Below are 223,875 nucleotides of genomic sequence, written 5' to 3' on the forward strand. Positions count from 1 at the left end.
ACACTGAACACTGTGTACTTATATAAAATTAATCAAAATAGTTACTCAAAGTCTCCAAGTGTATTTTCAGTAAATCTTTGTATTGTCCTTTGTGAGCAAGGGATGTGAAACATGTGCTGTCCTAAACCATCTGATACTTTGGACTTAGTGTGGAATGAATGTAAGTGTGATTGTATGCATGTTTCTGCACATGAATCATTAAATCTAAAGATTTAAATTTTTTTTTCTTTATCATCAGTATAGATAATAAAAGTATCTTTATGTATTTTATTTCTAAGTTCTAGAAGTTTGGAACAACGTTTCCCTGTTACATTGCACTTCTTTTTGATACCTTCAATAAATGTTATACTGGCAATCAACCACTGAACTTTACTCTTAAGATATTAATTTTTAACTTCTGTGCTTATATTGTCATTTCAACTCCATGCTTAGTAACTACAAAACCATTGCAGATCAGTGTGTGAGGGAACTGCCGCCATGAGGTCTGAGAAGTCAGCTTTGGTATTTCTGCTCCTGCAGCTCTTCTGTGCTGGCTGTGGATTCTGTGGGAAGGTCCTGGTGTGGCCCTGTGACATGAGCCATTGGCTTAATGTCAAGGTCATTCTAGAGGAACTCATAGTGAGGGGCCATGAGGTAACAGTATTGACTCACTCAAAGTCTTTTTTAATTGACTACAGGAAGCCTTCTGCACTGAAATTTGAGGTGGTCCATATGCCACAGGACAAAACAGAAAACAAAGAAACATTTGTTGACCTAGCTCTGAATGTCTTGCCAGGCTTATCAACCTGGCAATCAGTTATAAAATTAAATGATTTTTTTGTTGAAATAAGAGGAACTTTAAAAATGATGTGTGAGAGCTTTATCTACAATCAGACACTTATGAAGAAACTTCAGGAAACCAACTACGATGTAATGCTTATAGACCCTGTGATTCCCTGTGGAGACCTGATGGCTGAGTTGCTTGCAGTCCCTTTTGTGGTCACACTTAGAACTTCTCTAGGAGGCAATATGGAGCGAAGCTGTGGGAAACTTCCAGCTCCACTTTCCTATGTACCTGTACCTATGACACGACTAACAGACAGAATGACCTTTCTGGAAAGAGTGAAAAATTCAATGCTTTCAGTTTTCTTCCACTTCTGGATTCAGGATTATGACTATGATTTTTGGAAAGAGTTTTATAGTAAGGCATTAGGTAAGAGATTTTGTTTTATTTTTAATTTGGTTATCAAAAGAAATATTTTTTTAAAATTGCCATACATTGTCTATGACATACATATGCAGGTCAATGAGTTTTTATTTTAGAAAACGTTGTAACTGTTTTTCATAAGGGAAGTATATTTGTTCTTAATATCAGTAATATACTTAAAAATGATCATCATTAACAAAGAGATTACATTTTATATTTCCTCCAAATAGCGCAAATCTACATCACATATTTAGAGAATCATTGATTGTTAATCTGATTTTTATACCAGTTCTATTGAAATAAGATGCTAATAATTCTTTTCTCTCTCATCATATATTTAAAAAGCAATCTTCACAAAGTCCTCTTTGAATTATTTTTTCAAGAATCACTAAAATGAAACATTTTCTAGAATTCTTTAATGTCTTAGGTGATTACTTCACAAAAACTTGAAAAAAATATTATTCAAAGTTAAAAACCTATGGTCTTGTGGGGCATGAGATAGTGGAATGTTTGCTTTACTGATATACACCCCCGTTTGACTTATTTTTATTTCTTTGCTTTACTGATAAAAAGTTGTTTTGCTTTGCAATTTTCATATACAGTTGTGATCTGAGCTAGTCAATGCAAGACATGTTTTTATCCAAATATGTTTGAGAAATATGTAGAAACACGAACAAAAGAATAATCATATTAGAAACTAAAATACTGTTTAATGTATTCCACTGAATTCTAATATATAGACTGTTTCACAGAAATAATATTCAGAGGATCCTACTTCAAATGTCCTTAGCCTTAGGCATGATTTTGATTTACATGTATTGATTTGCCTTAAATAATTTTGTATTCAGTAATCTCTGACTAGCAGCAAATAGCCTACCAGGCTTTATGGATGTAGGTAAATAATTCAAAGACCTTGGCCTCAAGTCTATATTAAGATATGAATTGAAAGAGGTACAGCTATGTAGAGATCACTGGCAAACTTTGGTAAATTATGACTATAGTTAAAGCCCCCTGATAAGACTGAAATTTAAAATAAAACAAAACTGTTATCAAAGATGAAAAAAGGGGTGAAAGAGTATTTTCCTATAAACAAAAGTAGGTTCTGGCCATGCGTTCAGAAAGCCCCCAACAATTCTTTAAAAATCATTTCACTTAGCCGGGCGCGGTGGCTCAAGCCTGTAATCCCAGCACTTTGGGAGGCTGAGACGGGCGGATCACAAGGTCAGGAGATCGAGACCATCCTGGCTAACACGGTGAAACCCCGTCTCTACTAAAAAAAATACAAAAAGCTAGCCGGGCGAGGTGGCGGGCTCCTGTAGTCCCAGCTACTGGGGAGGCTGAGGCAGGAGAATGGCGTGAACCCGGGAGGCGGAGCTTGCAGTGAGCTGAGATCCGGCCACTGCACTCCAGCCCGGGTGACAGAGCGAGACTCCGTCTCAAAAAAAAAAAAAAAAAAAAAAAAAAAAATCATTTCACTTGATCATTGAGCAACTTGAAATAAGAAATTAAATTAATAACTAGATTTATTCCATAGCTCCAACTTACTAAATTATTGATTATTATATATTTTATAGAATTATCTATTGTGAGTCTAAATCAAGAGTACATATTAAAACAACTATAGGAAAAATGATATCAATCAATTTCAACTCATGGTTTTATTTCCATAAGTTCTTATGCACAGGCATATTTCATTTTATTATACTTTGCTTTATTGTGCTTCACAAAAAATGAAATTTATAAATTAAAGGTTTTTGAAAACCCTGCATCAAGCAAATCAGTTTTGCATAATATTTCCAACAGAAAGTATATACTTTTTGACTCTATCTCATATTGTCATTTATTGGACTTTTTCAAATGTTTCATTATTATATCTGTTATGGTGATCTGGGATCAGTTCTCTTTGATGGTTACATGTTATCCAGCTTGGGGGCACCTTGGTTTCTTTCCGTATAAGACTGCAAACTTAATTATAAATGTTGAGCATGTACTAACTGCTTCACTGATTTGTTTCCCCATCCCACTTCTTCTCAGGCCTCCCTATTCCCTGAGACACAGTAATATAACGTAAAACGACTTCTACATGTTCCAGTGAGAGGAAAACTAGCAGTTCTCTCAATTTAAATCAAAATGTAGAAAGGAATAAGTTTAACGAGTACTGTAGTTTAGATAGAGTTTGCTTGTCTCTACAAAATCCTGTGTTGAAATTCGATCACCAATAATGGAGGTGGGCATTGATGGGAGATGTTTGGGTAATTAGAGTAGATCCCTTTTGAGTACATTAATGCTCTCCCTGGGGAAAAGGGTGAGTAAGTTCTCACTCTATTAGGTACTAGGAGAGATAATTATTAAAAAGAGCCAGGAACATCCACCCTCTTTCTCTTGCTTAATCTCTCATTTTCTGATCACTGCACTCACTGACTCCCAACATCTTCTGCAATGAATGGAGGAAACCAGAGGTCTTCACCAGATGCAGATGTTGGTGCCATGGTGCCATGTTTCTTATATATCCTGAAGAATTGTGATCCAAATAAAAACCTTCTTGTTTTACAAATTAGACAGGCTCAGTTATTCCTTTATAGCAACAAAAAGGACTGAGACAGGCCAAAACCTATACCATTGCACTAAACAGTTAAACAGGATGTGAATGCAAAGGAAAAGTTTTTGGAGGAAACTAAAAGTGCTACTCTAGCATACATACAAATGATAAGAATAAACAAACATTATCACTGCAGATATGGAGAAAGTTTTAGTTGTCTGGAGAGAAAATCAAATTAGCTAGCTAGCTGCAGTGATTCATATCTGAAATCCTAGTGACTTGGGAGGGTCAGGTGGGAGAATGGCTTGAGCCCAGAAGTTTGAAGTCCAAGGCTGCAGTGAGCTATGATTGCTCCCCTGCACTCCAACCCAGATGATAGAGCAAAACCACTTTAAAAAAAAAGGAAAGAAAAGAAAAGAAAAAATTAAACCAGCCACAACATTGCCTTAAGTTTTGGCTTTAGCTAAAAACTGATACATAGTAAAACCTTAACTATTCAGTTGCATGAAGCCTTAGAGAGAAGAGGAAGGTGCAGAAAACAGACTGAAGCTAGCAGAGGTTGATTAATGAAGCTTACAGAAATAAACTGCCTACATGATGTAAAAGTTCAATGTGAATCAGTAGAAAGTCATGCAGAAGACTTAGCTAATATTCTCAGCAAAGGCGGTTGCAGTAAACAACTGATTTTCCATGTAGACCAAACAGCCTTCTGTTGGAAGAAGATGCCATTTAAAACTTTCGTAGCTAAAGAGGAAAAGCTAATACTTGGCTTCAAAGCTACAAAAAACAGGCTGAATCTCCTGTAGTGGCTAATACAGCTGGTAACAAAGTTAAAGCCAATGCTCATTTACTATTGTAATAATTATAGAGGACTCAATAATTATGTTAAATCTACTTTCGCTGTGTTCTATCAATGGAACAACAAAGCCTGGATGATATCACATCTGTATATGACATGGCTTATTGAATATTTTAAGCACACTGTTGACCTTTAATGCTCAAAAAAAAAAAAAAAAGGATTCCTTTCAAAATATTGCTGCTCATAGACAATTCACATGGTCACCAAAGAGATATGATTAAGATGTACAGATATTAATATTGTTTGCATGCTTCCTATCATTATATCCATATTACATTCCATGGATCATATAACCTTGACTTTCAAGGCTTATGTAAGATATATATTTTGTAAGACTATAGCTCTCAGTAATAGAGAAAGTGTTTTAAAAATCTTCTCAAAAGGATTTTTCATTCTAGATTCCATTAAGAACATTCATGATTCATGAGAGGAATTCAACATATTTACATTAACAAGAATTTGGGAAAAAATGATTCCAACTCTCCTGGATGATGTTGAGGGATCGAAGCCATCATTTGAGGAATTCACTGTGGATGGGGTGGTCATGGAAAAAGAAATAAAATTATAGGTGGGCCTGAAGGTTTATCTAAATTGCTATAATATCATGATAAAACTAAAACCTGTAAAACAGATGAGGAGGTGCTTTTTAAACAGTTGCTTTTTATAGATGAACAAAGAAATTGGTTTCGTGAGTTGGAATCTTCTCCCAGTGAAAATGCTATGAACATTGTTGAAATGGCTACAACTGACTTAGAATATTACACAAACTTAGTTGATAAGACAGCATCAGGGTTTGAGAGAACAGATTCAAATTTTGAAAGAAATTCTACTATGGGTAAACTGCTATGAAACAGCATCATATGCTACAGAGAAATCTTTCATGAAAAGATGAGTCAATTCATGCAAAAATCTTCATTGTTGTATAATTTTAAAAAATTGTCCAGCCACCCTGATCAATCAACAGTAATCAACAGCGAAGCAAGACCCTACACCAGAAAAAAAACAAACAACAACAACAAAAACCTCACTTACTGAAAGCTCAGCTGACTATTAGCACTTTTTAGCCATACTTTTAACTAAGGTATGTGCATTGTTTTTTAAATGTGATGATATTGCACAGCTAAAAGACTACAAGATATGGTGAACATAACTTTTATATGTCCTTGGACCCAAATTTGTGTAATCACTTTATTGGCATATTCCTTTTATTGAGATGAACTGCAATTTAACCCACAATATCTCCAAGACATGTGTGTATGGCATTTCAAATAAGATGTAATTTATCTACTTTAATATAAAAAGCAAATTTAATTTTCTTTCCGTTGATCATCTTTATATACGTTACTGTATATTTATCCTTAAAATATTGAATGACTCCAATTGTTCAAAACTGAGTCTTTTTTAAATGAGAACTAATATCACATTAATTAAAAACATCTAGAGGTTGGTAATGCAGGTAGCATGTGAGGCACAGAAAACAACAAATCTAGAGGACGTAAATGCATTTGCTTGGAAGTTGAGAGATAGCTCTATTCTAATTTCTGGTAACTTCAAACTGAGTATCTTCAGTACAATTTATTCAATATCAAATTAAAGACATTTGGATTTATGACCTTGGAAAAAACTTCAAACATTAAAATGTGATGACTTTAAAAAAGAGGTTCTCCACACTATGGTGTATAACACCACCAAATTTGATTTGAATTTTAAAGAGGAAAGAATTATCTTATGGGGTTTTATCTTTTTATGAGTTGCAAAATATGTTTTTGTAAAGAGATATGAATTACTTCATTATTTGCAGTCAGCCATTCTTCTGATTAAAAGCCTAAAATTAAATCTTGAAAATGTGTTTTTCTTCAAAACACATCTTTTGAGAGAAACACTAAAGTAAGTGTATGATAATCATAGTATGTACATGGGTGCTTCACAACCCAAAAAGAGGATTGTTATGGGTAAAAATTAGTCAAAGAATTCCTACTAATAAAACAATAACCTATTAATTAATGATATGCAATTCAGCATGTTAAAGGGAACCGATCCTGGTGGGATTATGGAAAGATACACCTCTGACTATAGATTAGAAAACACAGAGATGTTGTTTGGTGAAGATATTGTGGGACTCATCTATCATCTGCGATTAACTTGAAGAGGTAAAAAATGAGTAATAAATTTATTTGTATTTTGGAGTTGTGTCTTTTTTTTAAGTTGTGAAAATACACTTAAATATAACTGTCCTTCCTTCCTTCCTTCCTTCCTTCCTTCCTTCCTTCCTTCCTTCCTTCCTTCCTTCCCTCCCTCCCTCCCTCCCTGCTTCCTTCCTTCCTTCCCTCCTTCCTTCCTTCTTTCCTTCCTTTTTTCCTTCCTCCCTTCCTTCCTTCTTTCTTTCCTTCCTTTTTTCCTGCCTCCCTTTCTTCTTTCTTTCCTTCCTTCCTTTTTTCCTGCCTTCCTTCCTTCTTTCCTTCCTTCCTTCCTTCCTTCCTTCCTCCTTCCTTCCTTTCTCCCTTCCTCCTTCCTTCCTTCCTCCTTACTTCCTTTCTCCCTTCCTTCCTTCTTTCCTTTCTTCCTTCCTTCCTTCCTCCTTCCTTCCTTTCTCCCTTCCTTCCTTCTTTCCTTTCTTCCTTCCTTCCTTCCCTCCCTTCCTTCCTTCCTCCTTCCTTCCTTTCTCCCTTCCTTCCTTCCTTCCCTCCCTCCCTTCCTTCCTTCCCTCCCTCCCTTCCTTCCTTCTTTCCTTCCTTTCTTCCTTTTTCCTTCCCTCCCTCCTTCCTTCCTTCCCTCCTTCTTTCTTTCCTTCCTTCCTTCCTTCCTTCCTTCCTTCCTTCCTTCCTTCCTTCCTTCCTTCCTTCCTTCCTTCCTTCCTTCCTTCCTTCCTTTCCTCCTTTCTTTCTTTGTCTTCTTTCTTTTTTCCTTTCTTTCTTTTTTTTCTTCTGTATTATTTCAATAATTTTCCCTTTCATTTGACATCTAAAAGCCATGCTGTTCTAGAGGACCTAAACTTATTTTTTTCTTAATAGTTTATTGAAAGATTAGCGGTACAATTTTTATTTAAATTGTATGTTAATTCATTCTGTTATTTATTTTATTTAGGAAGGCCCACTACATTATGTGAGACTGTGGGAAAAGCTGAGATATGGCTAATACGAACATATTGGGATTTTGAATATCCTCAACCATACCAACCTAATTTTGAGTTTGTAGGAGGATTACACTGTAAACCTGCCAAACCTTTGCCTAAGGTAGGACTATTATATTAAGGAATATTATGTACTTTATGGCATGACTTGTTTTCCCCTGAAAGATTACAACCTTAGTTATAGAAAGATGATGTTGAATGTCTTCTGTTTGCAACTCTGTATTTATTTTCCATGCCACAGGGGCTTTTATAGGTGATATATGTCTTTTCTGCATTATGATAAGAAAGTAGGCAGAAGAATGTCATGATTAGAATAGATTTTAAAATACTAGTGTTACAATAGTTTGGATAATACATTGAATTAGTATGGAATTGGAGCCATGAAGATCACTAAAAAGAATGTTCAATCCTTTCTCACAATCAAACTGGGCTTATGAACAAGGATATTTGTCATGATAGTACAGAAATAATCGTATTTTCATGAGACATATTGGATACACTCCACAGGAGTTGGTGAGTGAGAGAAAATAAATGATGAAGGAAGACAAGAAATAAAGGAAATTTTCTATAAATGGAATATTTAAGTGTTTAAACATAATGATGGCTTTTACTCAAATAAGTACTTAGAAGTAATCTTGTTTGTGATTTATGTGATGAATTCTGTGTTGTGACTATTCACTTAGAGCTCATGAGAATTTTAGATGAGGTTTTATAAAAGCCACTTGAGAAAAACAAGGTTTCAATCTCTGTGGACAGAAATCTAAATATTGATAGTCATCAAGACAAAGTAGAGCTCATGGAAATGATTTTGCAGCCTGCAGGTTTCTTTTGGAGTGAAAACAAAATTGTATACTATATTCCTAAATGATCAGAGGAAAAAATTATAGTTCAAGGAATGTTGAAAGAAACAATATTGAGAAGCAAAAGTGAGTAATAGCTGTTCTAGTTTTTTAATAGTTTTGTAAGTATGTCTTGAGTTCATTGTCCCAAAAGTGGCTATTAGCTCTAGCTTTGACCTGACAAGGTTCCAGGGTATTTAGTCATGGAAATTCATAATCTACCTCTCATGAGATACTTTTTATTCTGATGAACAGCCTAATGCCTAAGTGTGCAATCTATACCAAGATTGTTCTTATAGGGAACTTGTTTACACTGGAAGACACCAATGTGTCTCTTGTATGTCCTATGTCTTCTTTATTTCTACAAAGATAACCACTCTATAGGAAATCGTGACCAGGCCAGATGTTATGTTTGTGTTGGTCAAGTGAGAAACAGAGGAGAAACTTAACCAAATACATAAAATAACAGAAGCTGTGCACTTTCATCATTTCTAGAGAAAAGAGTTCAGTATCTCTTATAGGAACATTGGGAATAAGAAAGTTCTCTGGGAAAAGCACATTCAACCAATGAGTGGAGACCAAGAAAGAGAGTGAGGGATCTGTGTTCCAAAATGTTTACTGGGATCCAGGGTGTTACCTACGTGGGTTTCCAGTGGGGAACTGTAACTGGGAGGTTTAATGCAAGCAGGCACAAGTTCCTTGGAGGCATTCGGAGACTGAAAGGTAGTCACTTGGTCATATCTGCACAGTCACTGTGGAGTACAGAGGATCAGTGATGCAAGTCCAAGTGGGTTGTATCTAGATGTCCTATAGGATGATTATCAGAAGGCAGTGTGTAAGCAAAGATACTGACTGAACACATTGAAGAAATGGAAGGAGGTGGAAGATTTTAAGCAGAGTCAGTGTTGACTGAGACCTGCTTCTGCTATGGGAAAGTTCAACTTATATTTTAAATGCATAGCTAGACAACATAAAATTGTAAGAATTTACCACTGTAGCTATGGTAACAATACTAGGTTTACCAATCACTACAGGGTGAAAAGAAAAACCTCATTTCCTGTTTTATGGAAATATAATCAAAATCCTTTTAGGAAAGGTTCAGAGCCATTAGGATTTCCAGAAAAATTATGGGCTTTGTGGTAAGATGTGTACTGATGAACACAATTTTATTTAATAATTGTTAATATAATTTTACTTACCAGGAAAGTTATACCAGAAAATCAAGCTCTCGTAAGTCATGGCATCTGTATCTAAAATAGAGATACAGAAGGAGGGGTAACAATTTTCATCATTCTCTAGGTAATCTCCCATGACATACTAGCTTTTATTCTCACACTCCAGATTTTACACACACACACACGCAAATGCACACACACACACACTCACATAAATAATCATAGAAGTCATTTTTTTAAAAAGTTGGATCCATACAGTATTAATTTATTAGGTAAAAGCTTTCGTGCTGATAATTTTACAAGTTTAATTGAGACACAGTTTAGGGCTGTCTTACACTAAATATTTCTTTTTCTTTTTCTTTTTAAAATTTGACATGTAATAACTGCACGTGTTTAAAAGAAATGCTGTGGTATTGCAATACATTTATACAATGTATAATAATGATATCAAGATACTTAATAAACCCATTATCTAAATACTTATCATTTCTTTGTGGTGATAACATTCAGAAACTTGCTTGCTAACTATCTTGAAATATGTAATACATCACTATTAACTATAGTTACCCAACAACTTAATATAATAACAGAACACATTCTTCCAAATTATAACTTTGAATCCCTTGATCCACCATTTCTCATTGCCCTCCCTACTATCTCTTCACCCTCTAGTAACCACAATTCTACTCTCTACTTCCATTATGATTAATTTTTCTGATTCCACATATAAGGGATACCATGCTATCTCTGCCTGGATTATTTCAGTTAACATTATGCTCGGCAGGTTGATTCATATTTCTACAAATGACAAAATTTCATTCTTTTATATATATATATTTAATGAAATGGATATATATATACACACATTGGAAAAAATATATATATCTCTCTCCAGTGGAATGCTATTGAGCTATTAAAAAAGCTTATATATAATAGAAATAGCACTTATATATATCTAATGGAATGGATATATATATATATAATGGAATTGATATATATAGCTATACAGAAAAACACACATAATACATATATCCATTCCATTGGATATATGTGTATATATATATTCAATTATATGTATATTAATTCCATTGAATATATATATTCAATTATATATATATATTCATTCCATTGAAAATATATATATATTCAAACAAGCATATATATATCCAATGGAATGGACACATATATATGTATATATTTTTTCCATATTTTCTTTATGTATTTCTTCATTAAAGGATGTTTATAGGTTGACTCATTCCTTGGGTATATGAATAATGGTGATGTAAACATAGAAAGACAGCTATCTCTATGACTTTTTAGTTTATTTATATATATACCCAGTAATGGAAATGCTGTATCATATGGTAGTTTTATTTTCAATTTTTGAGGAACTACCATACCGTTTTCCTTACTGATTGTAATAATTTGCATTTTCCTCAACACTTACAAAAGATCCTATTTCTCTGCATACTTGCTAACACTTGTTTTTTTGTTTGTTTGTCTTTTTGTTAATAACCATAACAAAGATGTTGTGATATCTCATTTTAGTTTTGATTTGCATTTCCCTGATAATTAGTGATTTTGAGCATTTTGCAATATACTTCTTAGTCACTGAGAGTCTTCTTTTGAGAAATGTCTATTCAGGTATTTTACTTATTTTTTAATCAAATTAGTAATTTATTTTTATTGACTGATGTTACTTCTATGTATATTTGAGATGTAACTCATTGTCAGATTCATAGTTTGCAAATTTTTTTCGTGTTGTGGATTGTCTCTTCACTCTATTGTTTGCTTCATTTTCTCTGCGCAAGCTCAATACTTTGATATAACCCATTTATATAGTTTTGCTTTTGTTGGCTGTGCTTGTGAAATCCTATCCAAAAAAAAATCATTGCCTAGACCAATGTCACAAATCATTCCTCCTATAGTTTCTTCTAGTAATTGTATAATGTTTGGTCTTACTTTTAAATTTGTAATTCATTTTTACTTACTTTGTATACGGTGAGAGAAAGGGGTCTAGTTTCATTTTTTTTGCATGTGGATATGCAGTTTTCCTAGCACCACTTAGTGAAGAGGTTGTCTTTTTTCCATTATGTGTTCTTGGCACCTTTGTCAAAAGTCAATTAGCTGCTATCTTCCTCCATTTGTGTTGTTATAAAGGAATACATGCGACTAGAAAATGTATATAGCAAATAGAATTATCTGAATCATAGTTCTGCATACTGTACAAGAAGCACAGAACTGACTTCTGCTTGGCCTCTGGCAAGGTTCTCAGGATGCTTCCACTTGAGGTAGAAGGCAAACAAGAGGTGGTATATGCAAAGGTTACATGACAAGAGATGAGTCCACAAAGAGGGGATGTGGGAGAGTGCTAAGTTTTGCTAAACAACTAGCTCTTATAAGAACTAATAAACATACCCCTCCCAGGCAGGGGATTAATCTATTCATGAGGGATATGCTTCCATGACACAAGCACATTCTGTTAGGTTCTACCCCCAATATGGGGGATCAAATTTTAACATGAAGTGTGAAGGGCTCAACTATCCATACTATGATAGCAGTAAATGCATAAATTTATTTTGTGGATCTCTATTCTATATAGCATTGGTCTATGTATCTGTTTTCCTGACACTGCCATACCGTTTTGATGATGACATCTATATATATAATCCTTTAAGTTCTAAGGTAAATGTACATGATGTGCGTGTTTGTTACATAGGTACACATATTCCATGTTCGTTTACTGTATGCATCAACTTGTCATTTACATTACGTGTTTTTCCTAAGGCTATCCCTCCCCCAGCTCCCCAGCCAACAACAGGCCAGATGTGTGATTAATTCTATTTTTAGAATTAATAGATTCCCTGCCCTGTTAATTCTATTTTTAATATTTTTTGAGAAACCTCCATACTGTTTTCTAGTAGTGCCATTTTTTCCCCCAGTGTGTGATGTTCCCCTTCCTGTGTCCAAGTGTTCTCATTGTTCAATTCCCACCTATTTCAATTCCCACCTATGAGTGAGAACATGCAATTTTTGGTTTTCTTTTCTTGAAATAGTTTGCTGAGAATGATGGTTTTCAGCTTCATCCATGTCCCTCAAAAGGACATGAACTCATCCTTATTTATGGCTGCATAGTATTCCATGGTGTATATATGCCACATTTTCTTTATCTAGTCTATCATTGGTGGACATATGGGTTGGTTCCAAGTCTTTATTATTTTGAATAGTGCTGCAATTAACATATGTGTGCATGTGTCTTTATAGTAGCATGATTTATAATCCTTTGGGTATATTCCCAGTAATGGGATCACTGGATCAAATGGTATTTCTAGATTTAGAACTAGATCTATGTATCTGTTTTCCTGACACTGCCATACCGTTTTGATGATGGAATCTCCACACTGTCTACCACAATGGCTGGACTAATTTACATTCCCACCAACAGTGGAAAAGCATTCCTATTTCTCCACATCCTCTCCAGCATCTGTTGTTTCCTGACTTTTTAATGATCACCATTATAACTCACATGTGATAGTATCTCATTGTGGTTTTGGTTTGCATTTCTCTGATGACCAGCAATGATGAGCATTTTTTCATGTGTCTGTTGGCTTCATAAATGTCTTCTTTTGAGAAGTGTCTTTTCATATCCTTTGCCCACTTTTTGATGGAGTTGTCTGTTTTTTTCCCCATAACTTTGTTTAAGTTCATTGCAGATTCTGGATATTAGCCCTTTGTCAGATGGGTAGATTGCAAAAATTTTCTCCCATTCTGTAGGTTGTCTTTAACTCTGATGGTAGTTTCTATTGCTGTGCAGAAGCTCTTTGGTTTAATTAGACATCATTTGTCTATTTTGGCTTTTGTTACCATTGCTTTCGGTGTTTTAGTCATGAAGCCCTTGCCCATTCCTATGTTCTGAATGGTATAGCCTAGGTTTTCCTCTAGGATTTTTATGGTTTTAGGTATAACATTTAAGCCTTTAATCCATCTTAAATTAATTTTTGTATAAGGTATAAGAAGGGATCCATTTTCAGCTTTCTACATATGACTAGTGTGTTTTCCCAACACCATTTATTAAATAGGGAATCCTTTCTCCATTTCTTGGTTTTGTCAGATTTGTCAAAGATCACATGGTTAGAGATGTGTGGTGTTATTTCTGAGGCCTTTGTTCTGTCCCATTAGTCTATATATCTGTTTTGGTACCATTACCATGCTGTTTTGGTTACTGTAGCCTTATAATATAGTTTGAAGTCAGGTACTGTGATGCCTCCAGCTTTGTTATTTTTGCTTAGGATTTTTCTTGTCAATGTGGGCTCGTTTTCACTTCTACATTAACTTTAAGGTAGTTTTTTTTCCAATTCTGTGAAGAAAGTCATCAGTAGCTTGATGGATGGGCATGGCATTGAATCTATAAATTACCTTGGGCAATATGGCCATTTTCACTATATTAATTCTTCCTATCCATGAGCATGGAATGTTATTACATTTGTTTGTGTCCTCTTTTATTTCATTGACTGGTGGTTTGTAGTACTCCTTGAAGAGATCCTTCACATCCCTCGTAAGTTGGATTCCTAGGTATTTTATTCTGTTTGTAGTAATTGTGAATGAGAGTTCAATCATGATTTAACTGTTTGTCTGTTATTGTTGTATAGGAATGCTTGTGATTTTTGCTCATTGATTTTGTATCCTGAGATTTTGCTGAAGTTGCTTATCAGCTGAAGAAGATTCTGGGCTGAGATGAAGGGGTTTCTTAAATATGCAGTCATGTCATCTGCAAACAGGGAAAATTTGATTTACTATTTTCCTAATTAAATACCTTTTTTCTTTCTCTTTCCTGATTGCCCTGGCCAGAGCTTCCATCGCTGCATTGAATAGGAGTGGTGAGAGAGGGCATCCTTGTCTTGTGCCAGTTTTCAAAGGGAATGCTTCCAGTTTTTGCCCACTCAGTATGATATTAGCTATGGGTTTGTCATCAATAGCTCTTATTATTTTGAAATGTGTTCTATCAATTCCTAGTTTATTGAGAGTTATCAGCATGAATGGTGTTGAATTTTGTTGAAGGTATTTTCTGCATCTATTGATATAAACATGTGGTTTTGTCATTGGTTCTGTTTATGTGAAGGATTACATTTATTGATTTGTGGATGTTGAACCAAACTTGCATCCCAGGGATGAAGCCAACTTGATCGTGGTGGATAAGCTTTTTGACATGCAGCTGGATTTGGTTTGCCAGTATTTTATTGAGAGTTTTTGCAGTTATACTCCTCAGAGATATTGGTCTAAAATTCTCTTTTTTGTTGTTGTGTCTTTGCCAGGTTTTGTATCAGGATGATGCTGACCTCATAAAATGAGTTAGGGAGGATTTGCTGTTTTTTCTATTGATTGGAATGGTTTCAGAAGGAATGGTACCAGCTCCTATTTATACCTCTGATAGAATTTGGCTGTGAATCCATCTGGTCCTGGACTTTTTTTTTTTTTTTTTTTTTTTTTGGTTGGTAGACTATTATTGCCTCAATTTTTGAGGCTGTTATTTTTCTATTAAGAGATTCAAATTTTTCCTGGTTTAGTCTTAGGAGGGTGTATGTGTCCAGGAATTTATCCATTTCTTCTAGATTCTCTAGTTTATTTGCATAGAGGTGTTTATAGTATTCTCTGATGTTAGTTTGTATTTCTGTGGGAACAGTGATGATATTCTCTTTATCATTTTTATTGTGTCTATTTGATTCTTTTCTATTTTCTTCTTTATTAGTCTTGCTAGTGGTCTGTCTGTTTTGTTGATCTTTTCAAAAAACCAGCTCCTGGATTCATTGATTTGTTGAAGGGCTTTTTGTGTACCTACCTCCTTCAGTTCTGCTCTGATCTTAGTTATTTCTTGTCTTCTGCCAGCTTTTGAATTTATTTGTTCTTGCTTCTCTGGTTCTTTTAATTATGATGTTAGGGTATTGATTTTAGATCTTTCTTTCTTTATTTTGTGGGCATTTAGTGCTATAAATTTCCCTCTACACACAGACTTAAATGTGTCCCAGAGATTCTGAAACATCGTATCTTTGTTCTCATTGATTTCAAATAACATCTTTATTTCTGTCTTCGTTTTGTTATTTCTCCAGTAGTCATTCAGGAGCAGGTTGTTCAGGTTCCATGTAGTTGTGCGGTTTTGAGTGAATTTCTTAATCCTGAGTTCTAATTTGATTGCACTGTGGTCTGAGAGACAGTTTGTTGTGATTTCTGTTCTTTTGCATTTGCTAAGGAGTGCTTTACTTCCAACTATGTGGTCAATTTTCGAATAAGTGTGATGTGGTGCTGAGAAGAATGTATATTCTATTGATTTGAAGTGGAGAGTTTAGTAAATATCTACTAGGTCTGCTTGGTGTAGAGTTGAGTTCAAGTCCTGGATATCCATGTTAACCTTCTGCCTTGTTGATCTGTCTAATATTGACAGTGGGGTGTTAAAATCTCCCATTATTATTGTATGTCTCTTTATAAGTCTCTAAGAACTTGCTTTATGAATCTAGGTGCTCCTGTATTGGGTGCATATATATTTAGGATAGTTAGCTTTGCTTGTTGAATTGATCCCTTTACCATTATGTAATGGCCTTCTTTGTCTCTGTTGATCTTTGTTGATTTAAAGCCTGTTTTATCAGAGACTAGGATTGCAACCTCTGCCTTTTTTTTTTTTTTTTTTTTTTTTCTTTTTTTTTGAGACTATGTGTGTCTCTGTATGTGAGTTGGGTCTCCTGAATACAACATACTGATGATTCTTGACTCTTCATCCAATTTGACAGTCTGTGTCTCTTAATTGGGCCATTTAGCCCATTTCCATTTAAGGTTAATCTTCTTATGTGTGATTTTGATCCTGTCATTATGAGGTTAGCTGGTTATTTGCTCATTAATTGATGCAGCTTCTTTTTTTTTTTTTTATTTTCTCGATATTAAAGTTCCTTTATTCAGTGTGGGTTTCTCACATTTTTTCTTTTTTTTTAAATTATACGTTAAGTTCTAGGGTACATGTGCATAATGTCCAGGTTTGTTACATATATATACTTGTGCCATGTTGGTGTGCTGCACCCATCAACTCGTCAGCACCCATCAACGCATCATTTACATCAGGTATAACTCCCAATGCAATCCCTCCACTCTCCCGCCTCCCAGTGATAGGACCCAGTGTGTGATGTTCCCCTTCACGAGTCCAACTAATCTCATTGTTCAGTTCCCACCTATGAGTGAGAACATGCGGTGTTTGGTTTTCTGTTCTTGTGATAGTTTGCTGAGAATGATAGTTTCCAGCTGCATCCATGTCCCTACAAAGAACACAAACTCATCCTTTTTTATGGCTGCATAGTATTCCATGGTGTATATGTGCCACATTTTCTTAATCCAGTCTGTCACTAATGGACATTTGGGTTGATTCCAAGTCTTTGCTATTGTGAACAGTGACGCAAAAAAGATACATGTGCATGTGTCATTATAGCAGCATGATTTATAATCCTTTGGGTATATACCCAGTAATGGGATGGCTGGGTCAAATGGTATTTCTAGTTCTAGATCATTGAGGAATCACCATACTGTTTTCCATAATGGTTGAACTAGTTTACAATCTCACCAACAGTGTAAAAGTGTTCCTATTTCTCCACATCCTCTCCAGCACCTGTTGTTTCCTGACTTTTTAGTGATCGCCATTCTAACTGGTGTGAGATGGTATCTCATTGTGGTTTTGATTTGCATTTCTCTGATGGCCAGTGATGATGAACATTTTTTCATGTGTCTGTTGGCTGTATGAATGTCCTCTTTTGAGAAATGTCTATTCATATCCTTTGCCCACTTTTTGATGGGGTTGTTTGTTTATTTCTTGTAAATTTGTTTGAGTTCTTTGTAGGTTCTGGATATTAGCCCTTTGTCAGATGAGTAGATTGCAAAAATGTTCTCCCATTCTGTAGGTTGCCTGTTCAACTGATGGTAGTTTCTTTTGCTGTGCAGAAGCTCTTTAGTTTAATGAGATCCCATTTGTCAATTTTGGCTTTTATTGCCGTTGCTTTTGGTGTTTTAGATGTGAAGCCCTTGACCATGCCTATGTCCTGAATGGTATTACCTAGGTTTTCTTCTAGGGTTTTTATGGTATTAGGTCTAACATTTAAGTCTCTAATCCATCTTGAATTAATTTTCGTATAAGGAGTAAGGAAAGGATCCAGTTTCAGCTTTCTACTTATGGCTAGCCAATTATCCCAGCATCATTTATTTAATAGGGAATACTTTCCCCATTTCTTGTTTTTGTCAGGTTTGCCAAAGATCAGATGACTGTAGATGTGTGGTATTATTTCTTAGGAATCTGTTCTGTTCCATTGGTCTATATCTCTGTTTTGGTACCAGTACCCTGCTGTTTTGGTTACTGTAGCCTTGTAGTATAGTTTGAAGTCAGGTAGCATGATGCCTCCAGCTTTGTTCTTTTGACTTAGGATTGTCTTGGAGATGCGGGCTCTTTTTTGGTTCCATATGAACTTTAAAGCAGTTTTTTCCAGTTCTGTGAAGAAACTCATTGGTAGCTTGATGGGGATGGCATTGAATCTATAAATAACCTTGGTCAGTATGGCCATTTTCACGATATTGATTCTTCCTATCCATGAGCATGGTATGTTCTTCCATTTGTTTCTGTCTTCTTTTATTTCACTGATCAGTGGTTTGTAGTTCTCCTTGAAGAGGTCCTTTACATCCCTTGTAAGTTGGACTCCTAGGTATTTTATTCTCTTTGAAGCAATTGTGAATGGAAGTTCATTCCTGATTGGGCTCTCTGTTTGTCTGTTACTGGTGTATAAGAATGCTTGCTATTTTTGCACATTAATTTTGTATCCTGAGACACTGCTGAAGTTTCTTATCAGCTTAAGGAGATTTTGGGCTGAGACAATGGGGTTTTCTAAATATACAATCATATCATCTGCAAACAGGGACAATTTGACTTCTTCTTTTCCTAACTGAATACCCTTGATTTCTTTCTCTTGCCTAATTGCCCTAGCCAGAACTTCCAACACTATGTTGAATAGGAGTGGTGAGAGAGGTCATCCCTGTCTGGTGCCAGTTTTCAAAGGGAATTTTTCCAGTTTTTGCCCATTCAGTATGATATTGGCTGTGGGTTTGTCATAAATAGCTCTTATTATTTTTAGATACGTTCCATCAATACCAAATTTATTGAGCGTTTTTAGCATGAAGGGCTATTGAATTTTGTCAAAGGCCTTTTCTGCATCTATTGAGATAATCATGTGGTTTTTGTCTTTGGTTCTGTTTATATGCTGGATTATGTTTATTGATTTGCGAATGTTGAGCCAGCCTTGCATCCCAGGGATGAAGCCCACTTGATCGTGGTGGATAAGCTTTTTGATGTGCTGCTGGACCCGGTTTGCCAGTATTTTATTGAGGATATTTGCATCGATGTTCATCAGGGATATTGGTCTAAAATTCTCTTTTTTTGTTGTGTCTCTGCCAGGCTTTGGTATCAGGATGATGTTGGCCTCATAAAATGAGTTAGGGAGGATTCCCTCTTTTTCTATTGATTGGAATAGTTTCAGAAGGAATGGTACCAGCTCCTCCTTTTACCTATGGTAGATTTCAGCTGTGAATTCATCTGGTCCTGGACTTTTTTGGTTGGTAGGCTATTAATTATTGCCTCAAATTCAGAGCCTGCTATTGGTCTATTCAGGGAATCAAATTCCTGGTTTAGTCTTGGGAGAGTGTAAGTGTCCAGGAAATTATCCATTTCTTCTAGGTTTTCTAGCATATTTGCATAGAGTTGTTTATAGTATTCTCTGATAGTAGTTTGTATTTCTGTGGGTTCGGTGGTGATATCCCCTTTATCATTTTTTATTGCATCTATTTGATTCTTCTCTCTTTTCTTCTTTATTAGTCTTGCTAGCGGTCTATCAATTTTGTTGATCTTTTCAAAAAACCAACTCCTGGATTCATTGATTTTTTGGAGAGTTTTCTGTGTCTCTATCTCCTTCAGTTCTGCTCTGATCTTAGTTATTTCTTGCCTTCTGCTAGCTTTGGAATGTGTTTGCTCTTGCTTCTCTAGTTCTTTTAATTGTGATGTTAGAGTGTCAATTTTAGATCTTTCCAGCTTTCTCTTGTGGGCATTTAGTGCTATAAATTTCCCTCTACACACTGCTTTAAATGTGTCCCAGAGATTCTGGTATGTTGTATCTTTGTTCTCATTGGTTTCAAAGAACATCTTTATTTCTGCCTTCATTTTGTTGTGTACCCAGTAGTCATTCAGGAGCAGGTTATTCAGTTTCCACGTAGTTGAGTGGTTTTGATTGAGTTTCTTAGTCCTGAGTTCTAGTTTGATTGCACTGTGGTCTGAGAGACAGTTTGTTATAATTTCTGTTCTTGTACATTTGTTGAGGAGTGCTTTACTTCCAATTATGTGGTCAATTTTGGAATAAGTGTGATGTGGTGCTGAGAAGAGTGTATATTCTGTTGATTTGGGGTGGAGAGTTCTATAGATGTCTATTAGGTCTGCTTGCTGCAGAGATGAGTTCTATTCCTGGATATCCTTGTTAACTTTCTGTCTCGTTGATCTGTATAATGTTGACAGTGGAGTGCTGAAGTCTCCCATTATTACTGTATGGGAGTCTAAGTCTCTTTGTAAGTCTCTAAGGACTTGCTTTATGAATCTGGGTGCTCCTGTATTGGGTGCATATATATTTAGGATAGTTAACTCTTCCTGTTGAACTGATCCCTTTACCATTATGTAATGGCCTTCTTTGTCTCTTTTGATCTTTGATGGTTTAAAGTCTGTTTTATCAGAGATTAGTATTGCAACCCCTGCTTTTTTTGTTCTCCATTTGCTTGATAGATCTTCCTCCATCTCTTTATTTTGAGCCTATGTATGTCTCTGCATGTGAGATGGGTCTCCTGAATAGCAGACTGATGGGTCTTGACTCTTTATCCAGTTTGCCAGTCTGTGTCTTTTAATTGGAGCATTTAGTCCTTTTACATTTAAGGTTAATATTGTTATGTGTGAACTTGATCCTGCCATTATGATATTAACTGGTTATTTTGCTAATTAGTTGATGTAGTCTCTTCCTAGCGTTGATGGTTTTTAAATTTTGGCATATTTTTGCAAGGACTGGTACCAGTTGATCCTTTCCATGTTTAGTGCTTCCTTCACGGTCTCTAGTAAGGCAGGCCTGGTGGTGACCAAATCTCTAAGCATTTGCTTATCTGTAAAGGATTTTATTTCTCCTTCACTTATGAAACTTAGTTTGGTTGGATATGAAATTCTGGGTTTAAAATTCTTTTCTTTTTTTTGTTTTTTGTTTTTTTTGTTTTTTGTTTTTTTTTAATTTATTTATTATTATTATACTTTAAATTGTAGGGTACATGTGCATAACGTGCAGGTTTGTTACATATGTATACTAGTGCCATGTTGGTGTGCTGCACCCATGAACTCATCATTTACATCAGTTGTAACTCCCAATGCAATCCCTCCCCTCGCCCCCCTCCCCATGATAGGCCCAGGCGTGTGATGTTTCCCTTCCCGAGTCCAAGTGATCTCATTGTTCAGTTCCCACCTATGAGTGAGAACATGTGGTGTTTGGTTTTCTGTTCTTGTGATAGTTTGCTAAGAATGATGGTTTCCAGCTGCATCCATGTCCCTACAAAGGACGCAAACTCATCCTTTTTGATGGTTGCATAGTATTCCATGGTGTATATGTGCCACATTTTCTTAATCCAATCTGTCACTGATGGACATTTGGGTTGATTCCAAGTCTTTGCTATTGTGAATAGTGCTGCAATAAACATACGTGTGCATGTGTCTTTATAGCAGCATAATTTATAATCCTTTGGGTATATACCCAGTTATGGGATGGCTAGGTCACATGGTACTTCTAGTTCTAGATCCTTGAGGAATCGCCATACTGTTTTCCATAATGGTTGAACTAGTTTACAATCCCACCAACAGTGTAAAACTGTTCCTATTTCTCCACATCCTCTCCAGCACCTGTTGTTTCCTGACTTTTTAATGATCGCCATTCTAACTGGTGTGAGATGGTATCTCATTGTGGTTTTGATTTGCATTTCTCTGATGGCCAGTGATGATGAACATTTTTTCATGTGTCTGTTGGCTGTATGAATGTCCTCTTTTGAGAAATGTCTATTCATATCCTTTGCCCACTTTTTGATGGGGTTGTTTGTTTATTTCTTGTAAATTTGTTTGTGTTCTTTGTAGGTTCTGCATATTAGCCCTTTGTCAGATGAGTAGATTGCAAAAATTTTCTCCCATTCTGTAGGTTGCCTGTTCAACTGATGGTAGTTTATTTTGCTGTGCAGAAGCTCTTAGTTTAATGAGATCCCATTTGTCAATTTTGGCTTTTGCTGCCATTGCTTTTGGTGTTTTAGACATGAAGTCTTTGCCCATGCCTATGTCCTGAGTGGTACTAACTAGGTTTTCCTCTGGTATTTTTATGGTATTAGGTCTAACATTTAAGTCTCTAATCCATCTTGAATTAATTTTCGTATAAGGAGTAAGGAAAGGATCCAGTTTCAGCTTTCTACTTATGGCTAGCCAATTATCCCAGCACCATTTATTAAATAGGGAATCCTTTCCCCATTTCTTGTTTCTCTCAGGTTTGTCAAAGATCAGATGGCTGTAGATGTGTGGTATTATTTCTGAGGACTCTGTTCTGTTCCATTGGTCTATCTGTCTGTTTTGGTACCAGTACCATGCTGTTTTGGTTACTGTAGCCTTGTAGTATAGTTTGAAGTCAGGTAGCGTGATGCCTCCAGCTTTGTTCTTTTGACTTAGGATTGTCTTGGAGATGCGGGCTCTTTTTTGGTTCCATATGAACTTTAAAGCAGTTTTTTCCAGTTCTGTGAAGAAACTCATTGGTAGCTTGATGGGGATGGCATTGAATCTATAAATAACCTTGGGCAGTATGGCCATTTTCACGATATTGAATCTTCCTATCCATGAGCATGGTATGTTCTTCCATTTGTTTCTGTCTTCTTTTATTTCACTGAGCAGTGGTTTGTAGTTCTCCTTGGAGAGGTCCTTTACATCCCTTGTAAGTTGGACTCCTCGGTATTTTATTCTCTTTGAAGCAATTGTGAATGGAAGTTCATTCCTGATTGGGCTCTCTGTTTGTCTGTTACTGGTGTATAAGAATGCTTGCTATTTTTGCACATTAATTTTGTATCCTGAGACACTGCTGAAGTTTCTTATCAGCTTAAGGAGATTTTGGGCTGAGACAATGGGGTTTTCTAAATATACAATCATGTCATCCGCAAACAGGGACAATTTGACTTCTTCTTTTCCTAACTGAATACCCTTGATTTCTTTCTCTTGCCTAATTGCCCTAGCCAGAACTTCCAACACTATGTTGAATAGGAGTGGTGAGAGAGGTCATCCCTGTCTGGTGCCAGTTTTCAAAGGGAATTTTTCCAGTTTTTGCCCATTCAGTATGATATTGGCTGTGGGTTTGTCATAAATAGCTGTTATTATTTTGAGGTACGTTCCATCAATACCAAATTTATTGAGCGTTTTTAGCATGAAGGGCTGTTGAATTTTGTCAAAAGTCTTTTCTGCATCTATTGAGATAATTATGTGGTTCTTGTCTTTGGTTCTGTTTATATGCTGGATTATGTTTATTGATTTGCAAATGTTGAGCCAGCCTTGCATCCCAGGGATGAAGCCCACTTGATCATGGTGGATAAGCTTTTTGATGTGTTGCTGAATACGGTTTGCCAGTATTTTATTGAGGATTTTTGCATCGATGTTCATCAGGGATATTGGTCTAAAATTCTCTTTTTTTGTTGTGTCTCTGCCAGGCTTTGGTATCAGGATGATGTTGGCCTCATAAAATGAGTTAGGGAGGATTCCCTCTTTTTCTATTGATTGGAATAGTTTCAGAAGGAATGGTACCAACTCCTCCTTGTACCTCTGGTAGAATTCAGCTGTGAATCCATCTGGTCCTGGACTTTTTTTGGTTGGTAGGCTATTAATTATTGCCTCAAATTCAGAGCCTGCTATTGGTCTATTCAGGGATTCAACTTCTTCCTGGTTTAGTCTTGGAAGAGTGTAAGTGTCCAGGAAATTATCCATTTCTTCTAGATTTTCCAGTTTATTTGCGTAGAGGTGTTTATAGTATTCTCTGATGGTAGTTTGTATTTCTGTGGGGTCGGTGGTGATATCCCCTTTATCATTTTTAATTGCATCGATTTGATTCTTCTCTCTTTTCTTCTTTATTAGTCTTGCTAGTGGTCTGTCAATTTTGTTGATCTTTTCAAAAAACCAACTCCTGGATTCATTGATTTTTTGGAGAGTTTTCTGTGTCTCTGTCTCCTTCAGTTCTGCTCTGATCTTAGTTATTTCTTGCCTTCTGCTAGCTTTTGAATGTGTTTGCTCTTGCTTCTCTAGTTCTTTTAATTGCGATGTTAGAGTGTCAATTTTAGATCTTTCCGCTTTCTCTTGTGGGCATTTAGTGCTATAAATTTCCCTCTACACACTGCTTTAAATGTGTCCCAGAGATTCTGGTATGTTGTATCTTTGTTCTCATTGGTTTCAAAGAACATCTTTATTTCTGCCTTCATTTCGGTATGTACCCAGTAGTCATTCAGGAGCAGGTTGTTCAGTTTCCATGTAGTTGAGCGGTTTTGATTGAGTTTCTTAGTCCTGAGTTCTAGTTTGATTGCACTGTGGTCTGAGAGACAGTTTGTTATAATTTCTGTTCTTGTACATTTTCTGAGGAGTGCTTTATTTCCAATTACATGGTCAATTTTGGAGTAAGTACGATGTGGTGCTGAGAAGAACGTATATTATGTTGATTTGGGGTGGAGAGTTCTATAGATGTCTATTAGGTCTGCTTGCTGCAGAGATGAGTTCAATTCCTGGATATCCTTGTTAACTTTCTGTCTCGTTGATCTGTCTAATGTTGACAGTGGAGTGTTGAAGTCTCCCATTATTACTGTATGGGAGTCTAAGTCTCTTTGTAAGTCTCTAAGGACTTGCTTGATGAATCTGGGTGCTCCTGTATTGGGTGCATATATATTTAGGATAGTTAGCTCTTCCTGTTGAATTGATCCCTTTACCATTATGTAATGGCCTTCTTTGTCTCTTTTGATCTTTGATGGTTTAAAGTCTGTTTTATCAGAGACTAGTATTGCATCCCCCGCTTTTTTTTGTTCTCCATTTGCTTGGTAAATCTTCCTCCATCCCTTTATTTTGAGCCTATGTATGTCTCTGCGTGTGAGATGGGTCTCCTAAATACAGCACCCTGATGGGTCTTGACTCTTTATCCAGTTTGCCAGTCTGTGTCTTTTAATTGGAGCATTTAGTCCATTTACATTTAAGGTTAATATTGTTATGTGTGAACTTGATCCTGCCATTATGATATTAACTGGTTATTTTGCTCGTTAGTTGATGCAGTTTCTTCCTAGCCTGGATGGTCTTTACATTTTGGCATGTTTTTGCAATGGCTGGTACCGGTTGTTCCTTTCCATGTTTAGTGCTTCCTTTAGGGTCTCTTGTAAGGCAGGCCTCGGGGTGACAAAATCTCTAAGCATTTGCTTATCTGTAAAGGATTTTATTTCTCCTTCACTTATGAAACTTGGTTTGGCTGGATATGAAATTCTGGGTTTAAAATTCTTTTCTTTAAGAATGTTGAATATTGGCCCCCACTCTCTTCTGGCTTGGAGAGTTTCTGCCGAGAGATCTGCTGTTAGTCTGATGGGCTTCCCTTTGTGGGTAACCCGACCTTTCTCTCTGGCTGCCCTTAAGATTTTTTCCTTCATTTCAACTTTGGTGAATCTGGCAATTATGTGTCTTGGAGTTGCTCTTCTCGAGGAGTATCTTTGTGGCGTTCTCTGTATTTCCTGGATTTGAATGTTGGCCTGCCCTACTAGGTTGGGGAAGTTCTCCTGGATGATATCCTGAAGAGTGTTTTCCAACTTGGTTCCATTTTCCCCCTCACTTTCAGGCACCCCAATCAGACGTAGATTTGGTCTTTTTACATAATGGCATACTTCTTGCAGGCTTTGTTCATTTCTTTTTCTTCTTTTTTCTTTTGGTTTCTCTTCTCACTTCATTTCATTCATTTGATCCTCAATCACAGATACTCTTTCTTCCAGTTGATCGAGTCGGTTACTGAAGCTTATGTATTTGTCACGTATTTCTCGTATCATGGTTTTCATCTCTGTCATTTCGTTTATGACCTTCTCTGCATTAATTACTCTAGCCATCAATTCTTCCACTTTTTTTTCAAGATTTTTAGTTTCTTTGCACTGGGTACGTAATTCCTCCTTTAGCTCTGAGAAATTTGATGGACTGAAGCCTTCTTCTCTCATCTCGTCAAAGTCATTCTCCGTCCAGCTTTGATCCGTTGCTGGCGATGAGCTGCGCTACTTTGCCGGGAGAGATGTGCTCTTATTTTTTGAATTTCTAGCTTTTCTGCCCTGCTTTTTCCCCATCTTTGTGGTTTTATCTGCCTGTGGTATTTGATGATGGTGATGTACTGATGGGGTTTTGGTGTAGGTGTCCTTCCTGTTTGATAGTTTTCCTTCTAACAGTAGGACCCTCAGCTGTAGGTCTGTTGGAGATTGCTTGAGGTCCACTCCAGACCCTGTTTGCCTGGGTATCAGCAGCAGAGGCTGCAGAAGATAGAATATTTCTGAACAGCGAGTGTACCTGTCTGATTCTTGCTTTGGAAGCTTCCTCTCAGGGGTGTACTCTACCCTGTGAGGTGTGGGGTGTCAGACTGCCCCTAGTGGGGTATGTCTCCCAGTTAGGCTACTCAGGCGTCAGGGACCCACTTGAGCAGGGAGTCTGTCCCTTCTCAGATCTCAGCCTCCGTGTTGGGAGATCCACTGCTCTCTTCAAAGCTGTCAGACAGAGTCGATTGTGTCTGCAGAGGTTTCGGCTGCGTTTGTTATTGCCCTGTCCCCAGAGGTGGAGTCTACAGAGACAGGCAGGTTTCCTTGAGCTGCTGTGAGCTCCACCCAGTTCGAGCTTCCCAGCAGCTTTGTTTACCTACTTAAGCCTCAGCAAGGCGGGCGCCCCTCCCCCAGCCTCGCTGCTGCCTTGCCGGTAGATCACAGACTGCTGTGTTAGCAATGAGGGAGGCTCCGTGGGTGTGGGACCCTCCCGGCCAGGTGTGGGATATGATCTCCTGGTGTGCCTGTTGGCTTAAAGCGCAGTATTGGGATGGGAGTTACCCGATTTTCCAGGTGTTGTGTGTCTCAGTTCCCCTGGCTAGGAAAAGGGATTCCCTTCCCCCTTGCGCTTCCCAGGTGAGGCAATGCCTCACCTTGCTTCAGCTCTCGCTGGTCGGGCTGCAGCAGCTGACCAGCACCGATCGTCCGGCACTCCCCAGTGTGATGAACCCAGTACCTCAGTTGAAAATGCAGAAATCACCGGTCTTCTGTGTCGCTCACGCTGGGAGTTGGAGACTAGAGCTGTTCCTATTCGGCCATCTTGCTCCGCCTAAAATTCTTTTCTTTAAGAATGTTGAATATTGACCCCCACTCTCTTCTGGCTTGTAGAGTTCCTGCCGAGAGATCTGCTGTTAGTCTGATGGGCTTCTCTTTGTGGGTAACCCGACCTTTCTCTCTGGCTGCCCTTAAGATTTTTTCCTTCATTTCAACTTTGGTGAATCTGGCAATTATTTGTCTTGGAGTTGCTCTACTCGAGGAATATCTTTGTGGCATTCTCTGTATTTCCTGAATTTGAATGTTGACTTGCCCTACTAGGTTGGGGAAGTTCTCCTGGATGATATCCTGAAGAGTGTTTTCCACCTTAGTTCCATTTTCCGCCTCAATTTCAGGCACCCCAATCAGACGTAGATTTGGTCTTTTTACATAATCCCATACTTCTTGCAGGCTTTGTTCATTTCTTTTTCTTCTTTTTTCTTTAGATTTCTCTTCTGGCTTCATTTCATTCATTTGATCCTGAATTGCTGATACTCTTTCTTCCAGTTGATCGAGTTGGTTACTGAAGCTTGTGCATTTGTCACGTATTTCTCGTGTTATGGTTTTCATCTCTGTCTATTCGTTTATGGCCTTCTCTGCATTAATTATTCTGGTTTTCAATTCTTCCACTCTTTTTTCAAGATTTTTAGTTTATTTGCCCTGGGTATGTAATTCCTCCTTTAGCTCTGAGAAGTTTGATGGATTGAAGTCTTCTTCTCTCATCTCATCAAAGTCATTCTCCGTCTAGCTTTGATCCATTGCTGGCGATGAGCTGCGTTCCTTTGGAGGGGGACATGCGCTCTTATTTTTTGAATTTCCAGTTTTTCTGCCCTGCTTTTTCCCCATCTTTGTGGTTTTATCTGCCTGTGGTCTTTGATGATGGTGACGTACTGATGGGGTTTTGGTGTGGGTGTCCTTCCTGTTTGTTGGTTTTCCTTCTAACTGTCAGGACCCTCAGCTGTAGGTCTGTTGGAGATTGCTTGAGGTCCACTCCAGACCCTGTTTGCCTGCGTATCAGCAGCAGAGACTGCAGAAGATAGAATACTGCTGAACAGCGAGTGTACCTGTCTGGTTCTTGCGTTGGATGCTTCCTCTCAGGGGTGTACTCCACCCTGTGAGGTGTGGGGTGTCGGTCTGCCCCTAATGGAGGATGTCTCCCAGTTAGTCTAGCCAGAGGTCAGGGACCCACTTGAGCAGGTGGTCTGTCCGTTCTCAGATCTCAACCTCCGTGTTGGGAGATCCACCGCTCTCTTTAAAGCTGTCAGACAGAGTTGCTTGCATCTGCAGAGGTTTCTGCTGCTTTTGTTGTTGTTTAGCTGTGCCCTGTCCCCAGAGGTGGAGTCTACAGAGACTGGCAGGCCTCCTTGAGCTGCTGTGAGCTCCACCCAGTTGGATCTTCCCAGGGCTTTGTTACCTACTTAAGCCTCAGCAATGGCGGTGCCCCTCCCCTAGCCTAGCTGCTGCCTTGCAGTTAGATCGCAGACTGCTGTGCTAGCAATGAGGAAGGCTCCCTGGGTGTGGGACCCTCCTGGCCAGGTGTGGGATATAATCTCCTGGTGTGCCCGATTGCTTAAAGTGCAGTATTGGGGTGGGAGTTACCCGATTTTCCAGGTGTTGTGTGTCTCTGTTCCCCTGGCTGGGAAAAGGGATTCCCTTCCCCTTTGTGCTTCTCAGATGAGGCGATGCCTCGCCCTGCTTCAGCTCTTGCTGGTCGGGCTGCAACAGCTGACCAGCACCAATTGTCCGGCACTCCCGTGTAAGATGAGCTCAGTACCTCAGTTGATAATGCAGAAATCACCTGTCTTCTGTGTCGCTCACGCTGGGAGCTGGAGACGAGCTGTTCCTATTGGCCATCTTGCTCCGCCCCCTTGATGCAGTTTCTTCATAGCATTTCTTGTCTTTACAATTTGGCATGTTTTTGCAGTGGCTGGTACCAATTGCTCTTTTCCATGTTAAGTGCTTCCTTCAGGGTCTCTTGTAAGGCAGGCTTGGTGGTGACAAAATCTCTCAGCATTTGCTTGTCTGTAGAGGATTTCATTTTTCCTTCACTTATGAAGTTTAGTTTGGCTGGATATCTGATTCTGGGTTGAAAATTATTTTCTTTAAGAATGTTGAATATTGGCCCCCACTCTCTTCAGGCTTGTAGGGTTTCTGCTGAGAGATCTGCTCTTTGTCTGATGGGCTTTCCTTTGTCGGTAACCTGACCTTTCTTTCTGGTTACGCTTAGCATTTTTTTTTCTTCATTTCAACCTTGGTGAATCTGACAATTATTTGTCTTGGGGTTGGTCTTCTCAAGGATTATCTTTGCGGTGTTCTCTGTATTTCCTGAATTTGAATGTTGGCCTGCTTTGTTATGTTGGGAGATTTCTCTTGGATAATATCCTGAAGAGTGTTTCCTAACTTGGTTCCATTTTCTCCATCACTTTAAGGTATGCCAATCAAACATAGATCTGGTCTTTTTACATAGTCCCATATTTCTTGGAGGCTTTGTTTCTTTCTTTTTACACTTTTTTCCCTAAACTTGTCTTCTTGCTTTATGTCATTAATTTGATGTTCAATCACTGATATCCTATTTTCCAATTGATCAAATTGGCTATTGAAGCTTGTGCATGCGTCACAAAGTTATCATGCCATAGTTTTCAGCTCCACCAGGTCATTTAAGGTCTTCTCTACACTGTTTATTCTACTTAGCCATTCGTCTAACATTTTCTCAATGCTTTTAGCTTCTTTGCAATGGGTTAGAATATGCTCCTTTAGCTTGGAGAAGTTTGCTATTACAGACCTTCTGAAGCCTACTTCTGTCAAGTCATCAAAGTCATTCTCCTTCCAGCTTTGCTCCATTGCTGGTGAAGAGTTGCAACCCTTTGGAGGAGAAGCAGCACTCTGGTTTTTAGAACATTCAGTTTTTCTGCTCTGGTTTCTCCCCATCTTTGTGGTTTTATCTACCTTTGGTATTTGATGTTGGTGACCTACAGACGGGGTTTTGATGTGGATGTCCTTTTTGTAGATGTTGATGCTATTCCTTTCTGTTTGTTAGTTTTCCTTCTAATAGTCAGGTCCCTCAGCTGCAAGTCTGTTGGAGTTTGCTGGAGGTCCACTCCAGACCCTGTTTTCCTGGTGTCAACAGCAGAGGCTGCAGAACAGCAAATACTGCGGAACAGCAAATATTGCTGCCTGATTCTTCCTCTGGAAGCTTCCTCCCAGAGGGGCACCCACCCGTATGAGGTGTCTGTCGGCCCTATTGGGAGGTGCTTCCCTGATAGGCTACACAGGGATCAGGGACCCACTTGAGGAGACAGTCTGTCCATTCTCAGAGCTCAACCGCCATACTGGGGGAACCACTGCTCACTTCAGAGCTGTCAGGCAGGGATGTTTAACCTTGCAGAAGTAGTCTGCTGCCTTTTGTTCAGCTATGCCCTGCCCAAAGAGGTAGAGTCTATAGAGACAGTAGGCCTTGCTGAGTTGCAATGGACTCTGTCCAGTTTGAGCTTCTTGACCACTTTGTTTACTTACTCAAGCCTCAGCAGTGGCAGATGCCCTCCCACCACCAGGCTGCCACCTCTCAGGTCACTCTCAGATTGCTGCACTAGCAGTGAGCAAGGCTCTGTGTGTGTGGGACCTGCCAAGTCAGGCACAGGAGAGAATTTCCTGGTCTGCCATTTGCTAAGACTGTGGGAGAAATGCAGTAGTTGAGCAGGAGTATTCCATTTTATCAGGTACAGTCTGTGATGGCTTCCTTTGTCCAGGAAAGGGAAATACCCTGACCCCTTGCACTTCAGCTCACCTTCCTTGGGCTGCACACCGCCCTGCTTAAGCTCACCTTCCTTGGGCTGCAACCGTCCAACTAGTCCCAATGAGATAAGCCAGGTACCTCAGTTGGAAATGCAGAAATCACCTGCTTTCTGCATCAATCATAGTGTGAGCTGATGACCAGAGCTGTTCTTATTTAGCCATCTTCAAATGGAAGCCCTCTAAGTGATATATTTTGAAGTCAGGTAGTGTGATGCCTCCAGTTTTGTCTTTTAGATCAAAGTTGCTTTGGCCTTGGTCTTTTGTAGTTCTGTACAAATGTAATGTGTTTTCCTATTTCTGCTTAGAATGTCATGGTATTCTGATAAAGGTTGTTAAGAATCTGCAGTTTCCTTTCGGCAGTATGTACATTTTAATAATACAAATTCTTCCAATTCAAGAATGTGACATATCTTTCCAAGTATTTGTGTCTTCTTAAATTTCTTTCATCCTTGTTTTATAGTTTTCATTGTAGATATGTTATGCCTCCTTCATTAAACATATTCTTGGGGGTTTTATTTTCTGTAGCTCTATTGAATGAAATTGGTTTTCTAAATTTTTGCAAATAGTTAGCTCTTTGCATACAGAACAATACCAATTTATGGATTATAATTTTGTATTATAAAAGTTTACTGAATTTGTTTATCAATCATAAGTGTTGTTTTCATGAAGCCTTTAGGTTTCTCTCTACATAAGGTCATGTCATCTGCAAGAAGGAGCCATTTTATTGCTTCCCTTCCAATTTTTATGTCCTTTATTTCTTTTCTTGGTTAATTACTCTGGCTAGACATTCAAGTATTAGGTTGGATAAGAGTGGTAAATGTGTGCATCTTTGTCATGTTCCAGATCTTAGGTAAAAGAAAACCATTCTACTTTTCCCCACTCAATATGATGGTAGCTGTGTGTTTACCATGTCTGGGCTTCATTGTTCTATGTATGCATTTGTTAGAAACTTAATGTTTTGAGAATTTTTATCCTGAATAAATATTGATATTTTATTAAATGACTTTTCTCTATCTATCATCTATCTATCATCTTTCTATCTACCTATATTTTTTTTCCTTCATTCTGTTGATGTGGTGCATTACATTTATTGACTTGCATATGTTGAATCATCCTGGCATCCCTGGGATAAATTCCAGTTGATCATATTGTGTAATCTTTTTAATACGCTGTTGGATTTGGTGGGCTAGTAGTTTGTTGATGACTTTTGCATCTTTATTCATCAGGTATATTGGCATATATATATATATATATGTTAATATAGGCCTATACATGTATGGCATACATATATAATATATATTAAATATCTATTTAATTATGTATTAAATATATATTTTATATTTATACACACACACACACACACACACATCTCCTTGTCTAGTGTGGGATCAGGGTAATACTAGCCTCACAATATGATACTGAAGTATTTTTGCCTTTTTGATGGTTTGGAAGAGTGAGAAAAATTGATATTATTTATTCTTTAAATTTGGCTGAATTTCATAGGGAAGACCTTAGCGCACTGACTTTTTAAATGAGACTTTACTATTGCTTTAAACTTCTTCCTCATTATTTATCTCTCCTTGTTTTTATTTCTTCATAATCCAGTCCTATTTTACTGTATGTGTCCAGTAATTTGTTTATTTTCCTAGATTTTTCCAGTTTTTGGCATATATTTGTCCATAGTAGCCTCTTATAGTCCTTTTTATTTCTAGTGTCAATTTTTTTTTTCCTTTTTTTTAAAGAATCTTTAAGATTTTAGAGATGAAGTGTCACTTTGTCTCCCATGCTGGAATGTGGTGACCATATTATAGCTCAATGAAGCCCAAACTCCTGGGTTTAAGCAATCCTTCTACCTCAAATTCCTGAGTAGCTGAGACAGGCATACACCACCAAGCCTGGCTAATTTATTTCAAATTTTGCAGATATGGGTTCTTACTAAGCTATTTTCAAACTTTGGACCTCGAATGATTCTTCAGCCTCTGTCTCCAAAAATGCCGGGATTATAGATGTGAGCCCATCTGCCTGATTGCCTTTTTCTCTTTGTAATCTCCCATTTTATTTGAGTATTTTCTGGTTTGTTATGTTTTGTTTTGTCCTGTTTTCAGTTACCTTGCTAAAGTCTTGTCAATTTTATCTCTTCAAACAACTAACTCAATATTTTGCTGATTTTCTATATTGTATTTTATTTCTATTTCATTTATTTCTCCTGTAACCTTTGTTAAATATCTTGTTTTCCTAAAAATTTTGAGTTTCCTTGTTCTTGTTTTTCTAATTCCTTGAGATGTTATCATAAATTTTTTTGAAATCTTATTACTTTTTTGATGAGTGTGTTCATTGTCATAGACGTTCCTCTTAGAACTGATTTTGCTGTATCTATTCATCTTGCTATATTATGTTGCCAGTTTTGTCTCAAGAAAATGTTTAAATTTACTTTTAAATTTGTTCATGTACTCATTGATCATTCATGAACATACTGTTTAATTTCCACGTAGTTGTACAGTTTATAATATTCCTTCTTTTATTGATTTTATCTTTTTTCACTGTGATTATAAAAATTATATGAGATGATTTAACTTTTTAATATGTGCTTTCTCTTTTGTAATCTGACAGAAAATGTTCTGTGTGCTGTTGAGAAGAATATGTATTCTGCAGTTTTTAAGTGGCATTTTCTGTAAATGTATGTTAGTTTTATTTTGTCTAGAGTGCAGTTTAACTCCTATATTTTGTCTAGAGTGCAGTTTAACTCCTATGTTGTTCTGTTGATTTTCTGTCTTGATTATCTGTTTGTTGCTGTAATTAGGGTTTTTAGTTAGTCTACTATTTTTGTATTACAGCTTATCTCACTCTTTAGGTCTATTAATATTTGTTATATATTTTCCCTGGCATGAGAGACACACATGTTTACGATTGTTATATTCTGCTGCAATATTAACCCTTTATCATTATGTAACGGCTTTGTCTTTTTAAAAATCATTCTTGACTTAAAGTCTATTAAATCTGATATAATAATAGCTACTCCTGCTTTTTTTTAATGTTTATTTTTCTTTTCCACTGGAATTAAATACCTTTTTCTACTTCTTTACTTTTAGTTTATGCATATTTTTATAGGTATAGTAATTTTCTTATAGGAAAAATATAGTTGGGTATTTTTATTTTATCCATTTAGCCATTTTTATATATGTTAATTGAAGAATTTAATCCATTTACATTTAAGAATATTATTAACAATTAAAGATTTAATACTGCCATTTTTAAAATTTTTCTCTGGCTGTTTTCAGATTATTTTGTCCTTTACTCCCTTCTCTTACTGTGTTTCTTTGAGGTCAAGTAACTTTCTCTAGTAGTATGTTTTAATTCCATTTAGGTAATTTTACTGTATCTATTATAGGTTTTTGCTTTGAGGTTACCAGGAGGCTACGGAAACACTTTATAGTTATAAGAGGTTATTTTACATAAATTACAACTTTAATTCAAAAGAAAAAAATTAAACTGCATTTTCACAATATTTACCCAATTGCTGGACTTTTTCATGTCTCAATTTACATCTTTCTATGTTGTCTATCTCTTAATTATTGTAGTTATTACCTTTATTAGTTTTCGTTTATACTTTTATACTAAATATCAGTTAGAGCATTAGAGTATTCTGACTTTGTCTATGTATTTACATTTACAAGTTACTTTTTATATTTTATTTGTTATCTGTTAGTGTCCTTTTCCTTTAGAGTGAAAAATATCCTTTGCATTTCTTTTAAGAGAGGTTTGGTGTTGGTGAATTCTCTTAGCTTTTACTTGCATTGAAAAATCTTTATCTCTTCCTCATACATGAAGGCATGTTTTGATGAGTATAGTATTCTTGGATTAAAGGCTTTTCAAATTTTTGTTTACTTCAGCATTTTGACTATATTATCCCACTCTCTTCTTGCCTACATGGTTTTTATTTTATTTTTGCTGAGAAATTCACTGAAAACAGTTTTGGAACACTATTGAATGTGTTATGTTTTGTTGTTGTTGTTGTTGTTTTGTTTTGTTTTGTTTTTGTCTCTCCTTCTGTTTTCAGTATTGTTTTTGTTCTTTGATTTTTGGTAATTTGATTATAATCTGCCTCTGGAAATTACTTTCTGGGTTGAATTTGTTTGGTGATGTCTAAGCTAACTGTTCCCAGATAAGTATTGTCTTTCTCCAAATTTGGAAAATGTTGAGTCCTTGTTATCTTGAGTTGGTTTTCTAGTCCTTTCTTTTCTATCTCATACCCGTTGGAAACTTATATTATGTGGAAGTCGTTCCCTTCACAGTGTCATATAAGTTCTGTGGCTGCCACTATGTCTTTTTTTTTTTTATTCCTCTGATTAGGTAATTACATGTTTTCTTTCTTTGACCTTACTGATTCTTTCCTGTTTGATCAAGTCTGCTGTTGGAGTTTTCTAATTAGTTTTTCAATTTAACAATTTTATCCTGCATTTCAAGGATTTCATTTTTTTATTATTATGATTTCTTTCTCAAATGCCTAATATTGTGTCTGCATTATTTTCCAAGTTTATTTAGCTTAGTTTTTTGTTTACAGTTTATGTGATTACTGAACTTGTCAAAGAGATTTATTGTGAATTTGTTGTCAGATATTTAAGCATCTTCAAATCTTTTGGTGCATTATTGAAACTTGATTGGGTTCTTTTGGAGATGTTCATATTTCCCAGCTTTTTCTGTTGCTGTTGTTTAACAATGCTTGCTCTTTACATTAATATCTGCATGTTTAAAAAGATAGCCATCTGATTCAGCTTTTTAAGGTGTTATGCAGTGGTGTTAAAACTTTACTATTTAATATCAGAGCTGAATCAGTGCCCTAAGGATTCTTTCTCCTCTGAGGAGAGGTTATAGTTGATAGCAGAACCTAAATAGTGCACTAGAGCTAAATCTCTTCCATGCTGTTGTTTTCCTGTCTGGGGAAGACTTATCATTACCATGAAAACATAATGCTGTGCCAGAACTTAAACCCAAACCTGTAGTAATGTCTGGGTTGGGGAAGGCTTAAGAAATAACTGGAACTTAGTTACTGGCCTGATAGTTGTTTCTGGGTCAGAAAAAGGCTCCGTATGATCACCTGGAATATTTGTAAAATCTAACCAAAGACTCTAGCCTTCCCTTGGATTGTGCCTCCTGTACTATTGTAGTGCTGCCTAGCTCCTCTCAGTGTGAATTCACTGCTGATAGGACCGCAAAGCTTCTGCCTTGATCTGTTTGCCATTTTCTATGATCAGTGTTTCTGCTTTTTGCTTCCAATTCAACCCAGGTGGTTCAGGCTTTCTGACACTCTTAATACCTCCTATGGGATGGAACAAAGAAGGCTTCTCACAATGATTCACACACTGATATGGGGATTGAATGTCCACCTGCAATTATTTTCTTCCACCTGTGTAATTGCAGGTACAGAGAAGTTTTCTGTGAGTGGTGCTATTTTGGTTTGGAGAATGGGTTGATGCAGCACAAATGAACTTTCTTCTTTCTGCTCATGGATTTTTAAATTTCAATGAACCCATAAGATTTTTCATTTTTCTCCTGAGCTCTGATGCTTTCAGAGTGGAATTTTTGTATTTCAGTATTTGCTAGTTGTATTTTTAAGAGGCACTGATGCTGGAGGTCTTCTATTCCACCATCTTGCTGATGTCATTCCTCAAATAATAATTTTATATTTTAGCAAATTATTTAGTTTTTAGGATTTTGTGTCTACATGACATGGACATGAAAAGAAATGTACTCTTATCACTGAAACTTTTTGTATATATTTTGGTTGTGTGCCTTTTCTAGTAATGAATGATTATATTTTAAGCCATATGTTTTATACATACACTTTCCTATAAAGAGACTAGGTGGTTCTGTGCATCAGCATATAGGGACAGAATATAACTACACATTAATAATTTCTCAAGTCTTTATTTTAGAAGTGTAAGCAACCTTTATTTTAATCTTTGTTATGTTACACCTCTGTAATGCAGAGAAATTTTTATCTTCAGGAAATGGAAAACTTTGTCCAGAGTTCAGGGGAAGATGGTATTGTGGTGTTTTCTCTGGGGTCACTATTTCAAAATGTTACAGAAGAAAAGGCTAACATCATTGCTTCAGCCCTTGCCCAGATCCCACAGAAGGTCAGTAAAACCTGCAATCTTGATAAGCAGCTACTCACATAATGAGACAGCACGGCTTTATTTGGGTCTTGAATCTCATTTTTCACTCAGTATAACAGGCATCAAAATTTGTACCAAAATTTGTAAAGCATTATAGTAGTGTACATGGGCATAATTGATCATTTGCCTACTGATTCTTGCTGTTACTGGAAACAACTCTCTTGACTGTCATTTGTTTATAATAAAATAGAAATAATAAATTAAGCCCCACTTTATATTTTAGGTTTTGAAATCTAAAAACATGTGCCAACTATTACAAAAAAAATTCTGACATGTATTATTTCAAAGGACCAGAAAAAGGAAAACTGATATAAAAAAATGTGAAGAAGAATCAATCTCAAGAATATCCCTTCTTATATTTGAGTGTATAAAACTGTATTCAGGGTACTTTTACTTAGAAATCAAAGCTCAGATTAATGTAGTCTTTCTAAATAATTAGAGGTTTCAAAAGTTAAATGTCAATTACAATTATATTTTAGTAACTTAATTATTTAAGTAATGTAATTATGATATTCAACTAATTTTAACTTTATTACTGTAATTCTAGAATTTCACACTTTAGATAGTGGTATATATAAACTATCCAAAAGATATTTCATTTTATGTTTAGCTAAAATACATCAAACTCAATAAAGGCAAGTATACTAATTAGGAATTTGAAATATTATAATTTTAATTATGAAATTATCTGTTAAGTAGTTTGAAATATCTATGCCATCCTTTGTTTTCAAGTGTACAAAATTTTTATAGGTGTACCACAAATACAAATTATGTAAAAAAAAGGTCCAATCCCAAAGAAAACTTATCATGGAACAATGGAATTTTCTAGCTCATTCCTCTTCAATAAAACTATTAAATATAAGAAGAAAGAGACCAGGAAGAAAATAGAGAAGAAAAGACACCCGATTATCCAAAATGCACACATAATTGAAAGCAAATTATATCTGTGGGGAACTGTAAATCTGATGGTAGAAGTAAAATGGTCCCATGAGTTAAAATGACACAGAGATCAGGTACTTACACAATTTTTAATTCTTATATGAAAAAGGATTAGCCAGTACTGAATTATTTTTTAAATATTCACTGATATTCTCATTCTCAAATATTTTTAATTGGTAATAAAATAATAGAATACTTAATAGGCAACGGGTACACATTATTTTTAAAGATCTTTGTAAAACGTCCAACCATATCTTTCAGTGTTTACACGATACCTCTGCATATCCCTGTCGGAACCATCACCTGAAGTACAATGAGTTTATAATTTATAACTATATCTACATCCTTAGAATGCTAATATCCTGTGGTTTAATCTGTGAAATACATGTGTTTCTTTCACAGGTGTTATGGAGATACAAAGGAAAAAAACCATCCACATTAGGAACCAATACTCGTCTGTATGATTGGATACCCCAGAATGATCTTCTTGGTAGGACTATGAGAAAGTAAAAATATGAACTAGATGAGGAAAAAATGAATAAATGTTAAATAGCAAGCAAATTCAGCAAAGATTTAAAATTATAAAACTTTATTTTACTTACACTTTTGAAGCAGATATAATTAAAGGATTGACTAAAATGGTATAGATTAACACTTTCTATTGTTAAAATGAGAGTGACATGAAATGCAAAAGGAATTAATGCCTCTTTTTCTGAAGATAGAAATGATCTTTAGTAGCAATGCTCCGGCCGGGCGCGGTGGCTCAAGCCTGTATTCCCAGCACTTTGGGAGGCCGAGACGGGCGGATCACTAGGTCAGGAGATCGAGACCATCCTGGCGAACACGGTGAAACCCCGTCTCTACTAAAAAATACAAAAAAACTAGCGGGGCGAGGCGGCGGGCGCCTGTAGTCCCAGCTACTCGGGAGGCTGAGGCAGGAGAATGGCGTAAACCCGGGGGGCGGAGCTTGCAGTGAGCTGAGATCCGGCCACTGCACTCCAGCCCGGGCGACAGAGCGAGACTCCGTCTCAAAAAAAAAAAAAAAAAAAAAAAAAAGCAATGCTCCATGTGCACTCCTTTTAAAGAAAATGCTGTACGCTTCAGTGAGTTATCTCATAGTTTCAATTTTTAGTCCTGAAATTACTTTAAAATTTTAGAATAAAATAACTCACAATTTCTCATCCAATTTGCATACTAGGTCATCCCCAAACCAAAGCTTTTATCACTCATGGTGGAATGAATGGGGTCTATGAAGCTATTTACCATGGTGTCCCTATGGTGGGAGTTCCCATTTTTGGTGATCAGCCTGATAACATTGCTCACATGAAGGCCAAAGGAGCAGCTGTAGAAATAAACTTCAAAACTATGACAAGTGAAGATTTACTGAGGGCTGTGAGAACAGTCATTACCGATTCCTCGTAAGTACTACTGCTTGTACAGACTGATCTAACGTTGATTATGTTATACATTATGCCAGAAAATGTTAAATATCACCCTGGTAGACATTTTTAGGGATTTTTCCCTGCAATATTGAGTCATTCATCAGCTTTGTATTGGGATAGTCCTGGAAAGTATAGTTCATAGAGTGTCAATGTTTCTTCATGGAAATATTAGGTTTAAGTTAACAATTGGCTTACTAAGCTTCTATTCACATCTTTATTTTACCCCATTTTGTTAAGAATATACTCTTTTTCAGTCTCTCCACTGTATCTCTTTAATGCTATGCAACCAACAATGTTCTTGTCACAACCAGAATCAATCTTTTACTCACCAAGTTTTTGGCTTGCATAACGTATACTACGGTTTATCTACCTGTCTTTTACGAAAACAAAATGACAACTTTCTAAGTTCTATGGTGTTTTTGCCTTCCAGTTATAAAGAGAATGCTATGAGATTATCAAGAATTCACCATGATCAAAGTGTAAAGCCCCTGGATCGAGCAGTCTTCTGGATCGAGTTTGTCATGCGCCACAAAGGAGCCAAGCACCTGCGATCAGCTGCCCACGACCTCAACTGGTTCCAGCACCACTCTATAGATGTGATTGCATTCCTTCTGGCCTGTGTGGCAACAGCTATATTCTTGTTCACAAGATGTTTTTTATTTTCCTGTCAAAATTTTAATAAAACTAGAAAGATAGAAAAGAGGGAATAGATCTTTCCAAATTTAGGAAAGACCTGACGGTGTAATCCTGTTAATTCCAGCCACAAAGAATATAGTGAAAACACGTTACCTTTCTATTTTCATATTATCTATTCTGATATTTTATCTTAGCTATGAAGCCTAGAATTCCACGATCATGAAGTTATGAGCATATCTTATTCTTTCCTTGTATTTTCCTAGGTGTCTTTACTCTCTTCTCTCACTTTGTGACACAAGGACATGAATACATCTAAATTTTCCTATTTCTGATATTACTGTTTTCATGATGTCATTACTTCTATAACCCTAAGTGATAGGGTGACATGCAATATGCTGATTCCTGGTGTGTGCCCGAACACATGGATGTAAAGAAGTAAAACATGTAAAATTAAAAAAAAAATCAGTAAACCACACAAACCAGGTAAGTGTTCTATGAGATTAGCTTGCTATGAGAAACATAATGATGTTTCTTTTTCAATTTAAATAAGCCCTTCTCCATACCCAGTATCAGTGATCTCAGAAAATGAATTGCTAATAATGATGATACAGCATTACACTTGGAAAAGTTTGCTATATTTCCATAGACCACATCTTGTCATGCCCTATATTTCTGCCATCACTCAACCAATATTTTTTGTGTTTTCTTGATGATAAAAAAGATCATTCTCATTATTGCCCTCAAACAATAAAATAAACTATTTTTTTCTCACATGGAGAAAATGTCAGTAAGATATTCAAGGTGAGCAGATTATGATGGGATAAGTAACCATTAGAAATATATGTTGTTGTTACTATTATTATTATTATTATTTTTGAGACGGAGTCTCACTCTGTCGCCTAGGCTGGAGTGCAGTGGCACCATCCCGGCTCACTGCAACCTCTGCCTCCCGTGTTCAAGCAATTCTCCTGCCACAGCCTCCTGAGTAGCTGGGATTACAGGAGCCCGCCACCACCTCCAGCTATTTTTTGTATTTTTAGTAGAGACGGGGTTTCACTAAGTTGGTCAGGCTGGTCTTGAACCCCTGACCTCGTGATCCACCCGCCTTGGCCTCCCAAAGTGCTGCGATTACAGGCATAAGCCACCGCACTCAGCCAGAAATATATGGTTTGAATTACTGAGTTTATAAAATTTGTTTGATGGTACACTTAATAAAGAAGATTTGAATGTCTATTATTTAAAAATGATGAATACTCATGATTCTAATCTCTATAATCAAAAGTATAATTTCCTGTAGAAAAAGAAAGAGATGCTTGCTCTGAAAGTAAGACCAGTAAACTGCTTTCAGGTCTCAATCTTTAAGAATTGCAAATTCATCAAATAATTGCTTACATGATAAAAGTTTAAGGTATTAGAAAACCTGCTTAACAAACAATATTATGTATTAAATATTTTGATACGTAAAGCTCTACACAAAATTAAATATAGTTTAATAATCTTTACACTAATAAGCAAATACGTTAATCTTTTCATTTTTTTGCTGTCATGTAATCTTAGTGATATGCCTATTTATAATTTTAATTTAAGGACTTGATTTATTAAATAAACAAATTGGCTCAACTGGCTTTTTTAAAATTTTGAAATTATTATAGATGTTGATAAGGTATATCTATAAATTAACTTCAATTTTTAAATGATGATATAAAAATAAATATAAGTATTTTTCTTGTCTGTGTATATAATTAAATGTAAATAAAATTATTTACTATGTTTTTAAAGTTTCTTAAGGTTTTACACCAATATGTTTTTTGACTTTTACAATATTATCATAATCTAAGAAAAGCTGATTATATCTGTCTTAAGCCTCTTCTTTTCTCTGCAATTAAGCACAGCAATTGATTAACATGCTGTGACAGGTAGGAAGCCATTTCTGGAGTTAAGCCTGCTAACACTCTGAGGCGTTTTAGGTTAGACATTCATAGTACGTGGGACACTCTGCCTCTCAAGAACTGTTGCTCATAAGACTCTCCTTCATCAATCTGGCATTGCCTTTTGAGATCAGTTCCAATTAGAATCCAACTGGCCTTACTGTTGTAATATGTTCTATCTTAACCAGCACTTTATTACCAGGAGTCTGCCCAGGTTTGTTCTCTCATTCCTGTGAGAAGCTCCCAGCATAGATATTCTAAATTTTGGACTATTAATCTATTAACAAACCTTTGGAACATGTTCACTTTAAGTTGAGCATAGTGTGATGAGATACAAATTAAATTATAATCCTATATGTGTGTGTTATAAATTTTAAAGTGTATAAATTAAATAACATATTCTAAGTATCCGACAAGGGTCAAATAAATGATATAAAGTCACTAAATCAAGGCTATTTGATCTCATCTTGTTTCAGAAATCTTCTGGTAACATCATCTTTTGTTTTTAAAATTATATCAATTACTGCAAACAAAGGAAATCTCAAAGGAATTTTTAATAATTACCTAGACTCTCACTTCTAGACCTAACAAGTAAGAGCAAATTCCCATATTTTCATCACACCGTCTTTAAAATTTGCACATGGTGTGGTGGCAAAGTTGATGTTTTAAAGGTGGCAGAGTAGGAATGCCCTGTCCGTGTTCCCCCATGCAGAAAGAGACTTAACAACATCATACAGACCAAATTTTCATGGTGATAATCCCAGAAACTGGTGAAAAGGTTGCAGCACCCCAGAAAAGAGCAAAGCCAAGAAGAATTTTATTTTAATATCTAAGAAATATTGTACCATATCCTCTCTATAGATCCTTCTCTAGCCAGTACAGCTTTACACAATAGGAAAAAATTCCTTAGTCATCACTTTTCCCACAGGAGTGAAAGAAGAGTGAAATGTCTTCTAATGCTCTGGGTCTTCAGGGGACATCCCAAGGGTCTGATTTCTGTTACTGAACTTAAATCACTTATAGAAATCCCAGCCTTTGAAAGCCTGGGAATAAAGGCAGTGTGGCAGTTTTGGGCCTTACCAGAAGAGCTGCATTATCACTACAGAATGACAACAGCTGATGCAAAATATTACAAAATCCTGAAAACAAACAAATAAACAAAAAACCCTATTTAATTTGGTAATTACATTCAAACATTCAAACGTTGGAAATCATAACGTTTTAAGAAAAGCCCGGAGAGGATACAGCTCTTGGAATGGTTTGCAAAGCTCTCAACATCTCTAGCTGGGGTGATTGATGAAGGTCTTTCCCTACAATAAGCCAGGACATAAAGACTGGGAGATGTGGATGTTTCTTTAAAAATTTAAACAAAGAAATGCAAAGCATGCAGACAATGGAAAGTATGACCTATTTTAAGGAACAAAATAAACCTTTTTTCAACCCTGAATAAACAAAGGTCTATTAATTACCTGTCAAAAAATTCAAAATATATTAAATACCTAAGAAAATGTGGCATATACACACCATGGAATACTATGAAGCCATAAAAAAAGATGAGTTTGTGTCCTTTGTAGGGACATGGATGCAGCTGGAAACCATCATTCTCAGCAAACTATTGCAAGAGCAGAAAACCAAACACCGCATGTTCTCACTCATAGGTGGGAACTGAACAATGAGATCACTTGGACTCGGGAAGGGGAACATCATACACCGGGGCCTATCATGGGGGAGGGGGAGGGATTGCATTGGGAGTTATACCTGATGTAAATGACGAGTTGATGGGTGCTGACAAGTTGATGGGTACAGCATGCCAACATGGCACAAGTATACATATGTAACAAACCTGCACGTTATGCAAATGTACCCTAGAACTTAAAGTATAATAATAAAAAATAAAAATAAAAAAATAAACCTAAGCAGTCTAAAAAAAAATTCAAAAATAATTAAAGATGCTTGATTCACTAAAAGAACACAGAAAAGTTTTTAAAAATAAGGAAAATAATACATATATGAAATAAGAGTATCAACAAGACATAAAAAGTATAGAAATGAACCAAATAGAAATTTTGGCACTAAATAATACAGTAACTAAATTGAAAAATTTGCTAGAGAAATTCTTGATCAGCATTTGAAACTATTAAGGGAGAGGAGCAAAAAGAATGTGATAATAAAGTGAAGAAAGTTTGAGACTTATGGGGCATTGTTAACCTAACCAGTTATGCATTGTGAGAGCCGTCATGGGACAAGAGGAAAAGATTGAGACAAAAAGTCTATTTAAAGAATTAATGGCAGGCAGAAAATTTCTCAAATTTGAGGAAGAATATGGACATAGAATCTTTTTAAAACACAACTACTCTACACTGAAATCAAATCAAAAATTTTACACCAATAAATATTATAATCAATCTTTCAAAAGTCACAGACAAAGAAAGAATATTGGAAGCAGAAAAAGAAAAAAATGAATAATGACATAAAAGGGAATTCATATATCAACAAAATACCAGAAGATAAATTTTTAAACCAAAGTAAGCGACATAATATATTCAAAGTGTTGAAAGAAAAATAAGAATAAAACCCTACCACACAAGACATTCATTTGGCAAACATGTCATCCCAAAATTACGGAAAATGGAATATTTCCTCAGGTTAAAAAAAAGGTTGAAGAAGGTAATTATTACCACACCTGTCCTACATAAAAAGAAAAAAGAAGTCATTCAAGTCGAAATGAGGGACGCTAGGTAGCAAAATGAATGAATGTAAAAGTATGACTCTATCTGGTAGAGATAAGTAAGTAATTAAATAAAAAGTCCCATAAGTTTTTAATGTTGATACACGTTACTTTTAATTCTGTTACACAATTTAAGAGAGAAAAGCATAAAAGTAACATTGCATTTATATTATTTGGGACACAATATAAAATATATAACTAGTGATAGTACTAACATAAAGTAGGAAGGGAAGATGTAAAGGAATAGAGTTTTTGTATATAATTAAAGGTTTTTTGGTTTAAAATGGACTATTATTTTAAAATATTCCTATTTTATTTAATATTTATAATTTATTTTGTATAATTTATAATTATTTATAAATAATTATATAAAATAATTTAATTTTATATTTATATTTTCATTTATATTTTATTTATTTATTTTTTTAAAATACTTTTTATTATACAATGTTTATTATTAAATTTTTTTATGCAATCCTCATGGTAAGCACAAAATGTACCTATAGAACAAGAGTGTTTAATCTTTTGCCTTCCCTGGACCACATTGGGAAAATAATTGCCTTGGGCCACACGTAAAATACACTAGCACTAGCCATAGCTGGTGAGCCGGGAAAAAATCACAAGAGAAATCACAACGTTTTAAGAAAGTTTACAAGTTTGTGTTGGGCCGCATCCAAAGCCATCCTGGGCTGCATGCAGCCCTCAGGCTGCAGGTTGGACAAGCTTATTGTAGAGGATACACACAAAGAAGTGAAAAAAAGCAAACTGAACTTACGAATGTAGCAAAAATAATACTATGAGGATAGTCTATAGTAACAAATATCTATGTTAATAAAGAAGAAATATCTATAGCATTCTAACTTTACATATCAAAGAACTGCCCAAAATTATCAGAAAGAAAAGAATCATAAAGATTACAGCAGAAATAAATACAATAGAAAATAGAGAAAAATCAACAAAACTGAGTTGTTGCTTTATTTTTTAAAAAATATAAACAAAACTGAGAAATTGTTTTCTCGACTATAAAAAAAGTGAATAGTTGTATAATTAAAACCAGGCTGAGCATGGTGGCTTATGCCTATAATCCCAGCAGTTTGGAATGCTGAGGCAGGCAGATTGCTTGAGCCCAGAAGTGGGAGACCAGTCTGGGCAACATGGTGAAATCCTGTCTCTACTAAAACTACAAAAATTAGCCAGGTATGGTGGCATGCACCTGTAGTCCCAGCTACTCAGGTGGCTGACGTGGGTGAATCGCTTGAACTCAGAAGGTGAGGGTTTCCGTGAGCTGAGATGGTGTTGCTGCTGTACTCCAGCCTGGGGACAGAGCAGAGACCCAGTCAAAAAAAAAAAAAAAAAAAAAAAAAAAAATCAGATATGAAAGAGAAGACATTACAATTGATGCCATAGAAATAAGTAGGTTGCAAGAGAGAAAATATTGGCAAATCGCTTATCTGCTAAGTGTTTTATATTCAAAATATAAATATATGACAATATATATATCTCCAAGATGTCTTATGGAGTTTAGACTTCCCATGTAATCTGAGCCTCTTTACTTTCCCTAATTTTGAAATAGGACTATTCAGTGTGTTGTTCAGGGGACTATTCAGAGAAAGAAATCCCAAGGCTCACCCACCTTGAGTCTAGGCACCCACTCAGCCAGGTAGTTTAGAGAAATAGAAAAACCAACCTGGCTTGATAGACTAGACCTTGCCAATGTCTGAAAGGAAGGTGTAACAGAAAGGAAGGGGACTGGATTCTGTCCTTAAGGTGGACCATGTTTAGTATAAAATGTCTCCCCAAAAGACTGCACTTCTAACCCATGTATTTACACTATCACCCATTTGAAGAAGAAGAGGATATTAGAAAGAGTCAAGGTCAGGTGTGCTGGCTCACACCTGTAATCCCAAGATTTTGAGAGGCTGAAGTTGGAGCATTCCTTGAAGCCAGGAGTTTGAGACCAGCCTGGGCAACATACAGAGACCCTGTCTCTATAAAAAGTAATAATGATAATAATAATAATAATAATAATAATAAATAGAAGTGTGCAGAGGTGCATGCCTGTAGTCTTAGTTATTCTCGAGGCTGAAGTAGGAGGACTGATCGAGCCCAGGAGTCTAAGATTGCAGTGAGCTATGATCACACTTCTGCACTCCAACCTGAAAGGCAGAGTGATACTGTTTCAAAAAGAAGAAGAAGAAGAAGAAGAAGAAGAAGAAGAAGAAGAAGAAGAAGAAGAAGAAGAAGAAGAAGAAGAAGAAGAAGAAGAAGAAGAAGAAGGAGGAGGAGGAGGAGGAGGAGGAGGAGGAGGAGGAGGAGGAGGAGGAGGAGGAGGAGGAGGAGGAGGAAGAGGAGGAGGAGGAGGAGGAGGAGAAGGAGAAGGGGAAGAGGAGGAGGAGGAGGAGAAGGAGAAGGGGAGGAGGAGGAGGAGGAGGAAGAAGGAGAAGGAGGAGGAGAGAAGGAGAGGAGAGAAGGAGGCAAGGGGAGAAGGAGAGAAAAGGAGAGAAGGAAAAGGAAGAAGAGGAGGAGGAGGAGGACAAGGACGAGAACGAGGACGAGGAGGAAGAATATCAAGCAAGGAGAGAAGTTCACATACCCCAATCCATAAAATATAGTAATAGTTAACTTTCTAATATCTACAACACAACTATGGTCTTTGAATACTTATGAAATGCTCTTTATTTTTATATTCTATGTAGCTTTTTGTAATTACCTATACTATTTTTTTGGCTGCAAATCTGAAGTTACTTTTAGCACTCACATAAAAAATAAATTTCAAAACTTGTAAATTATGCACTACTTTATGAAAATTGCCTGGTAATTCCAAAATCCATACCTCATTTTGGTACTAGGCATGTACCAAATGGCTTGGCTATAGACAACCATATTAAACACTGCTGTCAATGCTTTGGAGTATGTCATTGAAGATTTAATAGTCTTTGAATAAAATTTAGCGTAATTGCAATTTTAGAATTTTTTTCAACAGGTCTGTTATTTATAAGATGCCAATCATTCTTTCCCACATCTAAATAATATCTATGCTAGCAAATGTATAATATTATGGATATATGTGAAAAATGCCACTTGAAATATTTTCTCTTTATATGTAATTCCTAAGCAGAATTAATTTATTTCTCATACAGAGATGATTACATAGATTTGTTTTCTTTGTAAATGAAAATATGTCAAACTCTAACTATGGAACAAGTGAATATAAATAAATTATCTCCCATTTCATTGTTTTAAAAATAAAACGCTTAATAATAAATCTGGAAGATGAGGGTGAGTATAGTACAAACATTAATTTAAAAAGTGTGGACCATTATTGGTTACTCCTCTTCACACTAGAATTATGACTGTCTAACAATTAAATACATGAATTTTATTATCTCAATTGTCTAAGTCACTATATATGAAACATGATGATTACACTTAACCTGATTTAATGTAAAAACAATTCCAGGACATATAATTGTCCTATTTACTTCAGTCTTCTAGTAGTTCTCATTAACTAACCTGTCTTATCCTCATTTATTTGTCTGCTATATAGAAGGCATTTAGCAGGGATCTCAGTCTTTTTAGAATTCTAACAAATATACTTTAATTTGAATTTGACTCAGAACAAAGTATTTTCTTTATATAAATGATTACATGAAAATTTGAAGACGGAAAATCAGATACCTTAGTACCAATACTTCGCTGTATAGTGGGTATTCCAGACTGACCTTGGTGAGACTCTGAAGAACAAAGATTGAAAACATGGGTAACAGCCAATCATGATGAAAATACTTCAACAGAAAACAAACAGATTCACCATTTATTATTTGAAAACTCAGAAACAAAATCTAACGTCTTTGTATTTATGTTCCACTCCTGGGGGAAAAAATACAATAAACTACAACAGTTGACATTTTTTTATATACACAGTTACATTCTTTATGGCCAGAAAAAAATTATGGTTATTTCTATTCCAACTATAGTTACCACTTAAAAATAAAAGCTCAATAATTTTCTATTCTATGCTGTCTGTCTCCTAATTCAATCATTACACCCACCCTTTCTCCTTATGTTGGGATATTTCAATTGCAACTGAAAAATTACGGCCCATCCTTTATTTCCTGTGACTGCATTTTCTATGGGAATAAATCCCCAGTCTTTATCATGAAGTGGTAACACACTTCATACTGGAGGTGGCCTTTACTTCTTTTTGGTGGTTTTAGTGGAAATATTTGTCAGAGGTTCTAGGACAGTGCATAAGTTTTAAAATAGTCAAAAAGTGAAATAAGAGGAATTGCTGAAGATGGTAACAACAAATTACAAGGAAGACTGAGAATAAAGCTGAAGCAGGGAAACGTGAATATTATTAGAGTACTGACTAATTTTAGCATGTTTATGCCAGTCGCTCAGCATGAGAGCTCATCAAATGTTATTTTTTGAATAAATTTTATTTGCTATATTTAAGGTATACAAAGTGGTATTACCAGATACAAATACATAGTGAAAAGGTTACTGTAATGAAGCAGGTAAGCACGTCCATCATCTCACATTAGTTACTCAATTTTTATTGTTTTTAAAAGTCTTCCAAAATGCTTCATTTTCAGTAAATTGGTATGACATAATCAATCACTAGCTTCTCTTCTATTTAATTATAAGGAAATAATTTTGATACTACTGTTTTTATCCCATCACTGATAAATTGTACACCACTAGATCTTTCAAATTTACCTTTTTAAAGCAATTGGAAAATTAAGATACTAGTATAAATGTTACTATATCCTTGTTATTGAAATTGTGGTTGCTTTTATGTTATTTGAAATAATTATAAAATAATGAACTTGAAAGAGATGAATTGGAATATTTTTGGTTAACAGCCAAAATGTCTGAAACCAGAAATACGTAGTTTTTAAATTATTTCAGTACATACAAAAATTTTACTTATGCTATTACGATTGTGTTTTTAATATGAATTAATTTTAACAAACGTCATTCTAGTGTTGAAAAATAAAAATAATTTTTAAATAGTTGACACATGTTGAATGTATGTGAAATGACATGTATTGTATTGGTTCTTTGTATTATGTAACTTCTTGATTATAGTTTTATACAATTGTATTAAAAACATGTCAGGATTACCATTATCCTGTGAAAACACAGTCTTCCCATTGTGATTTTCAAATAACTAGAACAAAAGTTACCTCCATTGCTATTGTTACAGTGCCACACATTAGCATTTTGTAGTTTTAACTTTGTGAGCATATACTTATATGCATTCTTATTATTTGTCTATTAGTCCATAATTATTTCAACACTAAATGCCTCAAAGCATTCAATACAATGCCCCAAAGTAAAATGTTGAACACTTCTTAAATTCTAAAATCAAAATACAAGAAAAAACAGTAATAATAGCAAACATTTACTGATAATCTCTTTATGATGAGAATATTATTACCATGTATTCTAAGAATCATTGCATGACTATTCTGATTCATTCCATTTAACAATAAAAAAACTAGGAGGAGATGCGCTTTTTTAACTTATAGTCAGCATATATATAATTGATGAAAGTATATTTTTCAGTATTTTCTTATAAAATTTACATATATTGAAATGCATATATCTTCACTACACATTTTCCGAGTTTCAACAAATGAATGCACCTCTATAAACCCAAACCCCATAAGACATTATTATCACCACAAAATTGTCCTTTTATGTCTCCTCCCAGTCCAACTCAGCCCTTGCTACCCAGAGATCGTTCTAGAATATCTTATATATGAAATTATGCATGGAGTATGTACTCTTTTGTGACTAGTTTCCACTCAGCCTAACATGCTTTGGACTCATCTGTATTTTTGCCTGTCACAGATGTATATGAGTAAACTGCATATTCTGCACCTCCATTTGTTTATTCATTCTCCAACTGGTGGACACTTGGATTGTATCTACTGCTATTTCAGTTCTTTCACAGTGTCTTGTGAGTGGGAGTTTTCACTGTTGTCATTTGTTTGTTTATGAAGTCTAATTTATTATTTCATTATTTTTTCTTTTATAGTTTTTCTGTAAATCTGTCTAAGAAAGCTTTGCCTGTTGCAAAGTAATCAAGGAAAATGGCTCCTGTTTTCCTCTAAAAGTTTTAGGGTTGGTTTTTTTTTTTTTTTTTTTTTTTGAGACAGGGTCTTTCTCTGTTGCCCAGGCTGAAGTGCAGTGGTGCCTCTGAGGCTTACTGTAACCTCCAACTCCTAGGCTCAAGGGATCCTCCCACCTTAGCCTCCTCAGTAGCGAGGACTACAGGAGTGCCACCATACCAGTCTTTTTTTTTTTTTTTTTTTAAGTTTTCTGTAGAGACTTATTTTTTTATTTGTTTTTTTATTATTATACTTTAAGTTCTGGGATACATGTGCAGAACATGCAGGTTTGTTACATAGGTATACATGTGCCATGGTGGTTTGCTGCACCCATTAACCCATCATCTACATTAGGTATTTCTTCTAATGCTATGCCTCCCATATCCCTACCTCCTGACAGGCCTCAGTTTGTAATGTTCCCCTCCCTGTGTTCATGTGTACTCATTGTTCAACTCCCTCTTATGAGTGAGAACATGCAGTGTTTTGTTTTCTGTTCTTGTGTTAGTTTGCTGAGAATGATGGTTTCTGGCTTCATCCATGTCCCTGCAAAGGACATGAACTCATCATTTTTTTATGGCTGCATAATATTCTATGGTGTATATGTGCCACATTTTCTTTATCCAATCTATCATTGATGGGCATTTGGGTTGGTTCCAAGTCTTTACTATTGTGAACACTGCCACAGTAAACATACATGTGCATGTGTCTTCATAGTAGAATGATTTATAATCTTTTGGGTATATATCCAGTAATGAGATAGCTGGGTCAAATGGTATTTCTTGTTCTTGATCCTTGAGTAATCACCACACTGTTTTCCACAAACGTTGAACTAATTTACATTCCCACCAACAGTGTAAAACTGTTCCTATTGCTCCACATCCTCTCCAGCATCTGTTGTTTCCTGACTTTTAATGATTGCCATTCTAACTGGCATGAGATGTTAACTCATTGTGGTTTTGATCTCCATTTCTCTAATGACCAGTGATGATGAGCTTTTTTTCATATGTTTAAACATTTTTATATGTTTATTGTTTTTTATTTTGAGAAGTGTATTTTCATATCTTTTTTAAAAGGCGGTTAGATGTCAACTCAGGATTCAAACTGAGGCCATCTGCTTTCATATTTTTAACCACGACCCACTGTTATAATGTCAATAATAACTCCCGGTCAATGACAACTTCTTAGGAGCTTTGCCTTGGCATGTACCCGAACTTTGTCATAGATTTGTCTCCTATCTCTAGTTCTTAAATTGCAATTTTTTGATAAACAAAAATTTACTTTTCCTGTTCTTTGCCCACATTTTAATAAAGTTGTTTGGTTTTTACTTTTAAATTTGTTTACATTCATTATAGATGCTGGATACTAGGCCTTTGTCACAGGCACAGTTAGCAAACATTTTGTATCATTCTGTAGGTTTTATTTTTACAGTGTTGATAGTTTCTTTTGCTGTGCAGATGCACTTTAATTTTACTAGAACCCATTGTCATTCTTTGTTTCTGTTGCAATTGCTCTTGACATCTGAGTCATACAAGCTTTGCCCCTTTCTATGTCTAGAATGGTATTTCCTAGCTAACAAGCATAAGAAAAAAGCTCAATATCAATAATTGTTAGCAAGGACATGGAGTCAATGTAAATGCTCATCAGTGGTAGACTGAGTAAAGAAAATGTGGTACACATTCAACATGGAATACTATGAAGCCATAGGAAAAGCAAGACTACGTCTTTTGCAGGAGGAATATGGATGGAAGATGGAGGACATTATCCTTTGCAAATTAATGAAGTAATGCAGGAACAGAAAATCAAATACTGCATATTCTTACTAGTAATTTGGAGCTAAATGGTTAGGACATATGAACACATAGAGGGAAACAACAGACACTGTGAAGGTGGGAAACAGCAGACATATGATGGTGGAGTGTTGGAGGAGGAAGAGGAGCAGAAAAAAAATAACTATTGGGTATCAAACTTAATACTTGGGTGACAAAATAATCTGTACAACAAACCACCATGACACAAGTTTATCTACATAACAAACCTTCACATGCACACCTGAACATAAAATAAAAGTTAAAAGAAAGAATGTAACTTTTCAGTTTTTGATTGATTTTTTTAAATATATGCAGAAAGTAGAGACACTTTACAATATATTCTGCACAAGCCCATTCTCAAATGGTAGCATAAGAATTCCATGGATCAAAAGTGAAGGAAAACAAGAATAACTAGTGAAAATTGTTTCTTAAACTACCATTTGGTGTCCCTGGCAATAATCCTAAAGGTAAAAACCAAATAAAGTAACATTCACTGAAGAAAATCCACTAATTTGTGGTGAAAACAGCGAGTGTCTTTGGCATTTAAGCCACAACATGCTCACTTGCCCACCCTCCTTGTTCAGTAACAGAAAACTCCCTCTCTTTCAGGGAGGTGCCGATGCTACCACTCGTTTTCTCTTTCCCATGGCAAGGTGAAGAAAGACATGTTTGTTTCCCCTTCCACCATGATTGCAATTTCCAGAGGCCTCCTCACCCCAGTGGAACTGTGAGTCAATTAAACCTCTTTCCTTTATAAGTTACCCAGTCTCTTTATAGCAATGTGATAACAGACTAATACTTTCACTAACCAGTTTCTCAATATCTGTCTAAGCAGTCAATTAGTGAATAGCCTATATTCGTTTTGCACAATCTTCAGTTTTACATTAAATGCTACAACAACTTAAACTTTTTACTGAAGCTTTTTAAAAATAGTTGAATGATTAGTAATAATTTTCACTAAATATAAATTGTGATGATGTCAACTTGACTGGAATGAAGGATACCCAGATGGCTAGTAAGGCTTTGTTTCTGGGTGTATTTGTGAAGGTCTGTCAAGAGGATATTGAAATTTCTCTTTTCTGGCAGATACCCTTGTGACTCTTGTCTGATCTGTGTCTTTTTTATTCCTACCAAGATAGCCACTTCATAGGAGATGGGACAGATGTTAGGTTTGTGTTCATTGGTCAAATGAGATACAGAGGAGGCAACTCAACAAAACACATGAAATGTCAGAAGCAGTATATTCTTACAGTTCCCAGAGAGAAGCAATCTGCTTGATTCACACGGCTAATGGGGAAGAGAAAGCTCTCTGGGTCATGCAGTACAACTAGTGGGTGGGGAGCAAGAGAGAGTGAGGGATTTGTGAGCCAAAGCCTTTATTGGAGTCTAGGGTGTTATCTAAGTGGGCTTCCCTTGGGGAAATCCAATTAGTGGGTTTAGTGGTAGTAGGCGTACCTTCCAGGATTCATTCTACGACTTAGATGTGGTCACTGCATAGTCTATGTGGGGTCTGGGGATCAACAAGGTGATCCAAGTATGTGGTATTTACAGGTCCCGTAAGAGATGGTCATTAGGATGCAGTTGTATAAGACAGAGATTTGGACCACCCTGAGGAATTTGGAGGATGAAGAGGAACCTGAAACTGTATCGATGGTTTCTAAGCTCTGCTTCCAGAATGAAGAAGTCCAACTCATATTTAAAATGAATGCCAAGGTCACATAAAATTTTAAGACTTTCCTAAAATAATTATAGTACAAATTATGTTTAACTGTCAGTATGGAGTGAGGAAAAACCCTCTCATTTCTTGTACTGTGGAAATATGAACAAAATTATTTTAGGAAGACTGCAGATTCAATGGTATTCCTGAGAGAATGATTGATTTCTTTTTCTAGTAAGATGTGTATAGATGAGTACAGTTTCATTTCAGAAGGATTAATATTCTTTTTCTTTTCTTTCAAGTTACAACTGCAAACCGAGTTCTGTTAAGTAATGACATAATTAACCTGTATCTAACTAGCAATGCCAAACTACTCTTTATTCTCACACTTCCACTTTTACACACACAAGCACACAAATGCATGCACACACACAGAAGAGAAAAGTATTATAGAAACCATATCTAAAAGGAATGTAAATCAACACAGTAATGATTTACTAGATATAAACTGTCATGCTCATAATTTAATAAATCGAATACAGACATATTTGGAGGTTTAATTACAAAATATATTTTTATGTGTTTGGAAACCACTCAGTTTTTAGAATTAGGTGTCCACTAAATATGAAAAGAACTGTACTCTTATTGCTTCATATTTTTCTGTAATGATTTGGTACCATTCTCTTTCTAGTAATCAATGATCGTTGATTTAAGTCAAATTTTTCACACACAGACATTATCTTAAAGAGACTAGATGGTGCTATGTGTCAAAATGTGGAGACAGTCTATGCTTCTGAAAATTCCTTTCTGTCTTCATTTAAGAAGTATAAGTAAATTTTATTTTATTCTCTATGGATACTTCACTTTTGTAATGCAAATATTGTTTTTCTCTGCAGGACAAGGAAGAATTTGTTCAGAGCTCAGGCAATGATGGTGTTGTGGTGTTTTCTCTTGGATCAACTCTCCAAAATCTTCCAGAAGAAAAGGCTGATATTTTTGTTTTAGTCCTCACCCAAATTCTGCAGAAACTCAGTATAAACTCCAAATCTGGTAAGCTGCTATTCCCACAGTGGATCGAGAGTGTGGATAATGGTGTCTTTTTTATTTGAAAGTTAAATCTTATTTTAAATTTAGCATAACAAGTACCTGTATTAAGAAAAAAAATCATAAAACATTATACTAATGTAGTTTGGCATAATTGATTATTTGTCTACTGAGACTTGCCATTTCCATGGAAACACATCTTTTTGAAGTTATTTGTTTGTAATAAAATAGAAATAAAAACTTAAGTCCCACTAAGTATTTAGAACTTGAAATACTAAAATACTTAAGACCTGTGGTAACTTCTTCAAAAAAAAAAAAAAAAAAAAAAAGTTCTGAAATATGTTGGCTCCAATGACCAGGAAAAGGGAGGATAATTTTTATCAGCATGCTGATAGAGAAGAATCATGCTTAAATATATCCTCAGCTTAAGTTGTTTTAGGATTCAATGTAGCAGGGCATAGGAATAGAACCCTAGATTTCTGTGGTTTTTCTAATTAGCTAAGAGTTTTCTAGAATTAGAAGGCAATTAAAGTTCTACAATGAATACGTAAGGCTATTTATGAAATAGTCAAGGCTCTTTTAAAACTATTTAGTTAAATTTTATAAAACACAGCATAGGCAAGAATGTTAAATAGGAGTGTGAAATCTTGGGTTGTGATTATGCAATTCTCTGTTAGGGGGTTTGATACATCTTTACATCCTTTGGATTCAAATGTAAGGTTTCTTACAGACTTCCTAAAAATAAAACTGTATATAACAACAAGTACAAATCCAGACAAGATGCTCAATTGAAAAATGGAATAAAATTAACCCATGTCTCATTTTTTCTTAAATATTAAATAACACAAAATAAAGGTGAGAAGGAGGTAGGATGAAAAGACTACTACTCATCCAAAAACAGACAAAATCTAAAGCAGGGTATATTTGTGAGAAATTCTAAATTTGAAGAGAGGGAGGAAGGTCAAGTAACTATAATTTAAACAAAAGTCATGTATCCATAATAATTTTTATCTCTCAAAAACTGATTAGCCAGTACTGTTTTATTTTCTAATTCCTCACTTATAATCTCATTCTTTTGTAATTGATAATATGCAAAATGGCAATAAAGATAGATGTATAAAAAAGACAGATGTATAAAAGGCTTTTATTTATTTCAGTATTTACAAAGTAACCCTATATACTTTTCTCGCTATGTAATCTGAAATAGAGTAGGATGTATGAGTTATAAATATTTCTACAGCCTTAAAATGCTATTATCCTGTGGTTTTACTTGTGAAATACATATATTTCTTCCACAGGTTTTATGGATATATATAAAAAAGAAAGAAACTAGCCACATTATGAGCCAATACTCAGCTCTATGATTGGATATTCCTGAATTATCTTCTTGGTAAGACTATGAGAAAGTAAAAATAAGCAATTAGATGAGCAACAAGGTGAATAACAGTTTAACAGCTAAAAATTCAATATTTTAAAGTTGTAAAAGTTTATTATTTTACTTCTAAAGCAGATTTATTTAAAAAATCGATCATCAATTTTATAGATTCACACTTTCTGTTGTTCTTGTAAGAGTTTCAGGCAATGCAGAAATAATCAATGCCTTGTTTTCTGAAGATAGAAAATTTCTGTGGTGGCAATGTCCCATGTGCTCATCTTTTGTAGAAAATGCTGCTTTCTTCAGTGAGTTATCTGATTGCTTTTTCCCCTTCTTTCTCAGAAATTCTTTTAACATTATAATAGAATTCTTACCCATTTCCCAATCCGATTCCAAAATTAAGTCATCTCAAAACCAAAACTTTTGTTACTCCTGGTGAAACTAATGGGACCTGTTAACTGTTTATGATAGGTCTCTATGGTGTGAGTTCCCATGTTTGCTGATCTGCCTAATGACATCATTCTCATAAAGATCAAAGGAACAGCTGTGGAGGTGAACACATTTACAAGTGCACAATTGCTCAAAGATTTGAGAATTGTTATTCATAATTATTTGTCAATATTGCTACTTTTAAAGTTTTTCCAACCATTGATTATGTCACCAATCACACCAGAAAATGTTTGAGGCCATGTGACTTTTCTAACCATTTTTAGTTTGGTAATTCACCATCTTGGTCTTGGACCTGAAGTGTTATGCTGACTCACAATATGCTGATTCCTGGAGAGTGCACAAATACAAAAAATGATAACTTCAATGGATGCAGAGAAGCCAAAAGAGTAAAACTGACACATGCAATAGACCATACACAACAGGAAAATATCTTAGGGAACAGTTTGATATGAGAAGCATAATGACTTCACTTTTTCTACATGCTTAGCACTACTAGGCTAAGCATATAAATTGAAAATAATGATAATAGGGGATTACACTAGGAAAGGCTTACTATTTTTCTATAGAGTCCATTTAGACCATCACAGTCTACATTTCCACCTTTGTCAACCGATATTTATTGTGTTGCTTTAAATATAAGGGCCTATTCTTTCTAAAACTTTAAATAGTAAAGGTCATTAATCCTTTTTCAGAAAGAGAACATGTCAACAATATGTTCAAAAGAAATGGATTCTTTCAAGGAAAATAATCATAATATAAAAAGAACTCATTTTATGAAACTTTTTAATTGACAGTGCACTTGATAAACTTGGATTTATTAATACTTTTTTTGCTGTACTTAAAAAAATCACAAATATCCCAAATCTCTAATTTCTAATCTTTATTTACAATGTAAAGTTATTTACTGTGGAAAAATAAAAACATATTTACTCTGAAAGTAAGATTATTATGATATTTTCTAATCTTAATCTTTAAAATGTATAAATTAGTTAAATAACAACTTATATGCTAAGGACTTAAGATATTAGAAAACCTATTTGATCAAGAATATGTTGTATTAAATATGTGACAATTTAAAGCTCTACATCAAAGTATATATTCATATTTAAATCAGTTTTACATTAATTTCACAAACACAGGCTTGTCTCAGAGGTATTGGGAGTTCAGTTCCACATCACTTCAATAAAGCAAATATTGCAGCAAAGCAAGACACATGCATTTTTTGGTTCCCCAGTGCACATAAAAGTTATGTCTACACTATATTATAGTCTATTGAATGTGCAATACCATATGTCTAAGGGAAAATATACAGGCTTTACTTATAAAATACTTCATTGCTTAAAAATTGCTAATGATATCTAAGCCTTCACCAGGTTGTAATCTTTTAGCTGATGGGGGGTCTTACAGTGACATTGATGGCTGCTAACTGATCAAAGCTGTGGCTGCTGAAAGTTGGAGTGGCTGTGGAAATCTCTAAAAATAACACAACAGTAAAGATTGCTGCACCAATTGACTCTTCCTTCCAGTAAAGATTTATCTTTAGTATGTGATGCTGCTTCATAATGCTTTCCCCACAGTAGAGCTTCTTTTAAAACTGTAATAAATCATTTCAAACCCTGCCACTGCTTTATCAAGTAAATTGATGTCATATTTTAAACCATCTGTTGTCATTTCCACAATGTTCACAGCATCTCCATGGGAGAAAATGTCATCACAAGAAACCACTTTATTTGCTCATCCATAAGAAACGGATCTTCATCTGATCAAGTTTGATCAATAGATTGTAGCAATTAATATCCTTTGCCCACTTTTTGATGGGGTTGTTTGATTTTTTCTTATTAATTTGTTTAAGTTCTTTGTAGATTATGGATATTAGCCCTTTGTCAAATGGGTAGATCGCAAAAATCTCCCCCCATTCTGTAGGTTGCCTGTTCACGCTGATTGTAGTTTCTTTTGCCGTGAAGAAGCTCTTTAGTTTAATTAGATGTCATTTGTCTATTTTGGCTTTTGTTGCCATTGCTTTTTGTGTTTTAGTCATGAAGCCCTTGCCCATGCCTATGTCCTGAATGGTATTGCTTAGCTTTTCTTCTAGGGTTTTTATGGTTTTAGGTTTAACATTCAAGTCTTTAATCCACTTGAATTATTTTTTATAAGACACGTTTCAAAAGAAGACATTTATGCAGGCAACACACACATGAAAAAATGCTCATCATCCCTGGTCATCAGAGAAATCCAAATCAAAACCACCATGAGATACCATCTCAAACCAGTTAGAATGGTGATCATTAAAAAGTCAGGAAACAACAGATGCTGGAGAGGATGTGGAGAAATAGGAATGCTTTTACACTGTTGATGGGAGTGTATACTAGTTCACCCATTGTGGAAGACAGTGTGGCGATTCCTCAATGATCTAGAACTAGAAATGCCATTTGACCCAGCAATCCCGTTCCTGGGTATATACCCAAAGGATTATAAATCATGTTACTATAAAGACACATGCACACATATGCTAACTGTGGCACTATTAACAATAGCAAAGACTTGGAACCAACCCAAATGTCCATCAAGGATAGACTGGATTAAGAAAATTTGTATCTGGCGTGGTGACTCAAGCCTGTAATCCCATCACTTTGGGAGGCCGAGACGGGCAGATCATGAGGTCAGGAGATCGAGACCATCCTGGCTAACATGGTGAAACCCTGACTCTACTAAAAAATACAAAAAAACTAGCCGGGCGAGGTGGCGGGTGCCTGTAGTCCCAGCTACTCGGGAGGCTGAGGCAGGAGAATGGCGGGAACCCGAGAGGCGGAGCTTGCAGTGAGCTGAGATCCGGCCACAGCACTCCAGCCTGGGCGACAGAGCGAGACTCCATTTCCAAAAAAAAAAAAACAAAAAAAGGAAAAAAAAGAAAATTTGGCACATATACACCATGGAATACTATGCAACCATAAAAAACGATTAGTTCATGTCCTTTGCAGGGACGTGGATGAAGCTGGAAACCATCATTATGAGCAAACTATCACAAGGACAGAAAACCAAACACTGCATATTCTCACTCATAGGTGAAAATTGAACAATGAGAACATTTGGACACAGGGTGAGGATTATCACACACTGGGGCCTATCATGGGGTTGGGGGATAGGGATGGGATGGCATTAGGAGAAATGCCTGATGTAGACAACGAGTCAATGGGTGCAAGAAACCAACATGGCATGTGTATACATATGTAACAAACCTGCAAGTTGTGCATATGTACCCTAGAACTTAAAGAATATACACACACACACACACACACACATAGATCTATATATATATAAAGATTGTAGCAATTCATTCACATCTTCAGGCCCCTCTTCTAATTGTAGTGCATTTGCTATTTCCACCACATCTGAATTTACTTTCTCCAATGAAGTTTTGAATCTCTCACAGTTGTCAATGAAGGCTGGCACCAACTTCTTCTAAACTCCTTTCAGTGTTGCTATGTTGACCTTCTTTCATGAATGATTATTATACTCAACGGCATCTAGAATGGTATATTGTTTTTCCGAAGATTTTCAATTTATATTGCTCAGATCCATTGGAAGAATTAGTATAGCAGCTATTTTCTTATGAAATATATTACTTAAATAATAAGATTTGAAAGTTGAAATTACTCGTTGATCGGTGGGTTCCAGAATGGATGCTGTGTTAGATGAAATGAAAACATTAATCTCTTTGTACTTATCCATCAGAACTCCTGGGTAACCAGGTGCATTGTCAATGAGTAGTAATATTTTAAAGAAATATTTTATTTCTGAGCAGTAGGTCTTAACATGGGCTTAAAACGTTCAGTAAACCTGCTGTAAACACATGAGTTGTCATCCAGGCTTTGTTTTTCCACTAATGAAGCACAGGCAGAGCAGTTATAACATAATTATTTAGGGCTGTAGGATATTCCAAATGGCAAATGAGCACCCATTTCAACTTAAAGTCACAAATTGCATTAGCCCCTAACAAAAGAGTCAGCCTGTCCTTTGAAGATTTGAATCGGTTTTCATTTCCCTTTAGCTATGAAAGCCCTAGATTGCATTGTATTTAAAGTGAATGTTGTTTCATATACATTGACTATCTGTTACTTAACCTAACCACCTTGACCTTCCTTAGATGTATTGAATAACTTGCAATTTCTTTATCAACATTTGCTGCTTCACCTTACACTGTTATTTCATGCAGATGGCTTCTTAAACTCATGAATCAATCTCTATTAGTGTCAAACATTTGTTCTACAGAATCCTCATCTCTCAGCCTTCATAGAATTAGAGAGTTAGGGCCTTGCTTTGAATTAGGCTTTGGTTTAAGGGAATGTTGAGAGTAATTTGATCTTCTATCCAGACCACTAACACTTGCTCTTTATCAGCAATACAGCTATTTCCCTTTCTTATATTTTATGTGTTCACTGGAATAGCACTGCTAATTGCTTTTGTGTTTTACAAAGATCTCCAGGGTATTCCAAAGTGCAGTAGCATTGGAAATATTAGATTAATGTCTAAACAGTGAGCATAGTTACTATTTTTATTGGGATTTAATTATCAGTCATTCCATTAGTTATTGACTAAATTAAACACAAGCTGTCTGTGTATTTTATATCTACATACGGTTTCAATCAAAGTAGTGGAAAACTAAAAAAAAAAAAAAAAAAAAAAAAAAAAAAAAAAAAAAGTTATTCCAATATATTAATACTTCACAAAACAGTGGCTCTTCTTGTTTCCATGACAAGTGTACATGAATTTAGTCACAATCTCTTTTCACTTTATTTTAATCTATCTCAACAGTGTCACCTATTGACCAGTCCGGGAATGAGAATATGTACTCTCTTTTCATAAACAACTTGTGGAGGGAAGTATTTTTGTATTATGAGTGTCTTGCTCTTTTCTTTCACTTCATATTTTATTCTGTGTGTTTTCTCCATCCTATTTATCAGCAGCAAGCATCTCTTTAAAATCTATTTTGCTTTATCCTCAAGTTTTGCTTTCCTCAAAAGGAAATAAGGTTTAAATTATAGTTATTATTTGTTTATCTACAACTGTTCTAATAATGCAACATTAGCATAATATTATGTATGATTTCTTACATTGAATTTACCAGAAATTGTGTTACATGACTTTCGTACTTTAATTTAATTCTTAATAGATTCCTGGGAAAAGTATTATTATTGAACTTTATATTAATAGGCTCAACTCTCTTTGTCACATGCCATTATGGGCCTTTAATCAGCTTGTCAATGTAAGAAACAAAATAAATTACACAAATGTGGTTGAGATCATAGACCTGAACACCACAAGCAGGTTTTCCATATTGATTTCCTGTAAATGATTACAAAGAATACTATATATTTAATGATTTTATTTACACATTTTATCTACCAATATTTCAGCCATGATGTTTATTGCAGTTATTTAATACTTACATATTAGTATTTTGGAAACTTACTGGTTAGCCAAATATTTATATGTTTCTATTAAAAAAAGAGAAATTTTAAATTCCAGACTACTCAGCTATAACCAAACCTTTGGAACATTCTCACATTAGGTTGAGCATGGCCAGAAGACACTTAAATCAAATTATAACCCCATTTACTAATACAAACATAAATATATAAATAAATTATTATAATTAAAATCAAATAATGATCAAATGGATTATTATAACATCACCAAAGCTATGTCACATTCATTTTACCTAGCTGCAAGAATTTCTTGGGATATCTTCTAGCATTTTTAATTTATATGAAATATTACAAACTGAAAAAATAGTTTTAAGCACTTAAATAAGTGCCTATAGTCTCACTACCTAATACAGAACATAAAAGTATATTGCCATGTTGTCAGTACATATCCTTTAAAAGTGATACGTGGTGTGTAGGTGGAGGGATATTGATGTTGGTGGAATAGGAAACCCATTTTCCTTTTTTCCTCACAGAGAAATGGACTTAACAAATATATATATGTATACACACACACACACACACACACACACACACACACACACATATATATATATAGAGAGAGAGAGAGAGACCAAATAACCTTTATGAAAACTCCAGAAACAAGTTAAAACATCACAGCATCCCAGGCAAGAGCAAAGCCAAGAAGAACTTCACTGAAATTGCTAAGAAATTTCACAGAATTGTCTCACTATAGAGAACAGCCAGTACAACATGGCACAGTTAGGAGAAAATTCCCTAGCCATACCTTCCCCCATGGGAAAGAAAGAGAAGAGTAAAGCGTGCTTTAATGTTCTAGCTTTTGGAGGGGCTGCACAAGGGGCTAGTTTCTCTGACCTAACTCAAAAAAATCCCAGAAACTAGCAGAATTCGGATGCCTGTGAGCTACTGAGAAAAAACCGCGTTTGGCAGTGTTAAAAAGACTGCCCTACCACAGAATGACAGCAGAGGGAGAAATAGACTACAAACTCCTAAAGAGGATGTAGGAAAATAAAAAATCTTTAGCTGGGTAATTACATACAAAAGCTGAGAGAAGACACATTCCCAGAAAAGGTTTGAGAGACCCGCAGAATATCTAGCTGGTGTGACTAATGAACACAGTCTTTTGTACCAAGTTAGGTGGTACATAATGGGAGATGCAGCTATTTTTCAAATGCCCAAGTTGTAGCAAAAGAACACAAGGCATACACACACACACACACACACACACACACACACACATGCCACAAAACCATGGCCCAATGAAGGGAACAAAATAAACTTCTAAAAAATAACCCCAAGGAAATGATGATCTATAAATTACTTGTCAAATAATTCATAATTATCATTTTAAAGATAATTAACTAAGAGAGAACAAAAAAACTATATAAAATAAAAAAATAGTTCATATAAAAATGAAAATATTAACAAAAAGGTAAAACTCTATAAAAAAGAGTTGAACAAAAATTCAGGAGCAGAAGAATACAATAAATGAATTTTAATATTCACTAGAGGAGCCCATGAGAAGACATTATCAAACATATAAAAAACATACACACTTAAGAACATAGGTTATTTGAAATTATTCAGGCAGGGGAGCAAAAATGTAAAGAAAAAAATACACACAAAAAAAGTGAAGACAACCTAACTAATTTATAAGACACCATCAAGCTAACCAATAAAGCATTATAAGAGTCCCAGTATGTGCAGCGCACCCAAGATGGCCAAATAGGAATAGTTCCAGCCTCCAGTACCCAGCATGAGTGACAGAGAAGACAGGTGATTTCTGCATTTTTAACGGAGGTACCAGGTTCATCTCACAGGGGAGTGCTGGACAATCAGTGCTGGTCAGCTGGTACAGCCCAACCAGCGAGAGCTGAAGCAGGGCATGGCATTGCCTCACCTGGAAAGCACAATGGGGAAGGGAATCCCTTTTCTTAGCCAAGGGAAACTGAGACATACAACACCTTGAATATCGGGGAACTCCCACCCTAATACTGCACTTTACCAAAGGTCTTAGCAAACAGCACACCAGGAGATTATATCCCACACCTGACCCAGAGGGTCCCACACCAACGGAGCCTCCCTCATTGCTAGCACAGCAATCTGAGATCTAACTGCAAGGTGGCAGTAAGGCTAGGGGAGGGGGACCCACCATTGCTGAGATTTAAGTAGGTAAACAAAGTCGCCTGGAAGCTCAAACTGGGTGGTGTCCACCACAGCTCAAGGAGACCTGCCAGCCTCTATAGACTCCTCCTCTGGGGACAGGGCACAGCTAAACAAAAAGCAGCAGAAACCTCAGAAGAGGTAAATGCCCCTGTCTGACAGCTTTGAAGAAAGCAGTGGATCTCCCAGCACAGAGGTTGAGATCTGAGAACGGACAGACTGCCTGCTCAAGTGGATCCCTGACCCCTGAGTAGCCTAACTGGGAGATATCCACCACTAGGTGCAGACCAACACCTCACACCTCACATGGCGGGGTTCACCCCTGAGACGAAGCTACCAGAGCAAGAACCAGACAGCAACACTTGCTGTTCAGCAATATTCTATAATATGCAGCCTCTGCTGCTGATACCCAGGAAAACAGGGTCTGCAGTAGACATCAAGCAAATTCCAACAGACCTACAGCTGAGGGACCTGACTGTCAGAAGGAAAACTAACAAACAGGAAGGACACCCATGCCAAAACCCCATCAGTACATCACCATCATCAAAGACCAAAAGCAGATTAAACCACAAAGACGGGGAAAAAGCAGGGCAGAAAAGCTGGAAATTCAAAAAATCAGAGCGCATCTCCTCTTCCAAAGGAATACAGCTCATCGCCAGCAACGGAACAAAGCTAGATGGAGAATGACTTTGATGAGTTGAGAGAAGAAGGCTTCAGTCGATCAAACTTCTTAGAGCTAAAGGAGGAACTACGTAATTAGCGGAAAGTAACTAAAAACCTTGAAAAAAGAATGGATGAATGGATAACTAGAATAATCAATGCAGAGAAGACATTAAAAGAACTCATAGAGATGAAAACCATAACATGAGAAGTACATGACAAATGCACAAGCTTCAGTAGCTGACTCGATCAACTGGAAGAAAGAGTATCAGTGATTGAAGATCAAATGAATGAAATGAAGAGAGAAGAGAATTGTGGAGAAAAAAGAGTAGAAAGAAGTGAACAAAGCCTCCAGGAAGTATGGGATTAAGGAAAAAGACCAAATCGATGTCTGATTGGTGCCTCTGAAAGTGACGGGGAAAATGGAACCAGTTGGAAAACATTCTGCAGCATATCATCCAGGAGAACTTCCCCAAACTAATAAGGCAGGTCAACATTCAAATTCAGGAAATACAGAGAACGCCACAAAGATACTCCTCGAGAAGAGCAACTCCAAGATACATAATTGCCAGATTCACCAAAGTTGAAATGAAGGAAAAAATCTTAAGGGCAGCCAGAGAGAAAGGTCGGGTTACCCACAAAGGGAAGATCAGACTAACAGCAGATCTCTCGGCAGAAACTCTCCAAGCCAGAAGAGAGTGGGGGCCAATATTCAACATTCTTAAAGAAAAGAATTGTAAACCCAGAATTTCATATCCAGCCAAACTAAGTTTCATAAGTGAAGGAGAAATAAAATCCTTTACAGACAAGCAAATGCTTAGAGATTTTCTCACATCCAGGCCGGCCTTACAAGAGACCGTGAAGGAAGCACTAAACATGGAAAGGAACAACAGGTAGCAACCATTGCAAAAACATGTCAAAATGTAAAGTCCATCGATGCTAGGAAGAAACTGCATCAACTAACGAGCAAAATAACCAGCTAATATCATAATGTCAGGATCAAGTTCACACATAACAATATTGACCTTAAATGTAAATAGACTAAATGGTTCATTTAAAAGACACAGAGTGGCAAATTGGATAAAGAGTCAAGACCCATCAGTTTGCTGTATTCAGGAGACCCATCTCACATGCAGAGACACACATAGGCTCAAAATAAAGGGATGGAGGAAGATCTACCAAGCAAATGGAAAACAAAAAGAAGCAGGATTTTCAATCCTAGTCTCTGATAAAACAGATTTTAAACCATCAAAGATCAAAAGAGACAAAGAAGGCCATTACATAATGGTAAAGGGATCAATTCATCAGGAAGAGCTAACTATCCTAAATATATATGCATCCAATGCAGGAGCACCCAGATTCATAAAGCAAGTCCTTAGAGACTTACAAAGAGACTTAGACTCCCATACAATAATAATGGGAGACTTTAACACCCCCACTGTCAATATTAGACAGAACAACGAGACAGAAAGTTAACGAGGATATACAGGAATTGAACTCAACTCTGCACCAAGCGGACCTAATAGACATCTACAGAACTCTCCACCCCAAATCAACAGAATATATATTATTCTCAGCACAATATCACACTTATTCCAAAATTGATCACATAGTTGGAAGTAAAGCACTACTCAGCCAATGTAGAAGAAAATAAATTGTAACAAACTGTCTCTCAGACCACAGTACAATTAAACTAAGACTCAGGACTAAGAAACTCAATCAAAACCACTCAACTACATGGAAACTGAACCACCTGCTCCTGAATGACTACTGGGTACATAACGAAATGAAGGCAGAAATAAAGATGTTCTTTGAAACCAATGAGAACAAAGATACAACATACCAGAATCTCTGGGACACATTTAAAGCAGTGTGTAGAGGGAAATTTATAGCACTAAATGCCCACAAGAGAAAGCTGGAAAGATCTAAAATTGACACTCTAACATCGCAATTAAAAGAACTAGAGAAGCAAGAGCAAACACATTCGAAAGCTAGCAGAAGGCAAGAAATAACTAAGATCAGAGCAGAACTGAAGGAGATAGAGACACAAAAAACTTTCCAAAAAATCAATGAATCCAGGAGTTGGTTTTTTGAAAAGATCTAAAAAATTGATAGACTGCTAGCAAGACTAACAAAGAATAAAAGAGAGAAGAATCAAATAGATGCAATAAAACAATGATAAAGGGGATATCACCACCGACCCCACAGAAATACAAACTACCATCAGAGTATACTATAAACATCTCTATGCAAATACGCTAGAAAACCTAGAAGAAATGGATAATTTCCTGGACACTTACACTCTCCCAAGACTATACCAGGAAGTTGATTCCCTGAATAGACCAATAGCAGGCTCTGAAATTGAGGCAATAATTAATAGACTGCCAACCAAAAAAAGTTCAGGACCAGATGGATTCACAGCTGAATTCCACCAGAGGTACAAGGAGGAGCTGGTACCATTCCTTCTGAAACTATTCCAATCAATAGAAAAAGAGGGAATCCTCCCTAACTATTTTACGAGGCCAACATCATCCTGATACCAAAGCCTGGCAGAGACACAACAAAAAAAGAGAATTTTAGACCAATATCCCTGATGAACATCGATGCAAAAATCCTCAATAAAATACTGGCAAACCGAATCCAGCAGCACATCAAAAAGCTTATCCACCATGATCAAGTGGGCTTCATCCCTGGGGTGCAAGGCTGGTTCAACATACGCAAATCAATAAATGTAATCCAGCATGCAAACAGAATCAAAGACAAAAACCACATGATTATCTCAATAGATGCAGAAAAAGCCTTTGACAAAATTCAACAGCCCTTCATGCTAAAAACTCTCAATAAATTCATTATTGATGGAACGTATCTCAAAATAATAAGAGCTATTTATGATAAACCCACAGCCAATATCATACTGAATGGGCAAAAACTGGAAGCATTCCCTTTGAAAAGTAGCACAAGACAGTTATGTCCTCTCTCACCACTCCTATTCAACATAGTTTTGGAAGTTCTGGCTAAGGCAATCAGCAAAGAGAAAGAAATAAAGGTATTCAGTTAGGAAAAGAAGAAGTCAAATTGTCCCTGTTTTCAGACGACATGACTGTATATTTAGAAAACCCGATTGTCTCAGCCAAAATCTCCTTAAGCTGAAAAGCAACTTCAGCAAAGACTCAGGATACAAAATCACTGTGCAAAAATCACAAGCATTCTTATACACCAGTAACAGACAAACAGAGAGCCAAATCAGGAATGAACTTCCATTCACAATTGCTTCCAAGAGAATAAAATACCTAGGAATCCAACTTACAAGGGATGTAAAGGACCTCTTCAAGGAGAACTACAAACCACTGCTCAGTGAAATAAAAGAGGACACCAACAAATGGAAGAACATACCATGCTCATGGATAGGAAGAATCAATTTTGTGAAAATGGCCATGCTGCCCAAGGTAATTTATAGATTTAAGGCCATACCCATTAAGCTACCAATGAGTTTCTTCACAGAATTGGAAAAAACTGCTTTAAAGTTCATATGGAACCACAAAAGACCCCACATTGCCAAGACAATCCTAAGCCAAAAGAACAAAGCCAGAGGCATCACGCTACCTGACTTCAAACTATACTACAAGGCTACAGTAACCAAAACAGCATGGTGCTGGTAGCAAAACAGAGATATAGACCAATGGAACAGAACAGAGCCCTCAGAAATAATACCAAACATCTACAGCCATCTGATCTTTGACAAACCTGACAAAAACAAGAAATGGGGAAAGATTCCCTATTAGTAAATTGTGCTTGGAAAATAGGCTAGCCATAAGTAGAAAGCTGAAACTGGATCCTTTCATTACTCCTTTTATGAAAATTAATTCAGGATGGATTAGAGACTTAAATGTTAGACTTAATACCATAAAAACCCTAGAAGAAAACCTAGGTAATACCATTCAGGACATAGGCATGGGCAAGGACTTCACGTCTAAAACACCGAAAGCAACGGCAACAAAAGCCAAAATTGACAAATGGGATCTAATTAAACTAAAGAGCTTCTTCACAGCAAAAGAAACAACCATCAGAGTGAACAGGCAACCTACAGAATGGGAGAAAACTTTTGCAATCTACTCATGTGACAAAGGGCTAATGTCCAGAACCTATAAAGAACTCAATCAAATTTACAAGAAAACAAACAACCAACCCCATCACAAAGTGGGAAAAGCATATAAACAGACACTTCTCAAAAGAAGACATTCATACAGCCATCAGACACATGAAAAAATGCTCATCATCACTCGCCATCAGAGAAATGCAAATGAAAAGCATGTTGAGATACCATCTCATACCAGTTAGAATGGCAATCATTAAAAAATCAGGCAACAACAGGTGCTGGAGCGGATGTGGAGAAATAGGAACACTTTGAAACTGTTGGTGGGACTGTAAACTAGTTCAACTATTGTGGAAGACAATGTGGCAATTCCTCAAGGATCTAGAACTAGAAATACCATTCGACCCAGCCATCCCATTACTGGGGATATACCCAAGGATTATAAGTCATGCTGCTATAAGGACACATGCACATGTATGTTTATTGTGGCACTATTCACAATAGCAAAGACTTGGAATCTACCCAAATGTCCATCAGTGACAGACTGGATTAAGAAAATGTGGCACATACATACCATGGAATACTATGCAGCCATAAAAAAGGATGAGTTCTTGTCCTTTGTACGGACATAGATGCAGTTGGAAACCATTGTTCTCAGCAAACTATCGCAAGAACAGAAAACCAAATACCACATGTTCTCACTCATAGGTGAGAATTGAACAATGAGATCACTTGGACACAGGAAGGGGAGCATCACACACTGGGTCCTATTATGGAGAGGGGATCATGGGGAGGGATAGCATTAGGAGATGTACCTAATGTAAATGACGAGTCAATGGGTGCAGTACACCAACATGGCACATGTATACTTATGTAACAAACCTGCATGTTGTGCACATGTACCCTAGAACTTAAAGTAAAAAAAAAAAAAAAAAAAAAAAATAGAGTCCCAGTAAAAAAAGAGTGAAAGATAGAGGCAGAGATTATATTTGAGAAAAATAATGACCAAAGAATTACCAGTTTTGCAGAGAGTAATAGACATACAAATTCAAGAACAACTGAATGCAGTTCCAATGTGAATAATCCAAAGAAGTCTGCAACAATGCACAAGGTAATTAAAGTTTCAGAAGTCGTTGACAAAAAGAAAATCTTGAAAGCAGCAAGAAAAAAGGGACTTACATCATATAAAGAAACTCTGTAAGATTATCAATAAGATTCTCAGCAAAAATCATGCAAACCAAAAGTAAGTGAGATAATATATTCAAAGTGCTGAAAGGAAATAAAAAAAAAAGACAAATTTTTCAAATGAGAATATCATGTGCCAATCTTGTCCTTCAAAAATCATAGAGGAGTGAATGTTTCCCAGATTTAGGAAAAAAAAAATGGTGCGGGTTATAATCAACACTAGACTTAGAAGAAATGTTAAAAGGAGTCCTTCACATTGAAATGGAAGTATGCAAGGCGTGCCAGGCATGGTGGCTGCTGCCTGTAATTCCAGCACTTCAGAGGCTGAGGTGGGCAGATCACCTGAGGTCAGGAGTTTAAGACCATCATGACCAACATAGTGTAACACTGTTTCTACTAAAAAAACAAAATTAGCTGGGCATGGTGGCAAGTGCATGTAATCCCAGCTACTTGGGATGCTGAGGCAGAAGAATCACTTCAACCTGGGAGTTGGAGGTTACAGTGAGCCAAGCGTGTGCCATTGCATTCCAGCCTGGGCAAAAAGAGTGAAACTCCATCTCAAAAAATAAAAAAAAAAAATGAAATAAAAAAAATATGCTAGGCAAAAGCACAAAAATAAAAATCTCACTAGTAAAGGTAAATATATAATCAAATATAGAGTTCTGTAGTAATGCTTGTGCATAAATTACTTTTAGTTCTGATATGCACCTTAAAAAACAAAAGCATAAAACAGCTATAAGTGTACATAAATTAATAACAATATAAGAAGATATCTTTAGTGCTATTAAGAATATTAAGTGGGGATGGGTGATGTAAATGAGCAATGTTTTAAATGTTATTGAAGTAAGATTTTAATCTTTAATGTTTTTTATTTAATTTAAAAATTGATTGTTATAATTTTAAATGTTTTATGTAATCCTCATGCTAGACACAAAAAAATACGTACAAAAGATACACAAAAGGATGTGAAGAAGGAATCAAAACTTATGGAGACAGCAAAAACTTGTAGTATGAGAAAATTTTATAGCAACAAATAACCATATTAGAAATGATAAAACATCTCAAACAAGCAACCTAACTTTACACATCAAGGTTCTAAGAAAAGGAAAACTAAGTCTAAAGTTAGCATAAGAAAGTTACATTTTCCATAAAACAGAAAATAACGAATGTTAAAGAGAATGTAGACAAATAGTAAGTCTTGTGCACTGTCTATAGGAATAAAAAAAAAAGGTGAAGCTTCTAAAGAGAAGGGTATGAAGGTTCCTGAAATAAATTAAAAGAGAATTAGCATATTGTCGAACAATGTCACTTCTGGGTATTTTCCAAAAAAAAAAAAAAATTTAAATCAGGATCTTGAAAATATATTGACACATCCATGTTGTGGGCAGCATTATTCATGATAGTCAATACTGGGCTTCCTAATCCTTCTTCATATGTATCTGGCAGCACATCAGGACTGAGAGACAACAGGGTTTTTTTGTAGAGATGCTGCAGAAATATTTAAAAAATTTAAAAAATCAGAAACAAAAATATAATCTGATTTCATAGTCCATTAAAAAATCAATGTCTGGTTTTCAACAATAATCATGAAGTATACAAAGAAACATGAAACTATAACCCATTAAAAGTACCAAAATAAACTTACAAAAACAATTTCTGAGAAAACACAGACACTGGAATTACCACACAAAAGATTCTAAAATAACTGTCTTTAATGTGTCTAAATAACTAAAGGAATAAATTGACAAAGATAAGAAAACCATGAATGAACAACATGATATTAATCAAGAAAAAGAAATTAAAGAGGAAACCAAAAGGAAGCTCTGGAGCTGAAAAATACAATAATGGAAGTGAAAAATTTACTGGATGGTTTCAAAAGCAGATATAAGCAGATAGAAGAAAGAATTGGCAAACATGAAGACAGAGTCATTGAAATTACTGAGTCAGTTAAAAAAAAAAAAAAAAAAGAAGAAGAAGAAAATCAGAGCCTAAGAAGGTGTAGGGTATTTTCACATAAACCAAGATATGCACTGTGGGAGTCCGAGAATGAGAAGGAGTAAGAAAAGGACATAAAGAGTATTTGAAAAACATATTGCAGAAAATAACAAAAATGTAGTAAAGTACATACATCTACAAATCCAAGAAGCTCAACCAACCCCTAGTGGGATTAAGTCAGAAAGATCCACACTAAGATACGTTATAATCTAGATGCTTACAGTCAAAAGAGTAAGAGAAACTTGAAAACAGCAAAAGAGAAGTGACTCGTCATAAATAAGTCATTCTTGGTATTCTTAGTAAGATTATCAGCCAATTTCTTATCTGAAACATTGGAGCCAAAAAGCAGTGTGTTGACATATTTGAAGTAATGAAAAAATGTTAATAAATAATTGTATGTCCAGAAAAACTGTCCTCCAAAAACTAGGTAGAAATTAAGACTTTATCATATTTTTAAAATGCAGAGAAATTTACTATTACCATACTTGCCCTGCAAAATACGCTAAAGAAAATATTTTAGTTTTAATAAAAGACTTCTAGACAGCCACACGAACACATATAAAGGAATAAAGATTTGTAGTGAAGATAAATTCATAACAATTATAAAAGATAATATTTTTGTAAGTTTGGTTGTGATTCCACTTTTATTTATTTATAATATAGAAGACAGTTGCTTAAGAGACAATTAGTAATCTATGTTATTAGGCACACAATATATAGAGATATAATTTGTCACATCAGTAACAGAAAAATAAGAGTGATGGAACTATATATGAGCAGAGTTTTTATGCTATTAATGTGAACAACCAAAAAGTCAAAAAAGAAATCACAAGGGTAATTATAAAATACTTTAAAATCAATAAAACACAACATATCAAAACTTTAGAGATGCAGTGAAAGCAATGCTCAGAGGAAAACTTATACCTATAAATGCCTGTGTTCTAAAATGATTAGGGAAAAAAAAACCTGATTTTCTATATATTCACTCACAACATAGAACTTCCAGGCACCAATATGTGGGTGTTTTACCTTCACAACAATCCAATTTAATTCTCAGCTGACAACAACTGTTTTTCCTACAATTTAATTCAAGTATGCTGCTGGATACATGACAATAGCATCAGATTCCACAAATGAAGGACTTAATCTCACTGCTCTTCAATTCAGATGCCAGTTGCAAGTAGTGAGTCTCCAGGTTATCCATTAACTACTGTCTGGCTTGGCTACCAATTATAACCCCATTCTCAGGGTGAATGGTTTACTAGAGTGACTCACAGGATCTTTCCAGCAGCTAGGCTCTAGCATTATCCAATATTGTTTAGACTGCCTGACACTTTTCCCTAAAGCCTCAATATCTTTCCAGGCTGATTCTCATTTTTTGTTTATTTCCTGGAAGAAAATTTCCTGTAATTATGTTTTCCCCGAATGCTGCTCCTCACTAAAACCAAATTCAGCCATTCCCAGGATAAATGAGATGGCTCTCATCTCTCCTAAGACACTTTTCCATTTCATGAACCTGTATTGTTCAATCCACCAAGCACGTTGTTTATTAATAACCTGAGTAAAGTTAGAATACATGTTTTGCACCCCAAAATGTTACATACCCCATAACAAGTATAGATAAGTGGTAGTCATACAAAAATGCAATTTCATTTCTATGCCAAAAGGCCTCCCCTATCCTTCTTATATTAGGGTGGAGCTGTTTCCCAGCGGAACTCAAATTCAGCATAAAATGCCCACTGCTTAATTCTGCCAGAAACCCATTGTTTTTTACATTCACATTTGTGGATAACTTTCTATCCATAAAGCAAAGGTTATGTGTTTGTGATTAGCACACTGTGGCATGTTGGGCATACTGACATTATATTTCATCCATTTTAAAGTTTCTAAGTATTTTGTGATCAAAATGTACAGTTATGCAGCGATCTGTCTTCTGAGAGCCATACAAAACACACACACACACACACAAAAAAAAAATTTAAAATTCTAGTAGAAAGCAAGTCCCTACATTTTCTTCCAGGAAATAAACAAAATATGACATATTCTATAGTAGATAGAGCCAGAAAAACAGGTGTCAAAAATTGGCTACTTACTAGAGTTCCTTTTAGTTATTAACAGTTGATCTAGTTCATCAACGTATGGTACAACTAGAATGTTTCCCAGAGTAATGTCACTCAATTTTACAGGCTGCCGTTTAACTTTGTCACATTCCAAAAAGCTCTTGCTCTGAGTCTTTCTGGAGATAATAATATATTGTTGGATTACCTTCATTGAATAACACATTTATTCATTCCTTTTACTCTCAGCCATGATTTCTCTTTCTCTCCATCTGTCCTTCTACCTCTAGAAGTGTTGTGAGGTCCATCCATTGGGCTGGCCCTGACTGCTGGCAGCAATCCTACTCTAGAAAGTTCTTTCCCTCCAGTCTACTACCATGTATATAGTATATGGTTATATAAATACAAAACTAATGGACTATCCTGACCAATATCCAACATAGTAGTAGTTACTGTTAGTTCCAACCTTGCCAGGTAGGGTGAATGCACAGTCAACTTTATCAGGTCCTTAAAAATTCTGACACAAACATTTAAAGTTATAGTTGCAAATTCTGGCTTAGGGTTTATCGTTGATTCTGGCATGAACACTTGCATCCCTGGTCTTGGGACCACTGTGGGAGGTGCAGGAAAAAAAAAAAAAGTTGAGATGATCTGAGGGAGAAATGTATAGTTGCACCAGAATCCTCCTCATTCCCTCTTTCCCTGAGACCCCAGAAAAGTAGGGGTATGTATGGAGGAGACATCCTTTGTTAGCAGGAATCCCCCTTCATGTTGAGTGTGAGCACACACTTATGCAGGCATGTAGGCCCATCCTTCATGTCTGTATATCCTTCTGATTTAGATGATATCTTACATCATTTGTGCTGCTTTACAAAATACCTGAAGCTGGGTAATTACTAAGGGATGAACATTTCTTTTCCTCAGTTGTGGAGGCTAGGAGTCCAAGATCAAGGACCAAGCAAGTTCAGTGTCTAGCAAGAGTTTCTTTTGCTTCCAAGATAGGTCCTTGTCCCTTTGTCCTCAGGTGGTAAAAGAGACTTATGGGACAAACACACCCTCCTCAAGCTTTTTTTTTTTTATAAAACACTACTCCATTTATGAGTGTAAAGCCTCCATGACTTAATTATCTCCTAAGGACCCTACCTCTTAATACTGTTGTGTTGCCGATTATGCTTCAGCATAAATATTGAAAGGCAAACACATATTCCAACCATAACATAAAGCAAATGTTTTAACTTTCAATTTAAATTATGTACTAAATCATTACTCTGAGAATGATATGCAACATGATATGTTCATTGGAGATAATATCTCTGCCAACTCCTAGACATGATGACTGTACAGTGTGTCTGTACTGTGTGCAACAAACTAATCTCAAAGTGTTTCTATTCTCTTACTAAACAACAATCAATACAGAAGACTTCTGTAACCAAGTGTTAGTCTGTAAAGGATGTTCCCCACACTTCAAACAAGGAATCAGTTCTGCATTAGACAGCAACTGAGTGTCCTCTAATTCCATTCTGACCCTACTTGGGAGATAGCATCAGATTCCACAGGTTAGGGACTCAGCAAACAAGACACTCCTCAATGCCATTTAGAAGCCCTAGTATGTTTACGTGTGCTTTGACCAGCTAGTTACAAATCAGCATTCTCCCAACTCTTTCCTTGGTTTCGATTAATTTGCTAATGCAGTTCACAGAAGTCAATGAAATACACTTACCAGTTTATTATAAAAATTACTACATGTGATACAGGTATGGTGGAAGGGGTGTGGAGCTTGTGTGCCCTCCTGAGATGTGCCATTCTCCAGGAACCTCCATGGGTTTAGGTATCTGGAAACTCTGTGAATACTGTCCTTTTGAGTTTTTTTAAAGCCTTCATTATGTAGGCACTATTGATTAAACCATTGGCCATTGGTGATCAACTTAACCTTTAATTTCTCTATCCTTCTTGGATGTTGGGGGATGGAGATGAAAGTTCCAACTCTCTAATCCTGCTTTGGTCTTTCCAATGACCGTCCTTCATTTCAAAGTTACATAGGAACTATCAGCTATCAGTGAATTAATTAACTTACAAAAGCACATGATTTTGGAGATTCTAATGATTTTACTAGTTGTATGCCAGAATATTGGGTGAAAGACCAAATATGTGTTTTACAATAACACGCCTATACTCAATTTTTCTTGCAATATCACTTTTCATGAACTTTGTGAATGTCTTTTTCATTGTGATGATATGCCACAGATTACCTCTAAATAAAGAATACATTTTGTAAAATGAGAGATATGTAAATAAACTCATTGGTATTAACATATGTATTACATTTGAACTTTGAAGTTAAGTTTCAATTTTAATTTTACTCAAGTTGCAGAAAAAAACCTCAACTCACTGAAATGTAGCATAAAGCCACATACTAAGTACCTACGAGTTAATCATTTTTTTTCCTCAAAAAGCTACATGGCTATGTAAACAAAAAAGATTGGACAGGGTAATAAGAGTTTTAAATCTCCAAACTTGTCTGTCTGCCTTGACTGACAGCAGCTGTCCTCTGCCCAGTGATATTTCTTAGAGGGACACAGGGAGCTGAGTACATGGAATACTCAATAAGAAATATTTTAATGATGGTATGGCAAGTGAGACTTTTTTACTACCCAGGTACTAGGGATTGTTGTTACTATTCACATTCTTTGGTTCAAAAAATTTAAATTGGGTTGCATGATTAGAGTTCCGTCATTATTCTTAAATGCTTCTTTGCCATATTCTGAACTTTCCATTGAGAGATGGCCATGCGTTTATCAGGATAGTTAATTTCACAGGGGTAATATCAATTAGTAATTGAGTTTAAGGCCAAACAATTTTGCACCTAAAAAATCTCCCACACAAGGCCGTCATAGGAAATAGTCACAAACAGGATTAATCATCTTTTGTAATATTTTGAAAACACATACTACAGTATGCACAATCACTTAAATCAATTAACTTTATATTGGTAGATTGATTAACTAAAAGCTAAAATATGACATCTTCTATCATTAAAAAATGTCCTTGTTGTCCAAAAGAAGGAGGTCAGTGTAGGGAGGTCAGTGTAGGGTGTATTCACCTCCACAAGTAGAATGCATAAGTCGGGAAATAAGAAGTGGAAGTAGCCCCTTATACTATTACCAGCAATAGATGTTGTAGTAATTTTGTTTCCAGTCTCCAAGACCTTAGGGTTTAGCAGGTTCCGAGGTCCTGTTGTCTGAAGAAGAAATGCATTGTTTAGAAAGTAAATGCACTGTTCTGTGAAACTGGAAGCTGAACCTGTCTTTTCTTCTCTTCCTGAACTGAGGGGCTAATGAAAGAGATTAGCAACAAGAATGTCAGGACGTTGCTACGCAATGAACACTGAACACTATTTTGAATCCAGAACACTCACTGGAATGCTTCTTAGTACTATCATGTTCCATATTAGTTGTCAATAGAAAGTTGTGGCAAGCCTTTGTGGGCATTACCACTAAGAACTTGGATATAATATTCATTCCCTTTTCTTGTTCTTTAGACTTCGGGTTGTTAACAGCTCCCAAAGTTGCTAATTCCAGAATTCTGCATTATCCTTTGGTGGCTTCTTGCACAGATATTTAGAATATTCAGCAATAGTTAATCACTTAACATTAATTCTGCTATTAAAACATTTGCAACCAAAGTACTAAAAAGAAGCAAATACTGTAAAAGGCATTAAAATACTATGTGGGCTTGTGTCCTTTACACAAAATGTATAACAATAGTTAGACTCTGCTGTAGATAATCATGTATCTGATGCTCTGTTCCAAGACAGTATGGTCCAATAATGGCTAGTGAATGCACAAAGTCCTAAATGTTTCCCCAAATCACAAATGTTTCACTGTGAGTATATGACATGTTAAATATATATACACAATCAAAAATAATAAAGTAAAAAGAAAGTATTATTTTATCAGTAACTGTGTTTATTCTCATAAAGTGCATAGTTCTCTGGGAAAATGATGAACATTTTTCATCTGTATGTAACCGCTACTTACATCACCTAACACACATCCAAGTTTGGCTACCAGAGATCAAACAATTAAAGCAATTAACCTTAGGTTCTAAACAAAGCTATGGTGACAAAATAACATCAGTATATGTGTTTGTAAATATTTATTTAATTGTACACACAAAATGAGTATTTTTTTGTAAATTTTACCTCAATTAAGAAGACATACAAATAAAAAGTGCACGTATTTACAAATGTCATCTGCACCACTATAAAGCCAATCTTTTTTTTCTAGTTTTTAAGTGGAAAGATCTCACAAACTAAGCTTGGAAACACGCTTATAACGTTTGTGAAGGAAATGTCTACTTACACATCAAATTATTTATAAAGGCAGATTCTAAGTGGATCCTAAGTGAAAACTAAGAGTGCATATTTTCCATAGCTTTTTTCTCATAAACTCATGTTAGTTCAAAGACAATGGTTAGATATCTTACCCGGCAATTAACACTAAAGAAGTACCATCCAGTGTCTTAGTCCGTTTGTGCTGCTATAACAAAGTACCACAGATCGGATAATATAAAAAAAAAAAAAATAGAAATGTAATTTACACAATTCTGGAGGCTGAGTAGTGCAAGATCAAACCTGCAGCGGGTTTATCATGTGGTGATAGCTGTTCTCTGCTTCCAAAAATGGTGCCTTATTTTTATATCCTCTGAGAAGAAGGAATACTGTGTGCTCACATGGTATAAATTAGAAGGACAAAAAGGCTAAACACTGCATCAAGCTTCTTTTATATGGGCCTTAGTTACATTCACTAGCAGGAAACCCTCATGTCCTAATTACATCTTTAAGGCCTGACTTCATAACACCATCACATTGGCCATTGTTTCAATATGAAGAGTAGTGTTCTTATTTGTGTAGATTGGAGTTCTTATTTGTGTAGATTGGAGTTACTTAACAAAGGTAATAATTTTCTTACAAAAAAAGTAAAGAGGTGCAAACTCTCTTTGACCCTAATTGTTTTGAGAGATGTGAAAGAAATATTTACTGAAAAAGAATCTGAAAAACCTACATAGAAGAAAAGTAAATCAATATAATAGTAATTATACCAGACATAGAAGGGGTTTACAAGTGACCCTGCAAGTTATGGATTATCTCTTGTTCATGTTTTTCAGGGAAAAAAAAAAAACTTTTCTTTATCATTGATTTATATTGATTATAATCCATTTCCTTGAATTGCTTAGTTGCCTACTGATATGGTTTCCATACTTGCCCTCACCTATATCTTGTATTGAATAGTAATTCCCAATACTAGAGGTGCGGTCTGGTTGGAGGTGTTTGGATCATGGGGGCAGATGCCTCATAGCTTGGTACTGTCCTTACAAGGGTGAGTTTTCATGTAAGATCTGGTTGTTCAAAAGTATGTGACACCTTTCCCCAACCCCAGGTTGACTCTTGCTCCTGCTTTTACCATGTGATATGCCTGCCCCACCCCTCCACTCCATATTTTCTGCCATGATGGTAAGCTTCTTGAGGCCACCCCAGAAGCCAAGCAGAAGCCAGCACCAGGCTTCCTATGAAGACTGCAGAAACGTGAGCCAATTAAACCTCATTTCTCTATAAATTACCCTATCTCAGATGTTTATTTATAGCAATGCAAGAATGGCCTAATGCACTTAATTTTTTTGTAGTTTAAGGGATATAGACTTTATATCATGCACTGCCCTGGGGAGAAGAAATGGGCAGCTCTTGGGACGCAGACTGGCTCTGTAGGATTGGGGAAAGACATATAATTGTGATATTTCTTTATCAGTAAGGAGAGAGAGGTATGAAGAGCACATCTATAGAAAAGGTTTTGAAGACTTCCAGAATCTCTATCAGTCTGAATGAGGAGATATTTCCCTTCCAAAACAAGTCCATAAAGAGTAGAAGAAGCAACTGCTTCCTCAAATACACAGAAACCAAAACAAAGCTATCAGAAACATAAAAAATAGGAAAATATGATGCTTCTGATGAAACAAAATAAATATTCAGTAATTAATCATAAAGAAATTGAGATCTATAAATGAAAAGATTCAAAATAATTATCTTAAAAACGTCAATATGCTACAAATGAACAGCTGAAAGAGGAATAAATGAATTCAAGGAAACAATAAATGAAGAAAATGAGATACCATTGAGATAGAAACCACATTAAAAAAAAAAAAAAACAAGCAGAAATTCTGGAGCTGAAGAATACAATTAATACAATAACTGAAATGAAAATTTAAAATTTCTCTATGGCATTGGTTTTAATGGTGTCTCTAATATCTGTTTGTACATCAAGTTTTATTTTAACATACCCGTGCCCATTCTTTAATATATTGTCTGTAGTTGTTTTTTTGCACTACAATGACAGAGTGTGTGTAACAGAGCCCATAAGACTGTCAAATCTAAAATGTTTATTATCTGAAATTTTATAGTAAAAGTTTCCCAGTCTCTGCTTTGCAGTGAAAAAATTTATTTTTCTTCTAATATATCTATAAATTTTATAATATTAATAAAAATTTATAGCTAAGTATAATTGTATTATTAACAAAGATTAAATAATACTAATTGTATTAATAAAGAACTAATGAATTCATCTGTTTCCATTTAAATTTTATTTAGAATAAACAAAGCCTTTGGGGGTTATATATATATCCCCTGAGCAGTGTACACTGTACCCAGTGTGTAGTCTTGTATCCCTCACCTGCTGCCATCCTTTCCCCCAAGTCCACAAAGTCCAATGTATCACATGTATATGAAAGCATATAAGCTGCTGTATATGTGTAAGAATATTGTTTGTAAAGGTTTTAAAATATCTTCACTAATAACACAGTTGTGTTTGTTTGTTTAAGTTTTATGTTTTTAATTTTTTCTGGGGTTTCAATTTTGGTTTATTGAGTTTGTCATGCTGCTGGTGTATCAAAGTCTTTTCAGAATGTTTTTTCATTTCCTCTTATTTTAGTTAAATATGGTGACAGAATTCCTTCAGACTAAATGATAACATTATTTTCTTTACTTATTTTTACAAATTATAATAAAAAGAATTATTTCTTGGCTATCACCAAAGTGTTTAACTGTGTAGTTTGAAATTTCCCTCATAAGATACATATACATGTATATGCAGCACAGGTCTTTTTTTTTTTTTTTTTTTTTTTTTTTTTTTTTTTTTTTTTTTTTTAATAAAAAACCCAGTTCTGGGAGATTCTGTATCTTCTATCATGAATTATAATCTTGGCCATAACTTACAGATAAATTTTGAAGTAAAATTTTAAGATAAAACTCAGAAGTTACTTCATAAAAAGCAATTACTTAATACAAAATAAGGCACATATGATATTTTAATAATTCCCAGGAATAAGAGTTCCTGGTGACAATATTGTTTTTAAATAAAGGAATGGAACTGAGGAGATTTTTAACCAATAAATCTTCTTAGGTAAAAAACATGAAATAAAATGCCTGGGGTGAAGCCGACTTGATTATGGTAGATAAACTTTTGATTTGCTGCTGGATTTGGTTGACTCATATTTTAATGAGGATTTTTGCATCAATGTCCATCATGAATATTGACCTGAGGTTTTCTTTTTTTGTTTGTATCTCTACCAGGTTTTAGTATCAGGATAATGATGGCCTCAAAGAATGAGAGAAAGAAAAGTTTCTCTTTTTCACATTTTTGGGAATAGTTTCAGTAGAAATGGTAGTTAGATCTTCTTATTGAATTGAATTCTTTACCACTATGTAGTGTCCTTTCTTAATTAAATGTATTTTTTATTCCGATAGATTTTTAGGGAACAGGTGGTGTTTGATTAAATAAATAATTTAGTGGTGACTTCTGAGACTTTGGTGCACCCATCAGCAGAACAGTATACACTGTACCAAATTTGTAGTCTTTTTCGCCTTACCCCTGCCCATCCTTTCCCCCAAGTCTCCAAAGTCCAATGTACCATTCTTAGGTGTTTTCATTCTCATAACATAGCTCCCATTGTGAGTGAGAGCATATGATATTTGGTTTTCCATTCCTGAGTTACTTCACTTAGAATAATATTCTTTAATTCTATCCAGGTTGCTGTTGTAAATGCTATTATTCTGTTCCTTTTTATGGCTGAAGAGTATTCATATATATATGAATATATATATAATAGATATATGTATATACACACACTGCATTTTCTTTATCTACCCATTGATTGATGGACATTTAGACTGGTTCCAGATGTTTGCAATTGTGAATTGTGCTGCTATAAACATGCATGTGCAAGTATCTTTTTTATATAATGACCTGTTTTCCTCTATGTAGATAACCAGCACTGGGATTGCTGGATCAAAATGTAGATCTACTTTTAGTTTTTTAAGGAATCTCCACACTGTTTTCCATGGCAGTTGTACCAGTTTACATTCCCATGAACAGTGTAAGTGTTCTTTTTTCACCACATCCATGTCAATGTCAATTATTTTCTGATTTTTTGATTAAGGCCATTCTTGCAGGATAAGGTGGTATTGCATTGCGGTTTTGATTTGCATTTCCCTAATAATTAGTGATATTGAACCTTTCTCCATATACTTGTTGGACTTTGTATATCTTCTTCTGAGAATTGTTTGTTTATCTCCTTAGCTCATTTTTGATGGGATTGTTTGTTTTTTTCTTGCTGATTTAAGCTCTTTGTAAATTTTTGATATTAGTCCTTTCTTGGATGAATAGACTGTGAAGATTTTTTTCACTGTGGGTTATCTGTTAACTCTGCTATAATTTCTTTTGCTTTTCAGAAGTTTTTAGTTTAATTAAGTTCCATCTATTTATCTTTTTTTTTAATTGCATTTGTTTTTGGGTACTTGGTTCTTGACTGAGCCAATGTCAAAAAAGTTTTTCCTGATGTCTTCTAGAATTTTTATGGTTTTAGGTCTTAGATTTAATTATTCTATTCATTTTGAGGTGATTTTTGTATAAGGTGAGAGATGATGGTTTTGTTTCATTCTTCTCTGTATGGGCTTGGCAATTATCCCAGCATCATTAGTTGAAAAAGGTGTCATTTATCTACTTCATGTTTTTGTTTGCTTTGTTAAAGATCAATTGGCTGTAAGTATTTGGATTTATTTCTGTGTTCTCTATTCAGTTCCAATGGTCTTATGTGCCTATATTTATACCAACCAGTACCATACTGCTTTTCTTAACTATTGCTTTATGTTATAATTTGAAGTCGAGTGATGTGATGCCTTCCATTTGGTCTTTTGCTTAGTCTTGCTTTGATTTTGTGGGATGTTTTCTGGTTCTACATGAATTTTAGAATTGTTTTTTCTAGTTATGTGAAGAATTATGGTAGCATTTTGATGGGAATTCCGTTAAATTTATAGATTGCTTTTGGTAGTATGATCATTTTCACAATATTGATCCTACCCATACATGAGCATGGGATGTGTTTCCATTTGTTTGTGTCCTCTATAATTTCTTTTAGCATTGTGTTGTAGTTTTTCTCATAGACACCTTTCACCACCTTGGTCAGATATACTTCTATGTATTTTGTTTTATTTTCTATTTGTTGCAGCTATTGTAAAAGGGATTGTGTTCTTGATTTGATTCTCAACTTGGTTGCTATTGGTAAATAGCAGAGCGAATGATTTGTGTACATTGCTTTTATATCCTAAAACTTTGCTGAATCCATTTACCAGTTCGATAAGTTTTTCTGATCATTTTCTAAAGTTTTCTAGATATATGATCGTATCACGAGCAAACATCAATAGTTTGAATTCCTCTTTACCAATTTGGATGACCTTTATTTCTTTCTCTTGTCTAATTGCTCTGGCTGGGACTTCCAGTACAATGTTGAAGAGAAGTGGTAAAAGTCTTGTTCCAGTTTTGAGGGGGAATGTTTTCAACCTTTTTCCTTTTTAAGTTATGTCTTTTCTATGTCAATTTCTCTGAGTGTTTTAATCATAGAGGGATGCTGGATTTTGTCAAATGCTTTTTCTGTTTCTATTGAGATGATCATGTTGTTTTCGTTTTAAATTTTGTTTATGTGGCACATTACACATGTTGATTTACGTAAGCTAAACCATCCTTGCCTCTCTGATGTAAAGCCCACTTGATCATGGTGGGTTATCTTTTGGGTATGTTGTTGGATTTGGCTTGTTAGCATTTTGTTGAAGATTTTTGCATCTATGTTCATCAGGGATATTGGTCTGTAGTCTTTTTGTTGTTATGTCCTTCCCTGCTTTTGGTATTAGCATGATACTGGCTTCATAGAGTGAATTAAAGAAGACCACCTCTTTCTCTTTCTTTTAGAATAGTGTCAATAGGGCTAGTGCCAGTTCTTCTTTGATCATTGGTTTCATAATATAGTCTCATGCAATCATACTGAGAAAAAAAGTAAGTCAAGATGTGCATATTCAATATTTATGGAAAATATTCATAAATTAACATTGGAAGTAATCTAACATCTTAAATGAAGGAATGCTTAAAAACTTATACTATATGCATACTATAGCTTTACAATAATTTTATCAATCAAATATTCAATTACACTATGAGCCAAAATGCAAGTAAAGTGAGGTAGAAAATGGTAAATATAACAAGATGACAAGTTTTTTGTAGGAGGAAAATGTATACACAATAAGGTTAAAACTTTCTAAATAAATGGCATGTGTGTACATGTGTAAATAGAATAAAAGCCATGATGAGAACATACATATTTTACATTGATAATATCTCTAGATAGAAATTTTAGAAATATTTCCTTTTCTTTTTTAAACTTTTCTTACTTTTATTAAATTACTTACATTGATTTTGTAATATTCTTGTGAAGTTGTCACAGAGTGGGAAACAACCAGACCACATCAGTGATGAATCAGTAAATAGAGTTTAGATTACTTCAACACTGGTGGATGAAGAAGGTTCCGGGCATCAAGACACTGAGAGTAAACACTGAGCACGTGTTACATTAAATGTGGCAACAGGTAACTGCAATCTCACAGAATGCCTAGATGCCCCATGTGTCATCTGGAATAGTGGTACAATGACTCTCACATTAACATTGATGTCTTAAGATTAAAAATCATATTTGAAAAAATATACAGCAATATATGATCTTCACAGTCAATATTTGGATCTTTTTCTTTGTTTCATAAACAACAGTTAAAAACAGTTTTACCCTAATGATTAAATCTGAAGCTTTATAAATTTAAATATTGGCATAGATTGGAGAAAACAAATCAGAATAAATATCAATCAATTTTAGCCAAGCACATCTTCACCAGGAAGTGTAGTGTGAGTGAGCTACTCATGAAGGTGACAGATCTCCCCTGCAGAAAGCCCTGGGGGCCTCTCCCATTATGGTGCAAGTGCTGCCGCCTCCAAGACACAGCAAAGTGACGATGAGAGCTCCTCACATGCAGTTATAGATAACCCATCAATTTAACAGTGTGATTTCAGGGTAAAGTCCTTCCACCTAAACAATAACCTGAAAAATATGATCATTCTACCATCTAACTATATACTGTACAATTCTGTATTATAAATGAGACTTTCAGGACTAATTCATAGAAATTTCAAACCACAACCAGACTCCAGAATGTCAGTGATTCTTCACCACTTTTAACAGTTACTTTTTGTCTTTTTTGAAAAAAGACTGGAAACCTCTGACAAAATTTAAGGAAATGTAAAGGATTATAGAGGAAGATAAATGTAGACATAAAATCATCCCAAATGTGAGTAACTTATCCTCAGGGCTTATAGTTAGGGAAGCAAACCATTGATAGCTTCAAACCAAAACAATTCTGTGGAAAACCTGCCTGAAATAAAGATAAGTGATTTAGTAGGATGACTATATAGAATTAAAGCCAAGTAGTGTCACTTTCCAAGAACCTATAATAGTAACTCTAATATTATAAGTGAAGAGTCTGGGTATAATATTTTCTAACATTATCTTTCTGACTACTATGTAATAGCTCCATTTCATTTCTCCCTTATGTGCGCGCGCACACACACACATATGCACACACACATATTTACATAAATACCCTTAGTAGAGGCCCACTGTCTCATATTACACATCTTCTTGATAAGAAACTGAGTGATTCAGTCAGTTAAAATACATAATTTCCTCCAATAATTCCTAATAATACTTGATTTTCTCTCTTTAGTAATTTGTACCAATTATTTCAGTAGTGCCTGCTGTGCTGTTACTCTTCTGTGATGGAAAAAATTCTTTTGTCAGAGGAAATGGAAGAGTTTATCCAGAGTTCTGGAGAAAATGGTGTTGTGGCCTTTTCTCTGGGGTCAATGGTCATTAACATGACAGAAGAAAGGACCAATGTAACTGCATCAGCCATTGCCAAGATCCCACAGAAGGACAGATAAAGTTCCTTACTGGTATGGAAAACTACTAAAAGAGGCTGTGAAAGTCTGTAAATAATTCAATTATAGAAATTTCCTGACTAGAAATGTAGCTCTGGAAAAGCTCTAATTATCAGATATTAGTTCAAAATCAAAAATATAGGGGGCGGAGCAAGATGGCCGAATAGGAACAGCTCTAGTCTCCAACTCCCAGAGCAAGTAACACAGAAGACAGGTGATTTCTGCATTTTCAACTGAGGTACTGGGTTCATCTCACTAGGGAGTGCCAGACAATCAGTGCTGGTCAGCTGCTGCAGCTCGACCAGCGAGAGCTGAAACAGGGCGAGGCATTGCCTCACCTGGGAAGCGCAAGGGGGAAGGGAATCCCTTTTCTCAGCCAGGGGAACTGAGACACACAACACCTGGAAAATCGGGTAACTCCCACCCCAATACTGCACTTTAAGCAAACGGGCACACCAGGAGATTATATCCCACACTTGGCCAGGAGGGTCCTAAGCCCACGGAACCTACCTCATTGCTAGCACAGCAGTCTGTGATCTACCAGCAAGGCAGCAGCGAGGCTGGGGGAGGGGCGCCCACCATTGCTGAGGCTTAAGTAGGTAAACAAAGCCGCTGGGAAGCTCGCACTGGGTGGAGCTCACAGCAGCTCAAGGAAACTTGCCTGTCTCTGTAGACTCCACCTCTGGGGACAGGGCACAGCTAAACAACAACAAAAGCAGCAGAAACCTCTGCAGACGCAAATGACTCTGTCTGACAGCTTTGAAGAGAGCAGTGGATCTACCAACAAGGAGGTTGAGATCTGAGAAGAGATCTGCCTGCTCAAGTGGGTCCCTGACCCCTGAGTAGCCTAACTGGGAGACATCCCCCACTAGGGGAAGTCTGACACCCCACACCTCACAGGGTGGAGTACACCCCTGAGAGGAAGCTTCCAAAGCAAGAATCATACAGGTACACTCGCTGTTCAGCAATATTCTATCTTCTGCAGCCTCTGCTGCTGATACCCAGGCAAACAGGGTCTGGAGTGGACCTCAAGCAATCTCCAACAGACCTACAGCTGAGGGTACTGATTGTGAGAAGGAAAACTATCAAACAGGAAGGACACCTACACCAAAACCCCATCAGTACGTCACCATCATCAAAGACCAGAGGCAGATAAAACCACAAAGATGGGGAAAAAGCAGGGCAGAAAAGTTGGAAATTCAAAAAATAAGAGCACATCTCCCCCGGCAAGGAGCGCCGCTCATCGCCAGCAACGGATCAAAGCTGGATGGAGAATGACTTTGACGGGATGAGAGAAGAAGGCTTCAGTCCATCAAACTTCTCAGAGCTAAAGGAGGAATTATGTACCCAGCGCAAAGAAACTAAAAATTTTGAAAAAAAAAGTGGAAGAATTGATAGCTAGAGTAATTAATGCAGAGAAGATCATAAAAGAAATGAAAGAGATGAAAACCATGACACGAGAAATACGTGACAAATGCACAAGCTTCAGTAACTGAGTCGATCAACTGGAAGAGTATCAGCGATTGAGGATCAAATGAATGAAATTAAGTGAGAAGAGGAACCAAAAGAAAAAAGAAGAAAAAGAAATGAACAAAGCCTGCAAGAAGTATGGGATTATGTAAAAAGACCAAATCTACGTCTGATTGGGGTGCCTGAAAGTGAGGGGGAAAATGGAACCAAGTTGGAAAACACTCTTCAGGATATCATCCAGGAGAACTTCCCCAACCTAGAAGGGCAGGCCAACATTCAAATACAGGAAATACAGAGAACGTCACAAAGATACTCCTCGAGAAGAGCAACTCCAAGACACATAATTGCCAGATTCACCAAAGTTGACATGAAGGAAAAGATCTTAAGGGCAGCCAGAGAGAAAGGTCAGGTTACCCACAAAGGGAAGCCCATCAGACTAACAGCAGATCTCTCGGCAGAAACTCTACAAGCCAGAAGAGAGTGGTTGCAATATTCAACATTCTTAAAGAAAAGAATTTTAAACCCAGAATTTCATATCCACCCAAACTAAGTTTCATAAGTGAAGGAGAAATAAAATCCTTTACAGATAAGCAAATGCTGAGAGATTTTGTCACCACTAGGCCTGCCTTACAAGAGACCATGAAGGAAGCACTAAACATGGAAAGGAACAACCGGTACCAGCCATTGCAAACACATGCCAAAATGTAAAGACCATTTAGGCTAGGAAGAAACTGCATCAACTAATGAGCAAAATAACCAGTTAATATCATAATGGCAGGATCAAGTTCACACATAACAATATTAACTTTAAATGTAAACAGACTAAATGTTCCAATTAAAAGACACAGACTGGCAAACTGGATAAAGAGTCAAGACCCATCAGTCTGCTGTATTCAGGAGACCCATCTCACATGCAGAGACATACATAGGCTCGAAATAAAGGGATGGAGGAAGATCTACCAAGCCAATGGAGAACAAAAAAAAGCAGTGGTTGCAATACTAGTAGGATAAAACAGACTTTAAATCATCAAAGATCAAAAGAGACAGAGAAGGCCATTACATAATGGTAAAGGGATCAATTCAACAGGAAGAGCTAACTATCCTAAATAGAGCACCCAGATTCATAAAGCAAGTCCTTAGAGACTTACAAAGAGACTTAGACTCCCATACAATAATAATGGGAGACTTCAACAATCCACTGTCAACATTAGACAGATCAACGAGACAGAAAGTTAACAAGGATATCCAGGAATTGAACTCATCTCTGCAGCAAGCAGACCTAATAGACATCTATAGAACTCTCCACCCCAAATCAACAGAATATACATTCTTCTCAGCACCACATCACACTTATTCCAAAATTGACCACATAATTGGAAGTAAAGCACTCCTCAGCAAATGTACAAGAACAGAAATTATAACAAACTGTCTCTCAGACCACAGTGCAATCAAACTAGAACTCAGGACTAAGAAACTCATTCAAAATCACTCAACTATATGGAAACTGAACAACCTGCTCCTGAATGACTACTGGATACATAACGAAATGAAGGCAGAAATAAAGATGTTCTTTGAAACCAATGAGAACAAAGATACAACATACCAGACACTCTGGGACACATTTAAAGCAGTGTGTAGAGGGAAATTTATAGCACTAAATGCCCACAGAGAAAGTAGGAAAGATCTAAAATTGACACCCTAACATCACAATTAAAAGAACTAGAGAAGCAAGAGCAAAGACATTCGAAAGCTAGCAGAAGGCAAGAAATAACTAAGATCAGAGCAGAACTGAAGGAGATAGAGACACAAAAAACCCTCCAAAAAATCAATGAGTCCAGGAGTTGGTTTTTTGAAAAGATCAACAAAATTGACAGACCGCTAGCAAGACTAATAAAGAAGAAAAGAGAGAAGAATCAAATAGATGCAATAAAAAATGATAAAGGGGATATCACCACGGACCCCACAGAAATACAAAGTACCATCAGAGAATACTATAAACACCTCTATGCAAATAAACTAGAAAATCTAGAAGAAATGGATAATTTCCTGGACACTTACACTCTTCCAAGACTAAAACAGGAAGAAGTTGAATCCCTGAATAGACCAATAGCAGGCTCTGAAATTGAGGCAATAATTAATAGCCTACCAACCAAAAAAAGTCCAGGATCAGATGGATTCACAGCTGAATTCTACTAGAGGTACAAGGAGGAGCTGGTACCATTCCTTCTGAAACTATTCCAATCAATAGAAAAAGAGGGAATCCTCCCTAACTCATTTTATGAGGCCAACATCATCCTGATACCAAAGCCTGGCAGAGACACAACAAAAAAAGAGAATTGTAGACCAATATCCCTGATGAACATCGATGCAAAAATCCTGAATAAAATACTGAAAAAACCGAATTCAGCAGCACATCAAAAAGCTTTTCCACCATGATCAAGTGGGCTTCATCCCTGGGATGCAAGGCTGGTTCAACATTCACAAATCAATAAACATAATCCAGCATAAAAATAGAACCAAAGACAAGAACCACATGATTATCTCAATAGATGCAGAAAAGGCTTTTGACAAAATTCAACAGCCCTTCAAGCTAAAAACGCTCAATAAATTTGGTATTAATGGAACGTACCTGAAAATAATAAGAGCTATTTATGACAAACCCACAGCCAATATCATACTGAATGGGCAAAAACTGGAAAAATTCCCTTTGAAAACTGGCACAAGACAGGGATGCCCTCTCTCTCCACTCCTGTTCAACATAGTGTTGGAAGTTCTGGCTAGAGCAATCAGGCAAGAGAAAGAAATCAAGGGTATTCAGTTAGGAAAAGAAGAAGTCAAATTGTCCCTCTTTGCAGATGACATGATTGTATATTTAGAAAACCCCATTGTCTCAGCCCAAAATCTCCTTAAGCTGAGACGCAACTGCCCCAAAATCTCAGGATACAAAATTAATGGGCAAAAATCATAAGCATTCTTATACACCAGTAACAGACAAACAGAGAGCCAAATCAGGAATGAACTTCCATTCACAATTGCTTCAAAGAGAATAAAATACCTAGGAATCCAACTTACAAGGGATGTAAAGGACCTCTTCAAGGAGAACTACAAACCACTGATCAGTGAAATAAAAGAGGACACAAACAAATGGAAGAACATACCATGCTCATGGATAGGAAGAATCAATATTGTGAAAATGGCCATACTGACCAAGGTTATTTATAGATTCAATGCCATCCCCATCAAGCTACCAATGAGTTTCTTCACAGAACTGGAAAAAACTGCTTTAAAGTTCATATGGAACCAAAAAAGAGCCCGCATCTCCAAGACAATCCTAAGTCAAAAGAACAAAGCTGGAGGCATCACGCTACCTGACTTCAAAGTATACTACAAGGCTACAGTAACCAAAATAACATGGTACTGGTACCAAAACAGAGATATAGAACAATGGAACAGAACAGAGTCCTCAGAAATAATACCACACATCTACAGCCATCTGATCTTTGACAAACCTGAGAGAAACAAGAAATGGGGAAAGTATTCACTATTTAATAAATGGTGCTGGGAAAATTGGCTAGCCATAAGTAGAAAGCTGAAACTGCATCCTTTCCTTACTCCTTATACGAAAATTAATTCAAGATGGATTAGAGACTTAAATGTTAGACCTAATACCATAAAAACCCTAGAGGAAAACCTAGGTAATACCATTCAGGACATAGGCATGGGCAAAGACTTCATGTCTAAAACACCAAAAGCAACAGAAGCAAAAGCAAAAATTGACAAATGGGATCTAATTAAACTAAAGTGCTTCTGCACAGAAAAGAAACTGCCATCAGAGTGAACAGGCAACCTACAGAATGGGAGAAGATTTTTGCAATCTACTCATCTGACAAAGGACTAATATCCAGAACCTACAAATAACTCAAACAAATTTACAAGAAAAAAACAAACAACCCCATCAAAAAGTGGGCAAAGTATATGAACAAACATTTCTCAAAAGAAGACATTCATACAGCCAACAGACACATGAAAAAATGCTCCTCATCACTGGCCATCAGAGAAATGCAAATCAAAACCACAATGAGATACCATCTCACACCAGTTAGAATGGCAATCATTAAAAAGTCAGGAAACAACAGGTGCTGGAGAGGATGTGGAAAAATAGGAACGCTTTTACACTATTGGTGGGATTGTAAACTAGTTCAACCATTATGGAAAACAGTATGGCGATTCCTCAAGGATCTAAAACTAGATGTACCATATGACCCAGCCATCCCATTACTGGGTATATACCCAAAGGATTATAAATCATGGTGCTATAAAGACACATGCACACGTATGTTTGTTGCGGTCACTATTCACAATAGCAAAGACTTGGAATCTACCCAAATGTCCATCAGTGACAGACTGGATTAAGAAAATGTGGCACATATACACCTTGGAATACTATGCAGCCATAAAAAAGGATGAGTTTGTGTCCTTTGTAGGGACATGGATGCAGCTGGAAACCATCATTCTTAGCAAACTATCACAAGAACAGAAAACCAAACACTGCATGTTCTCACTCATAGGTGGGAACTGAACAATGAGATCACTTGGACTTGGGAAGGGGAACATCACACACTGGGGCCTATCATGGGGAGGAAGTAGTGGGGAGGGATTGCATTGGGAGTTCTACCTGATGTAAATGATGAGTTGATGGGTGCTGATGCATTGATGGGTGCAGCACACCAACATGGCACAAGTATACATATGTAACAAACCGGTACGTTATGCACATCTACCCTAGAACTTAAAGTATAATAATAATAAAAAATAAATTTAAAAAATATATAGGCCAGGCGCAGTGGCTCACACCTGTAATCCCAGAACTCTAGGAGGCTGAAACAGGCGGATCACGAGGTCAAGAAATTGAGACCATCCTGGCCAACATAGTGAAACCCCGTCTCTACTAAAAATACACAAAAAATTTGCCGGGCCTAGTGAGGGACTCCTGTAGTCCCAACTACTCAGGAGGCTGAGCAGGAGAATGGCATGAACCCGGGAGGCAGAGCTTGCAGTGAGCCAAGGTCGTGCCACTGCACTCTAGCCCGGGTGACTGAGCGAGACTCTGCCTCAAAAAAGAAAAAAAAAAAAAAAAAAATCAGAAATATACATGGCAGAGGCGAAAATAATACAAAGGGTATACTCATGGATAATAAATGTGGCACTAATATTGTGATCAGGAATAAATATATTAAGACGTGTAGGTAAAGTTTTGATATTATCATGATATTGGGATCGCATAAGAGATATCACCAAATTATTTGCCTGTCATTTGATACTTATGTTTAGGGATTTCTGAGTGTGTTGAACACACTACAGATGTTATCAGAAGAAGTTACATTTTAATGGGCAACTTCACTAGCACAATAACGATAGCAGTTATTTCAAAATGTCTAACATGCATCATGCAGTTTAGGCTTGGCATGTAATCCAGCCTCATATACTGCCTCTACACATTTTGGAATAGGCCTATCTAAGTGATGTTCAGGGTACTATTCAGAGAAAGAATGGCCTAGGCTGACAGACTTAGTCCAAGTTCCCACCAGACAGGTAGATTTAGAGAAAGAGTAAAAGCAGCCTTCCTTGCTGGACTGGGCCCAGCCAGTGTCTGAAGCAGGAAGATGAATGAGAAAGGATGGAGATAGATCCTGACCTGAAGGTGGATGCTGTGCTGTATAAAATATAGTCCCACAAGGAGTCAGCACTAACTATCAGATTAACAACTCCTCCCAATAGAGGCTGCAGAAGGAAATATAGGAAGGAGTCAAACAGAAGGAAGCCAGGTGGGGGAACAGGTTCAGATGCTCCCTCCATAGAACATAGTAGGAAACATGTTTTCTTCTGTATAGAATAAAATGGTGACATTCGTGTATTTGTCAATTACTTTTTAGTTCCCTATCTGATAGTCTTCTTGTAATGACCTATACTAACGTTTTTTGCTGAAAACTCAGTTATTTTAATACTGATATAACAAGTAAAAGTTAAACACTATAAATTATTGTTCAGTTTATGAGGATTGCTTGGGAGTTCCATAACTAATAACTCAAACATAAAAATGTCTTGGCTATAGTAGAACATATTCATCACTGTTGTCAAAGCTTTGTAGCACATTGTCTAAGTGTTAAGAATCAGTTGCCAAATTCAGAAAAACACAATTTTGAATTTATTCAACAGATCTATTTTTATTTGATACCAAAATGTTCCTCATTTGAATGCTGAAAAAACAACCAAAATTAGCAATACTGATAATGCTCTAAATTTGTCTCAGAAATTGTCCCTTGAAATTTCTCCTTGAAGTAGTGCTTGATAATTTGTAATTTGAAAGAAGTTAGACATGCACCCTTTGTAGCATTGATTTATTTCTTACAATTAGTTTATTTTATCAACTTGCTTTTTTGTCCATCAAAGAACACCAAACTCTAATATAATAACTTATAGACAAGCAGAATTACATGAACTACTTCCTCTGTTACTAAAAAATGAATAAATTAATATTTAATGTGGAAGATGAAAACTAGTATAAAACACATAAAAAATAAACATATAGGTCTCTACTAAATTGTTACTACTTATTCTCACTAGAATTATAAAGACTATTTAAATATTTTTCATACATATAATTTTTTAGAATTTTTATATGTTTAGAATTAAATTTATTTTATTTTTTAACTTTCATTTTAAGTTTAGGCATATAGGTGTAGGTTTCTTACATAGATAAATTTGTGTCATGGGGGTTTGTTTTACAGATTGTTTAATCATCCAGACATTAAGATCAGTACCCATTAGTTATTTTACCTGATCTTCTCTCTCCTCCTGCCCTCCACCCTCCAATACACCCCAGTGTATGTTGTTCCCCACTATGTTTCCATGTGTTCTCATCTTTTAGCTTACACTTCAAGGTGAGAACATGTGATATTTGGATTTCTGTTTCTATGCTACTTTGCTAAAGATAACAGCTTCCAGCTCCATATATGTCCCTGTAAAATACAAAGTCTTGTTTTTTTATGGCTGCATAATATTCCATGATGTATATGTACTCTATTCCATTTTCTTTATTCAGTCAATCATTGATGGACATTAAGGTTGGTTCAATATCTTTACTATTTTGAATACTACTGCTATTAATAAACATGTGTATGTGCCTTTATAAGGGAATCATTCTTCATCCTTTGCTTATATGCCCACCAATGAGATTGGTGAGTTGAATTGTATTTTAGCCTCCAGGTTTTTGAGGAAGTGGAAGTGCCACACTGTCTTCCACAATGGTTGAACCAACTTACACTCCCACTAACAGAGTATAATCATTCCTTTTTCTACACAAATGTCACTAGCATGTACTACCTTTTGAGTTTATAATAGCCATTATGACTGGTGCAAAATAGTATCTATTGTGATTTTGATTTGCATTTCTCCAATGAGCAGTGATATTAAGCTTTTTTCATATGATGGTTGGCCACACATAGGTCTTCTTTTGAAAAGCGTAACAATTTTTTTAAATACTTGAACTTTTCATTTATAATCTCATTTTTCTAAGCTATTATTTGGAAAATCCTGATTTCCTTACATATTTAACTAATTATAGAAGTTAAGAAAATGAAGTGTTGGCATCCTGTTTACATCAGTCTTTGAGTAGTTTTATTACCCAGCATCTCCTGATCTCATTCTTAATCTCTTTAGTGTTCTAACATTCTATAATTTTGGAGTTCTACTCATGGAATAAGATATTTTCTTTACTGTAGCAGGTTCTGTGGAGATTTGATGGGAATAGACCACATGCCTTAGGACTCAGTACTCGGGTGTACAAGTGGATACCCTAGAATGACCTTCTTGGCATGACTCTGGAGTACAAATACTGAATATATTAGTAACAGCCCATTGGAGTATTAATAACTAATCATGAAATAAGCTTATTGAAAATGTATTATGGAAAACCTTAAAAATAAAATGAAACTTCTTTATATTTATTTTCCTTTCCTATGGGGAAAATAATAAGATATAATTGTCGGCATTTTATGATATACATTCACATTCTTTATGGTCAGAATCAGAGTATTTTTATTTCAGGTGTTATTACGTCTCACCGAATTTTTTACAACTTCATAGATTGTCTCTTTGTCTCCTATTTCTATAACTTTACACCTGTTCTTTCTTTTTATGCAGGGTTATTTCATATGTCACTAAAAATAACAGCTCTTCAGCTATCACCAGGGACTCTGAATTTTCTGTAGGATTAAATTCCTAATCTTAATCATAATGTGATGACATATTTCATGATGAAGTGTGACATGTCCTTCCTCAATCCTAGCACCACCACCACCCCACTACCTGCTGCCTTGCACATCTCACATATCACACTCTGTGACTGCACTTAGAAGAACACATTCTTACATGTTCATCTCTTTTCTTTGCTTCTTCTTCTTTTTTTTTTTTTTTTTGCACATTTTATTTAGATTGCACTTTTTCTTTAGTACAACTGGTAATCTTGTTTAATTTTTTTTCATTCTGAATTCACACACACCATATAGCTTTCACTTACAGCTCCAGCAGAAGTAGGCACACCTTCCTCTGAAGTCTGAAACACAATTTAGTTTAGTTCCACGTTTTAGCTAGAAAACACTGTCACTTGAGCGTTTAGTTGTTCTTTCCTCATTTTATTCCTATGCGTAATATTGCTAAAATTTATCCGATCCTAGGTCATCCAAAAACCAGGACTTTTATAACTCATGGTGGATCCAATGGCATCACGAGGTGATCTACCATGGGATCCCTACGGTGGGCATTGCATTGTATGAGGATTAGCCTGATAACATTACATAAATGAAGGCCAAGGAAGCAGCTATTAGATTGGACTTCAACACAGTGTCAAGTACAGACTCGCTCAATGCACTGAATACAGTAATTAATGACCCTTTGTGAGTGTAACAATATTTTTGTACTAGGTGGTATTTTTAGATAGCTTATCTATTCAATAGTAAGTATGAGTTTCATCCTTTTTTTAAGAGTCTAATTTTGAAAGAATTTACATGATGTAACCAACCTGAAATCATCTTTTATTTTTGAACAGTTATTTAAAAATTGTGTTTTGAACTCCATACATGTAATAGGTATCCAATAGTGAAGCAATGTTCTATATAAAAATAATTTTAAGTAGTATAGCTAATATAAAAAAGGCAGGTTTTTAAAAAAAAATTACATGATCAATCTGCAGTAGAAAGGAAGGATAAACTTAAAGAAATATGGTAAAATATTTTAATTAAATATTGAAAATGTCTAAAAGTATAACTATTTTCTTCATGAAAAATTCATTTTTATTGTTTTCATTATTGTAACAAGCTTGATAATTACATGTAATTTTCATGACTTAAAACCCATGTATTTAAGGTGTAAAATCCCATTATATTTAGAATGCTTATGAGTCATGAAGCCATCTGGAATGATACAATTTAGGGTGTTGTGAAAGTGACTTCTTTCACTGAGCATAATTTTTTTTTAAATAGCTTTTAGATTCATTCATGTTGCAATGTGTATTAATACTTCATTTCTTTTTGAAGCAGTATAATATTTTATGGTATGGATATGCCATATTTTCTTTGTTCACTTAGTTCATTGACCTTTTGATTGTGTTCAGTTGTGGCTACTAGGAACATTGCTACACATGTTTTTGCATAAATATGTTTTTCTTTGGGATTGATACTATAAGTGGAATTCCTGGCTCTTGTGGGAACTATATTTTTATGAAGAGCTGCTAAACTGTTTTCCAAAGTACTTGTTCCATTTGTCATTACTACCAACAATGCAAGAGGGTTCAAATTCCTCCACACTGTTGCCAACACGTATTATTATCTTTTTGCTGTAGCCTTCTTAGTGGGAGTGAAATGATCTCTCATTGTGGTTTTCTATTGGATTTTCATTACAGCTAAAAATGTGGAGCATTGTTATATGTGCTTACTGACCATATACCTTCTTTGGAAAAATGTCTATTCCAATCCTTGAAACATTTTTAAACTTTGCAACTTGTCTTATTATTGAGTTTTAAGAACTAATTATATATCATGAATATTATGTTAGATATATAATTTTCAAATATTTTGTTTCATCTTGGTGTGCTAACATTTTACTTTTTTGATGATGGTTTTTGAAGCACAAAAATTTTAATTTTAGTAAATTAAATTTTTAACAATTGGTTTATTTATACTCTGAAGATACAACGTGCAAAATGTCTACCCAGTCCAGCTACCATCAATTCAGCATTTATAACTACTATCAATAATGTTTTTATGTAAGAAAGGTATCACCTAAAGGAATGCTTTTATAACAGATTGTACCATAAAACAGGTTGGACCAATATAAAAGAAATATAAAATAAGGTGATTTATTTAAATGTAAATATACAGATAATTCCATTAAATCTAAAGAGACTTTAAAAAGAGGAGCAAATAATGAGAAATGACATAGAACATTAGAAGAACACAGTTAACAAATAGAACCTTATAATGTAACATGATACACACACACACATGCATATATATATATATATGCACATATATGTATTATATATATATATCAACTGGAAGACACATTTTCTTAGAGCATATTGAATTTTTAATAATTATTTGAAGTGATATGTGGTGGGGTATAAATCAGGTTTTTTCCTAAAATTTATGGCAAAATGTTTATTATTTTAGAGCTTTATTCATTTCTCCAGTGGAATGTATGTGAAATTAGAAATATAGCAACTGCTACCTGCTTCCTACATTAATATTGAACTATTTTACAATATTAACAAAATCAAGACATCTTTGTCCAAAAAAAAAAAAAATTAGAAATGGAGAAATGAGTGAGTGAGTGGTGGAAAGAACACCGGATTAAAAGTCAGGAGAGCTGGAGTCCAGCCCCACACTTCTGCTGAGCCAATCTTTCACCCTGAGTCTCAGTTTAACCATTTTTTTCTGGTCATTTAAAAATATTCATCTGGTTGATTTTATTCTCATATTTTAAATTATTTCAATAGATTTTAGGGAACAGGTGGTGTTTGATTAGATGGATAATTTATTTAGTTGTGATCTCTGAAATTTTGACACATCCATCACCCAAGCAGTGTACACAGCACCCAAAGTGTAGTCTTTTATCCCTCTTCCCATTCCGACCTTTCCCAGAGTGCTGAGAGTCCATTATATTACTCTTACGCCTTGGCGTTTACATAGCTTAGCTCCAACTTACAAGTGAGAACATCCAATATTTGGCTACCTAATCCTGAATTACTTCACTTAGAATAATGGTCTCCAACTCCATCCAGGTTGCTGTTAACGGCATTATTTTGTTCCTTTTTATGGCTGAGTAGTATTCCAAGGTGTGTGCCTGTGTGTGTGTGGGGGGGAGGGGTGGGGGGGGTGTGTATCACATTTTCTTTATCCTGCCATTGGTTGATGGACATTTAGGTTTGTTCCATATTTTTACAGTTGGCAATTGTACTCCTCTGAAGATGTGTGTGCATGAGTGTTTGCATATAATGACTTCTTTTTTTCTGGGTAGATACCCAGTAGTAGGATAGCTGGGTAAAAATGTAGATCTACTTTTAGTTCTTAAAGAAATCTCCATACTGTTTTCTATAGTGGTTGTACTAGTTTACATTCCCACCAGCAGTGTAAAAGTGTTCCCTTTTATCACATCCATGCCAGTATTGTATTATTTGGGGGCTCTTTAATCATGTCCATTCTTACAGGAGGACAGTAGTATTGAATTGTGGTTTTGATTTGCATTTCCATGATAATTAGTAATGTTAAGCATTTTTTAATGTTTGTTGGACATTTGTATATTTTCTTTTGAGAACTGTCAATTCATGATCAGCCTACTTTTTGATGATATTATTAGTTTTTATCTTGTTAATTTGTTTGAACTCTTCATAGATTCTGAATATTAGTCCTTTGTCAGGTGCATAGTTGGTGAATATTTTCTCCCACTCTGTGAGTTGTCTGTTTACTCAGCTGATTATTTATTTTCCTGTGCAGAACCTTTTTAGTTTAATTAAGCCACATCTATTTATCTTTGTTTTTGTTGCATTTGCTTTTGGGTTCTTTATCATGAAGTCCTTGTTAAGCCAATGTCCAGAAGAGACTTTCTGATGTTACCTCCTAGAGTTTTTATTGTTTCAGGCCTTAGGTTTAATTTTTTCATCCATCTTAAGTAGATTTTTTTAAATAAGTTGAGAGATGTGGATTCAATATCATTCTACTACATGTGGTTTGTCAATTATCCCAGCATCATTGGTTGAATAGGGTGTCCTTTCTCCACTTTATGTTTTTGTTTGCTTTGTCAAAGATCAGTTAGCTATAAGTATTTGGCTTTACTTCTGGATTCTGTATTCTGTTCCATTGATCGACATGCCTGTTTTTATACCAGTGCCACCCTGTTTCAGTAGCTACAGCCTTGTAGTAGTTTGAAGTTGGGTAGTGGCACACTTCCAGATTTGTTCTTTTTGCTTAGGCTTGCTTTGGCTATGCAGACTTCAAACTGAGAATCAAATCAAGAATTCAACCTTTTTCACAACAGCTCATTCAAAAAGAAAAAAAAAAAACATAAAATACTTAGAAATATACTCAACCAAGAAGGTGAAAGACCTCCACTAAGAAAACTACAAAATACTGTCAAAAAAATCATAGACGATACAAACAAATGGAAACATCTCCCATGCTCATGGATGGATAGAATCAATGTTATGAAAATGAGCATACAGTCAAAAGCAGTCTATGAATTCAGTGTAATTCTCATCAACATACCATCATAATTCTTAATAGAGCTAAAAAAAACAATCCTAAATTCCATATTGGTTTTATTCTCATTTATGACCTTTAGTAGCAAATGTAAGTTCTTAATTTTAGTTTGTGATAATATAGGAAATGCATTCTAAAGTGACTTAGTGGATTTTCAATCTTGCTAAATATACATGTACTTATACATGTCTATTTCTTTTGAAACAAGACACAACATCACTTTACTATCTAATAGGTATGTTGGGAAATTCAATGTGTTTATTGAAGACAGTTTGAAATATTATTATTCTACATAACTATACTTTAAATGATCATGTCTAATTTTTTCTCTTTTCCACAGTCTTTTGATCCTTCCCTCCTATAAATATAACATGGCAACACTAAATTTTTAACATAAAAAAGATATATAAAAACAATACAAAAAGTTTATAAATATTGTGGAAAATAGCTAAATCAAGCCGTACACCTTTAATCTGCACATCAGTGAAGTACTTTATGATCACAGTGGTCCTGATTGACAGAAACTTATTTGTCTTTGTTAACAAGAAGTCTCATCATTACACAAGTTTCCCAACAAATATTCTTGAGCCTAAGGCATGATTTAAATATATATCACTATATATATATGTGTGTATATATGTGTGTGTGTATATATACTTGAGCTTGCAGCTTAATGTTAAAAAGACAAATAACCTAATCAAAAAATGTTTAAAAGATCTAAACAGGAATTTTACCAGGGAATATGTAAACGTCCAACAAGAACATGAAAAAAATGGTATATGTTAGATTATATAGTAGAGAGAAATATATAATGTCTTCCCAATAACAAATAACTTTTCCTTTGTGCTCATAGTCAGGTAAATAAATCCTCATGACTAAACAGAAAAGCTGCATGGTATATATACACACACACATATATATCACTATATACAGATCACTAAATATATAGATTTGTATTTGTATATGTATATATAAATCATGTCATACACAGACACACATACATTAAAACATTGATGTTAAAAAAATTATAGGAAGTGTTTACAACAGAATATTTTATACAAATCATTCAGGTATTGATATAGAAAAGCAGGAATAATAAGGTGGAAAAGGTTAATAATATTGTTTTATCATTCTTATAAGCCTGAATTAATTCACATTAGACCTATTCTACAACACACTTAAAAGATGGGTATCTATTGTTTAGTAAGTACTACAATCACCAACCAAAAAAGAGAAATATTCCAATATAAAACTTAATGTAACTATAAATGTGCACTTCAAAGTAAAAATTGCCAAAAACATATAAAAGATTATAAACTAACTGGTGCTCAGGAAAAGAGAATGCCAATAAATTAATGCTATAGAGATTTGCAATCTATAAAAACCTGAGAAATCAATTTTTGAGGGAGTATAATGCAAAATAACCTTCTAAAATAAAATGTCAATATACAGTTTGAAACTGAAGTTCTACATCTAGAAATCTGTCATGCAGAAATCCTTCCACATAAGCACATGTATGAACAGAATATTTCCTCCAGCACTCTATTGGCTCCAGTCAATGAACACATATAGCTCCAACAAATGTATGAGTGTAGCCATTGCAGAGAACAGTTTATTCCACTGTTAAATAGGAAAAGTAGTTTCCAGAAAAAAAAGTCTTCCTTGCAATTAAATAAATTAAAATATATGTAAACTCATACAAGAAAAAAAAAAAACTAGAAGAATACACATAAATCCAAGAATGGGAATTTTAGATTTTATTCTCAGAATTCTGCAGTATTTAAATTTTTACAATATTTTCATGTGTTATTTATGAGGTTTAAAAATTAATTTGTGAAATAAATATAAAATCAATACTGGAAGTTTGAAAAATTAACATCTCATTATTAATTCATTAGTATTATTCAAAAAACTTGAATTGATCATGTTTCTCACATGTGATTTTATTCATTTGCAGCTTTTTTAAGAACACTTATTCCATATTTAAAATACCAATGGATAAATACAATACAGTGTTTAAAATTTGCAGTAACTGTGGATATCTAAATTCACAAAATTTTCATATTTGTTATTTTATTTTTAATATTTTATGAATCTTACAATAACTTAACAACTTCTGCTGTCTTCTTCCAAAGGTTATATTGATTGTGATTTTGTGACATGACTATAAATACTTTGACAATTTTCCTGTCAAGTGAAATTCCCTCCCTTTGAAGTTTGGCAGACCTTGTGGCTGTCTCAACAAAAACGATGTAGTGGAAATAATGCAGCTTAACTTTCAAAGTTCTGTTGGAAACACAACATATTCTCTCTCTCTTTCTCTCCCTCTTTTTGGATCTTTTGTTTGCATGTTTCTTTTTCTCTCCACTCTTCCTCAATTCAATCTGTGGTCCCTGTAATAAACGACAATTTGGCAGACAGACACAATACATGCCTAAGAAATCCTGGTAGCCCACGAGCACTCTTATTCCTTCAACTTGAATCATTAAGTATGTAAGCAAATAACCTTCAGATAATTATAGACCAAGGCACCACAGGAAAGTAGCTACATAAGAAACTCTGTGGAAGGAACACATACCTGAGTCCAACCAACACCCCCAAACTCTGAGCAATGATAATAAAATTATTACAGTTGTTTTAAGGCCTGACATTTGGAAACAATATATCATGCAGTGATACAAAACTGGAATAATGAATCTACATCTTTTAAATTATACATTTGTAAAAAAATTATCATTAATATATAGCTACAAGAGTTGAAAATAGGGAATATTATATTTTGAGAATATCTGTACCCCAAATAGAAGAGTCAGCATAACATGGTGGTTAAGAGCTGGCACTCTGGATCCAGATGCCCTTGATTCAAGTCTCTGAGAAAGTACTACATGATGATTTGGGGTTGGACAAGTTGCTTGGACTTTATTTGCTTCAACTTCCTCACCAATGAAATGGCAGTGGTGGTCACAGTATTATCACCCTCATGGGGTTCCTGAAAGGATGCATTCATTAATATTTCAATGCACCAAAAACAATTGTATATACAGCACAGTAAAATTTTTTGGAACACTGAATTGGCAAGGTTTTTAAATATCACACCAGGAGCAGAAGCAACCAAAATAAAATTGATAAACTGGGTTTCATCAAAATTAATATTTTCACACATCAAACAACACCATTAATAAAGTCAAAAGAGAAACCAGAGTTTGAAGTATATATTTGCAAGTTACATACCTGATAAGTGACTTATATAAAAAATATGTAAAGAAAGCTTGCAGCTCAATGTTAAAAAGACAAATAACCTAATCAAAAAATGTTTAAAAGATCTAAACAGGAATTTTACCAGGGAATATGTAAACGTCCAACAAGAACATGAAAAAAATGGTATATGTTAGATTATATGGTAGAGAGAAATATATAATGTCTTCCCAAAAACAAATAACTTTTCCTTTGTGCTCATAGTCAGGTAAATAAATCCTCATGACTAAACAGAAAAGCTGCGTGGAATAAATGCAAGTTATTTAGCAGAACTATAAAAATATAAAATTAAAGATACTTAAACAAATAACACTAGTTTTCCTAAGAATCCATACTAGTGATTAAAATATTATAAATGAAGAGTCTGGTTTCCATATTTTTTAACAGTCTCTTTCCCCACCACTGAGAAAAGATGCTATTTAAATTCTTACTATATGTACTAAGTCCAACACACACACACACGCACACTTGCATGAGTATGCATTAATAATAGAGAAAATGTATCTTGTGGCACATACCTCCTTCCAAAGGAACTGAGTGATAAGGTTTGTTTAAAAAATTGGCACTACTGAAAACAGTGTGGAGGTTTCTCAAAAAAATTAACATAAGATTACCATGTGATGCAGCAATCCCTCTTCTGGATATTTATCCATAACAATTAAATCAGGATCTCAAAGAGATATTTGCACATCCATATTCATAACAGCACTATTATGAAAGCTCAGACCTTGAAGCAATCCCAGCATCTATCCAAGCAAAGTGTAGGACCAACCAGGTCTGATTGGTCTAAAATGAAAGGAAAGGTGAATGTACAGTGTCATATCTGGGAGGGAATGGGAGGAAAATCGTCGAAACCCACCCCATTGGAATGCATGTTAAAGAACTTTAAGAAGGGCTTTCCAGGGGTTAGGAAGTCAAGTTAACCCATCGAATGCTAAGAGCTCTCTATGAATTAGAATAGCTCTCTTCTGGTGTTGGCTGGCTGGCCGACTGTACCATACATAGGGATACCATTGGTCACGTGTTTAAGGTGGTGACCAGAGTTGGAGGACAGTCACAGAGTTCAGACCAAATTTCCTTATACTAACTCATGGCCGAATGCAGCCCTGTTTAGCAGCTTATTGCAGAATGCTCGCACTGGAGCAGAGAAATCAGCTGTGCTGGCAGCTATAAAGACAAAGTGAAAACTTCGCCTGTAAACACAGAGTTAAAGAGAAAATCATAAGAGCTTATAGCATGAGCTGAGCAGAGAGTGAAAGCTTCTGTGGCAAACACAGAGACAGAAAGAAAGCCGCAGGAAAAACCATTTTGCAAGAACCACTAGAAGGAAAAGAGACCCCTCCTCCATATTGACTGGATGAGGGGAGAGGACAAAGACGACTAAGATGGCGCATTTCCGGGTTCTTCATCAACTTACCCGCGAGCAGGAAAATGCAGCCGGTGCCCGGGAAAAATACAGACCATCCGCGCAAGCGCAATGTGACCTCCGACCGAGGAAACGGAAACCTACCTGGCCCCGCCTACAGCACAGCCCCAACCCACCGTGTCCCTCCTACTGCCCTCTCACTCCCAGGCCCTAGACACAAAAGTTGCTATGGGCAGAGGCCCCGGGTGAACTTCCTCCGCACCTCCTCATATTCGGACCTAGGAACCTCGCCCAAGAATGCCAGAGCGACTTCCTCGGCCTCCACCGCCGGAGACCGGTGAACCTCACCCTTTCTTCCTTCACATTGGCTAGCTAATAAAGTTTCTTTTTACCTTGCCTACTTGCCTTTTCTCTGGTGCCTGCCCTGGTGGTCGCATAAAACAAATCAGGTGATGCGAGACCCGGGAGGACACACCTCCTCAGGGGCCCCCCCAAGGTCCGAGGAGCCTCCTCCTTCCACTCTGCGGATGGACCAGGACCTAGACATCACTTTCCACACCTCCATGTCTCCTGGCATGAGTACCTCTTTCCTCTGTCTCATACTCCTTGGCCAGAAGTCCTGCGCAGGCCCAAGGTTTTTTGGTCACCAGGTGACCCACAGGAGAGTTCCCAAAGGTAGAGACGTCTGTCCAAAGGAACTCCATTCCAGTCCATGTGAGGCCTGTCCAGGACGGAGACGTCTGCCTGGAGGTAATCTCCATTCCAGCTCCAGGAGCCTCCTGGTCTCTAGTGGCTCCAAAGGATGCTTTGTAGCCAGGTAGAGTTCGGTTTCCACCTATAGGCGAGAGAAAGGCAACGGGAAATCCCCAATCCAAAATACCTAGAGACACCCCTTTAAGGTGTCTTCTAACTAATCTCAAAACTTTATAATCAGAGCAAGATCTTAAATGAAAGTGACTGATTTTCCTCTCCACTGTGGCATGGCCCCAATATAAATTAAACAATCAATCTCAGTGGCCACCTGAAGGCACTCTAGACCGCAATATTCTACTTGATCTTGGCAGTTTCTGCCAGCACCTAGGCAAGTAGTCCAAAATTAACTATATACAAAAGAAGATTTTTTTTTCCTTTTAAGACTTGCGTTCTCACCCAGACTTGTGTGCCCAGTGTTCAATAGCCCAGGTCTTGTTAGCCAAAACCCGGCCCTCGGTACCCACCTCAACATGAGAGGAGGACTGCACCTTCATTTTAGATAGGGCTGATGGTGGGGCACCTCCCTCCTGACCTTCCAACCCCCCTCCCTATGGACTTCCTACCGCCCCTCCCGGCGCTCCTCCCTCAGCCACTCCTCTCACCCCTCCCTATGGAGCTCCCACCACCCCGCCTGACACTCCTCCCTCAGCCACTCCTCTTATCTCTCCCATTTCCGTTCATGCTCGCTCCAAGACCGTGGTAGCGGCCCCCATTAGTCAGCCCTCTACCAGTCAGCCTGCCCCAACCCCCTCTACCAGTCAGCCTGTCTTAACCTACCCTACTGGTCAGTCTGTTCCAACCTCCCCTGCTAGTTTGTTGGCCCCACCCCCCTCCGAGAAGTTGCCAGAGCCAAAGGCGTGGTTAGAGTCCACGTCCCCTTTTCCCTGGCTGACCTTTCCAAAATTGAAGAATGACTCGGCGACTTCTCAGCCAACCCCACCTAATATTCCACAGAGTTTCGATACCTAGGCCAGGCATATGACCTTACCTGGCATGACTTACATGTCATTCTTACTTCCACTCTTAACCCAGAGGAAAGAGAGTGCAGCTTCCAAGGGAACCAAGGCCTCCTACACCTGCTATGGAAGGGAGGATATAAAGTGTCAGGGAAAAAGGCTCAAATCTGCCTAAAAGGGACCAGTATTTAGGCTTCTATATAAGCCAAAGGAAAAGATGGCTCAGTAGCAAATGGAAGCAGGCTGTTTATGTGCTTTCTACTCCAATCACCCAGTGACAAGAGAGTTCCTACGGGCAGCAGGGTTCTGCCGCATCTGGATCCCAAATTTCTTGCTCATGGCTAAGCCATTATATGAAGCCAAAAACAGGGGAAAAAGGAGCCCTTCCTCTGGAAGGCCGACCAGGAGAAGGCCTTTAAGGAAATCAAAGAAGTCTTGACTCAGGCCCCAGGTTTAGGACTGCCAGATCTAACTAAGCCTTTCTTTTTATATGTCCATGAGCAAAAGGGAATGGCCATAAGAGTTCTAACTCAAGCTATAGGGTCATGAAATCACCCGGTGGCACACTTATCCAGGCAATTGAATTCTGTGGCACTTGGATAGCCTCCTTGTTTTAAGGCACTAGCTGTCACTGCTTTGCTGGCACAGGAAGCTAATAAACTGACTTTAATACAGCAACTGACAATCCAGTGACTATAAAAGGGCCCACTCAGCCCCCGGGAATTCAGGAAACAGGAGCCGTGCCCTGGGAAAACCTGCTGACGGTCTTCACCGAATTGCCCCGAGCAGGGGGCAATAGGTTCATTTTGGTGCTTGTCTGTACCTTTTCAGGATGGGTCGAGGCCTTCCCCACCCAGACAGAGAAGGCATGAGAGGTGACCAAGGTGTTGTTAAGAGACATTATTCCCAGATTGAAACTGCCCCTAACTTTGGGGTCAGATAATGGACCAGCATTTGTGGCTGAAATAGTTCAGGATTAACTCGACTATCAAAAATAAAATGGAAGTTGCACACAGCCTGCCAGCCTCAGAGCTCAGGAAGGATGGATGGCATAAATCGGACACTCAAGCAGCTGCTGAAGAAATTTTGTCAGAAAACTCATCTGAGGGGGAACCAGGTCTTGCCCATGGTCCTTCTCCGAGTCAGGTGCACCCCCACAAAACAAACCACACTGGGTATTTGCCCTGTGAGATTTTGTTCGGCCGGCCACCCCCAAAGTTAGGGGCAATCATAAGTCAGATAAAAGTAATCTCCATGAGCTACAAAAACTAACTTTAAGGAGGCAAATGCAGGCTTTAGGTATGGCCATGAAAAAAGTCTATTTTGGGCACAGGAAAGAATGCCTATAAGTCTGGCAGACCCAGTGCACCCTTTCAAACCTGAAGACTTTGTTTAGGTTAAGAAATAGAATCCAACTACTCTGTGCCCCTTATGGGATGGGCCCCATACTGTAATCTCATCCACTCCCACTGTTGTTAAAGTTGCAGGCGTCGTACCTTGGATCCACCACAGTCAGCTGAAACCATCAGCCCAGGACCAGTGGATGAGCCAGCAGGACCCAGACCATCCGACCCAGCTGATCCTGCAATGAGACCACGGTGCCAGTGGAGACGACAATAGCCCTGCTCTGGTCACTCTGGAAGATGACCAGTCTATGCACGGTGGAAGCTTGAGAAAACAGCAAGCCCTGCTCTAGTCACAACAAGAGTTGACTAGTCTATGTACGGCCAAAGCTTGAAGAATCATCATCAAACGAATCAATGTGACCAGAAATCTTAGGCCCACGAATCTTCTTTGTATTATTCATTTTATTGCTCTTGTGCTATTGCTTTAACCAACCACCTACATGCCTTTACTGCCCATGCTGGCTGTAAGAATGCTACTGTTTGCTTTGTTTCTGCTGATCCCCATATCTGTGCTAGAAGGAGGAGGACCCATATTAGGATGCCCTCACTCCATGCACACTCCATGGATAAGAAACACAGTAGTTAAGACTTTATTGTACCATACATACTATAGGTACCTGGACACAAGATAGGTCAGGGGATACTGTACCCCAATTTACATGCTTAATCACATCATAAGATTGCAGGCAGTACTTGAAATCATCACTAATGAGATAGCAAATACGTTAGACTTACTAGCCCAGCATGCCACAGAAATAAGGAACACCATCTATTAGAATAGACTGACCTCAGACTACCTCCTAGCCCAGAAAGAAGGAGTATGTGGAAAGTTGAGCCTGATGAATTGCTGCCTAGAAATTAATGATAACAGGAAAGTCATCACAGAAATAACTGCAAGGATGTGGAAGAGAGCTCATGTCCCACTTCAGACCTGGAATTCGGATGGTCTCCAGATTCCCTCTTAGAAGGTTGGTTTTCATCCTTAGGTGATTTTAAAACATCAGGGGTCGTGTTGGCTTTATTAAAGCATTGCCTAATGCTCCCTTGCCTTTTACCCCTCCTCATCAGAAGCATTCAATCAACCATAGAATCCATAGTTAACAGAACCACCTCCACTCGACTGACGGCTCTCACCAAGCATCAACCCATATCAAACAGAGAAGAACTGACTTGTAATGAGGAACCAAATGATGGTGATGCCTTCTATTAAATTCCATTACAGGAGGCATCAAAGGGGGAGATGAGGTCGAAAATAAGAAAGAAAGAAAGAAAGAAAGAAAGAAAGAAAGAAAGAAAGAAAGAAAGAAAGAAAGAAAGAAAGAAAGAAAGAGAAGAAAGAAAGAAAGAAAGAAAGAGAAGGAAAGAAAGAAAGAAAGAAAGAAAGAAAGAAAGAAAGAAAGAAAGAAAGAAAGAAAGAAAAGAAAGAAAGAAAGAAAGAAAGAAAGAAAGAAAGAAAGAAAGAAAGAAAGGAAGAAAGAAAGAAAAAGGAAGGAAGGAAGGAAGGAAGGAAGGAAGGAAGGAAGGAAGGAAGGAAGGAAGGAAGGAAGGAAGGAAGGAAGAAAGGAAAGAAAGAAAGAAAGAAAGAAAGAAAGAAAGAAAGAAAGAAAGAAAGAAAGAAAGAAAGAAAGAAAGAAAGAAAGAAAGAGAAAGAAATTAAAAAGAGAAATAAGCTTTCCTGTAGTAGACTAACTTGTCCCAGAGGCAGCAATGGGTGAAGTCCAGACCCAGGGAAAGTCTTGGTAATACTATAAAAAACCAGGACACACACCAAAAAAATGTGGTCCAGAGATGCTCCCAGCACTCCTTCAACATAGGGAGAAAAAAACAAATTTTCCTCTGTTTTATGGTATGGGTTTATAGATTTTTGTTCTTTGTAACTAGCAACTTCAAGTATTCTGTTTTGTCTAAAAAGTACAGTGAAGGTCATGACAAGCCTGAGCAGGCCTGAACTACAGCTGTCTGGGGACCATATTGAAGATTAGAAGGTAAACCAGTGCAAGACTGTTTTGAGCAAAACCTACATAACAGACATCTAGTTTGCACAGCAACAGTCATGCGCAATCCTGACTTATGAGCTGTCACAATTTGATCAATTGTTCTCCCTCTGTATCCCTGCTTTTGCTCCACTGTAAGCCTGCATCAAGTTAGCCCACCCCTTTTGAAAAGTGTGTATAAAAGTCAAGTGCTTTGTTGGGGTCCCAATCTTTGGACGTTAAGTCCGCTGAGTGTGACTGAGTGCACTCAATAAAGATATCCTCTTGTATACATCCCAAGGTCTCCCTCTAGTCCTCCTGATTCCCACAAAAAGATGTCATATTAAAAACAATATACATGACAGATGATAAAATAGCACAAAGAGTGTTGTTGATTAATAATACTTTGCCATTAACATTGTGATTAGAAAAAAATACATAATTAGGAGGTGCAGTGTGGCATTTTGGTATTATCATGATAGTGGAGGCAGGTAACGGATATCACCAAATTTTGCTCTGCCATTCAATTCTATAGCTTATAGATTCCTAAGTGCGCTGTATGTACTACAAATGTTATCAGAAAGGAGTTATATTTATGTGTTACTTCACTAGCACAATAACAATAAATACGTTTTTTAAAAAAAAAAAATCGAAACGTATCATGGAGCTTAGGCTTTCCATGTAACCTGGGCCCCTTTACTTACCATAATTTTGAAATAGGTCTATTCAGTGTATTGTTCAGAGGGCTATTCAGAGAAAGGAAGCTCAAACTCATCCACCCTGAGTCTAGGTACCCACTTAGGCATGTAGATTTGGAGAAACAGAAAAACCAAACTGTCTTGGTGGACTGGACTTGGCCAATATCTGATAGGAAGATGTAATAAAAAGAGGGTGATCAAATCCTGCCCTTAAGGTAGACAGAATCTGTCAATGCTTTAGAGTATACCGTCAAGGAGTTAACAGTCAGCAGAACAAAATTTAGCATCATCACAATTTTGGAAGTTTTTTAACAGCCCTATTATTTATAAACTGCCAATCAGTATTTTTACATTTAAATAATTTTCAGTGGTAGTAAATGTGATAACATTCTCAATATATGTGAAAAATATCACTTACAATTTTTTCTTGGAAGAAACGCTTAATAATTTGTAATCAGAAACAAATTATATGTACTGTCTAAGTAGATTAATGGATCTCTCATACATAGATGATGACACAGATTTGCATTTTAGTAAATTATCAAATATAACTCTAATTTATGGAAGAAGTGAATATAAGTAAACTATCTCCTATTTCATTTTTTTATAAATGAAAAGATTAACATTAAATTTGTAAGATGAATGTGTATGTAGTAAATACAATAATAAAATAGGTGTAGAGCATTAGTAGTAACTTTTTACTCTTATTTATACTAGGATTATGTCTGCCTAACAATTACTTAAATATTTGAAGTTTTAATTTATTATCACAATTCTCTAAGCCACTATATATGAAACCTCATGATTGCGTTTAGCTTCACAATATAAAAATTAGTCAAGATAATATAGTTGTTCTATTTACTTCAGTCTTCTAATAGTTCTCATTACTTAACTTGTCCTCATTTCCTTATTAGCCATATGGAAGGCATTTGACTAGGTGATCTCAATACTTTTAGAATTCTAACAGAAATGCTATAATTTGAATTTTACTCATAGAACAAGGTACATTCATTTTTAAAACTTTTAAGTTCAGGAGCACATGTTCCCGTTTATTACATATGTAAAGTTGTGTCATGGAAGTTTGTTTGACAGATTATTTCATCACACAGGTATTAAGCCTAGTGCCCATTAGTGATTTTTTCTGCTCCTCTCCCTCATCCCACCCTCCACCTTCTGAAAGGCCCCAGTGTACGTTGTTGCCCTCTATGTATCCACGTGTTCTCAACGTTAGGCTCACTTATGTATACAGTTCTATGGAAATTTGATGACAGGAAATCAGATACCTTAGTACCAATATTCAACAATATAGTGGGTATTCCAGAATCACTTTCTCAGTAAGATTCCGAGGATCAAATATTGAGAACTTGGGTAACAGCATGTGAAGATGAAAATGGTTCAACGGAAAACACACTGTTGAAATAATAACTGATTAATCATTTATCATTTAAAAAGTCAAAAATAAAATCTAACTTCTTTATATTTATCTTCCAGTCCTAGGAAAAATATAATAAACTAAAAGGGATTGAAATTTTATTATACACAGTCATACACTTTATGGCCAGAAACAAACTGTCTTTATTTCAAGTGTAGTTACCTTTCAGAAAATTGTTTTTCAATAATTTTCTGGGTTGTCTGTCTCCTAATTCAATCATCACACCTACTCTTTCTCCTAATGTATAGATGTCGCAAATGCAACAGAAAAATGACAGCTCTTCTTTCATTACCAGTAGCTTCATTTTCTATGAGAATAAATTCCCTATCTTTATCATGGAGTGGTGGTAACACATTTCATGATGGAGTGTGGCCTGTCCTTCCTCTATCCAAGCACCACCACCACCCCTCTCCCTGCTGCACTGGATACTGTGCCCTATCATACTCAGTGACTACATCATTTCTCTAAGAGAACAAGTTCTGGCATGCATGCTGCTTCTTTTTTGGGGGAGGGTGGTAATGAGAAATGGGTGATACACAATTATCTTTATCCACAGTGTTCTCTATTTGTCCATGTGACAATCTTGCATGATTTCTTCAAATCTCAAGTCACATACCATGTGTCAATGTGTAGCTTTCACTTACTGCCCCAGAGGACTTGGTGCTTCTTCCTTTGTGATCTGAAACCGATTTTAATGCAGTTTTACTGTTACAGTAATTTGTGATCTAGAGAACAATGCCTATTTCATTGACTCATATTGTGTGTTGCTCATTTTAGTTCTAAGACTTATAATGTATACTTTTTCAAAAAATCATCTACTCTTAGGTCATCCACAAACTAAAGCATTTATAACTCATGATGGATCCAATTTAATGTATGAGGGAATCTACCACGGAATCCCTACGGTGGGCCTTCCTTTATTGCAGATCAACCTGATAACTTTGGTCAAATGAAAGCTAAGGGGGAAGCTGTTAGATTGGACTCAAAAACAATGTAAATTACAGATTTGCTCGATGCATTAAAAGCAGTCATTAACGACCCTACACAAATATAAATTTTTTAAGTTCATTGCATGTATCCATACTTTCTCACATGAAGGCCAAGGGAGCTGCAGTGATTCTGAACATGAACACAGTACTGAGTACATATATTTTTTGTAACACTTAAAGGCCATGATAAATACATCATTGTATCACAATATGTTTTTTGTTTGTTTGTTTGATTTAGTGAAATCATTGGTCAGAGTTTTTAGGATAGTGCATAAATTCTAAAATAGCCAAAAAGTGAAATAAGAGGAATTGCTAAAGATGGTAACAGAAGGATTGTAAGGAAGATTGAGGATAAAGTTGAAGCAGAAAACTGTAAATATTATTACAGTACTGACTAATTTTCAGCACACTTATGTTGTCTTTCAACATGAGAACTCATCAAATGTTCATTTTTAAATATTTTTTGTGTATGTTGAAGGTATATAAAATGATATTATGGAATACAAATACATATTTTAAAAGTTACCATAATAAAACAAATAAACATATTCATGATCTCCTATTAGTCATATATTTTTTTTGTTTTTAAAGCATTCTTAAGATGATTTATTTTCAGTAATCAGCATGACATAATCAATCTCTAATTACATCATATTCAATGTTTTACAAATTTTCACACTACATTTTGATCCCATCATTGATAATTTGTAAACAGCTAGAGCTTTCAAATTTGCCTTTTAAAAATTATTGAAAAGAGGAGATATTAGTATAAATATAGCCATTTCTTTGTTCTTACAGTGGTGGTTAATTTGCTTATTTGGAAGAATTATAAAATCAAAAAATAGTTGACTTGGAAGAGATAAGTTGGAATATTTCTGTTTAATAGCCAAAATGTATGAAACCAGAAATATGCGGTTTAAAAATTATTTCAGCATATACATTAATTTCAGTTATGCTATTACTATTACATTAATAATAGCAATAATTTTTAATAAACATAGCTCTGTATTGAAAAATGACAATTTTTAATTAGTTGATACATACTGAATGTGTGTGACAAACATTGTATTGGTTCTTTGTATTATGAATCCGAATTGTATGAAAAAATATATCAGAATTAGTGCCCTCTTCTGAAAAACACCATTCCACCATGTGTTTTTTTAAGTAACAAGGAGAGAAGTTACCTCCATTGCTATTGCTACGGTGTCATGCTTTAGCACTTTTTGATTTTGACTTAGTAAGCAATATGCTTACATGCATCCTTATTCTTTGTCTATTAGTCCAAAATTATTTCACACTAGAAACAAATGGACTGCAACACCTCAAAGTAAAATATTGAAAGCCACTTAGATTCTAAAATACCAATACAAGAAAAATAGTAATGACAGTGATCATTTACTGACAATCACTTTATGATGAGAATAATTCTACCAATTATTCTGAGAATCATTACATGACGACTCACAATAATCAGGCAAGAAAGACACAATTCTTATTCATTCAAATTAACAATTAAAAAAACTTGGAACAGATACATTTTTTAAAAAAACGGCCAGTAGATATCAGGTTAGGATTCAAACTAAGGCCATCCACTTTCATACTTTTAACCATGAATCCACTGATGTAATGTTAATTCCAACTCTTGGTCAGTGCCAACTCCTCATGAGCTTTGCCCTGACATGTACCTGACCTCGTCAGATTTGTCTGCTATCTCTAGACTTTGATATTATTTTGAAACTTGTACACCAGGTCCATTTTTTTTTTTTAACTGGCTAATCAATTTCTGCACTCTCAAATGATTTTTTTAACCCTTTGGACTCATCTGATTTCAATTTCTAGGCTACAAATACTTGTTCTTTCTTAAATTATCTCTTTACATCTTGAAATCTTATGCATGAAACAAATTCTAGCCCATAAACCAAAATCTCTATAACCACCATGAAATAAAATATTTTATTTTTCATCCACTTTTATGTGCACTCATTTTTAACATCTACACAAAAATTTCACATATTTGTCTTTTCTGGTTCATTATATCAGTTGATGTCTCTTTGATTTTCCATTAGCTGTAAAAAGAATGTGATGTAGTTATCAATCATTCATTATGATCAGTCTCTGAAGCCCTTGGACCAAAAACTCTTCTGGATTGAGTTTGTCATGCACCACAATGGAACCAAGTACCTGCTGCCACCTACCCACAACCTCACCTGGTTGCAGTACTGCTCTATGGATGTGCTGGTCTGCATGGCAATTGTTACTCTCTTTGTCATAATATGTGGTTTGATTATCAACTGTTTGTTAAGGTAAGAAAGAAAGAAAAGAGAGTAGATCTGTTTGAGATCTAAGGCAGGCAGGCATGATACAGAAAATCATGCCATTTAATGCCGCCACTATGTATCAAGGTATGGACTAAATTCTTTACTGCATTTTACAAAATCTGTGCCTTCTAGATTTGTTTGAAATTTTTAATCTTTGTTAAACATTAAGTAATGTACAATTTTAATTTCAGAAAACCTGTAGTAATTCACTTTTAATGCTTATCTATGTATATTTTTAAACTGAAAATAAAATGAGATTCACTAGAAACTCAGTCTGTTTCCTTGAGAAGGCCAGAAAGACTAAATATATTTTGCATTTTAAGAAATCTCTTCTTTTATATATGTATTTATAAAATATATAGTAAATTTATATATTATGCATTTATATAACATATAAAATAAATATATTTATATATTATATTTTTATTGTTTTATTTTAACTTTTATTTCAAGTTCAGAGATACACATGCAGGATGTGCCTGTTTATTGCATAGATAAAGAACCCTCTTCTATATAAACAAATACAATTATATGGAATATATGTGTGCATGTCAGAAAAAAAAAAGAAACACTGAGCAACATCCTTGTCAAAAATTGCAAGACAAATTTTATTTTGACTACTGAAGTAGGGGATAGAGACTGCAATATGAACTGAACTCAACCCCAACTAAGACAAAAGTTAACTGACACTTTTAAAGAAAATCTATTTGTGAATAAAATGGGAATATGAGGAAATAAAAATAAGGAAACCAAAAAGAGAGTAGTTGGCTATATGGAAATAGAAAATTACATAAAGATTAAGTGTACATGATTGATTATTTGACAAGGTGAGTTAGACAGGGTAATTTTGCAATTTGGCAGGATCACATTTTATTGAGCAAAGCCTCAGCATGAAGGCTAGGGTCACCTTCCAGGACAAATCCATGACATAACGCACATATAAGCTGGACTAAACTTAGCCACCTTTCTTAGCATGGTGTTTAGGCAAGTTCTTTGTGTTAAATGGATGTTTCCAATTCATATCCTTCATGAAATGCAAAATATTTTCTCAGGAAAATTTTCTTTATTTCAAAACTCTAGATAGTCATAACTGGCTTCCTATGTAAAACTATGCAACCTGGTAAAATGTTTGGTTAGAAAGACTGAAGATATTTTCCACATGAGACCTTAACTAACTTGAGTTACTATTTTTACTTTAGTAATGACAATTTGCAATTGGATAGTAATACATAAAAGAATAGAAAAGAAGAGTCTAATTCCCTTTAGTTAGGAATTATAGATATGGCCCAGCAGGTTTAGTCCAGTCCCTCTAGCTTATAATGTTACATGATTTCTTTCCTGCAATAAGATGTCACATTTCTTGTCCTTACCTTGCCAAGTATGATATCTCCACCTACTTTAATGCCTGGAATAGTGAGGATATACAAACCGGAAATGTATATAATTATTTACTTATTCTCTTCTCATAACATATTAAAAAAAATGTAGGTGGAATAAGGAGCCAAATATCACGTGCAACAATTTTTAAAGTCTATGCTGGAGAAAACGTAGTAAATGGAAAAAAGCTCTCTGATACCTATCTTCAACTGTTGTTCATTACAGCCTTTGGACTCAGAACAAGGTTTTAAAAGAAAATAACAGAGAAGAAGGGAACCAACCTAAGAGCAGTTCTTCTGTCTGACAAGAGTTGTGTCTAAAACAGTTGAAAGAAAGAGAAGCATAATGATTATTTCCGGCACATGAAATAGACTTTTATAGTACTCTTCTCTAGGAGAAACTGTTGTAGCAATAATTGGTAATAAAATGAATTATTATAATGTCTAGAAAAGAAATATACACTAAATATTTTACTTTGCTACACTTTGAACATATAGTCAGGCCACTAGAAAGAAAAAATAGCAAAGTACAAGAAAAAAAGTGTAATGCATTAGTGCTTTTTATAGAAATGTCTTCTTTATAAAAGGGGAAACCTTATAGATAAATATTAGTCTGGGGAAATAATGTAACTCAATGTGTACTACACAAACTAAATTTTAGTCTATATTTTCTTAATGAAACAACTTCTGAAAATGCATCAAGGACCTTGCCAAAAGAGATCTTCTTTGCAATTCATAGACCATATAGCCAGATACAAAAATCTATGTTTATTCATGAGTTATCAAAGAATACTTTCATTTGTTTTCATATTGAGAAATCTTTTCACATAAAATACTATGTACACTTATAGTTAGGAAAGTATGTGAATATGAAAGTTTACATGAGACTCATAAAATCACATGGTATATGAAATTCCAAAAATTTCCATATTGTGCATGTGTCTGTTTCTTTGAGATTGATTCTAAAAGCTTTTAAATATCTCAGGAGTTAACAAAATTTAAACACAGAAACTCTAATCACCTGGAATCATTGAATTGAAGTAACATTCTTCATCTTCGTGATCATCTTTTTCCATAAAATTTTGAATATGCTGCTTAAAGACTGGAATACAAAGCACCACAGAAGTTGAAGACAAAAATAACATAATTGTGAATTTAATGATGAAAGCAACATATGAAGATGAATCTGTTTGTGTCAAGGACAAATGGTTTATGTAGTTTTCTGAATTAATATCTATACAGAAGGCAATGTTTTGTAAAAGATAAAATAAATGTGCTAATTAGAATTTTCCTTCTTCTATTCTTTAAGTATATTCTTTAATAGTCTTAAATATATTCTTTAACATACAAATTCTTAAAATCCAATAATAATTATAAAAATTACTGAATAACAGTAAAGAGTACGGTCTTAGAATGGATATGTCTTCCAGCATCTAACACCTCACAACCACTCCAGTGTTCTCTATTGATGAAGTTTAACATTCAACTAGCTGGTAAAGGAGTAATGTTTACAGGATCCAGATTCAGTATCATAAAGTTATATTTGCACCCAGGGGATAATAAATTGAAAACTCTTAAAGCATAAATTTTCAAATTTTTCATTTGCTATCATTCTAAAAGTTGTGGTCCTTCTGACACTGAATCTTGGAAAAATTTGGATGAGTAAGAGGCATGGCTTTCTTTTGAAAATAACATTTTTGAAAGTGGGGGCATGTAGAGGTTCTGAGAAAGATGACTTAGAGTTGGCCCACTGGGTTCACCACCCCCCTGGTGGTCACTTCCCTAATGTCCAAATGTATAATAAGAATTGACGTACTAGCGGGTTGGATTTTTTATTTCAGTAGTACCTAGCTCAGATTTGGTTAGAGGAAATTTTGTCGTGCTGGACCCATGCATACCCTTAGCTTATCACCACTCTATTCATAGTCCCAACAAATCAACACTGGAGTAGCCAGGTATTTGGTGCTTTACCTATAATGGATATTAACTGTCACCAATTCAAAGCATATTAAGATGTCTCATTGATTTCATTGCAAGTTCCCAATTATTAGCCTCATTAATTACTTTTTGGGTTTATGATACAGTGAGAATTTCATTCCTGTACTGCACTGATTTTTTTCAAGAGACATTTTTCTATAGATTCATCTTTGGTATAGAGACTTTATTTAAGGATGAATTTGTTCTTCATAAGAGATCTAGAATCCTGACTCATCATGACAGTGGCTCAGAGTGATTGTCTAAAACAAGATTGATAAAGGTCAGATAAACAAGTAAAAATTAATGAATAATCCTCAGTCAGATAAGGTGAACTTTGCTGTTGGATTAATCCATCATAATGAGGACATGTAGGTTGCAAGAGTTAAGACAGAATGAAATGCAGCTTGAGACAAACACATTGAATCAGGTTATAAATGTTTGAACAAAACATATAATGAGTAGTTAAGACCAGGAAAACAACTAGAAACAAGAGAGTTTTGGAAAAAAACAGGTAATCAGAAAATTTCTAATGTAAGGTGTTAGCAAGCAGTGCTTTTAGGTTTTAATCGGTTTGCTGAAAATTTCTAGAGCATTAGGTGATTTCTCTTGGGAGTACTATGAGTCAAGCATTTGGTTTCATTTTATTTCATGTAATCAACCATCATTTCATATATAATTAGGGAGCCCATGTCTGATTTCAGAAATATCTGATGTTTTTTTATTCATCCTCCTGATCTCATCCCATTCTTGGTTTATATTAGTGATGCTTGCATCTCTGAACATTTGAATCATGCTTATTTAAAAATCTCATTTTGTCCAGACTTGGTGGTTCACATCTGTAATCCCAACACTTTGGGATGATGAAATAGGAGGATTGACTCCAGGAGTTTGAGATCAGCCTGGATAACCTAATGAGAGCTCATCACTATAAAAAAATTAAAATACTAGTTGGGTGTGGTGTCAGGCACCTGCGGTCTCAGCCACTTAGGGGACTGAGGTGAAAACATCACTTGAGTTTTGGAGGTTGAGGCTGAAGAGAACTGTGATCACACCACTGCACTCCAGGATGGACAGCAGAGTGAGAGAGTCACTTGAGCTTTGTATGTTGAGACTGCAGTGACCCCTGAATACTCCACTGCATTTCATTCAGCCTGGACGATGGAATAACATCTTATCTTTTATATATATATATATTATAAATCAAAGCCTCATTCTGATTGTGTCCTCTATCTGCAATCATTGGGTGAAAATCTTCCAACTGTGTATCACTGGTTATTTCCTCATATGGTTTTCTTGAGGAAATCTTCCACGTGTGTGGATTTCTGCAACATCCTTCATATTCTCTATTGTAATAGAAACCCTTCACAATATTTAAAATTGCCTCTGCTGCAGTCTAGGGAGATCTCCAGTTACACACATATTTTATTTTATTTTTAAACAAAAGTCACTGCACTCCGTAAATTTTTGTTCCTTGCTTCAAGGTACTATTTTTCATTTGGTTTCCTCACAAAAGTCACTTTTTCATAGTTTTCACAAGCATCTATTCATAGAATTCCCTCCAATTTTAACAATTGGTGGACATTCTTCCTTCATTTTATACTAGGCTATATATGTTTTTTGACATCATTTTTAAATGCATGTATATGTGTCTGGAGTAGAATAAATTGGAAAAAGTTGAGTCACTTATGATCACCTCAGTATACTATGTTGTTTAATTTATTTGAGTCTAGTTTTTAGGACAACTATTTCATATATAAAAATCTATAAGTAAATATTTTCAAATACTTAATGAACTATTCAGTAGTTGTAAACATATAAATTCACACAATTTTTAGGATTGTATTGTTTTTAATGTCCATATGTAATAATTTCATAGTTGCTTAGAGGCTTCTGTTGAGCATATCAATAGCTTAAATTTGTGGAATTTTGAGACACCACTGCAAATACTTTGACATTCTTATTAAATGTGGTCCCTCCCCTTGAAATGTGGTAAAGCTTGTGGCTTGCTCAGCAAATTTATAGTGAAAGTGACAGCATAATTTTGAAGACTGTGTTAGAAAAGACAGTACATTATCTCCATCTCTCTGTCTCTGTCTGTCTGTCTCTGTCTTCTACTTATACTTTTTTCTCTCTTTCTTTCTCCTTCTCCCTCTTTCTCTTTTTCTGCCTGTATACTCTTTGGAGCCCAGTATCACACATGAAGTCCTGATGATAAAAGACAATTTCAAGGAGAGATGCAAAGAGGAGACTAAGAAGTCATGATTATTCGGTCTTACAGGAATTTGAGTCTTTTGACATCCATCACCATGTATGTGAATGAATGACTTTCAGATGATTACATCCCCAACCACCATATGAAACTAATGGTCTGAGAAATACTGTGTATGAACCACCTGACTGAGGCTACCCAACACTCATGCTATGGGAGTTGTAATAAAATGCTTGCTGTTTTTCAAAATACCTACAATAGAGGGTAGTTTGTTATAAAGTGATAAATAACTGCAAGGATATTTCTTTATTGTATTATGTTTATTACACTTTAAGTTCTGGGATACATGTGCGAAATGTGCAGGATTGCTACATAGGTATATATGTGCCATGGTTGTTTGCTGCACCCATCAACCTGTCACCTATATTAGGTATTTCTCCTAATGCTATTCCTCCCCTAGCTCCCGACCTCGTGACAGGCCCCATTGTGTGATGTTCCCCTCCCTGTGTCCATGTATTCTCATTGCTCAACTCCCACTTATGAGTGAGAATATGCAATGTTAGGTTTTCTGTTCTTGTGACAGTTTGCTGAGAATGAAGGTTTCCAGTTTCATCCATGTCCCTGCAAAGGACCTATACTCATCCTTTTTATGTGTGCATAGTATTCTATAGTATATATGTACAACATTTTCTTTATCCAGTCTATCATTGATAGACATTTGGTTTGTTCCAAGTCTTTCTACTTGTGGACAGTGCCACAATAAACATATGTATGTGTGTGTCTTACAGAATGATGTATAATCCATTGGGTATATGCCTGGTAATCGGATTACTTCGTCAAATGGTACTTCTAGTTCTAGATCCTTGAGGAATCACCACACTGTCTTCCACAATGGTTGAACAAATTTGCACTCCTACCAACAGTGTAAAAGCATTCCTATTTCTCCACAACCTCTCCAACATCAGTTGTTTCACGACTTTTTAATGATCACTATTCTAACTGGTGTGAGATGGTATTTCATTGTGGTTTTGTTTTGCATTTCTCTAATTCTCTAATGACAAGTGATAATGAGCTTTGTTTCATATCTTTGTTGGCTGTATAAATATCTTCTTTTGAGAAGTATCTCTTCATATCCTTCACCCACTTTTTGATAGTGTTGTTTGTTTTTTTTCCCTGGTAAATTTGTTTAAGTTCTTTGTAGATTCTGAATATTAGCCCTCTGTCAGGAGGAGAGATTACAAAAATTTTTCCCATTCTGTAGGTTGCCGGTTCACTCTAATGATAGTTTCTTTTGCTGTGCAGAAGCTCTTTAGTTTAATTAGATCTCATTTGTCTATTTTGGCTTTTGTTGTTATTGCATTTGGTGTTTTAGTCATGAAGTCTTTTCCACACCTATGTCCTAAATAGTATTGCCTAGGTTTTCTTCTAGGATTTTTATGATTTTAAATCTTATGTTTAAGTCTTTAGTCCATCTTGAGTTAATTTTGTATAAGGTGTAAGGAAGGATTCCAGTTTCCGTTTTCTGCATATGGCTAGCCAGTTTTCCCAGCACTATTTATTAAATAGGGAATTTTTTTCCCCATTGCTTGTTTTTGTCAGGTTTGTCAAAGATCAGTTGGTTGTATATGTGTGGTGTTATTTATGAGGCCTCTGTTCTGTTCCATTGGTCTATATATCTGTTTTGATACCAGTACCACACTGTTTTGGTTACTGTACAATTGTAATATGGTTTGAAGTCAGGTAGCATGATGCCTCCAGCTTTGTTCCTTTTGCTTAGGTTTGTCTTGGTTCTGCAGGCTCTTTTTTCATTCCATATGAAGTTTAAAGTAGTTTTTCTTTTTTCCAATTCTGGGAAGAAAGTCAATATAGCTTGATGTCAATAGCATTGAATTTATAAATTACTTTGGACAGTATGGCCATTTTCATGATACTGACTCTTCCTATCTATGAGCATGGAATGCTTTCCCATTTATTTTTCCTGTCTTATTTTCTTAAGCAGTGGTTTGTAGTTCTCCTTGAAGAGGTTGTTCACATTCCTTGTAAGTTGTATTCATAGGTATTTTATTCTCTTTGTATCAATTGTGAATGGGAGTTCACTCATGATTTTGTTCTCTGGTTTTTAAATTATTATTATTATTCTTGGTGTATAGGAATGCTTGTGATTTTTGCACATTGACTTTTATCCTGAGATTTTGCGGAAGTTGTTTATCAGTTTAAGGAGATTTGGGGCTGAGACAGTGGAGTTTTGTTAACATATAATAATGTCATCTACAGAGTGGATTTGACTTCCTCATTTCCTATTTCAATACCTTTTGTTTCTTTATCTTGCCTGATTTTCCTGTCTAGAACTTCCAATACTGTTTTGAATAGAAGTAGTGAGAGAATGCATCCTTCTCTTGCACCGATGTTCAAAGGGAATGCTTCCAGCTTTTGCCCATTAAATATGATATGGGCTGCTGTGGGGTTTGTCATAAGTAGCTCTTATTATTTTGAGATATGTTTCATCAATACCTAGTTTATTGAGAGTTGTTAGCATGAAGTGATGTTGAATTTTATCAATGGCCTTTTCTGCATCTATTGAGATAATCATTTTTTTTTCCATTGGTTCTGTTTATGTCATGGATTACTTTTTTTTTTATTTCGGTAGGTTGAACCAGCCTTGCATCCCAAGTATGAAGCCAACTTGCTTATGGTGGATAAGCTTTGTGATGTGTTTCTGGGTTTTTGTTGCCAGCATTTTATTTAGGATTTTCACATCGATGTTGGTCAGGGATATTCACCGAAATTTCCTTTTCTTCGTTGTGGTTCTGCCAGGTTTTGGTCTCGGGATGATGCTAGCCTCATAAAATGAGTTAACAAGGCTTCCTTCATTTTCTACATTTGGAATAGTTTCAGAAGGAATGGTACCATTTCCTTTTTGTACCTCTGGTAGAATTCAGCTGTGAATCCATCTGGTCCTGAACTTTTTTTTGGTTGGTAGGCTATTAATTACTGCCTCAATTTCAGAACTTGTTTTTTCTTTCTCCTTTCTTGATGCTCTTAGGGGTTTAAATATGAATATGATGAATTCAGTTGACTATCTTTGATTCTAGTCCACTCCTGGGTCTTAGTGGAGCCCCTTCTGATTACTTTCTCCATGACTGTTTATCTTTTGTTAAATGTTCTGACCAGGTGTCGTCCTCAGGAAGGGGCCATAGATGGCACACAAAACCACACCTTTGGCCTGTCAACCCTAATCTGCTGTGTTTGCGCTTCCTGAAGTTTAGATGAAAGTGGGAATGCTAGGTGGGTTGTAATCTTTGGTCTGTCAACCCTCATCTGCTGTCTTTGTGCTTCCTGAAGTTCAGACGAAAGTGGGAATGCTAGATGGGTTGGAAGCTCTTGCAGATGTGGCCCATCTGGCTGTGGAAGGTGGGGATAAATGAAGTTATTTGCCATGCTGTCAATGTGTTACCAGGGCAATAGGAGTCTGCACCGCCTAGTGACAAGTGACAGTGGTGGGTGGAATGTCACACATCCTGCCATACGAGTGTTTCCTGGGGTAACAGGAGGCTGCACACTTTACCTGAACTCACACAAAGCAAGATTCCTGGGCTGGAAGCTCTATCAGGTATTACTTGCCTGGTTACCAGTGACAGGTTCAGGTGGAACATCCTCTGCTATTCAGGTGTTTCCTGGGACAATAGGAAGCTGAGCCCTCCAGCTGAGTTCACACAAAAAGGAGATCACTTGGCTGGATTCTCTAGCAAGCATTGCCCATCTGGCTAACGGCAGCAGAATGGGTGAGGTTGTGTGCCATGCTATCTGGGTGTTTCCTGGGAAAACAGGAAGCTGCATCCTTCTGCTGCATTCAAACAGAAGTGAAACTGCTGATCCAGAAGCTCTAGCAAGGATGCTAGTAATACAAGTTGATTCTTAATTAATTAAAGCACATGGAGGAGCTAATCCAAAAAGAAAAAAACACTATTAAATCTCTCAGACTTTAAAAATATAGTCATATTCATTTTTCACAACATAGCATATTGTGACTGGTCTTTCTTGGTTTACTACATTTACCTATTATGCTCTGAAGTATATATTTATACCTGAATTTTACCTAGCTTCAATCTTCCATTAACTTTGCATTCATTCTTAATTTTTGTTAACCACCATATTTTCTAGAAATTGGTGATTATATTCTAAAATCATTGTACTCACTAAATCATATGAATACCTGCTTGGCCTCTCTGGATAGGGTCAAGTTTCTCACATAAGCAAAATTTACTTTTATTTGGCATATACAATGTGAATATAATCTTAAAACGTGATTTTGGCTTTTGGTGTTATTAATAAGGTTTCTAATCCAATTTGTGTTTTTTACAGAAGTGATACAGCCATGCTGTAATCCTAGCATGCCTGAGTTTTGTATATGGCTTGGAAATAATATTTATTGTCAAATATTTATAAATATTTAACTTTCTTCTAAGATATTTATTAATCTCAGCATCTTTTTTTTTTTGCATTTTTTTCCCTGTGAAGTGTCATTCACTCTATCAATTACCACCAGAAAATCTGTTGTCACCTTGCCTATTTATGCAAAGTGAATCATTGTCCCACTGTTGACTCTAATCCTTCTTCTGAAATAGGTTCTGCTAAATAAATGACCCTGAGTCTCTGAGACATTTGTTGTATCAAAGCACAACAACATTAACGGTAAAAAAAAAAAAAAAAGTTGGGAAATATGAAATATATGATCCTTTCTCCCTCTCTCAAAATTCTGTCAGCCAGGGTGTAGTGGCTCACACCTGTAATCCCAGCACTTTGGGATGATGAGACGGTTGTATCACCCAAGGTGAGGAGTTTGGGACCAGGTTGGACAACGTGGTAAAACCCCGTCCCTACTAAAAATACAAAAATTACTCAGGTGTGGTAGCACATGCCTGTAATCCCAGCTACTCAGGAGACTGAGGCACAGAATTGCTTGAACCAGGGAGGCAGAGGTTGCAGTGAGCTGAGATCACACCGCTGCACTTGGGCCTGTGCTGAAGAGAGCAAAACTCCATCTCAAAAAAAAAAAAAAAAAAAATCTCTCAAAGACTACACTTCCAAATTTGTGTGTAGTTCTCTTCTAAGCAAAATGAGGTTATTGAAGTTGATTGGGGTTTCAAATAACATTCTTTGACTTTCTAAGCACCTATTGAAAAGTCTCAGTTGCAGCACAGCTTCATCTGAAAAAAATCAAATGTATTTAGCTTTCTGTACTAAACATACTTTTCTACACACTCTACACTATAGGCTATCTCTAATGGAGCCCTTTATTTATTTATTTATTTATTTTTATTATTATGCTTTAAGTTCTAGGGTACATGTACACAGCGTGCAGGCTTGTTATATATGTATACATGTGCCATGTTGGTGTGCTGTACCCATTAATTCGTCATTTACATTAGGTATATCTCCTAATGCTTTTCGTCCCCTCTACCCCCTCCCCACAATAGGCCCTGGTGTGTGATATTCCCCTTCCTTTGTCCAAGTGAACTCATTGTTCAATTCCCACCTATGAGTGAGAATATGCGGTCTTTGGTTTTCTGTTCTTGCGATAGTTTGCTGAGAATGATGGTTTCCAGCGGCATCTGTGTCCCTACAAAGGACACGAACTCATCCTTTTTTATGGCTGCATAGTATTCCATGGTGTACATGTGCCACATTTTCTTAATCTAGTCTGTCACTGATGGACATTTGGATTGATTCCAAGTTTTTGCTATTGTGAATAGTGCCACAATAAACATATGTGTGCATGTGTCTTTATAGTAGCATGATTTATTTATAATCCTTTGGGTATAAACCAAGTAATGGGATGACTGGGTCAAATGCTATTTCTAGTTCTAGATCCTTGAGGAATCACCACACTGTTTTCCACAATGGTTGAACTACTTTACAGTCTCACCAACAGTGTAAAAGTGTTCCTATTTCTCCACATCCTCTACAGCACCTAATGTTTCCTAACTTTTTAATAATTGCCATTCTAGCTGGTGTAAGATGGTATCTCATTGTGGTTTTGATTTGTATTTCCCTGATGGTGAGTGATGATGAACATTTTTTCATGTATCTGCTGGCTGTATAAATGTCTTCTTTGGAGAAGTGTCTGTTCATATCCTTTGCCCACTTTTTGATGGAGTTGTTTGTTTTTTGCTTGTAAATTCGATTGAGTTCTTTGTAGGTTCTGAATATTAGCCCTTTGTCAGATAAGTAGATTGCAAAAGTTTTCTCTCATTCTGTAGGTTGCCTGTTCACTCTGATGGTAGTTTCTTTTCTGTGCAGAAGCTCTTTCGTTTAGTTAGATCCCATTTGTGAATTATGGCTTCTGTTGCCATTGCTTTTGGTGTTTTAGACATGAAGTCCTTACCCATGCCTATGTCCTGAATGATATTACCTAGGTTTTCCTCTAGGGTTTTTATAGTATTAGGTCTAACACTTAAGTCTCTAATTCATCTTGAATTAATTTTCGTATAAGGAGTAAGAAAAGGATCCAGTTTCAGCTTTCTACTTAAGGGTAGCCAATTTTCCCAGCATCATTTACTAAATAGGGAGTCTTTTCCCCATTACTTGTTTTTGTCAGGTTTGTCAAAGATCAGATAGCTGTAGATGTGTGGTATTATTTCTGAGGGCTCTGTTCCAGTCCATTGGTTTATATCTCTGTTTGGTACCAGTACCATGCTGTTTTGGTTACTGTAGCCTTGTAGTACAGTTTGAAGTCAGGGAGCATGATGCCTAGAGCTTTGTTCCTTTGGCTTAGGATTGTCTTGGCAATGCAGGGTCTTTTTTGTTCCATATGAACTTTAAAGCAGTTTGGTTTTCCGATTCTGTGAAAAAAGTCATTGGTAGCTTAATGGGGATGACATTGAATCTATAAATTACCTTGGGCAGCATGGCCATTTTCACAATATTGATGCTTCCTATCCATGAGCATGATATGTTCTTCTATTAGTTTGTGTCCTCTTTTATTTCACTGAGCAGTGATTTGTAGTTTATCCTTGAAGAGGTCCTTTACATCCCTTGTAAGTTGGTTTCCTAGATATTTTATTCTCTTTGAAGCTATTGTGAAGGGAAGTTCATTCATGATTTGGCTCTGTGTTTGTCTGTTACTGGTGTATAAGAATGCTTTTGATTTTTGCCATTGATTTTGTATCCTGAGACTTTGCTGAAGTTGCTTAGAAGCTTAAGGAGATTTTGGGCTGAGACAATAGGGTGTTCTAAATGTACAATCATGTCATCTGAGAACAGGGACAATTTGACTTCTTCTTTTCCTAACTGAATACCCTTGATTTCTTTCTCTTGCCTCAATGTCCTAGCCAGAACTTCCAATACTGTGTTGAATAGGAGTGGTGAGAGAGGGCATCCCTCTCTTGTGCCAGTTTTCAAAGGGAATGTTTCCAGTTTTTGCCCTTTCAGTATGATATTGGCTGTGGGTTTGTCATAAATAGCTCTTATTATTTTGAGATACGTTCCGTCAATACCAAATTTATTGAGCTTTTTTCTCATGAAGGACTGTTTAATTTTGTCAAAGGCCTTTTCTGCATCTATTGAGACGATCATGTGGTTTTTGTCTTTGGTTCTGTTTATATGCTGGATTGCATTTATTGATTTACATACCTTAAACCAGCACTGCATTCCAGGCATGAAGCCCTCTTGATCATGTTGGATAAGCTTTTTGATGTGCTACTGGATTCAGTTTGCCAGAATTTTATTGAGGATTTTTGTTTGAAGTTTATCAGGGATATTGTTCTAAAATTCTCTTTTTTTGTTTTATCTCTGTCAGGCTTTGGTATCAGGATGATGTTGGCCTCATAAAATGAATTAGGGAGGATTCCCTCTTTTTTTATTGATTGGAATAGTTTCAGAAGGAATGGTACCAGCTCCGCCTTGTACCTCTCAGAATTTGGCTGTGAATCTGTCTGGTCCTGGACTTTTTTGTTGGTAGGCTATTAGTTATTGCCTCAATTTCAGAGCCTGCTATTGGTCTATTCAGGGATTCAACTTCTTGCTGGTTTAGTCTTCAGAGAACGTATGTGTCCCGGAATTTATGCACTTCTTCTGGTTTTTGTAGTTTATTTGCATACATGTGTTTATAGTATTCTCTGACGGTAGTTTTTATTTCTGTGTGATCCGTTGTAATATCCCCTTTATCATTTTTTATTGTGTCTATTTTATTCTTCTCTCTTATCTTCTTTATTAGTCTTGCTAGTGGTCTAGCAATTTTGTTGATCTTTTCAAAAAACCGGCTCCTAGGTTCACTGATTTATTGAAGGTTTTTTCATGTCTCTATCTCCTTCAATTCTGCCTCGATCTTAGTTATGTCTTGCCTTCTGCTAGCTTTTGAATGTGCTTGCTCTTGCTTCTCTAGTTCTTTTAATTGTGATGTAAGGGTGTCAGTTTTAGATCTTTCCTGCTTTCTCTTGTGGGCATTTAGTGCTATAAATTTCCCTCTACACACTGCTTTAAATGTGCCCTAGAGATTTTGGTATGTTGTAACTTTGTTCTCACTGGTTTTAAAGAGCATCTTTATTTCTACCTTCATTTTGTTATGTACCCTGTCATCATTCAAGAGCAGATTGTTCAGTTTCCATGTAGCTGAGTGGTTTTCAATGAGTTTCTTAGTCCTGAGTTCTAGTTTGATTGCACTGTGGTCTGAGAGACTGTTTGTTATAATTTCTGTTCTTTCACATTTGCTGAGGAGTGCTTTACTTCCAACTATGTGGTCAGTTTTGGAATCAGTGCAATGTGGTGCTGAGAAGAATGTATATTCTGTTGATTTGGGGTGGAGAGTTCTGCAGATGTCTATTAGGTCTGCTTGGTACAGAGTTGAGTTCAATTCCTGGATATCCTTGTTAACTTTCTGTCTCGTTGATCTGTCTAATGTTGACAGTGGGGTGTTAAAGTCTCCCATTATTATTGTATGGGAGTCTAAGTCTCTTTGTAAGTCTCTAAGGACTTGCTTTATGAATCTGGGTGCTCCTGTATTGGGTTCATATATATTTAGGATAGTTATCTCTTCTTGTTGAATTGATCCCTTTACCATTATGTAATGACCTTCTTTGTCTCTTTTGATCTTCATTGATTTAAAGTCTGTTTTATCAGAGACTAAGATTGCAACTCCTGCCTTTCTTTGTTTTCTGTTTGCTTGGTAGATTTTCCTCCATCCCTTTATTTTGAGCCTATGTGTGTCTCTGCATGTGAGATGGGTCTCCTGAATACAGCCAACTGATGGGTCTTGACTCTTTATCCAATTTGCCTGTCTGTGTCTTTTATTTGGACCATTTAGTCCATTTATATTTAAGGTTAATATTGACATATGTGAACTTGAACCTATCATTGTGATATTAGCTGGTTATTTTGCTTGTTAGTTGATGCAGTTTCTTCCTAGCATCAATGGTTTTTACATTTTGGCATGTTTTTGCAATGGCTGGTACCGATTGTTCCTTTGCATGTTTAGTGTTTCCTTCAGTATCTCTTGTAGGGCAGGCCTGGTGGTGACAAAATCTCTATGCATTTGCTTGTCTGTAAAGGATTTTATTTCTCCTTCACTGATGAAACTTAGTTTGGCTGGATATGAAATTCTCGGTTGAAAATCCTTTTCTTTAAGAATGTTGAAAATTGGCCCCCACTCTCTTCTGGCTTGTATAGTTACTGCTGAGAGATCTGCTGTTAGTCTGATGGGCTTCCCTTTGTGGGTAACCCAACCTTTTTCTCTGGCTGCCCTTAACATTTTTTCCTTCATTTCAACTTTGGTGAATCTGACAATTATATGTCTTGGAGTTGCTCTTCTCCAGGAGTATCTTTGTGGTGTTCTCTGTATTTCCTGAATTTGGATGTTAGCCTGTCTTACTAGGTTGGGGAAGTTCTCCTGAATGATATCTTGAAGAGTGTTTTCCAACTTTGTTCCATTCTCCCCGTCACTTTCAGGCACAGCAGTCAGACGTAGATTTGGTCTTTACACATAATCCCATATTTCTTGGAGGCTTTCGTCATTTCTTCTTACTCTTTTTTTTTTTTTTTTTCCTCTAAACTTCTCTTCTTGCTTCATTTCATTCATTTGATCTTCAATCACTGATACTCTTTCTTCCAGTTGATCGAGTCAGTTACTGAAGCTTGTGTATTTGTCACGGAATTGTCGTGTCATGCTTTTCACCTCTATCAGTTTATTTAAGGACTTCTCTGCCTTCGTTGTTCTAGTTATCCATTATTTATTCAAGGTTTTTAGTTATTTGCATTGGGTACCTAGTTCCTCCTTTAGCTCTGAGAAGTTTCATCGACTGAAGCCTTCTTCTCTCAACTTCTCCAAGTCATTCTCCAACCAGCTTTGTTCCATTGCTGGTGATGAGCTGCATTCCCTTGGAGGGGGAGATGCACTCTGATATTTTGAATTTCCAGCTTTTCTGCCCTGTTTTTTCCCCATCTTTGTGGTTTTATCTGCCTTTGGTCCTTAATGATGGTGATGTCCTGATGTGGTTTTGGTGTGGGTATCCTTTATGTTTGTTAGTTTTGTTTCTAACAGTCAGGATCCTCAGTTGCAGGTCTGTTGGAGTTTGCTTGAGGTCCACTCCAGACCCTGTTTGCTTGGGTATCAGCAACAGAGGCTCCAGAAGAGAGAATATTGCTGAAGAGCAAGTGTTGCTGTCTGATTCTTGCTCTGGAAGCTTCGTCTCAGAGGTGTACCCAGCCATGTGAGGTGTGAGGTGTCAGTCGGCACCGAATGAGGGATGTCTCCCAGTTAGGCTACTCGGGGGTCAGGGACCCACTTGAGCAGGCAATCTGTCCATTCTCAGATCTCAACCTCTGTGCTGGGAGAACCACTGTTCTCTTCATAGCTGTCAGACAGGGGCATATACATCTGCAGAGGTTTCTGTTGCTTTTTGTTTAACTATGCCCTGTCCCCACAGGTGGTGTCTACAGAGGCAGGCAGGCCTCCTTGAGCTGCGGTGGGCTCCACCCAGTTCGAGCTTCCCAGTGTCTTTGTTTACCTACTTAAACCTCAACAATGGTGGGTGCCCCTCCCCCAGCCTCGCTGCCACCTTGCAGTTAGATCTCAGACTGCTGTGCTAGTAATGAGGGAGGCTGCTTGGACATGGGACCCTCTGGGTCAGGTGTGGGATATAATCTCCTGGTGTGCCATTTGCTAAGACCCTTGGTAAAACACACTATTAGGGTGGGAGTTACCCAATTTTCCATGTGTTGCATGTCTCCGTTTCTCTTGGCTAGGAAAAGGAATTCCCTTCTCCTTTGCACTTCCCAGGTGAGGCGATGCCTCACGCTGCTTCAGCTCTCACTGGTTGGGTTGCACCCACTGACCAGCAGTGACTGTCTGACATGACCCAGTGAAATGAACCCAGTATCTCAGTTGAAAATGCAGAAATCACCCATCTTCTGTGTCACTCACACTGGGAGCTGGAGGCTGGAGCTCTTCCTATTCGACCATCTTAACCCTCTGATTGTAGACCTTTCTTTAATATAGAAATAAATACCATTCAAATTATAATGGCATTTTAAAATTTAAATATAAACATGTGAGCTACTTGATCACAGGAACTATATCACATTCTCTTTTATTGCCTATATAGCATGCATAAGTGGATTACATAAGTGTTGTAAATTGTGCATTTAATGTGTAATGTGAAAAAAATTAACAGAAGCATAGATAGCTGAGTAGATAAATTATTATCTAATTTATATTATGAAACTCTATCACTATACGCAACAATGAGTCTCCTAGGAAATTATAATTATTTACATAGAGAAGTATTATTACTAAATTAATCACTGAAGGAAAACCAGTTGCACAAAGATCCTATTTTTCCCAAACATAGCATTCATTTTTTGTGTATATTTTACCTAAAGACATTGTTGATGTTTTGACCATTCAGGTAGAAACCATATCTGTGTCTTTGTGTATACAATACTTTCAGCCTCAGATGTAGTCGGTTGGTAAACACAAACTCAAAATAATTCCTCACATTTACTATCATGCAAGCCACAGCCCTATAGTCTTATACTTGGTTTCCTAATATATACTTTTAATTATTTTCCCTACATTTACACTCTTCTGTTTACTTGCCAATCTTTGTTTAGCTGCCAGACTGGCTTGCTAAAGAAACAAAACAAAGCAACAATGACGTTTTGGCTGGTTTTCCTTAATACTAGATTAAATTATTTTGCCTGTAAATTAAAACAGAAACCTGTATACATCACATAAATCTACACAAGGCCTCCAATTTCAACCAAAATTTTTTTTATAATCTCTGGTATACGATTTACTCTAAAATTCATACTTGTGGGAATAGTTTGCAAATATCAGGACTTTCTCTCATTCTATGATTTGTTTCCTTTAGCCACTCTCTGTCTAGAGTCTACCAAAGGTTTCATCTCACTGTATATGTGATCTGTCACACCAGCTTTTTCTGATTACTCCACAGATGGCTAATGGTTTTCTCTGGGTTTCTGATCATTTTGCACCATTTATATCACACATCATAATATCCTTCAGAGTACAAGCATACCTTACTTTATTGCACTTTGTTTTATTATGGTTTGCATATATTTAGTGTTTTTTTTTGTTTTTTTCTTTTTCTTTTTCTTTTTTTTTTTTTTTTTACAAATTGAATGATTGTGGCAATTGCACATCATGCAAGTCTATTGACATCATTTTTTCAAACTGCAAGTAACTAATTTATATCTCTGTGACCCATTTTGTTAATTTTTCACAAAAGTTCAAGCTTTTTTGCTATTATTATATCTGCCATGGTGATCTGTGATTGGTGATTTTTCATATTACTATTGTAATTGGCTTGGGGCATCACAAACTATGCCCATATAAGATGTCCAACTTAAGAAATGGGTGTCTACTGAGTGCCCCACATATCAGTTGTTTCCTAGTCTTTCTCCCACCCCTCAGGCCTATTTCCTGAGACACAACAACATTGAAATTAAGCCAGTTAATAAACTTAGAAAGGTCCCTAAGTAGAAAGGAGAGTACCACATCTTTCACTTTAAATCAAAAGCTAGAAATAATTAAGAAACATGAGGAATGCATGTTAAAAGCTTAGAAAGACTTAAAGCTAGGCCTCTTGCATCAAATGACCAAGTTGTGAATAAAAAAAAAAAAAAAAAGACAAAACAAAGTTCATAAAGGATATTAGAAGTGTTACTCCAGTGAATGCCCACATGGTAAAAAGTAAAACCCCATTATCACTGATGTGAAGACGTTTTAATCTGGATATATCAAACCAGCCACAATCACAACTTCACTCTAACCCTAATCCAGTGCAAGACCTTACCTCTTTTTAATCTATGAAGGCTGAAATAGGTGAGGGAGCCTCAGAGAAAAATTTGGAAAGCTAGCAGACATTGGCCCATGAGGCTGAGAAAGAAAAAAAAAATCTATCATTATAACAAAGAAGTACAAAGTAAAGTAGCAAGTGCCAATGTAGAAGCTGCAGAAAATTATTTAGACAACCTAGCTAAGATCATTGATGATGGTGATTACACTAAACAACAGAATTTGAATGTTGACAAAGCAGTCCTTTATTGAAAAAATACGTCATCTGAGACTTTAATAGCTAAAGATGGGAAGTCAATGCCTGACTTTAAAGCATTAAAAGACAGGGTGACTCTTTTGTTAGTGGCTAATTCAGCTAGTGAATTTAAGTTGAAGGCAATGTTCATTTATTATTTTGAAAGTACTAGAGTCTTTGAGAATTATGCATTGAAAATCTGAGAATCTGCATTGCCTGTGTTCTATAAACAGACAAACAATGCCTATATGACAGCACATCTGTTTAAAGCATGACTCACTGAATATTTTAAGCTGACTGTTGAGATCTACTCCTTAGAAAATAAAATTTATTTCAAAATATTGCTGTTTAATGACAATGCACATGGACACCCAAAAGTTCTGATGAAAATGTACAAAGAGATTAATGTTGTTTTCACGCCCACCAACATTACATCTATTCTGCAGCCTACTAATAAAGGTGTAAAGTTACTCTGAAGTTTTATCATTTAAGAAATACATTTTGTAATGCTATTGTTGTCTTAGATTGTGATTTCTGTGATTAATATGAACAGAGTAAATTGTAAACCTTCTGTAAATAATTTACCATATTGGAAACTAAAACATTTGTGATTCATAGGAGCAGGACAGCATATCAACATTGACAGGAGTTTGGAAGAACTGGATTCCAATCCTCATGGATGACTTGAGAAGCTCAAGACTTTATAACTACAGATATGTTTTCTTCAATTTCCTTCAATAATGTTTTATCATTTTTATTGTAAAGATCTTATATCTTCTTGGCTAAATCTATTCCTACATATTTCATTTTTGTAGCTTTGTAAATGTGTTTTCTTTTTTCATTCTTTTTATTTACTTTTTTTTTCATTTAGATATTGGAATCCAGAAACACAACTGATTTTTTTAGATGATGATTTAGTACCATCTGCTAAATTGATTTGTTGATCAATTTTAAGAGCTTCTGCTGGAGTCTTTAGGATTTTCTGTGTATAAAATCATGTCATATGCAAAGAGAGATAATTTGATTTTCTCCTTTCCAATGAATGACTTTTCTTTCTTTCTGTTGGCTAATTGCTCTGGCTAGAAATTCTAATATTATATTGAATAAGAGTGGTCAACATGGACATCTTTGTCTTGTTCCAGATCTTAGAGACAAAGCTTTCCAACTTTCCTTTTTTAGTGTGATATTACCTGTGCATTTGTCATATATGGCCTGAATAAGTTTGAAGTGTTTTTTAGTACACTTTATTTGTTGAAAGTTTAACGTTTTCCTCATGAAGGAATGTAAATTTTATCAAATGCTTTTTGTGCATCGACTGACAAAATTGTATGTTTTTTCTTAATTCTCTTGATGTAATGTATTACATTTATTGATTTGCATATGCTTTACCTTCTCTTCATCCCTGGGATAAATCCCAGTTCACCATTGTGTATAATCTCTTTGATGTGCTCTTGGATTTGGTTGGCTAGCAGTTGTTGAGCATTTTTGCATCTGTGTTCATTAGGATTATTGGTCTATAAATCCCCCCTCCCCCCCCCACAACCCTCTCTCTCTCTGGTTCCTTCTTTCTGGTTTTAGTATCAAGGTAATCACACTCTTGAAAAATTATTTTTGAAGCATTTACTTTAGTGTTTTGGAAAAAACATTTTAGAAAAAATGGATTAATTTTTTAATTATACTTTAAGTTCTGGGATACATGTGCAGATCATGCAGGTTTGATACATAGATATACATGTTCCATGGTGGTTTGCTGCACCCATCAACCAGTCACCTAAATTTTAAGTCCCACATGAATTAAGTATTTGTCTTCATGCTCTCCCTCTGCTTGCCACCCACAGCGACAGGCCTCAGTGTGTTATATACCCCTCCATGTGTCCATGTGCTCTCATTGTTCAACTTGCACTTAGCAGTGAGAACATGAAATGTTTGGTTTTCTGTTCCTGTGTTAGTTTGCTGAGAATGATGTTTTCCAGCTTGGTCTATGTTCCCACAAATGACACAAACTCGATTCTTTCTTATAGCTGCATAGTATTCCATGGTGTATATTGCCACATTTTCTTTATCCAGTGTATCATTGAGGGGCATTTGGGTTGGTTCTAAGTGCTTGTTATTGTGAATAGTGCTGCAATAAACATATTTGTGCATGTATCTTTATAGTAGTATGATTTATAATCCTTTGGGTAGATGCCCATAATGGGATTGCTGGATCAAACGGTGTTTCTAGTTCTAGATCCTTGAGGGATCGCCACACTGTCTTCCACAATGGTTGAACTAATTTACACTCCCACCAACAATGTAAAAGCATTCCTATTTCTCCACATCCTCTCCAGCACCAGTTGTTTCCTGACTTTTTAATGATTGCAATTCTAACTTCTGTGAGATGGTATCTTATTGTGGTTTTGATTTGCATTTCTCTGATGATAATGATGATGAGCTTTTTTTCATGTTTGTTGGCTGCATACATGTCTTCTTTTGAGAAGTGTCTGTTCATACCATTTACCTAGTTTTTGATGGGGTTGTTTGTTTTTGCCTTGTAAAGTTGTTTAAGTTCTTTGTAGATTCTGGGTATTAGCCCTTTGTCACATGGAGAGATTGCAAAAATGTTCTCCCTGTCTGTAGGTTTCCTGTTTACTCTGATGATAGTTTATTTTGCTGTGCAGAAGCTCTTCAGTTTAATTAGATCCCATTTGTCAACTCTGGCTTTTTTTGCAATTGCTTTTGGCGCTTTAGTCATGAAGTATTTGCCCATGCCTATGTCCTGAATGGCATTGCCTAGGTTTTCTCCTAGGGTTTTCATCGTTTTAGGTTTTACGTTTAAGTCTTTAATCCATCTTGAGTTAGTACTGAAGCCATCAGTTCATGGTTTTTCGTTTTTGCTTTTTCATGTGAGTTCTTATTACTGCTTCAGTCTTGATACTCATTATTTCCCTGTTGATGTTTCTATTTCTTTTTAATCCAACACTGGTTGGTTGTGTGTATCCAAAAAATTTTCTATGTCCTTTAGATTTTTTTATTTGTTGGCATGAACTTGTTTATAATAGTATTTTATAATCCTTTGCATTTCTGTGTATCAGTTCTTATGTATCTTTTTCATCTCTCACTTTATTTATTTGAGTCATCACTTTTTGTAGTTAATTTAGCTGAAGATTTTTCCACTTTATGTATTCAATAAACCAACTTTTGTCTTGTTGATTTTTAAATATTTTAAAAATATGTTTTATCTATTTCTACTATAATCTTTAGTATATTCCTTATCTACTATTTTTTACTTTAGTTTCTGTTTTCACATTTCTTAAGGTGGTATAGGTTGTTTATTTAAGATATTTCTGCATTTTTAATGAAGACCTTTATTTATATATATTTGTTGTTTTACAACTTATTTTTTCAATATCTTCCAAGTTTTATTATATTGTCTTTCCATTTTTATTTTTCTCATATATTTTAAAATAATTTATCTATATACAAAATGGTTGTTTATGAGCAGAATTAATTTCCATATAGTTGTACATGTTCCCAAATTCTTTCTTTTATTGATTTCTAGTTTTATTCCGTTGTGGAAAAAAGTGACCTAATTTTGAATTAAAAACACTTTAAGACCTATTTTGACCTAAAATATGGTCTATTCTAGAAGATGTTTCATGTGCTGTTGAGAAGATTACATATTCTGCCGCTGCTGGATAGAATGTTCGGTAAATGTTCATGTTAGGTTTATCTTACCTAGAGTGCAGTTTAACCCTGAAGTTTCTTTGATTTTCTGTCTGAATTATATTTTTAATATTGTAAGTAAAGCGCTGAAGTCTTCTACTATTATATCACAGTAAATCTCTCTCTTCAGCTCTGTAAATTTTGCTTTATATATTTGGACGTTCCAGTGTTATGACCACATATATTTACAATTTTATTCTGTTGCTCTATTGTGCTCTTGATTATTATATAATGGCCAATTTCTTATCAATGTTGACTTAAAATATATTTTAACTAAGTATAGCTACACTGTAATTTTTTTATTGTTTACAATGACAAGAAAGAAAATTTTCTATTTATTTCCTTTTAGTCTGTATATGCCTTCATAGGGGAAGTGAGTTTTCTGTGGGGACAATAGAGTTGAGTTTAAATTATTTATCCATTCAGTCACTCTATGTCTTTTACCTGGATCATTCAATCAATTTCATTCTGCAATATTATTAATTGATAAAGATTTGCTACCTCTATTGTGTTAATTGTTTTCTGGGTTACTTTCTGTGTCTCCTTTCTCTCTCAATCTGTCTCTCTTTCTCTGTCTCTCTCTCTCTCTCTCTCTATCTATCTATCTCTATCTCTCTTTGTGTATTCCTTTATGGTTAAGTAATTTTCTCGAATAGTATGTTTTGATTTCATGCCACTTTTGTTTATTGTGTCTAAGTTTGGCTTCCTAGTTAATGAAAGATTTACAAGAATATTTTATTTTTAGATATTTTAAACTGATGACAACTTTCAGCACAAAGAAAACCAAACAAAACTGTATTTTGACATAATTTTGTCTTCCACATAATCACTTTTTGATGTCTAAATTTATATCTTTTCAAATTTCCATCTCTTAACCAATTGTAGTTACTATTTTCTTTAATATCTTTGTCTTTTGCATTCATGATAAAGATATAAATGGCTTATATACCACAATTATACTACTAGAGTATTCTGAATTTATCTTTACAATTGCTTTTACTAGTGCTTTTTATGGCTTCAGACGTGTACTTACTACATATGAGTGTCCTTTTATTTCCAATAAAAAATTTTTCCTTCTTATTGTTTCTTATAACATTGTTCTGGTGTTTATGAGTGGCTTAGATTTTGTCTGGGAAACTCTTTCAGGTTTTAAGAATTGCTTTGGTAGGCACAGTATTTTTGCATGGCAGATTTTTTTCAGCACCTTAAATGTATATCTTATTGTCTTCTTGCTCACAAGTTGATTTATTTATTTATTTATTTATTTTGAGAAATTTGATGAAACTTGAATTGGGACATTCTTTAATATGGTACAAACTTTTTCTCATATTGCTATCACTATTCTTTATTTGTATTTGTCTTTTAACCATTTAAATAAGATGTGCCTTTGGGAAATACTCTTTGGATTAAATTTGATTAGGGTACTTGGTTTGGCCCCTGCAGTGTTATGGTACTGGTCAAACTCCGCAGCGTGGCATTCCTGGTAACAGGAACTCCAAGCAGTTGCTGAGATCTGTGTGCCTGTCACTGTGGTTAGTACTCCCACTCTCGTTTCCAATTCACCCCAGGTCATTCAACCCTCTAGCCACTCCTAATGCTTCTCCTGGGGTAGAACAAAAATGGGCTTCCCAAAAAGAATCACAGATCCATGAAGAAACTGAACATTCCCCTTAAATTTCCTCCTCTGATCTTGTAACTTCAGGTAAAGTTCTCTCACAGTGGTGTGTCTTCTTGGTGTGTGGAAGGGGTGTCATAATCCAAAATAATTATTCTTCTTACAGATAATGAGTTTTCCCATGTCTATGAGTCTTGGGATTTTCTTCTTCTCTTTTTAGCTCTGGTGAATTCAGCGTGGCTTTTTGTATTTACATAGTTACTAGCTGTATTTTTGTGTGGGAATTAATTTTGGGGGCATTATTTCATCATTTTACTGACATCACTTCTCAAGGAATATTTTTATGAGTTTGCAAACCATTATGATTTTAGAATTAGATATCTACCAAATATTAAAAGAGCTGTATATTTATTACTTAAGTGTTCTGTATAATTATTTGGTTGGGTACTGTTTCTGGTAAATGATTACTATGTATTGAAGCCATGTGTTTCTAACACAAACTTTCTGGCATAGACTGGAAGTATATGGCAGAATACAGGGACAATATAACCATACATATGGAAACTTCTTCAGATTTTTATTAAAGCATAGGTAAACTATATTATTCTATATGACATTGCATCTTTATGATGCAGAAATTATTTTCTTTGTAGGAAATGAAAGAATTTATCCATATCTCTTGCAAAGATGGCACTGTGGTGTTTTCTCTGGGGCCAGTTGTGCAAAACCTTACAGAAGAGAAGGCTGATCTCGTTGCTTCAGACTCGGCCCAGATTCCACAGAAGATTAGTACAACCTCCAATCCTTATAAGCAGCCGTTTACACAGTGAAGAAAGTGTGGCTTTCCATTTGGAATTTGAATCTCATTTTCTGCTTTGCCTTAACAGGCACTACTTCTACATAAAAAATTTTAAAGCATTATAGTAGTGTATGTGGGCTCAACTAATCATTTGACTATGAATTCTTGAAGTAACTTTGGAAATACTTCTCTTTCTTGTCATTTGTTTTTGACAAAATGAAACTAAGGTATTAAGTTTCTATCTCACATTTTGTTATTTTAAACCTTTTTTTTTTTTTTTTTTAAGATGGAGTCTCGCTCTGTTGGCTAGTCTGGACTGCAGTGGTCTGAGCTTTGCTCACTGCAAACTCTGCCCTCTCTAGTTCACGGCATTCTCCTGCCTCAGCCTCCCAAGTAGCTAGGACTACAGGCGCCTGCCACCATGCCGAGCTAATTTTTTATAATTTTAGTAGCCTAGTAGCTGGGACTATGGACGCCCGCCACCACGTCCGGCTAATTTTTTGTATTTTTAGTAGAGAGGGGATTTCACCATGTTAGCCAGGAAGGTCTCAATCCTCTGACCTCGTGATCCATCTGCCTCCACCTTCCAAAGTGCTAAGATTACAGGCTTGAGCCACTGTGCCCGCCCAAGATTTTAAATCTTAAGATCTGTGCTGACTACTCAAAAAAAAAAAAAAAATCAAAAAACAAACAAAAACAACGCTGAAGTGTGCTAACTCCAAGGAACATATAAAGGGAGGGCTAATATAACAAAGATAGAGAAGAATTATACCCAAGAATCTCTTCAACATATCTGATTGTATAAGAATTCCGTCCAGTGTACTTGGGCATGAAAATAGAGCTTAGATTAATGTAGTCTTTCTTATGAATTAAACTTTTCTATAATTAAAAGGCAATTACAATTTTGATGTTGCAGTCTAGCAATCAGTTTATTTTAACTTTCTTTTTATTGCAATTCTAGATTTCCACTCTTTAGGTAGCACTATTTATACACTATCCAAGGAGTTTTTAGAAATTTAATGGTTAATTAAGTTTCATAAAACTCAATAAAAGCATGTATGCTAATTAGGATTATTAAATTTGTTTTGCTTATGAAATTGGAGCATCTGTGTATTCCTATGTTTTCAAATGCAATATTTTCTTATAGGTTTCCCATTAAAAAAAAGTATGTGACAAAAGGCATAAAGATGAACAAAATTCAACATTGAACATAAATTCTAAGTAACTTCTGTCCTTTTCTTTTAAAATTAAAGATAAATTAATATATAAAATCAAGGAGCATAGGATGCATGAAGAAAAGCAGAAAGTAAAGAAAACTAACTATCCAAAAACAAATAGCAAAATCTAAAGCAAAGATTTTCTATGAACAGAATAGCATGGAAAAGACTCATCCCCATGATTCAATTACCTCCATCAAGTCCCTCCTACAACATGTGGGAATTGTGGTAGTTACACTTCAAGATGAGATGTTGGTGGGGACACAGCCAAACCATATCAGGCTATTGTGATCTCCTGTTTTGGTTACAAATGCACATTTTTAATAATCCTTTCTAATTTTAAGGTCTTGACTTTACATGACAATATTAGTTGACACAGTTGCTTGCTAAAGGAAAATCTTGATTCATAACTGTCATTCTTTAAAAGATGTGTAAGTAAATTTTGGTGGTGTATTAAAATCCAAATCCATAGTGTGACAAGTAAGACTGCCTAACGTCTTCGTTCCAAATTAACTGTCTTTTGTAATCTCCTGCCCTCAACGTTCTCTGTATCCATACACATTGGGATGCTCCTCATATGTCTATGACCTTTACTCTTTCTATTCTTTATTGGAAAATCCCTTCTTGGCCACACACTGCCTAGGTGCAATCAAAGCTTTCATTTTATATCATATGTTACCTGCCTCGTTAAGTTTTTCTAATTATTTCATAAAGAAGTACTTGTGTTTTTTCTCTGGAACTCTAAACATCCTGTATTATTCATTTGAGTCACATCAAAAGAGTCTTATATTATAGCTATTCAATGTATTATCAGCTAATTAGTGAGGGTCCACATAGGTAAAGTGATGTAAAATATTTATTTTCCAAAACCACCTGGTAACTTTGGGTTTTATGTGGAATGACAGAAAGTGTGTGTATGTTTGTGTTTTGTGTGAATTAGAAACTTTAAAAAAATCTTTTGTGAAAGGGTAGGTTAATGTACATGGCCAAGATGACTGACTGAGAGTAGGTAATATGCATGGTTCTCATAAAGAGGAACAGAAGGGGTGAGTAAACAGAGCCCCTTCATCTGAAATACATATTTTAGAGTTTATCTCATATTAAGTGTTTTCATTAATACAAGGCATACTTCTGAGATGTTGCAGATTTGGTTCTTGAATACTACAATAAAGCAAATATTGCAATGAAGTGAGTCACACAATTTGCTTTGATTTCTAAGGCACATAAAAAGTTATGCTTAGACAATGCTGTAGCGTATTCAGTCTGTGATAATATTAAGTCTACAAAGTGCATGCTATAATTAAAAGATACTTAATTGCTAAAGAGTGCTAATGATCATCTGACTCTTCAGTGAGTGCAACTTTTGTTGACGGAGAGTCTTGTATCAATGTTGATGGTTGATACTTATTATGCTGGTAGCTGCTAGTAGTTGGCATGGCTGTGGCAATATCCTAAAAATTAGACAACAATGGTATTTGCCACATACATTAACCTACCCTTTCACGAAAGATTTTTTTCAGCATTCAATGTTGTCAGATAGCATTTTACCCATAGAGGATCTTCTTTCAAAATTGAAATCAATCCTCTCAAACTCTAATGCTGCTCTATAAAGTAAGTTTAAGTAATATTCAAAATCTCCTATTGTCATTCAACAATGTTCATAACATCTTCACCAGGAGTAGTTTCCATCTCAAGAAACCAGTTTCTTTGCTCTTCCCTAGGATGTAACTCCTCACTTATTTGTTTTATCATGAGATTTCATCAATTCTGTTACATCATTAAGTTCCACTTCTAATTATAGTTATCTTTCTAGTTTAATTGTATTTGCAGTTACTTATTCCATTGAAGTTTTGTTATAGGACCAACAGATTCATATGCTTACTGTCCAATAATAGTCCAATTACACTGAGACGTCAGGTTTGGCAGCAAAGAAGGAGTTTAATAATTGCAGGGCACTGAGCAAGGAGATGAGAAGAAAACCTCAAATCCAACTCCTCAAGGAGTTCTGGGCTGGAGGTTTTAAGGAGATCATACACGGTGATGGACTGGAAAATTTGGGTAATTGATTAGTCTGGGTAATTGATTACTCAGGGTAATAGGGACAAAGATATCAGAACAAGAAACAACATTATTTGCTGAGTCAGTTCCTTGTGGGGTCCTCTACATCAACTGGCATCGGTGAAGTCCCTCAGATCAGCTGGCATCAGTGAGGTCCTTCAGACACGCTGAGTCAGTAGTTGTGTCAGTATGCTGGTCCTGAAGGAATACCTCAGAAGGAACGTTGATCATTTCATAATGTTTAAGCTATTATCTACAGAAGAGATAAGAGGAACTATAATCTTGAAATAGGATCTCCATAATTATAGGACAATAGCCGAATAACTATGAGGAAATGAGTCAGAGAACAAGCAAACCTAATGATTAATGCTGAATGTACTACAAGCTTGATTTACTTTTCTCTTTTTCTCTCTTTATCTTTGATTACCCTAACAAAGTTTATAAAGATAGTGTCATCTTCACACTCTCAATATCTTACATAATGGCTGTAAGAATCAACATGTGTATACTATATCATAAATGAACATTTAAAATGTTATGTTACATAAAAGAAGCCACTCACGAAATACCACATATTGTATGATTCCATGTATTAAAAAATCATCCAGAATAGGCTGATCTATAGAGATAGAAATGCAATTAGCAATTACCCAGGACAGGGGAAATGCAGAAACTAGAGGTGGAGAGAAAAAGGCTAAAGGCTATAGGGCTTATTTTGGGGAGATAAAAGGGCTCTCAAATTGATTCTTGTGGTAGACGCACAACTCTGTGAATTACTATGAAACATTAAATTTTACACAATAATTGATAAATTGTATGATATTTAAAATATATATCAACAAGATGTACAAAATATGTGGACCATGTTTAGTCATTTTATCTTTAGTTTTGTGTCAAATGGACTGCAGAAACATGACCTTTCACTGCTACAATTCTGGACACTCTTCTAAAATATATTGCATAAGACAGATGCTATGTCCATACAAGATCCTTGATATTAGCTGAAGGATAGCACTCAGAAACATAAAAGGGAAATTAATCACGTCTGTGTAAACAGGTCATTTACCTTCATTTGTCTCCTTGCCATCCACATGTTCGGACTGTTGATTTAATGATATTGTATGTACTTTGAAGTATAAGGGTTACATTTTAACTTCTTGGCTAATTTATCTTTGGATATAACCATGAGAAATGACAGAAAGGAATAGCAAGTGGAAAACAAGCATTGTTTTGCACCAGGATGTCTGTGAAATGGACTTCAGTAATTCTGCTAATACAACTGAGCTTTTACTTTAGCTCTGGGAGTTGTGGAAAGGTGCTGGTGTGGGCAGCAGAATATAGCCATTGGATGAATATGAAGACAATCCTGGAAGAGCTTGTCCAGAGAGGTCATGAGGTGACTGCACTGGCATCTTCAGCTTCCATTCTTTTTGATCCCAACAACTCATCCGCTCTTAAAATTGAAGTTTTTCCTACATCTTTACCTAAACCTGAGTTTGAGAATATAGTCACGCAAGAGATTAAGAGATGGATAGAACTTCCAAAAGATACATTTTGGTTATATTTTTCACAAATGCAAGAAATCATGTGGAAGTTTGGTGACATATTTAGAAACTTCTGTAAAGATGTAGTTTCAAATAAGAAATTAATGAAGAAACTACAAGAGTCAAGATTTGACGTCGTTTTTGCAGATCCTATTTTTCCCTGTAGTGAGCTGCTGGCTGAGCTATTTAACATACCACTTGTGTACAGTCTCCGCTTCACTCCTGGCTATGTTTTTGAAAAGCATTGTGGAGGATTTCTTTTCCCTCCCTCCTACGTACCTGTTGTTATGTCAGAATTAAGTGATCAAATGACTTTCATGGAGAGGGTAAAAAATATGATCTATATGCTTTATTTTGACTTTTGTTTCCAAATATATGACATGAAGAAGTGGGATCAGTTTTATAGTGAAGTTCTAGGTAAGTATTTTTTTTCAATCTGTAAATTATTTGTATCTCTGAAGCAGAACTTATATAAAGCCATAAAGTCAGGGTAGTGGGGTTTTGGTAAGTGAATTTATAAAATGAAAATACAAGATGATCTATCAATCTCACAAATATCATAGAAAAGTTTAAATTACAGAGTCAGTTAAAACCCTGTGGCCATGATTCACACAGAACACCCCAGGAAATCATAAACCTATGTATTAGTGCCTCTAAGACTTTAAGCAATTACACATCTGTTTTACTATACAGTGTTTTACATCTTAAAAACAGTAAAACCCATCAAATAACATCTTACTGAATGCATAGATTTAGAATGAATAGTTATACATTTTTCTACAACTATCTATATAACTGTAGAAATTATTTTTTCTCATAAAGTTTGGTTTTCTTATTTAGAAATCAAAAGATGTTCCCATGTTACCTGAAGGTTTCCTTCACAATAGAGAGAGGGAATATCTATATCTCAGATGCATAAATCATTAAAGGTAATTTGAAGTTTCTAATGTTTCTATACTCTTTCATTAAAGAATTGGAAACCATTCATTTAAAGTCCAATCATCTTGTTGAAGTGTGAAGGTTGTTATATCTACATAGTTTTTTCCAAACTATGTCTCCTTATTAAAAAATATAAGACAGATTAAGGTTGAGTACAAATCTTTATTTCAATATTTTCTCAAAAATTTCTAGCTATAATTTACAAATATATTTACTTAAAGATAATATTATTAAGATCTTATCATGAATCTAAAAGAGTACAAGGATTTCAACCATACTCACAACATAGTCCACAGTTCACTTGAAGAACCAAAGATAAAAAATTAGCTTAATGAGTTGTGTAAACTAGTCAAATTTTAGAAAATTATTTTTATGTGTACAGTGGAATTAATTGACTATGGACCTCAAAGAGTTGTTTAAATGTCCATATGCTACTATTGAAGCTTTAAAAAGAAAAGAAATTGATGTTTAATTTTCTATGACTTATTTTAGTAATTGTTTGTGATTATGAGTATACTGATGTGACATTAGAGATGTAGCTTAACCTCACAATTCTCCCACTACTTTGCCTTTCTTATAAATATACATGGGCAAAATAAATAATACATAAAATAAAATTATGCCTATAGATGAATATATGTATATATTTTTCAAAGCACAGACATGTTGCCTATATTTTTGCCTACATTACTCTAAACATTTTCAGAAAATAACCTAATGTAATTATCCTGTGTCATCCACATTTTCTTTTTTTATCCTTGTCAGGAAGACACACTACATTATCTGAGATAATGGGGAAAGCTGACATATGGCTTATTCGAAACTCCTGGAATTTTCAGTTTCCACATCCACTCTTACCAAATGTTGATTTTATTGGAGGACTCCTCTGCAAACCTGCCAAACCCCTACCTAAGGTAAACATACTTTCATTGGTTTTATTTTGTTGGCTTTGAATTTTCAGTAGAATTGATTCTACGGTCTTCATTCAGAGTGGTTGACTTACACTGAAAGAAAGATGGGAAGTGGGTGGGGTAAAGCAGATACCAATTAGAAAGTCATGTACATATTGATACCATCACACGTATATGAGTTTTATGAGTACTACAAATAGAGGGGAATACTAAGGAGACTTCAAAAATAGAGTTGGTTAAATTAAAGTCTTCATTATTTAACACCTAAGAAGGTATTGATCATTCGTTCAAATAATATTTACAAAGGGATTAGCACAAAACACAGGTAAGTGCAGAATTTTCAGAGAAAAAAAAAGGACAGTTTCTGTCCCCACATACCTTACATTCTACTTCAAAAGATAGAATATGTGCAAGTAATAAAAATTATATAAAAACTATTATCTCAAGGAAAAACCCAATGTCAAGAAAGCATCAGTGGAGATAATAAAAAATATCCTGGAATCACTGATTACTAAGATGAGAGCTGAACAATATGCAAGAATAAGTAAAAGAATGATGGAGAGAGACAGACAAAAGAAGGAAAGAAGCAGGTAAAGTGGTCGGGACAGGTCTCAAGTCCTCAGGTTTAGTTTGCAGGAAGAGACTAAGAATCAGATGATGCTGAGAGGCAAATTAGAGCCAGATACATATTGGGAGTTGAAATATTTATTCAGCACATTGAAAAACTATGAAAAAGAGTTAAGACAGAAAGATATAGAAAAGATTCTCTTCTTTAAGAAAAGCTTTCAAGATATTCAATGATTAAATTGCAGGAGGGTCAGAATAAAGAGCCAACCATTCGGGAAATTTTGCATGGATTCAGGTAGCAGATGATGGAAAAGTAGACTAGAATGTTGATAGAAATAATGATGCCTACATTTACAAAAATAGTGGCAACTTCCTGTTGTGTGGAAAAAATATTAACACAGACAAAACACTTGAAGTGTCTCTGGCCTGTAGTTAGTTACTCATAAATATTATTAATTTTGCAATTATTGTTATTTTGTTATTACTGCTAATACTACTAATTACTTAACATGTGCAGGTCACTTGAGATATCATTCTTCATTTAATAGAGCCAGATTTTTCAGCACATCAGAATTATATTCTCTTGCAAAGTCATAGTTGACAGACACCTGTGTCATGCGCGTCTGTGTGAAGAGACCACCAAACAATCTTTGTGTGAGCAACATGGCTGTTCATTTCACCTGGGTGCAGGCAGGCTGAGTCCGAAAAGCGAGTCAGCTAAGGGAGATAAGGGTGGGGCTGTTTTGTAGGATTTGGGGAGGTAAAGGAAAATTACAGTCAAAGGGGGGTTGTTCTCTGGGAGGCAGGAGTGGGGGTCACAAGGTGCTCAGTGGGGGAGATTTTTGAGCCAGGATGAGCTAGGAAAAGTAATTTCACAGGATAATATCATCGCTTAAGGCAAGGACCTGCCATTTTCACTTCTTTTATGGGGTCCCTGACTTCCCACAACAATGAGCTAGTTGAAATTCTAAAATTTTCCCATAGGTAATGAGGATCTTCACCAGTATTGCAGCTTAAAACACTTCCTCAATAAAATAAATATGTTCCTTTAATATTTGCAGACAAACTCAGTGATCACTTAATATTACTAAAGCATTTAAATCATTCTTCATTGAGACCCCAGGGGTTTACATATTACAGCATAAACATATCCTATGAAAGCGCATGATTTTTGCCATATGACAAGCAACTGATTAAAATTTCCTGTGTCAACTTGTCTTAACAGCATAGCTGCCTGACAGAGAAGCACAGAGATAATGAACAAGGCATGTATAATAAAAACCAAATAATTTATACCACTTGTATCTGAATAGTGTTCTTACTTTCAGTACCAAAAAAATTCTGTCAGCATATAAGATTATATTCTTTATGAAAGAACACAATAAACCCATATATTTTAAATTAATATCACACTTTTAAGACATATGTACAAAGCAAGCATTCTTTATCACATTATTAAGTCATCTCTTAAAATATAATTTTTGTGCACATAAAGCTGAGTTTTTATTCCATTTTTAAAACTCAACATCTATGATGAATGCAAATTGCACGTGCTCTATATGATAACTTTCTCAAGAGACAAAAGCTGGGTAAGACTAATGAAAAACCTACGCCACCCTGCCCTACTCTTGAAAGATTTCCCCCCTCACAATAAGGGAAACTGGTAGTGTCAGTAGGAAGGGGAAGAGAGTGGGACTTGTAGAAGGACAAGAAAAAGAATGACTAGTAGTATAATAATGATAATTACTACTATTAGCTGTTGTGATTAACTTGCAGAAAGATTTGAATGCAAGTCAATGGTTGTGAAACCAATTCCTTGTTTATTATGTAAAATAATTGCTAACCCAGTCAGGTTGCTTTCATTTCAATTAAATAATAGATTCTCAGATAATTTCTATATAAGAGAATAAGACACTTGACAAAATGTACCAGGTGTTTTAAAAGTGAACATTGCCATGAGTTTTATAATATATTCATGTGAAATCATACAGATAAAAAATTAATCAAGGTGTATCTATTCAACATTATGGAAAATATGCATAAAATTAACATTGGAAGTAGTCCAACATCTTAAATGAAGGAATGATTAAAAACTTATACTATGTGCATACAATAGCATTACAATAATATTATCAATGGAATATTCAATTACACTCTCAGCTGTAATACAAATAAAGAGAGTTAGAAAATGATAAAGGTAACAAGATGACAAGTTTTTGCAGGAGGAAAATATATACTCAGCAAGATTAACATTTTCTAAGTGTCACATGTGTACATTGAGCTATATAAATAGGACAAAAGCCATGATGAAAAAATATATTTTATATAAATAATATCACAACAAAAATTTTAGAAAAATTTTATTTAAAAAAATTTTTCATGCTTTTATAAAATTTCTGACATTAATCTTATGTTATTTTTATTACATTATCACAGAAGAAGAAACAACCAGTCCATATCCGTGATGAATCTGTAAACAGAGGTTAGGTTCCTTCAACACTGCATGGGTAAGCAGGGCTCTTGGCATCAAGCTAATGAGGTGAAACACTGAACACCAGTTACAGTAAATATGACTACAGTAAACTGCAATCACACACAATACCTAGATGCCCCAAGTACAATGACTCTTACCTTAAGATTAAAAATCATATTTTAAAAACACTCAGTAATATGTGGTCTACACAGTTAACATTTGGACTTTTTTCTTTGTTTTATTAAGAACCATTAGGAAAAGTTTTACCACAATGATTAAATCTGAAAGTATTTAAGTTTAAATATTGGCTTACATTGGAGAACGCAAGTCAGAATAATTCTCAATCGATTGCAGCCAAGCACAACTTCATGAGTAGTGTGATGTAGTGTGAGTGAGCTACTCAAAAGACAGACAAGATCTCCCCTGCAGAAAGACCTGGTGGCCTCTTCTATTCTGATGCAAATGCTGCCTCTGAAATACAACAAAGTGATGATGAGAGTTACTCACATGCAGTTATAAATAACACATCAGTTTAACAGTGTGATTTCAGGTCAATAGGTGCTCCATCTAAACAATAACCTGAAAATATGATCATTCAACTATGTAACTGTATAGTGTACAATTCTGTATTGTAAATAAGATTCCTGGACTAATTCACGGAAATTCCAAATTACAATACCCGACTCCAGAATGTCAGTGGTTCTTAACCATCAGCTTTTATTATTTATTTATTTATTTTAGCTTTTCAAAAGCTACCCAAGACTCTGACAAACTTTAAGTGAAGTAAAAAGCACTGTAGAGAAACATAAATGTAGATATAAAATTATCCCAACAGTGAGCAGCTAATCCTCAGAGCTCATAGCGAGGGAAGTAAACACTAATGGCTTCCTACTAAAAGAATCCTACAGAAAACCTGCCTGAAATTAACATAAGTGATTTAGTAGAACAACAATGTAGAATTAAAGCTGAGAGGTGCCACTTTCCAAGAACGTATATTAGTAATTTTAGTATTATAAGAGAAGAGTCTGTGTGTAATATTTTTAACATTATCTCCCTGACTACAGTGTAATAGCTCCATTTCTTTTCTCCCTTACACACATGCACACAAATACATAACATACACACATAGTTACACAAATATCCTAACAGCGTCCACCTATCTCACATTATCTATCTAATTGCAAAACACCTGAGTGATTGAGTCAGTTAGAAAATATTATTTACTCCAATAATTCCTTAAAATACCTGATTTTCTCTCTTTAGTAACTTGTACCAATTCTTTCAGTAGTGCCTGCTTTGCTGTTATTCTTTTGTGATGAAACAAATTCTTTTTCACAGGAAATGGAAGAATTTGTACAGAGCTCTGGAGAAAACGGTGTTGTGGTGTTTACTCTGGGGTCAATGATCACTAACATGAAAGAAGAAAGGGCCAACGTAATTGCATCAGCCCTTGCCCAGATTCCACAAAAGGTAAGATGAAGTGTCTTATTGGTGTGGAAAACTACTGAAAGAGGCTGCTAAAGTTTGTAAGTAATCCAATTATAGAAACTTCTGACAAATGTGAAGTTGGCCAAAATTAAAAGTGATTATTCTATTTACATCAGTCTTTGAGTAGTTCTGATTTACTAACATCCCTTGATCTCATTCCTACTCTTTTTCTCTTTTTAAAGTTTGAACATTCTATAAGTTTTGAATTCCACTCATGGAATAAGATATTTTCTTTACTGTAACAGGTTCTGTGGAGATTTGATGGGAATAAACCAGATACCTTAGGTGTCAATACTCGGCTCTATAAGTGGATACCCCAGAATGACCTTCTAGGTAAGACTCGGGTGAACAAATACTGCATATATTAGTAACAGCACATTAGAGTGTTAATAGTTAATCATGAAACAAGCTTTTTCAATGTTTGTTAAGGAAAAACAAACTGTAACTTCTTTATATTTATTTACCAGTCCAAAGGGAAAAAGAATATGTTCTAATTATTGGCATTTTATGATATACGCTCACATTCTTTATGGTCAGAATCAGCAAGAATCTTTATTTCTGGTATTACTATATCTCACAGAATTTTTCAATAACTTCCTGAGCTGTCTCTGTGTCCTATTTCTACAACTTTACACCTGTTGTTTCCTCTCCTGCAGGGTTATTGCAAGTGCCACCTAAAATAATAGCTCTCCTATCATCAATGACTCTGCATTTTCTGAAGGATTAAATTGCTAATCTTAATCACAAAGTGATGACAGGTCATGATGAAGTGTGACCTGTCCTTTCTCAATCCTAGCACCACCATCAACCCACTACCTGCTGCCTTGCACACCCCACATATCACACTCTGTGACTGCACTTAAAATAGCAATTCACTTCATGCCCATCTCTTTGCTGTCTTCTTTATTGCACATTTTAAAAATCTAGATCGCACTTTTTCAATAGTCCAACTGGAACTCTTGTATTGTTTTGTAGTCTGAAGTCACACACACCATGCAGCCTTCACTTGCATACCCAGCACAAGTACGTTTTTCTCCTCTGAAGTCTGAAAGCAATAGCAAAATAGTTCACTGTGTTATCCAGAAAACACTGTCACTTTCAGAGCCTTTCATTGTGCATCTCATTTTATTCCTATGAATAATTTTGCTAAAATTCCTTCAATCCTAGGTCATCCAAAAACCAAAGCTTTTATAACTCATGGTGGAGCCAATGGTATCTACGAGGCAATCTACCATGGGGTCCCTATGGTGGGCATTCCACTGTTTGCCGATCAACCTGATAACATTGCTCACATGAAAACCAGAGGAGCAGCTGTTCAATTGGACTTCGACACAATGTCGAGTACAGACTTGGTGAATGCACTGAAGACAGTAATTAATGATCCTTTGTGAGTAGAATAATATTTTTCAGTAGGTGGTATTTATAGATAGCTTCTATTGTCAATAGTGAGTGTGAGTGTCATCCTTTTTATAAGAGAGTAATTTTGAAAGAATTTAAATGATATAACCAATCTGAAATCTGTTTTTATTTTGTATCAGTTATTTATATATTGTATTTGAAAACCATACATCTAATGAATAGCCAGTTAGTGAAACAATTTTCTACACAAAAATACTTTTAAAATGATATAGATAATATAAAAAATTCATTTCTTAAAATTTCGATATAATGAATCCTTAGTAGAAAGGAAGAATAAATGAAATAATATAATAAATATTTTAATTCAATATCTAAAATGCCTCAGAACATGAGTATTTTCCTGCTGAAAAATTAACTTTTATTATTATCATTACTGTAATGGACTTGAAAATGAGATTTAATTTTGATACCATAAAATCTTTCTGTTTATGGTGTAAAATCCAAATATATTTGCTAAGTTTACAGAGCCATGAAGCCATCACTATCACATAATTTTAGAACATTTTTGTCAGCACAAAAGAAACTGCAATGACACAGAAGTCATTTCCTATGACCGCTTAGCCCTAGTCTAACCCTAATTTATTTTCTTTCTCTAGAGATTGTTCTCTCTAGGTATTTCATATAAATGGAATTATACAGTTTATGGTGCTGTGTAAATGACATTTCACTAGCTTAATTTCTTGTTATTTTTTATGGTGTTAGTTTTATTCATGTTGTTGTGCATTTTAATACTTCATTTCTTATTAGAGCAGTTTAATATTTTTTAGTAAGGATATGTCATATTTTAGTTGTTAACTTATCAGTTCATTGGCCTTTTGATTGTTTCCAATTGTGGTTACTAGGAATATTGCTACACAAGTTTTTGCGTAAACCTGTCTTCCTTCCTTTTGGGTTGATACTACAAGTGGAATTGCTGGCTCATGTAGGAACTGTATGTTTACGAAGAACTGTTAAACTGTCTTCCAAAGTACTTGTTTCATTCATCACTACCACCAGCAGTAAAACATGGTTACAATTCCTCCATACATTTGCCAAATGAGTTATTATCTGTCTTTTTGTTACAGCCTTCTTAGTGGGTATAAAATGATCTCTCATCCTGGTCTCAGATTGCATTTTCATTATGGCTTAAGACTTTGAGAATCCTTATATGTGTTTACTGATCATTCATATATCTTCTTTGAAAACATGTCTACTACAATCTTTGGAATATTTTTAAACTTTGCTATTTGTCTTATTATTAAGTTTTAAGAACTATTTATATATTATGGGTCATGTCAGATATATAATTTTTAAAAATTTTATCCCATTCTGGGTGCACTAAATTTTCCTTTTGGATGATGGTCTTTGAAGCACAAAAAATATAATTTTAAGTGAAATTTTTAATAATTGATTTTTTTCACACCCAAAGATATCAATATGCAAAATTCCTTGCAGAGTCCAGCTATCATCAATTCAGCATTTTTAACTACGATCAACAATGCTTTCAAATAAGAAGTGTATCATCTAAAGTAATATTTTAAAATTACTTTATCACAAAAAAAGAAGGTTAATGAATGATAAAAATACCTTTAAGGAAGATAGAAAATATTTGAAAAGAAACACAAACCAACTTGGACAAATAGAAAAGAAATATATAAAGCAAATTGGTAGATTTAAATGTGATTATGCAAATACTGTCACTCAATCTAAACAGACTGAAAAAAAGAGCAAATAATGGGTAAAGACATAAAACATTTGAAGAACACAAATAACAAATGGAATCTTATAATTTAGAATGATACACACAAATGCACATATGTACATATACAATACACATATATGTATTATATATATCAACTGGAAGATACAACATCTTAGAGCACGTCAAATAGTTATTTGAAGTGATATGTGGTGGGTAATAACTCAAGACTTAGTAAATATAATAAGCTTTAATGTCATAGTAACTATATGATGCAGTCATAGTGGAAGTAAGGGAGGTTATAAAAACTATAACATATCTTTAAATTTTAGAGATCAAAAAAATACACTTCAAAAAAGGTAAAAGTCAAGAAGTGTATCACAATTACACATCCAATTTTATCTCAGCAATTCTACAATATACCCAAGAGATATGTATAAATATATAAATCTAATACCATCTAGAAGAATGTTTATGACAGAATTGTCAATAGTGTCTAAAAATTGTTAGCAACACAAATACATATTAATCTTAAAATGAAGAAAAAATCTGTGCTTTATCAATCAACAAAATACTATACAGCAAAGGAATTATCCAACAACTGCTACTTTAATGAAAGACAGTAATGAGTACATATTATACAATTCAATTACATAAACAAGCAAAACTAATGCATGCTATTTGAAGTCAGGCTAATACTTAATTGGGGTCAAAAGTAGTGATTAAATGGTTCAGAAAAAGAGTGTGATTCTAGGCAGGTTGTGATATCCTATAACACAATCTGTGCAGTAGGTAAATAGATATCTTCACTTCAAAATAATGTTCAAGATGATCTTATGTTTTTGAACTATTCACTTAGTGTGTATATATTTATCTTTTGTATTTACTATTTAAATGTTTATTTTATGAGATAGAATGCATTTTAAAATTCTAGGAATCAAATAGCAAAATAAGCATAGAAAATAGAGAAAATGCTACAGGTTCCATCATAGTGTGGTCAATAAAAACCTCTCTTAGAAGTAACATTAGATGGAAGCCATAAAAATGCAGAGAAGCATACTTTGGGTTGTAGCAAGAGAGAATACTCCAAGAGCAGGAGAGAGGGAAAAAATGTGTAAGGCACTAAGACGAGAACACCTTTGAGAACTTAAAGAAAAAAAAAGAAGGCCAAACTAGAAGACAGTGTGCAGGGGAAAAGTGTTAGGAAAAGAGCTTGCCAGTGTCCAACAATGTAGGGTTCTGTAGACCAAATAACAGAGTTGGATTTTATTCTTTAAATAATGAGAAGCCAGGCAAATGTCTTAATCAGGGGAGTGCTATAAACTGCCTTTAATTGCAAAAAAATCATTCTGGCAACAGGGGGGGAAACAGTAGGAGACAAAAGAGTAATGTAGAAGCATAGTGACTAGCTATGAGGCATGTCACTCACCATGACACAATTACTTTTTAGGAACTTAGAGATGATAATTCTCATATTACATTTTCAGGATCTTTCTTACAGCACTTAAAATGGTTCATGATGTTGAGCACATTCTCCATATGTCTGCTTGAGAACTAACAGTGTAATTGAATTGTTCATAATACAAAGGATAAATGCTTAAGGAATGAATATCCTATTTTTCCTGATGTGATTATTTCACATTGTATCAAAACAACTCATATACCCCATAAATATATGCACTTAATCTGTACCCACAGAAACTTAAACTTAAACAATTAAAAAAATTAAAATGCTTTATATTTTCTCTGCTTCAAAAAAAAATTAACTTTCTTACCTAACATTCAATTTCTACTTTAGAAAACATTTGTCAATGAGAAAAGTTCAATTTAAAAGCCCAACTTTCTATGATGATTCAAATTAAAGTACACAAATTCTATGTCAATTTTTTGACATTTACTTCGAATTATTTGACACTTTAAAAACCTTTCATAAACTTGATATGCACAGGCAAATTAACTTACTTTCAGTGTTAGTAAGGGAGGAGATCACTCCTCATATTGTCTCATGCATAATTTCTGCCTCCAAAGAAAAAAGAAGTAAATACTAAAAGGCAGAAATGAAATCCACAGGCAGATAGCCTGGTGAGACTCTCTGGGACGGGTAATTAAAGATCGACCCCTGACCTAACTGGTAATGTTATCTATAGATTCGAGCATTTTATGGAAAAGCGTTGTAAAAATCCCTGTCCTCTTCTGTTTCGTTCTGATTACTGGTGCATGCAGCCGCCAGTCATGTCCCCACTGCTTGCTCAATCGAGCATGACCCTCTCACATGGACCCCTGTAGAGGTGTGAGCCCTTAAAATGGACAGGAATTGCTCACTCAGGGATCTCAGCTCTTGAGACAGGAGTCTTACTGATGCTCCTGGCTGAATAAAACCCTTCCTTCTTTAACTTGGTGTCTGAGGAGTTTTGTCTATGTCTCTTCCTGATGCATTGGTATCTTTATTTTTATCCTTCAGATATAAAGAGAATGTTATGAAATTATCAAGAATTCAACGTGATCAACCAGTGAAGCCCCTGGATCGAGCAGTCTTCTGGATTGAATTTGTCATGCGCCACAAAGGAGCTAAACACCTTCGGCCTGCAGCCCATGACCTCACCTGGTTCCAGTATCACTCTTTGGATGTGATTGGGTTCCTGCTGGCCTGTGTGGCCACTGTGATATTTATCATCATGAAATGTTGTCTGTTTTGTTTCTGGAAGTTTACTAGAAAAGGAAAGAAGGGAAAAAGTGATTAGTTATATCTGAGATTTGAAGCTGGAAAACCTGATAGATGAGACTACTTCAGTTTATTCCAGGAAGAAAGGTTATGATGCAAGATTTCTTTCTTCCTGTGACCAAAAAAATAAAAATTAAATTAAATTTAAAAACTTTTCAGAATTTACTTTGTCAAACAAAAATTTGTTTTTCAGAGATTTCCCACCCAGTTAATGGTTAGAAATATATTGTGGAAATGAAGAAAACACTTGGGAATACATAAAATGATGTAAATCCATATGAGCTTGTATTGAAATTTGTTGAACTTATATTGAAATTTGTTGTTCTAATTCATAGTTTACACAAAAAAAATTTACTCTGCTTAACTATATTTCACACATTCTACATAAACACAAGAACATGAAGAAGTCCACTGACAGTATCAGTGCTGTTTTGCACATACTCAGAATAATTTGGCTTCATTTCAAACAGCATTGTATTGTTTTAACTGCTACTAAAGAAACCATTACATAGTGAAATTGTATAGAAAGTCTCTCTTCCTTTTGATCTTTTAAGATGGGTAGTACTGCCATCAAAGGAACAAAGCTGGATGGAGAATGACTTTGATGAGTTGAGAGAAGAAGGCTTCAGTCAATCAATTCTCAGAGCTAAAGGAGGAACTACGTAATCAGTGCAAAGAAAGTAAAAACCTTGAAAAAAGAATGGATGAATGGATAAGTAGAATAATCAGTGCAGAGAAGACCTTAAAAGAACTGATACAGATGAAAGCCGTAACACGAGAACTATGTGACAAATGCACAAGCTTCAGTAACCGACTCGATCAACTGGAAGAAAGAGTATCAGCAATTGAAGATCAAATGAATGAAATGAAGTGAGAAGAGAAGTGTAGAGAAAAAAAGAGTAAAAATAAATGAACAAAGCCTTCAAGAAATATGGGCTTTTGTGAAAAGACCAAATCTACATCTGATTGGTGTGCCTGAACGTGATGGGGAAAATGGAACCAAGTTGGAAAACACTCTGCTGGATATCATCCAAGAGAACTCCCCAACCTAGTAAGGCAGGCCAACATTCAAATTCAGGAAATACAGAAAATGCCACAAAGATACTCCTGGAGAAGAGCAACTCCAAGGCACATAATTGTCAGATTCACCAAACTTGAAATGAAGGAAAAAATGTTAAGGGCAGCCAGAGAGAAAGGTCAAGGTACACACAAAAGGAAGCCCATCAGACTAACAGCAGTTGTCTAGGCAGAAACTATGTAAGCCACAAGAGAGTGGGGGCCACTATTCAACATTCTCAAAGAAAAGAATTTTCAACCCAGAATTTCATATCCAGCCAAAGTAAATTTCATAAGTGAAGGAGAAATAAAATCCTTTACAGAAAAGCAAATGCTTAGAGATTTTGACACAACCCGGCCCGCCCTACAAGAAATCCTGAAGGAAGCACTAAACATGGAAAGGAACAACAGGTACCAGCCATTCCAACAACATGTCAAAATGTAAAGTCCATCAATGTTAGGAAGAAACTGCATCAACTAGCAAGCAAAATAACCAGCTAATATCATAATGACAGGCTCAAATTCACACATAACAATATTAACCTTAAGTGTAAATGGACTAAATGGTCCAATTAAAAGACACAGACTGGCAAATTGGATAAAGAGTCAAGACCCATCAGTTGATTGTATTCAGGAGACCCATCTCATATGCAGAGACACACATAGGCTCAAAATAAAGGGATGGAGGAAGATCTACCAAGCAAACGGAAAACAACAACAAAAAAAGGCAGGGGTTGTAACCCTAGTCTCTGATAAAACAGACTTTAAACCATCAAAGATTGAAAGAGACAAGTCCATTACATAATGGTAAAGGGATCAATTCAGTACGAAGAGCTAACTATCCTAAATATATATGCACCCAATACAGGAGCACCCAGATTCATAAAGCAAGTCCTTAGAGACTTACAAAGAAACTTAGACTCCCATGCAATAATAATGGGAGACTTTAACACCCCACTGTCAACATTAGACAGATCAACGGGCAGAAAGTTAACAAGGATATCCAGGAATTGAACTCAACTCTGCACTAAGCAGACCTAATAGACATCTACAGAACTTTCCACCCCAAATCAACAGAACATACATTCTTCTCAGCACCACATCACATTTATTCAAAAACTGACCACATAGTTTGAAGTAAAGCACTCCTCAGCAAATGTAAAACCACAGAAATTATAACAAACTGTACCTCAGACCACAGTGCAATCAAACTAGAACTCAGGACTAAGAAACTCAATCAAAAGCGCTCAACTACATGGAAACTGAACAACCTGCTCCTGAATGACTACTGGGTACAAAACAAAATGAAGGCAGAAATAAAGATGTTCTTGAAACTGGTGCAAGACAAGGATGCCCTCTCTCACCACTCCTATTCAACATAGTATTGGAAGTTCTGGCTAGGACAATCAGGCAAGAAAAAGAAATAAAGGGTATTCAGTTAGGAAAAGAAGAAGTCAAATTGTTTGCAGATGACATGATTGTACATTTAGAACACCCTATTGTCTCAGCGCAAAATCTCCTTAAGCTTCTAAGCAACTTCAGCAAAGTCTCAGGATACAAAATCAATGTGCAAAACTCACAAGCATTCCTATACACCAGTAACAGACAGAGAGCCAAATCATGAATGAACTCCCCTTCACAATAGCTACAAAGAGAATAAAATACCTAGGAATCCAACTTACAAGGGATGTAAAGGACCTCTTCAAGGATAAACCACAAATCACTGCTCAGTAAAATTAAAGAACACAAACTAATAGAAGAACATACCATGTTCATGGATAGGAAGCATCAATATTGTGAAAATGGCCATGCTGCCCAAGGTAATTTATAGATTCAATGTCATTCCCATTAAGCTACCAATGACTTTCTTACAAGAATTGGAAAAAACTTATTTAAAGTTTATATGGAACCAAAAAAGACCCCACATTTCCAAGACAATCCTAAGCCAAATGAACAAAGCTGGAGGCATCATGCTACCTGACTTCAAACTATACTACAAGGCTACAGTAACCAAAAGAGCATGGTACTGTTACCAAAACAGAGATATAGACCAATGGAACAGAACAGAGTCCTCAGAAATAATACCACTCATCCACAGCCATCTGATCTTTGACAAACCAGACAAAAACAAGAAATGGGGAAAGAATTCCCCATTTAATAAATGGTGCTGGGAAAATTGGCTAGCCACAAGTAGAAAGCTGAAACTGGATCCTTTCCTTACTCCTTATACGAAAATTAATTCAATTTGGATTAGAGACTTAAATCTTAGGCCTAAAAAGATAAAAACTCTAGAAGGAAACCTAGCTAATACCATTCAGGACATAGACATGTTCAAGGACTTCATGTCTAAAATCAAAAGCAACAGCAACAAAAGTCAAAATTGACAAATGGGATCTAATTAAACTAAACAGCTTCTTCACAGCAAAATAAACTACCATCAAAGTGAACAGGCAACCTACAGAATGGGAGAAATTTTTTCAATCTACTCATCTGACAAAGGTCTAATATCCAGAACCTATAAAGAATTCAAACAAAATTACAAGAGCAAAACAAACAACTCCATCAAAAAGTGGGCAAAGGATATGAACAGACACTTCTCAAAAGAAGACATTCATTCAGCCAACAGACACATGAAAAAATGCTCATCATCACTCGCCATCAGAGAAATGCAAAGCAAAACCATAATGAGATACCATCTCACAACAGTTAGAATGGCAATCATTAAAAAATCAAGAAACAACAGGTGCTGGAGAGGATGTAGAAAAATAAGAACACTTTTACACTGTTGTTGGGACTGTAAACTAGTTCAACCATTATGGAAAACAGTGTGGCGATTTCTCAAGGATCTCGAACTAGAAATACCATTTGACCCAGCCATCCCACTGCTGGGAATATACCCAAAGGGTTATAAGTCACGCTGCTATAAAGACACATGCACACGTATGTTTATTGTGGCACTATTCACAATAGCAATGACTTGGAATCAACCCAAATGTCCATCAGTGACAGGCTGGATTTAAAAAATGTATCACATATACACCATGGAATACTATGCAGCCATAAAGAAGGATGAGTTCGTGTGCTTTATAGGGTAATGGATGCAGCTGGAAACCATCATTCACAGAAAACTATCGCAAGAACAGAAAACCAAATACCACATGTTCTCACTCATAGGTGGGAATTAAACAATGAGATCACTTGGACACAGGAAGGGGAACATGGCACACCAGGTCTTATTGAGGGGAGGTGGGGAGGAATAGCATTAGGAGATATACTTAATGTAAATGATGAGTTAATGGATGCAGAACATCAACATGACACATGTATACATATGTAACAAACCTGCATGTTGTGCACATGTACCCTAGAACTTAAAGTATAATAAAAAAATTATTATTTTTTTAAAAGGAATGTTGAATATTGGCCACAAATCTCTCCTGGCTTCTGGGATTTGGGCTGAGAAGTCCATTGTTAGTCTGATGAGCATCCCATTGTATGTAATTTTTCCTTTCTCTCTAGTTGTCTTTTACATTTCTTTTTATTTTGACTTTAGAGAATCTGATAATTGTTTGTCTTGGGGATGATTTTCTCATGGATTATCTCACTGGGGTTTTCTGCATTTCTAAATTTGAATATTGGCCTCTCTGGCTAGATTGGAAAAGTTCTCATGGATGATATACTGAAGCATGCTTTCCAAGTTGATTTCATTGTCGTCATCTTTTTCAGATACATCAATTACTCATAGACTCATACTTTTCACATAATTCCATATTTCTTTAGGTTTTGTTCATTCATTTTTATTTTTTCTCTGTTATTGCCCACCCGTCTTATTTCAGAAAGCCTGTCTTAAAGATCTGATAGTCATTTTTCACTTGTTTTATTTTGCTATTAATACTTGTGATTGTATTATAAAAGTCTTGTGGTGTTGTTTTCAACTCTATCAGATAGGTTACATTTTCTCTTTACAGGCTACTTTGTTAATTTCTGCAATGTTTTATTATTATTTTTAGCTTTCTTGCACTGGGTTACCTTATACTCCTTTAGCTCACCAAACTTTGTTTATATCCCTTTTTTGAATTTTACTTCTGTCATTTCAGCCATCTTAGCCTCAGCCCAGTTCCAAACCCTTGCTGGAGAGGTGATGCTGTAATTTGGATGAAAGAATGCACTCTGTCTTTTTGAGTTTTCACTGTTCTTGCACTGATTCTTTCTTATTTTTGTGGGCTTATCTGTCTTCAGTTTTTGAGGCTACTGGCCTTTGGGTTTTTTTTTTTTCTTTCTTTTATTCTATTTGATTGCCTTGAGGGTTTGTTTGTGATATAAGGTGGATTCAGCCAACTGGCTTTGTTTGTAGAGGGGGCAGTCTTCAGTTCCCAGTTCCTGGACTGTATGCTTTAACTCTGGTGGACTTGCATTGAGCCCCAGCTTTGTTATCTGGCTTTTTAAGGCTTTAAGCCTACTGTACTGGAGTGATCAAGGTGCAGCAACTGCAGTAGAGTGCTAGCGAGTGCAGGCGTGTCTGCCTCTTTCTGAGTGTTCACCACAGTGGCAGAAACAAAGCAGTTGTAAGGGAAGTGGAAGGCCCCTGCTGCAGACTGCGTTATGTCACACTGGATGTGGTGTTTGTTTAGAGTGGGGTGATTTCCAGCACAAGTCTGGGTGTCTTCTCTTTGCCCTGCTAGCAGAAGTGATCACTCAAGGTATCGGAGGATCCTGTCCTCTGTGCAGCATCAGCAAAAAGATAAGCACTGTCCAGAGAGGGATTTCTGGTTCTGTGTCCATCAAGGCTCTGTCTGCAATGCTGCAAAGACCGTCAGGGTGATTTGAGTGAATGTGGTGGGTGGGGGGACATGGAGGGATGCACTGCACTCATGTGTGCTGCTGGGTCAGGTACAGCAAAACCCACCCATGCAGACATGCATTCAGCAAAGTGGTGTGATGAGTTTCAGTAGGCTCAGGGGAAGCTACTGTATGGGAGGGAGCATGCAAAATGGTGCACAGTTGTAGGGGCTGCCTCAGTGGAACTCTCTATCAGTCAGGCCTGTTCCTCTGTTACAGAAACTATGGTGTGGGACCCCAGGACACCCAAGACTGCCTTGTAAGTAGGCATTGCAAGGCTGGGGTCCCAGGAGAGGGTAGAAGATCAAGCAGTGCTCAAATCAGACCAGCCTTATCTGGTGTGCAGGATCACCATGCAGGGATCGGGTCTGACTCTTACCCAAGGGCTAGGGTCTCTTATTCATCAAAGTTGAATTTACAGAGATGGCCACACTTTGCTGCAGATTCCCCTGCACCCACCCCTCTGGACTCCACATCAGTTGGCTTGCTGCTTTGCTACTTTGTTTGTTCCTGTGACTTCATCTCAGAGAAATGAAAGTCAGCAGCTGCTCAGTGTCTTTGCTCCTTTGTTGGTCCAAGAGAGGCAAGGGAAATTCCATTGCAGAGGCAGTGGTGAAGAGACTTTCTGTTGCCCCAGGGGCTCTCTCCAAGGAATTGCCAAATTTCTACTATTTAGATAGATTTGGTAGGTGTTGGCTAGAGACCCAGACATGGAAGATCTGCCTGATGAGGACATACAAGAGCAGGCAACCACATTACACTCTGGTCATTTTTCTGTAGGGCTGCTGTGGTACGCTAGGGGCCCACTCCAGTCACTAGTCATCTCAGATTTTCTAGTACCTGGAGGTATCACCAGTGAAGGCAGAGAAACAGGAAAGATGGAAGCCTGCCCTTTTCTCTGGTAGCTCCATCCCAGGGAGATCTGGATCTGTTTCTGGCACGAATGCTACTCTAAGAGGTGGCTGGAGACCCCAGTTGGGAGATCAGACTCCTAGTCAGAAGGAATGGTATCAGGGACCTGCTTAAGTTATTCTAGCCACATTTTCATAAAGCAGCTGTGCTGCCCTGGGGTATACTTTACCCCCTGTTGCCTTGGACACTCCAAAGCTAGAAGGCTGAAATGGCTAAGTTGCCCAAACAGCAAAGATGTCAGCCTGCCCTGTCCCCTTGGGTCTTTTTACCAGGGATGCTGGAAACTCTGTCAGCTGGTGAATACCAGTGGTGGTAGCCAAAAATCCCTGTTGGGAGGCCCCACCCAGTAATGAGGACGAGGGACAGGAACTCAATTAGAAAAGCACCCTGGCTCCATTTTTATATGGTTGCTGTGTTCTTCTGGTATATCATTTCCACCCCAGTCAGCTTGGGCTCTTCCAAGCTTACAGACTAGAATTGACAAGACAATCAAACAGCAAGGATGCCGGCCCATACCTCTTTCTGGGAGCTCTGCCACAGGGAGTTTTCAAATCTCTATAGACCCAAGAACACTGATGGGAGTGGCTGGAGTCCCCTGTTGGGAAGTCCCACCCAGTGAGGAGGAACAAAATCTGGTAGCTGCTTAAAGAAGCAGTCTGGCAATGTTTTTGTAGAGCAGACGTGCAGCAACTGGTGGATTCCTTCCACCACCAGTACATTTGGACTCTCCAAATTTGAAGGGCAGAACAGCTAAGTTGTCCAAACAGCAAAAATGGCAGCCCGCTCTGTACATCACACCTCAGCTGAAGGTGCTGTATATAAATTATATGTAAGCAAAGTATGTAAAAATCATTGGAACCATGTTTCATTATTTTATCTTTAGTTCTGTGTCAAACAAAATACAGAAACATGAACCTCTCATGGTTGTGTTTCTGGAAACTCTTCTAAAACAAATTGCATAAGACAAGTGATGTGTCTATACAAGAACATTGATATTAGATCAGTGATAGCACTTATAAACATAAAAAGAACATTAAACACACTTGGGTAAACAGGTCATCTACCTTCATTAATTTCTTGCCATATACATGCTGAGACTGTTAATCTAATGATAATATGTTTACTTTGAAGTGTAAAACTTACATTTGAACTTCGTGATTGATTTATCCATGGATATAACCATAAGAAATGACAGAAAGAAACAGAAAATGGGAAAAAGTGATTTATCCATGGATATAACCATAAGAAATGACAGAAAGAAACAGCAAATGGGAAAAAGCATTGCGTTGCACCAGGACGTGTATGAAATGGACTCCAGTTTTTTGTTGCTGATACAGCTGACCTGTTACATTAGCTCTGGGAGTTGTGGAAAGGTACTGGTGTGGCCCACAGATTTCAGTCATTGGATGAATATAGAGACAATCCTGGATGAGCTTGTCCAGAGGGGCCATGAGGTGACTGTATTGGTATCTTCAGCTTCCTTTTTTTTTTATCCCATCTACTCTTAAACTTGAAGTTTATCCTGCATCTTTAACTAAAACTGACGTTGAGGATATCATCATGGTCAGACCTTCCAAAAGACACATTTTGGTCATATTTTTCACAAGTACAAGAAATCATCTGTACATTTAATGACATAATTAGAAAGTTCTGTAAGGATGAACTTTCAAATAAGAAACTTGTGAAGAATCTACAAGAGTCAAAATTTGATGCTGTTCCTGCAGATGCGATTGTTCCCTGTGGGGAGCTGCTGGCTGAGCTATTTAACATACCATTTGTTTACAGTCTCCCCTTCTCTGCTGGCTACACACTTGAAAAGCATAGAGGAGAATTTCTATTTCCACCTTCCTACATACTTGTTGTTATGTCAGAATTACATGACCAAATGACTTTCATGGAGAAGGTAAAAAAATATGATCTATGTGGTTTATTTTCCATTTTGGTTCCAAATATTTAATATGAAGAAGTGGGATCCGTTTTCCAGTGAAGTTCTAGGTAAGTAAATTTTTCATTTGGTAACATGGAGATTAACTTTCCTGTGTCTTTGAAGCTGAGCTTATATAAAGCAATAAAGTCAGGGTACTTGGTGTTTTAAATTTGTTTTTGTTTTGTTTGTTTGTTTGCTTGCTTTTGGTGGAGTCTTTCTCTGTCTTCCAGGCTGGAGTGCAGTGATCCAATCTCAGTTCACTGCTAGGATTACAGGAATGTGTCAGCACACTTGCCTAATTTTTTGTATTTTTAGTAAGTAGGGGGTTTCACTATGTTGAGCAGGCTGGTCTCAAACTCCTGACCTCAAGTGATATGCCTGCCTCGGCCTTCCACAGTGCTGGGATTACAGGCATGAACCACAACACGGGGCTGGTAGTGGAGTTTTTTTGTAAGTGAATTTATGAAATGAAAACACAAGATGATCTATCAATTGTACAAATATTATAGCAAAGTTTAAATTATGAGGTCAGTTAAAACCCTGTGGCCATTGCTCACACAGAACATTCTAGGAAGTCATAAACCTGTAAATTAGTGCACCTAATATTTCTTTAAACAATCACACATCTGTTTTACTATTTTTTTTTCATTTTAAAAAAAGTCAGACCCATCCACAAACATCTTACTGAATGCATACATGTAGATTGAGTAGTTACTCAGTTTTCTACAACAACTATCTATGCAACATTGCAGAAATTATTTTTCCTTGCATACCTCAGTTTCCTTATTCTGAAATTAAAATATGTCCCCATGTCACCAGAAGGTTTCCTTCACAGTTGAGAGAAATAGTGCCTCTATTTCAAAGGCAAAAACCACTAAGGGTAATTTGTAGTTTCCAATGTCTATACATTCCTTCACTAAAAGATTGGAAATTATTTATTTTAAGACCAATCATCTTGTTGAAGTCTGAACATTGTTATATCTATATAGTTTTTTTTTTGAAACTATGTGTATTATAAAATATGAGCCATATTTAGGTTGGATACAAATCTCTATTTGAATAATTTCTCAAAATTTTCTATCTGTAATTTGCAAATGTATTTACTTAAAAGCTAATATGATTAATACCCTAGCATGAATGAAAAGCAGTAGTGAGTACAAGGATTTCAGCCACACTCTCAAAATAGCCCACAACTCACTTGAATAATAAAAGATAAAAGGATTAGCTTAATGAACTGTGAAAACGAGACTATTTCTTAGAAAACTGTTTTCATGGGTACATCAGAATTAGTTGATCATGGAGCTCATAGAGTTGTTTAAATATTTATACGCTACTATTGAAGTTTTAAAGGGTAAAGAAATGGATGTTTACTTCTCTCTAGATTATTTTAGTAATTGTTTACAATTGTGAGTATTCTGATGTGACATTGGCTATGATGTAGTTGACCCTCAAAATTCTCTTATCACTTTGCTTTTCTTATAAATACACACGAGCAAAATATATACTACATAAAATATAAATTATGCTTATAATATTTGACTATATGTTTATGTATTTCAAAGTACAGACATGTTGCCTACATTTTTGCCTACCTTATTTTAATCCCTTTCAGAAAATTACCTAATGTAATTATGTTGGGTCATCCATCTTTTCTTTCCTTTTTCTTCTCAGGAAGACCCACTACCTGATGTGAGACAATGGGGAAAGCTGACATATGGCTTACTCAAAACTCCTGGGATTTTCAATTTCCTCATCCACTCTTACCAAATGTTGATTTTGTTGGAGGACTGCACTGCAAACCTGCCAAACCCCTACCTATGGTAAAGATAATTTTGTTGGTTTTATTTTGTTGGCTTTGAATTTTAGTGGGGATAATTCTACAGACTTCATGCAGAGTGTTTGACTTACACAGAAAGAAAGATGGGCAGTGGGCAGGGTAAAGCAGATACCCATTAAGAACTCGTGTACATGTTAACTTGCTGATACCATCACAAGTACGTGAGTTTCATCATTATTATAGATAGAGAGGGATATTAAGAAGACTTTGAAAATAGGGTTGGTTAAATATAAGTCTTGATTATGCAACACGTGAGACAGTATTGGTCATTCATTAAAAGAATGTTTATAAAAAGTTTAACACAAACCACAGGCAAGAGGAAAAAAAATTAGACAGTTTCTGTCCTCACACACATTGCATTCTACTTCAAAAGACAGAATATATGTAAGTAATAAAAATTGTGCAAAAGCTTTTATCTCAAGGAAATATTCAATGCCAAGATAGCATCACTGGAGATAATAGGAAGTATCCTGGACTCACTGATAATGAAGCTGAGAGCTGAACAATGTGCAGAAATTGGTGAAATAATGAGGGGTCAGGAAAACACAAAAAAGGAAAGAAGGTAAAGTATTGAGGAAAGTTCTCAAGACTCTAAGTTGAGTTTGCCGGGAAAGGCTGAGTGAGAATCAGATGATGCTGAGAGGCAAGTTAGAGCCAGATACTTATTAGGAGTTAACTTATTTATTAAGCACATTTGAGAACTACTAAAAAGAGTTAGGAAATGAAAATATATGATAAGGTAATTTAAAAGAAGAAACAAAGAAAAAAAGAGCAGACCATTTGGGAAATTTTGCATGGAATCTGGTAGCAGATGATGGAAAAGTGAACTAAAATGTTGATAGAAATAATCATGCCTACATTTACAGTAATAGTACCCACTTCATATTGTGTTTTGTGGAAAAAATGTTAATACAGACAAAACACTTAAAATGTCTCTGTTATATATACAATAATTGAGAAATATTAATTTTGCAATTATGGTTATTTTGTTATGATTACTAACACTACTAATTATCTAACATGTGCAAGTCACTTGAGGTATCATTCTACATTAAACAGAACCAGATTGTTCAGCACATCAAGATTACATTCTCTTGAGAAGTCGTGGATGACAGATATATTGCGGACTTGAATAAAAACAGACATACTAGTTTTGCCAGTAAGATGGGAAAGTGGCACATGTGCCCAGGAATTTAAAGTATAATAATAATAATAAAGAAAGCTATTCTAAAATTCTACTGTAAGTGATGCAGATCTTAAGTATTCTAACTTAAAAGAATAACTCAATGATATAAATGTGTACCCCTAATAATATTTGCAGCCAAATCCATTGTTCACTTGATTTTATTCAAGAATGTAACTCATTCTACTCTGAGATACCAGAGTTTTACATCTTAGATCAGAAACATGCCCTATTACAGAAGGTGTTTTCAGTCTTATGGTGAGCAACTCAGTACAGCCTCCTGGTGGAACTTGTGTCTAGACACCAAAGCTCCCTACAGAGAAGGATGGAGAAAATGAACGATGCACTTATTATAAATACCAAATAGTTTCTATCACTTGTATCTGTATAGTAGTAAACTTAGTTTACAATAAGGAAAGAATTCTACTTAGAAGATGATATTCTTTTCAAAGGAACACAGGACCCTCATACATTTTAAATTAATATCATACTTTTAAGACATATGTAGAAAGTAAGCATTCTTTAGTACATTATTAAGCAATCTCTTAAGATTTTTGTCTATATCAAACTGAGAATTTATTCCATGGTTAAAATATAATATCTATGCTGAATGCAAATTCTATGTGCTTTATAATTTTTGAAAGAGACTAAAGCTGAGGTAAGACTGATAAAAATTCTATGCCACCCTACCTTACTATTGAAAGATTTCCCTATTCACATTAAGGGAAAGTGATAGTGCTAATAGGAGGCAGAAGATAGTAGGAAGTGTAGAAGGACAAGAAAAAGGATGACCAGTAGTAAACAGTGATAATTACTAAGAGTAAGTGTTGTTACTAAGTTGCAGAAAGATTTAAATGAAAATCAATGGTTGTAAAATTGGTTCTCTAATTGTTTATTATGTAGAACAATTATTAACCAAAGTTGTTTCCTTTTCAATTAAATATTAGATTGTCAGAATATGTGTGTATATTTTAAGAGAAGAAGACACTTGGCAAAATGTTTCTAGTGATTTAAAAATGCAAATAACCACCGGTTTCACAATATAGTCTCATGTAATCATACTGAGAAAAAATAAGTCAAGATGTGTGTACTTAATATTTATGGAAAATATTCATAAAATTAACATTGGAAGTAATCCAACATCTTAAATGAAGGAATGATTAAAAACATATACTATATGCAAATGTCTAACATGCATCATGCAGTTTAAGCTTGCCATGTAATCCAGCCTCACATAGTTTCTGTACATTTTGGATGAGGCTTATCTGAGTGATGTTCCGGGTATGACTCAGAGAAAGAATGGCCTAGGCTGACAGACTTAGTCCACGTTCCCACCAGCCAGGTAGATTTAGAGAAAGAGTAAAAGCAGCCTCCCTTGCTGAACTGGGTCCAGTCAATGTCTGAAGCAGGAAGATTAAAGAGAAAGGATGGGGATAGATCCTGACCTGAAGGTGGATGCTGTGCTGTATAAAATATAGTCCCACAAGGAGTCAGCACTATCAGATTAACAACTCCTCCCAATGGAGGCAGCAGAAGGAATTACAGGAAGGAGTCAAAGAGAAGGAAGCCAGGTGGGGGAACAGGTTCAGATGTTCCCTCCATAGAACATAGTAGGAAACATAATTTCTTCTGTATAGAATAAAATGGTGACATTTGTGTATTTGTCAATTACTTTTTAGTTCCCTATCTGATATAGTCTCCTTGTAATGACCTATACTAACTTTTTTTGCTGAAATCTCAGTTATTTTAATATTGATATAGTAAAAGTTAAACACTGTAAATTATTGTTCAGTTTATGAGGATTGCTTGGGAGTTCCATAATTAGTAATTTAAACATAAAAATGTCTTAGCTATAGTAGAACATATTCATCACTGTTGTTAACACTTTGTAACACTTTGTCTAAGTGTTAACAATCAGTTAATCAAATTCAGAAAAACACAATTTTGAATTTATTCAACAGCTCTATCTTTATTTATGATACCAAAAGGTTCCTCATTTCAATGCTGAAACAGCAACCAAAATTAGCAATACTGATAATACTCTGAATTTGTCTCAGAAAATGTCCCTTGAAATTTCTCCTCGAAGTAGTGCTTGATAATTTGTAATTTGAAGGAAGTTATACACACTCTCTTTGTAGCATTAATTTATTTCTTACAATTAGCTTATTTTATCAACTTCCTTTTTTGTCAATCAAAGGACACAAAACTCTAATATAATAACCAATAGACAAGCAGAATTACATGAAATACTTCCTCTGTTACTTAAAAAATGAATACATTAATATTCAATGTGGAAGATGAAAACTAGTATAAAATACATAAAACAAAATAAACATAATATAGGTCATTACTAAATTGTTACTGCTTATTCTCACTAGAATTATAATGACTATTTAAATTTTTTTCATGTCTATAATGTTTTAGAATTTTTATGTGTTTAAAATTAAATTTATTTTATTTTTTAACTTTCATTTTAAGTTCAGGCCTACAGGAACAGGTTTCTTACATAGATAAATCTGTGTCATGGGGGTTTGTTTTACAGATTGTTTAATCATCCAGGCATTATGACCAGAACCCATTAGTTATTTCACCCGATCTTCTCTCTCCTCCTGCCCTCCACCCACCAATACACCCCAGTGTATGTTGTTCCCTGCTATGTTTCCATGTGTTCTCATCTTTTAGCTTACACTTCATGGTGAGAACATGTGATATTTGGATTTCTCTTTCTATGCTAGTTTGCTACAGATAACGGCCTCCAGCTCCATCTATGTACCTGTAAAATACGAAATCTTGTGGTTTTTTTATGACTGCATAATATTCCATGGTGTATATGTATACCATTCCATTTCCTTTATTCAGTAAATCATTGATGGGCATTAAGATTGATTCCATATCTTTACTATTGTGAATACTACTGCTATTAATAAACATGTGTATGTGCCTTTATAAGAGAATCATTCTTCATCCTTTGCCTATATACCCATTAATGAGATTGGTGAGTTGAATTGTATTTTAGCCTCCAGGTTTCTGAGGAAGTGCCACATTGTCTTCCACAATGATTGAACCAACTTACACTCCCACTAACAGAGTATAAGCATTCCTCTTTCTACACAATCTCACTAGCATGTACTACCTTTTGAGTTTATAATAGCCATTATGACTGGTGCAAAATAGTATCTATTGTGATTTTGATTTGCATTTCTCCAATGAGCAGTGATGTTAAGTTTTTTTCAAATGATGGTTGGCCACACATGGGTCTTCTTTCAAAAAGCCTAACAATTTTCTAAATACTTAAACTTTTCATCTATAATCTCATTTTTTCCAAGTTATTATTTGGAAAAATCCTGATTTCCTTACATGTTTAATTAATTACAGAAGTTAAGAAAATGAAGTGTTGGCATTCTATTTACATCAGTCTTTGAGTAATTTTATTACCCAACATCCCTGATCTCATTCTTAATAACATTAGTGTTCTAACATTCTGTAACTTTGGAGTTCTACTCATGGAATAAGATATTTTCTTTATTGTAACCGGTTGTGTGGAGATTTGACGGGAATAGACTACATGCCTTAGGACTCAGTACTCAGGTATACAAGTGGATACCCCAGATTGACCTTCTTGATATGACTCTGGAGTACAAATACTGAATATATTAGTAAGAGCCCATTAGAGCATTAATTATTAATCATGAAATAAGGTTATTGGAAATGTGTTATGGAAAAACTTAAAAATAAAATGAAACTTCTTTATATTTATTTTCCATTCCTATGGGGAAAATAATAAGTTATAATTGTTGGCATTTTATGATATACATTCACATTCTTTATTTTAAGAATCAGAGTATTTTTATTCCAGGTGTTATTATGTCTCACAGAATTGTTTGCAACTTCATAGATTGTCTCTTTGTCTCCTATTTCTATAACTTTACACCTGTTCTTTCTTTTTATGCAGGGTTATTTCATATGTCACTAAAAATAACAGCTCTTCTGCTATCACCAGGGACTCTGCATTTTCTGTAGGATTAAATTCCTAATCTTAATCATAATGTGATGACACATTTCATGATGTAGTGTGACCTGTCCTTCCGCAATCCTAGCACCACCACCACCCCATTGCCTGCTGCCTTGCACATCTCACATTTCACATTCTGTGACTGCACTTAGGAGAACACATTCTTACATGTTCATCTCTTTTCTTTGCTTCTTTTTTTTTTGCATATTTTATTTAGATTGCACTTTTTCTTTAGTCCAACTAGTAATTTTGTTTAATTTTTTTTCAGTCTGAAGTCACACACACCACACAGCTTTCACTTACATCTTTTGTAAGGGTCTTTTTTGGTTCCATATGAACTTTAAAGCAGCTTTTTCTAATTCTTTGAAGAAAGTCATTGGTAGCTTAATGGGAATGGCATTGAATCTCTAAATTACCTTGGACACTATGGTCATTTTCACCATATTGATTCTTCCTATCCATGAGCACAGTATGTTCTTCCATTTGTTTATGTCCTCTTTTATTTCACTGAGCAGTGGTTTGTAGTTTTCCTTGAAGAGTTACATCCCTTGTAAGTTGGATTCCTAGGTATTTTATTCTCTTTGAAGCTATTGTGAATGGGTGTTCATTCATGATTTGGCTCTCTGTTTGTCTGTTACTGGTGTATAAGAATGCTTGTGAGTTTTGCACATTGATTTTGTATCCTGAGACTTTGCTGAAGTTGCTCATCAGCTTAAGGAGATTTTGGGCTGAGATCTTGGGGTTTTCTAAATATACAGTCATGTCATCTGCAAACAGGGACAATTTGACTTCTTCTTTTCCTAAACAGACAGTTTTTTTAAAAAAATCATATAATCAATCCACAGTAGAAAGGAAGGATAAACTTAAAGGAACATGATAAAATATTTTAATTAAATATCTAAAATCTCTAAAAGCATAAGTACTTTCTTGATGAAAAATTTATTTTTATTGTTTCCCTTATTGTAACAGGTTTAATAATTACATGTGATTTCCATGACTTAATACCCACCTATTTAAAGTGTAAAATCCCAATATATTTAGAATGTTTATAAGTCATGAAGCCATCTGGAATCATACAGTTTAGGGTGTTTTATAAGTGACTTCTTTCACTGAGCATAATTTTTGGGTTTTTTTTTTTTTTTTTTTTTTTGGTTTTTAGATTCATTCACGTTGTAGTGTGTATTTTCATTTTTTTTGCAGCAGTATAATATTTTATAGTATGGATATGCCATATTTTCTTTGTTCACTTATCACTTCATTGGCCTTTTGTTTCCAATTGTGGCTACTAGGAACATTGCTACACATGTTTTTGCATAAACATGTTTTTCTTTGGGATTGATACTATAAGTGGAATTGCTGGCTCATGTGGGAACTGTATGTTTATGAAGAACAGCTAAACTGTTTTCCAAAGTACTTGTTATTTTTGTCATTGCCACCAACAAAGCAAGAGGGTTCCAATTCCTCCACACTGTGGTCGATATGTGTTATTATCTTTTTGTTATAGCCTTCTTAGTGGGTGTGAAATGTTCTCTCGTGGTTTTCGATTGAATTTTCATTACAGCTAAAAATGTGGAGCATTGTTATATGTGTTTACTGATCATATATCTTCTTTGGAAAAATGTCTATTCCAATCCTTGAAACATTTTTAAACTTTGCTACTTGTCCCATTATTGACTTTTGTTGTTGTTGTTGTTGTTGTTGAGACAGAGTCTTGCTTTGTCGCCCAGCCTGGAGTGCAGTGGCCGGATCTCAGCTCACTGCAAGCTCCGCCTCCCGGGTTCACGCCATTCTCCTGCCTCAGCCTCCTGAGTAGCTGGGACTACAGGCGCCCGCCACCTCGCCCGGCTAGGTTTTTTTTTTTTTTTTTTTGTATTTTTTAGTAGAGACGGGGTTTCACCGTGTTAGCCAGGATGGTCTCGATCTCCTGACCTTGTGATCCGCCCGTCTCGGCCTCCCAAAGTGCTGGGATTACAGGCTTGAGCCACCGCGCCCGGCCCCCATTATTGACTTTTAAGAACTATTTATATATCATGAATATAATCTTAGATATATAATTTTCAAATATTGTGTTTCATTCTTGGTGTGCTAACTTTTTACTTTTTTAATGATGGATTTGAAGTACAAAAATTTAATTTTAATAAATTAAAATTTTAATAATTGACTTATTTATACTCCAAAGGATACAGCGTGCCAAATGTCTACCCAGTCCAGCTCCCATCAACTCAGCATTTATAACTACTATCAATAATGTTTTTATGTAAGAAAGGTATCACCTAAAGGAATGCTTTTATAACAGATTGTACCATAAAACAGGTTGGACCAATATAAAAGAAATATAAAATAAGGTGTTTTATTTAAATGCAAATATACAGATACTTTCATTAAATCTAAACAGACTTTAAAAAGAGGAGAAAATAATGAGAAATTACAGAAAACATTAGAAGAACACAGTTAACAAATGGAATCTTATAATGTAACATGATACACACACACACGCATTCATATATACATATATGCACATATATGTATTATGTATATCAACTGGAAGACACATTTTCTTAGAGCATATTGAATTGTTAATAATTATTTAAAGTGACGTGGTGGGCTAGAAATCAAGACTCAGTAAATTTGAAAAGATTCAATATCATAAACAATATATGATCCAGACTTAATGGAAGAAAGGGAGATTTTTTAAAAAAATAACTAAAATATCTTTAATTTTGGCAATTAAGAAAACACACTTCAAAAAAATTTAGTCGTGTCTCAGCCTCCCCAGTAACTGGGATTACAAGCATGCACCACCATGCCCGGCCAATTTTGTATTTTTGGTACAAACAGGGTTTCACCATGTTGGTCAGGCTGGTCTCAAACTCTTGACCTCGGATGATCCACCCACCTTGGTTACCTTAAGTACTGGGATTACAGGCATAAGCCATTGCTTGAACCCAGAAGTTGGAGGATGTAGTGAGCGAAGATCATGCCATTACACTCCTGCCTGGGCAACAAGAGCAAAACTGTTTCCAAAAATAAATTAAATAAATAAATAAAAGTTTAAATATTAAAAATTCAAAAAAACCCCCACAAAGTCAAGAAGTGAATTGTAATTATGCATGCACTTTTATCTCAGCAATTCTACTTTCAATTATATACCCAACAGATATGTATACATATGGAAACCTAGTGCTGTATATGACATGGACAGGAAACAGGAAAATACTGGGTAGAAGTGGTTGGTTTCCCTGCAAATGTCTCACCCTCAAGCCTGAAAATTCTTACCCTAAATGAGAAGATACATTCTTTTTCTGAGGCCCAGAGTTGCTGTTTGCCCACCACACACCCCTATTCTGTACCCATACAAACCCCAACACCCCGGCACGAACAGAAGAGCAGAAGAATGGCAGAATGGTGCATCAGAGAGAAGAGAAGGAGTTTCTGAATATCGAGAGTAGTTCAGCTGAAGACGGTTGGAGAGGAGAGGAGATTGGATGCTGGATGACCAAACTCCAGAGGAAGATCATCTTCCCACTCCATCACCATTCTGGCTCCCCACTCATCCCACTGAGAGCCACCTCCACCACTCAGTAAAATCCCTGCATTTATCCTCCAAGTCCATATGTGACCTGATTCTTCTCGGATGCTGGACAAGGACTTGAGTACTTACAGGACGCTGAACTGGTTAACACTTAAGCCATCAGTATATGGCAAGGCTAAAAGAGTACACTAACACATGCCCACTTGGGCTTCAGGAGTTGCAGACTCCCACCCCTGTATGCTGCCGTGGCGCCAGATCCCAGGGGCGCTCGCCCAGGCTCCTGCACTTGCCTGTCTGCGTGCTCCCTCTCCCGTAACGGGCTTGAACATGCATGGTGACTGAACAGATGAGTCACACAGCTGTCGCACATTTTGTGAGGCGGGGCAAAGAACTCGTGCATTTCATACACCAGAATGTTTGTGAGAGAATTATTAATATTGTTCAAAAATTGTTAGTAAACCAAATGTCTATTGCTCATAAAACGATGACATAATCTGTGGTTTAGCCATCAACAAAATACTACACAGCAATGGTATGAACCAACAACTGCTACACAAAAGTTTTAAAAAATAGATTCTAATGAATATATGTTATATAATTCAGCTACATAAACAAAGAAAACTAATGTATGATATTTGAAGTCAGGCTAGTATTTAATTGGAGGACAAAACTAGTGACTAAATGGTTCAGGACAAGAGAGTTATTCTAGGCAGGTTGTGATATCCTACACCATGATCTGAAGAGTAGGTAAATTGGTATCTTCTCTTCAAGATAATGTTCAAGATGATCTTACACTTTTGACCTATTCACTTAGTTTATGTATATTTATCTTTTGGCTTTAATATTTAAAGGTTTATTTTATAGGATATATAATGTACTTAAAATTATAGGAATCAAATATCAAAATAAGCATAAAACAATAGAGAAAATCCTAGAGTGTGGCCAGGAAAAGCCACATCAGAGTGTGGCCAGGAAAAGCCTCTCTTAGAGGTAACACTTAGAGGGAAGCCTCAAAAAGAGATAGAAGCATGCCTTGGGTTGTTGTAAGAAAGAATGTTCCAGGAGTATGAGAGAGGGGGCAAAATGTGTAAAGATGCTATGGTGAGAACACTTGGTACCCTAAAGAAAAATAGAAGGCCAATGTCTCTAGAAGACCTAGCGTGTATGGCAAAACTGTTAGGAGAACAGCTTGCCAGTGTTTGACATTGCAGGGTCCTGTAGGCCAAATAACAGAGTTGGATTTTATTCTTAATATGATGAGAAGTCAGGCAAAAATCTTAATTAGGGGAGTGGCAAAATCTGACTTTTGTTTCAAAAATATCATTTTGGTTACTGGGTAGGAAACAGTAGGAGACAAAAGGTAGGATAGAAGCAGAGTGACTAGCTTTGAGGCATTTCACTCAGCGTGACACAATTCCTTTTTGGAACTTAAAGATGATAATTCTCAAATTGTATCTTCATATGTTTCCTAAGGTACTTAAAATTGTTCATGACGTTGCCCACGTTCTCATATGCCTGTTTGAGAACTAAAAGAGTATAATTGGATTGTTCATAACACAAAGGATAAATGTTTAAGGGAAGGATACCTTATTATCCTTGATGTGATCATTTCACATTGCAGCCTGTATCAAAACATCTCATGCAACCCATAAATATATACACCTGGTAAATACCCACAAAAGCTAAAAATTAACAAACAAAAAAATAATAATAAAATGGCTTATATTTGTTTTGCCTGTAAGAAATTAATTTTCCTGACTTTACGTTTTACTTTATAAAATTTGTCAGTGATAAAATTCCAATGTAAAAGCCAAAGTTTCTATGATGACTCAAACTAAATTGCACAAATTCTATGTCAATTATATGTCATTTACTTTGAATCATTTGTCACTTTAAAAACCTGTCATGTGCCGGGCGCAGTGGCTTATGCCTGTAATCCCAGCACTTTGGGAGGCCGAGGCGGGTGGATCACCTGAGGTCAGGAGTTCGAGACCAGCCTGGCCAACATGGAAAATCCCTGTCTCTCTCTACTAAAAATCCAAAAAGTAGTCAGGCATGGTGGCGTGAGCCTGTAATCCCAGCTACTTGGGAGGCTGAGGCAGGAAAACCTCTTGACACCACGGGTGGTGGAGGTTGCGGTGAGCTGAGCATTCACCGCTGCACTCCAGCCTGGGCAACAGAGTGAGACTCTGTTTCAATAAATAAATAAATAAATAAATAAATAAATAAATAAATAAAATAAAAATAAAAACCTTACATGGACTTGATATGCTCAAGAAAATAAACTTACTTTCAATTTTGATATCTCTATGTTAATCCTTCAGATATAAAGAGAACACTATGAAGTTATCAAGAATTTGTCATGATCAACCAGTAAAGGTTGGGCAGTCTTCTGGACTGAATTTGTCAGGCACCATAAAGGAGCCAAGCACCCTCGGATTGCAGTCCACGACCTCACCTGGTTCCAGTACCACCCTTTGGATGTGATTGGGTTCCTGCTGGCCTGTGTTGCAACTGTGATATTTACCATCATAAAATGTTGTATGTTTTATTTCTGGAAATGTGCTAGAACTGGAAAGAAGGGATAAAGAGATTAGCTGTATTTGAGTCTTGAAGCTGGGAAACCAGATAGATGGGACTTCTTCAGTTTATTCCAGCAAGAAAGGTTATGATGCAAGATTCCTTTTTTTTCTGTGACAGAAAATCTCTTTAAAGCATTTTGTGACATGACTATAAACACTTTGACAATTATCCTGTCAAGTAACATCCCCTCCCTTGGAAGTTTGGCAGACCTTGTAGCTGTCTCAACAAAAACGATGTAGTGGAAATAATGCAGCTTAACTTTCAAAGTTCTGTTGGAAACACAACATATTCTATCTCTCTTTCTCTCCCTCTTTTTGGATATTTTGTTTGTATGTTTCTTTTTCTCTCCACCCCTCCTTAATTCAATCTGTAGTCCCCGTAATAAATGACAATTTGGCAGACAGACAAAAATATATGCCTAAGAAATCCTGGTAGCCCACGAGCACTTTTATCCCTTCAACCTGAATCATTAAGTATGTAAGCGAATGACCTTCAGATAATTATAGACCAAGGCACCATAGGAAAGTAGCTACATAAAAAACTCTGTGGAATGAACACATATCTTAGCCCAACCAACACCCCCAAACTCTGAGCGATGATAATAAAATTATTACAGTTGTCTTAAGGCTCGACATTTGGAAACAATTTGTCATGTAGTGATACATAACTGGAATAATAATTCTACATATTTTTAATTATACATTTCTAATAAAATTATAATTAATATATAGCTACATGAGTGGAAAATAGGGAATAGTATATTTTGAAAATATCTGTAGCCCAAATAGAAGAGTCAGCATAACATGGTGGTTAAGAGCTGGCACTCTGGATCCAGATGCCCTTGATTCGAGTCTCTGAGAAAGCACTACATGATGATGTGGGGTTGGACAAGTTACTTGGGCTTTATTTGCTTCAACTTCCTCACCGATGGAATGGCAGTAGTGGTCATAGATTCCTTTCTTTCTGTGACAGAAAATCTGTTTAAAATTTACTTACTTTGTCAAATAAAAACTTGTTTTCAGAGATTTAATACCTGTTTAACGATTAGAAATACTTTATGTCAAGAGGGAAAATATTGGTAAAAATATTAAATAGTATAAAGCCATACGAACTGATATTTAAATTTGTCGAGCTTGTATTGAAATTTGTTGCTCCCATTCACAGGTTACCTGAAACAATTTTTACAGTGTTTAAGTACATTTCACGCATTTTACTTAAACACAAGAATATTAAGAAGTCCACTGACAGTATTGGTTCTGTTTTGCAAATACTCGGATTACTTGGCTTCATTTTGAGCAGGATTCTCATCTTTTAACTGCTGTTAAAGGAATTATTAAACATTTGAATTGTATTAAAAACCTCTCTCTTCTTTTTAATATTTTGAGATGAGTAGTGCTGCTTGGCCTTTACAGTGCATACTGCTTCAGCGTCAGTTTTTTTCCCAAAACTTGTGGCAAAATATTTATTATTTTAGAGCTTTCCTCATTTCCCCAGCAGAATGTATGTGGAATTAGAAATATAGCTACTGCTACCTGCTTCCTACAGTAATATTGAACTATTTTACTAAGTCTTTGGTTCTATGAGCCAATTCAGGCTTTCCATGTGATATCGACAAAATCAAGACATCTTTGTCCAAAAAAAAAAAATTAGAAATGTAGAAATTAGTGAGTGAGTGGTGAAGAGAACACCGGACTAAAAGTCAGGAGAGCTGGGGTCCAGTCCCAACCTTCTGCTGGATCAATCTTTCACCCTGAGCCTCAGTTTACCCATTTTTTCTGGTCATTTAAAAATGTTCATCAGTTGATTTTATTCCCATATTTTAAATTATTTCGATAAATTTGAGGGAACAGGTGGTGGTTGATTAGATGGATAATTTCTTCAGTTGTGATTTCTGAAATTTTGGCACACCCATCACCCAAGCAGTGTACACAGCACCCAAAATGTAGTCTTTTGTCTCTCTTCCCATTCCAACTTTTCCAAGAGTCCTGAGAGTCCATTATATTACTCTTAAGCCTTGGCGTTTTCATAGCTTAGCTCCCACTTACAAGTGAGAACATCCAATGTTTGCTTACCTAATCCTCAATTACTTCATTTAGAATAATGGTCTCCAATTCAATCCAGGTTGCCATTAATGGCATTATTTTGTTCCTTTTTGTGGCTGAGTAGTATTCCAAGTGTGCCTGTGTGTGTGTGTGTGTGTGTGTGTGTGTGTGTGTGTGTGAGTGTATGTGTATCACATTTTCTTTATCCACCCATTGGTGGATAGACATTTAGTTTTGTTCCATCTTTTTACAGTTGGGAATTGTACTACTGTAAACATGTGTGTGCAAGAGTCTTTGCATATAATGACTTCTTTTTTTCTGGGTAGATACCCAGTAGTAGGATATCTGGGTAAAAATGTAGATCTACTTTTAGTTCTTTAAGGAACCTCTATACTGTTTTCTATAGTGGTTGTACTAGTTTACATTCCCACCAGCAGTGTAAAAGTGTTCCCTTTTATCACATCCATGCCAATATGTTTTTTTTAATGATGCTCACTCTTACAGGAGGACAGTAGTATTGCATTGTGGTTTTGATTTGCATTTCCATGAAAATTACTGATGTTGAGCATCTTTTTATGTTTTATGGACATTTGTATATTTTCTTTTGAGAACTGTCAATTCATGATCAGCCTACTTTTTAATGTTATTGTTTGTTTTTCTCTTGTTAATTTGTTGGAACTCTTCATAGATTCTGAATATTAATCCTTTGTCAGGTGCATAGTTGGTGAATATTTTCTCCCACTCTGTGAAAATACAATGTTTAAAAAAATTGCAAGAACTGAAGATATCTAAATTCACAAAATTGTTATCTGTTTAATCAGCTGATCATTTCTTTTGCCACGCAGAAGCTTTTTAGTTTAATTAAGTCACATCTATTTATCTTTGTTTATGTTGCATTTGCTTTTGGGTTCTTGGTCATGAAGTCCTTGTTAAGCCAATGTCTAGAAGAGACTTTCTGATATTATCTCCTAGAGTTTTTATTGTTTCAGGTCTTAGATTTGATTTTTTCATCCATCTTAAGTAGATTTTTTTTTAATAAGTCGAGAAATGTGGATTCAGTACCATTCTACTACATGTGGCTTGTCAATTATCCCAGCACCATTAGTTGAATAGGGTGTCCTTTCTCCACTTTATGTTTTTGTTTGCTTTGTCAAAGATCAGTTAGCTATAAGTACTTGGCTTTATTTCTGGATTCTGGATTCTGTTCCGTTGGTCGACATACCTGTTTTTATACCAGAGCCACCCTGTTTCAGTAACTACAGCCTTGTAGTTGTTTGAAGTTGGGGAATGTGATACCTCCAGATTTGTTCTTTTTGCTTACTCTTGCTTTGGCTATGCAGACTTCAAACTGAGAACCAAATCAAGAATTCAACCCTTTTACAACAGCTGACTTAAAAAGAAAAAAGAAACATAAAATACTTAGAAATATAGTCAACCATGAAGGTGAAAGACGTCCACTAAGAAAACTACAAAATACTGTCAAAAAAATCATAGACGACACAAACAAATGGAAACATCTCCCATGCTCATGGATGGGTAGAATCAATTTTATGAAAATGACCATACAGCCAAAAGCAAGCTATGAATTCAGTGCAATTCTCATCAACATATTATCATCATTCTTAACAGAGTTAGGAAAAACAATCCTAAATTTCATATTGGTTTTATTCTCATTTTTGACCTTTCATAGCAAATGTAAGTTCTTAATTTTAGTTTGTGATAATATAGGAAATGCATTCTAAAGGGACTTAGTCAATTTTCAATCTTGCTAAACATACATGCATATATACATGTCCATTTCTTTTGAAACAAGACACAGCATCACTTTACTATCTAATAGCTATGTTGGGAAATTCAATGTGTTTATTGAAGACAGTTTGAAATAATAATTATTATTCTACATACTATACTTTAAATGATCATGTCTAATTTTTTTCTCTTTTCCACAGTCTTTTGATCCTTCCCTCCTATAAATATAATATGGCAACACTAAATTTTTAACATAACAAAAAGATATGTACAAAGAATACAAAACATTTATACATTTTGTGGAAAATAGCTAAATCAAGCCATGCACCTTTAATCTGCACATCAGTGAAGTACTTTGTGATCAAAGTGATCAGGATTGACAAAAACCCACGTGTCTTTTTTAACCAGAAATCTCATCATTAAACAAGTTTCCCAACAAATATTTTTGAGCCTAAGGCATGATTTAAATATATATCACTATGTGTGTGTGTGTGTGTATACACACATATATATCACTATATATAGATCACTAAATATATAGATTTGTATTTGTATATGTATTTATAAATCATGTAATACACAGACACACATACACTAAAACACTGATGTTAAAAAAATTATAGGAAGTGTTTACAACAGAATATTTTATACAAATCATCCAGATATTGATACAGAAAAGCAGGAATAATAAGGTGGCAAACGTTAATAATATTGTTTTATCATTCTTATAAGCCTGAATTAATTCACATTAAACCTATTCTACAACACACTTAAAAGATGGGTATCTATTGTTTAGTAAGTACTACAATCACCAACCAAAAAAGAGAAATATTCCAATATAAAACTTAATGTAGCTATAAATGTGCACTTCAAAGTAAAAATTGCCAAAAACATATAAATGATTATAAAGTAAATGGTGCTCAGGAAAATAGAAACATGCCAATAAATTAATGCTATAGAGATTTGCAACCTATAAAAACCTGAGATATCTATTTTTGAGGGAGTATAATGCAAAATAACCTTCTAAAATAAAATGTCAATATACAGTTTGAAACTGAAGTTCTACATCTAGAAATCTGTCATGCAGAAATCCTTCCACATAAGCACACATATGAACAGAATATTTCCTCCAGCACTCTATTGGCTCCAGTCAATGAACACATATAGCTCCAACAAATGTATGAGTGTAGCCATTGCAGGGAACAGTTTATTCCACTGCTAAATAGAAAAAGTAGTTTCCAGAAAAAAAGTCTTCCTTGCAATGAAATAACATAAAATACATGTAAACTTGCATCAAAAAAAAAAAAAAAGAGAAAAGAAAGAAAGAAATTAGACGACTACACATAAATCCAAGGATGGGAATTTTAGATTTTTTTCTACAGAATTGTGCAGTATTTAACATTTTACAATATTTTCATGTGTTATTTATGAGGTTTAAAAATTAATTTGTAAAATAAACATAAAATCAATACAGGAAGTTTGAAAAATTAGCATCTCATTATTAATTCATTAGTGTTATTCAAAAAACTTGAATTGATCATGTTTCTCACATGCAATTTTATTCATTTGCAGCTTTTTTTAGAACACTTATTCCAGGTTTAAAAGACCTATGGATACATAAAATACAATGTTTAAAAAAATTGCAAGAACTGAAGATATCTAAATTCACAAAATTGTCATATTTTGTTCTATTATTTTTAATATTTTATGAATATTACAATAGCTTAACAACTTCTGCTGTCTTCTTCAAAAGTTCATATTGATTGTGATTTGGTGACATGACTATAAACACTTTGAAAATTATCCCGTCAAGTTACATACCCTCCCTTCGAAGTTTAGCAGACCTTGTAGCCGTCTCAACAAAAATGATGTAGTGGAAATAATGCAGCTTAACTTTCAAAGTTCTGTTGGAAACACAACATATCCTATCTCTCTTTCTCTCCTTCGTTTTGGATATTTTGTTTGCATGTTTCCTTTTCTCTCCACTCCTTCTTAACTCAATCTGTAGTCCCCGTAATAAATGACAATTTGGCAGACAGACAAAAATATATGCCTAAGAAATCCTGGTAGCCCACGAGCACTTTTATCCCTTCAACCTGAATCATTAAGTATGTAAGCGAATGACCTTCAGATAATTATAGACCAAGGCACCATAGGAAAGTAGCTACATAAGAAACTCTGTGGAAGGAACACATACCTTAGCCCAACCAACACCCCCAAACTCTGAGCAATGATAATAAAATTATTACAGTTGTTTTAAGGCTTGACATTTGGAAACAATTTGTCATGAAGTGATACATAACTGGAATAATAATTCTACATATTTTAAATTATACATTTCTAATAAAATTATAATTAATATATAGCTACCTGAGTGGAAAATAGGGAATATTATATTTTGAAAATATCTGTAGCCCAAATAGAAGAGTCAGCATAACATGGTGGTTAAGAGCTGGCACTCTGGATCCAGATACCCTTGATTCGAGTCTCTGAGAAACCACTACATGACAATGTGGGGTTGGACATGTTACTTGGGCTTTATTTGTTTCAACTTCCTCAATAATGAAATTGCAGTGGTGGTCACAGTATTATCAACCTCATGGGGTTGATGGCAGGATGAATTCATTAATATTTCAAAGCACCAAAAACAATTGTATATATAGCACAGTAAAATGTTTTGGAACACTGAATTGGCAAGGTTTTCAAATATCACACCAGGAGCAGAAGCAACCAAAATAAAATTGATAAACTACGTTTCATCAAAATTAAGATTTTCGCCCATCAAAGAACACCATCAATAAAGTCAACAGAGAAACAAGAGTTTGAGGTATATATTTGCAAGTTACATACCTGATAAGTGACTTATATAAAAAATATATAAAAAAAGCTGGCCGGGCGCGGTGGCTCAAGCCTGTAATCCCAGCACTTTAGGAGGCCGAGACGGGCGGATCGCGAGGTCAGGAGATCGAGACCATCCTGGCTAACACCGTGAAACCCCGTCTCTACTGAAAAATACGAAAAACTAGCCGGGCGAGGTGGCGGGCGCCCGTAGTCCCAGCTACTCGGGAGGCTGAGGCAGGAGAATGGCGTGAACCCGGGAGGCGGAGCTTGCAGTGAGCTGAGATCCAGTCACTGCAATCCAGCCTGGGCGGCAGAGCGAGACTCCGTCTCAAAAAAAAAAAAAAAAAAAAAAAAAAAAAAAAGCTTACAGCTCAATGTTAAAAAGACAAATAACCTAATCAAAAAATGTTTAAAAGATCTAAACAGGAATTTTACCAGGGAATATGTAAACGTCCAATAAGAACATGAAAAAATGTTTTATGTTAGATTACATAGTTGAGAGAAATACATAACATCTTCCCAATAACAAGCAACTTTTCCTTTGTGCTCATAGTCAGGTAAATAAATCCTCATGACTAAACAGAAAAGCTGCCTGGAATAAATACAAGTTATTTAGCAGAACTATAAAAATATAAAATTAAAGATACGTAGACAAATAACACTAGTTTTCCTAAGAATCCATATTAGTGATGCAAATATTATAAATGAAGAGTCTGGTTTCCATATTTTTTAACAGTCTCTTTCTCCACTACTGTGCAAAGATGTTATTTTAATTCTTATTATATGTACTAAGTCAAATACACACACACGCACACTTGCATGAGTATGCATTAATAATAGAGGAAATGTATCTTGTGGCACATACCTCCTTCCAAAGGAACTGAGTGATGAGGTTTGTTTAAAAAATTGGCACTACTGAAAACAGTGTGGAGGTTTCTCAAAAAAATTAACATAAGATTACCATGTGATGCAGCAATCCCTCTTCTGGATATTTATCCATAACAATTAAATCAGGATCTCAAAGAGATATTTGCACATCCATATTCATAACAGCACTATTATGAAAGCTCAGACCTTGAAGCAATCCCAGCATCTATCCAAGCAAAGTGTAGGACCAACCAGGTCTGATTGGTCTAAAATGAAAAGAAAGGTGAATGTGCAGTGTCATAACTGGGAGGGAAAGGGAGAAAAAGCATGGAAACCCACCCCATTGGAATGCATGTTAAAGAACTTTAGGAAAGGCTTTGCCGGGGAATTAGGAAGTCAAGATAACCCATGGAATGCTGAGAGCTCTCTGTGAATTAGAATAGCCCTCTTTTGGTGTTGGCTGGCCGGCCAAATGTACTACAGATAGGGAGACCATTGGCCATGTGTTTAAGGTGGTGACCAGAGTCGGAGGACAGTCATGGCGTTCAGACCAAATTTCCTTATACTAACTCATGGCCGAAGGCAGCCCTGTTCCACAGCTTATTGCGGAAGGCTCGCAGTGGAGCAGAGAAATCAGCTGCGCTGGCAGCTACAAAGACAAAGTGAAAGCTTCGCCTGTAAACACAGAGTTAAAGAGAAAGTCATAGGAGCTTGTAGCATGAGCTGAGCAGAGAGTGAAAGCTTCTCTGGCAAACACAGAGACAGAAAGGAAGCCTCAGGAAAAAACGGTATTGCAAGAACCACTGGAGGGAAAAGAGACCCCTCCTCCATATGTTCCAATCTACCCGCCTTTACCCAGAGTTACTGACTCTGAGGAGTCAAGCTCAAAAGGATACACGGCCCCCAGTCTCTGCTGAGATGGAAAAATCTGAGCGCTCGCTCCAGGAAGTTAAGGTGAAATGCTAGGAAAATCAAGCAAGCTGTCTCCAGTCAGGTCCTGTTCGGGCTATGCGAATGCGTCTCTGGGAAACAAGGGGACCCCCATAGGATCGAAATGAGGCAGCCCAACGACAGCAGCTGCCCAGATACCAAGAAGAACCCCTGCAAAGTTTAAGGGAAGGCAGGAGAAAGGCAATCAATTTAGGGAAAATCTCAGAGGCGCTTCAGGGGGCAGATGAAAGCCCCAGTCAGTTTTATAAAAGACTTAGTGAGGCCAGCGCATGGTGAACTGGGCATTTGTAGAGCAGGCCCGGGGGGATATCAGGCGAAAACTGCAGAAAATGGAAGGTTTTGCAGACGTGAATGCTACTCAGCTTACTGAAGTGGCCACAAGTTGTACATTAACCGAGATCGGGAGGCTCATTGAAGGCTTAAGAAAAAGGCTGATTTGCTGGCAGCAGCCCTTACAGGGAGGGAAGCTGGCGTGGCAAGGGGTCGTGATGTAGGCACGGACGTGGGCGGGGAAGAGGCCAGTGTGGACAGGGATTTGAGAGTCAACTGAGGCTAGAAAGAGATCAGTGTGCACGGTGCAAAAGACAAGGACACTGGAAGGATGAGTGTCCAGAGGATAATATCAAGGAGAAGGGTCAGGGCCATGGTATAGTAAAGCTACCAGTTGGGGGCTGCCACACCCAGGAGAAACCAAACAGTGATCTGATCAGAATGGCAGGGGATGAAGGATAGGAGGACTAGGACAGACCAGGTTGCTTCACTTTGGGCCCAGAGAAGCCCATAGTCAGATTAGAAGAGAGAGGCCACCTAATGGACTTTACGGTAGACACCAGAGTTAAACACTCAGTAGTGACCCAACCTATAGGGCCACTATCCAAGAACTGTGCAACTATTGTAGGAGCCACTGGAGTCTCTGAAAAGAGGCCTGCCTGTCAGTCAAAGAAGTGTGTTATAGGAAGATGAGAAGTCCAACATGAATTCCTATACCTCCCAAATTTTTCAGTTCCTTTGCTGGGAAGAGACCCACTTCAAAAACTGCAGGCACAGACTATATTTTGGCCAAAAGGGAATGTAACTTTAAACCTACCTCGCCCAGAGGCTATGATGTGAACTCCTACTGTTCCATAAGCTGAAGAATGGAGACTATATGCAAATAAGACTCTGGAACCAGCAGTAAATGAAATGCATGGGTTGCTTACTAAAATTCCCAGAGTTTGGGCAAAAGTATCCCACCTGGACTGGCTGTAAATCAGGCACCAGTGATGGTAGAGTTAAAACCGGGAGCAACTCTGGTTCTGGTCCGACAGGACCCGATAGTCACCAAGATCCTACAGGTGTCCGCAAACACTTAGAGCGGCTTCATAAGCATGGAATCATAGTCAAATGCCAGGCACCATGGAACACCCCTCTCTTGCCAGAGTGTAAGCCGTCTGGTGAATATAGACCAGTACAGAATTTGTGTGTGGAAAATCAGGCCACAGTGACCATCCACCCAGTGGTGCCAAACCCGTCTACTTTAATGGGACATATTCCAGCAAGGGCCACTTTGTTTACAGTCCTAGATTTAAAGGACACATTTTTCTGTCTCTGGCTTGCACCAATCAGACTATTTTTGCTTTTCAATGCGGTGAATCATAGTACACTTGGACAAGACTCCCACAAGGATTTAAAAACTCTCCTGCAATCTTTGAAGAGGCACTGGCCTCAGACCTTAAAGCATACACCCCACCGAATAGTGACTGTATCTTGTTCCAGTATATTGATGATCTTCTAATAGTCCCAACCCGAGAGGACTGCTTCCAAGGGAACCAAGACCTTCTGCACCTACTATGGAAGGGAGGATATAAAGTGTTTAGGCTTCTATATAAGCCAAAGGAAAAGATGGCTCAGTAGCAAATGGAAGCAGGCTGTTTATGTGCTTTCTACTCCAATCACCCAGTGACAAGAGAGTTCCTACGGGCAGCAGGGTTCTGCCGCATCTGGATCCCAAATTTCTTGCTCGTGGTTAAGCCACTATATGAAGCCAAAAAGAGGGGAAAAAGGAGCCCTTCCTCTGGAAGGCCGACCAGGAGAAGGCCTTTAAGGAAATCAAAGAAGCCTTGACTCAGGCCCCAGCTTTAGAACTGCCAGATCTAACTAAGCCTTTCTTTTTATATGTCCATGAGCAAAAGAGAATGGCCATAAGAGTTCTAACTCAAGCCATAGGGTCATGACATCACCCGGTGGCACACTTAGCCAGGCAATAGAATTCTGTGGCACTTGGATGACGTTCTTGTTTTAAGGCACTAGCTATCACTGCTTTGCTGGCACAGGAAGCTAATAAACTGACTTTAGGACAGCAACTGACAATCCAGGTACCACTTTCAGTTATAACATTGACCGACCAAAGGGGACACCATTGGTTACCAAATCCGAGAATAACTCAATAAAAAGGGCTCCCTTGTGAAAATCCCTGCATACATTTAGAGACTGTGAATACCCTAAACCTAGCTACCTTGCTCCCCATTGAATCAATGTCACGAAGCCCCCTTCATTGCTAAGTGGATGTGGTAGATGAAGGGTTCTCAAGCCAGAGAGATTTGACAGATGGGCCCCTCGGAGACCTGGACATTGAATATGATACTGATGGGAGCAGCTTCATACTAGAGGGGTCTGCCACACAGGTATGCAGTGGTGACTTTGGACTCAGTAGTAGAGGCACAGTCTTTGTCTACAGGAACTTCCTCTCAGAGAGCAGAGCTGAAAGGTCTCATAGCAGCAAATATTTACACAGACTTTAAATATGCTTTAGCCACTTTGCATGTTTATGGGGCTACTTACAAAGAAAAAGGACTCTTAATTCCTGGAGGTAAAGAAATAAAGTACAATGAAGAAATTCTATGGCTCTTAGATGTGGTATGGACCCCCAAACAGGTAGCAGTAATGCAATGTAGGCAAAAGGCAGGAACATTGGAGGCTAAAGGGCACAGAAAAGCAGGCAAAGGGGCAAAGCAAGCTGCAATGGCGACTCTACCTTCTAAAGAAGAAACCTTTACTATGCCCTCTCCTCCCAAGTTTCCCCTTCCAGGGACCCCCAACCTACCTTCCAAATGAAAGGGCTTGGTTTGCCCAGGAAAATGGGAATGACTTTGAAGGACGATGGTGGAAATTCTTCAATGAGAGCCTAGCCATACCTGAAATGTTGGCCCCCAGATTTGTAAAACAGTTTCACCAAGGAACTCACAGGAGAAAAACGGCGCTGGAGACAAGCTTAGGCATCATTTCTATGTGCTATGACTCACCACTATTACTTGAGCCATTTCTAAACAGTGTTTAACTTGTGCTCACAACAACTCCCAAAAAGGGCCCACTCAGCTCCCGGGAATTCAGGAAACAGGAGCCATACCCTGGGAAAACCTGCTTATGGACTTCACCGAATTGCCCCAAGCAGGGGGATATCGGTACATTTTGGTGCTTGTCTATACCTTTTCAGGACGGCTCAAGGCCTTCCCCACCCAGACAGAGAAGGCATGAGAGGTGACAAAGGTGTTGTTAAGAGACGTTATTCCCAGATTTCAACTGCCCCTAACTTTGGGGTCAGATAATGGACCAGCATTTGTGGCTGAAATAGTTCAGGATTCACTCGACTATCAGAAATAAAATGGAAGTTGCACACAGCCTGCCAGCCTCAGAGCTCAGGAAGGATGGATGGCATGAATCAGACACTTAAGCAGCTGCTGAAGAAATTTTGTCAGAAAACTCATCTGAGGTGGGACCAGGTCTTGCCCATGGTCCTTCTCCGAGTCAGGTGCACCCCCACAAAACAAACCACACTGGGTATTTGCCCTGTGAGATTTTGTTCGGGCGGCCACCCCCAATCATAAGTCAGATTAAAGATAATCTCCATGAGCTACAAAAACTAACTTTAAGGAGGCAAATGCAGGCTTTAGGTATGGCCATGAAAAAAAATCTATTTTGGGCACAAGAAAGAATGTCTATTAAGTCTGGCAGACCCAGTGCACCCTTTCAAACCTGAAGACTTTGTTTAGGTTAAGAAATAGAATCCAACTACTCTGTGCCCCTTATGGGATGGGCTCCATACTGTGATCTTGTCCACTCCTACTGTTCTTAAAGTTGCAGGTGTCGTGCCTTGGATCCACCACAGTCAGCTGAAACCATCGGCCCAGGACCAGTGGACAAGCCAGCAGGACCCAGACCATCCGACCTGGCTGATCCTGCAATGAGACCACGGTGCCAGTGGAGACGACAATAGCCCTGCTCTGGTCACTCTGGAAGATGACCAGTCTATGCACGGTGGAAGCTTGAGAAAACAGCAAGCCCTGCTCTAGTCACAACAAGAGTTGACTAGTCTATGCACGGCCAAAGCTTGAAGAATCATCATCAAAAGAGTCAATGTGGCCAGAAATCTTAGGCCCACTAATCTTCTTTGTATTATTCATTATATTGCTCTTGTGCTATTGCTTTAACCAACCACCTACATGCCTTTACTGCCCATGCAGGCCGTAAGAATGCTACTGTTTGCTTTGTTCGTGCTGATCCCCATATCTGTGCTAGAAGGAGGAGGACCCATATTAGGATGCCCTCACTCCATGCACACTCCATGGATAAGAAACACAGTAATTAAGACTTTATTGTACTATACATACTATAGGTACCTGGACACAAGATAGGTCAGGGTGTACTGTACCGCTATTAACATGCTTAATTGCATCATAAGATTGCAGGCAGTACTTGAAATCATCACTAATGAGAGAGCAAATATGTTAGACTTGCTGGCCCAGCACACCACAGAAATAAGGAACACCATCTATTAGAATAGACTGACTTCAGACTACCTCCTAGCCCAGAAAGAAGGAGTATGTGGAAAGTTGAGCCTGATGAATTGCTCCCTAGAAATTAATGATAACAGGAAAGCCATCATAGAAATAACTGCAAGGATGTGGAAGAGAGCTCATGTCCCAGTTCAGACCTGGAACTCGGATGGTCTCCAGATTCCCTCTTAGAAGGTTGGTTTTCATTCTTTGGTGGTTTTAAAACATTAGGGGTGGTGTTGGCTGTATTAAAACGTTGCCTGATACTCCCTTGCCTTTTACCCCTCCTCGTCAGAAGCATCCAATCAACCATAGAATCCATAGTTAACAGAACCACTTCCACTCAACTGACGGCTGTAACCCAGTATCAACCTGTACTAAACAGAGAAGAACTGACTTGTAATGAGGAACCATATGATAGTGATGCCTTCTATTAAATTCCATTACAGGAGGCATCAAAGGGGGAGATGAGGTGAAAAATAAGAAAGAAAGAAAGAAAGAAAGAAAGAAAGAAAGAAAGAAAGAAAGAAAGAAAGAAAGAAAGAAAGAAAGAAAGAAAGAAGAAATAAATTAAAAAGAGAAATGAGCTTTCCTGTATTAGACTAACTTGTCCCAGAGGCAGCATGGGTGAAGTCCAGACCCAGGGAAAGTCTTGGTAATACTATAAAAAACCAGGACACACACCAAAAAAATGTGGTCCAGAGACTCTCCCAGAGCTCCTTCAACATAGGGAGAAAAAAACAAATTTTCCTCTGTTTTATGGTATGAGTTTATAGATTTTTGTTCTTTGTAACTAGCAACTTCAAGTATTCTGTTTTGTCTAAAAAGTACAGTGAAGGTCATGACAAGCCTGAGCAGGCCTGAACTACAGCTGTCTGGGCACCATATTGAAGATTAGAAGGTAAACCAGTGCAAGGCTGTTTTGAGCAAAACCTAGATAACAGACATCTAGGTTGCACAGCAACAGTCATGGGTAATCCTGACTTATGAGCTGTCACAATTTGATCAATTGTTCTCCCTCTGTATCCCTGCTTTTGCTCCACTGTAAGCCTGCATCAAGTTAGCCCACCCCTTTTGAAAAGTGTGTATAAAAGTCAAGTGCTGTGTTGGTTGGGGTCCCAATCATTGGACGTTAAGTCCGCTGAGTGTGACTGAGTGCACTCAATAAAGATATCCTCTTGTATACATCCCAAGGTCTCTCTCTGGTCCTCCTGATTCCCACAAAAAGATATCAGTTTAAGAGCAATGTACATGACAGATGGTAAAATAGCACAAAGAGTGTTGTTGATTAAAAATACTTTGCCATTAACACTGTGATTAGAAAAAAATACATAATTAGGAGGTGCAGTGTGGTATTTTGGTATTATCGTGATAGTGGAGGCAGGTAACGATTATCACCAAATTCTGCTCTGCCATTGAATTCTATAACTTCACGCTCTGCCATTCAATTCTATAGCTTATAGGATTCCTAAGTGCGCTGTACATACTACAAATGTTATCAGAAAGGAGTTATACTTTATGTGTTACTTCACTAGCACAATAACAATAAGTAGGTATGAAAAAAGAATTGAAACGCATCATGGAGTTTCGGCTTTCCATGTAATCTGGGCCTCTTTACTTACTCAATTTTGAAATAGGTCTATTCAGTGTATTGTTCAGAGGGCTATTCAGAGAAAGGGAGCTCAAACTCATCCACCCTGAGTCTAGGTACCAACTTAGTCATGTAGATTTGGAGAAACAGAAAAACCAAACTGCCTTGGTCGACTGGACTTGGCCAATATCTGATGTAATAAAAAGAGGGTGATCAAATCCTGCCCTAAAGGTAGACAGAATCTGTCAATGCTTTAGAGTATACCATCAAAGAGTTAACAGTCAGCAGAACAAAATTTAGCATCATCAGAATTTTGGAAGTTTTTTAACAGCCCTATTATTTATAAACTACCAATCAATGTTTTTACATTTAAATAATTTGCAGTGGTAATAAATGTGATAACATTGTCGATATATGTGAAAAATATGACTTACAATTTTTTTCTTGGAAGAAGCGCTTACTAATTTGAAATCAGAAACAAATTATATGTACTTTCTAAGTAGATTAATGGATCTCTCATACTTAGATGATGACATAGATTTGCTTTTTTAGTAAATTAGCAAATATAAGACTCTAATTTATGGAACAAGTGAATATAAATAAACTCCCTCCCATTTCATTTTTTATAAATGAAAAGATTAACATTAAATTTGTAAGATGAATGTGTATGTAGTAAATACATTAATAAAATTGGTGTAGACCATTAGTAGTAACTTTTTACTCTAATTTATACTAGGATTATGTCTGCCTAACAATTACTTAAATATTTGCAGTTTTAATTTATTATCACAATTCTCTAGGCCATTATATATGAAACCTCATGATTGCATTTAGCTTGACAATATAAAAATTAGTCGAGATAATATAGTTGTTCTATTTACTTCAGTCTTCTAATAATTCTCGTTACTTCACTTGTCCTCATTTCCTTATTAGCCATATGGAAGGCATTTGACTAGGTGATCTCAATCTGTTTAGAATTCTAACAGACATGCTATAATTTGAATTTTACTCATAGAACAAAGTACATTCATTTTTAAAACTTTTAAGTTCAGGGGCACATGTTCCAGTTTGTTACATATGTAAACTTGTGTCATGGGAGTTTGTTTGACAGATTATTTCATCACGCAGGCATTAAGCCTAGTACTCATTAGTGATTTTTTCTGCTCCTCTCCCTCATTCCACCCTTCACCCTCTGAAAGGCCTCAGTGTGTGTTGTTGACCTCTATGTGTCCACGTGTTCTCAAAGTAACAACATGTGAGGATGAAAATGGTTCTACAGAAAGCACACTGTTGAAATAATAATTGATTCAACATTTACCATTTAAAAAGTCAAAAATAAAATCTAATTTCTTTACATGTATCTTCCAGTCCTAGGAAAAATATAATAAACTAAAAGGGGTTGACATTTTATTATGCACAGTCACATTCTTTATGGCCAGAAACAAACTGTCTTTATTTCAGGTGTAGTTACCTTTCACAAAATTGTTTTTCAATAATTTTCTGCGTTGTCCGTCTCCTAATTCAATCATCACACCCACTCTTTCTCCTAATGTATAGATGTCGCAAATGCAACAGAAGAATGACAGCTCTTCTTTCATTACCTGTTGCTTCATTTTCTATGATAGTAAATCCCTATCTTTATCATGGAGTGGTGGTAACACATTTCATGATGGAGTGTGGCCTGTCCTTCCTCTATCCAAGCACCACCACCACCCCTCTCCCTGCTGCACTGGATACTGTGTCCTATCATACTCAGTGACTGCATCATTTCTCTAAGAGAACAAGTTCTGGCATGCATGCTGCTTCTTTTTGGGGGGAGGGTGGTAATGAGAAATGGGTGATACACAATTATCTTTATCCACAGTGTTCTCTATTTGTCCATGTGACAATCTTGTATTAATTCTTCAAGTCTCAAGTCACATACCATGTCTTAATGTGTAGCCTTTAATTACTGCCCCAGAGGACTTGGTGCTTCTTCCTCTGTGATCTGAAACCTATTTTAACGTAGTTTTACTGTTACAATAATTTGTGATCTAGAGAACAATGCTTGTTTCATTGACTCATATTGTGCATTGCACATTTTAGTTCTAAGACTTATAATGCATACTTTTTCAAAAAGTCATTTACTCTCAGGTCATCCTCAAACTAAAGCATTTTTAACTCATGATGGATCCAATGGAATGTATAAGAGAATCTACCATGGAATCCCTACAGTGGGCCTTCCTTTATTGCAGATCAACCTGATAAGTTTGCTCAAATGAAAGCTAGGGGGAAGCTGTTAGATTGGACTCAAAAACAATGTAAATTACACATTTTCTCTATGCATTAAAAGCAGTCATTAATGACCCTACAGGAATGTAAATTTTTTAAGCTCATAGCATCTATTCATACTTTCTTACATGAAGTCCAAGGGAGCTGCAGTGATTCTGAACATGAACACAGTGCTGAATACATATATTTTTTTGCAACACTTAAAAGGCCATGATCAATATATCATTGTATCACAATATGTTTTTTTGTTTGTTTGATTTAGTGAAAACATTTGTCAGAGGTTTTAGGATAATGCATAATTTCTAAAATAGCCAAAAAGTGAAATAAGAGGAATTGCTAAAGATGGTAACAGAAGAATTACAAGGAAGATTGAAGACAAAGTTGAAGCAGAAAATTGTAAATATTATTACAGTACTGACTAATTTTCAGCACACTTATGTTGTCTTTCAGCATGAGAATTCATCAAATGTTCATTTTTAAATATTTTTTGTGTATATTGAAGGTATATAAAATGATATTATGGAATACAAATACATATTTAAAAAGTTATCATAATAAAACAAATAAACATATTCATGGTCTCCTCTTAGTTATACATTTATTTTGTTTTTAAAGCATTCCTAAGATGATTTATTTTCAGTAATCATCATGACATAATCAATCTCTAATTACTATCATATTCAATGTTTTACAAATTTTCACACTACATTTTGATCCCATCATTGATAATTTGTAAACAGTTAGAGCTTTCATATTTGCCTTTTAAAAATTATTGAAAAGAGGAGATATTAGTATAAATATAGCCATTTCTTTGTTCTTACAATGGTGGTGGATTTGCTTATTTGGAAGAATTATAAAATCAAAAAATAATTGATTGAAGGAGGTATGTTGGAATATTTCTGTTTAATAGCCAAAATGCATGAAACCAGAAATATGTGGTTGAAAAATTATTTCAGCACATACATAATTTAGGTTATGCTATTACTATTATATTAGTAATAGCAATAATTTTTAATAAACATAGCTCTGGTATTGAAAAATGACAATTTTTAATTAGTTGATACATACTGCATGTGTGCGACACACATTGTATTGGTTCTTTGTATTATGAAACCCAATTGTATGAAAAAATATATCAGAATTAGTGCCCTCTTCTGAAAAACACCATTCCACCATGTGATTTTTTAAGTAACAAGGAGAGAAGTTACCTCCATTGCTATTGCTACGGTGCCATGCTTTAGCACGTTTTGCTTTTGATTTAGTAGGCGATATACTTACATGCATCCTTATTCTTTGTCTATTAGTCCATAATTTTTCAACACTAGAAACAAATGGAACTGCAACATCTCAAAGTAAAATATTGAAAGCCACTTAGATTCTAAAATACCAATACAAGAAAAATAGTAATGACAGTGATCATTTACTGACAATCACTTTATGATGAGAATAATTCTAGCAATTATTCTGAGAATCATTACATGACGACTCACAATAATCAGGCAAGAAAGACACAATTCTTATTCATTCAAGTTAACAATTAAAAAAACTTGGAACAGATACATTTTTTTAAAAAGGACCATTAGATATCAGGTTAGGATTCAAACTAAGGCCATCCACTTTCATACTTTTAACCATGAATCCACTGATGTAATGTTAATTCCAACTCTTGGTCAGTGCCAACTCCTTATGAGCTTTGCCCTGACATGTACCTGACCTCGTCAAATTTGTCTGCTATCTCTGGACTTTGATATTATTTTGAAACTTATACACCAGGACCATTTTTTTTTTTTTTTTTTTTGTACTGGCTAATTCAATTTCTGTGCTCTCAAATGATTTTTTTAACCCTTTGGACTTATCTGATTTCAATTTCTAGGCTAAAAATACTTGTTCTCTCTTAAATTATCTCTTTACATCTTGAAATCTTATGCATGAAACAAATTCTAGCCCATAAACCAAAATCTCTATAACCACCATGAAATAAAATATTTTATTTTTCATCCACTTTTATGTGGCACTCATTTTTAACATCTACACAAAAATTTCACATATTTGTCTTTTCTGGTTCATTATATAAGTTGATGTCTCTTTGATTTTCCATTAGCTGTAAAAAGAATGTGATGTAGTTATCAATCATTTATTATGATCAGTCTCTGAAGCCCTTGGACCAAAAACTCTTCTGGATTGAGTTTGTCATGCACCACAATGGAACCAAGTACCTACTGCCACCTACCCACAACCTCACCTGGTTGCAGTACTACTCTATGGTTGTGCTGGCCTGCATGGCTATTGTTACTCTCTTTGTCATAATATGTTCTTGATTATCAATTGTTTGTTAAGGTAAGAAAGAAACAAAAGAGTGTAGATCTGTTTGAGATCTAAGGCAGGCAGACATGATATAGAAAATCATGCCATTTAATGCTGCCAGTATATAGCAAGGTATGGACTAAATTCTTTACTGCATTTTACAAAATCTGTACCTTCTAGATTTGTTTGAAATTTTTAATCTTTGTTAAACATTATGTATAATTTTAATTTCAGAAAACCTGTAGTAATTCACTTTTAATGCTTATCTATGTATATTTTTAAACTGAAAGTAAAATGAGATTCACTAGAAACTCAGTCTGTTTCCTTGAGAAGGCCAGAAAGACTAGATATGTTTTGCATTTTAAGAAATCTCTTCTTTTATGTATATATTTATATAATATATAATAAATTCATGTATTATGCATTCATATAACATAAAATAAATATATTTATGTATTATATTTTTATTGTTTTATTTTAACTTTTATTTCAAGTTCAGAAATACATGTGCAGGATGTGCATGTTTATTACATAGGTAAAGAACCCTCTTCTATATAAATAAATACAATTGTATGGAATATATGTGTGCATGTCAGAAAACAAAAAAGAAACACTGAGCAACATCCTAAAATTGCAAGACAAATTTTATTTTGACTACTGAACTAGGGGATAGAGACTGCAATATGAACTGAATTCAACCACAACTAAGACAAAGGTTAACTGAGACTTTTAAAGAAAATCTGTTTGTGAATAAAATGGGAATACGAGGAAATAAAAATAAGGAAACCAAAAAGAGATTAGTTGGCTATATGGAAACAGAAAATTACATAAATATTAAGTGTAAATGATTGATTATTAGACAAGATGAGTTAGACAGGGTAATTTTGCAATTTGGCAGGATCACATTTTATTGAGCAAAGCCTCAGCATGAAGACTAGGGTCACCTTTCAGGAGAAATCCATGACATAGAGCACATATAAGCTGGACTAAACTTAGCCAACTCTCTTAGCATGGTGTGTAGGCAAGTACTTTGTGTTAAATGGGTGTTTCCAATTCATATCCTTCAAGAAATGCAAAATATTTTCTTACAAAAATTTTCTTTATTTCAGAACTCTAGATAGTCATAACTGGTTTCCTATGTAAAACTATGCAACCTGGTAAAAATGTTTGGTTAGAAAGACTGAAGATATTTTGCACATGAGACCTTGACTTACTTGAGTTACTATTTTTGCTTTAGTAATGACAATTTGCAATTGGGTAGTAATACATAAAAGAAAAGAAAAGGCTAGCTCCCTTTAGTCAGGAATTATCGATATGGTCCAGCAGGTTTAGTCCAGTCCCTGTAGATTATAATGTTACATTATTTCTCTCCTACAATAATATCTCACATTTCTTGTCCTTACCTTGTCAAGTATGATATCTCCACCTACATTAATGCCTGGAATAATGAGGATACACAAACCAGAAATGTATATAATTATTTTACTTATTGTCTTCTCATAACATATTTAAAACTAAATTGTAGGTGGAATAAGGAGCCAAATATCATGTACAACAATTATTAAAGTCTATGCTGGGGAAAATGTAGTTAATGGCAAAAAGCTCTCCAATACTTTCATTCAACTGTTGTTCATTACAGCCTTTGACTTAGAACAAGGTTTTAAGAGAAAATAACAGAGAAGAAGGGAACCAACTTAAGAGCAGTTCTTCTGTCTGACAAGAGTTGTGTCTAAAACAGTTGAAAGAAAGAGAAGCATGATGATTTTTTCTGACACATGAAATAGACTTTTATAGTACTCTTCTCTAGGAGAAAATGTTGTAGCAATAATTGGTAATAAAATGAATTATTATAATGTCTAGAAAAGAAATATACACTAAATATTTTACTTTACTACACTTTGAACATATAGTCATGCCACTAGAAAGAAAAAAAATAGCAAAGTACAAGAAAAAAAGTGTAATGTATTAGTGCTTTTTATAAAAATGTCTTCTTTATAAAAGGGGAAACTTTATAGATAAATATTAGTCTGGGGAAATAATGTAACTCAACATGTACTACACAAACTAAATTTTAGTCTATTTATATTTTCTTAATGAAACAACTTCTGAAAATGCATCAAGGACCTTGCCAAAAGAGATCTTCTTTGCAATTCATAGATCATATAGCCAGATACAAAAATCTATGAACATGAGTTATCAAAGAATACTTTCATTTGTTTTCATATTGAGAAATCTTTTCACATAAAATACTATGTACACTTATAGTTAGGAAAGTATGTGAATATGAAGGTTTACATGAGACTCATAAAATCACATGGTATATGAAATTCCAAAAATTTCCATATTGTGCATGTGTCTGTTTCTTTGAGATTGATTCTAAAAGCTTTTAAATATCTCAGGAGTTAACAGAATTTAAACACAGAAACTCTAATCACCTGGAATCATTGAATTGAAATAACATGCTTCATCCTCGTGATCATCTTTTTCTATAAAATTTTGAATATGCTGCTTAAAGACTGGAATATGAAGCACCACAGAAGTTGAAGACAAAAATAACATAACTGTGAATTTAATGATGAAAGCAACATATGAAGATGAATCTGTTTGTGTCAAGGACAAATGGTTTATGTAGTTTTCTGAATTAATATCTATGCAGAAGGCAATGTTTCTTAAAAGATAAAACAAATGTGCTAATTAGAAGTTTCCTTATTATATTTTTTAAGTATATTCTTTAGTAGTCTTAAATATATTCTTTAACATACAAATTCCTAAAACCCAATAATAATTATAAAAATTACTGAATAACAGTAAAGAGTACGGTCTTAAAAGGGATGTGTCTTCCAGCATCTAACACCTCACAACCACTCCAGTGTTCTCTATTAATGAAGCTTAACATTCAACTAGCTGGCAAAGGAGGAATGTTTACAGGATCCAGATTCAGTATCAAAAAGTTATATTTGCACCCAGGGGATAATAATTTGAAAACTCATAAAGCATAAATTTTCTAATTTTTTCTTCACTATGATTCTAAAAGTTGTGTTCCTTCTGACACTGAATCTTGGAAAAATTTGGATGAGTAAGAGGCATGGCTTTCTTTTTAAAATACATTTTTGAAAGTGGGGGCTTGTAGAGGTTCTGAGAAAGATGACTTAGAGTTGGCCCACTGACTTCACCACTCCCCTGGTGGTCACTTCCCTAATGTCCAAATGTATAATAAGAATTGACGTACTAGCGGGTTGGATTTTTTATTTCAGTAGTATCTAGCTCAGATTTGGTTAGAGGAAGTTTTGCCATGCTGGACCCATGCATACCCTTAGCCTATCACCACTCTATTCGTACTCCCAACAAATCAACACTGGAGTAGCCAGATATTTGGTGCTTTACCTATAAAGGATATTAACCATCACCAATCAAAGCATATCAAGATGTCTCATTGATTTCATTGCAAGTTCCCAATCATTAGCTTGATTAATCACTTTTTGGGTTTATGATCCAGTGAGAATTTCGTTCATGTACTGCACTGATTTTTTTCAAGTGGCATTTTTCTATAGATTCGTCTTTGGTATAGAGACTTTATTTAAGGATGAATTTGTTCTTCATAAGAGTTCTAGAATCCTGACTCATCATGACAGTGGCTCAGAGTGATTGTCTAAAACAAGATTGATAAAGGTCAGATAAACAAGTAAAAATTAATGAATAATCCTCAGTCAGATAAGGTGAACTTTGCTGTTGGATTAATCCATCATAATGAGGACATGCAGGTTGCAAGAGTTAAGACAGAATGAAATACAACTTGAGACAAACATATTGAATCAGGTTATAAATGTTTGAACAAAGCATATAATAAGTAGTTAAGACCAAGAAAACAACTAGAAACAAGAGAGTTTTAGAAAAAAACAGGTAATCAGGAAATTTCTAATGTAAGGTGTTAACAAGCAATGCTTTTAGGTTTTAATCTGTTTACTGACAATTTCTAGAGCATTGGGTGATTCCTCTTGGGGGCTCTACCAGTCATGCATTTGATTTCATTTTATTTCATGTACTCAACCATCATTTTGTATATAATTAGGGAGCCCATTTCTGATTTCAGAAACATCTGATTTTTTTTTTATTCATCCTTCTCACCTCATCCGATTCTTGTTTTATATTAGTGACGCTTGCATCTGTGAACATTTGAATCATGCTTATTTAAAAATCTCACTTTGTCCAGGCATGGTGGTTCACATCTGTAATCCCAACACTGTGAGATGTTGAAATAGGACGATTGACCCCAAGAGTTTGAGATCAGCCTGGATAACCTAATGAGAGCTAATCACTACAAAAAAATTAAAATACTAGTTGGGTGCGGTGTCATGCACCTGTGGTCCCAGCCACTTGGGGGACTGAGGTGAAAGCATCACTTGAGCTTCAGAGGTTGAGGCTGAAGTGAGCTGTGATCACACCACTGCACTCCAGCCTGGACAGCGGAGTGAGAGAGTCGCTTGAGCTTGGTAGGTTGAGGCTGCAGGGAGCCCTGAACACACCACTGCATTTCATTCAGCCTGGACGACGGAATAACACCTTATCTTAAAAATATATATATATAAATTAAAATCAAAGCCTCATTCTGATTATGTCCTCTATCTACAATCCTTGGTTGAAAATATTCCAACTGTGTATCACTGGTTATTTCCTCATACGGTTTGCTTGAGGAAATCTTCAACATGTGTTGATTTCTGCAACATTCCTCATATTCTCTATTGTAAGAGAATCCCTTCACAATATTTAAAATTGCCTCCGTTGCAGTCTAGGGAGATCTCTAGTTACACACATATTTTATTTTGTTTTTTTAACAAAAGTAACTTCACTCTGTACATTTTTGTTCCCTACTTCAAGGTACTATGTCTCATTTGGTTTCCTCCCAAAAGTCACTTTTTCATAGTTTTCACAAGCATCTATTCATAGACTTCCCTCCAATTTTAACAATTGGTGGGCATTCTTCCTTCATTTTATACTAGGCTATATTTGTCTTTTGACATCATTTTTTAATGCATCTATATGTGTCTGGAGCAGAATAATTTGGAAAAGTTGAGTCACTTATGATCACCTCAGTATACTATGTCATTTAATTTATTAGAATCTAGTTTTTAGGGCACCTATTTCATATATAAAAATCTATGAGTAAATATTTTAAAATGCTTAATGAATGATTCAGTAGTTGTAAAAATATAAATTCACACATTTTTTATGATTTTATTGTGTTTTTAATGTCCATATGTAATGAATTTCATAGTTTCTTAGAGGCTTCTGTTGACCAAATCAATAGCTTAAATTTGTGGAATTTTGAGACATCACTGCAAATACTTTGACATTCTTATTAAACTGTGGTCCCTCCTCTTGAAATGTGGCAAGGCTTGTGACTTGCTTAGCAAATAAATTATAGTGAAAGTGACAGCATAATTTTGAAGACTATGTTAGAAAAGGCAGTACATTATCTTCATCTCTCTGTCTCTGTCTGTCTGTCTCTGTCTTCTACTTACACCTTTTTCCCTCTTTCTTTCTCCTTCTCCCTCTTTCTCTTTTTCTCCCTGTATACACTTTGGAGCCCAGTGTCACACACAAAGTCCTGATGATAAAGGACAATTTCAAGGAGAGATGCAAAGAGGAGACTAAGAAGTCATGATTATTCATTCTCACAGGAATTTGAGTCTTTTGACATCAATTACCAAATATGTGAATGAATGACCTTCAGATGATTACCTCCCCAGCCACCATATGAAAGTAATGGCCTGAGAAATACTATGTATGAACCACCTGACTGAGGCTACCCAACACTCACGCTATGGGAGTTGTAATAAAATGCTTTCTGTTTTTCAAAATACCCACAATTGAGGGTAGTTTGTTATAAAGTGATAAATAACTGCAAGGATATTTCTTTATTGTATTATGTTTATTATACTTTACGTTCTGGGATACATGTGCAAAACGTGCAGGATTGCTACATAGGTATATATGTGCCATGGTTGTTTGCTGCACCCATCAACCTGCCACCTATATTAGGTATTTCTCCTAATGCTATTCCTCCCTTAGCCCCTCACCTCATGACAGGCACCATTGTGTGATGTTTCCCTCCCTGTGTAAATGTGTTCTCATTGTTCAACTCCCACTTATGAGTGAGAAGATGCAATGTTAGGTTCTCTGTTCTTCTGATAGTTTGCTGAGAATGATGGTTCTAGCTTCATCCATGTCCTTGCAAAGGACCTGTACTCATCTTTTTTTATGTGTGCATAGTATTCTATAGTATATATGTGCAACATTTTCTTTATCCAGTCTACCATTGATGGACATTTGGGTTGGATCCAAGTCTTTGCTCTTGTGAGCAGTGCCACAATAAACATATGTATGCATGTGTCTTATAGAATGATGTATAATCCTTTGGGTATATGTCCAGTAATGGGATTGCTGGGTCAAATGGTATTTCTAGTTCTAGATCCTTGAGGAATCACCAGACTGTCTTCAACAATGGTTGAATAAATTTACACTTCCACCAACGTGTAAAAGCATTCCTATTTCTCCACATCCTCTTCAGCATCAGTTGTTTCATGACTTTTTAATGATCAGTATTCTAACTGACGTGAGATGGTATTTCATTGTGGTTTTGATTTACATTTCTCTAATGACAAGTGATAATGAGCTTTGTGTCATATATTTGTTGGCTATATAAATGTCTTCTTTTGAGGTGTGTCTGTTCATATCTTTCACTCATTTTTTGATAGGATTTTTGTTTGCTTGTTTGTTTTTGTTTTTGTTCTTTTTTCCTGGTAAATGTGTTTAAGTTCTTTGTAGATTCTGATATTAGCCCTTTGTCAGATGGATAGACTACAAAATTTTTTCCCATTCTGTAGGTTGCCTGTTCACTCTAATGATAGTTTCTTTTGCTGTGCAGAAGCTCTTTAGTTTAATTAGATCCCACGTGTCTATTTTGGCTTTTGTTGCTATTGCTTTTGGTGTTTTAGTCATGAAGCCTTTCCCATGCCTATGTCCTAAATAGTATTGCCTAGGCTTTCTTCTAGGATTTTTATGATTTTAGGTCTTGTATTTAAGTCTTTAGTCCATCTTGAGTTAATTTTGTATAAGGTATAAAGAAGGATTCCAGTTTCAGTTTTCTGCATATGGCTAGCCAGTTTTTCCAGCGCCTTTTATTAATTAGGGAATGTTTTCTCCATTGCTTGTTTTTTTCAGGTTTGTCAAAGATTAGATGGTTGTATACGTGTGCTGTTACTTATGAGGCTTCTGTTCTGTTCCATTGTTCTATATACCTGTTTTGGTACCAGTACCATGCTGTTTTGATTACTGTACAATTGTAATATGGTTTGAAGTCAGGCAGCATGATGCCTCCAGCTTTGTTCCTTTTGCTTAGGCTTGTCTTGGTTCTGCAGGATCTTTTTGGGGGGTTCCATATGAAGTTTAAAGTAGTTTTTCTTTTTTCCAAGTCTGAGAAGACAATCAATGATAGCTTGATGGCAATAGCATTGAATTTATAAACTACTTTGGGCAGTAGGGCCATTTTTATGATAAAGATTCTTCCTATCCATGAGCATGGAATGCTTTTCCGTTTATTTGTGTCCTGTCTTATCTTCTTAAGCAGTGGTTTGTAGTTCTCCTTGAAGAGGTCATTCACACCCTTTGCAAGTTGTATTCATAGGTATTTTATTCTGTTTGTATCAATTGTGAATGGGAGTTCACTCTTGATTTGGCTCTCTGGTTGTTATATCATTATTATTATTATTGGTGTATAGGAAAGCTTGTGATTTTTGCACATTTACTTTGTATCTTGAGACTTTGCAGAAGTTGCCTATCAGCTTAAGGAGATTTGGGGCTGAGACAGTGGGGTTTTCTTAACATATAATCATGTCATCTGCAGAGACAATTTGACTTCCTCTTTTCCTATTTCAATATCCTTTATTTCTTTATCTTGCCTGATTTCCCTGTCCAGAACTTCTAATACTATGTTGAATAGAAGTGGTGAGAGAAGGCATCCTTGTTTTGCACCGATGTTCAAAGGGAATGTTTCCAGCTTTTGCCCATTAAATATGATATGGGCTGTGAGTTTGTCATAAGTAGCTCTTATTATTTTGAGATATGTTCCATCACTACCTAGTTTATTGAGAGTTTTTAGCATGAAGTGGTGTTGAATTTTGTCAATGGCCTTTTCTGCATCTATTGCGATAATCATGTTTTATTATTATTATTATTGGTTCTGTTTATGTCATGGATTATGTTTTTTGATTTTCATAAGTTGAACCAGCCTGGCATTCAAAGTATGAAGCTGACTTGATTATGGTGGATAAGCTTTTTGATGTGCTGCTGTGTTGCCAGTATTTTATTTAAGATTTTCACATCAATCTTGATCAGGGGTAATCACCTGAAATTTCCTTTTTTTGTTGTTGTTGTGGTTCTGCCAGGTTTTGGTGTCAGGATGATGCTAGCCTCATAAAAGGAGTTAGGGAGGATTCCTTTTTTTTTTTTTTTTTTTTTTTTCTATGTTTGGAATAGTTTCAGGAGTGATACTATCTCCTTTTTGTACCTCTGGTAGAATTCAGCTGTGAATCCATCTGGTCCTGGACTTTTTTTGGTTGGTAGGCTATAAATTACTGCCTCAATTTCAGAACTTGTTTTTTCTTTCTCCTTTCTAGATACTCTTAGGGGTTTAATTATGAAATAAGATGAATTCAGTTGACTATCTTTGATTCTAGTCCACTCCTGGGTCTTAGAGGAGCCCCTTCTGATTACTTTCTCCATGACTGTGTATCTTTTGTTAAATGTTGTGGCCATGTGTCCTACTCAGGAAGGGGCCATAGATGGCACACAAAACCATAACTTTGACCTGTCAGCCCTAATCTGCTGTCTTTGCACTTCCTGAAGTTCAGATGAAAGTGGGAATGCTACGTGGGTTGGAAGCTCTTGCAGATATGGCCCATCTGGTTTTGGAAGGTGGGGACAAGTGAAGTTATTTTCCATGCTGTCGGTGTGTTACCAGGGCAATAGGAGTCTGCAACACCTAGTGACAAGTGGCAGTGGTGGGTGGAATGTCACACATCCTGCCATACAAGTGTTTCCTGGGGTAACAGGGGGCTGCACACTTTACCTGAAATCACACAAAGCAAGATTCCTGGGCTGGAAGCTCTATCAGGTATTACTTGCCTGGTTACCAGTGACAGGTTCAGGTGGAACATCCTCTGCTATTCAGGTGTTTCCTGGGACAATAGGAAGCTGAGCCCTCCAGCTGAGTTCACACAAAAAGGAGGCCACTTGGCTGGAAGCTCTAGCAAGCATTGCCCATCTGGCTAACAGCAGCAGAATGGGTGAGGTTGTGTGCCATGCCATCTGTGTGTTTCCTGGGACAACAGGAAGTTGCACCCTTTTGCTGCATTCAAACAGAAGTGAAACTGCTGGTCAGGAAGCTCTAGCAAGGATGATAGTAATACAAGTTGATTCTTAATTAATTAAAGCACATGGAGGAGCTAATCCCAAAAGAAAAAAACACTGTTAAATCTCTCAGACTTCAAAAATATGGTCATATTCATTTTTCACAACATAGCATATTGTGACTAGTCTTTCTTGGTTTACTATATTTACCTATTATCCTCTGAAGTATACAGCCATACTCTAATCCTAGCATGTCTGAATTTTGTATATAACTTGGTAATAATATTTATTGTCAAATAATTTTAAATATTTAACTTTCTTCTAAGATATTTATTAATCTCAGCACTTTTTTTTTGCATTCTTTCCCTGTGAAATGTCATTCTCGTTATCAATTACTTCCAGAAAATCTGTTGTCTCCTTGCCTATTTATGCAAAGCAAATCATTCTCCAACTGTTAACTCTAATCCTTCCTCTGAAATAGGTTATGCTAAGTAAATGACCCTGAGTCTCTGAGGCATTTGTTGCATCGAAGCACAACAACATTAACAGTAAAACAAAAAATATTGGGAAATATGAAATATCAGAGCCTTTCTCCCTCTCTCAAAAATTTTGTCAGCCAGGTGTGGTGGTTCACACCTGTAATCCCAGCCCTTTGGGATGACGAGACGGTTGGATCACCTGAGGTGAGGAGTTTGGGACCAGGGTGGACAACATGGTAAAACCCCATTCCTACTAAAAATACAAAAATTACCCAGGCGTGGTAGCACATGCCTGTAATCCCAGCTACTTGGGAGACTGATGCAGAGAACATGCAGTGTTTATTTTTCTGTTCTTGCAATAGTTTGCTGAGAATGATGGTTTCCAGCTGCCTCTATGTCCCTACAAAGGACACAAACACATCCTTTTTTATGGCTGCATTATATTCCATGGTGTATATGTGCCACATTTTCTTAATCCAGTCTGTCACTGATGGAAATTTGGGTTGATTCCAAGTTTTTGCTATTGTGAATAGTGCCGCAATAAACATATGTGTGCATGTGTCTTTATAGCAGCATGATTTATCATTCTTTGGGCATATACCTAGTGATGGGATGGCTGAGTAAAATGGTATTTCTAGTTCTAGATTTTTGAGGAATCATCACACTGTTTTCCACAATGGTTGAACTAGTTTACGGTCCCACCAACAGTGTAAAAGTGTTCCTATTTCTCCACATCCTCTCCAGCACCTGTTGTTTTTTGACTTTTTAATGATTGCCATTCTAACTGATGTGAGATGGTATCTCATTGTGGTTTTGATTTGCATTTCTCTGATGGTCAGTGATGATGAATATTTTTTCATGTGTCCATTGGCTGTATGAATGTCTTCTTTTGAGAAGTGTCTGTTCATATCCTTTGCCCACATTTTGATGGGGTTGTTTGTTTTTATCTTGTAAATTTGTTTGAGTTCTTTATAGGTTCTGGATATTAGCCCTTTGTCAGATGAGTAGATTGCAAAAATCTTCTCCCATTCTGTAGGTTGCCTGTTCACTCTGATGGTAGCTTCTTTTGCTGTGCAGAAGCTCTTTAGTTTAATTAGATCCCATTTGTTTTTTGGCCTTTGTTGCCATTGCTTTTGGTGTTTTAAACATGAAATCCTTGCCCATGCCTGTGTCCTGAATGATATTACCTATCTTTCTTCTAGAGTTTTTTTATGGTTTTAGGTCTAACATTTAAGTCTCTAATCCATCTTGTATTAATTTTCATATAAGGAGCCAGGAAAGGATCCAGTTTCACCTTTCCATTTATTTCTAGACAATTTTCCCAGCATTGTGTACTAAATAGGAAATCCTTTCCCCGTTTCTTGTTTTTGTCAGGTTTGTCAAAGATCAGATAGCTGTAGATGTGTGGTATCATTTCTGAGGGCTCTGTTCTGTTCCATTGGTCTTTATATCTGTTTTGATACCAGTACCATGCTGTTTCAGTTACTGTAGCCTTGTAGTATAGTTTGAAGTGGGGTAGCATAATGCTTCCAGCTGTGTTCTTTTGGCTTAGGATTGTCTTGGCAATGCGGGGTCTTTTTTGGTTCCATATGTACTTTAAAGCAGTTTTTTCCTATTCTGTCAAGAAAGTCAATGGTAGCTTCATGGGGATGGCATTGAATCTATAAATTACCTTGGGCAGTATGGCCATTTTCACGATATTGATTCTTCCTATCAAGATGTCCAACTTAATAAATGGGTGTCTACTGAGTGCCCCACACATCAGTTGTTTCCTTGTCTCTCTCGCACCTCTCAGGCCTATTTCCTGAGACACAGCAACATTGAAATTAAACCAGTTAATAAACTTACAAAGATCTCTAAGTAGAAGGGAGAGTACCACATTTTTCACTTTAAATCAAAAGCTAGAAATAATTAAGAAACATGAGGAATACATGCTAAAAGCTTGGAAACACTTAAAGCTAGGCCTCTTGGATCAAATGGCCAAGTTATGTATTACAAAAAAAAGAAAAAAAAGAAAACAAACAAAAAGATAAAACAATTTTCATGAAGGAAATTAGAAGTTTTACTCCAGTGAATGCCCAAAAGTTAAAAAAAAAAAAAAAAAAAAAAAGTAAAACTGCATTATCACTGATGTGAAGACGTTTTAATCTGAATATATCAAACCAGCCACAATCATAACTTAAATCTAGCCCTAATCCAGTGCAAGATCCTACCTCTTTTTAATCTTTGAAGGCTGAAATAGATGAGGAAGCCACAGAGAAAAATTTGGAAAGCTAGCAGACATTGGCTCATGAGGCTGAGAAAAAAAAAAAAAATCTATCTCTATAACAAAGAAGTACAAATAAAGTAGCAAGTGCCAATGTAGAAGCTGAAGAAAATTATCTAGGCAACCTAGCTAAGATCATTTATGGTGGTGATTACACTAAACAACAGAATTTGAATGTTGACAAAACAGTCCTTTATTGAAAAAATATGTCATCTGAGACTTTAATAGCTAAAGATGGGAAGTCAATGCCTGGCTTTAAAGTGTTAAAAGACAGGCTGACTTTTTTGTTAGTGGCTAATTCAGCTAGTGAATTTAAGTTGAAGGCAATGTTCATTTATTATTTTGAAAGTACTAGAGTCTTTGAGAATTATGCATTGAGAGCCCTTGAGAATCCGCTCTGCCTGTGTACTATAAACAGAAAAACAATGCCTAGATGACAGCACATCTGTTTAAAGCATGACTCACTGAATATTTTAAGCTGATTGTTCAGATCTACTCCTCAGAAGATAAAATTTATTTCAAAATATTACTGTTTAATTACAATGCACATGGACCCCCAAAAGCTCTGATGAAAATGTACAAAGATATTAATGTTGTTTTCATGCCCACCAACATTACATCTATTCTGCAGCCTACTAATAACGGTGTAAAGTTACTTTCAAATTTTATCATTTAAGAAATACATTTTGTAATGATATTGTTGTCTTAGGTTGCGATTTCTGTGATTAATGTGAACAGGTAAATTGTAGACCTTCTGTAAATAATTTATCATATTAGAAACTAAAACATTTGTGATTCATAGGAACAGGTCAGCATATGAACATTAACAGAAGTTTGGAAGAACTTGATTCCAATTCTCATGATGACTTTAAGAGTTCAACACTTTGTAACCATAGACGTGTTTTCTTTCATTTCTTTCATCAATGTTTTATCACTTTTATTGTAACGATCTTATATCTTCATGGCTAATTCTATTCCTACATACTTCATTTTGGTAGCTTTCTAAATGTGATTTCTTTTTTTCACTTTTTTTTTTTTCATTTAGATATTGGAATACAGAAACACAACTGATTTTTTGGATGATGATTTAGTAACCTCTGCCTTTACCAGATGTGTTGATCAATTTTAAGAGCTTCTGGTGGAGTCTTTGGATTTTCTATGTATAAAATCATGTCATATGCAGAGAAGGATAATTCGAGTTTCTCCTTTCCAATGGATGCCCGTTATTTCTTTCTGTTGGCTAATTGCTGTGGCTAGAAACTCTAATGTTTTATTGAATAAGAGTGGTCAACGTGGACATATTTGTCTTGTTCCAGATCTTAGAGACAAAGCTTTCCAACTTTCTTTTTCTAGTGTGATGTTACCTGTGCATTTCTCATATATGGCCTTAATAAGTTTGAAGTGTTTTCTAATATACTTTATTTGTTGAAAGTTTAACGTTTTCTTCATGAAGAAATGTAAAATTTATCAAATCCTTTGTGCATCTACTGATAAAATTATATGTTTTTTCTTAATTCTCTTGATATAATGTATCACATTTACTGGTTTGCATATGCTTTACCTTCTCTGCATCCCTGGTATAAATCCCAGTTCATCATTGTGTATAATCTCTTTGATGTGCTCTTGAATTTGGTTGGCTAGCAGTTGTTGAGCATTTTTGCATCTATGTTCATCTGGATTATTGGTCTATAAATTTTTCCTCCCTCTCTCTCTGTCTCTCTATCTGGCTCCTTCTTTCTGGTTTTAGTATCAAGGTAATCACACTCTTGAAAAATTATTTTTAAAGCATTTACTTTAGTGTTTTAGAAAAAACATTTGATAAAAATTGATTAATATTTTAATTATACTTTTAGTTCTGGGATATATGTGCAGATCATGCAGGTTTGATACATAGGTATACATGTCCCATGGTGGTTTGCTACACCCATCAACCAGTCACCTAGATTTTAAGCCCCACATGAATTAGGTATTTGTCTTAACGCTCTCCCTCCACTTGCCACCTACCACGACAGGCCCCAGTGTGCTATGTACCCCTCCATGTGTCCATGTGTTCTCATTGTTCAACTTGCACTTAGCAGTGAGAACATGAAGTGTTTTGTTTTCTGTTTCTGTGTTAGTTTGCTGACAATGATGGTTTCCAACTTGGTCTACGTTCCTACAAACAACACCAACTCATTATTTCTTATAGCTGTATAGTGTTCCATGATGTATATTGCCACATTTTCTTTATCCAGTCTATCATTGAGGGGCATTTGTGTTGGTTCTAAGTCCTTGCTATTGCAAATAGTGCTGCAATAAACATATTTGTGCATGTGTCTTTATAGTAGCATTATTTATAATCGTTTGGGTAGATGCCCAGTAGTAGGATTGCTGGATCAAATGGTATTTCTAGTTCCAGATCCTTGAGGAATTGCCACACTGTCTTCTACAATGGTTGAACTAATTTGCACTCAAACCAACAGTGTAAAAGCATTCCTATTTCTCCACATCCTCTCCAGCACCAGTTGTTTCCTGACTTTTAATGATTGCAATCCTAACTACTGTGATAGAATTATATCACATTCTCATTGTGATATCTCTTTGTGGTTTTGCGGTATCCCATTGTGGTTTTGATTTGCATTTCTCTAGTGATAATGATGAGGAGCTTTTTTTCATATGTTTGTTGGCTGCATACCTGTCTTCTTTTGAGAAGTGTCTGTTCATATCCTTTACCCAGTTTTTGATGGGGTTTTTTTCTTTTGTATTGTAAATTTGTTTAAGTTCTTTGTAGATTCTTGATATTAGCCCTTTGTCACATGGATAGATTGCAAAAATTTTCTCCCTGTCTGCAGGTCTCCTGTTCACTCTGATAGTTTATTTTGCTGTGCAGAATCTCTTCAGTTTAATCAGATCCTATTTGTCTATTCTGGCTTTTTTTGCAGTTGCTTTTGATACTTTAGTCATGAAGTATTTGCCCATGCCATTGGTTTATGGTTTTTAGTTTTTGATTTTGATGTGAGTTCTTATTACTGCTTCAGCCTTTTTACTCATTATTTCCTTGTTCATGTTTCTATTTCTTTTAAATTCAATCCTGGCTGGTGGTGTGTGTCCAAAAATTTTTCTATATCCTTTAGATTTTTTTACTTGTTGGCACGAACTTGTTTATAATAGTATCTTATAATCCTTTGTATTTCTGTGTATCAGTTATGTATCTTTTCATCTCTCATTTTATTTATTTGAGTCATCACTTTTTGTAGTTAATGTAGCTGAAGATTTTTCAATTTTATGTATTCAATAATCCAAATTTGTCTTGTTGATTTTTAAAAATTTTAAAAATCTGTTTTATCTATTTCCACTATAATCTTTGTTATATTCCTGATGTACTATTTTTTAGTTTAGTTTCTGTTTTCACATTTCTTGAGGTGGTATAGGTTGTTTATTTAAGATATTTCTGCATTTTTAATGAAGACATTTATTAGTATATATTTGTTGTTTTAGAACTTATTTTTTCTATATCTTCTAGGTTTTGTTACATTGTCTTTCCATTTTTATTTTTCTCATATATTTTAAAATAATTTATCTATATACTCAATGGTTGTTTATGAGCACACTTAATTTTCATATAGTTGTACATGTTCCCATATTCTTTCTTTTATTGATTTCTAGTTTTATTCCGTTGTGGAAAAAATTGACCTAATTTTGATTCAAAAAAATGTTAAGCCGTATTTTGAGCTAAAATATGGTCTACTCTAGAAGACGTTTCATGTGCTGTTGAGAAGATTACATATTCTGCAGATGTTCAATGGAATGTTCTGTAAATGTCCATGTTACATTTATCTTACCTAGAGTGCAGTTTAACTCTGAGATTTCTTCTTTGATTTTCTGTCTGAATTATATTTTTATTGTTGTAAGTAAAGTGCTGAAGTCTTCTACTATTATATCACAGTAAATCCCTCTCTTCAGCTCTGTAAATTTGGCTTTATATATTTGGATGTTCCAGTGTTATGACCATATATATTTACAATTTTATTTTGTTGCTCTATTGTGCTCGTGATTATTATATAATGGCCAACTTCTAATCAATCCTGACTTAAAATATATTTTAAGTAAGTATAGCTACTACTGTAATTTTTTTATTGTTTACAATGACAAGAAACAAAATTTTCTATTTCTTTCCTTTTAGTCTGTGTATGCCTTCATAGGGGAAGTGAGTTTACTGTGGGGACAATAGAGTTGAGTTTAAATTATTTATCCATTCAGTCACTCTATGTCTTTTACCTGGATCATTCAATCAATTTCATTCTGTAATATTATTAATAGATAAAGATTTGCTACCTCCATTTTGTTAATTCTTTTCTGGGTTACTTTTTGTATCTCCTTTCTCTCTCTCTCTCTCTCTCTCTCTCTCTCTCTGTCTCTCTCTCTCTATCTCTATCTCTCTGTCTCCCTCTCTCTCTCTCTCTGTCTGTCTCTCTATCTCTCTTTGTGTCTTCCTTTATGGTTAAATAATTTTCTCTAGTAGTATGTTTTGATTTCATGCCATTTTTATTTGTTGTGTCTAAGTTTGACTTCTTAGTTAATGCAAGATTTACAAAAATATTTTATTGTTAGATAGTTTAAACTGATGACAACTTTGAGCACAAAGAAAAAAAACAAAACTGTATTTTGACATAATTTTGTCTTCCACATAATGACTTTTTGATGTCTAAATTTATATCTTTTCAAATTTCCATCTCTTAACCAATCGTAGTTACTACTTTCTTTAATATCTTTGTCTTTTTCTTTATGATAAAGATATAAATGGCCTATATCCACAATTATAGTATTACAACATTCTGAATTTGTCTTTATAATTGCTTTTAGAAGTGCTTTTTATGCCTTCAGATGTTTTCTTATTACATATGAGTGTCCTTTTCTTTCCAATAAAAAATTTTTCCTTCCTACTATTTCTTATAAGATTGGTCTGGTGTTTATGAATGCCTTAGCTTTTGTTTGGGTGGGAAAATGTTATCACTCTTCCAGGTTTTGAGAATTGCTTTGGTAGGCACAGTATTTTTGTATGGCAGATTTTTTTTCAGCACCTTAAATGTAGATCTTATTGTCTTCTTGCTCACAAGTTGATTTTTTTTTTTTTTCCAGAAATTTGATGAAACTTGAATTGGGACATTCTTTAATATGATACAAACTTTTTCTCATATTGCTATCACTATTCTTTCTTTGTATTTGCCTTTTAACCATTTACATAAGATGTGCCTTTGAGAAATACTCTTTAGATTAAATTTGATTAGGGTACCTGGATACTGTCATCTTTCTCTAGATTTACAAAATGTTCCATCATTATTTTCTTAAGTATGCTTTCTAGACCTTCTTATTTCTTATCTCCTTCAAGAACTCTTATTAGACAGAGGTAGTGTGTTTAATAATGTTTGATATTTTCATAGGCTTACTTCACTAATTTTAATTATTTCTCGGTTTTTTTTGTTTGTTTGTTTTGTTTTGTTTTGTTTTGCTCTTCTGACTGGGTAATTACATATGTTTTACCTTTAGGATTGCTGATTTCTTACTCTGTTTGACCAAGTGTGCTGTTGAAGTTTTCTAATGAGTTTTTCAATTCACTTCACTTATTTTTTTATCATTTGGATTTCTTTTTATTTTTAAAACATTTCTACTTCTTTGCAAAATTTATTATCTTTTTCCTGGATTATTCTCTAAACTGTGTTTTTTTCAACTTTCTATTCATACGTTCTGTGATTTCTGAATTTTTAAAATAAGTGTGCACTGAATTTCTTATCAAAAATTTTACAGAACATCTGAACTTTAATCCTGCACTGGAACTTAAAACCAGACTTGCAGTGATTTCTAGGTCTTGGAGAGACTTAAGCAATAACTGAAACTTATTATCAAATGTTATACTTGTTTGCAGGTCATAGAAAAGCTCTGTATAAGGACTTGAGAATTGTAAAAAATACAGGCCAAAGATTCAGACCTTCTTTTGGATTTTGGCCCCTGCAGTGTCATGGTACTGGTCAAACTCCGCAGCGTGGCATTCCTGCTAATTGGAATGCCAACCAGTTGCTGAGATCTGTGTGCCTGTCACTGTGGTTAGTACTCCCACTCTAGTTTCCAATTCACCCCAGGTCATTCAACCCTCTAGCCGCTCCTAATGCCTCTCCTGGGGTAGGACAAAAATGGGCTTCCCAAAAAGAATCACAGATCCACGAAGAAACTGAACATTCCCTGTCCGGAGCTGCGCGCCCCGGCCATAGCAAATAATAATTAATGATTAAACGCCCGAGCTCTATTCCTTTCCACCTTCTACCTCCTCCCTAGATTTGTTGTTTCTCTTTTGTATCAATACCTCATAATAGATGGCGCTCTTCCTGCTTCTTCTTCACTTGTTTTTCCCCCGCGGCGGCGAAAATTGTTACTTTGTAGCACAGGCACCATCCCGTGCCCCGGAAAATTACCAACTGACAGCGCAGGTGCAACATGACGTTCTACCAGAGAAACCAATACCTACTTGGTCACGCCCTCTGGGATGAGATCATCTCCGCCTCTGGCCCAACCCCTTCCCCTCCAAGTGTATATAAGGCACTGCATTACCGGCATTAAACGAGACTTGATCAGAGCACTGTCTTGTCTCCATTTCTCGTATCTCTTGTTCCCCAAATTCCCACCCCCTCCTCCAGGGCCTGCTTCAACTATCCCGCGGGCCGGGATAATTCCCCTCAAATTTCCTCCTCTGATCTTGGTAACTTCAGGTAAAGTTCTCTCACAGTGCTGTCTTCTTGGTGTGTGGAAGGGGTGTCATAATCCAAAAGAATGATTCATCTTACAGATCATGAGTTTTCCCATGTCTATGAGTCTTGGGATTTTCTTCTTCTCTTTTTTTAGCTCTGGTGAATTCAGTGTGGCTTTTTGTATTTCCATAGTTACTAGCTGTATTTTTGCGTGGGAATTAATTTGGGGGCATTATTTCATCTTTTTACTGACATCACTCTTCAAGGAATATTTTTATGAGTTTGCAAACCATTGTGATTTTAGAATTAGATATATACCAAATATTAAAAGAGCTGTATATTATTGCTTAAGTGTTCTGTATAATTATTTGGTTGTGTACTGTTTCTAGTAAATAATTACTATGTATTGAAGCCATGTGTTTCTAACACAAACTTTCTTGTAGAGACTGAAAGTATATGGCAGAATATAGGGACAATATAACTATACATATGGAAACTTCTTTAGATTTTTATTAAAGCATAAGTAAACTACATTTTTCTACATAATATTGCATCGTTATGATGCAGAAATTATTTTCTTTGTAGGAAATGAAAGAATTTGTCCAGATCTCTGACAAAGATGGCACTGTGGTGTTTTCTCTGCGACCAGTTGTGCAAAACCTTACAGAAGGCGGCCGATCTCATTGTTTCAGACTTGGCCCAGATTCCACAGAAGGTGCGTACAACCTCCAATCCTTACAAGCAGCCATTTACACAGTGAAGAAACTGTGGTTTTCCATTTGGAATTTGAAGCTCATTTTCTGCTTTGCATTAACAGGCACTACTTCTACATAAAAAATTTTAAAGCATTATAGTAGTGTATGTGGGAGCAACTAATCATTTGCCTATGAAATCTTGAAGTTACTTTGGAAATACTTCTCGTTGTTGTCATTTGTTTGTGACAAAATGAAAAGAAAATATTAAGTTCCTACCTCACATTTTTTTTTTTTTTTTTTTAGACGGAGTTTTACTCTGTCGCCTAGTCTGGAGTGCAGTGGCCTGATCTCGGCTCACTGGAAACTCTGCCCTCCTTGGTTCATGCCATTCTCCTGCCTCAGCCTCCCAAGTAGCTGGGACTACAGGCCCCTGCCACCAAGCCCAGCTATTTTTTTTATTTTTAGTAGCCGAGTAGCTGGAACTACAGGCACCCGCCACCACGCCAGGCGAATTGTTTTGTATTTTTGTAGCCGAGTACCTGGGACTACAGGCGCCCGCAACCACGCCCGGCTAATTTACTGTATTTTTAGTAGAGAGGGGATTTCACCATGTTAGCTAAGATGGTCTCCATCTCCTGACCTCTTGATCCATCCGCCTCGGCCTCCCAAAGTGTTGGGATTACAGGCCTGAGCCACTGCTGCCGGCCAAGATTTTAAATCTTAAGGTCTGTGCTAACTACTCAAAAACAAGCAAACAAAAACAACGCTGAAGTGTGCTAACTCCAGGGAACATATAAAGGGAGGGCCGATATAACAAAGACAGAGAAGAATTATGCCCTACAATCTCCTCAACATATTTGATTGTATAAGAACTCCATCCAGTGTACTGGGGCGTGAAAATAGAAGCTTAGACTCATGTAGTCTTTCTTATGAATCAGACTTTTCTAGAATTAAAAGGCAATTTCAATTTTGATATTATAGTCCAGCAATCAGTTAATTTTAACTTTCTTGTTATTGCAATTGTAGATTTCCACTCTTTAGGTAGTACTATTTATACACTATCCAATGAGTTTTTAAAAATTTAATGTTGAATTAAATTTCATAAAACTCAATAAAAGCAAGTATGCTAATTAGGATTGTGAAATTCGTTTTGCTTATGAAATTGGAATATCTATATATTCCTATGTTTTCAAATGTAATATTTTCATATAGGTTTCTGATTAACAAAAAAGCGTGTGACAAAAGGCATAAAGATGAACAAAATTCAACATTGAACATAAAATCTAAGTAACTTCATTTTCTTTTTTAATTAAAAATAAATTAATATATAAAATCAAGGAGCGAAGGAAGCATGAAGAAAAGCAGAAAGTAAAGAAAACTAACTATCCAAAAACAAATAGCAAAATCTAAAACAAAGGTTTTCTATGAAGAGAATAGCATGGAAAAGACTCATCCCCATGATTCAATTAACTCCATCAAGTCCCTCCTACAACATGTGGGAATTGTGGTAGTTACACTTCAAGATGAGATGTTGGTGGGGACACAGCCAAACTACATCAGGCCATTATGATCTCCTGTTTTGGTTACAAATGCACTTTTTAAATAATCCTTTCTAATTTTAAGGTCTTGACTTTACATGCCAATATTAGTTGACACAGTTACTTGCTAAAAGAATATCTTGATTTCATAACTGTCATCCTTTAAAAATTGTGTAAGTAAATTTTGGTGGTGTATTAAATTCAAATCCATAGTATGACAAGTAAGACTGCCTAAGGTGTTTATTACAAATTAACTGTCTTTTGTAATCTCCTGCCCGCAAGTTTCTCTGTGATCCATACACATTGGGATGCTCTCCACATGTGGGTGATTTTTATCTTTCTCTTCTTTATTAGAAAATCCCTTCTTGACCACACACTGCCTAGGTGAAATCAAAGCTTTCATCTTATATCGTATTTTTCCTGCCTTGTTAAGTTTTTCTAATTATTTCATATAGAAGTACTTGTGGTTTTTTCTCTGGAACTCTAAACATCCTGTATTGTTCATGTGATTCATATCAAAATAGTCTTTATATTATAGCTACTCAATATATTATCAGCTAATTAGTGAGGGTCCACATAGGTAAAGTGGTGTAAAATATTTGTTTTCCAAAACCACCTTGTACCTTTGGGCTTTGTGTGGAATGACAGAAAGTCTGTGTATGTTTGTGTTTTGTGGGAATTAGAAACTTTAAAAAAATCTTTTGTGAACAGGTGGGTTAATGTACATGATAGAGTGAGTCCATGTATGTGGCCAAGATGACTGACTGAAAGTAGATAATATGCATGGCTCTCACAAAGAGGAACAGAAGGGGTGAGTAAATAGAGCCCCATCAACTGCAATATATATTTTAGAGTTTATCTCATATTAAGTGTTTTCACTAATACAAGGCATACTTCTGAGATGTTGCAGATTTGGTTCTAGAATACTACAATAAAGCAAATATTGCCATGAAGTGAGTCACACAATTTGCTTTGGTTTAAAAGGCATATAAAAAGTTACGCTTACACAATGCTGTAGTGTATTCAGTCTGTGATAATATTAAGTCTACAAAGTACATGCCTTAATTAAATAACACTTAATTGGTAAAGAGTGCTATTTATCATCTGAATCTTCAGGGAGTGCAACTTTTGTTGATGGAGAGTCTTACATCAATATTGATGTTTGATAACTTATTATGGTGTTGGCTGCTAGTAGTTGGCATGGCTGTGGCAAATACTTAAAAATAAGGCAACAATGACATTTGCCACATACATTAACCCACTCTTTCACAAAAGATTTTTTTCAGCATGCAGTGCTGCCAGATAGCATTTTACCCATAGAGAATCTTCTTTCAGAACTGAAATTAATCCTCTCAAACTCTAATGCTGCTTTATAAAGTAAGTTTAAGTAATATTCCAAATTTTCTGTTGCCATTTAACAATGTTCATGACATCTTCACCAGGAGTAGATTCCATCTCAAGAAATAAGTTTCTTGCTCTTCCCTAAGAGTAACTCCTCACTTATTTGTTTTATCATGCGATTTCATCATTTCTGTTACATCATTAAGTTCCACTTCTAATTATAGTTATCTTTCTAGTTTTATTATATTTGCAGTTACTTATTCCATTGAAGTTTTGTTATAGGACCAACAAGTTCATATGCTTACTGTCCAGTAATAGTCCAATTACACTGAGATGTCAGGTTTGGCAGCAAAGAAGGAGTTTAATAATTGCAGGGCACAGAGCAAGGAGATGAGAAGACAATCTCAAATCCAGCTCCTCAAGGAGCTCTGGGCTGGAGGTTTTAAGGAGATCATACACGGTGATGGACTGGAAAATTTGGGTAATTAATTGGTCAGGGTAGTAGGAACAAAGATATCAGAACAAGAAACAACATTATTTGCTGAGTCAGTTCCTTGTGGGGTCCTCTAGATCAGCTGGCATCAGTGAAGTCCCTCAGATCAGCTGGCATCAGTGAGGTCCTTCAGACACGCTGAGTCAGCAGTTTTATCAGTGTGCTGGACCTGAAGGAATACCTCAGAAGGAAAGTTGATCATTTCATAATGTTTAAATTACTATCTATAGAAGAGTTAAGAAGAACTGTAATCTTGTAACAGGGTCTACATAATTCTAGGACAATAGCCAAATAACTATGAGGAAGTGAGTCAGAGAACAAGCTAACCTAATGATTAATGCTGAATATACTACAAACTTGATTTACTTTTCTCTTTTTCTCTCTTTATCTTTGATTACCTTAGCAAAGTTTATAAAGATAGTGTCATCTTCACACTCTCAATATCTTACATGATGGTTGCAAGAATCAACATGTATATGCTATATCATAAATGAACATTTAAAATATTACATTACTTAAAAGAAGCCACTCATGAAATACCACATATTGCATGATTACATGTATTAAAAATCGTCCAGAATAGGCAAATCTATAGAGATATAAATTCAATTAGCAATTTCCCAGGACAGGGGAAATGCAGAAACTAGAGGTGGAGAGGAAAAGGCTAAAGGCTATAGGGCTTATTTTGGGGAGATAAAAGGGCTCT

At 35.8% G+C, this 223,875-nt stretch overlaps 2 protein-coding genes and 2 pseudogenes across 3 annotated transcripts; all 4 read left to right on the top strand.

Annotated features, from left to right (window-relative positions):
• Positions 1–433: 433 nt before the first annotated feature.
• LOC102124844 (UDP-glucuronosyltransferase 2A3) lies at positions 434–40,620 on the top strand. The gene is made up of 6 exons (XM_005555165.5): positions 434–1,192; positions 7,669–7,817; positions 36,971–37,102; positions 38,483–38,570; positions 39,279–39,498; positions 39,953–40,620. Exons 1-6 carry the CDS (start codon positions 478–480, stop codon positions 40,230–40,232), a joined length of 1,584 nt encoding a protein of 527 aa, XP_005555222.1. The 5' UTR covers positions 434–477; the 3' UTR covers positions 40,233–40,620.
• Positions 40,621–54,307: 13,687 nt separating this feature from the next.
• On the top strand, positions 54,308–141,937 carry LOC102145674 (UDP-glucuronosyltransferase 2B10-like; annotated as a pseudogene).
• A 4,437-nt stretch (positions 141,938–146,374) lies between these two features.
• UGT2B23 (UDP-glucuronosyltransferase 2B23-like) lies at positions 146,375–159,073 on the top strand. Of its 2 annotated transcripts, none has more exons than XR_012434894.1 (6): positions 146,375–147,142; positions 148,430–148,578; positions 152,954–153,197; positions 153,349–153,436; positions 154,271–154,490; positions 158,662–159,073. XR_012434894.1 is itself a non-coding variant. In XM_065545126.1 (6 exons), the coding sequence occupies exons 1-6, from the start codon at positions 146,422–146,424 to the stop codon at positions 158,939–158,941; spliced, it is 1,590 nt and encodes a 529-aa protein (XP_065401198.1). In that variant the 5' UTR covers positions 146,375–146,421; the 3' UTR covers positions 158,942–159,073. The 2 variants fall into 2 exon arrangements, 1 of the variants encoding a protein (XP_065401198.1); XM_065545126.1 differs by having other exon boundaries at positions 152,954–153,085.
• Positions 159,074–167,031: 7,958 nt separating this feature from the next.
• LOC135964400 (UDP-glucuronosyltransferase 2B4-like) lies at positions 167,032–200,244 on the top strand (annotated as a pseudogene).
• The last annotated feature ends 23,631 nt before the right edge of the window (positions 200,245–223,875 follow it).

This window comes from Macaca fascicularis, chromosome 5 (assembly GCF_037993035.2).
Source record: "Macaca fascicularis isolate 582-1 chromosome 5, T2T-MFA8v1.1".
In the NCBI taxonomy this organism is placed as follows: Eukaryota; Metazoa; Chordata; class Mammalia; order Primates; family Cercopithecidae; genus Macaca; species Macaca fascicularis.

Bases quoted from the DNA above. Each gene is read 5' to 3' on its own strand.
- LOC102124844 (XM_005555165.5), top strand. From the start codon at position 478: ATGAGGTCTGAGAAGTCAGCTTTGGTATTTCTGCTCCTGCAGCTCTTC. The intron at 37,103-38,482 runs GTCAGTAAAACC...TTTCTTTCACAG, and splicing joins TTGCCCAGATCCCACAGAAG to GTGTTATGGAGATACAAAGG. The intron at 38,571-39,278 runs GTAGGACTATGA...TTTGCATACTAG, and splicing joins ACCCCAGAATGATCTTCTTG to GTCATCCCCAAACCAAAGCT.
- UGT2B23 (XM_065545126.1), top strand. From the start codon at position 146,422: ATGTCTGTGAAATGGACTTCAGTAATTCTGCTAATACAACTGAGCTTT. The intron at 148,579-152,953 runs GTAAACATACTT...TCTTTTTCACAG, and splicing joins CTGCCAAACCCCTACCTAAG to GAAATGGAAGAATTTGTACA. The intron at 153,437-154,270 runs GTAAGACTCGGG...CTTCAATCCTAG, and splicing joins ACCCCAGAATGACCTTCTAG to GTCATCCAAAAACCAAAGCT.